The sequence below is a fragment of the Triturus cristatus genome, chromosome 12 (assembly GCF_964204655.1).
Source record: "Triturus cristatus chromosome 12, aTriCri1.1, whole genome shotgun sequence".
Lineage (NCBI taxonomy): Eukaryota > Metazoa > Chordata > Amphibia > Caudata > Salamandridae > Triturus > Triturus cristatus.
Window position 1 is genome coordinate 532182140 of NC_140595.1, and position 288358 is coordinate 532470497.

Sequence of the window (288358 nt, forward strand, 5' to 3'; positions counted from 1 at the left end):
GTTGTTTGTGTTTAGTTTTTGATCACTCAGATTAGACTCATTAATATGGTTCTTACACCCATTTCTGTTATGGTAGGATTGCTTAGAAAAAAAGCAATACTCCCATAACATGCATGATCATTTAATACAATAGCCTTAAGAAAGAGTTTTTGTCACTTAAGCAATATTACCTGGACACTTTATTAGCTTAGTGAGCCATGAAATGCCAAAATGTAAAGACATTAAATTGAGTAAACTTCAATTAACTCACAGGAACACTGCGTAGAATTCTATTATTATGACAAGAACTGAAACCAAGGTAAAGTTAAAGAAAGTCTGGGACTGGTCTGTTATTTCATATCGCACATTAATTTTCAAAACAAGGGCAAATATTAGGCGGGGTATTAGCAAGAAGGTTGCAGGTTGACAAAACTAGCAGAAATAGTTTGGCTTTTTGTGATGGTTTGCCATGGTGTGTGATCTCCAAAAAAGACTTACATTAGAGTTGTTTCAAGTTCTATAAAGACCTTTATGCAGTGTTGTTTTATCTTCTGAATGTCAATGTATTTATTTGAGGTCTTCAATTTACCTACTTTGGAGCTATACAAAATTGATTGGCTGAAAGAGGACGTTACTGTAAAAAAGCGAAGAAAACTGAGAGGGGAAAATGATAAATCACAAGTAGGTAAGTTCCTGAGTTTTGATGTCTTCATCTCTAATTTTTATATTGTTTTTAAGGTTAAAGCTGCCTCTACTTAGTTCACACTATTTAATACCTTCATTAAAATATATTGCTTACAGAATTAGTGAAGAAAGCATTAATCACTATACTTCACTTTCCACAAAAAATGCAATAAGGTGAATATTATCGACCCATATTATTGGTACAAATCGAGGTGAAGCATTTGAATAAGGTTTGCTGTAAATGCCTCATTTGCTGAAATAGTGTTGGTATTGGTAGCTGAAAAGAAGATAATTGAAAACTGTTATTGACGTATGTTTGGCAAAAACAAGAGAGGAACTAACTGCTGTTGGTTCACTTGATTCAGAGGTCTGTGTTAGTTGTACTTAGAATGGGAAACAACCTTAACAACGCAGTCATTACATCACACTACATTTACAAAGCAGTAATTACATCGAAACATCCTTTACAACGCATTTCACTACAACGCAACCATTACATTGCATGTCACTACAACGCATGACACCACAACGTATGTCACTACAACACAGGCATTATATTGCATGTTATTACAACACATACCATTATAACGCATAGTACCCCAACACTATCCAACACTTACCCTACTTTTGCACCCCCTGGAGTTAGAATAGTAATTTTTGCCCCTACACTATCCAACACTTACCCTACTGTTGCACCCCCTGGAGTTAGAACAGTAATGTTTACCCCTACACTATCCAACACTTACCCTACTTTTGCACCCCCTGGAGTTAGAATAGTAATTGTTACCCCTACACTATCCAACACTTACCTTAAATGCAATGTAATGGTATGCGTTGTAATGGTATGCGTTGTAAATGTATAATGCAATGTAATGGAATGCGTTGTAAATGTAGTTTAAAAAAATTAGTTTAGTGGCATGTGATGTAAATGTATGCGTTGTAAAGGATGTTGCGATGTAAAAACTGTGTTGTACAGGCTTGCGTTGTAAATGTATGCTTTGTAACATCATACATTCACTTCGAATATATGCCTGGATTTGGACAATTTTTGAATCATTTAATTAAAATGTATAAAACTTGCACGCGGAGTGAGGATATCATGGTATTGCATTAGAGAGGCGCATGTCGAAATTCTCATTTTGCCAGTGCTTTATGATCTAGCCTCATAACAGTTGGAATGCTATTTTAGACAAAAGGATAATAATACAGAAGTAATGGGAGATAGCATAGAATATAAGAGACTGTTATATGTGAGGTCATAAGCAGTGCATGGTAGGGGTGCAAGTTATAGTTAGCTCAGTAATCTGTAACTGGTAAATTTCATTTTTTTTTCTTTTTTAAATGTTCGCTTTTCTCACATTTCAACACCTAACTATAACATCACTTTAACCTTTGGTTTTGTCAGTGAATTTCTGTCTTCTTTTTTTTAAATGTAAGCTAAGATCTTATTACATTACCTAACAATAACATCACCCTTTACCTTTTATGGTGAATTTCTGGGGCTGTTTGGCCATATTTCCTGGCCAAATATCAGCCAAATATTAGCCGTCATGTAGACAGGCAACAGGAAGGGATAGTTCAGGGTAGAGGAGCCGAGGAACAACCTGGACTCTTAGGAGATTGCACATGAACACAAAGTCTTCCTTCCTTATGAGCAACCGAGCAATTAGAGCAAACATGGACAGGAACAGTAGATATGCTCACACCATGAATGGAATTTAGGAAAGCCAGAGATATTGGAGGAGTGAACAGGAGAATCGTTGGTCTGTCCATCGGGCCATTTGAATCCTATTTCTTCACCTATTTTAGATATTATATTTTGCAGTGTTCCATTATATTGTTCTACTTTGCTCAAAGGCTAAATGAGGTAAGCATAGTGGCAATGTTGTTGAGCATACACTCAACGTCCACAGCCAACCTAAAGCCTCTGGCCAGGCCCTACCACCAACAGCCCTGTAGCCGCTTACCTCATAGTTTTGGTGTTATTCCAAACAGCCATTTTATTCTGTTTTGGAGGACAAAGTTTCCTATGGTTATTAACAAAAATCAACATTTTGGGACAAAGTTCTTTCTTGGCCCTCACTTGGTGAATCAGCACAAAACTTTCCAAGAAGGAGCAGAGGTAGATAAACTTTTTGGGGAACATTTTGTGTAGATTTGTCAAAAGGTGTGTCACATTTACTGACAGGGCTCAACATGTGTGAATTCCAGATGAGATTCAAAGGAACCAGATCAGGGTTAATGGGGTGAAGCGCACAGTGACTTCTTTACCGAGTTGAGTGAGTGTTTGTCTGGAGACCACATATTTTGAGTGATGTATGCTGTCCTCTTCACTTGTTTCTTCTCCAGGCAGGCAGGCTCCAACGCGGGACCCAGGAAACTGCAGTAACCAATCCTGGTGCTGTTTTCATGCAGCATGAATAAAGCAACAAGATTGGAGGAAGCAGCCTCCTTCGGTGCTCCCGAGGTCACTGGAATCCTATGCTGTCTCTAACGTTAGAGAGGTTTAAAATGTGCACGTCTGGCTGGCTGTCTACTAGACCTCAGACACCACCACTTCAGTATACTTTTGCACCTGTGGATTCTCTGCTAGGAAGCAGGACTGCTGTGCTGTTGAAGGACTGCCAATCTACTGGACTGCTGTTATGGGAGAACTGTTGCCATGCTGTGCAGACCTGCCCCCTGCTGACCTCCTTGCCTGGGTGAGAAGGACTGGACTTGCATCACTTGAACCCAGAACCCAGAGTGACTCCAAAGTCTAGTTGGTTGGCCTACTGAGCTGAAGTCTCAGGGACATAACTGGCTTCTGACAATCTTGCATTTGCACCTGGAATCTGCCATCTGTGAGTTTACCCTACCAAGTGGTGCCACTCCAATCCTGGGCCCTTGGAAGTGGGCCTAAGATGCTTATAAGCAGAACCGATGCATCTCCCCTGCTGAGAAGCACTTCCTTGAGCCTAACCGATGCATCTGAGTGGCGCATTCTCGAACAGAACTGAAGCATCGCTGCTGTTGTAAGGATTGGGCCCAGCACAGAAGGTCCACATTGCCCTCACATCTCTTCAGAACCAACGCATTGCCGACGGCTCTGCACATCTCTGACCCAGGTTAAGGCTGACTGCTCTGTGCCAAGCTACCAGGGGTGAGCACAGGTGAATTTGGGGTTTGCTTGTGCTTTACCCGGACTAAGATTGTGGTTGCTGCTTGACCAGGGCCTCACATCCCAATCAACCTACAATTCAATTTCAAACAAAGGTTGTTAACATCAATGCGCAAGTTGCCTTTTTCAAAATGCTGTTTGCAGTGGGTCATAAAGTGTCTCATTACTGTAGGAAATAGGCTTAGAAGTGCTGGTGCTAGGAATGGTGTTAGCACTAACCGCGACTGTCTCTAGGCACCATATTACTGTTATTTGAGGGCCTCATATTTCTGTTGGCGGGGGACTTTTCGACAATTGGCACTTACATTTTTTGATAGCTACAGTGATTTTGGTGCCTTGGCTTCGTTGGTGTAAGCAGCAGGCTTGAAGGTTACCTATATCTTAGATTTATATCAAATGGGGATGTGCTTGAAAGGACCTGGCTCATGGATCGATTCAGACAGTGTCTTGCTGAGGTGGCCAAAGCCGCTAGTTTGAAAAGACTGGAAACTCTTCTGTGGAATGGATATCAATTTTACAGCCAATTAATTTATACACCTCAAAGCTAGGATGTCATAGGTGGGGTAATTCCTGCACTTTTTCAAGACATTGGATGACTGGACGGAGTGAAAGTGTCTGGAACCTTTGTGTATTTTATGTAAGGACGATTTTGTAATTTTTATTTTATTTTAGTGGAACACAAGAAACAAATGCTTCGGGTAAATTAAGTTCAGAATTCAGCCTAGCACTCTGTCGGTATCCAAACCACATTCACAGTATTTACTCAAAAGTGCTTAATTTGAGCTGATGGTTTCCAGTGCACAGCACCTGCACATAATTGCCCACACCAGTGTTTATGACAGTCTGGCACAAGGTGGCGCTGTCTGGCTAATTTAGAGAAGACCACAACAGCTAAAGCTAATTATTTATTCAAAATACATTAAAAATGACTACTGACTGCTGCCAAGCCATTTTTGGGGGGGGAGTTTAAAGAGCTTTATTGAAGCATATAGGAATGTGGTACAACGTTATAACAATAATTATATAAAAAAAGCAACGAAAAGAATATGCATTGTGGAGGAAAGAACAACTTAAGATAACTACCAATGGTAAACAAATAAATCTGAAAATTGAAAGCAATAATGAAAAGTTATGTCTTGAAACAAAGTAGCATTTTATATTTTACAGAAAAAGGGGAGAGCTAGAGAAGAAAAAAGAAAAAGGAAAAACAAGAAAAAGGAAAAAAGAAAAAAGAAGGAAAAAGAAGGAAAAGAGATAAGAAGGAAAATAAAGTAATATCCTTATCTAATGCCATATTTAAGATTAACTCAATACAGTTATCAAATCTTTTGTTTCCCTGGAAGCAGGGTTAAAACCAAACATTGACTTATATGAAGTGCATAAGAAAAAGAAAGAAAGAAATAAGATACTCATGGTGGTTTATAGACAAAGGAATAGTCCTTATTTCGGACTGCAGATGTGGATAAGTAGTTGGTAAGTGGAGACCAAAAAGCTTCCTTTCAGATAAGTTGCTGAGACGTGCTGACAGAAGCTCTATCCAGTCTGTGGTGATGACAAAGAAGGTTCCACCAAGCAGAGAAAAAGACCTTAGTGGCATCTTTCCAATTAGAGGTAATTACCTGAAAGGCAATTGCAATTAAAGAATCCACAAACTTGCCCACCATGCGAGAACCAAACCAGTTAGCAGAGTTACTCCCCAAGAATATGGAGTAAATATCAAAAGGAAATTTAATAGAACAAATAGAGGTGATTGACTCACACACTTTAATCCAAAAACATGAGATGCTAGGACAGAGAAAAAAGGAGTGGATTAATGAGCCAGTGTTATGTTGACATGACCAGAAATTCGGGGATAGGTCTAAACTATATTTGGAGAGAGACAAGGGAGTTAAAAATAGTCTTCGATAAAAAAAATATAGGTTCTGAGTGGTGCTAGCATTACAGGAGGTATGATGCAAACGTGCCAAAATAGAGTTCCATGTATGAATAGAAAGGATATGCTGCAACTCTGATTCCTATAAACATTCAACCTTACTCTTATGACGATTAGTAGAAGAAAAATTGAGATTTTTGTAAATATGAGAGGCCTGGGTTGAGGGGGAGGTGGGTAGAGGTTCTAACGTTGGATCTGAAGAAGAGGGGGAAGATTCAGAGAGGAGCGAGAATTGATTAGTTAAGAGCAACCTCAAAGAGTCATATCTAATTAGTGAGGAAACAGGTAAGTCGAACTTAGATTGAACCTCTCGAGAGGAAAAAAAAGCGAACCATTTATGAAGTGTTTGACCAGGAAGATCCCTTTATCAGCCCATTTTTTCCAAAAAATAGTACGATTAGACAATTTAATAAATTTGTTATGCCACAGAGGTGAGTCTAAGAATATCTACAGAGGAGTATGGGATTTGCGCTTAATTGGATGATAGGTAGAAATAAAGTTAGAAATTGTCGGGTAGTTAAAAGAACGAGGAGAATGAGTAAAATTAGCTAACAAAGAAAAAGGGTAAATCAGAGATTCCTCCAATCTGTGCCAGACCGAAGTGGAAATTCCCTCCGAGGAAGATAAATACGGTAGCACTTGACGAATTTAAAAGGAGGAGTGATATTGTCAGAAATTGGGAAAGAGAACCCCTCTCCAATCTTTAGGAGCAGATAAAAGAGTTAAAGAAATACGGGCTTTGCGACCATTCCAAATAAATTTACTCAGAACCCCATTAAGGGTCTTAAAAAATGTTAATGGAAGTTTCACTGGTAACATAGACAAATAAAAATTAATAACAGGAAGCAGCATCATTTTAATTGCATCCAATCTACCCCACCATGATAAGAAAAAGGGAGACCATCTACCCGTCATGTTCTTTACTTTTAAAAGAACGTCTTCTAAATTAAGCTGAATCGTTTTTGCCATTGAAGAGGAATAATGAATCCCCAAGCAAGTGATACTACTAGTAGTCCACTTGAAATCAGATCCTTCAAACATACTTCTTAAACAGTATTTATTTAGTGGAAGCACTTCAGATTTAGAGAAATTCAATTTGTATCAGGATATAGAGGCATCAGATGAAAGAAGATCCGAGAAGGTGGGTAAAGAGGTAGAGGGATCCGAAATGTATAACAAAATGTCATCCGCATATGCAGTAAATTTGATTTCAATTGTCTTGTGTGTGAAACCTCGGAAGATGGGAGAGTGACGCAAGGAATAGAGAAAGGACTCAAGGGAAAGAATAAAAAGCAAGGGAGAAAGAGGACATCCCTGCCGAGTACCTAGTTGTAAAGAAAAATAAGAAGATTGAGAGCCATTAGCAAATACAGAAGTAGTAGGGGAAGAATATAGCAAATTACTAAGGGACAAAAGAGGAGGGCCAAAACCATGCCACCTAAGGGCGTGCATCATAAAAAGCCAGTGAATGCGATCAAAAGCTTTCTTTGCTTCAAGGGTTATGGCTGCAACAGGAGAGGAGCTCTTAGATGCTAAATGAATAATATTAGAAAAGTTCTAGAATTATCAGCTATAGTCCTCCCATTGACAAACCCAGTCTGCTCAGGACCGATCAGTTCCGGAAGTACCTGATTAATACGAAGGGCTAATATCTTGGCAAATATTTTACAATCTAAATTGATCAATGATATGGGGCGATAATTAGCACATGCGAAAGGATCTTTATCTTTTTTTGGAATTAAACAAATCATAGCCTCAAGAAGAGAGCCACAAGCCTCACTGAGGGAAACAAAAGATTGAAAAAGAGATAAAAGATGAGGCATAGGATAGGAGAAAAAGAAGAATAAAATTCAGCCGTAAGGCCATCCAGGCCAGGGGCCTTTTCCTTGGGTAGCTTAGATAGAGAGGACTTAATCTCAGGAAGAGATATATCGTTATCCAAGATAGAACAATCGGGAAGAGGGGAAGAGCGGGGAGGCAATGAATCAAAAAAGGAGTCCAATACGTCATCAGATGGAGAAGATTCAGGGGTATAAAAAGTCTTATAAAAATCTGTAAAACATCTCAATATCTCCTCATTCTTAAAGTGGTGAACGCCACAGTCATCAGTCATTTTGACAATTCTAGATCTTTGGGACTCAATCTTCAGGTAATTCGCTAACAGTTTACCTGCTCTATTGCGGCCACCGTAGAATTTGGAATTAATTTTTAATAGTGTCCCAGAGGCGTCCTCCGTGTATTTCCTATTAAAGTCTAGTTTTGCTTGAACCAAATTCTTGAGAGTTTCAGCATTGTTGAAGGAAAAATATGAGTGCTCCAGTTTCTTAATGGAGGATAACATAGAGTCAGATTCCTTACGGAATTGTTTCTTTTTACTAGCCACTTATCCAATAATGAAGCCTCTAGCTGTCGCGTTGAAGGCATACCATATGATGTGAAAGGGCATATCTGGACTGGCATTAAGGAGAAAAAATTCTGACGCAAAATCCTTAAAGCGACCGACAAAAGAGGAATCTTTAAGAAGGTAATTGTTAAAGCGCCAGCGACGAGATTTGGAGGGTAGGGAACGAAGATCTAGGTTGATAAGGACAGGGGCGTGATCAGAAATCAAAATGGAGCCAATCTCAGCATGTAGTAGATTGGGAAGAAGATGAGGACTCAAGAAGATATAGTCAATTCGGGATGTAGAATTATGAGTCGGAGAATAAAAAGTGAATTCTGAACTGTCGGGGTTAAGTATTCTCCAAGCGACAACCAGGCCTCTCAAGAGTGTAGTACGAGCAAAGGTCTTTTGCATTTTATTAGGAGTATATCTAGAAGAAGATTTCCTATCTATAAACGATTCCATGACCTGATTGCAGTCGTCCCCCACTATGAGGTTAGAGTCAGAGCATGAGTGAAGAGTATGTGACATGGATTGCCAGAATTGAGAGTCTATACCTGTGGGACCGGAAATGTTAAGAAGAGAAATACGGGATCCGTTAATGAGAGTGTGGAGAAGAAGCCAACGTCCTTCAACATCTCTCTCTTCTTTTTCTACAGTAAGGGAAAGGGACTTATGAAATAGTATAACCACTCCATTTTTCCTGTCCTTAGATGGGGAGCTGTAAACATTACCAACCCACTGTTTTTTAAGGGAGTTAACATCCTTGTCATTAAGGTGTGTTTCCTGTAACAGAACAATTGTACATTGTAATTTGGAAAGATGAGTAAGTACCCGTTGCTTCTTAACAGGGTTACGTAACCCTTTTACATTCCATGAAATAATTCGAATATTATCAGTCATTGAAAGGTGAGGGGGACATCAAACAATACCATGAGCATTACCAAATTGAAAAAGGATAAATAGTCAATATGACAGCAATCAAATTCAACAGGATAGTAGCATTGAAGCAAAAGCTGATAAGGATAAAAAAGGATATGAAAGAAAAAATGAGTAAGAATTACAACAAGCATTTGGCATAGCCAATAGGTCTCGCCTTTGGGACCTTATAAGTGTTTAGCCATGCAACAGTCACATAACTAAATACTTATAAGGTCCCAAAAGCGAGAACTATTGGCTATGCCAATGCTTGTTCCCATTGCATACTTTACTAATGAGATAGCTTTCTGTTTTTTGATTGATCTGTGGCAGTTATTTAATCTTTCTGTACTTTTGGAAACATTTTAATAAAGAATTGTGAAACAAAATTGGACATACATACATACACACACACATACATAAATAAATACGGGAATATACTTATTGTAAAAGACAGGTCAGAGGAGGTCAGGGAGGAGTGGGGATCTCAAACAGATTTAATAAGAGACTGCCTGCACCTGTCGCACAGCGTCGCCAGGACATGCGATTGAAGGGTATGTCACAGGTATCGCGACACTGCTTTTACAACACGCACACGTTGAAATGGGACACCCGCATGGCCCAATAAGTGCTGAAGTGTCCACGTAGTTCACCCTCTACCCCCTTCATGCCCCCCTTGCACCCTGGTGCTTGGATTCGCGTGTACGGGACATCTTCGCAAGGAGCGAAAACAGCCTCAGTGAAGGAGGGGGGCAGTCTAAGTCACCCCCACCTCCACCTCAGTGACTAAAGGACCCGTACAGAACACATCCCCTACAGAGACCTCCCAAGCAGGTGTGGCTGGGCGCCAAGAAGCCCTCTTCCCCGGACCCATTGCAGCACTTGCAGATTTTCAGGCCTAAATTATTGTCTGCAAAATATCTAAGAATGAAGCTTGACTGCAAATGTACGAACCCACACCAAGAAACTGGCCAAAGGAGCGCTTGTCCAACTCAAACTTCTAAAAAAAAAATGCAACCCTTTCAACACCAAACATCCTAAAAGTGCCACACAATCCCGTGTTTTCTAGTGCCTCGACCCTGACCATTAGATTTAACAAGCATTGACAGTGTGCGTCATCGTGATCGCTCTGAAAGCGAAAGTGATCGCGATGACGCACGAGTTTTCAAAGTGCTGCTGAAGGCTAGCGGTTCGCGCATGTACGGTCGCGTGAACGCAAGCACTAGGCCGGCCAGCAGCACTTTGAAAGCTCACATGCAAAATGTCTCTACGAGTCAGCGCATGCTCAGCGAGACCTAAAAAGGGAGAAAAAAATAAGAGATAAAGAAAGTACAAACAGAAAAATAGGCACAGGGCCCAAGGGCAAGGAAAAAAAAGTAAAGAAAAGGAAAAATACAAAGAGAAAAAGGAAAAGAGAGAAAGAATAGACGAGGAAATAAGTGATAAGCAAAGAGAGGCTGACGAGAAGCCGAGGGGCTTCAGTCAACAAGAATGGAATCCAGAGTAGAAAAAGTAGCATTGGGAAGGGGGGAGCCGCAAAAGGGAGACAGCCGGCAAAGCCGGCAAGGACAACCGAGGAACAAACAGGACCAAAAGTTGGAAAAATAGATTTGAAAACAAGGGGCTAATATGTAATGACATAACAGGGGAGACCAACTACCTAATTAACTACATATTTAACATAAAACAATAACCGTGAAACAGGCAAGCGGCAGCAACATGGATATGATATAAAATGTTAACACTTACCAAACATGAGGGTTAACTGTGAACAATAAGGTTGAGATGAAAAGGCAGGGGAGAGGGAAACATCTGGGGAGAGGGTCGGTACAGAAGGAAAGAACATCTGTGGCGAAAGACACAAGAAAACGAAATATGAAATGGCTTCCAAGAAGCAAACAAACCACAATGGTCTAGAAAAAACAGCAATAACAAACCATAACCAACAACCATAAAGAAGACAAAACATTTCAGAACATTAAATTGGAAATGAGGAAACTCAGAAAACATAAGACATGGCAGAGACAATTATTTATTTTAATTTATTTATTTTAAAGGTTTTATATAGCGCTGGCTAGACCCGGAGGTATCAGAGCGCTTTACATGAGTATAAGATCATAGTTGCAGGTTACATCGTTACAAAGGTTACACAGTTATTAGAGCATGGCAACATAGTTACTTGTAAGGTCGAGATAAACAATAAGCACATATACGTAAGGGAAAAAGCAGGCAAGGGGAGAGATTCAGGGGAGGGGGTTAGGAGCAGGGGAAGTAGACAGAGAATGAAGGAGGGAAAGAGGAGGGGAGAGGGGAGAGACACAGCGTGGAAAGAGGGGGGAGGGAGGGCGATGGGGACACAAACCAGTAGATGAGTCAAAGCTGCGTCCATCGTCCAGTAAGCTGTGATCCCAGGGGAAGTGGTATCATTTCCCCATCTCTGTTGCGAGAGGCTCCCTTTACACAGTGGACTCTCTCAGAGGGGTCTCTGAGACTCCAAGGCCTACATACTGGATCCATTCCCCAAAAAGGGGAGAGGGAGTGCTTTGGCAAGGGGGGCCATACCATACCTCCGTTGTGAGTGGCTCCCTTGGCGCTGTGGACTCTCTCAGCGGGTTCGCTGAGACTCCAGAGTATAAATATTGGATCTTTCCCCAACAAGGGGAGAAGGAGTGCTTAGTCAAAGGGCACCAAGGACAGGGGGCTAGGCGGTGTAGCAGGTAAGGGGAGAGATTTGGGGGAGAGGGGATAGGAGCGAGCATCTTACATGAGGAACAGTAATGTTACAATTTTACATCAGTGACAAGTTACATAAGTATTAAGAAAAGCATTTAAAGAACATAGGGGACAAGGTTAATGGAGCAAGGAAGGGTAAGGGGATAGGGTAAAGGGGTAGGAGGAAGAAAGGACGTAGAGATGAGACGAGCAGCGCAGGGCAGGACTGGCACTGCAGGCCACACCCCTTGCCGCGTACCAAGCATCGTGCAGCGGGGGCTAGTTAGGGCGCAAAAGTTCACAAGTGTCAGCAGGAGTTTCCGCATCCCAAGCAGCCGGCCAGACCTGCTAATTATGTGGCCATACAGGAAGCCCCGAGCCGGGAAAGGCGCGAGGGCCCAAGGCGGCCAGCAGCGCGCAGGCATGAGATGAAGCAATCAAGCTCGCGGGCAGGGAAGACAACTAGGAGTTTGTGCAGCACAGGGCAATGTCTACACCACAATTAGTGCTCAGTGCAGTTGGCGATGTTCAGCACATTGGTGGAGGTGTTATACTGCGGGGGCCCAGCATTACTTGTAGGGGCTCACACCTGTAGTCCAGCCAACCGGATCCGGTAGCGGGACTGTAGACTGGGGAAATCAAGGACGGGAGGGCGCGAGGGGCTGAGATGGCCAGCAACGAGCAGGTCCGGTCGCAACGGATAAGCGCACAGGCAGGGGGAGCAGCCAGCATCCCGACACCCCGCCCGAGCAGCAGCCCCCCAGCCTCCTCACCACTTCAATGTTCTGATATCGGGCGTCACAGACCTCCTGGAGTGAGACGTTGCTGGCGATCGCCCGGGCTGCCAGCAGGAACGTACGCGGCGGAATGCGTACACGAATCTCGGCGTGCAGGAGCGGAGCGCATCCAGGCCTCTGCGCACCGTGGCTCCGATGTACAGGCTGCGGTCTCGCGGCTCTCCAGCCGCCATCTTGGCATGGTGACTGGCCGGGACGTCAGGGTTCAGATCTCCTTGTGGTGTGGGAGCCTCTATTTGGGCAGGGTTCAATTGCTGTTTTTAGACCTGATTTTTATTGTATGCAAATGTATCCAACTTTCCAGCATCCACTCCTCTCGGACCTTGGCCAGCCATCCAAGCCTGCATAACAGGTATCCCACCAGATGTATAAGGGGGAGGGCTGTAATCTCTGCTGTCTGCCGTGTTATATGGTGCAACGCGCGGCCTTTTGGGTTTCCTGCCCTCTCACTTCACCGGCAGTACTGGGCAAAGGAGGCTGTGCGACATTATTCGATATGACCCTTACAGGGGTGGCGCCATGAGGCCCTAGATATGTAGGCCCGAGGCCCTTCCTAGTGTGCAATGCCAGTCTATTGCCCCAGAGATGGGTCTGCGCGCATGAGGGTGAGTGGTCACGAGGGACAGTCCTGCAAGGCTATTACGGTTAGCGCATGTGTTCCCTCGGGGCTTCGCCTGGAGTCCTCCCCATACAGCGGCATCTCAGAGCGCCCTTCCTGCACCCTCACTCAGAGCTGTAGTGTGGCCACTGATATTCTCTTTAGTAGGCACGGGGTGGCAGTGTGTGCTTTATATAATTTCTAGATGCCACATTAAGCGCGTTACCAATGACGCCACTGCCGTGACCCGATCCTCTCCTCAGGCAGCCGCACTGGAAGGCGCTCCCCCGCTGGTCAGACCCTGCAGCCGCACCACTACAAACGCCGCCTGGCTCACCCGGTATTGTGTTGTGGCAGTCAGCAGGGCCTGGTTGCCCTGTGGGTCCGCTAAACACGGCAGCCTCCTGTTGCAAGTGCCCTCCGCCTGCAGTGTGTCCTCGTGTTTGGCACCGCCACTCTCTCCGAGATTGTGGCTAGCAGGCACACTCGAGGTCCCGGCTCCCGAGTCCTCTGTAGGTCAAGGTCACCTCACCTATCTGGGCGGGCCCTTGACCTACAGAGTTCAGGAGCGCCGCGATCCACTCCGCCGGTGTTCCGATGGCAGCTCACCTCGTTTGAGCCGTATGCTGGCAGAATTAGTGCTCGGATTTATTTTGAAGGCTCCCTCGATCACGGAGCTCACTTAGGCAGCGGCCATCTTGCTTGGGGAAGCTGCGTCTCTCTTAAGATGCTCAAGACCCTCCAAAGTTCATCTTGTCTCCTTTATGGTGAGAAATGAATTGTCTTAGATCTTCAGGACGATCAAAAGAGTAGGAACTCTCTTTATAAGTGACTTTGAAGAAGCTTTGATGTACTAGGCCATATTGAGCATTCATGGATCGAAGAGCTGGGCGAAGAGAAAGAAATTCCTTGCGACGGGCTGCAGTAGCACGGGCCACATCCTGAGAAAAGAAAATTCTTTGACCAGACCATAGCATCTGCTTTCTTAGCTTAGCCGCTGAAAGGACCATTAATAACTCAGTGTACTCCAAAAATAGAACAATTATTCCTCTGGGGTGATTACCAGACGAGGAAGAAGGTGAGCCACCAGTTTTAGGACCAATAAGATGAGCACGCTGCAAGTTAAGAGTAGTGCCATCCTTTAGACCAACAATTTTGGGGATGTGTATTTTCAAGAAGGCGAGCATGTCAGATCCTTCCTCTCCCTCAGGAATACCATAAATATGAAGGTTGTTGCGTCTATTGCGATTTTCTAAGTCCTCCGTTTGCATCTTGAGGAGAGCAATCTCTTTAGACATAGCAGCAACTTGAGGGATCACATCTTGAGTATCGCTAACCTTATGTTCCACTGTCGACACTCTTAAGTCTAAATTAGACCATTTCTCAACCCATTTCTGAAGAGTAGCATTGGTTTCAATCACAAAAGGTTTTAGCAGCCTTATCTCTTCCATGAGATCTTCCATTGTTATGGGTAGTGGAGCCTTGGTAGGCGAGTTAGGTTCCTTCTTATGACGTTTAGAAGGAGCAGCAGGGTTGGAGTCCTTACGAAAAGAAGCCATGTTTGCTGAAGTAGTTTTCTGTCCAAGTGAAGAGGAGGGGTCCATGTAGGTAAAAATATGGGTAAAGTGAAATATTAAGAGATAGGCAGTGTATATACGTAGGATATGACACCACTTAATAACAAAGAACCAGTGCAATTTCCCTGACCCTGCGACAAAAGGTAACAGCCAGCGCTCCAACCAGTATCTCTAAACTTAGCGAATAATTTGGAGGAGCCTTGAATTCTAATGTAATAACCGTGGGAGAAATTTTAGGTGAACGTAATTCCAGTCAAAACACATGTTTCAGGAGTTCCACAGCGTATATATTCAACTAGTAACTTGCTGCCAGACAATGTTAGAAATATATTCCAAATTTTCCAAGCCAACAAGGAACAGAGCTCCAAAATTGAAGAACAGTGGCGGCATCATAAAAAAACATTAAAAAAAAAAAACACCACATGTGGCACTAGAAAGCCAGTGAAGAAAGATAGCGTGGCACTGAGGTAAAATGGTGAGCGTCACCAGGCTAATGTGAAGGGAGCGCAACGCAAGGGAAAACAAGTAAAAAAACAGGCTGTATGACAGCTTGGCTGAGTCCATCTCAATTCAGTTACCAGGAAGTTAACCAATTTGAAGAGCATATACATTAATTAGATAGCATTGTATAGGCTGCTTCAACAAAAAGGACCAAACAGAGTAGAGGAGAAACAGTCCCATATGGCATTGCAAAGTATAAAAGCGTCTTCTGAGGCTATTGAATTTAAAAGGTGTATCTGCATGGAAGAGTCACACAGTGAATGAAGCCATTGAAGTAACGTTATATCTGGAATTATTTGTAGAAAGAGGGAGACAGTGGTCTGCTCCCAGCCGCCAAAGTGTAATACAGAAACAATTTTCCAGCAAACCAAAGAGCTCCCCTGGCTTAACTGCTGCAACGACTTAGGAGCCGCACTGCGAGCAGTACAGGGAAGCCCGTGAGGAAAAGGGAGCGCCCTGCCGGAGACAAAATGGCAGGCGCCACCCATGAAGCTTGAGGAAAATGCGGCATTGGGAAAACAGGCGGAAAACTAGCGCAAAAGCAGGAAAAAAGAACAGCTACCTGTGCCCCCGCGTCCGCTTGGCAAATGCTTCAGTCCATGCTTCTCCAGGACATGGAAAAACAGCTTTGGTGATGAAAGGGTCCCGCTCGGAACACGGAGCCTCAGTCGGACCCGGCCATCTTGAAGTGGCTCAAGCCACGCCCCCTGCCAAGCCATTCTTATAGCTTTGGGGGCCTGAATTACAGGGGCGGCTCCTCCATTAGGGTGGAGGATCGCCGCTCCACTGCTTTCTCGCAGTCTGAGAAGCAGAAAATAAAATAGTATTTTAAATGCCATTTTATTTTCTACTTCTTTCGCTGCGAGAAAGCAGAAGGCAGGTGTAAGCCTGATTGGAAGCGGGCTGGAGGATATGCCTGGTTGGGGGCGGGCGTGTGGGCAGGTCGGGAGGAGTGGCTTGCACCACTCTGAGTACCCTGACTGTTTGGTCAGCCCTCTGGGGCTGACCAAAGCAGTCATGCACACTCTACATTTTCTCTATGTAGGCTGCATGCGGCCTACATAGAGAAAATGGCCTCCCTACAGGTGCCCGACTGGGCGCTGTCCGGGACTCCGCATGAATTACAACGCTGCCATTGCAGTGTTGTGATTGGTTTACAGGAGGGGAGGGAGCATGCCTTTTCCTGTTCAGGAGCAGGAAAACGTGGGACCCGGCTCAGGAGCAGAGGCGGCGTGCGATCGGTCAGGTAAGTTTTATTAAAATTGTAATTTTACCCCCCCTTGTGGTAACCCCAACGCGACCCCCTCCTCCCCACACCCATGAGAATTGCGAGCCACGACTGCTGAATTAGTCCAAATTGTCACACTTGTAAGAGTGTGATGATTAGTAGTTGTGTTATTACTATCATTAGCAGCGCTGGCAGGGGCGATGTGTGGTGTAAGCTGCCGTGGCCTTCTGACGAGAGCCCTGGTACTTATTTGTTTACAAACAAATCACTGCTAACATGGATATTTAACATATGTCTTTGGGTGTTTGTGGGAAGGGCGGTCGGCAGGGGTGTTGCTTCAGGGGGGTAATTGGGGTATTACACCCCCCCCCCCCCCAATAAATGTATTTTCAGATGAACAGTTGGGTACAAGTGCTTTCAGTCGGGTATGGTGAGATGTCAGTCCATTTTTGCATTCACACAATGACAAAAACACGCACACACTCTCTCTCATTTCTGTTTTGCAAGGCCTTAAAAATGTTTCTTTTACAAAATATTGTGTTTCTCTCATTTAGTACTCCTAATAATCCATATTACCTTACCTTTCCTCTGCCTCTTAAGCCCCTCCCATGCGCTCCCCTAACCCCCAATCTTACTGACCAAGCTACACCCCTGGTGGTGGGTGAGGTAAAAAGGGAGAACCGTCTTCTGTACTTCATCATGGAAGGTGTGTTAGTAGGCAGTACGACGGAACCCCAGCAGGAATGCAAATAACTGATTAATGCTCCCAAAGCCAGTGTAATCGCGTCACTACATCTCAAAACCAGTCCTGAAGATCCAAGCCATCTGAGGCCCATGAATTGCACTTTTCACTTTAGGGTTATTATGTCAAACAAAACAACTTCAAGTTGCCCAATAAAACAGCCCAGAATTCTCCCCTCCCTTAGACCTTTGTGCCTCTACACCGTCTCCGCCCTACCCCAACTGGTTACTGCATCACTGGCAAGGGTAATTCAGGGGGATAAATACTGTTGAATCACTGGTTGGACCCAGGGGGCCCCCTTAGAAACTAAGAATTTCTCATGTTTCCCCAGTCTTTCTTCCAGACATTTCGCCAGGCTGAAATCTGTGGGTGCAGTGTTCCCCCTGGATTTATAATCGTGGTGGGGCCGGTAACAGCAATTACCAGCCTCATGGTGATCAACTGTGCTCAGAAGCACATCCACATAGACCCTGGGCATACCAGTGGCCTAAAAAAAGCCCCCGCAACCCCCAGCGGTGTGGGGCCCCCGAGCTCCATGGACCCCCCTCAGCACAGTGCCCTGGCGCGACAGCTCCTGACTGAGTCCGAAGGGGGGACCTCCATGTAGTTTGCAGGAAGACCCCCTCAAGTTCTGTTACGCTAGTGGGGCATACAGCCTGTTTTTAAGCAAATTCACAGAACACATTGAGAGTCACCTAGGACTTTCCCTACCGGGAAAGTGATGACATTGTGTCCTGCTGCCATCTCTCTCCTGGTCCCCCGAGTACAATATCTGCATGTACACGTTGTGCAGTGCAGACACATATCAGGAGACTGAACGCTCACCTGGCTCAAAGCCAAAATATAATATATTCTGATGAGGGTCAGCCTCTGACAGGGAAATCTAATTTCGGGGAGTGCAAATACTTGCCAATTCTCCATAAGTTAATTACGAGAATGACATCCTTGGACTGTACTGAAAGACATTAATAAACGTCTTTTATGAACACCCACAAGATGGATGATCCCCCACCCACAGCATATTTACACTGTAAGTGGCAGAGGGCAAGGGTCTAGTTGTCATCTAGACAGGAACAGGAAGGGATAGTTCAGGGAAGAGGAGCCGAGGAACAGCCTGGACTCTTCGGAGAGTGCACAAGGACACAAAGTCTCCCGTCCTCACGAGGAGCAATGAGAGCAAACGAGGACGGGAACAGAAGCTATACTGACTCCATGGATGGAATTTAGGCGCACTTCCATCAATACCTATTCAAGATGTCTGCGCTGGAAGGGCTGGTCCCAGAAGCCTCTTGGGTGACACGTCTTAGTGCGGTTCCACATAGGGCTGTCAGGGCTTGCAAGGCTTGCATTTAAAGGTTGACATTTATCGCAATGCAAAGTGTCAATCAGCTGAGTAATTGGTAAATATGAATGTGTGCTCGTATGCCCTCATTAGATTTCATGCAGGGATACCGGGGGTCTGGAATTTTGGATTCGGTCAGCGACCCAACACCAAATTCTGGCAAATTGAAGATTTCTTCAGAGAATGGGGAATAACTGCACAGATCTGGAGACATTGGGTTATTTTCCATGTCATTTCTACAGAAACCTGCACTGTGTAGGTGGGAAACAGGGCATGAGTGGGTTGGGAGGGGATCAGGCAGGCTTGTGTTTGCCCGGGGGCAGTATTATCTGCTCCCACTACGCTGCTGCAGATTTTGGTCTCTGGCAGGACTGTGATGCTAAGGTCAGCCCCTGCCCTGTAACAGTAATCACAGATCTGGTGTCTCCAGTCTGGGATTATCAAGTAAAGAGTTGGCAGGCCCAATTGCTCTGGGTCCACAGAAACGCAGTGGCGGCTCCTCCACTAAGGCGGAGGAATGCCACCCCACTCACTGCTTTGCAGCAGTCAAATAAATGAAACCTTGATGTTATTATCATTTTATTTTCTCGTGTTGCGGCAGCTTTGCGGGACGGGGCGGGGTGGAGCTGCTCTGCTCACAGTGCAGGGGGAGGGGGAGTGGTGGGCACACTAAGTGCACATGACTGTTTGGCTGGCCGTCTCGGGCCGGCCAAACAGTCATGCACACTTTGCATGTTCTCCACCCAGGCTTCATTACAGCCTGGGTGGATAACATGCCCAGGCTCCCATTTCCTGCCTGAGCGATGAACCACAGCGCTCAGACCAATCACAACGCTGCATTGCAGTGTTGTGATTGGCTATGGGGAGCCTGGGTGCTTCCTGCTTCCTGTTCTTGGCCTGAGTCCGACACGGAAGAGAGTTTGAGGAGAGACGCAGTGATAAGGTAAGTGTTTCTCTTTTTTAATCTTTTTTAATACCCCCTTTTCCCCCCACCACCTGCCACTCGTGATCCGTGCCGGCCACCACTGCAGAAAGGTGGCATTGCTGGTGGTGGCATTTGACCCAGAGGTATTGCTCTAGATGAAATTCCACCATTTGTAATGAGGGCCATAAAGTTTATAAATAGGAGTATGTGAAGCACTAATACAGAGGCGTAGCTAGGTGAGGGTGGAGGGGGGTCTGCCCCGGGCGGCACTTTTTGGGGGGGATGGGGAGGTGAGCCATTCTCGTCTTCTGTCAACTACCACCACCCCTGTCACTCAGGAGTGCCTTTAGTTCTGAGTAGCAGCAGTGAAACACAATAACTGCCATACTACCAACTTACAAATGAATGTCACCGTGTGAGGAAGCGGTGGGGTCTTGCAGGAGGCATGGTCTCTTGCTGGGAGCTCCCTAAGATGTACTCTGCCCCTCATGGGGTTTTCACACCTCTTAATGGACATCTGCTGCCTACAGCCACAAAACATGAGCTGGAAAGTAACTTTGTGCAGTGGGTTCTAGCTTGCCTTCACTGCCACACTGTGATTTTGTCTCCTCACCGGGTGACTATATGACAAGCGCTGGGTGGGCCAGTTGGCATTGGGCTCTACAGTTGACAAAGTCAGAGCCAAGGGGCCTTAGCAGCCTAACTGCTCACCTGTTGCAAGCTAGGCTAGGAGGACACTAATAAGATCTCCTGCGCACATTAAAAGTGAAGAAAACACATTCTGAGAGGTGTTGGCAGTGCGAGTATGTGAGTCTGAGAGTGTGCACTGCGCATTATTTCCCTGTTACCGTTTCCCTGCTTCGCCCCTCCCATCCATCGCTTGCAACCTCTTCTTTTTATCGCGTCCTTCTGTCTCTGTCTCTTGCTCTCTTGCTCTCTTCCTGTTCTTCTTTCTTTCTTCCTAGTCATATCTTCCCCCCATTTCCCTCTCCTCTTTCTCCAGCTGTCTTTGATTTTACTTTACAAAAACCTCCCGCAAGTTTTTTCTCTCATCGTCTTACTTTCTCTGCCTGCCCCTTGCGCTTGTGCTCCCCGTACCTTTCCCTCTGTTTCACCTTCCCTCTCTACATCTCCGAGCCTCAAGGAGGAATAAGGCACTAATGCAACAAGGGCAGCGGCACCAGACCCCAGAGGCGCGAAGAACCCGCTGCGCTGCTGTTTGGTGTCTTTCATTATTCAACTGGCAAGAGGAGGAACCCTTTCTCCTTCGTAACATTAGGGTCCATGGGAACCTTCCTACACCACTACAGTCTCTCTCTATCGGGCGCCCCCTTTCTCTCACTCTGTTACCCCCCCCCCCACCTGTGTCTTATCAGGACTTTAGCAATCTTAGCACCAGGATACCAATCTGGTCACAGTGCGCTCCATAAATACACCATACAAGACAATGCAATACTGTTTGTCACCCTCACTATCTGGTTGGCTGTCTGCCCTCTCCCAAACATGTTTTTTCTTTTCTTCCCTCCCTTTGCTCTTTCTTCCTCTATCATATTCTCTCCCCATTCCCCCCTCCTCTCCCCTTTGCCTCACTCTCCCTTTACCTTACATCATTTTCCTTACAAGCCCTTTTTTTCCGACCCTCAGCCTGATTCAAGACCAGGTAGTAGTCCTGGGCTAAAGATCTGAGAAGTGGCAGTAATGCAAGTAAAGTCTCCCAGTGAGGTCCCACCACCCATCCCCACCCTCTCTGAAGATGTAACATATAACTGCACTATGAACAGCCACTGAAACTGACAGCAGAGGAGCTAAAGGGGGTGATTCACCTCTCCATACCGCAAATGGCTGTGGGTCTGTTCTTTCTGGAGTATGTAGCCATGACCCATGAAATGGAGAGAATGCTGCCCCCCAAACTCCGCCCCCAAAATCCCCCCAAACATTTGTCGTAAATATTGTGGCTCAGCACTAGTCCCTCCTCAGGTTTGTTAGCAGACTGAGTGCACGTATGGGGGTCTCAAATCACCAAGAGTTGAGAAAGCAGGGCCCGCTTTAGGGCAGCGACTGGTGTGGCAGCACTGAGCACCGCAAACACAAGGAGATGATGGACGGAGCGCTGAAACTTTCAAACACTCAAACCCAGTCACAGATCTGGGTTGAATCCATCATCGTTCTTCAGCTCACTTTGCCAACTCAGTTCTGACCCAGCTATATGCAAATCAGTCTTGACCCTGTGCCTCATGGGAACAGTCCAGCCTGAACTGCCAAGCCAGGTCTTCCCTGAACCGGAAACAAGTATAGGCACTGACCTGTGGAGGGGGCTCTGACCTCAAGGGGGGTGCTGTGTTTAGTAATAACGTATGATTGGAGAGATTAGGAGCACTTTTACCCGGTGGAAGTGAGAGAATCCAAGGAGGCGGTCTTGGGGTATGGGGTAGCCAAAAAGTATTGTTGCACCGGGCACCACCAGCGCTAAAGCCGGCCCTGTGAGAAAGTGCTGTACATTGAGAAGGAAGAAGGGGGTTCATGTTACACTCATTAGCTAGCAGAGACTTCAATACAGGGTCGCAAGTATGTGGGATCACACCAGAACTTGTATTAATTTGCAAGATAAACTCTGACTGCAATATGCCATCCAGTAACCATTTTTCTATTGTATTCAGGTACATGGATTTTTAGTATTTTGATTAAGAAAATAGAACTAGGAATGCCAAAAGTTGAAGATAAATAGTCACTGGGCATCTCAGTCGTTTTTATGTTCACGTTCTTGCTATATAGTGTCACTCAAAGTGTCACCCTTGAGGTATATAAATGTCACACATATGACCATTGCAAACATAGACTTGTCAAACATGTACATAGGGACACTCTCAATGTCAGTGAGGGGCAGATATTTTGTGTCAGTCTGTAAACTACCAATTAAAAGGGTTGCCTTTTTTTTCTGAGAAAATGACAGCAATGTCTTCTTTAAAGGAGATTCAGCAAGGACACTAAGCTGCTGGCTGCATATAATGTGTCAAATTCTCTGCATTCTTTTTCAACCTGGGAATTCTCCCCTGTTTGATTTAAAGATGGTTTAGGAATAGCATAGACAACTGTAAATCACTTTTGAAGTGATTTGTTCATGTGTGTGCTGTTTTAACTTTATGTCATAAAATAGTAAAATATCAGCCTGTTTTTATGTTCAAATGTGCTTTTCCAGCCTATCCATGCTAGGCTGGTAAAATATGGCAGGGTGGCAGCCTACCCATTAATAGTTAATGATGAATCAGTGTCTCTGAAAGGTAGATAGGGCTGGGTGAGAGTCAATCACGTCAGGGAATACTTAATCATATTCTTGCCTGCCATGTGACTTTGCCTGTTTCAGACTTTGCCCCCTTACAAGGGCAGCAAACTGTTATAAAACCTCCCTATTTTTAAGTGCATTTTCAAGTCATTCTCCTTTATGCCTTTTTCTAAAGCCCTACCATTCTCTGATCACTACTATTGTCTCAAGTGTTTTAACTGCACTGTGCCTTTTTGTAAGTCATTCTTCGAGCGAAACTATAAGTCTCATGTAAAATGGTGCTTAGTTCCTATAAAATTGTTTTCAGCTGTGTTGCTGGCCGTTTGCATTACAATGCACAATTCACTGATGTTCCCCAAACTTCCTTAAGGAGAACATATCTCCCTCCTAACTCTAAATCATCTTGTGTTCATATCAATGTGACTTGCCCACTTAGTTTTAAAAAAGCTCAATTGTATGGCTTCCCTGATACCACAAAAGGTGAAAAATGGATCAGTTTGATGCATGGATTTATGAAAACTGACATAAGGATTGAAGAAGACCAGATTGCTGTGAAAACGAATAGTTTCCCCACAGAGTTTGAATCCCGGCCTCATCGCTAGACTCAGCGTTTGATTCTTGGAAATCCACTTAATCTCCTTGTGCGTAGGTATGTATAAAATGTATTTATGTAATCCCCATTTGATTTAAATCATCATTGTAAGAAGTTGGATTATTAATTGGGGTGGGCAACTGTCCACATCGTGAAAAAATCACAACTCTTGTCAGAGTGAACCCTCAAAGTCACTAAGCTAACCTGATTTTGACCCCCTTGTAGCTATGGCTTAAAGCAGACGGGCTTAACTTAGAGCAAAGTGTAAAGTATGTGTTCAGTACCTAAACAGTAATAAAGGCATAACAGCAACTCTTCATGGAGTCAGGCAGGCGTTGGTCGAAGTCCTGCTGAAGTGCTTGGTTTTGGCAGGAAAAGCTCAGAGAGGAAAAAATGGAAATTCATATCCAGGGAAGTCCTCTCACTGACTAGATACTTTTGACACCATCGCCTACTCGATTGTTCTAGCTTCAGACTTAGTCTCGTTTTCGGGGGTTTGGAATCCTCCAGCAGGGCAAGACAGCAGGCTGTATCTGATGATGGGTTCCATGAGGCAGACACCTTCTCCCTGAGTACCACTGAACTGGATTTATTCCTGTGGAGAAAATCTGGGTCAATCAATCAATCAATCTGGATTTGTATAGTGCTTCTAATCACCCTTGAGGGTATCCAGGCAGCGAGAGTACTGCTGCTGGGGGCTCAGTTGAACATCCAGGTCTTGAGGCCTTTTCTGAATTCCAGCAGAGATGAAAAGGTCTGTAGGTGAAGTTGGAGTTTAATCCAGGACTTTGCAGTGAGGTATGAGAAGGAGCGTCCTCCACTGTTGTTGCGGCGGATGCAGGGGTGTAGGCGAGGCAGAGAAACAGGGCAGCAGGTCTGGAGGGAAGGAGGAAGTTCAGTCTGTGGTTGTTGTATGCTGGTCCCTGGTTGTGGAGGTCTTTGAAGGTGCGGATCATCATCTTGAATTGACATCTCTTCAGAAGGGGAAGCCAGTGGAGTTTCTTGAGGTGGGGTGATGTGGGTCCATTTTGGAAGGTTTAGGATGAGTCTGGCTGCTGTGATCTGAATTGCTTGCAGTCTCTTGAGGAGGTGTGAAGTGAATCATACATAGAATACATTGCCGTATTCCTGTCCGCTGGTGATCCGGGCTTGTGTGACGGTATGTCTGGCGTCGATGAGGAGCCACTTGAAAATCTTGCTGATCATGCGAAGGGTGAGGAGGCAGGCGGATGAGACTGCGTTGATCTGTCTTTTCATGGTAAGCTTACTGTCCAGGACGATGCCAAGATTGTGGGCATGGTCAGTCGGAATGGCTGAGGATCCAAGTTCTGGGGGCCACCAGTCATCGTTCCATGGGGAGGTATTGTTCTCAAAGATCAGCACTTCCATCTTGTCTGTGTTGTGTTGTAGGCAGTGGTCGCCATGCACCTGAGGAAATTGGTCATCATTGCGAAGGGGTCTTCTGATAGCGAGAGACTGAGCTGGGCATTTTCGGTGTAGCATATGATCTTCAGTCGATGCGATTCGACCAATGGAGTCATGTAGATGTTGAACATGATAGAGGTGAGAAATGCCACAGGTGGTGTTCTTGGGTTCCAAGGTGAAGGGCAGAAGGCGGATTCTCTGGGTTCTACCGGTGAGGAAGGAAACAATCCACTTACTGGTGTTTCCTTGGATTCCAATGTTATTAAGGCTTTGGATCAGGGCGTGGTGTGAAACTGTGTCAAACCCTGCTGATAGGTCAAGGAGAATCAGGGCCGCTGTATTTCCTTGGTCAAGGAGGGATCTGATGTTGTCTGTGGCTGCAATTAAGGAGGGTACGGTGTTGTGGGTGGTGCAGAAACCGGATTGGGAAGTGTCCAGAAGATTGCTGTTCTCCAGGTGTTCTGTGAGTTGGCGGTTGATGGCCGTCTCAAGGATTTTGGAGGGAGAGGGGAGTAGAGAGATGGGGTTGTAGTTCTTGAGTTCATTGGGGTCGTCCAATGGTTTCTCGAGGAGGGTTTTTTGACTTCTGCGTGCTTCCATACTTCAGAAAATGTGGCCATGGTGATGGATGCGTTGAAGATGGCAGTGAGCTTGCTGCTGTAGGTGCAGTGGGAGAACAAATACGGTGGCGAAACCCTCTTATTTACAAAAGGCCCACCTAAGGATGGAGAGGGGTATGAATCATCCACAAATCCTTTAATGTAGTACCCTTAGTGAACAAAGTATGCTTCCAGTAGTTTCTATAATATAAGCGCAAAAAACTATTCACCTGTCGTACCTGCACATGTCTAATCACTAATCTGCACATCGTGCCAACACATGTCTAATCTTTGATCCTTATAGCCCCCACATCACCAACGTGTATGTAAAGGATGTATCAAATTCACTGAATGGAATTTAGTGCAAGTAGGCCTCTTAATTATTATCTGTGAACACATGCCATTTATTCATCCACAAAGTGCCGCGTTTAGTGGTATTTACACCCGGTACGTGATAAGCACCAGTATGCATGTTGCTGAAGTCTGAAAGACCCAGATAATTGGGAATCCGAAGCACAGCCTTAAGAGCGTGGACTCATGCTGTGCCTCCCAGGAGCTTTAGTTATTTAAAGAAAACCCTTACTGAGGTGCAGCTCCGAGCTTGCACACGTTACTCCGTCGTAATTGACTCATAAGTAAAAAATCAGGAAGGATTTATAACCTTTGAACAGCCCCGGCATCGAGGTGCACGCAGAGGAATGTGTGATGCTGTCAGGAAAAGCATTCCTGCACTGACAATAATGGTCCCAGGTGATGAGCAGGTGTAGGAGAGTGCCCTTTTTGACATGGTCTCCCCCACTTTTTGCCTGGTATCTGATGCAATTTTGACAGAAGTGCACTGGGTTCCTGCTATCCAGATCCCCAGTGTCAGATCTCTTTCCCTAAAACTGTACAATTGTTCCCCAACTGGCAAGACCTTTAGCACCCCTTTAGGTCCCTAGCAAATGTTACCCATGGTACCTAGGGCATGGGTACTAAAGAGGGTCCCTAAGGGATGCATCATGTATTGTGCCACCCTAAGGGTCCTCTCACCACACTCATGCAAACTGCCATTCAAGACTGAGTGACATGGTGCAGACAAAAGTGAAAACACAATATTGCACGCATCCTTTGTGCCCTGCCTGCAGACACTGCATGTAATATATGTAAGTCACCCCTACAGCAGGCCTTACAGTCCTAAGGCAGGGTGCATTATATAACGTGTGGACATATCTGCATGAGCAGATATGCCCATGTGATGTTGAACTCGATCCTTAGACATTGCAAGTGAACAGGGAAGGCATCTTTAGTATATGTACTGGGCACTGGGCACTTACTAGTCCTCTAGTGTGCTTGTTGACTGGTACAGTCCAGTCTGCCTTCACAGATGTGCATCTGACCCTCTAGGAGGTTAGAGCCCCGCCCTCAGAGGTCAGGAACAATGCCTGCTCAGGCAGGAGGTGATTACAACTACTCCAGCACGATAGCTAGTAAATCAGCATACCACGGCCAGAGGCCTCAAAGGCTCTGCCATCTTTGATATGTGACCGAAGCATCACCCAGACCTGGGAGATGCCACCCCCTTCCCTGAGGCCCATTTGGCACCAGGACAGGCAGTAAATTAGTTATGCGAGGAGGTGTGGAGCACACCCAGGTCAGACACACCCATAAGGTGAGCTGCCTGATGTGCCCTGCTCTAGCAAAATTCCACCAGTTTAGTGATGGCAGAGTTAGGAACACTGGGACAGTTATACCCACTTCCCACAGGAAGTGGTCATATAGGTGGTATAGTGACCCCAAGGGTAAGGAGCCCATTGGCTACTACCCTACACTCCCCTACCGTCCCTACATTGAGTATTTATGTGGCCCCTTGACACCAGATCTATTGGATCACCTGACTAAAGTTGAAGTGGACACTGAAGAGCCGATCAACGGGAGAAATGAAAACTGCTGTGGACGTTTGGCGCCAAACCCTGCCTGCCCGCTCCACACTCAACAAGTGCAAAGACCTGATTTGTCCTGCAGCTGTGAATCCCCCAAAAACCTCGGAGGTTTGCCAGTACTTTGAAAAACAGCCAGCATCTCCCTTGGAGTGGAGGAGCCACTCCTGTGCATCCTGCAGGCACTGACCACAACATCTGGTTATAAGAAGCTGCTGACTACTGGTCCACCGATGTAATAGCCACCCATGAGGAGGTCATAGTACTCAAAGAGGTCAGATCAATCTCCTTGCCAAGTTTAGAGAGACACCAGGACCCCTAAGACCCTTCCTGCACCAGTACCCGGGGTACCAGACCGCTTGACGCGACCAATGCTTGTTTAGAATCCAATCCGTACTCCAACAATCCGAAGACCGACCAGCCAATAAGGGACATCAGCTCTGTAGAGACCAGCATCAAGAGTGGCCCAGTTGTCCTGTTTTGTCCCCCTGTGTAGGTCCAGACTGAGAACCATGATCGCCTACGATGCACAAGGGCCAGTCGACCAAAACCTTCCCAATCCGAGTTTCCCAGCCAGGGTTCACAAACAGTGGTGGTTCCTCCTTGCCCCCAGGGCCCTCATGAACTGAGCCCTCCATTGGGAGCTCCCGGACTTGTCCCCAAGTCCCCCTTTGTAGCCTATTTCTAGGCCCCCCCCCATCTTTGCCAACGGTATATAGAAAGCCAGGCAACCAACCCATCCAGCACTTCTGTACCCAGACACACCAGGGTAGGTAAAACGGAACTGCTGGTGGAACTTGGGACCTTGGGCCTCAAACACCCCACAACCTAAAGAAGACCCTTGAAATCCTATTGCAAACACTTGTATGCAGTGAATGTTCTTCTATCCATAGAAAACCATTACAGCGTAAAAGCGAACTGTTTGCTAACATTGCTAAAAACTGTAAAAGTGATAACTTGATAAGTGCTCACCCAATTACAAATTTCTTGGTTTTGAAATGTATATAAAAAGACATGTTATTTTTCTAAATTGGTGTGATCTTCTTCTTGAGTGTGCGTATCATTTATTGACTCTGTGAATGCAACAAATGCCTAACACTCCCCTCTGATAAGCTTAAGGCTGCCTGACCACACTACCACAAATAGAGCACCTTGGGATTGTTAAAGCAAGCTGCTGTCCACTTATAAGGGATACTTGGACTCTTTACACAGCATACCTCTTTTTGGTATACTATATAAAGAGTCAGCTTCCTGCAGCGGGTACTCATGTTACCCTTTGTGGGGTCCCAAAAGACTGAGGAGGTCTGTGGGTTGGGCTTCTACATTTTTGTAGATGGTGGAGATCTTGACGTGGAAGAAGTCAGCCAGAGAGTCGCAGAGTTCCTGTGTAGGGGTGATGATGTGTGAAGGGAGTGGAAATTGTGTGAAACATGGTGTCACCCTGTTAGTTGGCAGGTCTGAACTGTTGTACATCCAATTTTTTGTTGCCAAAAGTCCTGTCCTGGGACTGCCAGCACAAAGGAAAGTAATGCATGCGGCTCTGTATTTGGGACATGTTCAGAAGACGGTAAATGGTATTCACTGGCCTGGATACAGGGAAACTTTTCTGGCTCCTTCCTTTAAAAAAAATAAACCTTATCAACATATTGGCCCTAATTTAGATGTCAGACGGAGTTGCCTCCGACCGACATCCCTGTGGTTTCGGAACCGACCGACCTTGGAAACAGGCCGCAGCACAAGCTACCAGAGAGACATGGGAGTCACTGTAAATCCCTGCACCCTGTGGCAGGCACCTCATGGTGTCTTCCACACGGTGCAGGTATTTATAGAGGGGCACCATAGGTGCACCCTCGGCCCCCAATGGAGGCCGTGAAAAAAGGAGGGCCTTACTAGGGGGGCCCAAAGTAGCTTTCCGACAGGCTTTCCATGTCAGAATGCTCGACTTGGAAAGCCTGTCGGAAACCGACATCATAATCCCGACGGCGGAAACACCATCTGTAAGTGATCATGTTGCAGTTCCGACAGGCCAACGGGCTCCCTGAGCCCGTCGGAAGCCAGTCGGATTGACCGGCCGGTTTCAAGTCCGACCGCCATCATTGTAATATGGCGGTCGGATTTGAAACCTTGGATGTCGGTCGAAAAGCCTCCGACCACAGGTCGGAGTCTTTCCGACCGACATCCAAATTAGGACCTACGTGAAGATGATCAAAGTTTTTAAAAAAATGTGTCATGTTGCAAAGCATTTGTCTTTGCGACTTTGTACATCCCTATTTATATTTTCTTTAATGAAGGAATGATATCCATGTCAATTTTTCAATGATTTTTTCACAGCAACTTCATATGAAACATTTAAAACCCATTAACTACATTCCCTCAGAATATCTTCCCAGAAGGAGCCAATAATTTCAAGTTCATTGAAATATCTTGGTCAGTGAGATTGTGGGGGTGTAAACTGAGATTTCCTTACAATAATGGTGGCTGTACCTAACTAAAAAAAGAAATACACTACCAACATGGGAAGATGGGGTTTAGGGATACTGGGATGGTAGAAGTGTGTGAGGGGTTCTGAAAAGTAAACAACATTCCTAAGTATTTTTATATCTGTCTGACGTATCAGAGCTTGAGACATTCATAAAGCTGCCACTTAAACTTTGGTCCTGATGTTAAGGCTGACAGAGGGAGGAAGCTGCTTCCACCCACTGGCCAATTACAAGGCTTGAGGCAGTGACAGCACATATCAGATGGCAGTAACCCCACCTCCGCAACCATCAGTGGCCCACCAAAATTACCATCTACTGTTCCTGCCACAGGGCTCAGGTCATTCTCTGGGAATCCCTCCTTGCCTGCTGTGCATCTGCGGTAAGTGAGGGAGAGTCACTGAGAATTCCCTAAGACTGTGAGGGAGTGACAACTCCCATTAACCCTGCACGGCATGATGCCATGGTCCTAAATATTACCTTGCCAAAGGTGTAGAAGTCCCCCGATAAAAGAACAATCTTGGGTATTGCTTTTCTTGATATATTTGCTAGTTTTATATGGCGTGAACTGGACCTAACAATGTGACAGAGTACTTTACATGTGTCAATGATCCAGTGGCAGCTCCTCCGCTAAGGCGGAGGAGTGTTGCCCCTCTGCACAAGAAGGAAAAATAAAATGACAATAACTTATCATTATTGTCTTTTTTTTCCTATTGCGTGTGTGCAGTGTGGGGCGGGCAGGGCTGGCCAGAGGAGGGGAGGAGTGCTGTGCACTCCCTAAGTGCACATGAACTGTTTGGCCGGCCCTCTTGGGCCGACCAAACAGTTCATGCGCACTCTGCATTACACAGCTAGGTCAGGAACATGCAGAGACTCCCTGTTCGAGTCTGAATGCCAATCCACGTCACTCAAACAAATCACAACGCTGCACTGCAGCATTGTGATGAGCTCATTTGAGATTGTCTGCCTGGGAGCTTCCTGCTGCTGTCTGGCCAGGACAGATGAGGATGAAGATGGAGGATGGAGGATGGATGACGGAGGAGAGGCGGCGGCTAGCAGTTAAAGGCAAGTCTGTTTTTGTTTTTTTTAATAACATTCCTCACCCCTCCCCCTGTCCTCCCCTTCACCACCACCACTGTCCGGTAGCAGCCACTACTGGTCACTTGGTTATGGAACAAAAATAAGATAGATGGTTGGCGCTATAACATAGCAGAAAAAACAGTGCCAATGACAAAGTATACGTTCATGAGGAGGAATTGTATGGGGGAGACAGAGATAAAACAATTACACTAGTAGGTTCACATTTGAGTCATTCTGAAGTGAATGGTCTTGAAGGCACACTGTCCAAGGAAGTGCCATGGGAACAGTGGGCACTTTAGTTACTTCTTGCAAGTTTTGTAAGAGAGCAGAGATCTGATTCAAGGTTCTAGTGAGTTTCAGACCTTGTGTGCACTTCCCGAGAATGATTGTATCATAGTTATTTCCTTCTTTTAAGACTGGGGTTTCTTATATGGACAAGATATTTGGGGTCCAGTGTGGGGAGCACTGTAGGCGATTCAGGCTAATTTAAACTGGTTGCTATTATCTCACTTTAGTGTGACCATTAGAGAAGCTTTCTGTCGGGCTTGGGAGGTGTTGTGCAGCAGAGTCCGATGTCAGTACGCCCTGCTAACCTGGAATTTGTTCTACCAGAAGTACCATCTCTAGACCTTTGCAGGATAGCAGTTGTGGCACCCCAGTAGCTATAGCCTGGTCTGCCATTGTCTCTTTTGTCTTGCTCTAAATGCATGCCCAGATCTCCTCCCATCAAGCTTACTCCTGAGTCCTGTCACTCTTTGATCATATTTCCTCATCACAGACGTGAGTCTGCATGTTTAATGAACAGTTGGCTTGAGAGAAACCAGGTCAAATTTTAGGAATACCACAGATAAGGATGTTGCTATAATCCAGCATTAATAGTATAAGTGATTCGGTCACTTATATTAAGTCCTCCTCTGGGATTAGGTGTCGGATACCTTTCAGCAGTCTCATTTGGATTTGTGCTCCCTTAGCTAGCAAATGTATGTTGATTATATGCTGAGGTTTTGGTCCTTCAAGAAGCCACGTCATTTTGCCTGCAATACAATTTTCGGATTGTGGTTTAGTATGGAGAAATTGTTGATCCATTGTTGAGCATGAATTGTACTGTCCGGGGGAAGGTCAGTAGAAACTCTGTTTTGTGGGACTAGGTTTCCTGTGATGATATGACATACATGACTGAATTTTCTTGGGTGTTTGTGCTTGGGATAGGATGTCGCTCTATGCTCGGACTCTTTTACAGAGATGAGTATCATCAACCTTAGGATGGCATGACATTTTTGAGCTATTGAGAACTGAGGCTAATAGTTCCTATACAATTTGAAACATGTTGGTGATAGGATAGATCCTTAGGGTACTTACTCTTTGTCTGAGCTCAGAGGTGTTTTATACGAAGTTAGAGGTTTTCTACTTTTCCCCGTCTTCTAGCTTTCCAGTGAATCATTGTATGATACGCATGCCTGTGAGGTGCCCACTTTTGGTAGAGGGTGCTTGTGCACCCCAGGGAAAGTAATCATTAGGACTGCCATACTGTCTTGAGACTCCTAGGCTCCAGCCCTGAAGTGTTGTCATGCATGTCAGTATGGAAGAATCATCCAGGAGATTCACTAGGGCCTGGGGGTCTCTGCCAAGTGCTGTTTTTTCCAGATGCTCTTGCAATACAGACCGGAGAAAGAGAGCTATTAGCATGGATGAGCTCTTGTCCCCATGCTGATGTCACCCAATTGCTTGACATTTTCTCATCGCCTATGTAATTGGCAATAACAGTGGACAGGTAATAGTATGGTGGGGGCAAGGTTTATGTTTGGGAACAGGTGTATCATCTGCTCAGTTCTAAATTAAATCCTTTGTCCGTTGTAGGTTCCAGTTCCAGTGAACTCGTTCAGGAAGATGAGTGTCTGGAAATGTATGTAGTTTGCAGGTCACAGATTACAATGATGGTAAGATGCTCTGAAGGGTTACTGCACTTGTTGCTTAAGTAATTGTGCCCGACATTGAGTAAACTAAGATGCAAGGAGCAGCACAGGACTATATAGAAAAATGTTTTCTGTCAGCCGGAGCATCTCGCGCTCAAGGTGCTGCACACACAGCAGTATTGTGTGATTGAGACCCGTTGAAACCAGGGTACATTAAAAAAAATCAAACAATGGCAAAGCCAATAGGTTCACGTTGACTGTCAACCTTTTGGTTTTGATAATGCTGGTTTTGTCTTGTCACAGTCTTATAAAACATTATTGTTAGAGGAGCTGTTGGGTCCTAGCCAATATTAAAATAACATTGGCTGAAAGTTAATATATCTTTTCGTTTCAAATGGACACATTCCCATATTGTCTCTAGCTGTGCAGTGAACTACTTTGTTATTGGATGTGTTCCTTGTGAAATAGCAAAATGCTGTCACTCATAGTGAAGTTAGCTAGTGGGTGAAATGGGTTGGACTATTGCCTCATGCTGTACGCTGCAGTGGGCGGAAGGAAAATGTGAATGACACATTAATGAGCCAAAGAATGAAGAGGGCAGGATGAAAGCCCCAATAACTAAGTATATAATCACTATCAGCTTTAATGATTCCTTTTGGTCTCTGCTGCCCTGCTGTTAGTGCATTCGAGCAGGAGGAGGAGGGTTTGGTTTAAGTGAACACATTAAAGATTCACAGGAGCTAGCTTCTGTGTCTCCAGTGAAATCCGACGGAGACGACCCTACTGCAGGCCTGGGGTGATAGGAACGGCCTAAATGAGGCAGGAACAGACTGCAACACGCACACTACAATATAATGTCGGCTAAGGCCACGAGTGCCCTTAAGGCCCTTTATTTATATCCTCAGGCTGCGCCTGGCCCTCGGTTTGCAAAGTGGCAACAAAGTATAGTAGAGACCGGGTGGCTCTTTACATCCCTCCCATCTTTTAGTAAAGAAAAAAAAACATATATACAGCAGTCTATCAGGTGCACATAAAGTGTTTTAGCCTCAGGCACTGGGCAGGATTTTGACGAAGGCAGTACTGCTGACCTCTGGATGCCGCTGCAGCCCCACTCTCGTCTGACTGCCGTTCAAGACCTGGTCAGCCCAGGGTGGCTGATGTTTCATGGCGATCCCCTGACGGTAACTCCAGGATGGTTGTGTCACTCTCGCCTTGCCTCACACACTCAGAGTCGCTGCCTCTTGAAGGGGTGAATGTGAAGGTGCTGTCCGCTTCCCAGTTGACGTTCTCCTTGGGTTCCTGAGCCGGGATCCACGAGGTCCAACCACTTCTTTGAACCAAGAAACATTTCTCACCGCTGTGCGCTGCCCACATCTCACTGTGACCATGGTGCCATCGATCTTGACTACCTCCTACACCGAGGCTCATAGGGGTTTCTGAACTTCCACCATGGGTGTCAATTCTTCATGACGACCCTCGCTCCCACCTGAAGGATAGGTTCTTTTGCTCACTGATATCGACTGGCCTTATCATTCATTATCTGCTTTCTCCTCTGTGTCATTTTGACATCTAGCTCAGGCGCCTGCCATCCTTGGTCAGTCTGGATGCTATCTCAAGGGTGGCTCTTGAACAGTAATGCTGCCGGTGCACAGTTGGTCGTGCTGTGGGGAGTTTGCCGGGAGGCTCTCATGAACCAGTGTACACAGCATTCTGCATCTTCTCTTTGGTCAACCCCTATTCGAAGGGCTCTGTTTGGTGTCAACATAAACCTCTCCACCTCGCCATTGGCTTGGGGCCACTGAGGGCTGAATCTTCAATGACGGAGATCAAGCACCTCCATGCAATCTTGGAACTTTTGCCTTGGAATGGGGGTCCATTGTACGACCTCACCTCTTCGGGCAGCCCCAGGAGTGCGAATATCTTCTCCAGAACTGGCTGGACATGTGAGAATGCCGTGGACTGCACCATCTCCACCAAAGGAAATTTGGAGTAAGAGTTAATCATCACTAGTGTGGTACGCCCATCGGCGAAACTCCCCAAATCTATGCTTATTTTTGACCAGGGTTTTAGGCTGGGTTCCCCTGTCAGCACCAGCGCAGGGAGTGGGTCCCCACTGTTTATCGCTCAAGGATGGCATTGCTGTATCTTCTTGTCCACCATGGCATCCATTCCTGGGAACCAGACTTTGCTTCACAGACAAGCTTTGGTCTTGGCAGTTCCTTGATGCACCATGTGTGCCAAGTCGTTCATCCGTTCCCACAGACTCCTGGGTAAGACAATTTGTTGGCCTTTCAGCAGTAATCCGCCTCGACTCTCACTCAGCCCTTTCCTCACTCGCTATAGTTGTTGTTGAGTGTTACGTTCTTCATGCGTCAGCAATTTGATCCTGTCTAAGAAGTGCTGCCACTGTCACTGGGCCAGCGCCTCCTTGGCTCTTGTTATACTTTCTTCTTCCTTGGACGCTTCGCAGCTCCCTTCCAGCATAATTGCCTTGGGGCACACCCCATCCACAATCATCTGCACAAACTCTTCAGTGCTTTCTTTGTCCACCTCGTCTTTGTCACCTCCATATGTGGCAGGCTGCCTGGACAGATAGTCAGAGGGTTGTTAGCTCCTGGCTGATAGACAACCTGGAAGGCATATGCTTGTAGCTGTACCGCCCACCTCTCGATTCTTGGAGGGGCAAAGCAGGAAGTGCTTGTGGAAAGCAGGATGAGCGGCTTATGGTCCGTCACCACTTTGAATTTGTGGCCACATAGGTAGAGGTGGAAGTGATGACAGGCCCACCTAATTGCTAGGGCTTCTCTCTTGATTTGAGCATACCGTGTCTCGGTGGATGAAAGCTCTACTGGTGTCCACTCTTGCTTTCCATTCTCTTGCAGGAGCGCAACCCTTAGGCCCATGAGCTGGCATCTACCACCAGTTCAGTCCTCTGTCGAGGGTGAAAAGACACCTTAATGGCTTTGTGCAGGAGAGCTCTCTTGATAGATCGGAACGCCTTCTCCACTTCTTGTCTTTAGGTCCATGACACGCTGGTCTTCATGGGATGAACCTCCTGTGGAACGTCGCCATCCCCAGGAAGCTACACACCTCTGTAGGGTTTTGGGGTATGGGAACATCTCGTATTGCCTCGGCCTTCTTTGGACACACCGAGAGTCCTTCCCTGGAGAACACATATCTGAAAAAATCAATTGAGTTCTGGTAAAGGGAGCATTTTCTCTTGTGCAGCATGAGGCCACAATCCGCCAGCCGTAGGAGGGTGACTGCAGTCATGTGCGGAGGTCTTCTAGGCTTTCTGCGTAAATCAGAGTGTCGTCACTTAGATTGATCACACCCATCAGTCCTGAGAGGTCCTCCTTGATCTCATTCGGAAAGACTTCTGCCGTGGAGGAGACCCACGTGCATTGAAAAAGTCATGATGTATCGGCTCTCCGGGGCAAGTTCAAAATGGTGGTATCTGGAATTAAGATGCAATTTGGAAATCCCCTTTGGGCCATTGAGATCCGCCACTATGTAGTCCATCTTTATAGTTATATGCCTCTCTCTGCGGTTGGCTTGGTTGGGCAGCCTCATGTCTGCACACAGGCGTATCGTGCCTGGTTGCTTGGGTTTGAGCGTGATGACAAGGGATGAGACCCATGGTGTGGGGCCACACACCTTCTCAATGACTCCCTGCTTTTCCAGCTCCTGCAGCTCCTACTCGACCACTGGCCTCAGACGGAAAGGTACTTGCCTGTGCCTTAGGGCAGTGGGTTTGATGGAGTCATCGATGTGCAGCAGGACTTGTTGCCCCTTCAACTTGCCCTGGAACAGTTGTGGAAACTCTTCCAACAGCACATCTGTATGGGACTTGTGTATCTGATTTGCAACTCAAGATCTTCTGCAGTGTGGCATCCGAGTATCATGCCTTTCCTGCCCTCTGTTACATGAAACTTTGCTCTGGTGACATGTCGCCACACTGAACATCCAACTGAATTATTCTGCGCAGGGGTAGTGGTCTGGTTCCGCCGTATGTGTAGATCTTTGCCCGGCTGGGTGTTAGCAGAGAATGGGGAATGAACTTCTCAAACTGTTCCGAGTCCATTACATTCACAGACGCACCGTTGTCTGAGGCCCACCACTGGAATGTCTCTCATCCTAACAGTGCACATTGGGGGGGGGTCGTCTCTTATGGCCAGGCCACTCCACAAAAGAATACCCGAAGAGATCATCCTCTTCATCACCCTGTTGAGTGTCTGCTCCCTGGTGGGGAGACACCTCAGTGTCCATGGTGTCTTCTAACATCAGCTGGCGCAGAGCAGCAGTATTTCTTTTGGAGTACTCACTCCCGGGTTGTGGCCTCCCGCCTCTGCACACCTTCACGAAGTGGTTGGCTTTCCTGCACTTCAAGCATAGCTTTCCTTTCACTGGGTATGCTCCTGGGATCTGGTGCTCTAGGCCACAGTTTCCACAGCTTCAGCCCGGTGACCGTGTGCTCCTTTTCGGACACATAGGCCCTGGACGCTTCTGTATCACATTGATATTTTCTTCCTTCACACTGGGCACCTTCACGCTGACTTTGCTGGGGCTGCCTCCATCTTTTCAGCACAACTGTTAGATAGCTTGCGTGAGCGTGCTAGGATCAAAATCTTGTTGTGCGAGATGGCTGGTTGTCTGAGTATTAGTCGCCGAAACATCACCAACTTGCAGCCTTGTATTATCTGCACACGTATCTCCTCATGCTGGTTGATCCCCGTGCGGGCTTATTTTCGGAGTAGGGCATAGAACATGTCGACCGACTCGGCATCCGACTGCTTAGCTTGGCGCAGCTTGAAGTGTTCGTAATCTGGACTGAGCTGTGAGTCGAAGTGCCGGTTTGTAGTCAGCATAATCCCCCGTGTCAGGTAGGGTCTTGAATGGCTTGTACAGTTCATCACTCCAGAAGTGCATCAACAGCGGCCTCTTCGCCATGACATCGGTCTTTCTTGTGGCATGGAAGTAGTGTTGTAGCTGCCCAATCCACGACCTCCACCTAGGGGCCGCTGTGTGGTAGGATGCGACAGTTGGCTAAACAGTGGTAGTGGCGGTACTGAGGCATGAGCATAGGGTGCCAGAAGGAGGCGTGCATGTGGCTGCTACTGTTTGCTCATTTTTGATACTTGGATGCACTGTGGGTAGTTTAGCTATCGTTGTACTGACTATTCTGGCGCTTGTCTGACTGCAGGAAGGAAGCACAAACGGGAGCACTGAGGCAATTCCCAGCTCCTGTGCAAGACCGGCAAAAAAAAGGGTTTGGGGCCTTGTGGTTTTCTTGCTTCCTCAGTGAATTCAGGCCGCCAAGGGTGTATGCCACACAATGCACAGCCTCATGGGCGTCAGTTTGCTCGAAGCCCCAGCCTTCGCACAACAGCTCAACGGCAGTCTCTTCCAGGGATTGCGGGCCGACTTCAGAAGCCTCATGCAGGGTGGGTGGACTCAGAAGCAGGTCTCGCCAGGGAGTGGGAGCATGGGGCCTCGCGTGCCACACTTCAAGGGGGGGTGGGCACCACACAGGAACAATGCCGTGCAGCGAAGCACGTGACCCATGGGAGAGAGTGTTCACCATCTCCTTAGCGGCCGATGTGGGGTGTCAGGAGTCTGCGTCAGCCGCAGCGCACCACGAGCAGAGGGGCACAGGTGAGAACGGCATTGTGGGGCTAGTGGGAGAGTAGTCACCACACCAGCACCACGAGACCCGGCAACTTGTGGGCAGGCTGGTGAGGCAGCCAGCGCCACTGCCCAGTGATCTTGACAACCCGTGGCACTGGACCAGCGGGGTTGGACGCTCACACAGGGTCGTACTGCTCTTTGTCGTCAATGTAGGAATGTAGCCTGGGGTAATAGGCATGGCATAAAATGGGGCCGAAATAGATTGCAACACGCTTTCTGAGGTATAGTGTGGGCTAAGGCCACGAGCGACCTTAAGCCCCTTTATTTATATCCTCGGGCAGGGCCCGGCCCTCGGCTTGCAAAGTGGTATAGTAGAGACCTGGTGGCCCTCTACACCTACCACACTAGGATATCCTGAAGCCGACCACCACCTAGAAACTACATTAGGAGTTTAAACTCCCAAAACACTCTCACTGGAGCTACACCCTGTTCAACTCTTTCCTTCACCCCCCCCCCCCCCCCCCCCCCCTTCGACCACCACCCCATCCCAATCCTCACCACACAGACCTGCTGGCAATAGGAGGATTCATTCCTTTCCTTGTCCCTAAACATATTTATATTTGATGTTTCCCCTTGTTCTACTGCAGCTCCTGTTACCTTGAGTTGTCTAAAAGGACACAGCACGTCGAGGGGGCGGCGGGATTGAAACGCAGGAGCCCTCAGCACAGCACTCTGGCGGCAGGGCTCCTGATTAAGCCCGGAGGGCCCCCCCCCCCCCTCAGGTGCCTTGCAGGGAGGCCCCCTCAAGGTTCGTTACGCCAGTGCTTTGGACTCCAAGCCATTACTGCTTACTCACAGCATCACTTCATAAAACGGTTATTCCCGGAGGTGGGTGAAACACTGACCTTAACGTGACCCCGAATCACGGCAGCTGTGTCTTTGAGTAAACGGAAATGATTTAGATGACATCGAACATAATGCAGAGCTCAATGGAGATTAACTAAACGTAAAACAGTTAACACCTGTGCGCCAACGGAATCACCGCAGAGCTGGAGCGCGGGAGTCTGTGGAAAGCGCCCCCTAGTGTGCTGGACACGCCAATGTTCGAGTCTGGACAAGGGAAAGGCTTCCAAAGTGTTATCAACCGCTGAGAAATTGAATCATTTAAAAAATATGATGCACCGGAGTCAGTTCCTGGATTTGCAATATTCTATGACCCAATTGTTTTAATCATTTTATTATTCCTTTGGCAGTATTCCATGTTAATTTTCAATTTGAATCTGTTAGTGGATCAGCACGATAATATTGTGATATTCTTGTTTGCTTCAATGAAAGTTAATAATGATGGGTAATTAAAATGGTATTTATTCCCAAGGTTTTATTTCTGTGAAGTGCTTTCAAACCCCATTACCGTTTATCTGACAGCATAAATGACGATGCTCCTGGAATTTTTCCCAAAACTGATAGCAGAAATGTACAGAAAATATTTTTTATAAACTTCTTAATGAGTCATAATTATTGGCACAGCTCAGTGATCACATATAAAAGTTACTTGGACTGAGTGTGGGGGACATATATGCTATTTATCATGCAAGCCCTTAGGTTGGTTTATCATAATGACCCACACAGTAGTAATATGAATTGGAAAGCTTTCACTCCTCAGTAAATTAAAGATGATACGTTTCGACTTCGCATAATGGTGTTAAAATGAAGTCTTTAGCAGGCTGTGATCCTTATAACACAAGAAATTAATGTGCCATGAATTCTACTAAATTAACATGCAGGCTCAACATTTAAAACATGGAGAGAGGATGTGGCATAAAGGGCAGAGTTGCCTACTTTGGAACTGGGGAACCAGGTCCGGGTCTCCACGTTGACTCAACATCCTGTGATATAAAAGTTCCCCCCAAAAAAACCATCTTTAGTCCAAGGATTCGGAAGCTGTGTTAAATTTGTGATTGAACTGCATGAATCCACAGAATTTGAAAGGACTTAGCCGCTCTGAAAGCATTGTGTGTCACAACAGGAGTTTGCGTGAATATCCTTGCACTGACTGGACACAAGGGCATTGCTGTACAGAATTGCCACAATGTTCTAGGTCGCTGATCGAGGAGCAGTGCTGCTGGTCAAAGAGATTACTTTGAGCTTGACCTAATAAATGGTTTCCTGTTGCCCCCCCAAAAAAACCTTGGGCATTTCTGTCCAAGCAATTGGGTTGGCCATATTGGCTAAAGTTAAACAAATCAAGCATCCAAAAGCCCAAAATGTATTAGGTTTTCAAATTCAGGCAGAGGACAAAAACATGGTATCCAGTCGACAAGATATGATTTGGCAATCCTAATCTTGGCTACAATTAAAGATGAACAAACAATTTGATTTACTGTAGATGTCTTTTTTGATGATATGACTCTCCATTGCCTGTTTTGTTATCACCAAAAAACAACAAGGGGTGGAACCAGCCGTACTGTGACACTGTTCAACCACCCCATCCTCGATCTCCCATCTAGAACAATGGACAGCCAAGTAACTTCCTCTTTGTCATTCTTCAGTCTCTCACCGTGGAGGTAAAATTAGATTTTTGGCCACCAGAGATGGGCCATGTTTGGTACTTATTGTAAGAGGACTGGGTGTAACACTCTTCTGAGTTTACACAACCGAAATCCTTAGACTACTTTTGGTCTTAGTTGATGGCCTTTAAAAAAATATGTAAGATTTTGTATAGCAGTCAGCAAACACTTTGGATTGCCTTCTTTGCTCATGGAACTATGTGCGTTCCGAATCTATCTCGTGCTGCATTACAGTAAGATAGTAGCCAATTTACAATGTTTTGATAATGAGATGCAAAAGTGTCTGCAGTTCTTAGATCTTTCTCAGTTCTTCCAGCAGATATACACTCTGGGCTCGGCATGTCCTATTTCTTTGGTATTGGGGGGCTCGAGCGCTCTTCTTTTGAAACGCCTGGTCCACATTCTGCAGTTTGCAGGGATGTATGCTTGTTTGGGCAAAAGGCCCCAATTCACCTATATGGTTTCATTCACCTCTTTGGAGGGGAGAAGTGAGATCTCCTCACCTCTGCGGGTGCTTGGGTTCATGCATGGGCTCACAGTGTGCAACACTTAATTGGTCTTGACTTTAGGGGTGGTCGGCTGCTTGTGGAGAGGCACAAGGCCCTCTCTTGATGTCTGCACTCCAATGTACTTGACCTGGGAGATAATGTCCGGGTAGACAGGAATATGAGCCTTGCACGGCTTGCCAGCACTTATGATAATTGTGAGTATCTAAATCTAAACCCCCCTTAATGCACCTTTATCCTCCATACTCAATCCCTGACCTCCTCTGGGCTGTGTGCTCCAAGAGAGGGACTCCTGCTGCACTGGCCATCATGCGGCAGTGGCAACGGATCATGCATCCATTCAACTGACTTATTCTTGCATTCATCTACCTCCACACAACCATAAGAAAACACACACAGCAAACACACTTCAAACACATTCAAGATCAATTCAAAGAACAAAAGTAGAGAAAAGAAAACATGCTGCTGCCTAAAGACGGCAGGAATATGCTTGTAATAACAAAATTAAACATAGCAGCGGGTGTGTGTCTTACAATGGTATTGTACATAGTGTATCATTGTTTTAAAGTTCCAGCGTGGCCTCCACATTTAGAACCAAATTATTGGCCATATCGGAATGGTAAAAAAAGAGACTCTGAGGACCGTACCATCCCATAATGATCGCCTGGTTTAGAGGCATTATGCATGTGGAATGTGATGCACTGCAGATCAAATGAACAGCCAGTAGGCAGTCCATTAGCACAGTTCAGAGAGATTTAGTACACTCTAAAAATGTAAAAATAAAAAAGGAGAAGGAAATAAGTGAACTGGGACCTACAGGGGAGAAAGTGGAAAGCTAAAGTACTAACCCACTAAACCTGGCACGGATACACACCCATTTTCAGGTGGAAGTACACATGTGATAGACAAATGCTGTTGCTCTTAGAGCGATAGCTGAAGTGGGCTAACCCAATCCTGGACAATGGATGTAGGTAAACCAATAGCAGACGAGGGTTGACGCAAAGCATCTCTGTGTATCTGTGTCCCTGAAAAAAATACGGCTTTGAGCTGTAGTCCCTTGGGCATTGCACCAGCTGCACCCTATAGCAGGTAAAATGATACACAAAACAGCCACTAGCATGAGAATATAGGGAAATACTCCCCTAGAAGGAGCCAAAGTCCGCTTGATGTCTATTATAAAGAATTGGTAACAATAGGTCGACAGACTCCTGTACTGCCAAGCCAGTCCTAAAAAGAGAAACAAAATTAAGTATTTTCAGTTTCTGAACAAAAGTGTTTATAAACAAAATCAGCAAAAAAGTACATTATTGCATTTGGACAAGACTCTCATGGGTTCATGGTGGGATTTTGAATGGTACAATACAGGATGGCGTTATATGGCAGTCGGGCCAACGGAGGGACGTAAGCGATGAAAATTGCTTAGGCCAGCATTGTTCGATATAACTGAGGTGCAACAACGAGGTACACTTTGATTACTGAACGTAGCTCCAAGGGCTGCTGAGGGCAAAGTGGACCAGGCAGAGATTCAAAGGAGGTGTTAACTATACTAATAGATCAACGGACTAGGACATTGTGCCATAGGGCATTTCAGCTGCCTGTGATACTAAAGTGGGGATTACTGTTCACATAGAATAAGAAATAAGAAACTGTATCGATAAACTTTGCTGGTCTGTTTCTCTTACCGATGAACCCACTCGGACCATAAGAGCACTTCAAACTTGGAACACGGGGGATTTCCTTTCAAAAACATTTCAAAGTATGGTGTTGTTTGTTACTTAATTTGCATCAGGGCCTTCCTCCTCCCATGACATTTCTCGCTGTGGTTAAGGACGTCTGGAGTGAGCTTGGCCTGTCTCTATCCCAAGGGATTGCATATGGGATCAGGAGCTACACCCTACAGGAAATCTTTGCTGTGGGTGTGGTCTGGGGATAGCCAAGGGTTCCCCTTCTCATCCAGGTAAGCCTCCACACAAATGAAGTGTTTTTAAATGACATCATTTCGAATGTTACATTCAGTTTTAATTAATTATTTTCAGAGCTCAGTTTTTTCTCTTTTTTGATGAGTTCATATCCCCGTGCTTTTTTTCACCGAGTGCATTCAAAACACGAGAAAGCCTCAAGGCGGGCGACTGCTGGCTCTCGGCCTCCACTAACTGGCAAAAGGTGGTGAATGAGGTAATGAATAAAATCTTGCAAAGCATATAAATATGGACCGCATTTTCACGGCTATAAATACGATTCGCCAAAAGGCGAAGTTTGCCGGACTCACATTTTTGTAATGTTTTACAATAAGAAAGCAGTAACAACCAAAATGACAAGAAGTTCAAAAGTTATGATACACCATGACTTCACCACCAGGATCATCACTTACTCCTGTCTCCCACCCATGCATGATCCTATTACACAAAAAACACATCTAATCCAAAGCATCCTCTCGAAATAACTTCATATTTATGCAGTACAAAAACCTACATTCATAAATACTAAAATACACATTAATATAATAATATACATGACTTCAAAGAAGTAAAGAAAAGTTATTCTTGTATCTATATATCTGTAAATTTTCATGGCTTAATGAATGTATGAAGATGCTATTTAGAGAGGATAGCTCTGAATGGATGTATGTCGTTACAACGCACACTTTTACAACGCATGCACTTACAACGCATTTTTTACAACGCACAATCCATTACAACGCATGACATTACAACGCATGACACTACAACGCATTTTTAAAAACTACCTTTACAACGCATTCCATTACAACGCATACTACCATTACAACGCATACCATTACAACGCATAATATTAAATTGCATTTAAGGTAAGTATTAGATAGTATAGGGGTAAAAATTACTTTTCTAACTCCAGGGGGTGCAACAGCAGGGTAAGTGTTGGATAGTATAGGGGTAAAAATTACTATTCTAACTCCAGGGGGTGCACCAGTAGGGAAAGTGTTGGATAGTATAGGGGTTAAAATTACTATTCTAACTCCAGGGGGTGCAACAGTAGGGTAAGTGTTGGATAGTATAGGGGTACAAATTACTATTCTAACTCCAGGGGGTGCAACAGTAGGGTAAGTGTTGGATAGTATAGGGGTAAAAATTACTATTCTAACTCCAGGGGGTGCAACAGTAGGGTAAGTGTTGGATAGTATAGGGGTAAAAATTACTATTCTAACTCCAGGGGGTGCAACAGTAGGGTAAGTGTTGGATAGTATAGGGGTAAAAATTACTATTCTAACTCCAGGGGGTGCAACAGTAGGGCAAGTGTTGGATAGTATTGGGGTAAAAATTACTATTCTAACTCCAGGGGGTGCAACAGTAGGGTAAGTGTTGGATAGTATAGGGGTAAAAATTACTATTCTAACTCCAGGGGGTGCAACAGTAGGGTAAGTGTTGGATAGTATAGGGGTAAAAATTACTATTCTAACTCCAGGGGGTGCAACAGTAGGGAAAGTGTTGGATAGTATAGGGGTAAAAATTACTATTCTAACTCCAGGGGGTGCAACAGTAGGGTAAGTGTTGGATAGCGTAGTGTAATATTATGCGTTGTAATGGTATGCGTTGTAATGGTAGTATGCGTTGTAATGGAATGCGTTGTAAAGGTAGTTTTTAAAAATGCGTTGTAGTGTCATGCGTTGTAATGTCATGCGTTGTAATGGATTGTGCGTTGTAAAAAATGCGTTGTAAGTGTAGTGCGTTGTAAAAGTTGCATTGTAAAGGTTGTTCCCCCTCTGAATAGTTGTATTTTAGCGTAAGATTGTTAGCGGTGGGTGACACGGTTAAATCATATGTCTTGGTGTGAAACAGGATAATTTGGGTATACCATAACATTGATTTTCTTGATGTTTTTTGGCATAGCTGCTGTCAGAGTATTAGTCAACCTTTACTCCCTCCCAGCTTTATTTTTAAGGGAATATCAAAGGTTTTTGTGTTGAGGGTAATGACAAACTTTTCGTTTTTCTTAGAGAATTTCTTTGGTCTTTCTAGAGTAATGTTTTAGTAATGTTTAAGGCTAGCATCGTTGAGAATGTACTGTGTTTCCTATTGTGATGAGGGTGTTGGGTTAGTTATCATCTGACCGTGCCTACCTCTGCAGACAACTGGGTGAGTACCCCGTTTGCAGTTTCGTACACCCGGGTAGCTGTCACTGCTCCCGTGCCTCAAAATGATGTGCATTCTAGTTCATCTACTTTCAGCCACTGTGCCACACCAGAGGCAGCCATGTACTATTCACTATTGATCCTGTTACATTCAGTAGAGTCCAACCTAACCTGCCAAGCCAGACATCCCCCCATGAGGACACAAGCAACCCCAGGTTAGTTTCAGCCTAATTAGGACTCATCAGGGAGGAATAGCTTGAGTTCTCCTGTGCAGCGAGCATTGGGCCACACCTAGGCATACACACCCAGACATGTTGTAAGGCATGGGTGAAGTGGGAAATTGTTCAGGGACCCTACATTCCAAGAGGACCCAAGATGAAGCCTTTGGGGCAGTCAGAGCTCCTGTGCATAAAAAACGGATTCTTTTTTAATTCAATTGGCAAATCTTTCTAAGCGAGACACGCGGAAGCAACCTGACAACACAAAACAAAATTATTGCTAGAATCAAGTTGGCATTCTTCGCCTGTCTACAGTTTTATTATGAATTAATGTACACATTTATGGTTGAAATTACCCTTCCTAAAGAACATTCAATTGAGGTGTTTGAAACAACTAAAAACAGGCCGTATTCTATCAAAGGTAAGTAGTGCATGGTAGTATTTCCATCTTTATTAATAACTTTAAAAAAGGTGTATCTAATCTTTTTGTCTACAACTCAATGTTACATTTTTTGTCAAACTCACAAGGGTGAAAAGCTAGGTCAATCTGCTGAGATTTGGCCACTTGGTTCCTGAGATTTTTTGTACATTGATCTATACATGCTATTGTTTTTTTACAAGTCAAATTCTGTTACAGAAATATACCAAAGGAAATGAACCATTTTTGAGGTACAACTTCATCCCAGTGTACTTGAAGTCCAAACCCATTCATTCAACTGTACCAAATTGAAACCACTGGCAACTGGAAGACAATAATTTTCATCAGAGCATCTATTTTGGAAATGCATCACTCCTAGATTACAGCTCAATTTACACCCTTCTCCAACTATGCCGTACAGACAGAATACCAACAAGAAAGCACTTTGGGTCCTCCTCTAGGGGCAAAAACAGAAAGCACTATTGAAAGGCTACAGTGTAATGCCACACAATATAATGCAGTTTTGAGAGGCTCCAATAAAAACAAGATCAGGTAATGATGTGTGACATTTCAGTAAAGAAAAATATTTCTTGCTGGAGAGAACATTTTTTTTATAAATGACAGATAAAAACCCATTTGTAGTCTTAATTTATCATTTAGGTCAGACCAGAATATTTTTCTTATAAGGTCTGAGTTAAATGGTCTCCGCCCCATTTGATCCCCTGTTGTGGTTACCGAACAGTGGGCGTGCTTAACTTTATTGTACCCTATCAGTAAAATCTGTATCAAGCCACAGATTTTCTATAATTAGGCTTAGTGACTCAGTTGTTGCACCAATATTATGGTAAATTCCTATCCCAAATGCATGTCTGACATTAATTTCCACTTATCTGCACTCCTTGTGGCATTTCAAGATGTATCTATTTTTCTGTGAGTCAGTTTCTAATTAGATTCTCACCTTTGAATCACCCTGCTAGTTCAAGGTAATTACTCTGTTGGCCAGCTAGAAAATCAAAGGTCTACCCAAGCTATAGGGCCATTTGCCAGTAATAAGACCTTCTTCTGGGAGAGTGGGGATAGAATCAGCATGTGGCAATTGCTTTTCCCATTGCAGATTGCCTGGGAAGGCTCAATCCCACAGAAACAAAGAAAAGGTAAACAGTCATCTGGAGCCACTCACATGAGTGTCTGCCCTTTGAAGCTTTGTAAGGAAGGAGCCAGGCAGCTGTGGCAATTAGGGGTGGAGATTAGCAAAGGTCTTTCAACGTACCACTTGATGGTGCCATCTTGAAAATTCCCAAAATGATGTGCAGGAGGTTTGGGACAACCTAGGTCTCGGCAGAGGTGCCTAGCTTCTGGAACTTTTCACCCCCAACTTAAAAACCCCTGCACAAAGGAGAGACGTTTGAGAACAGTCTTGACTGGGGAAAGCGAAATCGGAGGAATGCCCAGCTGGAAGAGATAAGACTCTCGACTCTTACAGAGATGGACTCCTGGGCTTTTGGACTTCAGCTAGCACTCAGAGCCTGGGATTTGTTTCTTTAGGTCTAATAGTGCTGCCTTCCACTCACTCTCTGGGGGACAGTAGTGGGAACGACTTGATAGGGTTACCCTAGAGGGTTCCCCTGGATTTTCTGTGACCTGTCCTGGAGGACTGTGTCCCTCAGAAGTAGAGGCCACTCCCTTTTGCTAACCCACGAGCCCTGATAAAACCAAAAAGGAGTCTGAGCTACCGGGAATGTGCAGTCAGGGAGGACACTCTGCCTTGCAGTCTTGGGTTAATGTTGAGGAAGTGTCCAGGCCCTGGAGAAGTGCCAGGTGCCCAGACAAGAGACGGTCCTGTGTAAGGAGCAAAAGGACAGGCCCTGAGCTCTCTTCATCAGAGAGAGAGCAGCAGAAATCAAGCTCATCAAATGTCAAACAATTTAGAGGCCAGGAGGTCTGAAATAAACACTCTTGGTGATGGGAATATGCCACCAGAAGCAAAACTCACCTTATCCTACAAAAAAGTATTTCAACAGGGACAGAGACACCTCCTTAGTGGTGTTTCTGGTGTTGCATTGGTTCAAGTAACATATTTTTGTGAGAAATTGGGGTATTACTTGAGGAGTGTGAGAACCCACCTCATATAATAATCACAGTCCTTGTGAGGGTGAACCACAAAAGTTGCTAAATAAACGGGTACATAACCCTCTGGTAGCTTGGCGCAAAGCAGTCAGGCTTAACTTTAGAAGCAATGTATGAAATATTTATGCAGTACTAAAACATTAATAAAGTCAAAATGTCGAACAATAAAAATTCCAAAACGAATTTGAGAAATAGATCATAATTTAGTAAACAAAATGACACCAAAATGGTAAGTATGATAAAAATCCAATAAGAGGTACTGGAGACGCCAGCTTAGCCAGAGAAACAAAAGGCGGGGCAGTCTGGGTGTCATGTTCTGTTTTGTGCACTGTGGCAGATCCATTAGAGGTGTAATCAAGGCATGGCAGAGCTCCTTCCCAGGCAACCTGCCAGGAAGACCCCCCACACTCTGCAGCAGTCGACTCTCTGTCTCCAATACACATTTGCCAGTGGGGGAGCCATTAACAGCAATGGGGCAGCTGGCCACTCACAGAAAGGCTGCAGAAACATTTGGCAGGGAAATGACACCTTTCTAAAAATGTAATTTTCAAAATAGTAATTTAGAATCCAACTTTACCATGAAAGAGGATTTTAAATTACATTTAAAATGAGTGGAAGAAGTATTTCTCTAGCTGCTCCCAAACCAAATGTATCACTTATTAATTGTAACAAGGTAAACCAGTATTAGTCTATGGGAGGCTAGCTTTGACACAGTAAACAAAGAATTTGGAGGTTTTTCTCTGTCACGACATGTAAAACATAAAAGATACATGTTCTCCTTTTTAAATGCCATGCACCCAGCTGTTTGAGCATTTAGGGCCTACTGAAGGGGTGAAATACGTATAAAAAAGGAATGTTTAGGCTTAGAAAAAGGTTTGTTTTGGCAGGCCAAAATGGCAGTTTAAAACTGCACGGCAGGCTGTAATAGCAGGTCTGGGACATGTTTTAGGGATGCGGCACAATGAGTGCTGCAGGCTACTGTTTGCATTTAACTTACAGGCCCTGGGTACAGGTAGTACAATCTACTGAGATCTTATAAGTAAATTAAGTGTGCCAATCAGCTATATACCAATTTTACCAGGTGTGGAAGGGAGAGCACAAGCAGTTTACCACTGATTAGTAGGATTAAAGTATGCAGCGTCCTAATGCCAACGAAAGTGGGTTCAGCTACAGAAGGAAAAAATCTGGGGTGACCCTGCAAACAGGACAAATATCCAACAGTAAACACTTGGATGATAACTACATCCCATTAAATTGTGTCTGGCATATGTGGGGGGATTGTAGTTTTAGGATTCAGGGGTCGTTGTGGGTGTGAACTGTCAAGTGGGTGTCACTATTGGTATTTCCAACTGCCACCATGTAAATGTTTGTAAATTAATATATAGTATTGAGTAGTGTGTGTGTAACAAAAGTACTTTTCCTTTTTATACGTAAAGGCACTGATTGGACAATGATTTATTGGATGTTGTTTATTGCGTGTCTGGGTACTATCTCACATCAAACCACCCGAGTAGGCCTTGGACTGCTCTGCCCTACTACCCTGAGAGAATCAAGTGCTACAAAGGGGCAGTCCGTTTACAGTAAAGGGAGATTTCGGATAGATAATCTCTATTATCAATAAATTGTAATTTTCTCTAGTAGGTTCTCTTGTGGACTAGGTGGTGTCTTTGAGGCATAAAGACCATGGCTGTTGATTCATCAAAGTGGCAGGCATGATGGAAGAGACATTACGCACTGTTCAACTCCTTTGAGATTACAGGCTTGTTTCTTCCTTACATCTTCAATAGTTTCCTAGGTGCACATTGGCTAATGGATGGGCAAGAGTGGATCCCTCTCTACTTTTAGGAAATGTTGCTATGACCTAGCAGCCCAGTGGCAGGCGGGCCACTAGGTTAGTTTTTGCTGGTGCAGCCAGTTGAGTGTCTCTCTTTCCAAACCTGGTGCTTCCTCAATCACAAAATGGGAGTCGGGGACTGACAGCATGTGTAGGGGAACAGGATCCCTCTCGGTTTACAGCAGGGCTCCTGCTCCGCCAAACTCCAAATGATGTCCAATATTCCTAGCATGATAGTTTCCGGTACTCTAAGGTACATAGTAAGTGCAACAGGAAGGCTACAAGAAACATAATAAACTGGTTTTCCATGAGAGGGCATCGCATGAATTTCTAAATGTTCTTTTGCAAATGTATTTCCCAGTATGCTGATGCTAACCTTGTTACCACAATTTTTCCAGTTCTGTTTGGCAACTATACATTTTAAACTACTGTTTTGAACTAATGATCAGCGGTGGCTCCTCTGCTAAGGCAGAGGAGCGTCACCCCACTGCATTTTGAGCAGTGGATAAAAGAAAAAGAAAATTATGTTATTATTATTTCATTTTTCCGGCTTATGGGGCGGGGCTTGGCCATGTCACAGGTGTGGTGGGCACTTAAGTGGGCATGACTGCTTGGCCGGCCATCTAGGCCCGGCGAAACAGTCATGCGTACTTCGCATGTTCCCCACCAGGTTGTAATGCACATCCTGGTGAGAAACATGCACAGGCTCCCACTGCCTGTCTGACAACCGAACCACAGCGGTCAGACCAATAACAACACTGCATTGCAACGTTGTGATTGGCTGTAGGATCCTGTTTGTGATTCCTGCTTCAAGCAGGAACAGAAGAGGACGACGCGAGGTAAGGCGGTGGTCCGGGAGCAAGGTAAGTCATTTTTGGAGAAAAAAAATTCGACACCACCCCACCCGTACTACTTGGTGGCAGTCCACCACTGCCAATGATGCGCATAGTGTTGCCAGTTACCAACGTGTAGATGTATAAGTATGCTACATAATATATTGCATTTATATAACGTATCTGGTGATAGTCATCTCACCTGGCAGGTGCACAGTACTACTCTATCCATATGTTTTACCACGTTTACATCACTGGCAGGTCTGCCTGTGACACGCAAATGCATGTTGGGGTGGTGCCTTAGGGCGCCACCTATGGAGTGTACTAAATTACTACAAAAGCCCTGAAAACTTGCGTCTTTTTCTGTTCTGTTCTGAAGCGCTGTATCCCTTTTTTATTTGAAAGGTTTCTGTCTGAAATTCCATCATTCTCTCACATGCAGAGAGTTTGATGAACGTCATCATACTTCTGACACGACCTGGGTAGAACTGGCAAATTTACACCCTGCAATGAATTCCAGGAATTGGGTGAACACTTCCACATCACTTCAGAATTAAAATACTAATGCAGAATTTTGGGTATATTATATCACATTTTAAACTGCAGTCCTACAGAATCAGGAGTAGATACATTTCCACGACCTCCGAAGCTATCCACAAATTCTGTGACCAACATGGACTCTCAATGTCAGATCTGCAGTTGGTGAGTTTGAAACAGCCTAAAAGTGTAGATAAGATTAAATGAACCCTCGTGCAGTGCTCCTAGGTGGATTCTGATGAGCGGCTAAAGTTTATTTTTGCTAATTCTAGCTGGTGTTTGAATTTATTTTGCGGGCCCACATAGTATCCCGTTTGAATGCTATATTTTTTAAAGCGACGAGAGATTAAAGCAGATTTGATTCACTTTATTCTCTTGTGCCAATGACCTTGAAACCCGCAGACCGGTCACGTGGTAATAGTGATTGTACAAAATGCATTGAGGGCTCCACAGCGTAAGACCTGACCTGGTTTAAGAGTATTTATATTCAAATACAAAATGCAATATCGAGAAGCATCTCCTTTGGGAGAATGGATGCAGCGTATGTGAATTCTTTTGTTTCCATAGAAACCAAGCAAAGGACACTCTTCCAAAGCAGAGCAGCAGCCGAGGAGGGGAAACTCATCTCCCTTTGTAAAGATACGACGTTTGTGCACTGTGATGCTGTGGATGTTTCATCTGTTCCTATTTGTCATTGTTTGCTTTTTATGTTGTCTGTGGGCTCATAAGATCCCTTTACCATGAGCAGGCGCCCAGAGGTCCTTTTTCATAAGTTTCAAGGCTCCTTATTCATACATTTTCCAGTTATATGTTAAGAATACATTTTCAGTTGAGTGTTCTGTTGTCAGATCACCTTTTGAGTGCTCTGAGGTCTCACAGACATTAGCCCAAGGTGGAAGTTGCTGCCTGTCACCTGCTTACATTGTAATTCATTCAATGTTTCTCAAGCAAGGTTGTGGAAAATGCTTCCATGGTGGAAACTCTATTGGATAAGTTACAGATGGTTTCTGTTTGGCTCCTGTGGTAGGAAATACGTTATTAGTCTTGTAATGAGATGCAGTAAATTCCAGTCCAATTGATTTGCAGTTGCATCTTCGAACTGGTGGTAAATGGTCTCTATTATTTGTCAGATGGTCTTCTTTAACCAGTAAGGCCCAGCTTGGTTTTTTATGTTGTACATCTCTTGTCCAGTAACCAATATGCTCTATTCGGAATCAGGAGGAACCATTTGAAAGACAACAGCCGCACATGTTGGGCATGCTTCCCCAATTAATAGCCCTCTTGACCCTCCATCAGATAAGCTAGACCATTAAGGCCTTCATTTGGGGTGCATCAAGACCTCGGCTGGCGATTAGGAAACTTATTGCCCATAGATCAGCAAGGAGACTGGGCCCGCTCTCTGTGGAGAATTACTATCTAACCTTACATTTGGCATAAATGGCATACATGCATCCCCGGGTCCAAGATCCCCCCCGTTATGGGTCGCCATTGAACTCAGACTACAGTAGGCCCCATAGGGACAACAGGCTCTCTATCTTCCAGGCCCCGTCATCACCGGTTCCCGCAACCTCACGCTAAAAGTCATGTACGCCACCTGGATACAGCCTGATAAGGCGGGAACACTCCGTTGGAGTAACCAGGCGCTCTATAAGCTGTATAATAATAATAATAATAATAATAACAAGTCACTTGCTGGACCCTGTTCTTTCTAATTTACACTTTGATTGCTCTCAAACTGCCCGTCCGTTGGAGTGGTCTGACCATTTTGCAGTTCATTTTTCCCTGTCCCTTTTTAAGAGCCCAGTTAAGGGTAGCAGTGGAAAGGATGAACTTATTCATCAGTGGGGAAAACTTGATATTGTTGAGTTCAATCAGTACCTCTCCAATACTTGCCCCGATACTAATGCTTCTGTTTCAGAGCTTAACATGGCAGTGTCTCACTGGTTTACTAGTGCTATAACCACTTTACTGCCTCCAACACCTAAACGCTCTAGATTACATCATCCCCCTGCACCTTGGTTCTCGGATGATTTGAAGATCCTAAGAGCTAAATGCAAGGCACTTGAAAGGAAATGGAGGCATTCCTACTCCGCTCCTCGAAAAGCTGTATACAAAGAAGCCCTGAAGGGGTATCATACCCAATGTAAAATAGCCGGGGCTGCTTACACTGTGAGTACAGTGACGCAGGCTCAGAATTGCCCACGCACTCTTTTCTCTGTTGTAAAAAAGCTAACAGGAGCAGACACTGTCCCGACCCCCCCAGCTTTGGAGGAAGATCAATGTAAAGCCATTGCTGAGTTCTTTATTGCCAAGGTTGAGCGCATATATGATTCTATGAGCTCTCCCTCGACAGCAATTGAATTTCATCTGGGGCAATCGGCTGTGCCTGAACTACCTTCCCCTTTGGTGAAGGTCACCAACTGGCAACTGTTTGATGACACCTCCTTCCTCTCTTGCCTGAACAGCGTTAGGTCTGGATCTCCTCGCGACCTAATACCAGTGAAAGTTCTAAAGTTACTGGACCTTGAACCCCGGCGGGACCTCATGAGACTTCTCAATGCTTCTTTGATTGAGTCTCACGTGTTACTAGAATGGAAGCATGCAATGGTTGCCCCTCTCCTAAAGAAGGCAGGTGTGGACACCTCCAACCTGTCCAATTTTAGACCCATATACTTGTTGCCTTTCTTTTCAAAGGTGTTGGAAAGACATGTCAACTCTCAGTTAAATCAACTAGTGGAAAGTTCGGAATTTTTACATCCTTCCCAATCTGGCTTCCGAGCACACTATTCTACTGAGACCGCTCTCCTTGGGGTTACGGAGAGGTTGCGGCACGGTATTGATCGAGGGGAAACATCTGCACTCATCCTCTTGGATTTGAGTGCTGCCTTCGATACCGTGTCCCATTCTATCCTCCTAAACTCTCTCCGGTCCCTGGGAGTAGATGGCCCTGCGCTTGCCTGGATTGCCTCATTTCTGAGTGAGCGCACTTTCCAAGTCTTTTCGGCGAAGGCCGCTTCAGCCATCTGTTCATCGGCGCATGGTGTTCCCCAGGGGTCTATACTTAGCCCTTTGCTATTTAATATCTATGTTAGACCCCTGGCCACCATCGTAGAGGACGCAGGGTTGACAATTTTTCATACGCCGATGACACTCAGATTGTCTTTTCTCTTTCCAGCAGTGAAGGCAACAGTGTATCTGTCTTGAAGAACGGATTATCGCGTGTTGCCGAGTGGATGCAAATGCATCTACTTAATCTGAATGGCGACAAGACTGAGGTCGTCATTTTGGGAAAGAATAAAGAGTTGTGGGGCCCTCAGCACTGGCCAAGTGATATGGGACCCCTTCCACAACCGGTCTCTGTAGTTCGTAACCTTGGCTTTCTCATAGACGATAAGTTATCTATGAGACAGCAAGCTATCAAGGTTGCCTCTATTTGTTTTGCCATCTTAAGATGGCTCCAGAAAATTTTGTGGATGCTCCCTCACTCTACTCAGAGAACCGTTGTACAGGCGTTAGTTATGTCCCGCCTTGACTACGGAAACGTTCTCTATCTTGGTGCCGACACCTTTACCTTGAATAAACTTCAGGTGGTGCAAAACTCGGCGGCACGACTTCTTTGTAAGCTACCACGGAGATCCTCAGCTGCACAGGCCCTTCGCGATTTGCATTGGTTGAGAATCCCAAGCCGCATAAAATTTAAAGCCCTTTGTTACCTTTTTAAGATTAAACAAGGCTCGGCCCCAAAATATCTAAAGAGTCTTGTCCAGACCTACAAACCCAATCGCATTTTGCGATCCTCTGCAAATGGCGATTTTGTTGTCCCAAGATTTAAACTTGTAAAAATCGGTGGTCGGTCTTTTTCCCATTTAGGCCCCAAATTTTGGAACACACTGCCTATTGCCCTTAAATTGGAGGCCAATTTATTCGGTTTCCGAAAAAAACTTACGACTCTGCTTTTTCTATAGCCTTATTTGCTGCTTTAGTTGGTTTTTGACATAGTATTGTGTTCTCTTTTCTTCTTGAGTCTATCCCTGGCGCCGGGAAACCCACTGTGGGTAGCTGTTGCGCATTATAAGTTCTAAGAAAATAAATAAATAAATAAATAACAAGCTCTTTTCGGTAGATGCGCATCTCCATGACAAAGCTGCCCTCTGGAACAATACTGTTATTTGCATGGGGGGCCATGATTGATTGGTGCCCCTGGTGCAGAGCTGGGATTCTGATTCTGCACACCTGATTTCCGGTGGTGAGCTAATGTCCTTCGAGATGCTACAGGACGAATTTGGCTTGTTGCACAATCAACAATGGCGCTATGAACAATTGCGTATTGCCTGCTGAGGAAACTGAGTCCCCAGCCCTAGATCATCCCCTGTTCCCCGGTGCTCTCTTACTTAAACACTTGGGGTCGGTTTAAAGGCGTGATGTCCAGATTCTGCAATCGTCTGATTCGTCACCTCTACTCCATGTCACAATGGGCTAGCCTCAGGGCGAGCTGGCAGGCTCGCCTACAGGTGGAATATGATGAGGAGGAGGGTCAGATTTCTTGGAGGCCCTGGAATGGGAAGTCCAGGAGGCATGGATGAAATTCAGTCTTTTTAAGATTCTTCAGGGTTGGCACTAGACCCCGGCATGGCTTCAGGTTGCAGGGTACTCTCTCTCTCTGCCTGCTGGGGATGTGATCACGCGCCCTGTGATATAGTTCATATCCTATTGGATTGTTCTGTCGTTCACCCCTTTGGACAGCAGTGGAGTCTATGCCTCATGAAACTATGGATTTGCCCTCGCCACGTCCAGACCCCTTAATTCTCCTCCATGACTAATTGGACCTTTCTGAGCTGACCCGCCATGCCCATTGCCTGTTCATTGCTGCCCTTACAGCTGTCAAGATCTGCATTCTGTGACATTGGCATTCTCCACAACTGCCATCACATGGGGAGTGGCTCGCGGAAATGTACAGATATTTTCTTTCTCACATGGTCCTCCATTTTGCAGGAGCCCCCCACCCCCCTTAATTCGCCTTGACTCCTGATTCTACCTCGTCACTGTCAATGCACCCCAACCCCCCACCCAGCATTACTTTACTTGGGCTTCACCTGAATGGCCCATCTCCACGCCCTCTCTTCCCTGCTTTGGAGTTCTGCCTTCCTTCCCTTCTGTTCTTCCAGCCCTTTCTCACTTCTTTTCTTTTCCCCATCTATAGCTTATTTTCTTATGCCTCTACTTCTTTTTCACCCTTTCTTATATTTAGTGTTGTTTGGTATTGGTGCATGTATTGCAAACAGCATCTGTATCTTAATATGGGTTTAAGCTGGACTTGTATGTCACTGTATTTGCTGTTATTTTTGGTACTTTATTTATGCCAATAAAGATCTTAGGCAGACCAAAAGTGATGGCTGAAAATGCTTGAATTATCTGAAGCACAAGTAAGTACTCAATGCCATCCTAGCGCATTTGTGTTACTGTAAATAGGGACCAAGTACATTCAAACTAGCTTTGATCCTGCTCCAGCAGGAGAAGCACAGCCAAGTGATTGGCCAAGACCCCTTTGAACGACATCACATGCAGATTCAGACCAGTCACTGTCTTGCCAGGCCTCCTCTCTGAGGTGCAGCTTCAGCCCTGTGGCACAACCAGTAAGGCCCCATCTGTGCATGCATACACCATTTGGGGTCATTCACATGTAATGAATGGAAATGCTGAGTTAATATGAACTAAAGAAATTACTCCGCGTGCACTCCATGCCTCTGGTTTTCTTGCTTATCTGTGCAATTTAAAAATTGGACTAGCAGTCCATGCTGGACTATTGGAGCAGGACTAAGGCTGATTTGCATAAAGTTGCCTCCTCTCTTTAATGGCACAACGAGCTAAAAAAAAGAGAGTATGGATTCGCCCAGAGTAATTAACAGTGGTTCAGATTAATTCAAACATTTACATCCATGACTTTTTTGCTGCTTAAGTAAGTCACAATGACTGAATTTGCTCAGTCATGGACCCCATGCTTGTGGTGCCAGAGGGACTCAAACTGCATCTCATCCATAAAGCCCAATGTCATATGAGACTTTTTTTCATGTTTGGAAGGGACATGGCCTGAAACTTTGGGATGAACTGTTCCTATTGAAACAGGACCTTCTCTCACTCCTATTGGGTTGGTAACCTTCTGTAAGGATCTACAACCAATATATAAAGTATATTCTAGGTAATGAAAGTGGTTCAGATTAATTCAAGCATTTCTAGCCATTGCTTTTTGCTGTCTCTCAGATCATCCTTCATCAAAATCCTGACATAGGTATTAACTTCTTGCCTCTTTGCTGGGTATTTAGTTTCAGGGCACATATTAACAAGCATCGCCAAAGCCAATTTGTCTTGCCTTTGCCAATGCTTTCCATTTTACCATGCTAAAATAGCCGTCAGACATATTGGAACACTAAATAAAAAATAAAAAAAAGCCAAAATAGCTGCTGGTCCATCAAAACACTTGCTTTGTGCTTGTGGTGCATCCACACTGATGTGAGTGCATGATGGTTATTTTGGAATGGTTTCATTTCAACATGGCCACCTTTTGCTTGCATGCATGCCCATGCATCGCGATGTGTGTGTTGCGGTGCAGGTTCACAACACACACATGTGCCTCTTTCAAACTTGTGTCTTTTAAAAAATATATATATATTATACGATTCCAACATGACAGATGGCAGTCTTAGAATGCAAAAAATAGCAATTAGCTGCTGCTGGACCCTGATAAGAAAAAGAAGAAAAAAGGGGAAAAAATCAGGGAGCGGTGCAGGAATACGCCTGCGAGAATAGGGGCCAAGGGAAGCACTGTGGAGAAATGGACCAGCACAGGGGTGAGTGGAGGGTGGGGTCTAAGCAAGTTGAAAGAGAGCAGGTTGTGGATCTTTACAGTTCAAAACATTTAATAAGACAGACAAGAAGGATTTAATGACAATGTGTGTGAACTGCTACTTGAAGTTGTTCACATATTAGAAATACTGTGGGCTGATGCCAACATTGATGGACAACTTCTGAAGCTAATACTTGAAGCTGGCTGAGCACAGTATCAAAAGGGTGAATGCTGCTGTTCATGAGACCCTTTCTGTATCTGTATGTATGTATATGCGTATGTTTTGTGATGACATGAGCTCTTGCCAAGAAGCTAAAGCGGTCTGTAAGTCAGACCTAAAAAAGCATGCATTCCCCTCTGCGTTGGAGTCGCATAGCTATAGCATGGGGGAAGTGATGGGTTTTAAATACCCTCTCACACATTAAAACGTCACTGAAGGGCAATCTGCATTTTAAACACTGGGCATCTAATTTCTGCGGCCATTGCCATCTGCATTCCAAATACTTGAAGGGCCTTTCTATTGTTGTTCTACCAGTGCCACGTGAGATAAGATTCCTTTGCATTAAGATCCTGAAACTTGGAGCTTAATAATGTCTTGTTACTTACCAGTAATCTTCATTACCCCATTTAGGGTCCTCCCCGTCCCAGTCCTTACTACATGAGGCAGTCCTGCCTCCACCCAGCCAATCCAAAACGCCAGAATTCAAAGTTTACATAAGCCCCTCCCACCTACCGCCATGCCTGTTATCAGCAAGACTCCGACACAAACACAGCGGGAGGGAGGGAGGGAGGGAAGAGGACTGGGACGGGGAGGACCCTAATCGGGGTAATGAAGATTACCGGTAAGTAGCAAGACATTACCCCCTCATGGGTCCTCCCCGTCTCAGTCCTTACTACGTGAGGAACTCACAAGCAGAGAACCAAGAAGAAAAAACGCAGGACACCAGGGATCCATGCAAAAGAACAAAACTTCAACCAATAAATGATCAATGAACAGCAGCGTTCAAGACACCAACAGAAATACTGTCAGCAGAGGCATGCAAAACATCAAGCCGATAACGTTGCACAAATGTGTGATGGGACTGCCAGGTGGCCGCCCTACAAATCTCCTGGATAGTGACCCCCGCCGCCTCAGCACAGGAAGCAGACACAGAACGCATCGAACGACCCTGCACCTGAGACGGAGGAGACAGATCCAAAGACTTATAGGATTGGCAGACCGCCAAACGCACCCACCGACTGATCGTAGAAGTGGAAACCTTCTTCCCCTAAGCCACACCCCCACAGGGTCAAACAGGGCAGGAGAAACTCGAAACTCTAGTGAACGTTGGAGGTAAATCTGGAGAGCCCTGTGAACATCCAAAGAAGAGGGAACCAGGGAATCACCCTCAGCAGGCAAATCAGGAAGAACCACCTCATGCTGCAAATGGAAACATAAAGAAACCTTAGGCAGAAAGGCCGGATCAAGCCGCAAACAACCCGATCCTGCAGGAACTGCAAATATGGAAAAGAAATGAGCAAGGGACCCAACTCACCCAACCGACGAGCGGAAGTGATGGCTAGCACAAAAGCCACCTTAGCTGACAACCATAACAAGTACGCATCCAACAAGGGCTCAAAAGGGAGAAACTGTAGACCCCGCAAAACAGTAGGCAAATCCCAAGAAGGAACGATAATAGGAGAGACCGGCCGACGCAGCCGAGAGCTCCGAAGAAGCCGACCCACCAAAGGGATAATAACCTCCAAGAAGGCCCCAGGACCCCGACAAGCACAAACCGTCACCTACTGAGCAGACAAAGTGGAAGGGGAATGGCCCTTTAAAAAGCCGTCCCTGAGAAAATCCAACACAGAAGCAGGATCCCCCAGTACAGGATCCACCCCATGGGAAGAACACCAAGAGACAAAAGAACCCCAATGACGACCAAAGCACTTAAGGGTCGAAGGCCGACATGACAACTGGATGTCACAAGCCACCACAGAGGAACATCCCAAAGACTCCAATGTCAACCGCTCAAGAGCCAAGCCGTCAGCTGCAAATGACGAAGACAAGGCAGAGACAGGAGTGGAAATTGAAGAGGAGCCGGACTCAAAGGGAGCCGGGCAAACCGACCCTCCGCCATCCGCAACAGGAGAGGAAACCAAAGGCGGCGAGGCCAGAAAGGAGCAATCAACAGGACCGATAGTTTCTCCCTCCGAATCTTCTGCAACACCCTCGGGAGGAGGGGAATAGGAAGGAATGCATACAGAAGGCCCAAAGACCAGGGAATTGACAGAGCATCCACTGCCCAAGCCTGAGGACACGGCACTTTCGAACAAAACCAGGGAAGAAGAGCGTTGTGAGGGGAGGTAAAGATATCGATCCAGGGAGTCCCGAACCGAAGACAAAGGGACTGGAACAGAGGAAGAGAGAGATGGTACAGAATAGAGGATGGAAGATTGTGGCTCAAAGCGTCTGCATGAATATTCAACTGTCCCAGAATGTACACTGCCCTCAAGTACAACAGATGAGATTTTGCCCAAGCACAAATCATAGAGGCCAGCAGGTTCAGAGACGTGTACTTGGGCCCCCCCCCCCGACGGTTCAAGTAACAACAAGCCACCTGATCGTCGGTGCGAACCAACAGATTCGACCCATGGAGATGAACCTGAAAGAACTGCACCACCTCCCAGACGGCAGCCAACTCCCGCCAGTTCAAGGACCGGGCGCTGTCCCACCAAGACCACCGACCCTTGGCTTCCAAGGACCCCAACGTGGCCCCCCAACCCCAAAGACTGACACCTGTCATCAACGAAAGACGAAGAGAAAGACAAAACCGCACACCCTTCTCCAGGTTGGGAATGTAAAGCCACCAGTCCAAGTCCTGAATCAGAGCAGGAGAGAGAGGAACCAGAGTCTCGTAATCTGCCCGGGAGGGGTCCCACCGAGCCAACAGATGAGTCACTAAGGGCTTGAGATGGGGGCGAGCCCAAGGAACCACAGCAGTGGTCGCAGCCATCAACCCCTGAACCTGCAACCAAACATGAGCCAGGGCAGAGGGACGACTCACCAGATCCTGCAACAGAGACTGCAGGGAAAGGATTCGAACAGGAGGAAGAAACACCGCCCCCAGAGAGGTGTCGAACAGACCCCCAATGAACTGAAGTCTCTGAACAGAATCCAGATGGGACTTCGCCAGATTCACCTTGAACCCCAGATCCTGGAACAGGGCCAATGTAGCCTCCACTACCAGAAGAGCCTTAGGAAGGGAGGAAGCAGAGATCAAGCAATCATCAATAGAGGGAAACATGGAGAAATCCTGATGATGCAAAACCCCCACAGCAGGAGCCAATACCTTGGTAAAAGTCCTAAGAGCAGTGGAGAGGCCGAACGGCAGAACCTGAAACGGGAAATGCATCCCCTGTACCACAAACCTCAGAAACCGCTGACTGGCAGGATGGACTGGAACGTGAAAATAGGCGCCTTCCAAGTCCAGAGAGGCCAAAAAATCGCCCTCCTGGATGAGGGGAATGACGGACTGTAAGGTTATCATCCGAAAATGATCCAACCGCACCAATGTGTTCAGGGAATGGAGATTCAGTATCGGGCGGAAGGAACCATCCGGTTTTGGCACCAGAAACAGATGGGAATACAACCCCAGGCCCACATCCTCCACTGGAACCAGCACAACTGCCCCGTTCTGCAATAACATGGTGATGCCGGACATCATGGCAGACCGCCGCACGGGATCTCTTGACAACGGGGTAACCAGAAAACAATCCAGAGGGGGAGGGTCCCAGAAGGGAATCTGGTAACCCTACCTGATGACAGACAATACCCACTGGTTGGAAATCAGAGCTAACCAACGTTCCAGAAACAAACGGAGGCGAGCCCCCACACAGCATAGTCCTTTCTGTCCTGCACCAGAGGCATTCTGCTGCTGCTTCTGAGGCCGGGGCTTATAATGGAACGCGGCCCTCGACCAAGAAAGGGCTGAGAAGACAAAGCCCCCTGAAAATCCTGCTTCAGGAAAAAGGACTTTTTCTTAGGGTCAGGCTGAAAAGGCTTCAACAACTTCTTTTCCTGTGCAGAGCGCTGTACCATCGTATTCAAAGCTTACCTAAACAGACGGGGACCCTCAAAAGGCAGCTTATGGACCAAAGCCTTCTGCGCAGCCTCAAGACGCCAAGGTTTTGTCCAGAGAGACCTCCGACCAGCCACCGCCGCCCCAGCAGCCGATGAGAAGGCCCACAGGGAATCGAAGGTGACATCAGACAGGAATTGCGCCAAGACCTCAATTGGAGCCAACACAGGAGTATGGTCCCCCTGATCCTGAAGACAGTCAAACAGCTTCTCAAAATCCTTCAGCAGGACCTGCGAGGCATAGGCCGCATAAGTGCTGGCACACACCCCAAAGTGAGAAGCGGCGTAAGATCGTTTGAGAGCAGACTCCACCTTTCGCTCCACTGAATCTGTCAGGGAAGCCTCCTCCGAGGACAAAGAGGAAGAGGAGGGAGAAGCCATAGATGACAAAATAGAATTAACCTTTGGAATCACAGGAAACTGGGAGTCAAAGTCTGCCAGGCGATACCGCTTCCCCAGAAAGCGCGGAATACCCTGCTTATCCACCTCAAGCCACTCTTTAGTCAGGATATCCTTCAGGACATCATGGAAGGGAAGGTCATCCACCACAGAGGAACTGTACTGTGCGTAAAACCCCTCATCATCCAGGTATTTAGGGTCAAAATCAAGCACCTCCCGAATATGGACCAGCATATCAGAAAAAACCTTGCCCTGGACGTACTTTCCCTTAGGGGAATTGTCCATGTCCTCCTCGTCATCCTTTGTGCTCTTCGCCGCAGGCTTCAGCAGCGCAGACTGGACAGCAGAATTGATCAATTCCTGTAAGTCAGCTCTAGAAATCTGCAAAACGTCATCCTCCTGCAGATCCAAGACATTATGCTACTTGGAAAAAACCTTAGCAGGCACAGGTGAAGAAGCCCCTTCACTCATGGTGAGCAAACCAGAATAAACCAAACAGGAACTCACCACACAGCAAAGGAAGTGCCCAGCAACCTCCATTAAATACTACCCCCAAACACCAAGTCTCGTAACATGAGACCGGAGAATGACATAAAAAAGGGCAGCCCTGTAGTCTCCACCCACAGCCACAGAATGAAAGAACATAGCCGCGGAGGCCTAATGCTGCACTAAAGCACCAGCGCCGGAATGACCCGGGGCCAGGACACCAGGAGAGCTCCCCGCCCCAGCCCAGCACATGAGCGGGGAGCACCCTGACCCCAGAAGAGGAGCGCGGCTGACCGGAGGACCGGAGGGGCCGCGCCGGGAGAAATTGATATTGCAAACAAATCAGAAGCATTAAAAATGCAAAAGAAACACTGACGGCACCGTCCAGAAGAAAAACCGGAACAGAGACAGGAACCGGGAGCACCAGCGTTCCGACCGCCGTCGGAGCAGAAAAAAAACAGGCATGGCGGTATGTGGGAGGGGCTTATGTAAACTTTGAATTCTGGCATTTTGGATTGGCTGGGTGGAGGCAGGACTGCCTCATGTAGTAAAGACTGGGACAGGGAGGACCCATGAGGGGGTAATGCACATGCAGCCTTGGGTAAATTGGTGCAATAGGAGACGGCCAAACTCAGTTTCTCTTCAGTTGTATCCTCTGCAGATTGCACTTACTTAACCTTTCTTAAATCAGATCTCCAGAATTATATCTCCCTGCTGCCCTCTGCTATGGGGTGCAACTCAGAGCCCTGCATTGTGGACACTGTGGAATACCTCTGTTTGATGGCAGCTCTTTGCATCCCCTTACAAGTGGCAGACGTGGTTGCATGGACAATCTTGTGTACGCATATATGCATAAAGTATTTCTATAGCTCAAACATAGCCAAAAGTCACGGAGCACTCTACATGGTCAAAGGCAGCATTAAAGTTCTGATGTATTGACACCGCGAGTGTAACTGAGCTGCTTCCCTCCCACCGTAATGGATCACTGTTTGTGTGGGAGTATATTGAAGGGCTGCAAATCCCCTTAAATCTGTTATATGCCATAAAGGCTGCCCTTTTACTGATGAACCGTGAACTCCTCTCTCCTGGACCTCAGACCGAGAATGTAATAAGCAAAGCAACACACTTCCCCACCACACCTCTTCGAACCAGACAATGTCTACCCGAGCATCGTCAATTTCAAAATGGGTGGAGAACACAATGAGCAATATATGTAGAGGTTAGAAGGCTTTTGTTCAAGAAAAAATTTATTTGGCTGGGTGTTGTTTGGTTGGAGAGTACTGCACGTTTCAATGCAATCCTAGGATTTGGTAATGGAGCTGGTTGTCTTAAGGCTGATTCACCCAACTTTACTTTAGCATTAGGAAAGTGTGAGAATCGCTTTTTTATTGATCTACAGACCCCACTATGACACTGAGCATCTGGTGCCTACAATCAGTGTACGTCATTGATTTACCTGAAATAAAGCGGGTGCCGGATCAGGAAAGAGAACAACTAATTTCTGATGAGTGGAGGCTCTGCAGCATGTGGATTCTTCTGAAATATCTGAGACATCCGGTCCCGTATTGGTTGAGCACTCTCTGAGTGGACTACAGACCCTTCTCATTTAAGGTTGCCCTTGAGTCAAATGATGGCAGAGATAATGAGATCGTGAGTGGTAGAAACCAGATGTAGTGAGAAGGCACATGTTGGGGATGTCGTTCAGCCTAACTTCTTCTAATGCACCGTTGACCAAAGAAGGGATTGTCTTTAGCCCTACAGAGCCCGCCTCCCTGAGTGAAGGCCCACCAATGAGTGGTTATATCTGGAGGAAATACTTGCTGAGATTAATCAAGCTAAGGCTACTTGCACCAGATACGCTTCAAACGATACTTTGTTACATGGTTTGTTTTTGCAGAAGACCTCCTGTGCGTTGCCCACTTTGGAGCTGAGCCACCCAGGTTCTGCCATCATGTATGCAGATTGTCACTTAGTTTGCCCAGGAGCAGAAGCAGATGCCCGAGCCGTGCCATCTCATCTACAAGGAATACCCCCCTGCATTTTCACCTGTGACATCACAGGAAGTGACAGCATGTGAACTTTGGAACCCTGTGACATTACAAGAAGTTACACTGAATAACCTTTTGACCGAATGCCATCACTAAAAGTGGCAGCACAGGTTGGTTACATCACACAAAGAGGCTGGGAAATGCCCAGCAGATACAAATAACATACTCTGTAAACAAACATGGACTCTTCAGATCCTTTTGAACATACTTCTACGTACATTGTTGGTATGATACAGCACCTTCAGATACAGGGTTAAGACAGTGCAGCATTGTTTAAGAACCTTTTAAATAGTGCAGAACAATGAAAAATGCGCCGGACAGCATATAAGTTACCGAGAATTATGTAAGTGTTATATAATGGGAAGATTGATGAGCACATAAGGCTTGGTACGTTTACTTTGCCTTGTAGACACCAAGTGTATCCTTTAATGAAAGCTCAGTCTTAGGAAGTAGGACAACACTGCCATGTGTACTATATTGTGTTTACAAGTAGGCTGCGGCAATAAGTAGCTACTGAATAGATACTGTTTGCTCCCTTTTTATTTAATGAAAGCTCAGTCTTGGGAAGTAGGTCACAGTGCTATTTAATGCATTTCAAGTTTTCCCAGCAACCCTTGCTCCTTTCCACAACAAGGCATACAGCCTTCCCCAGCTAAGGAGACATTGCATCGTCCCAGTTTTACTATCAGTTCGCTCTATAAATATGTGTGCTTTACTGGTAGTATGCTTATTCCTCATTCAGTGTACCAACAGAATTTGAGAGTTTTAAGAAAAGGTGGGCATCAGATTGACTTGGGAATTGATGGCTTGAAAGTTAAGGGATGTCTAGCAGGTAGACGGGCAGATGTTAGACACATGGGAAAAGATACTGACTGCCCTGCTGATGCTGCATGACTGATGAGGAGGGATTACTGTCAAGTAGCACTTCGATGGCTGGAAATCAAGAGGTTGATGAACATGACTATTATGGTACTACTGCTTGGCTTTCTTCACAAGGAGAAGACATTGAATGGGTAGTACATTCGTGCCTGGCTAGCAGGAAGCAAAGAGGGCACGAGTTAATGTGTCCCCAGATGGAATGTTGAGCCCTGCCATGATTAGCTCTGGTTCTGATGATGATTGGGCTTTTCACTATGAAGAGACTAACTGGAAGGTAAGTGGATGCTTGGCTAGTATGAAAACAACAAGGTGGCTGGCAGTGCAGAACATATAGTTTCCATGGCTGTGAATAAGATACTGGTGTCTGCATAGAATAGTTGTCGTAGCTATGCTTGGCAATCTTGAAGAGAAAAAAAAGGACTCAGTGGACTGCATGTTTTGCTTGACTGGCGGAAATCGAAGGGCGGCACCTCATGCTTGGTAGCATGGTAGCTCTTGTTTGCATGTCCATTGATAGGATTCTGGGTACAGTGAGGAGTGGCAGTGCCTTGGCTGCCTTGACAAAAAGACCTGGATGAGTCGATTAAATCCTCCAACGAGCTTTTTAATACTGTAAATTCCTTTATCTCTCCTTCAATTATTGATCCTGTGGAGGCTTCACAGGAGCTATGCAACAGGCTTTCAGCTTTCTTTTATACTAAGATTTTAGAAATATATGCCCAGCTGGAAGCCTTAAACCCTATTAGAACATTGGAACGTTGGCAGCTCCATTGAAGACAATGGAGCGCTCCGGGCTAATACTGGCTGGTATAAGCCCGGAGCTCCAACATTCCAATGATTGTCTTTGTTCACAGCTCTGGCTGTGAACAAAGACTTCAGGGAGCCGGAGGGGATTTGAATCCCCTCGCGCTCCCTGAAGGGCTTCGTTTTGTTAGAACATTCTGCCCTCTAGTGGCAGAATGTTCTAATAGCCTTATAGCCCTTCGTAGCAGGGCTATACCGCTGTTAATGTCCCGTTGCTGTTGTTAAAGTCCCTCGCCTTCGGCTCGGGCCTTTAACGCTGCAGCGGGCCATTAACAGCCGGTATAGCCCGCTACGGCGGGCTATAAGGCTATAATAAGGATCTAGATGCCCAGTCTGAAATCCATCCTGGGGAAAGCTCCAGCAATAATGCGACCCCCAGTTTTCTCTCCTTTCCGAGTTTGTCACCAGAGATTACAGACCACTTATTAGAAGGAAATAGGTCTGGGTCTCCAATGGACTCTTGCCCCCTGAAAGTCCTAAAAAGTGCAAAAGGTGCCATTCTACCGCATCTTACCACTGTCCTTAACTTAACCATCTCGGAGGGGCAATATCCCCTGGCCTGGAAGGTGGCAGTAGTTAAGCAACTCTTAAAAAAGCCCTCTTTGGACCCGATGGAACTGAAACATTATCATCCCATCTCCCTTCTGCCGGTTCCAGCAAAGATTTTAGAATCTCATTTGAATTCCCATCTGCCTACTTGAGGGACCACCAAATTCTTGATGGTTCTCAACACGGATTCAGAAGCAGTCATAGCACTGAAACTGCGCTTACCGCGGTGTTTGATAACATCCGTACACAGGTGGATGCAGGTCATACCACGTTACTAATCTTACTCGACTGCTAGCACCCAAGTATTTCTCAAGGGTCAATAACAACAAAGTAAAAGAAAAAGTGTTGATCTCTATATATCTTATTGTCGAACTTGGTGTGCTTTTTGGACAAGATTCATGTTTATATCCCCAATTAACTGTTGTTTTTAAATATTCTCATATTTGTTTTTATTATTTGATGTATAGTAATTATGTGGATTTTATGGTAATAGCACTTCATTGTGAGAAAACTATACATTTTAATAAATAATTTTTATATCACTTTTGTTGGTTTCGATTGAATGCTGGTGATGTTGATAGTGTATGCTTAATGGTTGAGAATATTTGTATGCTTTACTAAAGGTGCCCAAAGGGATTTTTGCCTTTGACAGAAGTGTCTTATCTTGGTGTCCTGTCCCTTTGGAGAGTGGGACCCCTCTCTTTTTATTTTAAATTTACATACTTTTGCTATAACTATTAGCTTTTAACAAATTCACAATGACCACTAAAATATGATAAACTGGTGTCACAAGAATATGGGTACACTGGTTATGGAAAACACCCACTAGACCTGTTAATATAGCCCCAAGGGCTAATGCAGGCTTTGTAGAGATCTCAATGTGTGCTGAAATGGACAGGATGGGATACTGGCGGCTACACCCAGACTTACATTTTTCTGAGGTTGATATAACACGTAAGACTGCGTTGGGTAATAATAACAATAATAATAGACATCTGTTATCAATGTCGGGAGACCAGACAAATGGCAGACAACATTATGCAATTACATTAATTAAATGTAGTTATCAGTATAAAGCAAATTGCCTCAGGGTTCTATGCCCATGTATAGGCACACAGACTACTGCTTACGCCGTCATGCTTTTCCTATGTGAAGTGTAATTTTGATCTTCTGTCTGATTTGGTATACATTATTCCAGTTACATTGGAGTGGCAGACTCCTTATAACTATCAATCGTTGAAAAGACAGGGTGATAGAGGGACAGTTCTTTTATCTTCCAATATTTGGGAACTAATAAGAGAAAGATTTAATTTAACCATACAAGTACAGGAGTGTCCTATCCTATCATTAATACCTCAGAGGCAGTTTTTTAAAAATCCAATAAAGATATACGTTCAAGTTGGCCCTATAAACCTCTGACTAGAAAGCTGCTCTCTAATTGGACAAGGCATTTGTTTAAAAAGATGCATTTGTAATGACATTTTCTTTTAAACAAATCCTCCTGTGGTGTATATGTCTACCTTTCCGCCAAAATGAAATGGCCAGGAATTTTAAGGCGGAAATATGAACCTATAAAAAAAAACAATTATTCACAAGTTAAAATACAAAAAGGGGTTTAAGGAGAGTTCTCCCTCGATGGTTTTTTGAGACATGCCATCATTTACAATACTTTACAACACAAATAAAAGTCCTTAAATGTGAATAAGCCCTCAATATGAACTGTATACATTCATGAACACTGAGGAGGGAAAATATACAGTACAGATGTAAGCAGGTGTCTCAAATTAAGGTCTTTAAAATATACATTGTATCCACACAACCCAGCCCCTTGAGTGAGGATTTAGGGCCACCAAGGCAGCTTCAATATCATCTCCTTCCATGCAGGCAAAAATCCCACCAACCCAGAAAACACATGACAGGGCAATCTGACAAACACCATACACAATGGTTCCCTGTGAGCATTTCCACAATAGTGATACTCACATGACACAACAACTATCCAAAAACCAAATCTAACAAATAATCCCAGAGCAGAAAATAAATATTCTCTCCAGGCAGCCCACAACGTTACAAGGCCAGATCAATGGCAGATGTCCACAGTTAGAAATGGGGGCTCTAGAGGTTTGCACCTTGTCCAAGTAGGGACGCACACTCTAGTCAGGGTAAGTGCAGTACACACTAAGTTTACTTGCGCTCACCCTCTGATAGCTTGGTTCATAGCAGTCAGGCTAAACTAAAGAGGCAATGTGTAAAGCATTGTGTGTGCACAGATACACACACACACGCACACACACCCCATAACAGTTTAGATAAATAGCCAATTTGTATCTGAGTAAAACAAGAGCAAAACGACAAAAATGCAACATACACAAGTCAAGATATGAGGTTTTCATTATTAAATGCAGGAATAGCGCTTGGAAAACCATAGGTCCAACTGGGCATAGCTGGTCATGCTTGACCGAGACAAATCCACAAGTTCAGTTCTACCACGATGGAGCGCGGGCCAGCTACAGGAGTTGCACGGACATCATTACTGTACTTTGGATGCGTCAAAAAGCGTCACGGAGTTCAGTGAAGCTGTGCTCGAGACTCACACAGCGGCGGTACTTCAGAGGCGCTGTGGCAAAGTCGTAGTTGTTGCATTGCATACTCAGTGGGCAGGGACCCGACTTCAGTGCAGCCAGCAGCAATGCGGCGATTTCATAGGGATGCTCGCGTTCCGAATTGACGCATGGAGTTGATGCGTCAACCTCTTGGTTGCAGCACCAGAATCACCTTCAAGGGTCCAGGACTGGGTTTGGTACCACTTGGCGGGTCAGAACTCACAGCACTGGAGCACAGCTGCCAGTACCAAGATGCAGGTGAAGTCTTTGATGGCCCTAAGACTTCCAACAGGAGGCAATCTCAAATCAAGCCTTTGGAGAAACTTTAGAAAGCAGGATGCAGACAGCAAAGTCCAGTCCTCTCACTCCCAGGCAAGAAGCAGCAGACAGCAGGCCAACACAGCAAAGCAAGCAGCAAAGTGGTAGTCCTTCCTGGCAGTACGACAGCTCTTCTTTCTGGCAGTCCAGAAATGTTCTGAGTATATGGTATCAAATTTCCAGTACTTATACTCATATTGGCCTTTCATATAGGGGGACTTCAAAGAAAGGTAATTGTAGTGCACAAGACTCAGCCCTTCCTGGCCCTGGCTCCAGACACACTACAGGGGAGTAGGCAGCTCTTTGTGTGGTTTCAGGCACAGCACTATTCAGGTGCGAGTGTCAACTCCTCCCACCACTCTAGCTCAGGATACCCATCAGCATAGTGAAGGGCCATCAGGATAAGCTGTCACATCTCATCTCCCTTAGAACGCAACTGTCTAGACTGAATTCATAAAGCCCAACTGTCATCCAACTCAGACATGTATCCTAGGTACAGGCAGAGGCACCGAATGTTAAAGTAAGAAAATGCCAACTTTCTAAAAGTAGTTACATGGGAAGGGGCCTATCTTAAGCCCCAAACCAGACGCACTGCTGGTTTGCGCCACTTTGGCAATCATTACTCTTATGCTTTCTCCAATGTATTCGTTGTGATCCATCTTCTTTTAAACCATTCAACTAGATATTGTATTTTGCTCCACACGTGGAATCTTTGCAATTTCCCAAATTTCTGGTGTCCAAAATGTGTCCATCCGGACCTCTTTAAGTGAACACGACTGAAGCAATGGTTCGTAAAAAGCAGTGTTTTATTCAGAAACTACCCAATGCATTTCGGGCTTCAAGCGCCCTTCGTCGGGGTGCATCCCACCCCCTTTATTGAAGTTTCACAGATTGCCCGTAGGGGATAGCACCCGCTTGATAAACAGTAAAAAAGTTGAATCTGCAATGTCATCCACATGTTTGGTGAAAGATCTGGTTTTTTAAAGTCGGTGTTGAACTTTTTGACCCCCGACGAAGGGCGCTTGAAGCCCGAAATGCATTGGGTACTTTCTGAATAAAACACTGCTTTTTACGAACCATTGCTTCAGTCGTGTTCACTTAAAGAGGTCCGGATGGACACATTTTGGACACCAGAAATTTGGGAAATTGCAAAGATTCCACGTGTGGAGGAAAATACAATATCTAGTTGAATGGTTTAAAAGAAGATGGATCACAACGAATACATTGGAGAAAGCATAAGAGTAATGATTGCCAAAGTGGCGCAAACCAGCAGTGCGTCTGGTTTGGGGCTTAAGATAGGCCCCTTCCCATGTAACTGCTTTTGACCGGTGTCTTATGGGCTGGCACCTTACCAGTCTGCACGCAACACCAGGAGAACAAGGATAAAATTTGAGAATAAGGAAAGAAATGGAGTGCATCCCACCCCCTTTATTGAACTTTCTAAAAGTGGCATTTTTGGACCTGAAATTTAAATGAACTTCACTGAAAGATGTGTTTTTAAATTGTGAGTCCAGAGACATCAAACTCCAATTTTCTATCAATTCCTAATTGGAGGATACACTTGTACAGTGTTACAAGGAACCGCCAATGCTAACCTATGGGAGAGATAGGCCTTGCTCTAATGAAAAAGGAATTTAGCAGTTTTTCACTACCAGCGCAAATAAAACTCAAAAGCACATGCCCTACTTGCACTTTGCCCATGGGGCTACATAGGGCCTATCTTAGGAGTGTCTCACATGTAATAAAAGGGAAGGTTTGGGCCTGGCTAGTAGGTGAACTTGCCAGATTGACATGGCAGTTAGAAACTGCACATGCAGCCTCTGCAGTGGCACGCTTGAGACATGTCTAAAGGGCTGCTGAAGTGGGTGGCACAATCAGTCCTGCAGGCCCACTAATAGTATTTGATTTACAGGGCCGGGGCACACATAGTGAACTGTACTAGGGACTTTTTAGTAAATCAAATATGCCAATCATGGAGAAACCAAATGCCATTACCTTTTAGACACAGGGCACATGCACTTTTGCACTGGTCAGCCGTGGTAATGTGCCCAGAGTCCTAAAACCAGCAAAAACGAAGTTCAGCACACAGTCAAAAACAGGAGATCAGAAGCAAAAAGACAGTGGAAACCACACCAAAAGATGCCAGGTCTAACATCCACTATGCAATTAACAATGTTACAAGAGTGTAGTGGAGTTAGAAGTGTTTGTGATAGAAGTGTTGCCACAGCCTGAGCATCCCACTACTTAGAGGTTCTAAGTGCTTCTTTACATTTTGTATATTAAAGTTATGATATTATCTTCCCCACTCCAAATATAGTTTGAGAACATTTAGAGGAAACAAGTAAGCGCAAAGGAGAAATGTGAGACAGATCTGGTGAGAAAGGAAGGAGAGTACCATAATGAAGAAAGAAATGAGGAAAACAATAAAATGGAACAAAAGAAATTATAGAGTCACAAGTGGGATACAGTAAAATAGGTCAAGGTAGGGAAGCTAAACAGGAGGCTGTAGGGGGTAGATAAATGTAGGGAAAGGAAGGGAAGAATGCAGAGGGCAAAAAAGGGCCCAGTGCGCACTGCAGTGTGGCCTGCACAAAAGCTTTGGAGAGGACACTGAATTTAGTTGATGTGTGTGGGGTGCGGCCTTGCTCCAGCACGCACCTAGAACCCAGCAATAGCACTGTTCCAAAACGGCATGATCCATCACAGCAGGTGAGCATGAGGCAGCCTTTGCAGGTAACTAGTTTATAGTTGGGCTGGATTACCATGGGTCTGTCTGCGACGCTCCACTCCACTTCTTAGTGGCAACCAGGAGACAACAACCGTTCTATTTAACTGTAAATTGTACCACCATTTAGGTAGCATCCAATTCTATCAAGGAAAGCACATCTTTGGTGCACACACACCATACAATAAGCGGACGTCAGGTGAGTGCACTAGCAGGAAGTGCTTTAAGTGGGATGAAAAAGGTGGGAAAAGGTTCTCTAAAAAAGGAGTGACCGAAGAAGTCAAACTAAGGATCCTTTCCAAGAAGCATGGCCCTTGTAATAAGGGGCACGGCCAATAATATATGTACCACCATCCTTTGTTTCACACTGCGGTTCACATGACTAGTGTTTGTGGGCCTCTCTACGGGTTTTCTGTCATAAAAGACAGTAAACCACCTATACCCAAAACAAGTCAGGCCTATTATGTCAAAGTTCGTTAGCAGTATAAAAAAAATTTGTAACAAAAACGATTGAGTAATTAGACATGTTTCTATTCCAGTGCTTAATTTGAGCCGGTGGTTTCCGGTGCTAGGCACTTAATTGTCAACACCAGCACTTATGACAACTGCCGCATGGTAGCGCTGTTTGCGTAATTTGAACATAAGCAGATCAACAGTAAATTATTATTTAAATATGCTTTTAGAACAACTAATACCTGCTACTAAGCCATTCTCATAGCTCTGGGGGCCTTGAGCAGTCTGAATTGTCAAACTTGTAGCTGTGTGATGGTTAGTAGTTGTGTAGGTACTGTCATTGGTAGCGCTGGCAGTGGGAGGTGCAGACTTTGGTGGTCTCCTGAGAAGGGCCCTGGCACTTATCTTCTTACAAATTAAGCACTGTTCTATTCTGAAAATATGATGCTGTAAATTAAGCATCACTAATGTCTGTGGAAGAGGTAGTGCTCTTCGCAGTGTCTCAGTCCTTCTAGATCTCACCAGTACACCACTTTCCTCTGTCCGACATTTAAGGACTTTTTTCCCCCCATCTTTTTTAAATCATTCATCTGCATATCTAACACCATCTCTTTCCTCGTGAGCACCAACGTTTTACTCCCTCCTTCTCCTTTACTTCTATCTCCTGCACTTCACCATCCCCCATGCACACACGCCACCCACTCACCTGTTGACACGGTTCTCTTTTCCTTTGGTGTTGTCTGTATTTCTACAGCTCTGTGCCCCCTTCACACACTTTCCCACATTTAATTGGCACATATGTGTCCATCTCATTGCAGAGGCACACAGGACTGAATGTGTGTGTAGTCTGAGCATCTTTATAACACACTGACAGGCTCTGTTCGAAACGTGCACTATTCTCAGACCCCACAGCTCGCATTCAGACACATGAAGGTGTAAATTCAAATCATGCTCTGTGTAAAAGCCATATGTTGCATGGAGAAAAACTACGGAAGCATAGCGACTGGTGAAAGTAAATACTTATAGAGAATGCAAGGTAAAATAAATGTGCAAACAGGGACTGCATCTCAGACATTTTGACTCTTAATGGTTTGTGAAGTCACTCGAAAAAAAAAAAATCAGTGATTTTGCCAGTAAAGTTAAAGATATGAAATAGGGCCGAGTAGGGGCACATTTTAAAGTCGCTTCACTTACAGCTCTGTGAGCAGAAACTAGGCACTGTATAAAAGTACCGATGTGTGGACCGATGTGTGGAAACTGCAAGTTGTGGCGCTTTGGAGTAAGTGTGACTACAAGCCCACTTTCCCACAAAGGTCCCGGGTTCAGAGAATTTCTCGTGAACTCTTAAAAAGGATTCCTCTCTATGATTATTGGAGAGTGAGGTATTGGAGATTCTCCACCTTGCATCTGAGGTAAACACCCTAGTAAAGGTGAAGATCATATAGGATAAGGGATCATTACCCTGACGAAGGCCATTGCGACCCAGTTGGGCACGTACACAGGCTGAAACATGTTGGTTTTGCAGTAGGGATATAAGGGCCTTTACCTCCCCTAAGTATCCCATCTCTTAAGTTTTAATCCTATCAAGGGGATACACAAATAGAGGCATATTGTGATTATCCCCTTAGATAGTTTTAACTATATCTGTCTGCACTTTTTTGGTCCCTTCTTGAGGGAATACTTTTTCCTTTGTTTTCACTATTTTTTCTTTTCTTCCCTCACCACTCATCTTCATACTCAAAAAAATTAGCACTCCATCTATTGCGTTGGTCTGCGCCTGGATGTTTGATGCGGCCCTATGATGAAGCATGACACTGCAAAGTGTGTGAGGGCATTATTAAGAAAAGCAATGTCTTTTCTTCTTTCCTCTTACGTCTTTTACTAAGTTGTCTAGCCATCTCGAGGGAGGGTTTCACAATTCTGAAACTAATTTTCCCTCTCCATCCTAGGTGGACACTACTTTGTTGTTTCTAGTCCTTCTCTTCCGAGTGAGTTATCACTGTGTAAAAGGGTGCCATGCAGAGACACTCGTTGCTTACTTTCACACCCAGGCCTCGCACAATCTCTGATTCGGAGAGAGGCAGGCATGCGTGAAGGCGACAGGAGCAGCTGCTGTGTGCATGCTCAAACATTCTTTTTAAAAGCAGAATGCTAACTCGCACTCCAAAATTAAGTAATGCCGCATTTCACAACAACTTAAATAATTGTATATTTTCCTTCCTAACATATGTCTTACTGACTGTAGAACTGGCCTTGACATCAGTGACCTGACCTCGGTGTGAGCTGCTCACACCTTCAGCCCCAATTGTGCACTGTGCAACAATTTTGCAAATGCCATAGCTCCCAATCCTCAAAGTTGTAGGGAGTGTTCTGCTACAGTGAATGCTGATCCAACCTGAACTTACCACTAACAAGCATTGGCAAAGCCAATAACTCTAGGCAATCCAAGAGCTACTGGGGTTGCCAATGGTCAATGTTGGCCATGTGTTATGGAGTGGAGTGGATGCATGAGGTGTGGAATTATGTGGTTTAAAGTGCAATTGTTTGTTGTGGACTGGAGTGGCGTGAAATTGTGTGACATTGAGTGGAGTTATGTGTAGTGGAATTATGTGGCATTGTGTGCAGTGGAATTATGTGGTTATAATTATGTGGTATAGAGTGTTGTGGAATTATGTGGTGTGGGATTTTGTGTCATGGAGTGGAATTATGTGGAGTGGTATTGTGTGTTATGGAGTGGCATGTAGTGAAGTGGAATTATGTGGCAGGGTGTTGAATTATGTGGCAGGATGTGGAATTCTGGTGCGTGGATTGGATGTATGTGGTGTGGAGTGGAATTATGTGTTGTGGAGTGGAATTACATGGTTTAGTGTGGAATTATGTGGTGTGGAATGGAACTGTGTGGAGCTGAATTCTGTGGCGTGCATTTGTGGGCCGTTGAGTGAAATTATATTAGATGGAATTATGTTGCATGGTGTGGCGTGTATTCATATGGAGCCTTGCTATGTGATACGGAGTGTATTTATCTTGGGTGTATTTATGTGGTATGGAGCAGAGTATAATTATGTGGAGTTGAATTATGTGGTATTCAATGGATTATGTGGAGTGGAATTATGTTGCGTGGTGTGGGATTGTGTGGCTGGAATTGTGTGGTGTTGTGTGTAGTTATGTGGCATGGATTGGAGTAGAATTATGTGGCATTGTGCAGAGTTAAATTTTGTGGTGTGTAATTATGTGTTTTGGAGCTGAGTGGATACATGTAGAATGTAATTATGTGGCGCGAAGTGCAATTATGTAGGTTGGAGTGGAATTATGTGTAGTGGAACTATCTGGAGTTGAATTATGTTGCGTGGAGTGCATTTTTGTTGCTTGGACTGAAGTGGAATTATGTGGCATGGAGTGATATATTGTGGAAATATGTTGAATTGATTTTGATTGCAATTATGTGGCATGGAGTGGAATTAAGTGGACTGGAATTGTGTGGACTGGAATTGTGTGGCATGGAATTATGAGATGTTGAAATGTGTTATGTGTAGTGAAATTGTGTGGTGTGGATTTGTGTGCTGTGGAATTGTGTGGCATTTAATTGTGTGGCTCTGGGTTGAATTATGTGGAGTTGAATGCTTGTCGTCTTCACGGATGCAGTCTGTATCAGTTGCCTATATGGTCCAGTGATCTCCGCTGGACTTAGATTGCTGTTGACTTGGAATGCAGGCAGCATCTCTACTGCAGTGCTGAGGGAGCCGCCTTCATGGGAGGTCAGACGATGTTGTTTCTCTCAGGGGTCTAGCAGGGAACTAGCAGGGTGATCTGTCAGGGGACTAGCTGACTGATACTGGGACAAGACTAGATAACGGGGAGAGTGAGCTCTGTGTAGGAAAATGAGGTTTCCAGTGCTGGCGTACAGCATATACAAGAAGGCTGGAAATTAAGGGGGCACAGGGGCAAAGGACTGCAGTAGGCAGAGACAGGCTTTGATTAGGAAACTGAAGTTGTCATGGAAAACACAAGTGCAAATAACAGGATTTAAAGCGGGGAAGCAATAGACAAACTATCATAAGTGATAGTTTGTCTGCTCCTCAGAAATGATCTCTTTGTGAGGAGAAAATATCTTATATGAAAGATAGGAGCAGATTAATGTCACAGAGTTCTGAGAGACACCCAGCAGCTCCTCTGGAGAAGGTGTGCTGACTGGTTCTCTGTGCCAAAGGCACACACCTTGGAATCTAATTGGCACCCTTGGAAGCAATAACAACCAGGATAACAATACCAGACAGAACAACAGGGAACAGAACAAAGAACAACAAAACACAAAATGGGCTCGGGCAAAAGCAGGACTGGAATCAGGAACAGGACTGACATTTTGAGAACAAGGCTAGGCAAGATCTGCACTCAAACAAGGCAAGATATATGCAGTAAAACAGGAACACATAACCCAAGACAAGGTGTCTGCGTATAAGAGGGCAGATCAAGGAGAGTGAACACAGGAGAATATGATCAATGGAGCCTACACTCAAACAAGGCAAGACAGAAATAGGCATACAAACAAAAGCACAGAGCACAAGGCAAGGATTCTGCATATAACAGGGCAGATCAAGAAGAGCTCAGACAGGAGGCTATGATCAACAGCCAACACAGAACAGAGATGCAGAAAAACAAGGGGAGGAAACAGAAACTTCAAATAGCCAAAAACAGGACCATGTGCTCAGGGATTAAGGAAAACAGAACAAAATAACAAGCTTGTAATAACAGCAGCAGGAACACAACAGAGCACAAAGAGACTCAACAGAAGTCAGTTGCAAGCCGCTGCACTCTGAGCTTACAAGCTGGAAATAGCTGTAAGCTCTGCGAGGAGCCCAGATGCAGGGAGAAAGCCAGGTGCAAGGACATAACCAGGTGCAGGGATCCAGGGAATCACCAATGAAGGGAAGGCTGAACCAGGACCCGGGGAAGGGAAGACCAGGGGAACTAGGCGCCACAAGACCGGGAATAGGAAAACCTGTGAAGGAGCCGGGTTCCACGATGTAGATTTACTCTGGAACCCCAGGCCGATGTCTCTTTTTGGCAGCATGGAAGTGTGGAGGGGAGGAAACTCGCTAGCCAATCAATGTATACTGTTCAAATTAACTATGACTCCGAAGAATCACAGACTCCCAATTAAGTTTAGTTAGTTTGTTACAAAGTCAAGAACATTTGGACACGCAAGCACCTCAGAATGAAGGTAGGTGTAGAAATACATTGGAACTAATACAAAGCCAAACCTACGGGTGCACAGAATAACCAATTCCAGAATCAGGATACAGAAAATAATGGCACCAACATCAAGATTCCCCTTCATTGGAGGTTTGTAGGTATAAAGCATTAGTCTGTCCCTACGCTATCACTAACATGACATCCCTACTTAGTATTTCCCAAGGCAAGCTCCATAAAGGTGTCAGCACGTGAAGGCTTCCTAAGAAGTCCACTTACGTTGAATGGGTCAAGTAGCATAAAGCTACAGAGCTCGATCTAAGATGCTCTCTCTCTCAAGGCAAAGCAGAAGACCATGGGCACTATCCCTAACTTCAATACTTGAGCTTGCAGGTAGTATCCCAAGATGCATTGCGACATCACACCATCCAGTCAAGCCACCTCCTTGTAGGTAACTTTCCACGCAGCAACGATGCTCCCAGGACTTGGCTAGATGACCTTGATTCCCAGGCTTACTCAGATGAGAAAGTACAACAGTCTTTTATGATCAGTATCACCGTTCAATGTATCCTCTCCTCCCTAAGCCTAACTCTTAAAACAAAGACATTATACTAGCTAACAAAGATGAATTCTCCACCTGCAATAGAAACGTGAGAAAGAACAAATTCGACATGCACATGAATTACTCTAGTAAATCTAATGTGAGAAACTCCAGGGGAAAAATACAATTCAGGTCTACAGAAATCAGTCAACATAAGAAATGGCACATAGTCTCATGAAAGTACATGTATAAAATTAACATTATTACTGAGGACATCTAAATTAACACGTTACATAAGCACATCAAATTCATGAATACGTTTTAGCGACATGTACGAAGTCTTCACATTCATGTTTTCATCTAACCACGTGTAGTTGCAACGTTAATTTCCTCACGTTCACATTTTAATTTATCCATATCACATCACCCTTCATGTTATTACAGTACACATTCTAATGACCTAATGTTAACACAATAAAGGATTATATGCGGGTGCGAACAAACCATGATTATAATGCACCTCTACAAATGGAAGAGCACATCTGAGCAATAAAACACCTGGAACGGAGTATGGATCGGCGCAAACATAGTGAAGGTTCCAGAATGCAAATATAAAGGTGTCAGATTAACCATAGGATCCAGGAACCAAGCCAATGAATAAGAAACCACAACCAGGACGTGATCTAGGAAGAGTCTGAAGACTGGGAACAACTACAAGGACCATAATGCTTCAGGGCAATGGAACAGAAACCTGGACTAAAAGGTGAAGCAAAACTAAGTATGGTAAATATTGATGTGGCTATTGACCTATACTGATGTAAAGTCAGGTTCGTAAAGGGCCCTTCTGAGTAACATCTAGTGGCAGGATGGCAGACTCTTGTCAGTTTCTATTATCAATCCTCTCACCTCTGAAATTGCCTAAAACGGTGTGAATGCCATCCAGCAGTGTATCTGCATCCCCTGTGAGGGCTCGAGTCTTGAGATGACTTCTGCTTTAGGCGGCTGGATTTATCACTGCTCTGAAGTTTCAACACAGGCTCTGCTAGGGGGAAGGAACATGGTGATTAAAAGTGGCTTGCTCAGTCCTGTCTATTTACTCAGCGAGCCAGAGGTGTTTCTGCAGCTTCTCCCTCCGGCAGCATGTTTCTTTTAAATGTGCATCGGCATGAGGGACAGAAATAAAGTTATTCTATTTCTCCCACTAGACCATGGCAGCTTGTCTGGAGTGATGTCTTTTAAATTACGAGCATCTGCAGGGGCAGCATTAAAACAAGAAACAAAATGGTTCAGCTGGAGAGGTTTTCAGTTTCCTGTCCAGAAACAGAGCGAGGGTGGCTGAGGGGATCAACAATCATGAGCAAGGGTGGCGGGTGAGGAGGGGGATAAAGAAAGACACACATTACAGTACAATCTGTGGAGGGAAAGAAGCAACAGGGATAGGTGGTAGGAGATGGAGCGTTTTAAAAAGAGACGAGTTCTCATGTGGAGTGCTCAAAGACGTATAAACAAGTAGGTCCTAAAACAGGAGCAGTGAATTGACACAAGTGATTGGTCCATGCTCTAGGGGAGGGCCAAACACAAGAAGAGGCATGATGCCATAGACAAACAGGAATGAAAGATGTGGGAGCGACGTTGGACTGGCTGTAGCCCACTGATCGAAGAGACAATGCACGCCCTGTCTAACCAAGACCTAAAAAATTGACATAATAACTTTGTTAATGTCATAGCCCGAACACTTAAATTGTGTTTAATTACAGGGGAATGGAAACTACTAGCCTAATTGTCCAATAAATGGCAATTTGAGCGTGAGTCACTTGGAAAGATGTATCAGGTTTGTAAAACATAAAAAGAGCTTTACTTCATTGGGTATTTCTGACATAAAGTTTCTACATGAATTTAATTGTATATGTTGTTACTGTCCCACGACCTACCTCTAGGGTTGCCACCTTTACAAGAGAAAAATATGGGCCATTTGTTGTTTTAAGAGTCTGCAAATGCCTGGACGTGATACTAAATAGGACTTTAAATAACATTGAATGTATTCATTTGCAACATGCCTTTTCCGCCTATGTTTACTTTGATTATTAGTCATGGATAGTTAATGCAGCTCTAGAACACATATACAAGTGTTTTCTACTTTTGTTTGAAGTATGTAAAGGTGAGGGCTAAAAAATACCGGCTTTTTGTAATTTTGTTTATTTTTGTACCAGGTAGGGCATTAAAATACCAGTGGTACTGGTATAAAACAGGCCAGGTGGCAACCCTATCCACCTGTGTACGCATTAGCATCACAGCCTGGACCTCTGGAGCTGGGTACAGGGATCACTACTGAACACCCATGCCATGTTAAGGTTGTTACAGAGGCTGAGCTGTAGTAGTGGCACTTTAAATCTTAAATACAAGGCGCAGGGCGACCGCTGCAGGCCCAGTGCTTGCTGGTAGCAAAATATAAATTATTCCCCTAGCTGAGTGAAGATTCTTCGACAGCCATCATGCTTGTGTAGGCACATGAGCAGAAGTAAGCATATGCTGCAAGTGCACGCAAAGGTGTCTCCATACTCAGGGGTATATTTACAAGGGAATAGCGCCACCGGAACATCACTTTTAGTGACATTCTGGTGGCGCTATGCCCTTCTCCATATTTGCAAAGCCACTTTCAGTGGGTTAGCACCGCCTTGTAAATATGGCCCCTTTACACACATCACTTTGCGCGAAAGTGATGTGCAATGAATGTTTGCTGCAGGCATTCCACCGCTACACCCATTGCATTTTGACACTGCCTCAGATTTACAACAATGTGTAAATCTGAGGTAGTGCCAAAAACGAATACCATGCAATAGCAAGTGTTAGAATGACACAACAGAAGAAATACTTTTATTTCTCCTCTTTTTTTCTTTTCAATGTGTGCTGCAGAATGCAGAAAGAGCAAAACGCCATTAAGGTGTCCCTTCCTGCACACAAACACTCATTAAATTATGACAATTTGCTACTTTTATGTGTGCTACAGAATTCAGCACACAAAGAGGTAGCAAATTGCCATTATTGATTATTTATGTACTGGAAGGGATACCGTCCTGCACATAAACAATCATACCCTGCAACACAAGCACCCCTGAACTATGGTGCAAGAGTGCCTGCTTTAGCGCTAGGCAGCTAATTTTAGTGCCAGCGCTAGGGAGAACACATTGTGGCAAATACTGTGCTTTTTTTACTGTCGGGGCACCGTGCTGCCAAATTTGGCGCAGCTCTGGGCTCCGACATTTCCTCGTAAACATGCCTCACAGAGTCTGAAGCCATTTCACATTAGTTGATTGATGGCAAAGAATCCATCGTATTAATGAGGCCAATAATCTTACTAGTGCCCCGACAAAAGTCAGTCGGAGAGAGGGGTCTCGAGCAAAGCACTAGGGGTCACATCCAGAATGCCTAGCGGTCAATTGACGTCCATGGCACGAGGGAGTGTGTACATGTATGCGGGTTTACCAAGAAATTACTGGGGCTTAAAACTCACCCATTATTTACCGTTAGTTGGCTTGCGACGCTCATATCCTTGCTTCTTATTCAATGGCTTTCCCTGACCATCTTGGGTGTGACCCTACCCTGGAGAATAGACTATTGACTATCCACTTGATATAAGACTTGTGTCCTTCCACTGCCCACTTTTTAATGAACTACTTTTTTCATTTTTGTTAAGCAGACCAGGAGAGTGCATGTGTTTTCCAGCTGTTTCCCTTGTGTCTTTCTCTCCTCATCTCCATGATCCATGTTGCTCTCTCTCGCTCATGTGCTTCTACTGCACCCCCACACTCTGTGTTGCGCTCTACCTCGTATGCTTCTCCCCTTGCCCTATGTTGTTCTGCTCCTCATGTGCTTCTCCCCACACTTCATCTTGCTCTCTCTCTTGTGTGTGTGATTCTTCCCCCTCTGCCCCACCCTCCTTTACTTGTATTTAAATCACCCAGCCTGGCATCTTCCCATGGCTTCTCCCACCCTTTCTTCCATGTTTAGTTTAACTCTACAGATTCTACTTTTATCTTACCTGTCTGCAATGAACATGAAAGAGCAAGACACCAAGGATTTAAGTAGTCTGAGGGACGTGTGAGAGAGTGATCGTGTATTATATGGAATAAAATAGATTAACTTGCAACTAAGTGATGGAGTACGCTCAACGTAAAGCAATGCGAGGCGAAGCGCTTTGAGGCGGCATGGTCGAGAACGCCGCAGAGCAGTTTCCCAGCAGCTCTGCACCTCTGCACACCAGGAGTACCCTGGCAGAGGCCCAAGGACTGTGGATTGCGGCTCGAGGCAGGACACCAGCAACATACCAGCAGCGAGTTGCTGTGGTGTGGCAGTGAGACCCTATTACCGCCTTGCCTCACCCAACCTTTCTTGCCATGCCTTGCCACAGTGCCTTGACTGACTGCCCAGATGGGGGAGAGAGTGCAACTGGCCGCCCGTTGCCACTTGTAGGAGGTGAGTGCCTCCCAGGCTTTGCTCATGTTGCGCTTTCCTGCCCGTCAGTCCGCCACCTGCCACCTCCTTATCCTTTAGCTGCCGGCTATCTGCTTCTGTGACTTCTGGAGGCTTCCAGTAACCTTCCTGCCCCTGCCCTTGGTCTCTGGCCTCTGGGAAAACTGGGCCAAAATGTTTGGAAAGCAGATGAGGCGAAGGCCTGGGAGGCTGAAGTTCATCGCCGGAGGCTGCGGCGACGGCTGGGACTAGTCTGGTGTGGCCTGTTCTCTCATGCAATCAACCGCCACCTGCCAATAAATACTCTCCCCACGAACTACCATCCCAGCCCAATTTCCTCCATCTATTCACCTCCAACTTTGCTGCAGTGTGCACACAGGGTAACTCCTGGCAATTCATGATATCCCCATGCGATTCCTGGCAATCTAATCAAATCTGACCTCATCAGGGTCCTATGGCAACTCAAGTAGAGTCTGCAACTTGTAGCATACAACCTGCAACCTGCAATTCACCAACCTCAGGAAAAGGGATCCCTCTTGACCAGAATGGCACTAGCCCTCCAGTTTGTTTGGACCAAAGGTTCTTGGATCTGGGACTTTGGACTTTACAAAGTCCAATCATCGTTCTTTCACTGGTAACTGCAACAATATCGCACCAGTAGAACTTAGTTAGCTTGTCTCACATCCCACAACCACTCATCTATTAGAGGGCACGTAAAAAGAGCTCCCTCAAAACCCAAAATTAGGCCTGGCAGAACACGGGGTCCTCTTCCAGCGACACGTGCCAAAAGGAGAGTTGCTCTTGTTAGTGTGGAATGAAAAGATGAGCCTGCTACTATTAGCAAAACCACTAGTAAAATCACTAGTAAAACCACTAGCAAATTGGTGCTCCCAAACCAAGAACTAGGCACAGCTAATCCTAGCATCCCATTATTAAAGCTACCGATTCAACCTGATGCAAGGGGGGCCTCTTCTCTTCAAGGACATCATACACCAAAAAGTATCAACCCAAAATTCACAGTAAATTCTTTTTTCTGAAGGATCAAGCAACTGCAATCTTCACATCTAATGTAAATATCCTAGGGTTACCATCCTCCCTGCAACCAACTATTATCAAACAAATCGCTTCATACGTTCTCTTGCAAAATTTATTAGATGGAATGACCAATTTACATTTGAGTTCAAAGTTTAACTTTTCGATTAAAGAAGGTGCAGAGCACGGAGCTCTTGACATACTTACCAATGTCAATGTCAAAATTATGATGGGTGCAATCACCGTCAACCAAGATCTCACAGAACAGGGAAACACACCCCTGAACCCTGGGAAGCAGGACATACCAAGTAAAATGACTCAACCAGCACTTATTTTCTCGGCGCAAATACACTCAGGTGCTAAAATAACCGAAGACTTACCGGATCAGTGCTTAATTTGTGCCGGTGCTTGCCGGTGCTTAGCACCGGCACTTAATTATCAGGGCCGGGTCTACACACGTTTAGTGCACGTAATTGATTTTATAGTAATTACGTGGCACAGCGTGAGTGCTGCACTGCTGCGCTACCGTAAGTTGCTGTTACTGTTAGTGTTACGTTTGTTATGTACTGCTTCACGACTCAGTCACTCCACACGAGTCACACGTTCAAGTTAGTTCTCACTTACTTTGTTTTTCTAGTATGATCTCATTGATCTGAATCTCTTGAATGCAGCGGCTGTGGCTCAGTGTTGCCGGCCCGGTGGGCGGAACACTGAATTGGGCAGGGCTTTGGTGACGGTCTCTGCGGGGGTTGGGGCTGTGCGCGGCAGCAGGCAGCGTGCGCAGATATTTTTTAGGTTGGAATGCGCGCGCATTCGCTGCTTTTTGCCACCACGCCCCAGCATACCCGCACGGACAGCACCTCACCGACTCATCGTGGACTGGGTTCTTCAACCGGCTGCTCTGGCTAGTGAGAGGCGAGCGCGATCTTGACGACGTTGGTTACCACTACCTAATTACTTACAACAGGCAGCACACCACCAGGTGAGGCACGGCCTGGTGGTAGGACTAATCATGAGTTAAAATAAATAAAGGTGCGCAGCGCAGCCTAAGCAGCACGCACCAGTGTGAGAGCTAGGCAGGCAGGCCAGGGCCTGATCAGTTAATGAATCTGCGCAGCAGCCTGCCTAACAGTAACAGAGTCGAGTGATTATTATCTGCATGCTAGGAGAAAATTATTTTATCAATGCTGTCTGATTGACCAATGACAGATTTTTCAATCAATGTGTCTGACATTTTAGTTAATGTTTTGCTTATTGCTGCAAGAACTGGGTAAGTTGGAGGCACGTGAATATGTACATTATTTGGTGTAGACGCATGGTGTTAGTAAAAGTACTTTCGGTTTTGATGCCAGGGGCTGTGCCTGCGTCTGAAACTGAGTCTAACTCTTCATCTGGACTGGGTCAGTAATCGAATCCAAGTCACAACCATAGCCTTTAATTCTTTGATTAAATCGAGGTTGCATAATAGTTGCCTGTGTCTATGTGGGTGCTTGTGGTGGTAGTGGAGGTTAGGTTGTATTCCAAAACTTCTTCCCTACCGGAAACTGGTTCATTAACTGAAACTGAAACTGAACTGAACTTATTTGAGTTGTTATTAACATGGAATTCTTCAGCTGTGATGTCACTTTTATACTAAGCACTAGAAGACGAAATACGGGGAGGTCTAGGCAAACTTTTCTGCTGGTGAAGAGAAAAGCAGGATATTATTTTTTGTTGCTTCGTCTTAATTTCTTCTGGAGCTGGTTGGCGTATGTGAACAGCCTTCCCATGCCTCCCATTACTCTCATTACTTAAATTGGTATCCATTAAGTCCTGCATCAGGGCCATTTTCGGTGCTCTAGTCTTCAGGCTTTATTATGTGGAGCGCAAGCATCAAAGACCCATGTAAAGGGCTTACTACGAAAATGAAGATATAGTTATTTGAACTTGAAGACCTTGAAAACATGATCCCTGAGATTAAATGATTGCTCCCCTAATGTAAGATAATTTTGTGCACTGGATCCCAAATTGTTATATGATATGCCGGAGTCTGTATAGCATATTTAGCTCAGTCTTATTGTTGAAATCACTATTCTCCAGTGTCTCCTTGTATGGCCCTTTTGTGGACCTCTTTTGTGCTGCTGCTAATGTATAGAATGCTCAATAGCAGCGCGCCCCCACATGAATTACTATGCGTAAGAAGTCTCTACTGGCACAAAATCTTTTTAAAATGGAGGTCATCAGCTCATCAATTCAGGATTTCCAACACAGCACAACTCTTAAACACTTTTACATTTCAAATCTCATTCCCCATGAATTAAGGACAAAGCGTTAACCCTTGAAGTCCGAAAGATGTGCCCATCTAGTCATTCCGGCTGAATTGCATAGTGCAAAACAGTAGAATCATTCTGGGGATGATTCCCAGCTTTCCTGCTAAACCGAATCATGTGATCTTAGGCAAAGAGAGAGACCATTGTCGGCGCTGGGTTCTTGCTGCTTATTTTTGTGCATGGGCTTGCGATAGACGTGGGTGAGATGCTGAAAGTCTGAGGAGCTTGCACGTGAGGCGAAGGCAAAGGATGAGACATATGGAAGCAGGTTCGAATCCATGGGCTCAGCTTTGAATTCTGGCAAATCTGGATGTGCATGGTAAAAAAAAGTGTAACGCAAACTGCGTCTGCCTGTTGTGAAGTGCTCCTTTGTCTGTCCATGTCAGGGTTCGCACCATGTAAACCTGCAAAAAATAAAATGTGGTTCGGCTTTTCCCCCCTGCGCTAATTTTATGTCCCCATAGATTAAGGACAAAGTGTTAACCTTTGATGTCAATGCAAAATACACATCTAATTATAATTCGTGAATTGCAGAGCTTGAAAGTGGAGAATCTGGCTTTCATGCTTGACCAAATGTTGTAATCATAGGCAAATTCTTTACTTCATGGAGCAAAACACCTTTTTGTTCAATTTCACTTTGAGCGCTCCTTCAAAAAACATGAGTTCAGGATGTGCGCTGCACAAACATTTCTCTTGCCTTTGACTTAGCCTTATTAGCCTATGTTGCTCCATCAGTCAATATCTAGGCCACATTATGGGGTACATATCACTGGAGCCAATGGTGGAAGTGGGTGGAGCCAATGGTGGAAGTGGGTGGAGCCAATGGTGGATATGGGTGGAGTCAGAAAAAGTGGGTGTTGGCCTCCTACGTAAACATTTGAGCACCTGCACTTCTTATTTTACGAAGTAAGCACTGTACCGGATTCACCCAATTGTGAGGACAGAGGAGATCTCGCACTCTTAATTAAAGCAACGGAAGCCGTTGAAAGAGAAGTGTTTCAACATTCATCTTCCACCCCTACAAAATCCTCTCTGTCAGCTCCGGCGACTGTAGCTTATAGGGATAGAAGTCTTCAGCATGATAAAAAAGCTGCGACAAACGATAACCTAGCAAACCTCAAGGAACAGACCACACCAATAAGCGCCAGCTACGCCTAATTGAACAATCAAACTAAAGCAAACATTTTGGAGACTGAACCTTCACAAAATTCGTCCTCACTTACTTCATTAGAATGGAAAGCAATGACAGCCACATGTGGTGGGGACCAGCTAGATTTTTCAAACTTTACTCAAACTGAGATCCATGAATTGGTTCATGTTAGTTCTACAGAAAAATAAATAGAATCAGCAGACATTTGGGCAATATTGCGAAGTACACTGCAATCAATAATTGAAGCTCTCAATTTTCAGTCCATGAAAATGGACACCAAGATCAAGTCACTGAACACCATTGCAGTTTTTATCTCTGGGATTGACACAAAGATAGCCAGTCTCAATTGTCTAATGAGTAAAGCAGCTCAAATCTCACAATCAATGGACCTCTGTGCCTGTTCCCCTATTCTGAACTCACTGGAATGACTCCCCCTAGTCCTGGGAGATACTCTTAGCGTCCTCAAGATATCTCAAAGCCATTAAGTCTGGGACACAATTCTACCCCAGAAGCAACACCGACTCTGAAAGTTCCCAAGGGTCTCCCCCAGTCTGTTTCAGCACCACCAGCACAAAAGGCCAAAGAGAGTGCGCCTAGAAGATGTCAAGGCAATATCTACCAGGCATCACCCACAAGTAGTACAGCCTTGAAAATCTTGGATGCCTCAGTTAACCATGTCCCTATAAATGGGGCTACTGTTGGAACTAGCAACAATATGTTCAACGAGATTCAGGAAATGCGAACAGTCCCTGACAAATATCAGAGGGCCCGCTGAGGAAGAATCGGCGTAAAGCACAGAAGCAGAGAGAAAAAACTGACATAAGGAAACGTAGCTACTCCTTTTTAACAATCCAAACAGCAACCCAAATATGTTTTGCAAAGACTAGGTCTGGGTGGAGCTCGCGGAGACGGAGTGACCAGAAAACTCTGCAAGATTTCACGAAGTTCCGTGAGCGGGCGAAGTATTTTTTGTACAACATTATACGTTCTATCAATGATGAGTAGACATCTATTAACCCTTAGCCTGCTCACTTAAGGACCAGACCGTTCTCATATGAACCTCTATTATGCCTTCTCAACCATATATAAAGTCCTAGGTCGCTCTCATCGACAGCTATGAACACCCAGGTTGGGCTCAACGACAGGTAGAAAGCCCCAGGCTGCTCTCACAAACATGCAGCTCTCTTAGACTTATTTGGTTGCGATTGTGCCATTTCCGGGACCCAAGGAGGTGTGAGGAAATAGGACACTTTACCCGAAATAGGACACATTTACAACGCGTTACATTACCCCACATTTTTTACTCCACAAAATCTTTTACAACTCAGGGCTTTACAACGCAATCCATTACAACACATTCCCCACTACAACGCAATTTACTATTCTAACTCCACCGGGACGTTACTTTGAGGAATGCGTTGTGAGGGTTTGGGGTGTAAAGACCTGTGTTGTAAATGATTTTGCAGAGTAAAAAATGCGGGGTGATGGCATGCATTGTAGCGCAAGCGTTGTAAAGGATGTTTACTGGTGGGAGAGAGTCTCCGATCCCGTTCATGGTACAGCTCTTTCACTGGTCCCAATGCCCTTTCGTGAAGCTGCGGTCCCCCTGTCTAGTTTGTTTGACTTCATAGGCTAGTCATAGCTACAGAGCGCTCTCTCTCTCTCTCTCTCTCTCTCTCTCTCTCTCTATCTCTCTATCACTCACCCACACGCACACACATTCCACTTTTATTTATCCAGGTTCTGTTGACTTTCTCATTGAAACTGTTATATTAGTAATAAGGTGTAATATCGCAAATAATTATTACATTGCAGAGCAACGTACGAGCTCGCATTGCGACACCAATATAAGGAAACACAACACTTGCAACAAAAGACATCCAACCCTACGGCAACAGGACGTGCACAACACATTGTTTCCAAACAGCTGGCATAGCTCCTGAAATGAAAGCATTCGATACATCTTACTTAAAAAAAGATTTACAATTTACATTGCAGAAACGATGCCTCCCTAAACATTTGGATTCAGTCTGTTCTTTTAGCTAAATAATTTACATCATAAAATAAATAAAAGCTAATACAGCACTGGTGAATTGTGCGTATTACTCTAGGTTTATATGTGTATCAATTACAAAACTTAACGGGGACATTTCTTGTTTAGAACCATTATTATCATTGTTATTACACGACAACAACTGCAGCAACAACAAATAAAAATAATGGCAATAATATTAATAATAGCATGAATACGTTTATATTTGTAATTCTGCATTACTTCAGAATCTAAGCTCTAGAAATGTTAGCGCAAATCGATTTAATTTTATTTGTTTTCTGACCACGGAAAAATGAAACTCTGAGCTGTCCTTTCCGGGTCCCAGAACCAAGATGTCAGCAGCAGGCGCTAAACACACTAAGCCATCTTTCCGAAACTTTTGTTTGTACAATCAATAGAACTGTCACCAAAATAAACTACTGCGGTTATGTAGGCCCTGCCGGGTCCCCCAGCCTGGAGAGTCGTGTGCTGTGCATGCATGCCAGGAAGCAGGCTTTGCAGTAGTTTGTGCACTACTTTCCCAGAATGACGTAAACACAGAAAGATGTCTCACCACCACCAGTTTCCCTTGACCATCTGAAAAACTGCTCAGCCACCCTCCAAATTTGTCAGCTGATTGAAGCTGGCAAAGGTGATGCAAATTGAAGGGTGGGGTCAGCAGTCGAAGTGGGCGGGATGGGAAGGGCACGACGTGCCCATACTTTTTTAAGGTAAGGAAGACAGTTCCCCTACTTTCTGTGAAAGGATAACCATCCCATAATGGTTAATTCCGAGAGCTGAAATGCTTCAGCTGCAGTGTAAGGCCGGGAGTCTCCTGTGCTGTGAAACTGAGGGAGGGACAAAGAGCTAAACAAGCCTTCTTGGCAGGGTGCCTGCTTGCCTGAAAAATGTAAATATGCACAATGGGTCAATCTGCAAATGTAAAGGGAGCTCCCAAGCCGGTATTGGCTTTGGCGAATGTGATCACTTGACACTTCCTGATGACACAGATTTATTCTTTTTAAGTTGTATTGGAAAGGAGTTACCAGCTGAGCAGTGAAGTGTGTGCTTTTTAAAGGAGCATAACACTGGCTCTGTGCCACAGGTGCTTGTGTTAGCCCCTAACTATCCTCCGGTGCTTCTACCGGGACTCAATACCTTGGCTGTCGGGTTACGGACACAGACCTCTGCAGTGCATTAGCTAAAAGAGGTTTCATAAAGTAAAGTAAGATTTCCCATTGATTAACTTAACTTGCATATATTTTACATTTAAGCTGTGTGTTATTTCATATGTACATACCTGAAGATGAAAGACAGAAAAAAGTTACAGCATATTTTGTTTTGCTAGCCACGCCTTTGAACCCGCCCCCACGCTTACTCGCCCCAGCCCCATTGTGCACAGCATCACAGTTCCCTTACTTTTTTAATGCATTTCGACGGGTGGGTGGGGTTGGCACTGTGCGAGAACCAGCCACAGCCCTCTGCTGCTCTCCAGACCATTGTCACTCATCAGAAAAAAAAATGATACTAATGAAGCAGCGTCACCTTGCAGGTGAGCTACCAGCGTACTGTCCTGATTAGACCAGGGCTAGGCAAATAGCCTTCAAATGGGCTTCAGTCAGGGGAGAAACATGTAACCGGTAAATGAAATGCACACAGAAGTAGTACTTAGTGATGACTGTCATCATGGGCCACCAAAATCTTTCATTGAGCCTGCACAATGAAGAACATCCGTAAGGACGGATGGCAACGCGTTCGGTTGCCATTGAGCAAAAAAGATGGGCATCCTCGACAGTGACATTTCCATACCATGGCAGAACTCGTAATGATAATGCAACCGCCTCGTTACACAACTCTCCCTCGTTAATCTGTAGTGATGGCACTCACTGCAGATAGGGCAAGGATCATTGGGCATGGAGTATGCCCTTAGCATCAACTACTACCACTACAACGTGATGCATAATGGTGAAAGGTTGAAAAACTTGTACTTATGTGAGTGGCTAAAAGCCATGGTATTTTTACAGCTCATAACAGTGTCTGAGAAAAGAGTTCACCCTAATTAGTACCAATTTAACACCCAAATACAAAAATTAGCAACTGGAAGATGACCAGTCAACCTTTGCAAAAGACTTTCCTGTGCTCAGGAACATGAATAGCCATATTTGTTGCACCTTTTGATCTAGAACCAAAGATTCTTTTATTAAAATCTGCATATTATGCGGCAGATGATGGATTATGTGGCATATGCGACAAATCCATCATTATGTGAAAATCGCAGCGGCTGCAGAATTCGCATAATTCCAGTGGGCCTGCCTATATTCACCAAATATTTATAAGTGAATTGACTGCGCTCTATTCTACACAAGACAACCCACTCTGATGGACAAACTCACCCTGCCGGCTGAGTCAAAGTGACCGGAGAGCTGATAGAGGTTGAAGTCGAGATAGGTGTACTGGAAGGCTCATTCTGTCATGGCGCCTCACTGTAATGCACCTGGAGAGGATAAATGAAGAAATAAATCAAGAGAGAAGATAAAAGTACGAGGTGCACATATCGCTGGCATTCTGTTATCTGTCTTGCTCTAGCAAGATGATGGTGACCGTTAAGAGTAATGCTTCAGTCAAACTCATTGTTGTCTCTGACCTCCTGATTTAGACCAACAGGGTATTTCTGTTTGCTTTGGCATCACATTAGGTTTGACAGTGGGAACACACAATGGACTGGCCACTATTTCTCCAGCTAAAAATATACGAAACACACACTACCTAAATGCACCTTATCTTCTCGCGTACCCAAAAGTAAAAAGCTGCCTATCCCTTTTGGTACATCACGTAGAATGGTTTGAAACTTTTTTTCTTTTAAGATCCAGTGAGCACCAGATAAGTAGATAAAGACATTTTGTGGCAAACCGTAGTTCCGTACAATGAAAAGCCATAAGCAAGATAGTCCCATAATATGTTTTCCTTTACTTAAAAAGCCTCGTAAGGTGAGCACACACGCCTTATTTACACGTACAGTTCGCAAATTCTGCCTAAAATCCTTTGACGGTTACTCGTCTTTAGACGAATAGTATGTTTTAATCTGTGATGTTTGTATTTCTGGATCGCAGCGCAGGATAGCCAATCCCATGATTAAACACATAATCTACGGGTTTTGTTTTTGAGTGACTTGTGTAAAGTAATGTACGTTTGGAGCACATGCGATAATTTGGCCAATTCAAGTTTGCTTTGGAACAATTCTAAGAGCTTTTTTCGGTGTGGAGTCCACACTTGGGTTGAGAGAGCCTGTAAACTCTGCCACGCTGCATAGGCGGAGTTTTGCTGAACTCTGTGCTCCAAGCGGAGCGCAGAATGGCAAAACTCCGTGAGCTCCACCTGCAGAGAGGATTTTACTGCCAAGGCCTAGCAAAGACACGCCAGAGAAACAAGCAATACATTCCGACTCTGACTTAGTCAACCACACGGTAACCCAAGTAGCCAACATTGGCAATGTTAAATCACAGGATAGAGCTGATGTCATGGCAATAAACAGAAAATTGGAGAACAAAGATACTAATTGCCACTTGATGTTTTCCTCTTGGGAAACATGGGATGAAATTAGACAGTTGCAGGAAGAGGCAGGTGATGAAGAAAAATAACTTTGGATAAAATCAGGCTGCAAAAAGAGAGCAGAAGATGAAGTATGGGTGTAAACAGATGCAAGACCAGTCATGCTGGATTCTTTACTTTCTCAGATGGCAAGGGTGTACCATGGAATCGCACATGTTGGAAGAGATGCAATGATCAAGCTCTTTAATCAGTCATGGTATAACCCTAAGTTCAGGGTCATTGCAGAGAGTCTATGCCAAAGGTGTGCTAAATGTCAGCAGTAAAATACAGGCAGAAAGACAGTTGTTAGTTGGGGATGAATTGGAAAGGCAGAAGGACCATTTACGAGGCTTCAGCTTGATTTCATTGAGCTTCCCCCATGTAATGGACTAAAATATGTGTTCGTTGTGGTTTGTTTGTTCTCTCGTTGGGTAGAGGCCTATCCAACAAGAAGGAATGACAGTCTTACTGTTGCAAAATTGCTTTTGAGAGAAATTATACCAAGGTTCGAATTTCCAGTCACTTTAGAAACAGATAGGGGATCCCATTTTAACAATGAGATAATTCGAATGATTTGTGCAGCATTGCAAATTGAGCAAAAGCTGCATTGTGCCTATCGACCGGAAGCATCTGGAGTGGTTGAGCAGATTCATGACACCATAAAGTCTAGACTGGGAAAGGTGTGTGCATCCACAACACTGAAATGGCCTGATGCTTTACCCCTGGTATTGATGAGTCTAAGAAGCATTCCTGATAAAAAGGTTGGATTGAGTCCTCATGAAATTCTGATGGGGAGAGCAATGAGACAAGCGAATGTACCAGCAAGCAAACTGGTGAATATTTTTGATGATCTAGTGCTTGATTATTGCAAAGGATTAGCTGATCGGGTGTGTTCTGTGTCTCATCAGGTTGGAGAAATTGCAACCATAATACAGCCGGATCAAGCACATGATTTAAGTCCAGGCGAGTGGGATCTGGTGAAAAAGTGTGTGATGAAGGCATGTTTAAAACAAAGATTGCATGGACCATACCAGATTATATTGGTGACAACAACAGCAGTGAAGTGTGGTGGTTTGCCAAATTGATTCACGCAATTCATACAAGAAGAGTCCCAAGTCCACTTGAAGAAGAAGGTGAGCAGCAACTGGTTATTAAAAGAAAGAAGCCAGAAACTGGAGGTTATGAAGTCAAAGAATCTAGAGTGACAGATTCTGCTGAGCCTGTGGATGATGAACAACCAAGCACAAGTCAAGTAGAGTGGGCACCAGCTACTGGGTCTCGAAAGATTGCTGTTGAGCAAGAAAATCAAGAGCAAGTGCAACAAAGAAAGGAGCTAAATAAAAGAACTTGCGAAGCAGAAAAAGAAGGTGAAGAAGCGGTTCATGTCAAGAAAGCAAGAAAAGGTGATGAATGGCCAAGTGGAGTGAAAAGACTGAAATACACTCTTGAAAAGAGAAAGCCAGATCAAATAAATGAAGTTTCAAGTCAAACGGAACAAGAAGAATCAGAGGAAGAATTAGTGCAAAGAACAAAGAAAATAAGAATTCCGAGCAAGAAATATACAGCTCCAGAATGGACATATGTGATATTGGAAGAAATTAAAAGCACAGATCCAATAAAGAGAGAAGTTGATACTGGTAGTGAGCAAGTTGATGAAAGCAAATTTAAACCGCCTTAAAAAGAACAGTGAAAAAAATTAAGGTGCAACAATTCCAGTCAAAATAACCTGAAAAGTTCCAGAAGACTCATAAAAAAAAAAAAAGAGGTAAAGAAGAAGGAAGCCTTGAAGCATAGGATACACTATTTCAGGTGGGTTTTTGGACAAGTTTTGTCAAAGTCTTTAGTTTTTTAGAGAGTTTTCTAGATGTTTTATATTTTTATAGTATACAAAATGGCAGAAGCTACGGTGACTGGACATCAGAAATCTAATATAAAACGTAGATGTATTAGAGCTTAGTGTCCTACTACTAATGTTGATGTCGTTAATATTAACTGTCATTGTGCCTGTTCTAATGGTGTCTAATAACCAAAATAATACTAATAATGTGATAAGTGAAAGATTGGATTCTGTTACTAAAGAAACTCCTAATACTAATATAGCACAGTTTGATGAAAGTATTTATCATCATGATAAATCAATTAACGATTTCTAGTTAAATGTCTTTACAAAGTCGCTCTATGAATATGTTGACACAATTGATGGAGAGATTGCTACGTGTGCATGCAACTACCTTCATCTGTCTCAGAGGGGGTGACCTACCATCACCTTCCTTTAACTTATGGTGTGTCTTGTAGTGTTTTAACAAGCTTGTTTTATGTGACGGGAAAGTTGCAATATTACTACTCAAACGTGGATTTAGCATTTTCAGAGGTTCCTATTAGAAAAGACATGAATAAGGTGTATAGTAACAGAAATGCAGGCTACATAGGAGCCTTTTTTCATATTACACATACACTGAATACAGTATATGCACATAGACATAATCTTACATGTAGTTTTCAGGCTGAAAAAAAAGAATTCATTAACATGGTAGAGGATAGAAGAAAGAATTTTCAAAGAAAAGCTGCTGAACAGAAGTCACATGTACCACCATGGGCTGTCAAAGAGGGAAATTATAAGAAAGGCGAGACCTATGGCACAATGTCTCTGGATTGGTATCATAAAGGGAAACTTTGCTTACTTAGACTAAAAACTGACTACAATAATTATTTCATTGGCTCTAGTGAGTGTGAACATACCTTTTTAATAACTGGTGGTTGGGGACTAAAAGGAGGAACTGATCCTGTTTTTCCAGGAGTTTATTATGTATGTGGCAAGAATGCCTACTATAGGTTGCCTGCACATTGGTATGGTAGTTGCTATTTTGGTATCATCTTTCCAAAGGTGTATCATCATGTTGATAGAAGCAATAAAATCAATTAAATAAGACATGGACTAATAAGTAATAAGAGAGCAAGTTTTTCAGAAATAATTGGTGATATTTTTGGTGCACTGATACCCTCAGTTGAAGTTGTTTTGAATTCACATAGAATTCGAAAATTGTCCACAGTTGTTGATCGTTTATCAACAGATACTGCTGGTGGGTTCTTGATGATTGATACTGAAATGGTTGCAATTAGATCAATAGTTTTGCAAAATCGACTTCCCCTTGATATTTTATTGGCAAAAGAGGGTGGAGTCTGTGGCATGTTGAAAATTCAACACTGCTGTACTTATATCCCTGATAAAATTAAAGGTCTTGAGGGGTATATTATGAAATTGCATGAAGAAATAACTGGACTGGAGGTTGACGGTGCATGGGAGAGACTTGGTAAGAGTTTTTCCTCTGTAAGTAAATGGTTTTCTAAATTTGGAAGTAGCTTATTAGGGAAAATACTAATACCAATTATATCAATAGCTGTAGTGACACTATCAATAATAATGGCATATAAATGTTGCAAGTGTAGATGTAGAGAGGAGACAGGGTCAGACAACAAACATAGAACTAGAAAAGAAAGAGAAAGAGAGAAGAAATCGAACTAGAAGATATGAAAGGAAATTATTATGAAATGATGAAAGCTTTAGATGAGAGGATGGCAAAATGAGAAAGAAATACAGCTTTTTAGATACAATAAAAAGTGGCAAATAGTATGATGGGTATTTTGTGATGGCTCAAAAATGCCACCAAAGGGGGGAATTGATGGAGCAGGGTTTTGAGAAAATAAAACATGCTCGGATTAAGTCCGCAGTAACATTCACTAATAGGGTGATGTGAAAATAACGTGCAAAAACACGAAAACATGGGGAAATGCTTTTGCGCATGCGTACATTAATGCATGGATTAATGCATGAAAGACTAGGCCGCATTTTGCGTTCTGCTTTTGAAAATAAAATACTAATGCCGCTTTTGCACATTAATGCTCTTGCCAGGAATAAAACGTGGAATAGTTAAATGGTGGGTGGTAAACAGTGAGAAATACATTTCATGAAGCTAATAATGTCTGCGTTTTGTTCATCGTAGTGAAACAAGCATGGGCCTACATCTCTGCATGACAGTTAAGGGTTAATTGAATTGCTACGAATAAATAAGCTGAAAATCGAGTTTCAAGAGAGGAGAGAACGATGAAGGCAAATGCCGATAACCGTCAAGAAGTATTGACTGTCTGCCAAGTAACCAGGATGGCGGCGATATCAGTGGAAATGTACAAACTTCTTCCGCAGAGCCGCAGAGGCAAACAATGAAGGCGTAGAGACTTGCAATATGTTACTTGTTCGAGGAAATGTGTGTTTAAAGAGATGTGGCTAACGTAATGAGAAAAGTGTAAAACAATGAATACTGTGAAAGACATTAACGTGACTGTGGTGATGTGATAGAACACCCCCCAAACTGACCATTGGGAGACTGAGTTTTTGAGAAGCTGCTACAAACGTGGGTTGGGCATGTATGTTTTCAGGGTATAACTGGGGTGCCTGGGGGTGGAACTTGGGAGAAGCTAGAGAGACAGAGATTGTCGCTGCCCGTCGGATTGCTGAGTCCAGATACAGGCCTTCTTAATCCTGCCCTGTCCTGATCTTTGTTCCCTGAATCTCTCTCGGGGGACCCCCGCTATCCCCGTGGCCAGGGGGTGGTATTTTTCTGAATCTCTTGTGTTAGTATAGCTAATGTTCTATATTTTGCATAATCATTTGCAAATGTATTTTGTCTCTGAAACTTTTGTCTCTTCGCCTATCCACTCCTTCAATGCAATTGTTAATTGATATGAGTTTGACACTGTTTGCTTGATTGATGTTCTCTCCCATGATAAATGCTTTGTTTGCTTTGCAAAACTGTACGTGATGAGCATATACCTTTACATTATTTTTGTGATAAATATTGTTAACCTTTCATTGAGTTTGTGATTATTTAGTTTTAGTAATAACCCCTCTCACGAAAACATCCCTGAGCTCCTCCCTCTCAGCGAGGGGGTTGTTACCCGCATCATGACTAGGCTTCATGATGCGAGGAGGATTCCCAATGATGAAGCATGCTGTAGTGACCACTAGGACCCTGCACTTGACCCAGGGGAGGGGACAGAGACCATACACCACTTCCAGTGGGGGAGTGGGGCGGGCAGTTCTGGACATGAGGGCAGAGGGACCAGACGTGCATGTGGGCATGGAGCTACAACAAGAATAAAGAACAACATAACCACCTACCTGTCTCGGTGTGGGTCATTTGGAGAACACGACAACTGGCGACGACGGTGGGATCCAGAGCCACCACCAGAAGCGACACGGAGCGTGCCTCGCTCACGACATCCACACAGAGCCAGGAGCCCACCCTGGTCCGCTGACTGACGAGACGACGCCGGGAGTACGCCCGATCGCAGAAGAAGACGAAACCAGGAGCCTACCCTGGTCCATCGGGCCCCCAAAGGAAGAAGACCCGTAATCAGGAGCCCAACCCGATCGGGAAATAAACAGAGCCAGGAGCCCACCCTGGTCCGTGTGCAGCGTTTACAGCGACAGCAGGAGCCCACCCCGGCCGCATCAAGAAAAGCGAGGTGAGAGAAATAAAGCAAAGGCACCTGATCGTGGAGAAAACCGCCCGCTGAATAACGAGAGCCTGAGCATCCTGCGTTGAGATTTAACTTGAAATCTTGCGAGACCCAGCGGCCATCTTGGAGTCAGGCGGGACAGCCAATGAAGAGCTGTGCAAAGTCTGGCGGCCATTTTTAAGTCAGGCAAAGCAAATCTCGCCCACAGAAATCCTGGTGGCCATCTTAGAGTCAGGCTGGACAGCAAATGAGAGGCTGGAGAGGGCCAGGTGGCCATTTTTAAGTCAGGCATCAACACAAAAACCATAGAAAAAAAGAAAATAAAGAAACAAAGGGACATTACAACAGAAAAAAGGAAATAAGGAACAAAGCACAACAAAAAGAAGGCGGAAAGCTAAAGGAAGGAAGGAAAATGGTCGACAAAAGTGGCAAGACCAGTTCACAGGCAATATTTCGCAGTCCACTACCATTCAGCCTATTGGAACCACAGACAGACATCAGGTGGGAACGCTGGATTCGGCAATTCGAACGCTACATGCGTGCCACAGATATCGCAGAGGCCAAACATGTTGACCTCTTCCTGAACCTCGTAGGAGATGAGGTGGAAGACCTGCTCACAACATTCCCCAGCGACAAAGTAGCGACGTACAAGGGACTGATACAGTGCCTCACAGAGACGTTCGACCCACAAAGACACATTGACTTCGAGAGGTACACATTTAACACCGCGTGTCAATGAGCAGAGGAGTCCCGTGACTATTTCGCAACACGACTGCGGAAACTAGTAACATATTGCGAGTTTGACAAGTTCGACAATGAACAAGCGATACGACTGCGCATCATCGAAGGTTGCCAGTCTGTGGATTCCGCGCACGTATTTTGAAGGAACCAACGATGCTGGAGAAAATACTGACAATGGCCCGAGCAGAAGCAAGAGCAGCGACACACGTCAAACAGATGGAGCAGGGTAAAGATAGAAGGGCAGAACAAGCGAACCGCGTGATGGGAAGCAGCAAAAATAAGGACAACACGCTACTTCCGCCAATGAAAACACAAGAAAGAACGTGTTACTGGTGCGGCCTTGACTTCCCACACGTCGGTGCATGCCCGGCAATGGGCCAGAGATGCAGAAAGTGCAATAGAGATAATCACTTTGTGAGTGCCTGAATGAGTAGACAGTTTCAAAGTGAGCGAGGAAGACCGGCAAGACCCCAAGAAGTAACAACCAGGCATGCTAGGCACATGGAGATGGCAAATCGCAACTCCTCAGATGAATCCGAAGGAACCGTCACGCCGGAAAGGGCAGAACTACTTTATCTGATGTCAAATGCACCCACAGGAGAACGAAGGCCAGAGAACATTAACACGGTGGAGAAGCATCAGGTCAAGAAAACAGCGACTGTGGAGATTGAAGTAGGATGCCACAGCACACGTTTCGTGCTTGATAGTGGGGCCACGTGCAACATCATGTGCACGTCGGAGTATGAGAAGATGAAGATAAGACCGCCACTAACACCATCGACCGTCGATGTTTTCACCTGGGGCTCGAAGAAGCCGGTGGAAAACATGGGAAAGTTTACAGAGACACTGATGTACAAAGGCAGGTCATGCAAAGCAGAGATACACGTGCTACGGGGAGACATCCCAGCACCATGCCTGCTGAGCAATGTCATGGCGCAGGTAATGGGCCTCCTGGCAATGACATACAACATGTCAGAGAAAAGGAACATTCTACAAGAACATCCAGCCATACTACAAGGCCTAGGAAAACTAAAAGGGAAACAAATAACATTGCACATCAACGAGGCAGTCAAACCTGTGGCGCAGCATCACCGATGAGTGCCAATACATCTACAACCTCTGGTCGAAGAGGAAATAGAGTCTGCTGCCACAAGACATCATTGAGCCTGTGGAAGGGCCGACTCCCAGCTACTGCGCCCGCTACATAAAGGACTTCGCCACGGTGAGCACACCACTGCAGGACCTAACAAAGCAGGGTCAGAAGTTTATCTGGTCGCAAGAGTGCAGTTGGGCATTTGAAGACATTAGACAGGCTGTGATGGCTGTAGATCACCTTGCCTATTTTGATCCGTTGCTATGCACCGAGCTGACCGTAGATGCCAGCCCGGTCGTACTAGGGGCAATACTAGCCCAACACCTTCCAGGTAGAGACTCACCAAGAAAAATAGTTGCATACGCAAGCCAAAGTCTGTCGGACGTCGAAAGAGCATACTCCCAAACTGAAAAGGAGAGCTTAGCGGTGGTATGGGTGTGGGAGCACTATCACATGTTCATTTATGGCAAACCATTCACCATCGTAACTGACCATCAGGCCCCGGTGACAATATATGGCAATCCAAATGCAAAGATGCCGCCTCGCATTGAGCCATAGGACAGGCACTCTGTCAAGTACTACTGGACTATAGAAACACCCCCCACAGCTCCATAGGACGATGTCCAGCTGAGTTAGTACTGGGAAGGACAAGCAGAACAAGGCTACCACAGCTAGAGGCGAAGAGGCCACCAGATCACAGCAGCATCGCTGTCAGGGACCAAGAGACAAAGGAAAAGATGAAAGTATACACGGACACCAGGCGACATGCCTCTCCGGTGCACCTCAAGCCAGGGGACCAAGTGGTGGTGCGTCAGCAACAACTGAGAAAGTCTGACAGTCCATTTTCAAAGGACCAGCTAACAATAACAGAGGTCAAGCTGCCAATGATCACGGCAGAATCGGGGCCCTACTGAATAACAAGAAATAGTTCTCACTTCACAGGAGTGAGGACCATCGATGAAGACGGAGAGGACACTGAGGCAGAGAGCATTGGTGCACAGGAGAGGAACAGAGCAATAGACAATGAAGGAAGAGGCACGGACAAGAGTGAAGGACAAGAAGAGGACCCACAGGAGGAAAAAGAAGGGACTTGTTCAAGAAGAGTGAGCAAAAAGACAAAAAGACTGATTGAAGAAATGTAGTGATGGGGACGAATACATGTCTCTCCCTTCTTCCCCTTTTCTCTCTCTCTCTCTCTCTCTCTCTCTCTTTTCTTCTCAACATATACCTAGATCTATATCTCTCTCATCGCATTCTCTTCGTGACAAAGGGGGAGATGTATTGACCTGAGTCAGGGGCACTGGGACCCTGCACTCAACCCAGGGGAGGGGACAGAGACCGGACACCACTTCCGGTCAGGGAGTGGGGCGGGCAGTACTGGACACGAGGGCAGAGGGACCAGACGTGCATGTGGGCACGGAGCTACAACAAGAATAAAGAACAACATAACCGCATACCTGTCTCGGTGTGGGTCATTCGGAGAACAGTACACATGCCACCTTTGGTGGGTGAGGGAAACCGTCCTTTAAAGGGACACCTTCTTCATTGCCAGCCTTTGTCGTTTGCCAGCAAATTCTTTACAGACCCGAGAGTTGTTGTGTTATGTGTTACTGAAATTGGAGGCGTACCTTCGCTGGTGTTTAAATCTCCTATGCCCCTTTTCGTGTGTGCAGAATCATCTGTAAGAGCCAACCAGGTTCTAAGGGTTGCAGAGATATAAAAAAAAAAACTGGGGAATACTGGTGTCACCTGATGAAGAACCAGCATATCCCCACTTTCTAGCAGATCACAAGACAAACCAATCCTCTGTTAGCCCGCATAAACACTCTACGTCGCTCTTGAGGAATGCACTGAGTAAATCATCAACATCCCTCAGCTTTCAAGCCCCTTTGCCAAACCAGGCTAAATCAACCAAAAGGGCAAACTTGAACAGGCTCCACAACTATTGCACAGACTGATCGGGCATCAAAGTTCAGAATCTGTTCATGGAACATCAACTGCTAGTCAGACAAACTAGCCGATAACGAGACTTTGTGTAATTTCTTCTCACAGACATGGGTAGAAAAGGTGCCCACGAAGCCTGGTTACATTAGCTATGCAGTCCTAGCCACAAAAGAAGCTACTTACGGCCGTCAATGCCAGGCCTAGCAATATATATCCAGATCGCTCTACAAGGCAATCCTACCATGAAATCAACAGCATGGAGTGACATGCAAGTTGCTCTAACTACACTGAAGCAATGCCCACATGTGCTTAATCTGGCACTCATGAACATATACATCCCACCAAAAGTGGAACCTCAAACAGCTAGCCATAGAACACCTGATAAAGGAAAGTTCAGATCTTTAAGAAGGTCCAAAGCCGGCGAAATCCTATCCGGAGACTTCAACATGATTTTGATGGGGACATTATGAGATGAAGATCTTCTTAAAGCTCAGAACGCATTTTGGGTGGTCCCAGAGCAAGTTAAAAAAGAATTAGAGTTCCTGAACCTATGAATTGGCTTATGACAACTTAAGCTCCAAACTCTTATATGATCTTGACACCAATAATCACAATAAGTTCTGGAAAACCGTAAATAATCTAAATGATCTGTCTAAAACAAAAGTAACAGCCAACATTCAAGAGGATGGATGGTATGAATACCTCTCTATATGCTTCAAGTACCCCAGGTGTATGTCATTCTTGGACAAGGTCTTAGATCAGCAAGTTACGACCCAACTCGAACCTCAAAATATTATGACCGGAATCCTGTCTTCAAGCCCTCTGAATATCCAGGCAGCAGTGATCGAACGCCAAATCTCAAAAAGCAGACAAGAAGGAACTCGAGGCCCAAACGGCATTCCATCAGCCATCTCCAAGGAAGATGATTCATTCTGGGCAGGACATTTGGAGTCAGTGCACAAGAGCATAATCATCACAAGCACCATCCCCTCCTCATGGAAAGGCTCCACCATCTCTCCGATCTACAAAGGGGGTAACGACTAAGACCCTGCGACTTATCGACTGACAGCACTCCTGCATGTGGAATCTAAATACCTCACCAGCTGTTTTCTCGAGGAGATAGAGTCATGGGCAACATAAAACAGCCTTACTCCATTCAACCAAACATGGTTTGCAAAAGGATTGGGAACAACAACAAACCTGCTGGCCCTATCTCTGTTGTTCGACCAAAACAGGTCAACTAAGCAGCCCCTTTTTCTTTCTTTTATAGATTACAAGGATGATTTTGATTGTGTGGACAGAGGAAAGCTGTGGAGCAAACTAGCCAAATCCATTGCTGCAAGTGTTGATCCTCCTCCATACTGAGATCTGGGCCAGAATCAAATCGGGGTGACGGCTCCTGTTTGTCAAGGATGAGCCCAACTCATCAAGGACTAAGGGAGGGGTACATGTTAGCTCCCACTATCTGTAACCTCTTTTTAGAGGATCGTCCCACCGGCCTAGCCCAGGTGAATTTGCACCATGCCAAATTGGGTAACATTTTGTTGCCATGCCGATAAATGCAGATGACTTGAGGTTGCTAAGCCACACAAAAATCATCCTCCAGAGGCTTCTGAATGCCACACCCTCATATTCCAACATAAATGCAATGGAACTTAACTTGAAGAAGTCCAAACTAATGATCCAGGGGAAACCATCATTGTGCATCAACCAGTGGCACATGGAAAAGGATAAAGAAGAGGTGGTATCAGACGACAAGTATTTGGGCATGCTACTTGACAGGTAAGGCTCCTTCAAACAACCTCTTGAGGTCATGCGTCTAAAATCCAAATCTCTCGCCGTAGCCTGGAAGTGCGTGAAACTGCCATAGCGTCCTCTAAACACTCACCTCTTCCGAAAATAATATAAACTAAACTAGTTCCACCCATGGCCATTGGAAGTGAAGCCCTAAGGGGCAGAGACGCTATCCTCCTGGATAGACTCCTCAAGTTGGCCTTTTCCTTGCCGCCTCATTCGTCCGAAGCCTAGCTTACTTGGAATTTGGCCTTGTAAAGCAATCTATAGCAAGGCACGGAGTCTCCATCAAGCTCTGCTACAAGCTAAAGAAAACTAAATCTGGAACCCTAAATAGTCATCTCTGGAAAGAAATTTGTAGCAGAAATTACTCCCCGGCCAGAGACTATCTCACTGGCTCTCTGGACTAGCAGAGGAATGGGAGACATTTTCCAACTATTCCCTAGTCAAGGCCACTGTAAATAAGAGAGTCAAGAGTCACTTGCTGCTGGTAAACAAGATGGCATTCACACAGAGGCTTGGCTTGGCGTTTAACGGCATCTTATGAAAAGCTAGGCCCTCAACCATTCCCGGGCACAGCCACCAAAGCCCAGGTTAAAACATCACACTTGGGTTGATTTCCATCACTTTTCCATCTACCACCCTGGAAACGAACTAGCAGGAGAGAGATTTGCCGGCTCTGCAGAAAAGCTCCAGAGACCACGATCCATCAAATCTGCATATGTGAAGCAAACATAAAAGACTGAAAAACCATGTTAAAATCAGTATGGAACCAGAGGGTAGCACGCCGCTGTAGGCCAGCAGTCATAGCTCGTTTTAACCCCTTAGACATACAGCTCAATTGCAGCCGGACAAGATACTTGAATAGGCTAGATTATAAAATCAAAAGTCTAACTGAAACCCCTACAGAGACTTATGGTCATTGAACAAGCTTTTACACAGGTATGCAACGACCCTTCCTCCATACGACAACTGCACGCAGCATATGAAATCGGCACGACAGAGCGCAAGCAGTGCTTAATTTGTAAAATATTAAGTGCCAGGGCTCTGACCAGGATGCCTCTGCAGCTTGCACCACCCATCGCCCTTGTCATCGCTGCCAAAACATCTACTAACCATCTCTCTCGCATGTAAATGCGACAGTTCAGATTACTCCAGGTACCCAGAGCTAAAGGAATGGCTGAGGAGTCGGGTATTAGCAATTTTAATGTATATTGTATTCCTAAACAACAGCTGTTCTGCTCATCTCTAAATTAGATGAGCAGCGCCACCATGTGGTAGACTGTTCTATGTATGATGTTGATAATTAGGTGCTGGTGTTTAGCACCGGAAAGCACCAGCTCAAATTAAGCACTGAGAGTACGAAGACTCCCACACGTATAAAACCAGGATGCACTGACACTTTCGCAAAATATAGACTAATATGGCTCTCTGGAAACGGGCCAATTCAGCATATTAGACACTAGCACAACGGAGCACAGAAGCACAATGTTCCCATTTGTACAAAATCCGGATTGCATTGCTACCTTCTTGATAACTGCAAAGCTTCAGCCTGATGACACCTTCTTGAAGTAACCTGGCACACCAGACTTTTTAAACTCATTTTACAAAGCTTTACTCTTTTATCTCAGTTCAGGAAAAAGTATGCTAGGCAAGCAGTGTACAAAACGCCAGTGGCAAACGTGTGGGAGTATATGATCATAATAATCCTGTCTGAACAAATTCTGGACAGTATCGTCTGTTATCAAAAACCAGGATTAGCTTCAGGCAGATGTAGTTTCATTTTTATATGGATAAACTTGGTACTCTATGCCCTTCTAACTGACTCAATTTTGCACACATTGCTTTTGTTTGCAACTGAAACTTTGCACAATGATCTTTTTCCTTTTAAAAAGTTTATTTTATATAGGTTTTATGAATGTACTTTAGTGAAAAAGTTTTAATTAAACCTTATATGAACTTGAAACTTCAATAAAATACCCTCTAACTTACATTTAAAGGATATTGCAAGTCAACACGGAGTTCCATTTAAAAAAACCAAAAAAAAAACCTTTATTGGATTTTAAAATAACGTAAAGGAAAAGGTGCATCCGACTATATAGCACAATGGGAGCACAATATATATGTAAATAGAAACATAGCATGTAGGTCCAGGAGGTTAGTGCAGCGAGAGTCATGTGATTTACAACACGCATTTGTGTATATCTAGGAGAGGTTGTCGAGTGTACACAATAAAAGGGAAAATATACAACCTCGGATTTTGGGAGGTGGGGAGGTGTTGGGGTGTGGTGGGCTATATCAGCAAATCAATCCGAGACAGAGATACAATGGCCTTGTTGGCAAGGCCAGTCGGTGAAGATGGAGAGGTGTAACGTGTTATGAGTGAGCGAAGATGAGGGGGGCCACATCAGGCAGTTGCTGATGAGGTTTAAGGGAGGTAGCCACTACGGAGGGAGATCGTCATATCCAGTGTGGCGCAGAAACTTTGAAAGGAGGGTGGCACAGTGAGGGGAGATGAGTTGCTTGCGGAGACCGCATACCTCCTCGTAGCGGAGGGCATCTTCCTCCGCCGCGCCCCATTTACGGACTGCGCCACCAGGCTGCCAGAGAAGGGGTCACCGAGGAGCACCAATGCAGGGTGAGAGTACATTTGGCAAGGGGGATTGCCAAGGAGATGAAGCAAGTGCACACCTTGTGAGCAGCCGTGGCCTGTGCAGGTAGGAGCGGTGGGGCGGGGAGAGGGGGATTTTGACAGAGGACGACGAGGGAAAATTTACTATTTATTTAATTTTCTCTCCTGGTTATCTGTCGAATCCCCCCAACCCGGCCCACCACTCTTACCTGCACGGGCCGCTCCTGCTTGTGAGATTTGTGCCATCTAAAAATGCCAAGCAACATGCTGTGCAAAAACAACAATTGATGGACAGAATGCAGAACAATGTCATACATTCACCCCAGTACAGAGATCTGGGCCTAAATCCATCGTTTTTTTGCTCACCATGCCTTTCCAGTTTGAACCCAGCCATATGCAAATCAGTCTTGACCCTGTGCCTCATGGGAACAGTCCAGCCCGAACTGCCAAGCCAGGTCCTCCCTGGACTGGAAACAAGCATCCTAGGACCAGTTTCGGGGTTTCACCCCTCTTCAGCCAGGATAGCTTGATTCCAGTGGCATGGAGAGCATGGGACCCACATCTGGGCATACCCTTCCCACTCGGGGTGACAAATGCAAAAACAACAATTGATGGACAGAATGCAGAACAATGTCATACATTCACCCAGTACAGAGATCTGGGCCTAAATCCATCGTTTTTTTGCTCACCATGCCTTTCCAGTTTGAACCCAGCCATATGCAAATCAATCTTGACCCTGTGCCTCATGGGAAGAGTCCAGCCCGAACTGCCAAGCCAGGTCCTCCCTGGACTGGAAACAAGCATCCTAGGACCAGTTTCGGGGTTTCACCCCTCTTCAGCCAGGATAGCTTGATTCCAGTGGCATGGAGAGCACGGGACCCACGTTTGGGCATACCCTTCCCACTCGGGGTGACAAATGCAAAAACAACAATTGATGGACAGAATGGAGAACAATGTCATACATTCACTCCAGTACAGAGATCTGGGCCTAAATCCATCGTTTTTTTGCTCACCATGCCTTTCCAGTTTGAACCCAGCCATATGCAAATCAGTCTTGACCCTGTGCCTCATGGGAACAGTCCAGCCCGAACTGCCAAGCTAGGTCCTCCCTGGACTGGAAACAAGCATCCTAGGACCGGTTTCGGGGTTTCACCCCTCTTCAGCCAGGATAGCTTGATTCCAGTGGCATGGAGAGCACGGGACCCACGTCTGGGCATACCCTTCCCACTCGGGGTGACAAATGCAAAAACAACAATTGATGGACAGAATGCAGAACAATGTCATACATTCACCCCAGTACAGAGATCTGGGCCTAAATCCATCGTTTTTTTGCTCACCATGCCTTTCCAGTTTGAACCCAGCCATATGCAAATCAGTCTTGACCCTGTGCCTCATGGGAACAGTCCAGCCCGAACTGCCAAGCCAGGTCCTCCCTGGACTGGAAACAAGCATCCTAGGACCGGTTTCGGGGTTTCACCCCTCTTCAGCCAGGATAGCTTGATTCCAGTGGCATGGAGAGCACGGGACCCACGTCTGCGCATACCCTTCCCACTCGGGGTGACAAATGCAAAAACAACAATTGATGGACAGAATGCAGAACAATGTCATACATTCACCCCAGTACAGAGATCTGGGCCTAAATCCATCGTGTTTTTGCTCACCATGCCTTTCCAGTTTGAACCCAGCCATATGCAAATCAGTCTTGACCCTGTGCCTCATGGGAACAGTCCAGCCTGAACTGCCAAGCCAGGTCCTCCCTGGACTGGAAACAAGCATCCTAGGACCGGTTTCGGGGTTTCACCCCTCTTCAGCCAGGATAGCTTGATTCCAGTGGCATGGAGAGCACGGGACCCACGTCTGGGCATACTCGGGGTGACAAATGCAAAAACAACAATTAATGGACAGAATGCAGAACAATGTCATACATTCACCCCAGTACAGATGTTCAACACTCCGTCCATCATTTCCTTTGGTTTTTGCTTTGTTCGCCATAAGTTGGCAGGGTATGCTCAGACGTGAGTCCCTTGCTCACTTTGCCACTGGATTCAAGCAAGCCTGGCTGATGACGGCTGAAATGCCAGAAACCGGTCCTAGGAAGCTTGTTTCTGGTCCAGGGAAGACATGGCTCGGCAGTTCGGGCTGGACTGTTCCCATGAGGCACAGGGTCAGATTGATTTGCATATGGCCATGTCTGAACTGGGGTGGCAGAGTGGGCTAAAGAACGGTGATGGATTAAACCCAGATCAGTTGACTGGGGGTGAGTGCTTGCAATGCTCAACACTCCGTCCATCATTTAATTTGGTTTTTGCTTTGTTCGCCATAAGTTGGCAGAGTATGCTCAGACGTGAGTCCCTTGCTCACTTTGCCACTGGATTCAAGCAAGCCTGGCTGAAGACGGCTGAAATGCCGGAAACCGGTCCTAGGAAGCTTGTTTCCGGTCCAGGGAAAACATGGCATGGCAGTTCGGGCTGGACTGTTCCCATGAGGCACAGGGTCAGATTGATTTGCATATGTCTGAACTGGGGTGGCAGAGTGGGCTAAAGAACGGTGATGGATTAAACCCAGATCAGTTGACTGGGGGTGAGTGCTTGCAATGTTCAACACTCTGTCCATCATTTCCTTTGGTTTTTGCTAAGCAACATGCCGTGACCTTGCGTAGTGTGGCATGTACTCTTTCTCAGAAATGCTGCAGAGCTGGGCAGGACCATATCATGTGCTGCAAGACTGCGCCTGGGATCTGATATCATTGGCAATGTGCACCTGTTTGAAGAAAGAAGCGGTTAATTTGGACCGGGGTGAAGTAGAAGGTGTGCAGCTTTGGGATATCTCTTGCGGAAATGCTAGGGCAGTCTCCCACTCCTGACCATGTAGTGCTCGCCCCCCAAACTCCTCCTCCCATTTGTCCCGTAGTGTGTCTAGGGGAGGCTTTATACAGCCAAGCAATAACATCACAGCCAGGGCCCCTCATAAGGACCACTGGCAAAACAGGTGTGTTGTTGGTTCTGATTTCGTAGTATTCCATAAGGTTTGGTATGTGTGAGTGAGGTGCCGATGAAGAAGGAATTGCCCTGGGGTAGATTATAGTCTGCAAATGGCTGGTCAAACACAAGGATCAGACCGTTGAGGAAAAGGTCTCCTGTTGTGAGGACTGAGTGCTCCGTCCACAGGGCTAGGTCACATTGGGTGAAGGTTCCAGGAAATTTAGGAAGTCTGACCAGGGACAATGCAGGAGAGTTTACCGGGGTTGTCGGGGACATGCAATGTTTTCTGATTATGCAAGCCTGAGCACTACCACATGTAGGGGCAGTGAGGGAGGGGCATTGTTTTAGGAAGAAGGAGGTGGTGGATTGCCGGAGAGGGCAGGATACCATCCTCACCACAGGTCTCTCTAACGTACCTTCCAGGCATCCAGCGTGATAACCATTGCAGCTGGACCACCAGAAAATACGCTTCAAATGATGGGGTGCAAAACCCTCCCTGGTCTATCAGGAGCTGCAGTTTGATAAGCGGTAGTTGGTGTCGTCGGATGCCCCAGTTAAGATCTCCCAGCAATGAGTCAAGCTCTCTGAAGAATGAGCGAAGTAGAATTCCAGTAAGGCTAGTGAAGTGGTAGATAGGGCAGTGCAGGATAATCATAATTGCTTGCGAAATTTGGTCGATTGGGGCAAGAGGCAAAGATCGCCTGAAATGCATTTGTGCCTTAATGCCCAACAGTGCCACCCGAAGGTTCCCCTCAAATATGTCCATTGGGGTGTGGTAGAAACAGATCCCTTGGTAGTGAGAAGCTGTTGCCTGCCATAAATATATGGATTGTGGTGCTTGGCTAGGGTGCAGCCGACTTATCCCAGTTTACTCATAGACAGGCAGCTGTAGCAAAGTTGTCTAGTGTATGTTGAAGCAGGGAAGGATCTGAGGTGATGTCCTTCAAATAAATGAGGAGGTCGTCAATGTACAGGGACACTGCATGTGTCTTGTCCTCCATGGATGTTCGTCAACCATTGCACTCGCGCTGCAAGTGTACAGCAAGAGGCTCCATCGCCAAGGCGAAGAGGAGTGGCGAGGGTGGACACTCCTGTCTAGTGCCTCTGCTCACTTGATACAGGAAGGAGATGAGGCACAATAGGCGGACTCAGGAGGTTGGGTTAGTGTAGTGGAGCCGAGTGTGTGTGAGGATTCGGGCCCAATTCCAAACTGGGTCAGGACCTGGAAGATATAGGTCCACACCAGTGCATCAAATGCCTTCTCCAGGTCTAATTTTTGGCATGCCGGTTGTGGGTAGCTCGATCTTGTATATGAAACAACCGACAAATATTCTGGGAGGTGCAGCGTCCTGGAACAAACCCATACTGGTCTATGTGAATCAGATTGGGGAGCACCCGAGCATAGTGATCCGCCAATATTGTGCCCAGTATTTTATAATCGGCCCATAGGATGGCAATGGGTTGATATGGTGATGGTTGGGTCGGGTTTCTACCAGGCTTCAGAATGAAAACTAGGAGTAATTCCCAGGCGAATGAGGGAGTTTGACTACTGTCAGTGCCACCTCATACAAGTCAGTTAATTTGGGTGCAAGGTGCGAAAAGAAAGTACCACAATGTTCCAGTGGTAGGCCATCAAATCCCGGGGTTTTATTGTGGGCTAAGTCCCTGGTTGCCTGTACTACATCTTCTGTGGTTATGTTGGCGTCAAGAGCGAGTTTAGTCGAAGTGGGGCTGCGAAGCAGGGAGATGTCCGCAATAAAAGCACACGAGTAGTCCTCAGATTGGTCGGATGGGGCCTGGTATAATTTAGAGTAAAATGTGTAAAAGAGTTGCTGTGAGAAGCTGGACTGGTATATGATGTCCACTAATGAAAGTGGGCACCCTGCACCAGTCCAGACAACCTTATGGTGATTTAAGAGGTCTCAGACAACCTTAGAAAGCTACCCAAGTGGTAGCTGTGGAGAGCAGCCTTCAGACTTAGGCGCCAATTAGGATGTAGGGCGGATTGCCACCGCCCGCATGGTGGTGGCGATCCACCCTACATTTTCCTCTGCCTGCTACCCATTTCCCCCCGCCTTATTAGTATGGTGGGGGGGAGCCCGGCAGACGGAAAGACCATCCACCGGTTTTCCGCCGGTCGACCAGTCGACCGGGCGGAAAAGGGGCGGCATCCGTATTACAATACATGCGGTGAAATGCCTTTCCATGGTGACGTTGTCGCCATGGAAAGGCATGGGGTAACTGCATGTGTGAAGTGGCGTCGGAAACCGCAGTCGAACCCACTGGAGGGCTTCAGGAAGTACCGCTGCAGGAAGAGGAGAAAATGGCCGTGGCAATCCAAACATAGATTCTTGACAAAGAGTACCTGAAAGTAGAGGGGACAGAGTCTGGGTCACTTGAGAGTGACCAGGAGCGCGCGAGATGAATGCCCACCGAAGTCTGGTACTTCAGGATAGATGTCGATTACCTTGACTCTGCAGCTGTGGGGACGATGCTGAGGATGACCAGGAGGTGGATACAAGCTGTCCCATAAAGGAGGTCGAGTGCTGAGGGGTCGGTGTCCAGCGGAAGCACCAACAAACCTTGTCAAAAGCAACCCATACAGGAAATCAAGAAGTTGCAGGAAGAGGTAACAAGTTACTCATACCATTGCATATTATACAGGGGGCAGTATCACACATACATTAATTGATCACATCTCTGTCTGTATTTCTGCGCATTTCCGCTCCATCATAGGGGATATGCATATGTCTCCACAATACACATTCCATTTGGACCATTTCCTGTCCCATTTTTTGGGGCATCCCCGGGCTATGAAGACGGATGACGATATTTTTCACATCGATATTTATGACTCGATATTTGTGTATGGGGATATTTTGGGTGTCGATAATCTATCAGTGAACCCTGGCAAGTGCACCCGCCAAGCCCTAATACACTCAATCCTGTCTGGGAGGTGGTCACACCTCCTTGTGACAGGTTGCCTATTGTTTTGCGTTCCCCTGCTCGAGCTTGGCTCAGCAGCAGGAGGGCAGAAATGTGTCTCTAGCCGGCAGCAACTATTTTGTGCTGTCCGGGACTAGAAGGCTGGTAAAGGGAATGCTGAGAGCCTAATGGAGGGGTGGAATCATACCTCCCACACCGGTAATGTTGTGGAGGTATGATTCCAACATGTTTGATACCAAACATGATAGGATTAGTTGCAGCAGTTTTCGAGATGGTCATCGTGCGGTCACGCCATGCCCCTCTATGTAGTATATGTCTGCTTCACTGACAACCCGGGAGAATGGACCCAGTAGGCTGCAGGGGTGTCTTGCTCATGCAGGGGCACCCTCTCACTTAGAAGCAAGCACCCTGCCCTCAGGATTGTAAAGTCCTGCTAGAGGGGTGACCTATAGGTTTAAAGTGCAGTGACCATTAGATATAGTAAACCTATATCTTTCGTAAGTGGTGCATGCACCAACGTACACAGGCAGCAATGGCAGGCCTGTAGGTCCTTTTTGAATTGTCTCTCATGGGTGGCACAATACATGCTGCAGTCCATGGGAGACCCCTGGGGTACCCATGCCCTGGGTACATGGGTACCATATACTAGGGACTGACAAGGGTACCCCAGTATCCAATCTGTGGTGTACCTAAGTACATAACACAACAGTTTAAGGACAAAGCAGATAGACTAGGGTCTTGATTAGCAGGATCCCAGTCAGACCTGTCAAAAAAGTGTCACATCAAGCAAATAGTGGGGGTAACCATCAGAAGCAGATCCTACTTTCCTACAGTTGCAATATGTCCTCTTGGGTGTAGATGGACGTGCCCGTGGGTGAGATCAATATGGTTATGGGATGTGGGTTGGTATCTTGTCGCACTAGCCAGGCTAAGAGCAGGACGGTTTGTCCCCTTCCCTACGGACTTTATCTGTGTGAGCTGTGAAGTTAAAGCGGTTGAGGCGCTACTAGAGTTGTATGTATGAGGTCTTCGTGGTGGCAAGCTGCAGGTTCTTTTCACGATCCTGGTCTGTTGTCTTACTCAGCTGCACTAGGAAGTTCTCAACGTCTCTGATTTAGGTCATTAGTACACCCACCACCTGTTGCATGCAGTAACCCCACATTACCACTTTGAATGTTTCCCATTCCACCATCCTCGTTGGGGGCGGTGCCATGGTTCTAAAAAAGTAATGGTGAATATGACGGCTGTGTTTCTTCTGGAAGACTGAGTCTTCAAGGTAGTTATGCTGGAGTCACCAGGTAGGTATCAGTGGCCCAGGGGATGCCCAACAAAGACCTTTATAGTGTGCATCATGATTTGAACGTGGCTTAAGTAATCTGAATGGTGCAAAAGGTTAGTGAGGTCACACATAGAAAGTAATCAAGGGGCACATGAAGCTTGTGGGGCATATAATAAAACGAGTAGACTCCATGAGTGGGGTTGAGTGCCTGCCAAGCGTCCGCCAGAGACCACTGTTGCGCCCAACCACGTAGCAGTGCTGTTTGCACATTCGGGGGAACACGGAAGGGGAGAGTCATAAGCCACCTACCTCGATCCCAGGTGATTGCAATCGGACTTGCCCTCACTTTACAGAAGGACACAGTGTTCCGTGGCAAATCCCAGGGGGAAGGGGGCTGGGATAGAGAGAGCGTGTGGAGTCAAAAAGATGCTGTAGCTCGTCTACTCAACCGCAACACTGCAGCAGGCATTCACACCAATCGGAGAAATGGTACCAATAAACAACCAAATAATAAGGCTTTAGTCTAGTATTAGCTATATCTTTTAAGGTATCACCTCACAAAAGCTTTTTATATCCCAACCAACTTTAAGTTTTGTTGTCAGTTGTTTTTAGATAGTCCATAGAGCTTCAAAACTGTAGTGAGGATGATTCCAGCATCAAACCCCCAAGCTAATTTGGACTGGGTTAGCTTCACTCAAGTACTTCCTGGCAGAGCCCTGCCAACAGAATGTACAAGTTGAACAAAACACTGATTACCTTGTCTGCAAGCACAGTGTTGCAACTGTGTTCAGTGCGTGGCAAAATCAAGTCTGTTAATGTGTCTCTCCTTTTCTTCTTGTATTTCCATCCAAGTGACAGAGTGATGCGGGACGTCCTTTGCTGTGAGGTCGAAGTGGAAGGAACAAGGGAGCTGGCAAGACTGAGTCCTGGAAGCCAGGAAACAGGTAAGTAGCAGGCGAAGACGCTAAGCGAATGGGAGGAGTGTGGACCGTCTTTAAATAAGACTGCGTTACTTAGAACGTCCATAAAAGTCACATCCTAATTGTTTGTAACAATGAACAGGTGCAGATAATTAACTTGATGAGGCTGCCTTCTAGAAGGTGCTTTAGAATGTTCACAAAGTTAGCGTTCTCATTGCTTATAGCAAGGAACAGATGGAGATGATTAATTTGATGAGGCTATCTTCCAGAAGGTATTTTAGAATGTTGACAAAGGTTTTCAAACAAACCGGGGCACACCAGCATTAGCTAGTTATTACCAACATCATGTCATATGGTGAAAAGTCAGGGTACAAGATGTTTGTTCATTCATAAGTGTTGGGAGAAATAATATGAGTCATGCCAGCGTATTGTGATAGTCAATAGAGGTGAGCTGGGGCAGGAATCCTGACAGGACAGATGTGAACTGTTTAGGCGTAGGTCTAAAGCGCAATTATAATCTCCGCAAAGTATCCAGGATGATGCTGTATTATCAGCGAGGATAGAGGAGAAGGCATCCCAGAAGTCCCCCTGACCAGAATTAGGGGCATAAATGCTACCAAGGAGCAGGTAGCAACCGTCGAGGAACCCCTCCAGAAGAACTTAAGTGTCTATGGTGGTGCCTAAGGCCTGGTAAGTAACACCTAGAATAACCTAGATCAGGACACCGCGGGTATCTGCTGTGTATGTAGTTGCATGGAAATGTCCTCGTCAGGATTTACACAGATGTTCAACCTCATCTTGTGTGATATGAGTCTTGTCGAAGGACTATGAGCGCATGCTGCCTCGTGACATAAAAGCATATCACATACCTTTTGCGAGCAGTGTTCATGCCCAGCACATTCAATGTTAAAAGGTGAATCATATCATGTGAAGTTTGCATAATGAGTCAGTAACATAGAGATCGCTGGGAAAAGAGAGGTCTCCGCTCTGTTCATCTGTGTAGTGCCTCTGATAACTTTGCGTATTTGGGGTGAGTGCTGGGTATCCGCCATGTTGTGTGTAGGGTGTAGAAGTGGCACAGGAGGTAAGTTCAGCAGGAACTGGGTAAGTGTAACAGGTGGGGCCTACTGTAACTACAATACACCCAAACAGAATATTCAAGAAAAATTCGGAAGAAGTGGGGATGACAAGCAGTTATGGGGGTGTGGTGCCCAAGATGGGGGAGTCCTGATGAGAAGGGTATGTGGGCCTGTGGGAGGCGCAGCGGCCACCAGTGGGGAAAAGCAGAGAAACAGTGAGAGCACATACTGTTGGAATGCTGTATCCTGGATAGTGTAGTGTAGACATTCATATGGTGCGTCTCAACAGTCATAGCAAGTCATAGCAGTGAACAATTACACAACTGATTCAGATGAGAGTGTCCTAGGTTTGAGATGGGGATTTGGACCGATACGGGGATCTCAGTCAAGAGTCATCAGAGAGGAGCATGTTATTGTCAGTTGTAAAGAGGTGGGTGCCCTTTTCATCATCAGTGGTAATGTTGTTAGGTGCAATGTCCACAGCCGCCTGCAAGGCCTGCCGTCTGTCCACAATGATCTGTTCCAGGTTTGGGTGCGCCGTTGCAGATGAATGCTGGGTACCTCAAGTACAGGATCAATTAAGTTTGTTATGTCTCAATTTGGACAGGGAGGAGGGCCTAGTGTGGTCTGGTTCTGTGGGACAGTATTTTTGTTCTACCTAGTCCCAGGCCTCCTTTGGATCAGTGAAAAAGAAAGTGGTATCATTTGAAATGATCTTGAGGTGGGACGGAAAGAGGAGTGAGTACTAGACCCCTTGCAGGAGTAGTTTGCGTTTGACTCCAAGGAAGGTGTTATCCGGGAAGGGCATGATGACCTTGTCTTACATCATGAGCAGGCCCACTCTGTGAGCCACCCTGAGGATGGCATCCATGTCATTGAAGTGAAGGAGTTTAGCTAACTTGGGCCAGGGGGGATCCAGGGAGAGGGTGGCATGCAGGCACATGGTGTGCTCTCTCCAGAGTGAAAAACGGAATGAGTTCATATGCCAGGTGTAGGATTTGAACCAGGTCTCGAGGTATTTGAATCCCCTCCAGCAGGTCCAGAATGAGCACATTGCTTCTACACGATCTGCCCTCAGTGTCTTCAGCCCTGTCCTGTAGTTGATGGATCTGGTCTTCATTTCATGGATGGTCTGCTGATTGTCCATCACAACAGAGTCTTGAGTGGTCAGTTGTTTCTCTCCATCACTCATCTTGTCGGACAGCATGCGGTGGTTGTCGTTTAGGAAGCTGAGATCAGTGGTCTAAGCTTTGAAGCGCATTTCCATCATGGCCTGTGAGTGTTTTATGGCTGCTAGCACTTGGTCTAGCTTGCTGTTGGGAGGTGCTGGTTGAGAGGGGCTGCCTGGGAGGGTGTCAGGGATGATACTGGGTGAGGGGTCAGATGCCTGAATTTGCTGATGGGAGCCTGCCCATGCGGTGGGGCATCAGGGAGGTTTGCCTCAGGGATATGTTGATGAGTGGGAGCACAAGGTAGCCCCCAAAGTCAGGGGACAGCGTTGATCTGTGGTGATGGAGGCAAGAGAGCTATTCCAGAAAACAGGTCGGGGAGGGGCATGCCGGAGTCGATGGTTAGGAGCAAGAGGCTTTTGAGGGGAATCTTTGGGAGCACTCTCACAGTGAAGCCCGATATGAGCACCGAGGTGCGGGAGTGGGCATCAGCACCAGGAAGGCTGGGGAGAGTCAAATAGGCTGCAAACAGGCTGCGCCGATTGTGACAGGGTTCTGGTGGGTCTGGCACCGTCCCACGCAGGAGGCGAAGACCCCCCCACCGGCACGTCCTGAAAGGGATGCCGATGTGGGGGCAGGAAGATTTCCAGGGATGGGTCAGGCCAGGAAGTAGTGCGTGGGAGGAGTGGGAGCAGTGCGGAGCGGGTGCACGCCATTTGAAGCTGCTGCAACTCACCTGATGGTCTTTAAGCCCCTCCAAGCCCTGCTGGGACACAGCGTTGTGTACCAGTGTCATGGTCCCCAGTGGTGTGGTTGTCGGGATGGTTTCAGCACGTTTCTCCCCCTTAGTCAATCACAGCAGTCACGCCGTGCAAGGGCAGGATATCCACACTCAGTAGCCTCCTAGCCCACAGTCTCTGTCCTGGACCACATGGCCTGGTCACTAATGGAGTCCTGTTGGCACCAGGCCCAGCTGCGCAGTGTGCGGAGTCCGTGACGGTTCTCCAGCAGAGGCAGCTGCCAGGAGCAGGGGGTCTCAGGCTGGTGTGCTTGTCCTCCCAGTGGTTGCCACTGAGTTCCCCAGGCTAGGATGATTGTCGATGTGCGAGCTGGCAGACAGAGCTCTAGCAATTCACGTCCCCATCTTGTCTAGCTTGGCCACGCCCACCTCGTGTTCCGTGATCTTATAAAAGAACTTGGCCTTCGGCCTTGTTGCTCTATACAGCCATGGAACTCCCCGGTGACTTGCAATGTCTTTCTAATGTATGGCAGTGGGCACTTTACCCCATATATAATACATGCGATTCTGCATTCCCTGCAAAATACCAGTGCACCCAGTCGCTGTTTATAAATGAAAGCCATCAGAACTTAACGGTAATAAGTTATTATAGTTGAGTACTGATGTCACAATGCTTTTTGCCAGAGCCAGCAGCTGAGGTGAAAGGCAGGCCAGGTCACGGAGCAGCTGTTTAAAGCAGCGAAAATTCAACATTTCTTTTCTTTCTTCTGCTTTAGTTTTTGAGCTTGCAGTGACTAGTAGAAAGAACATGTTTATGTTTGGCATTCCTTAGAATATTATTTAAAAAGTTAGAATCTTTCTAAATGTTTCTACACATTCCAAACTACTGCAGCTTTTTTATTTTTAAACTGACTTGAATTGAACAGTGTCTAATATCTTTCAACAAATATCTAACAGGACTTGCGATGTGTTTAATTTTGTACTAAAGGTTCTATTTCTATTCTTCCTGATTTCAAACATGCTGCACACAAAGGTTTTAAGTGGTTTGTGGGAATGATGCTGGTGTGGCCATGTATTTTATGGGCTAAAGCACCTACTGCCGTACATGATAAGGATATTGCAAGTCACCCCGGTGATCCATAACCTCATGAAGAAACTCTGCCTTCGGCCTCGTGCTTCTATATGGTTATAGAACTCCTCTGTGACTTGCAATATCCTTATAATGTATGGCAGGAGGTACTTTATCCCTTTTATAATGAAAGCAATTTTTATTGCGGGTTAAATACAGTGCAGTGGTTCAACACGGTTTGTTATAATCAGTAGCGGTCCGTGGAGGGAGTTCGGTGGGGCAGTGAGGCAGGGCGGGGGAGGGGCAGGGTGGGGAAATGTAAACACCGGAATATGGATGAACGGAGGTAAGAACACATTTAAATATATAAAACGAATTCCTTTGCTCGCGCTGTATCGCAAAAGGCGATGCAGCGCGCGCAACGAAATTCCTATTGTTTTATGAGCAGATTCTATTGTAATTGCATTTATATAGCGCTAACAACCCTCGACGAGGCAGTGAAGTGCTTTTTCGTGGAAGGATAGAAGAGGGAAAGGGTTTGCTACCCCTGATGAGGTGTTGAACAGCTTCTCGGCAGGTAACACACCACTCCGGAACCCAAGCAGGATCAGTGGGGAATTAATATAGGGAAATATGAAATTAATTTGTGCGGTGGTCATGTTAGTCTGTTATTTGGATTGAAAAGGAATAGTAAAGGGATAGAAGAGGTAAGGGTCTAGAAAGTTTTTGGGGGGAGTAAATAGCGGTAGAAGGAGGTTGGGGATGAGTAAAGGGGAGGAGGATGTGCTGGAACTGCTCCCACAAATCAATCTCAGGATACCAGCTTAATTTTTAGCCTCCAATCTCAAATGCATTCACATTTACAGAATGTTTTAACATTTTCAATTTTCCTTTTTTATTTATGTATACTTTATTTCTTTATTAATTTCATAATATATTCTAAGCAGTTGCAGTGCCCCTTTAAGAACACTGCCGTAGAACCACACTAAGGAATACTTCTCTGTAAAAACAGGCCTTTGACAGCCTTGCAGGGTGGAGTTCATAGCTTTGCATTTTTATATCTACACCTTAGTAACCTGTCTTATTGTAGGTGACAAACAGAAAGAGAAATAGCAGGCAGTCCATTGGTATAGAAGTATGTTTAAGAATTGAGCACCATCGAATGATGGACTATTTATTGCTTACTTACCTGTTTAGAGAAAAGAAATTGTCATATAAATTAAACACGCTCCAGGTACATGAGTTAAAACTGTAACACAGACTCTTCTGTCATCAAACACATTTAATGCCATCCAGCGTACGGAGGTACACTTACTTTATATGAAATGCTAGGAGACACACCTTCCTGCACATAAACAATCTTTAAAGGCAATTTGCTGTTTCTATGCAGAAAGCAAAATAAGAGGAGCAATTAATAACGTCTCCTCGTATTGCCATCCTCAGACCAGGTTTTACCAGGCCTTAATTTTTGATGCTGCCCCATCCTTGTAAATCTGGGGCAACATCAAAAATCAATGGGTGTTGCTGTGGATGCCCACTGCAACACCCACTGCATGCCCCTTTCACACTAAGTGAAGCATGAAAAGGGGCTTTATTCACAAGAGGGCATTAAACCATGTTAAGTGGCTTAACGCTGCTTTGTGAATAAGGAGAAGGGGGTATCGCCGCCAGAACGTCACTCTGACGTTCTGTTGGTGATATCCCCTTGTAAATATACCCCTAGATGGATCAGGCATCAGGCTATCCGGGTAGCCGACTGCCTGCTCGTCCTTTTCATGCAGCAGGATAGCATGTACCTGGCACAAACACGTATGTGTTAATTACGTTTTAGCACTGTTTTGTCCCTAGCCTGTTAGCATGATCACCGCAAATAGGGCACACTTCACCAAAAACGAGGTCACAGTGCACACGTTGGAACACACGGTACCGAATCATATAGCTACTCCTGACATTATAACATATATGCCTTCCTCCCTCTCTGGAGCAACGTCCCATTTTTGTATGCACAATATCAGGGAAATATATGTTATCACAAACTTTGTGTAATCCAGAGACACTGAGAGCTTTATGATGCTGTGTGGGGAAGGGGCACACACAGTTATTTCTTTAGGTTTAAAGTTCTTTATTGCCTTCAAGAGATGTAATTCTCCACTCTGGGCGCTCCTGTCATATTGCATGATAGATGAAATAACATTCCAGTTTTGGTGCTTACACACTCTCTGAGCCAAACACCTGTATTTCATCTGTAGAGTGATCTGTCAAAGGTACATCTGAGCCAAACACATTTTCATCATCTGTGCCATTTAATACATAGGAGTGGTCAGAATAAAATCTTGTTTTCTGTGCATTTTTTAAAATGTTTTCTGTATTGATTCTTCGCATGCAAGAAATGATCAATTGTGCATCAGGTTATGCATTATGTTCTCACCTGCTGTTTTCAGACATGAAACTGATAATGAAGCTGCCACTAGCATGGCTGTAAACCCTGTGGAGAGGAAGCAAAATGTCAGAGGGCCACAGTTCCATTTCCTCACCAAATTCGTTGTGGAGTTGACACTCTTTTGCCTGGAATGAAATGCATGGGTTTCCTTTGGTTTGATAGGAGTACCAAACATTGAAAATAATTTTCGCTGTCACTGAAATGACAGCCTGACCTTTGACCCCAGTGCATCTAACTAATACATCCCTCTGCTTATTGCCCATCTCTTCTTCAGTTTACAGGTGTCCAGGTGTATCTTGAATAGACTGCGAGAACGCTATACTAGCTGGCCTTCTGGCTCCCACACTCTCGCCATTAAAAGCTGTTTTTGACACTACAGCGCGCCTTGTCATGGGGAGTCACAAGTTTGACCACATCTCTCTAATACTGAAAGAACTTAATTGGCTCCACAAGAAGTAAGAATCAGGTTCAAAATATTTTGTCTAACCTACATAATAATACACCATAGGGTACCCATCTATGAGCTGATCTGACTATCTCAGGAGGTTCACGGCACTCAAGGAGTAAGAGCTCTCTCATTCTGGAAATGCCAAAATTCAAATCCTTCCTTGTGCTGAAACAATCCTTTTTAGGTCTCGCCTGACCCAGCGCATGCGCTTGGTTAGGCGAGACTTTTTGAGAGGGCTCCAAAAAGTGCTACCTGGCCAGCCTAGAGCTACAGTGCATGTGCGCGGGCGCGCTTGATGCGATTACTTTCACTTTCGCGGCCACATGGTCGCTTTGATGTTTGATCGCGATCACTTTTGCAGCCGCAGGGCCGCTTGGCATTGCCAATAGGTCTCGCTTTTGGGACCTTATAAGTATTTAGTTAGGCAACTGTTGCATGGCTAAACACTTATAAGGTCCCAAAGGCGAGACCTATTGGCTATGCCAATGCTTGTTGGTTTCTGTTGCTAGTTCCTGGAACTCTCTACCTCTTCTGCTGAGAACAACATAGAACATTCGGACTTTCAAAAATACTCACCTACTTAGATTCTACGTGAAGGCCCTACAATCTCCAAATACCTCTGGCATGGTTCATCCCTAGTCTATTATAGGATCTGTGCATAATCAATTTGAACCATGAGGTATTCTAAAGGTCATCAATATGTTATTTTTTCTTTTCGCTTCATAACACCTGGAAAAGCAACATATGACATGTTGCACTATTATGCTTATATATGTATCTCTCATTGTTCTCTGTGAAGTGCCTTACTGGCAATTTAGTGGAAAGAGAGCTATATAAAACCATTAAATAAATAATCCAATAGACAAAGTGGTTTGCTTCAACTGACTTGACCTTATGTGCCAAGGTGAATAATAGTTACTTTCCAGAGCTTGTTCAGAACATTTAGAATAACTCTCTTCTGTCTTTCTATCAGTAGATGGACAGAAATGAATTGCAAGCCACTAAGAAGTTTTGTGACCATATAGAGGAACAAGGCAAAATGCTGAGTTCCTTTATGAGGTCATCGAACTCCGAGGTGGCTTGCAATATCTATTTCATATACAACAAAGGCTATTTTATTCCGTATAATACATGGTCCACCATCACCCTTCTCACAAGAAGCTTAAATATTGTTGTCTTGCTCCTGCATATGAAAGCAATATTAAGGTTGCAGACATGAAGAAAAAATGCAGAATCTGTAGTGCAAAATTTAAAACATCAAAATCCAGTAAACAATTTGTTGTAAACAAATAGAATCAGTTTGCTTGTTTAAAGATTTGTAGCATGCAAAAAATAAAATATCGAATTTCTGATTACTGTTCATTTTAGAAAAACAGATCAGAAGAATGATAGCTAGTTCTCATTTTCATTGTTTAAATTGTGGCTGTAATGATGCTTCGTGACCTGCTTTCACCTTGACTACTGGTTTTGACAGTAGGTATTATGATGTAACAACTCGCCTGTAATAAGTTACTGCAGTTGAGCAGCGCCTTCCTTTGCTTATTACAGTTGACTAGAAATGTCCCAACACAATTGTAATAAGGGAATTACCGAGAGGTTTGTATACAGGAATGGCAGGATTCCATGTATTATATACTTTAATATTTCTTCCTTGTCTTTGCCCATTCAAGAATTTCAGAAATATAAAGTTATTCCATTTAGATATGTTTCAACAGTTTTACTTTGTGAGGAATTTAGAAATTCCTTTGCTGTTTTCATGATTTTAAGGTCCTGTACATTTTTCTTCATTTATTTTTATTTTAGAGGGCATTTTTTCCAATGCCTGGGTATTTAATTGTAGTGATTCAGTTTCCCTTATAACCCTCCCAAAACTGTTTTTTTTTTTTTAAATAGTTTTTATTCGTGAATAAACACATAGATTGCAGGCCCCAGAAATCCCAGAGGTACCTGCCGAAGCATTACAAACATAATATCATTGACGTTTTACATTAGTAAAATACTTGAAGAGGCACTTCATATGAAAAACAGACCCCCGACCCACCCCCAACTCCCGGAAAAAACTGTTTTTAATGTTTCAATCAATAAAGTTTATTCGGGGAAATAACACTGTACAACATGTATAAAAATACAAGCAGTTCATTTCATCATCTATGTACAAGCATGAGTAAATACCTAAAGTAAAGACAATATCACAGTTAATATTATAATGAAATGTTTGTATACAATTATAAGATCCAGAGGCTTTATATACACTCCGTACCATAATGCTCTTCCCTGCTTCTGTATTTCTACCACATACACCACGTCGCAAAGTACAACTTAGCCATGCTGCGAGCAATCACTCCACTGGTATCAGATCTAAGTGTTCTTGGCGCTTCTGCATATTGCCCAATCCCTCTCATCCTGCATATCGGATTTATTCATTTTCTGTGGCTGGATTCATATGGTTTATAAAATAACAGTAACTGAGCCACAGATTCCTTCAGCTCCTTGCAGGCGCGGCATTTGTCAGCTGCAGCTCTAGAATCTGATTATTTTGTACAGAAACTATTTATTCGAAGCATGCCACATCTGAATTTTATGCACAACTCTTTAGCAGCTGGTAATGTCATAAAATCAAAAAAGAATCAATATAAAAGAAGATTTAAAATCCTAAAAAGCAACCATAAGCAAACCATGCATTACATTAGCATATTCCCTTTCTAAAACGTACTTCCATTATTGTTCCTTTAATAACTCTTTGGAAATTATTGGGGCGTTCCCCCAGTTAGAGGTCAACTTTAAACGTACATTCTCAAGCCATGCAATTTTATGATACATATATAGGGCGATGCTAACCAATATTGAAGCAGCTCCCCAGTCTCCCAGCTGCCTCCGATTAGCCCTTAGAGCAACTGATTTTACACCCAAATCAATGTAAAGGGCTAGTAATGGGGTACTCTCTGGCAAGGCGACTAGGGCCCTCATACATTTATTTTCTGTTGTTGAGAACTGGTTCAACTCCTTCTGTCCACACAGTTCTGCAACATAAAGAGTCCCCTTAATCCCTGCATATTGTAAACTTGTAGGGCAGAAAGACCTCGAGATGGTAGATATAAAGGCTCCAAGTTTCCAATTACCCCTGATGTCCTCTGTTGTAGCTTTTATGTTTCTGTGGGCTATGCCAGATTTCTCTAATTGAATTTTCAACTCTTTCATTTGAACAGATAGAAGGGATGTATTGGCTAAAGCAACATTTCTCCGTTTTTGATGAGATAAAAAGAACTGCTTAATAGAGGCATGGACACTATTTGTTTTCTGCCCATTCTAGTCATTCACTATACATGGAGGCGATTCCTTATGCAACCGTGTAAATATATAACATTGAAATAGGGTATGTTGTGCATGAGTTACCTGAGCAACGTACAGAGTTAATGGCTTTTCTTAAAGGTTTATGAAGGTAAAGAATCAGTTAAACGACTAACTTTTAACACATAGGTCACTTTATGTTAGACATATAGAATAAATGCCTGAAGAAAAAAACCGATGGTACTGAACTAGAATATCAATTCAATATTATCTTTGAAAGATTGTGTGCTGGAATTTATACTGGTTACTTCCGTTATGCATTCTTAAATAAAAGTGCACCTTTTGTTTTGTTTAGGTTTCATGACATGCTTAATGTAGCTTTACTTCAATTCAGGGCAAAGCTCACCCTTTTAGAAACCAAATGTCTGGATCCTGCTCTGTCGAAAAGTTTGGCTGAAAGTTGACGACAGGTGACCAGTCATTGTGATTTTTGCTGTAATCTGGCCCAGGAAGTTGCACTATTATGCTTATATATCAAATCAAATCTATTATAGGATCTGTGCATAATCAATAATTTGAACCATGAGGCATTCTAAAGGTCATCAATATGTTATTTTTTCTTTTCGCTTCATAACACCTGGAAAAGCAACATATGACATGTTGCACTATTATGCTTATATATGTATCTCTAATTGTTCTCTGTAAAGTGCCCTACTGGCAATTTAGTGGAAAGAGAGCTATATAAAACCATTAAATAAATAATCCAATAGACCAAGTGGTTTGCTTCAACTGACTTGACCTTATGTGCCAAGGTGAATACTCGTTACTTTCCAGAGCTTGTTCAGAAAATTTAGAATAACTCTCTTCTGTCTTTCTATCAGTAGATGGACAGAAAAGAATTGCAAGCCACTAAGAAGTGTTGTGACCATATAGAGGAACAAGGCAAAATGCTGAGTTCCGAGGTCATCGAACTCCGAGGTGGCTTGCAATATCTATTTCATATACAACAAAGGCTCTTTTATTCCGTATAGTACATGGTCCACCATCACCCTTCTCACAAAAAGCTTAAACATTGTTGTCTTGCTCCTGCATATGAAAGCAATATTAAGGTTGCAGACATGAAGAAAAAATGCAGAATCTGGAGTAAACCTGTATTGGTAACCCAGTAATGTGATGAACACACAGTGAAAAAAAATCTTAGGGCATCTTGATTACCCAAATCCATCTCCTTACCCGAACGAAAATGATCGCACTACAATTATTAGACTCTTGTGGGCTAATGATAGAGGTGAAGCTGCCTGCTTCAGGTGAGCCTACAGGAAAGAGCCATTGTGCTTCCTATAAAGCCTGGAGAAGGATTAGTAAATTTAATGACTGATGGATCCTACTAATGACAAGATTAAATGCCTGCCTTCAGACACATATAAATGCGCGACAAGGTTGATCACTTGTTGCAAAATAGGCATACGTTTTGCTGAATTGCACTTATTATGCATAACACAGGCATAACTTACATAGGTATAACTTGCACTTGTGATAGGAGATGGGTTTGAGGAGAAAATATCTTGTTTGAAGAGAAAATGTTTCCTGGCAAGACATGTTTTACTTGAACCAATCTCCTGTCAAATTATGCCAAATTTCGCATTCTGTGAAATGATGAAATATTCCCACAATTCGGGTAATGCTAAATGCAGAAATGTGGTGAGCATGCGCTGTCGTAACAACACATTACACAGGCCTAATCTGCAGTAGACTGTTCATTCTATGGATAAGCGTGAGATGCAAGCAAGCAGATGTACTTGAGTAGGTGCAAATCATGTGCCGGTGCCCTTGCTGGGGAAGAGAACTTCTGCCAAGCAGCCAATTGTGCTGGGTAAATTAGGTGTTGAATATGATGGTGACACAGAACCCATGCAGAATCCTGGACAGCACATTTAATGTTAGCTCATGGAGTCACTGCTCCTGTGGCAGGCTGTCTATTTCTGCCCTACATAAAGAAGTGCTATAGTGCACCTTCAGTGCAATGTAAAGGGACACTTCTGTTCTTCAGGGCTTTCTTTCCTGGTGAAGCTCAGCTGGGACTTCATATTTGCTGTTGTGTCTTTTCATAGTGATTTGTGAACATTTGGATACATTTATTTGAGCTGGTATTAGCACCTTGTCTACCTATGGTGAGCTCAAGGCCTTTCCTGATCCACAGATCCTTCTATCCAGATATTATAGTTTTATGGCAGCTTTCTAGTAATTACAGAATACTTCCTTTCCTGTGGTTGTGTGTTTGTTGTTCAAGATTAAATTGAGTGATTTATTTCTTACAGATAGTGCCCTGGAGATCATCTGGGCCCCAACTCCAGGGCAATTCCTCAGAACCAATTTACTACTCTGGTGGAGGATGCTGCCTTGTTGGTTGGGTGTACCATCAGCATCAGAATTAGCAGAAACATAATACAGGAAGGGCATTGCAACAGACGATCAGATGAGCTTGCTGGGCCTGGCTACCCACACTAAACACACTAAATATGTGGCAAAGGTACTAGAACTAGGATTGACTGTGGCCAAGAAATGAGTAGCCTAGAGATGGATGATTAAACGGTTGCCCTCCCAGAAGCAATGGCTATGAGAATTTGCGAGATGAGTACGGTCTGAATGTGGGGTACGTCACAGGTTGGTCTACAGTGGGGTAGGACAGGGGGACAAAATGGAATGGGACTTAGTAGAAGCCAGATTACAGCAGGACATGGGAGACCCTGAGATGGGTCAGGATCCAGAAACGGCAGATGGTTAGCTTCCAGACATGTTTATGGTGCTAGCCTTATGTGATGCAATACGAGAATACAAGCTACGTTGCTTACACTGACCTACATGTGCTAATGCTGAAATGTACTTGGTGTGACTTGCTTCTCTCTTCTTGTTTGGGTGGTGGGCAGGGGTGGGGGATTTGTAACTGAATTGCACTGTTACTTAACTGTTAAAATCAATAAATTACAGATACAAAAAAAAGAATAGTAAGGGCAGCATCAGATCTCTAGGTTCACATATAGTGAGAAGATTCTAGGTGGAAAAGTATTTTTGATTTCATGTCGATTTAATTAATTTTCAAGAAATGAACAGACTACAAAAGCAAAAAAATGGAACAATCACATGAATGAAAATGATAGGTGCCGGTGAACCATACAGATGCAAAAATGACAAAAATGATGGCAACAAAAAGTGGGAGTCATGAGAAGCACTAAATAAATAAACAGGATGTTCAGGTGCCTAGCCATGGAAAACACAGTGAGTCCATGGTGACGCGTAGGTGGATAAACATGCACAGATTGCCAACGGGAGATCAGAACATGTACAATACAGTTTATAGCAAGTGTGTTAAGCAGGTACATTTACGCAGGCGTGGAGGTAGGAAGTAATACAGTACAGGATTGTCCTTGCAAATATCATTTGCAAAACTCACCATAGTCTGGGGGGCTCAGGTTGAAATTCACGGAGGATCAAACGAGAAGGATGAGGCATCATGGGACTTCCACAATTTTCTGTGCGAATTACGCCAGGGAGAGGAATGAAGCGCAACATTATCTGCTCCTCTGAGGAAAGATAACCATTCCTGCCAGATTTTAAATGAAACTTCTTTGGAGTTGTTCCACTTACAAAGTATAACTTTGCAAGCTAAGGTGAGCATGAGGTCTAGCAGGTATCGGTCATTCACATCTTCGACCCTAGGGTCCAAAGCACCAAGTATAACATAAAATAATTCCCTTGGTGGGGGATATGTTGAAAGTCGTACTTATACATTCATAAACCTTATCCCACTATGTTTCCAATGTAGGGCAATAGAAGAGCATGTGTGCGAGGTTGCCAGTGTGAGATTTGTCCAACATGTCGGATTCTCATTAAGGTTAAGTTTGGAGAACAAATCGGGTGTCCAGTATGTCCTATTTATTAGCATAAGTTTAGTTTGCGACAATATCGGAGAGATCTTATTTGAGAATGAGGTGGTATGTATTTTCTCCTGATCAAATGTGATTTTACTGGAATTGGATTCAGATTCAGATTTCGCTTCGCATTTCAAATGTGATTTGCAAGGCTTAGCAGAAAGAAGCTTATATATTTTAGAGACGGTGTGTCCTGACTTTAGTAGCTGTGATAATCTTGAGACTAATGAAGGTTCAGAGGGTTTAATGGAGTGCATTGAGAGGAGAGATTTTAGCTTTAGAAAATTGTAAAAATCTATCAGTTTTAGCCCGTGGCGAGAGCTGAAGGCCGGAGAAAGGTAGTGGTAGGGTCCCTGTAAAGAGGTTTTTAACTAGATTTATGCCGTTTTCTGACCAATGTTCCCCATGGAGCATCTCACCATCAATCCTCAGGCTCGGGTTGCGCCAAAGGGAGGCCAAATTGGATTTATACATTTTTAGTATGGAGAGGTGTTCCAGCCGTAGTAGAGCTCTCTTAGTGTTGAGCAAGATGTATTTTGAGTGGGGAAGATGGGATATGTCCATGGTGAGGAGAGCAGGTAGAGGCATAGCATTGATGATCGATTTTTCTATGTCTATCCAGACTGGGGTGTAGCCAGGCTGGGGGACTAGTATTGAAACCAATCCAGGGGGTCTCAATATTGGAACAAATGCTAGTATCATAATAGAAGAAACTGGTGAACAAATAAGGGATAGGGGAAACACCTGTGGTCCAGCAAGGATTAACCAGAAATATCTCTCAATTAAACTAAAAGAAACAAGCATTGACAAAGCCAATAGGTCTCGTCCATACAAGAGCTATTGTCTTTGGCAATGTGTTTTAATATGTTGTTCACCAGTGTGGTGGCTGTTCAGCATGGCTAAAAGTTATTGGTATGGAGTGGCCTAGAGTGGAGTTGGGGGAGTACAGTGTCATAGACTGCATTCATTGGGATAGAGTATCATAGTGTTCAGTAGGGGAAGTAGAGTGTTTTAGAGTTGAGTAGAGTAGAGGGGAGTAGAGTTCAGTGGTTCAGTGGCCAAGGGTATCGTAGTGTACAGTGTCATAGAGTGCAATGTTGTAGACTGCAGTGGTATAGAATGGAGTAGCGCAGAGTGGACTGGGGTCGGGTGGAATAAGGTGGAGTCGGTTGGAGTGGATTGAGGTAGTGGGGTGGATTGGATTGGAGAAGATTGGGGTGGATTGGATTGGGGTAGAGTGGGTTGGATTGAGTGGAGTGGGGTGGATTGGACTGGGTGGACTGGATGGGGTGAATCGGAGTAGGGTAAATTGAAATGGGGTGAGGTGGATTGAATGGGGTGTATTGGTTTGGGGTGGATTAGATTAGGGTGGGGTGGATTGGATTGGGGTGGATTGGATTAGAGTAGGGTGGTTCGGAGAGGGTGAATTAGAGTTGAGTGGAGAGAGATGGATTGGAGTTGACTGGATGGGGTGGATTGGATTGTGATGGATTTGTTTGCAATGAGCTGGTTTAGACTGGAGCGGGATGGATTGGATTTGAGTGGGGTGGATTGGGTTTGAGTGGGGTGCATTGGAGTGTGGTGGGCCGGATGAATTGGATTGAGTGGGGTGGACTGAACTGGGATGGGGTGGATTGGATTGGGGTAGAGTGGGATGGATTGGACTGCAGTGGAGTGGGGCGGGTTGGAGTGGGGTGAATCAGATTCCCATGGGGAGGATGGATTGGAGTGGAGAAGATTGGATTGCAGTGGGGTGGATTGGATTGGAGTGATGTGGGTTGGATTAAGTGGGGTGGATGAAATTGGGGTGGATTGGGGTGGGGTGAACTTTATTGGGGTGTGGTGGATTGGATTAAGGTTGATTGGACTGGGATGGAGTGGGGTGGTTTGGAGTAGGGTGGATTAGAATGGAGTGCGGTGAATCAGATTGGCGTGGGGTGGATTGAAGTGGAGGAGATTAGATTGCAATGGGGTTGATTGGACTGGAGTGAGGTAGATTGGACTGAGTGGTTTGGATTAGATTGTGGTGGATCAAACTGAGGTGGATTGAATTGGGGTGAGGCAAACTTGATTGGGGTGGGGTTGGGTGGATTAGATTAAGGTTGATTGGATTGGGATGGGGTGGAGTGGATTGGATTGGAGTGAAGCAGATAGGATTTGACTGGATTGGGGTGGATTGGATTGGGGTGGGGTAGGGGGGATTGGATTGGAATGAGGAGGATTGGATTGTGGTGAGGTGGATTTGATTGGGGTGAGGTGGATTAGATTGGAGTGGGATGGATTGGAGTGGGACAGATTGTTTTGGATTGGATTGGGGCAGATTTTTTGGGATTGGATTGGGGCAGATTGAAGTGAATTGGAGAGGGGCTGATTGGAGTGGTGTAGATTGGAGTGGGGCAGATTGGAGTGGATTGGAGTGGGACTGATTGAAGTGGAGCACATTGCTTTGGATTGGAGTGGGACAGATTGTAGCGGGGCAGATTATTTTGGTGTGGAGTGGGGCAGATGGGAGTAGGGCAGATTGTTTTAGATTGGAGTGGGCAGATTGTTTTGGATTGGAGTGGGGCAGATTGTTTTTAACTAGAGTGATACATGTTATTTTTGATTGAGTGGGGCAGATTAGTTGGATGGGGATGGGTCAGATTGGTGTGTGGCAGATTGGAGCGGGGCTGATTATTTTGGATTGGAGGGGGCGGACTGGATTGGGGTGGAGTTAATTGGGAAGGGGTGGGGTGGATTGGGGTGAGGTGGATTGGTTTGGAGTGGGGTAGTTTGGATTGGACTGGGTTGGGGTGGATTGGATTGGCATGTGGTGGATTGGATAGGAGTGGGGTGGATTGGATTGGAGTGAGGCAAATTGGAGGGGGCAGATTGGAGTAGAGCAGATTGTTTTGGATTGTAATGGAGCAGATTGAAGTGGAGCAGATTGGAGTGGGGCAGATTAAAGTGGGGTAGATTGGAATTGGGCAGATTGTATTAGATTGGAGTTGGGCAGATTGGAGTGGGCAGATTGCTTTAGATATGAGTGGAGCATATTGGAGAGGAATGGATTAGAGAGGTCAGACTGTTTTGGATTGAAGTGGGGCCGACTGTAGTGGGGCAGATGGGAGTGGGGCCTATTGTAGTGGGGCAGATTGTTTTGGATTGGAGTGGGGTAGATTGGAGTAGACTGGATTGGAGTTGAATAGATTGTTTTGGATTGGAATGGGGCAGAATGGAGTGGGGTTGATTAGAGTGGGACAGATTGTTTTGGATTCGAATGGAGCAGATTGTTTCAGATTGGAGCGGCACAGATTGGAGAGGGGCAAACTGTTTTAGGTTTGGAGGGGGGCAGATTGGAATGGACCAGATTGTTTTAGATTAGAGTGAGGCATATTCTTTTGGATTGGAGTGGGGCTGATTGTTTTGGATTGGAGTGGGGCAGATTGTTTTGGATTAGAGTGGGGAAAATTGAAGTGGAGCAGATTGGTGTGGGGAGGGGTGTGTGGATTGGAGTGTGCTGGAATTGAGTGGATTGGATTGTGGTGAGTGGTTTGGACTGGAGTGGGGTGGATTGGATTGAATAGGGCTGATTGCTGTGGGGTGAGGTGGGGTGGATTGACTTGTATTGGAGTGAGGAGGATTGGAGTGGGGTGGATGGTGGTGTACTGCACGATTATGTGTTAAAGCATAATTTCAGAAATTACACATAAAAAGGAAACAATGTTACTTTGCAATAAACTAATTCTCATCTTTTGGGAACAACGCCCACAAGTACAAACAAAAGAAAACATGAGTGCAAAGTGAGAAAAGAAGAATTGGCAAACTAAAAGAAAGTTAACTATAGAAAATAAATCCTTACAATCTTGTTTGTCCTGCTGGGAACAATTTTGCCAGTAGCACACCTTCTGTTTCCCGGGCACTAAAAGTTAAACTGAACAAAATAGATCCTCCATCACGTCAGGAGCAGTGAATGGGCACTGATTAAGTTAAATCAATCAGTGCTTGGTCCCTGCTCCACAGCGAGGAATGGAAATTATGGTAGCTCTGCCTTTACAAACTATGAGGCTGTAAAGAAGAGTTCCGCAAAAGCCAGAATATGGTAAGCAATGGGCGGGCTCCACACCCTTTTTGTTAACAACAGTGTGTCTCAAGCGAGATGCATGCACTAGAGCTCTCATAAACTTGTCAGATTTGAATGCCTGTGTAAACCCTCACATTTTAAAATGGGGGAGATTCACCTTGTCTGGTAAAGAGAATGGTATAGGATGATAAGGCTTCAAGTTTATGTCTCCATCCTAATATCAGGAGACTATCAAAGACAGTCAGGGTCTTATTCACAAACTGCTTTGTTGAGTAAATTTACATTTTGGACCAAGTTTACTACTTCTCAGTATTAGCAGAGTGTACTTTGTAGTACATTACACTTTGTAGTAATTTACACTTTTATAGTAAGTTCAGTGCTGCACATGACCAACCACTGCTACTTCAACACCCTCCTATAAAATCATAATGGAGGTAGGGACTTAAAATAAAACCCAATAAGAAATAATGCTAAATTCAAATAATTAAAATAGTTAAACATATTAAAAAATAATAATATTGAAAATATAAAAATAGTATGTATTTAATATTTAAATATAAATGCATAATACATATGTACTATTTCTATATATATTTTTACATAGTACATATTTATTAATTATTATAACTGAATAACAAAAGTGTACTATTTTGTATATTTTTACTTAGTACATATTTATTATTAAATTATTATAAGTGCTGGTGTCGGAAGACATTTCATGCAGGTCACTGCACTGTGATTTTAAATGTTTCTTAACTTTGAGCTTCATTTATGATGACTGATTAGTGCAAAGTAACCCGCTATGCATTGTACATCTACAGGTATGCAGAACATGAATCAAAACATTGCCAAAGACTGATCATATTTCTAACCTGAGAGCCCCAAAAATCTGACTTTTATTAAAGCTATGGAGGCAAAAAGTTATTTAGTGGTTTTGAATGTATGAATTAAATGCTAGATTTGTAATATTTGAATGTGAATGTTTACGTTCATGCTCAACATCATTTCTTAATGTCAATACTTTCAATTCTGTCGAACATTTTTCTTATTTTCCAGATCATAAGGCTTCAGTAACTTGTGTTATGGTATATTGTTTTGGAAATTAATTTTGATATGTTTCAGTGCCAAACCACCACATATTATCCTACAATCAAAGTCTGCCTGAACTGTTGAAAGAAGGCATCATATCTTTTGAGGAATTTGGGCATGATGTTGTTTCGTCTACGATTGATCTCCAAAGCTTTGGAGAGGTCCCTTGTTTCTTAAGAAGGAAGGTAAGTCGAAGGATCAGAGATGTCTGTGTTTGGCTTGACCATCTAAGACCTGTTTTATTCATGGACGTCAATTACGTGTAGGTAGCGTTAGAACCTGCCTTCCTTAGCTAGCCCTTGGTACTCTTTGCACTGTTCTTGTGATCCTGGTTTAATGGGGTCGTGAAAGCAGTGGGCGGGAGCAGTTTTCCATTTATTGCTTTTACCCTAGTCTCTCATCATCAAAAGTGAGGTGTTGAGGGACAAAGGGTGGGATAAAGGTCATCTCTGGGACATCACTGTGCGTCAAAGTATGTGTAACATCAGTACTGCTGGTCGATGTCCAACAGCATGTGAGCTAATTGTCCATCAGGAGTGCCTATGAGCAGCTGGATATGACCTGGAGTAGGCGACAACACCCTTGTTGATTATTGCTACATTCTAGTGACCCCCGCCCAACATTGTGCACAATCCTCAATCATTTACCATCAAAATTCAAAAACATCTTTTCACTTTCTAAAGTGTTCTCCTGGACAAAGCAAGGCACGCTTTACGCATGCCAACACCTGCAAGCATTATTGCAACATAAAATTGCATCTAAGTCCAGTTATTGATGAGTCCAGAGGGTCTGCTTCCCTTAGTGAATTAGGAATGCGATGCATTCGGGCCTCAGCATACCGTAAGATCCCCTCCACCCCATTCCCTTTTCAGGGTGCAAATGCGTGAAATTCCTTTAAAGATGGGTTTGCCTGTGTCTCCTGATAAACTTAGGTAATGCTAGTGGGTTTGCACGAGTCTTCACTAATAATAACTAGTTTTTTAGGTCGAGCCTTTATAGCGCTTGCGCTGTTAGGTGATCTGTTGTATGTACTTTTTGGGGTCTGACTCTTCCCACGCTTTGGATTGGCTTTTGAGTGTGTCACTTAAAAATGGAAGCCGGCAAACGGCTAATGGTGGGTGCATGTCCTACCTTTTCTAAAAAGTTCACTATCATGGAGTATTGTCACGGGAGTGAGCAGTGGCGCGCACGGTAGCTGCTGCGGCAGGCGCACACTTTGCTCCAACAGCTAACCTCCCGCCCCATTAGTTCCACCACCCCCCAGCCTCTCCCCCACCCATCACTTTCCGTCCTCGTTTTTATTTTGGCAGCGTGGCACGCTTTAAGTATAGCGACCTCGCACCTTCCTTTCTTCATTTGCCAGCGGGCAGCATTTAATTACGTACTTTTTTATTTAACATTTACAATACGGGAGAGACGCAGTCTTATTGATGTTAGCGTGCATGCGCGAAAAGCCCACACGATACCTAGAGCACCCAGTAGTTGCTGACACTAAAATGATTTGTAGTAGAAGGAAGTGGCATGTTAATATGCATGCACGCAATGGGGCACATGTGCACTATTGATGCTGGGCATTAATGGGGAGCTTCAGGTTACGGATCAGCGGCTGAAGGGGGAGAATGGAGGACCCTGCCCCGGAGGCAGCACAGCCAGCACTCATGGTACACCGTGCTCAGCTCAGGCTGGCTCAGAGGTGCTCCCCCAGCACTCAGACTGTGCAGCTCGCACCTGTAGCTTGGCCGGGCCGCCCATGCTGAAGGGGGGCTCATTGCAACGGCCGCCAGGCCACTGTGACTGGAGTAGACACCTTGCAGCGCAGCAGATACCACAGCAGTGGTGGAAAAGCACAGGTGCTCCCTCCTCTCATGACGCCAGTTAAAGGCAGACCCTCACCCTTGCTACATGCCCTTCAGTTAGTGTAAGTGAGAAACTAAGACAGCCTGGGAACATATAGGCATTCCCCACGGCTATAAAGTAGTTGCTTCGATGGCTCCGCTAGTGGGAAAAGCAGCTCGATTTAAGCTATAGAAATGCTTTTGAAGCTGGGCCAAGCAGAGAGTGGCCATATTTTACTCAAAGGCTACTAGCCTGTTTGGCACACAGTACGTACAAGAAGCCTTTTGTTATTTAGTTGTTTTGCAGTTTTTTTTATTTTATATAGCACAAGTTCGACCCGAAAGTATTGGAGCACTTTACATGAGCACCAGTTACGTTACACAAGGATACATTCATTTTTTGGTGGGCACAGGGAGATTAAGCGATTTGCCCAGAATCGCAGGATGTTGAGTCGACGCCGAGACTCGAACCTGGTTCTCCACTTCCAAAGTAGGCCTGGGCTAAATTTCCGTTCCGCTCGCGGAAATTGCGATAATTTGACATTTTCGCATTCCGCGGAGAGCGCGAAAATGTCAAAATTTCCGCATTCTGCAGCTTAGTGATAATTTGTTTCTTGCTCGCGCTGTAAAATAATACATTCTCGCGCGCGATCGCCTTACCTGAATCCCCGCGTTCGCCGACAAGTTTTCCCGATCCGGTCGCGTTCTCCACGAGATGTTGGATTGTTGGTAGCTGTGAGACCGGCCTCGTGGAGTGGGTCCTCCCGACCAGCCAGCTACCCTGCAACCACGCCGAACCTCGATGTTACAGCCTCCCGGCCCCCGTGGGCCAGCCTCCCGAGGGCCGGCCAGATCCCCAACACGCATGCCCGGCTGAGGAAGGGCGAAACCCCCCCAAAACCAGACCGAGAGGTGCCGATCCGGTCACACCTCTGGTCTCTTCCCCGAGGGAGGTTCGATCGACCACCAGGCTCCCGGTGAGCAGGCGCCTCACCCGCTGGGTGTCTGGAGTCCCTCCAGGACCCCCCTGAACAGATCAAAGGACCAGAACCCCAACACACCGCCCCAGGCACCAGACCCCTCTCCACGAGGACTCCGGACTTCAAAGAGGAGGAGGAGTATAAAAAGGGGTGCTGAAGGGATGGGAGGCAGAGAAGACCTGGACTGACGAGAGCCTGCTGACGCTGTCGCGGCTCCTCGAACTCTGAAACATCTGAGCCCTGCTGACGCTGTCGCGGCTCCCCGAATGCTGAACCATCCGAGCCCTGCTAACGCTGTCGCGGCTTCCCGAACCCTGAAACATCTGAGCCCTGCTGACGCTGTCGCGGCTCCCCGAATTCTGATCCATCTGAGCCCTGCTGACGCCGTCGCGGCTCCTCGAACTACGAACCTCCGGTGCCTGCTGAGTGACTCGCGGCCCGCTCCTCCAAGAGAATCGGCAGAGATTGCCGAGAGAAGCAACACCCCCTCAGCTCGAGGATTGAGGGCTGTGCGGCGGGTACTCCGCAGAGACACTGATTCAAAGACTGTCCCGCTACCCCTTACCCCTCATCACAAGACCACTGCCGCTTGTGGCACTAATTCTGCTCCTGCCTTCCGGATCATAAAGATCCCTAATAACCGATGATAAAATCTATTATCCTGCAAAGAATTACTGTGTGGTGTCCCTCTATCTGAAAAGGGTAGTGCAGCGTGTGCGATCCTAGGTACGAGACCCTTCCAGGAAGGGCCTCCCCGCTCTTGCTCGGCCGAACTCGAGGAGAGGTGGGCCTCCGGGTGGTCAGGAACGTATTCCGCAACATCCCGGGGGAACGCTTTCCAACAGTAGCCATTTGCGCTCTCTCGCGACAGTTCGGGCTCGCAGTAATGTCATTGGTCACGCGATCACGTCTTTCTTATCGCGATCATGCACCACGAGAAGAGTGAAAACAAGATGGCCACGCCCGCGAGCAACCGCATGGGTAAGTTGGCGAGCCGCGACCACGCAGAAAATACCGCGAACGGGCGGGAAAAAAACGTCCGCATCTTCGCGATATTTCCGCGTGTTTGCAGAGATTTTTAACATTTTCGCGATAATTTGCGAAAGTCACTTTCGCAAATTCCGCCCACCCCTATTCCAAAGTCAGCAAGGCACCATGTTGGCATGTACCTGTGCCCCTTCTTTGCCCCTCCACAATATCCCTCTAGCATGGTGGTAATTCCCCCAACTCTCCCAGGCCATAGAGTCGGTTTATGAGGAATGGAATACTGCCATGCCTCGTTCAAACATTCCAGCTGTCGGAATATCTAGCGTCCATTACTGTTCCTAAAGTGGTGCCCTGGAACAGGAAAGGTTGACTGCAAAAATGAACTAATTGAGCTAGAAAAGGGGACCGAAGGCCTCAAGAATAGGAAAGCTGTTGAGGAAGACAGATTACAATCCACATTCTATGAGAGGTTTTCTTTGTAATTCAGGACAATGCGATTAAACCTATCAATTATATTTAAGATGCTGATTCAATCCCTCCACCTTTGCCTGAATCAGTCACCTGTCTCCTCTCGCAAAACTATTACGGATGTAACTCATTGCACCGCCTTATGTTATTCATTGAAGTTATTCATCTAGATCAGCAGGACTTTATTGCAGCTAGGCAAATGTATTGCCAACTTCCAAAAATGGCTGGTTGATGATCCTTACAAAAGTAGCAGCTATTGGCCCTTGTCTGGTCACCATCACAATGAATGACTGTTTTTGTAGATGTGGAGAAGTCAGGATGAGGTGTTGTGGAACATCTCAGGGATCTGATTAGTCACTGTTGATCCTTGGAAAACATATTCAATCAACTACTGCCCTTTATCATTTTTGAAAATGCTACATGTGAGTGCGTAAAGCAGTCATGAATAATCTCTCTTTGGAAAAGCCCCCCTTGATTCCTTGGACCACCAGATAGCTGGTTCTCTCTGCTGGCAAAACTCAAGGAGGAGCTAGTGACCTCCAAATTCTTTCAGCACCGGAAGTCCTTATGCTGCGAGGAGATAGACGGTTACCATTCCACCTACCCAAAGTTACGGAGCTTGCAGTCTAAGATATGAGGGAACAGCTGTTGTGGGCGGCTGACCTGGGCTGAGCAGCCCACCTGGTGTTGCTGGGTCTGTTCACCATCTTGACAACATTGATCACAAGATCCTGCTCAATGGGCTGACAAGATTGGCTGGAGGTTTTGACTGTTCTATTGGTTGGTTTAAGATTTCATAATCAACAGCGTAACATAGGTTCGCAGTCCTTGGTAACCTGCCGCGGGCCACAAGGCTTCCCTATTCCTGATTCTGTTTAACATGTATAAGCAATTGTTGCACTAACATTTGAAAGAATTGAGGGAGTGGGAGAGGATTCCAAATGTATGCTGGTAACACCTAGCCGTTTATCTTTTTGACCTTTCTGGGTAGTCCCATGGATCTGATGGATTCAAAGCTGTGCGACAACTGGCTGGCAATGGAGGTGAGTGAAACAGAGCTGATGAGGGAGGCCTAGCAGTATGAGTAGAAACGTAGTCCTTGATTTTATGCAGGTTGATATGTCAGAATATCTTCCGAAAATAGACTGTAGGGCTGAAATATTGTGTTAAAAATATTAATGACAAACATTTGCTCCCTCGGGCGTAAACTTTTAATTATGAACTCTAAGGAGGCAATATTACTAAACAATATTTCAGACAATATTTCTGTCAGCTGATGCTTTCCTTAGGATTTTTTGGTGCCATATGTCAACTAGTTTTATGTGACGAAAGGAGAGTTTCTGATATCCAAGAAAGTTAATACGTTGGTCTTCTTGCTCGATGCTCTGATATATTTATGGGAAACAGGTAAATGCCATTATTAAAAACTATACCACAATTGTCTAGTTGGCAAATTGTGCCCTTCCCTGGGAGAACAAGAACAAGCTGCTGCTTGTCCCATTATTTTATTTGGGAGGTTTTATATAGCGCGAACATGACCCATCACGGTATCCGAGCGCTGTACATGAAAGCAACCAGGAGGTACACAGCAGTATAAAAAGCATTGTAGGACATACAAAACAGTGCAGTAAAACAGGAAGTACAGATTGTTTGGTGATTTCATGACTATTATTGCAAGTAGCTATTCAGAAACAACCCTTTGACTTCTTTTTGACTTCTTTTTTTAATGTAGCGATCGAGGGGTTAGTTCTGATTTCGGGAGGAAGAGAGTTCCATATTCTTGGAGCAAGAACAGAGAAGGAACGGTTGTAAGTTCTCTTTTTGTTGAATTTTTTAGGCTTCAGCAGTAGATTATTCGAATTTCTTATGTCTCGTTTCAAACCAGATAGTTCAAGCTTTTTTGCCAGGTAGACTGGAGTGTTGTAGTCTACCTGGCGCTTTGTGTGTCAGGCAGGCTATCTTAAGATGAATCCTAGCTTCTATTATTGACTCCTATATTGATCATGTGGCTCTGTGTTTTTAAGAGCTTGTCTAAAATTATGGATAAGGCTGCATGGGAACTAGAACCTTACACTCACAATGAATTAAGGCCAGAATCCACTTTTGGTGCCTGGGGTGTATGCATAAGTAACTGCATAGGGTTATTCCAATAAATTGGAAGACTGGTGTCATTGGGCCTGAAGATGTGAATAAGCTACCTCCAGTTTTACGGGAGATTCTCAAGAAACATTTTAAAAGGAATCTCCTCCTAGGAAGCTAGTCTGGAACTGAAGTGATGCAAGTGCTTGGATACATCTGAGATTTAGGGCTGTACAGATTTTACAGACTATAAATTCAGAAGTCTTGCTTGGGCATCAGCAATTGGTCTTTGAATTGGACCCGCTGATGTAAAGGCAGCCATGTTGTATTGGCAGCAATGGCTGTCATTTTGTTTTGTGGCATTTCTACTATCCACATCATTTGGTAAGGCTAGTTGTAACCTTCCCTCTAGCATATCACCTCAGAAATGACACTAAGGGCCTAATTATGAGTTTGGCGGATGGGTCACTCCATCACAAAGGTGACGGATATCCCACCTGCTGTATTACGAGTTCCAATATATCCAATGGAATATAATGGAACTTGTTTTAGGGCGGACGGGAGATCCGTCGTGCTTGTGATGGAGTAACCCATCCACCAATTTTCTATTGGACTTTTCGGGGAAAGGAAGTATCGGAGAGAAGGTGCAGTATTCATTTTTATAATTTTTTTAAACCAGGCCTTAGGAAGTAACTGGGACTTGTTTGCCTAACCATGCACATGGGTGCATGGTTAGTATCCAAAGTGTGGGGCAAAGTGACTTGCTTATCGTTTCCTTTCATTAGGGCATGGCATCGCTCGTTCTCCTACATAGCACCCAAGACATGGAATGACCTCCCTCAACACATCAGATCCTCCTCCTCATTTCTCGAGTCCTGCAAGAGGCTGAATACCTGGCTCCTCCTCTAAGCACCACAGGGACCACAAACCCACACACCTGCCCAAGCGTCTGCATAACCCTTCAGGTGATTAGGGCGCTCAACAAATCAATATAGCATATCATAACATAACATACCATAGCATAACATGACCTAGCATAAAATAACATTACATAGATATCTCACAGTGTGCCTTACACTGACTAAATGCTTCACAATAAAAAAAAAACAGAGACTCTTTTTTTTGGCAACGCCCCACAGACGGAACGGAGGGATCAGAGGGATTGTCACTGAGCACTTTCTCCCATGGTGTTGTTTCCCGAATGCACATCCGAAAATATCATAAATTAGAGGAGTCTGTCATTCTGTCTGTCAAATGATAATTACTGATATTTATGATTCAGGCAGCATACCTTTTTATAGCCTTACTTTCACTCATTTGATTAGGAATTCTAGGACAGTTAAAAGTCTGAGTTTCTGGGAACATCAAAGAAAAAGGTAATGTTTTATATCAAATTTGAGGAAAGCTTTAATCAGTGGATTTTTATCCGTCAAGTTAGAAAAGTGGACACTTCAAAAAAATAATATACATTTAACTTTCTTGGTTACGCTAATTAAAAAGTAGAAGATGTTGCTGCTCCAGAATGTCTCCGTAGTAGTCATGGGCAAACAATCTGTTGAATCGCCCTTTTTTCAGTTCTCTGCACAGGTGCGGTTGGCTATCAAAAAAAACCAACCCGCCTCATCTGGTGAACCTCAGAACTGAGAAAAGGGCAGATATTGGGCATTTCGTGCAGACCGCACAGTTTGGCTGGGTCTCACTGGCAAAATAATCCAGGGAAAAGCAGTGGTGGCTACTATGAAGGCAAACTGGGGAGGGCAGCACGGAGGCAGCGAAGGGGTCAGCATGCGGAGAAAAATAGGAAAAAGAAAATATTTATTAACTGCTGGCCGCTGCTTTGTGGTCTTCTGCTCATCTGCTCCTGTTGACTCCCAGCAGCCAATGCACAGGCTCCAAGACACCTCAAGACTGCTGTTACCAGCATAAGAGCAGCGCCAGGATTGGTCTGAGTGGCCTGGTTTAGCGCTCATACACGGACTGGGAGCCTGTGTCTGTTCTCCGCCCGGCTCTACAATGCAAAACTCGGGTTGGAGAAAGGCTAAGTGTGCATGTCAGTTTGGCCGGGCAGAGACAGCTGGCCAAACCCAGATGTGCATTTAGCGCCCACCATTCCTCCTCCCTGTTGCTGACTCTCTGTCAGGATGGCCCTGCCCCCAAAGACTCAGCTCAGTGACAGCGGAGAAAAATAAAATTATAATAAACTTGTTTTATTATAATTTTTATTTTCCTGTGTGCACTGCTGAAAGAGCGGAGAGGCGATGCTCCTCCGCCTTAAAGGAGGAGCCGCCGCTGGGGAGAAACACATGAACCGCTCACGCTACCTGCGACCCGTGGTCTACCTGCAGTTTGTGGTTCGTCATGAGGTTATGTGCTGCTGTCTGCCTTCTTGATCATCCGTGGTAGGCAGAAGTAAATCATGACAACTCTCAGACGTGCGCTGTGGCCCGCTACTGCTTACCACAGAATTAAAAAAAATTAAGCCAGTCTTGATCCAAAGCACAGCAGCTTAAAAAATCCAGTCCACTGGAGACAACCTCTGCACTGCTTGGAGGCAAGGCAGCAGACATGTCTTTCCATGTTTATTCAGCTTTCCAAGCTCTTAGTAGGAGGGCCGCTTTCAGGTGGCTTGGGACGAGGCCGGACTGACCATTCTACAACTCTGACATTTTCCTGGAAAGCTGTAGGCCCCTGGTCTGCTTTCAGAGTGGGATGGGCTGCCATGACCCAACCATTCCCGCATGTCCCTGCTCTAGTTATGGCCTGCAGTGTAGGGTTGTTTTGAATATTATTTTCAGGGCCTATTTAGCTTTCTAGTCCGGCCTTTACATTTGGTCTTTAGTATATATTAACCTACAGTTAGGCTCTTCATGATTGTGGTCTGGAATATATGAAGCTCAGATTCCAGTGATGTGTTCCTAATTGAATGCTACATTCCACTTTCAAAAAAAAGTTGTTGGTACCTAAATTTGAAACAACATCATGGGGTAGCAGAAATTCCATCTTTACACTGGATAAGTTTAACAGTCTTCCTTTGTATATAAAATCTCAGACCAACCTGACTTATTTCAGGAAATCTGGCTGTTCTCTAACCAATAGTCTCCAGCAGGCTTACGGTTCGTCCATGACCGTTCTTTAGCACCAAGATACCTATGGGTATTAGCACACTTCATAAAAATATCATCCATTCATTCAGTTTGTCGATGAATCCAGATTGTGTACATCATGTGGAGTTTTTTCAAGCTTCCATTACACATTTGTACATTACATCTAACATGTTTACTTTTTTAAAGTTACAGAATTGGCATATGTGCCCGGTTTTGGTGAAGTGCCGAACAGAGCTGGCCATTGGTTCCTATTGTTTGGTAATCCACAGGATTAGCTTTATTAAATTGTGGGTGTGACAAAAAGCAGCACATGTGTTTGTCTGCCCTTCTGCAAGTCCCCCTTGGTCAGTTCAGAGAGGGGTGAATGAAATCTCCATAGCATAATGGCAGTGGCCATTTTGTGGTTATTGAGAGACCATGGCACACATTCTGTCTGCCCAGAGATGGCAACTTTGGGAAGACTCTTGCAAAAACAAGAACTGAACAACACACGGCTTAGGAGCAGTGAGGAACTTTATAGGAGGGTAAAGCCATGTAATAATTGGAAAATTGATAAAATTCCTGAATGTGGTGCTAAGAGAGCTTAAGACACTAATGTGATATTTTCGTTAATTTTAAGCGTTGTTAATGGATGTTTGGGCACCGTTACCAACGTGGTGCTATATTCTGTATATCAGTCCTTCCCCATGTGTTTTGTATGGTTTTATTCATGTATTGATTGATTTTGTTTGATTTTAATTAATCACACAATAAAGTCCATCTTCAGCCATGAAGCCTTAAGAACACATCTCCGCCCCAGGTTCAGTGTGCTGGATGGAGACTGTTCCTCTGTGAGGCGTAGGCGCTACAGGAAAGTGCTCAAAGTCCTGCTAGTTATTTCCTCCTACAATAATGAGGAATGAGGTCAAGGTTTTAACAACTGGATTACTTTCCAGTAATCTTCATTATTCTGATTCAACTTTTTTTTCCCATCACAGTCCTTGTGCTCCACCCTCCTTGGATCATGGTGGGTTTTCATCACAAAGTACTGCTTGGTATTTTGTTCAGAATTAGTGATTGACTTGATTAGCTGTAGTTCTAGCAAAGGGAAGGGAAGAGCATAATATTATATAAAGATAAAGAAGGAACAACAAGGTCTTTAAGGAAGGGCCAAGAGATCAGGAATATTAAAAAGTCACAGGAAGCAAGGGCACAGAGCGATGTGCCATCAGCTCTGCATAGGGGGTTTAGGGCTTTGTTTCAGTTCCAGAGTGGTCTGCATGGAGATTATGGAAGATGGGAACATGGAGGCGGGCACAGTTAGTCATAGTTGGAATACTTACGGGTTAGGAGTGGGACAACCAGTAGAAGCAAAGCAGAGCTAGCATATAAACATCTCACAGGCACATTCCAGTGTCCTGTGCCTGCTATTACGTCTTGGCTACCTGCATCTACCTGTTCCTTGGCATCCACAGTACAGCCTTCCTGTCTGGTTGTAGTTCCTTTGTCATTGCTGCAAATATGCAATTCTTTTCCTTGGTGTCCTGGGGCTCTGTCCAGACTCCTGATAGGACTTAGGCACCTTATGGTCTTCCTGTGATCCGTGAAGGTTTAGTCAAGAGGGCACAGATATATGCGTTTTAACACTTTCAATGCCTTATCAAAGAAACGTGTTCTTAAACCATTGCATGTTTGTTCTTGTTTTGTCAAGGTAACTGAGTGGTTGACTGAAACAGGTGGGCATCTGGGATTGTTGGCTGTATTATTGGGGGCTTCGTAGATCTGACAGTAAGAGATAGGTATATAATTATATATAATTTATTTGATTATGATTGCAATTTGTGACCTGCAGGTGACACAAATTTCGAGTATTTGGTGCTAGGGGCTTCAGATTACACACCAATATCAGCAGAAGGTACATGAGCTCATTGAGCATCTCTCTCTAGAGATCAGCAGAAGACACATGAGCCCATTAAGCATCTATGGATATCATCAGAAGGCACATGAGCCCACTGGGAATCTCTAGATATCAGCAGAAAGTACATAAGCCCGTTGAGCATCTCTAGATATCAATAGCAGGTACATGAGCCCATTGTGCATCTCTGGATCTCAGCAGAAGGCACATGAGCCCATTGAGCATCTCTAGATATCAGCAGAAGGCACAGGAGCCCATTGAGCATCTCTAGATATCAGCAGAAGGCACATGAGCCCCTTGAGCATCTCTAGATATCAGCAGAAGGCACATGAGCCCCTTGAGCATCTCTCGATATCAGCAGAAGGTACCTGAGCCTGTTGAGCATCTCTAGATATCAGCAGAAGGTACATGAGCCCACGGAGCATCTTTAGATATCAGAAGGTGCATGAGCCTCTCGAGATATCAGCAGAAGTTACATGAGCCTGTTGAGCATCTCTAGATATCAGCAGAAGGTACATGAGCCTGTTGAGCATCTCGAGAGATCAGCAGAAGGCACATAAGCCCGTTGATCATCTCTAGATATCAGCAGAAGATACATGAGCCCATTGAGCCCCTTTAATTTTGACTTGAAACAAACAGAGGCCTCAAGCTGGATAAACAGGAGTTTTCCCTGAAACCAGAATCCTGAGTTGTAGGATAATTGTTGCTCCTTTGCTTTTTTCCCATGACACATTTCGCCAGGTAAAATCTACTGAAATGTCACGGTTCAGTGAAAAAGCAACCAGTAAATTTTGTGCTATAAATACTGAATCCTTCTGTCATGCCTCAATTTGAGTTGGGGAACTTGATTTAGAAGATATTTGCTGCACCTGGTAAATACATCACCCCTGGGTATCAGTATTCGCCAGATGCGATAAATACCTCATTCAGTGTACAGAATCAGGGTCAGACGGTCTTTACTGGGTTGTTATTTTCTTTTTTGTTGAATATTTTTTTTGCCTCTTCTTTCCTATTATGCGGGAGCAGCTGGTATGCTGGAGGAGTGGGTTGAGGGGATGTAGGGCTACTAGGGGTCGCGGGAGGGTTGGGGAATAAAAAAATTAAAAACTCTTACCTTCAGCCAGCCGTGTCGCACATCGTGCTCCTCTTCACTTCTCCAGGAAGGCACAGGCTCCCAGAATGCCCTGCGGCCAATCTTGAAGCTGCTCTTGTGCATAAGAGAAGCTTCAAGATTGGCCTGAGTGCCCTAGATTTGCACTCCAGGACAGACTGTGAGTCTGTGCCTGCTCTGTCCATCCCAGCTGCGTTGCTGGGTTGAAGAGAGCTTTCACTGAGCATGATGGTTTGGCCGGCCTGACACGGCTGGCCAAACTATTTGCGCAGTGATGGGAGTGCAGTACCACTCCCCTCACTCTCACTGCCTGTCACTACCAGGCCCTCCCCAATACTCGCAGGAAAGGAAAAATAAAACGAGTTTTGTTGTATTTTCCCATTCCTGCCATTTTTTGGGGGGCGACACGGCTCACCGCCGCTGCTAGTATGCCCTCAAAATTATCTTCACATTCATATACACCTACTATCCTTAAGCCATATACAATCTAACATATTTCTTGAGAACAAGAGATGGGCACGTAGCCTAAATTAAATTACATTTTAGTGAGACTTGATCTCAGGCATGACTACTGCTTAAGGATGTATATGTACACTTTCTTTTTTAGTTCAGTAATGTTTTCTATGTGTTCTCATATTTTATGTTCAGCACTTTTCTGGTTTGGTCTGCACTTACTAAAACTGCAAAATAAAACAACTGCCCTTCTTTTAAAATGATATATATCGTCAGAATCATTTCTAATTGAGGATAAGCATAAGTATAAATGTGAACCAGAATGTAATACTTCAGGAGAGAAAGTAACAAATCAAGGTCCGGCCCTGGTAGGAAGAGCATCAACAAGGCAGTGGTTGGAGTTCCCACCAGGAAGGGAGTTAATCACCCAGCAAGAACTGCTCCCAATGGGGAGAGGAAGTGGTCTGACGGCTAGATTGCCGACTTTTCCCGATTACAAGAAGCCTCGCAGAGCGTGCAGCGCATGCACGCTGCAACGCTAGGCGAGACCTTAAAATGAATGTGTCCTTGTGTAATGTAACTGGTGCTCATGTAAAGCGCTCCAATACCTTCGTGTCGAGTTTGCGCTATATAAATCTGCAAAAATAAAAATAAAATGGGGCCTCACTCATGAAAGTTCTTTTTGAAGAGCGTGTATACATCATATTTTGTTTGTTGTGTTTCTTGTTTAGAAACAACCGAGCAGTGCAAAGGAGCTGGAGGGATGGTAACAGCTGTTTGCTGAAATCGGAATATGTGGCTCTAATCAAGAGCTGCTACTTCTCTCAGTGCACTTCATCATTTCATGATTAAACAATAGGACGGTACATCACGGATGCATGGAGGTACATGACGAGCTGCCCCATTCTAAGGGCTTAATGGCCTGTGCTAAAAATAATGTCTGTTCCTAGAAACCATTCTGCTGAGCGCCGTGCCCGTCTGAACTCTCTACTCCGTAGAAAGAATAGTCGACACAATCCTTTAGAACAAAAATATAGAAACTGAGAATTCCTAAGCACATACACCTCCCAGAGCACATTCAGCCCCTTGCCCAGTTTCCCACTGGGGGTTTTATGGCACAAACTTAAAACACCCGGCTCTGAATTACCCAGGAGACAGGAGATACCGAGCACTTAGTGACACGTGTTTCGCTGATTCTAATGGTCCGCGGGGCCTGTAGCCTTTGGAGAAACTTGAAATCCAGGCTCTCCAGAACAGTCGCTGTTGCTTTGCAGACTAGCAGGATGGGTAAGAGGAGGGAACAGGGAAGGGCATGATTACAGTGGAGTCCACATCTCTTTGTTGTTCGAGATCATGTGTGACAGCTCTTTGTGTGTTCATCCTTTTTGTGTGTGCCTGTCCTGCGCTTTGTGTGTGCCTGGTCTTTGTGTGCGCCTGCTATTTGTGTGTGTCTTCTCTTTGTGTGTGTCTGCTCTTTGTGTGCGCCTGCTCCTTGTGTGTGTCTGCTCTTTGTGTGTGTCTGCTCTTTGTGTGCGCTTGCTCCTTGTGTGTGTCTGCTCTTTGTGTGCGCCTGCTCCTTGTTTGAGTCTGCTCTTTGTGTGTGTCTGCTCTTTGTGTGCGCCTGCTCCTTGTGTGCGTCTGCTCTTTGTGTGTGTCTGCTCTTTGTGTGCACCTGCTCTTTGTGTGCGCCTGCTCTTTGTGTGCGCCTGCACCTTGTGTGTGTCTGCTCTTTGTATGCGTCTGCTCTTTGTGTGCGTCTGCTCTTTGTGTGCGCCTGCTCCTTGCGTGTGTCTGCTCTTTGTGTGTGTCTGCTCTTTGTGTGCGTTTTTTAGTCCTGAAGAAGGTGGAAATATTACCAATAACACCGAAACGCTGCGTCGACTTTTAATCTCTGTTTTTAATTAACTGAATCATTCCCTTATACAAAGGTTATAGAGTGTAACCCATTAGGGGAGGCATAGATATATGATTGTAATGTTTTTTTATGATGTGCAATAAATGACTATGTTTTAAGTAATATGCCTTGTTAAGAGCTTCTCTAAGTGCAAATATAATAGACAGTGTTCTTGTCAGATCCTGATACTGTGGAGAATAACAGTCTTTTTTTGAATACCCTTATGCTATTTTGACAAGTTGTTTAATAGGGACACTTTGTGTATTTTTTCATCACATAAACCCCGTCCTTTTGTGTGGTGCACATTGGGGTAAATCCCCTTCTGTTTTTTGAACATGCTCTTTGTGTGCGCCTGCTCCTTGTGTGTGTCTGCTCTTTGTGTGTGTCTTCTCTTTGTGTGCGCCTGCTCCTTTTGTGTGTCTGCTCTTTCAGTGTGTCTGCTCTTTGTGTGTGCCTGCTCTTTCAGTGTGTCTGCTCTTTGTATGTGCCTGTAGTGCCCATGCTGCGTTTGCTTTCTGGCATGCTGGGCAACCATTGCTTTAACTGCATCATATACAGTTTCCTAGGCTCCTGGCATAATTCAGTCATCCTGACTGCTAGTAGAGTGCCCACATGAACACATGGATGAAGATGCAGGAACTGTGTCCTGCTGTGTGGTTCACACGCACATGCAAGGCGCAGCATGGAAAGAGTAGGGGTAGTGCTATGATTCTATTACTAAACCAAGCGCTAGCTGTCCTTAATCCGAGTCACACCCACTTTTACTGAAGCATTGTATAGACAAAAGTCTGCTGAGATAACTGTAGTATCCTCAGGTCATGTTATTATGTTCCCTTCATTCTGTACCTAGCTGCTCAGCCAGTGTCAGTGTTCTGCGTAGAATGTTAGTGTGGGTGGAATGCTTGGATACTGTGTGGGACTGAGACAGTTGGGAAGATGGGCTGAGCAGCTAGGAGGCTGCTCCTGGTGGGGCTAATGCTGGGGCCTATGTTGGGGCCTATTGTGGAGCCTGATCTGGGGCCTGTTCTGGGTTTACTACTTCTACACCTAAGATCTCAATAAACTTCATCTACTCCTACCTGGCCACGTCTACAGCGTCTACTTGTTCATCCTGCACACGTGGGGCCAGCCCACTACATTTATGGCGACGATCTGGAGCAAATCTCACGCAAAAGGTAGTCTGATGACAACTAAGAAGGAGGAGTGGAGCAAGATTACGTGGAGAAAAGAACCTATGTCAAGTAAAATGAAAAAAAAAAGAAACAAGCATCAAGAAATTTAAAGAAAAGAAAAGAAACCTGTTTAGCGACGCGTTTAAAGGCAAAGAAGCTGTCAAGCACGCATGTCTGCCCCACCAGTGTCCATCACACCGGACAGCCCAGCCCAGGCATGCTGTGTTGTCATCTCAACACCTGGAAACTAGTCATCAAAGCTGAATCTCAGCACAAGGAAATTAAGTCATCAAAGCTGCTTATGTCTTTACCTCTACAAAGGTCTACTAGCCACAATAATAGTCTACGCAGCAACAAGAATTTACAGTCTCTCATGAACAAGGTAACCTATTACTGTCTATGTTGCTGTTTCTAGTGCGAGGAAGTTCTTATGTTGTGAAAGACATGGCATTTAAAGAAGACAATACTTTATTAAAAGTGGGAGCTGAAGTGTGCTTTCTACTCAGTGTGCCTCACTGTCAGGCATTGTCTGCCACTCTCTACAGCTACGCATCACAAGGAAAATGTTTATGGATTTTTAATATGCCGTACACACAGATGTTTTCAAAGACATTGGAAAAGAAGCCTTCAACTTCATTCTGCCAGTTTATTGTCGCAACCAACAGTGCCTCAAGAAGCGAGTAATTTGTGACTTTAAAAAAAAAAACATCAGTCTGCTATTTTTGACTTAAAATTGTCTGGAGATTCTGCCTGCCACTTGGGAGCCGACTGGGTGAGAGAAATTCAGTTTCAATTTAATTCCATACAATGTGGTCTCTCGTGAAACTGAAACGCTGTTGTTTGAAATTTCAACCTGTTCCAAGTTGTCGCGCGGAGCAGAGGGAGAGCCTATTCATGACGTCTTCGTTCCCTGCTGATCAGAGCCCTTCGTGATATCCGACTTGAAAGCTGAATTTGGACGTCTTGAAGCAGGAGCACACCGTGAGCCTCTCGGCATGCGTCTCCTGTGCGTCCCGCCGTCTTGCTGCCAAGATGTATACAACGAAGCTACGTGAGCCATCCAGCACTAGCGTGACTCTACGTGTAATCATCGTGGGACTGTCATGTTAGTTCATTGCCAACCACGTTGTATGCAAGCAGTATATTTTTACAATGACAGTGCCAGCGTAGGGAATTTGAGGAGTATTGCCAACCACGTTTTGTGCGCAAAAATAAAGTTATTTGAAAAAAAAGTCGGTGATGATTGGGCACAGGTGCTGCACTATCTGTGCAGTGAGAGCCTGAGGGGAATTTGCGCATCGGCGTAACTAACAGCAAACGGAGTAAAAAAAAGTAAAAGAACAACTAAATAAGAAGAAGCAGACAAGTGGTATTTTCGTATTTAAAGGTACTGTGTTTTGATGGTAGCAGCGATAAAAGGGTCACCAGTAAGCACTCACCGTTAATTCATGAAGCGACGAAGCGGTGTATTGAAAGTTTCAAAACTGCGTGTGCGACTACATGAATTTGAAGTGCTCAAATTGTTTTTGTTGGAACGCCTGTCGCGGTGACAGGCACACCATTGACTTTTGAATTACGAGTTTGTGGTACATGTTTTAGTGATTTCACGCAAAATGTTTTTTTTTATAAGTGGAAGAATTTAATGCAAAAAAAAGAATGTTTCACAAGAGAGTTAATTTATTGCTAAAATGGTTATTTCTTTCTACAATGTCTTATGATTTGCTGTATGCCAACGTTGTTTTATCGCTATGTACAAGTTATTGTTTGTTGGCATGGGAGTGGGTACTAGTCCCATGTCTCTTATTTACGTATCCCTGTTTAAGGGATAGGGGTGGGTTTTTAGTCCCATGACCCTTATATAAAATGTTTTATCCCTGCTTAGGGATGGGAGTGGGTTTTTAGTCCCATCACCCCACGTTCACAGTAATTTATATAGGAATGGGGTTTAACCCCATTTTTAAAAGGGGGTTTTAGTCCCACCTTTGTTATTTTGAGTTTGGGTATCAGTCCCATTTACTCCGTTATAGGGGGTTAGAGTCCTACCTATTTATAGGGGGTTAGAGTCCCACCTATGTCATTAGTAATGGGTACCAGTCCTATTTACTAAGTTTAAAGGGGGTTTTAGTCCCACCTTTACGTGTATGTTGGGTATCAGTCCTTTCATTTACGTTTTCGCTGTCTTCTGTGTGTGTAGCCATCTTTTGATGCCACACTGTGCTGCGTGTCGGTTTTACATGCTTCACGTGTCAGTGGGTTTCAGTCCCATGTGACGTATTATTTACATTTGGGTGTTAATCCCAAACACGTGGGTTTTAGTCCCATAGTGTCCCTTACATGAGAGGTGGCGTTTTGAGTTGTCGTCACAGTTTTCTCACGTGAGAAGTACTTCCTTGGGTATTGTTCTACCCATAGACATTTATACCCGTAGGATTCTACTCTGGGTATCATATTCATTTGTCGTATGTGAGCTCTTATTTCACTTCTAAAAAATGTCTTTGTTCAGTATTAAGGGAAGGGGATGGTGTTAGTGTGTTGATCTATGCTTGCATCTTTCCTTTTCTTTAGTGTGTCTGTTTTCCCTCTCGTGATGTATTTCTACATGCATTCATGGGTTTATGGACTATTCATATCTTGTGTACATTTCTGTATTTATTTGTTTGCTTATTAGTAGTTTGGGTTTATTTTAGGTTTTATTAATTTTCAGTGTAAAGGAAGAGGATGTGTAGTATCCTCAGGTCATGTTATTATGTTCCCTTCATTCTGTACCTAGCTGCTCAGCCAGTGTCAGTGTTCCGCGTAGAATGTTAGTGTGGGTGGAATGCTTGGATACTGTGTGGGACTGAGACAGTTGGGAAGATGGGCTGAGCAGCTAGGAGGCTGCTCCTGGTGGGGCTAATGCTGGGGCCTATGTTGGGGCCTATTGTGGAGCCTGATCTGGGGCCTGTTCTGGGTTTACTACTTCTACACCTAAGATCTCAATAAACTTCATCTACTCCTACCTGGCCACGTCTACAGCGTCTACTTGTTCATCCTGCACACGTGGGGCCAGCCCACTACAATAACTTCTGGTGAGGAAATACTAAATGAGTATTTCCTCCAGCCCCCACCGTGGCAGAGGTCTGTCCATGAGAGCAAATGTGATGCATCCCCGCCCTGAAGACAAGAGGCAGGGACCACCTCACATGCATGCACACAGCGTAGAAGCCAGAGGAGCCCCGCGGGGTCCTTGTACCGCTGAGGTAGGCCGAAGAAGAATACATGACACCTCCCTTTCATGTCCCCCTAGTTGGTCAAGAGCTGGGAAGAACTCTGTACCCTTAATTTCTCGCCCTCTGGTGGGACGGTTATTAAAGGCAGTGAGACAGATGCCTCCTCCAGAAGGGTTAGTTGCATTTTATGACTGATCTTCAAAACCTGGCCTCACCACTCATTCCAGGACTTTGTGCTGGGCAAAGTACAGAGACATTGGCTTTCCAAAGCTATACTTCCAATTAAGTCATGTCAACTCTGCTTCCGCATTTGAGAGTTTTAGTCACAAATTTCCACCCATATTGCCTCCAGAAAAAGATGCTTCTATCTGCGAGCATTTAAAGTTTGAACTAATAGCAGATTTACCATTATCAATGCCTTGGTCTATGCGCCAGGACGACCCTTAGCCTCATGGTTAGCGCAAATCCAATGGAGACAATATGAGGCGACGGGGAATGTTTTTGAGCATCTTCCCCATGCCACATAACACCACTAAAAAGATGACTTTACAATTACCTCTGTTCAAGGGAATGTTTTTGAGCATCTTCCCCATGCCGCATACCGCCACTAAAATGATGACTTTACAATTACCTCTGTGCAAGGGAATGTTTTTGAGCATCTTCCCCATGCCGCATACCGCCACTAAAAAGATGACTTTACAATTACCTCTGTGCAAGGATGACGGTTCAGAGTGTGCGGGTTGGCCATTAACTTTTCACAACTCAGTTCCACAAGATGCTGATCTTTCAAGTGATCAATAAACCCAAATAACTTTCTAAGGTTTCATTGTCCTTTCTTAATCCACACTAAGTCCTATCCCGTCCTGTAGCATCGATAGAAAAGTAGAATTTTTCAAAATAATTTCCTCTAGTAAACAACATATATCCAACAAGCTATAAGACTAGAGAGGGCTACAGGTGATCCAGCAACTGTACAAGGGGGCAATCAGCTTTAATAACTGCAGTTTATGAGAAGGGCTTTATCTCAGGTCTTCAAGACAGGAGAGGGGTTGTAGTTGAAAACCCTTTAAAACAAGTGAAGCCCACTTGCCATATGCATGATGCTTTACCAAGCTGGTTGCTAATAGAATGGATTCTATCATCTCACAAGTTTCACATGGATCTAAACCACTCCAAAGGCACTGGTGAGATCCCCCATACCTTACAGCGATCAGTACTGCCTCTCTGATCCAAAAATTGTTTCTATACCCAGATAATCTGCAATTTATTTCCCAAACTTGGACTGCACTGATTGTCAACAATCATTGAGAGGGTCGCCGTCGCCCAGCTCCAGGGCTTTCTGGATTGCCAGCACCAGCTGGACTTGAAAAACTCAGGATTAAGGCCTATCATGCCTCAAAGACCTTGCATGTCATTCTACAACCCTGTCGATGAGTGTGGCCTGTCACCTGTTATCCTTCTGGATGTCAGCTGTGCATCAACCAGGTGGACTTTGGCTAATTTCTGTCAAGGCTTTGGTACGCGGCCTCAATTATGTAATGTCCGCCACTGCACGCGCATATCTATTGGCAGTTTGTAAAATCAGCTTAAACATGCAACAATTTACACTCAGTACTGAATTTCAATGTAAATTCACTGTTCTCAAAGCAAAATACCACATTGGGTCTATCCACTAGCGGGGATTACTAGGGAGGCAATGGTCTTGGATGCAAATCTAGTGCATATTTTCATAGACTACAATAAACTTTCAACTTGGTGGATTGACATAACTGAGAGTATCAACTTAAAAGCTTCAATTAATATTCACATGTCCAATCAGTACGCCATTTAATGACGCATGCTCCTGGTGAGAAAGATCTCTAAGAATGTGAACCCTTAGGAGCATATTGTGGCAAAGAGAATAGCATCCGAGGACTGAAAGACCTATTTATTCTTAACAACAGAATCCTGGATTGCAGAAATGCTACAACTAGCTCTCCCTGTACAAATTGATGTCTCGCTTCCACAGGACAAACAAGATGTAGCTTCCAACTTTTGCGTCTGCATGAGAGCAGTCTGCAGCTGGATCTCATCTAATTGTCTCAAATTAAATTCCACCTAAACTGGTGTGCTACTCTTTGGAACCCTTCCATATTTCTGGTCCCATAATTGGTGGCCATCTGAATTAGATTCCCTGCCACTTCCTGTTAAATCAGTAAAAAAGTCAAAGTCAAATTTAACACAGATCTATCTTTTACAACTCAGGCTAACTCTGTCCCATCTGCTGCCTTTTTTACTTTAAAACTAATCAAAAAGCTCTTGCCCTATATTCTTGTTGCGCTACAAATATCTGTGGTGACATCCTTAGTGCTGTCGAAAATCGACTACTGTCACAGTCTTTATTTGAACGCACACAAACGCACACTCAACACACTTCAGACAGTTCAAAATGCTGCAGCTAGGGCTCTCTTTAAACTTGCCAAATACCACTCGGCTTCTTCAGCTATCCAACAGCTTCACTGGCTCCCAGTTAGGGCCAGAATCACTTTTAACGTGATGTGCATTGATTATAAAGCTGTACATGGCCAGGGTCCTGCCTTCCTGAGATTGGCTTTCTCCATCGATCTTCCATCAAGATCTCTACGATCAGCTTCATCCATAGTCTGGTCAGTTTCTCGCTTCAGATGGGTTAAGTAGGGCGGCCGTGGATTTGTACTGAACGCATCCAAGGCCTGGAACTCTCTCCCCCTTTCTATTAAATCTCAACCTAATTTATTAGTCTTCAGGAAGGTTGTCAAAACATGGCTTTTTACTCTACACTAATCTTCAGCCAAAACACCTTGTTGATATTCGGGTGCTTTATAAAATGAAATGACAAATAATATTGTGGCAATTCTCTTCGGTGTGCAGTGATATTTCTTGTGCAATATCTGGGTAAGCTCTGCATTCAATTTGCAGGAGGCCATTTTCTTTCTGGTGTATTTTTGCTCATGTTGTGTAGTTCAATGTGTGTGTTTCACTGCAAACCTTCTAGTCTTGCTTCCCTGCTAACTCTGGAACACAGAATTCTGTTTTTTTACACTCATATTCTCTTCTAGTTTTTTCCTTTGCAAAAATGTCTTCTAATCTAAGGTAATGGTGCCTCGAGGTTTGTGAAGTGACAGGCAGGGAAGACAGTGAATAACAATGTAGTTTTCTCATTTTTCCCTTTTGTTCTACCCACGTTTATATGTAAAGTCGCAATTTTAAAATGCACGAGGTCAAATGATAACATTCTTCCCTGATTACTGTTGCCAATCAAAGGAATGCTGAAGAGAATGATAGACAAGTGTAATGAGTGTCTCTTAATTGCACCTTATGGCCCAGATTTACTATGTTTTCGCATCAGAGTTGCGTCACTATGTGGTGCAGCCCAGTGCCAAATCCTTTTTGGTATTTAGTAAGCTGCACAAAGCCACTTTGCATGGTTTAGTGAATACAAAGTAACGCAAGGCAGCGCATAGCTTTGCCTTGCGTTACTTTGCATTGGGTCGATGTTAGGTGGGTGGAGCACCCATGTATTTTGATGCATACCCAGATTTACAAAGACTTTTAAACCTGGATTTGCGCCCAAATGGTACATTACCCGATAGAGGCATAAAGAGTAGAAATGTCTTTATTTCTCCTCCTTACTTCCCTTTTCCATGCAACACACCTAGAAAGAGAAATATGCCTCTAGGGTTGTTTTTGTGAAGGAAGGTGTTCCTTTCAGCACAGAAACAATACTGCTCATTACACAGGCACTCTTGCACTATGGCACAAGGACGCCTGATTTTGTTATAGGCAGCCAAAGGTGCACCAGGGCAAGGAGAGAACAGGAATATTCCATATCTTTGTAAATATGTGGCATTTCTGCTCTGCTGCGTGAAATAATTGTAAATGTGCTCCTATAAGTTTTGTGATGTTTTATAGTATGAAGTTGTAGACCTATTCCCCAATTGCCCTTTAGATAAAATACAATATTGTCACAAGTCAACATCGAAACCATGGGACACAAGGTCACCTTGTGACACAAGCTTATATTATTAGCAGTGGCGGTCCCCACGGATCTGGGATGGCGGGGCGAGGGTGGTAAGGGGGTGTAAAAAATAAAAATAAACTTACCTCTTCCTGTAATGCAGCTTGGGTGGAGAACATGTTAAGTGCGCATGACTGTTTGGCCGGGCTGAGATGGCCGGCCAAAGCATCATGCGCGCTTCAGTGTGCCCACCACTCCTCACCTGCCCCATGCTGGAGCAACAGGAACAAATAAAATGATAATAACATCAAGTTAATATAATTGTATTTTTCCGTTCTTTCACTGCTGCAAAGCAGTGGGGCGATGCTCCTCCACCTTAGCGGAGGAGCCGCCCCTGAATAGTGACACTATTGCCTCCTCCTGACTGGGAGAGATTGACCGGTGCCCAGCTGGAACCATAAACCAGCATAAAAATACGTTTGCACCACAGGATGAACAGTTAGGTGTGCAGAGGACAAGTGTAAACAGGTCTGTTAAAGAAAACTGACCTAATGACGTCATGGAGGTCGAAAATGAGCAAAAAACACAAGACAAGGCCAGTGCATTCTTGGAAAAACACATGCAGTCCTTTATTTTCTGTCACAAAGCATGTCCCTGACGAGGCGAATACCACCAACATCTACCTTGCCAGAGGCGGATCAGTCCATAAACACACAGGAGAGAAAAACAGAGTAAAAATGCACCATGTGTAGAATTGTGTTGCCTGTAGAAGTAATGTGATTGTGTATAAAACCATGATCACATGTGCAATGAGATTTTAAAAGAGTATGAACCTGAGGTGGGGAAGTGCCTGGTGTCTGACAGCAAAGCCTCAGCGGGGTCTGCTGGCAGATTGTCTGCCACTGCAAAGCCCACATCTTTTCCTGTAAACCATGGCGGTCACGAACCCCAACATTTCAGAAATCTCCCACTGCCCCAGGGACATTTATTCCTTCTGTTTTTTTAATAGAAACATGTCGTTTAAGGGGTTGTGTCTGAAAAACAAAAATAACATTGAGTGGGTTGAAATAACATAGTGCCTCATCACCTATCACATTTTCTCCGAAAGTCCTCCTGCCAGGAAAAGCACTTAAGGCATAAATGGCCACTAGAATGGCAGGGAACGTGTAAGAGTGCAGGCTGGTAGGCAGGCAGTGGCAGAGGCAGGGGGTGCAGTGGATGCAGGCCGCCCCGAGTGTCATCACTGAGGGGGTGACAAAATGGCAAAAATATGTGAAACTATCTTTTAGCGGGGGGGGGGGGGGGTGACAAGAAATTTTCTGCACCTGGCACCACCTGAACCTTTGTACGCCACTGCAGACAGGCTGGCACGCAGGCAGGCAGGCAGAAAGACAGGCACGCAGACAGGCAGGAAGTCAAGCGGGCAGACATGCAGTCGTGGGGCTTCTTTTATACCCTGCGGTTTGGGGCCCCACCACACCGAAATGATCAAGTACACAGCTAGAACTGTGCAGAGGGTCATTATGAAGCAGCCACCAAGCAACACAACTAGCTGGTTATGAAGAATGTAGGGATATTAAGGGTAAAGCTGAAGGGACTGAGGCATTGGAACAGAATCCAAGATAATGGTTTTGTGCCCTCAGACATAGGGACTCATTTCGAGATTGGCTCACGAGATACAATGTTTTAAACATGGTGGATGTCTGGGCATCCCAAACCTATGGTTCGCCTCTATAGGTGGACCTGCGGAGCCACTATGCATCTGACAGTGGAAATCTTTGCCCGACGGCAACCGTCCGATATTGGGCTGATGGTCAAAGTACCTCAGACCATTCGCCTTATTTAGGGAGACGCTCCAGTTCACGCCCACCAAGGAAAGCCAGGCAGTGGCAAGCGGGAACTCAAAGAAATGACCTCAACATATTGAGAGAAAACTCGTGTGTGAGGAACATTTCTTTTTCGATTTACAATAACAAACTGTTGTTTTGTTTTTGAAGAACAAAAAACTTTGCGTATCAGGTGCATTAAACTCGATGGCCACTCAGTGAGGTTCAGTACTTTCAATGGAGCTGTTTGCCAGAAATCCCAAAGTATGTCAGTCAGTCTCCCGCCAGGGCAGCAGGCACTTTCCTCCGCTCCCTGGCGGACCAGCGTACTGGCCACTATACTCTAAATGAGGACCCGGCATAACGAGCTTTATGGTGGTAGCTAGATACTGTTTCAGGGAGTTAGTAACGGTATCAACAAATGTATGTAACAGACAGAACCATCCACTGGCAGACAAAGTATTGACTGTGCCATGGTACCCTGGGTTCTGATTTGTGTGCAGAAGTGGCGTGGGAGTACAGGAAGTTCTACAATCAAGATGGCAGCATAATAGTCGCTTGGGTGGACATTAACTTGCTGTGCATGTCTAGAGACGATGATCAGAACCAGACACTGATACTTGCTGGACAATTCCGGATCTCGAAGTACATATTCCTATGCTATCCTATGGGACCTTGCTGTGTAATGTTTAATCTGTAAAGGATAAAAGGGCTTAGAACCCGTTGCTGTTCTACTTATCTGGCTGAGAGCCTCTTACAGACACTATAAATTAGTCAGGAAGGCTTCTGTGAAATAGTTGGTGTCCAGACACTTCTTGGAGTATTTTCAGCAAGGAAGAGCAGAATTAATTCTAAGCACGGATCATAATTACTTTCTTTAAAGTGAATGCCTGTATTGTTTCAGAAAGTTACCTGGAATCGTTGTCCCAGAAAATGTTTGGATCCAATTGACTTACAGCAAATAGCCAGACAGAGCTTCCTTAAATGTGTGTAATTTAAATGTACCTTACATCTAGCCAAGTTTGTGGGCTTTTCTTCCTCCTTTCAATTGTTTTGATTCTGCAAACTGCCCAGCACAGCAAATCCAGAAAAGAGTGCAATGTCTAGAGGCAAATCATCTTCACTCATTTATCAGGGAACACTTGGTGAATCATTGAAGACTTTTTCTGCTTTTCATCTTCACGGATATTAGCAAAGAAGAAGAGTGACTAAACCCTTAAAAACACCTGATGGCTTAGTAAGCCAAAAGAAGAAAACTGAAACTTTGCAAAATGGATTTTGCATGTTCTAGAGTTTCCCATGCTACCTAATGAGTTTGAAGATTCTTTTGACTGAAGGCTTACCACTCTCAAAGCCTTAAATTGCAATTCTTATTTATTGAACGTCTCCAGCGAGAGATGCCATGCAGCTCATAAAAGAGATTCAGGAGACCCCGTTTTCAAACATTTGGAGGCTGCTAAAGCAAGGTTTGCAAAGTATTCCAGTACCAGGAGGAAAACTGCTCCTGTGCATCAAAGAAGACCTAAAGTATAGGTAATGTCTTAAAGCGTCAATGTCTCGATATGATTGCCTTGGTATTGTGGAGGTGATACCACACCCAGTTTATACCTAGGCAGCTAAATGCAGTGGTCCTATTATCGCTCCATTACAAGTTCCTCAGGCCTTATTGTCTGTCGCTCCAAGCTGCAAAGCTCAGGAGATTGTAATATGCCCAAGTATACATTTTGCTAGAATTTACAAAGCAATATCTATTCAGTGAAAATTAGTCTCCACTTGTAAAACCAAATTGGGATTATTGAGTCACTCGGAACGAGGCTCTCCATGTTTTGTGGATTCTCAAGAAATCTGAGTTTCGATTTAGGGGTCTATTTGCTGTTTAAAAAATAGTTAGGGCCTATAGACTTTGAATTTTGGTAGGATAAACTTTGGTCCCATGGCTCCTTGAAACCGGTCAGATTTGAAAGTTCCTCTTCCATTCTATCCCCATTTCCGGTACTCTAAGACCATAGAACTAAGTTTGTGATTCAGGAGATTCTACATTCAGAGGTTGAAAAGGATGTTTGCTTCGCCTGGTAGATCTGAAGGTGCTGCGTCTTGAAATAAGAGACTTGGGGGAGCCAATGGTAGGAGTCCAAGACCAACTTGTGATTAAACACATGCAGTCACATTTTCTAGACTGACGGATGCATTTCTCAACTTGTGGGGAGGTTTGGTTCATGAAGTGGTCTTAGTCAGGAGGCTGGCAAGAAGAAGGCTATAATATAGAATCACCCCTTGTTTGGGTGTAGGTGTGCTGTTCCTTGCTTATCTCACAACATCTACACAGAGGTTCAAGCGCCTGCAAAAACAACAAGCTTGATAAGGGAAAACATGGAGTATGGAAGTTCACAACTAGCAATGCACACTGCCAGGTACTGCTCGCATTTACAGAATGCTCTTACTGCATGCAGGATTGTAACTCTATTTACCACCCATCTCTCTGCTGCCTCCCTGTGGCCCAGAAAACCTTATATTTCTGCCAGTTAAAAAGAGAATAAGATAAGAGTTTATATCGTAGAGCGCACAGATGTTAATTATTATGCAATCCAATGGCATACGATGCCACACATTTAGTACCTATGCCCACAGTGACAGGCACATGCCCCTTCTTTGGATGTTTGAATTCCACTACAGAGAGCTTCATGCTGCTGAATTACTCCAATACACCACTTGACCAAGAAGCATTTAGCAAATCACTCTCGTGGGAATCTCGTGAGCTAAAAACGTATGCTATTCAGAAATAAAAACAACTCTTTTCTAGAGTGATTTCAGATGTTTTTTGCACTCATTCAAGAAGAAACAGAGGCGACTAGGAACTATGAGCACTTACCTAACAGTGTCATGTGTGTCTGGCCTTATTTCTATGGAACTGTAAAGGAACTTAGCAGTTACTTTATGACCTTCACAAGTTGAATTTATTCTGTGAAAACAGGCAATCAAACTGTGTGGAAAGTAACATACGTTAGGAAAATACAAGACAACCACGTTTGTGAAAAGCATGAACTGCCACAGAACACACAAACATGTGGTAAAACTTAGTGCAATAGTGCGCTCACAACGTGGAAGACTTACAAGGAAAGAGACAACTTCAATTATGGTTTAGGCATATCCCTTTATCTTTATTCACACAGCATCAGTGAGAAAAGAGAAACATAGATAAGCAGTCATTATAGGTATGAGAATACAGGACATAAGATCGGCAAAACAGCTCAAAGATTGTACAAGCAATACAACGACTGTCACCACTTTCCATTACAGCACAACACTCCAGAATGCATAGTGCCAGAAGGCCCCTATGTCTTATCCATCACCCCTGCCCTCAACCAAGAGCATCAGGGGGATTATTGGCAAGCATACCTTTGTGGCAACTTCTCCTCTGTCTCACAGAGGGATGAGCAATACCTGCAGTTCCAGAGCAACACATACACCAGGGCACTGCATAGCCTCTGTCCCTGCTGGGGTACGTGTCACCAGGAAAATCCCCTCAAAATATTCAACTCCTGGCATTCCAGGGTAGGGCAGAAAGATCCAGGACCACCAGCAGGTCAGTCTCCCCTCCTGCCTGCCCAGTACACACACAGATCAACACCTCTCCACAGGGTCAGCTCAGTAAATCAGTCCAAATTTTTAGGTAGCCCCCTTTTTCTGCTGCTAGCAATTTCACCACATGGCGAAGTGGTCACTCGTGATCTCGCCCTTCCCCCTATCACCACTGGAAGGCTTCAGCAATAGCCCCTAAAATTGTGCGAATATCACATGAAGAACTTGAGGCCTTCCCGGATGATGAATGTACCCCATCACTATGGGACAGCCCTCCATCCCCAAGAAGACTGTACGGGTGCTTCAGGTCATATGTCAGGGTATATGGTCTGTGGCTGTTCACATCAGCACCATAAACAGTAGGCCACTCCACAGCCTTTGCGGTGCACAATTGGACCATTTCGAGTGCCATGTATCGATCTGATCTGGCAATGTAAATATTGCAGCAAATCATGGTTCCCTCCCAATTAGGAGGCTAATGTGCCCTTGCTCAACCACCTTCCTCCAAGGATGGATATTCCCTTCTGAGCCCTTTAATCATCCCAATATGTTATCTAGGAATCCTCCCCCCAAGACTGGATCCCATCCCTGGTAGGTTGCTCTGCCTTCTTGAAAGCAGGGCCAATTTTTTGCCTGATGGTATTAATAGCCGAGACCAAATAGAAAAATAGTTTGAAAAATATTCTCTGTATCGCGGTGTTCACCTTTGCACTGTGTGATATTGCAACTTGTGGCATGAACCACTTGGCCATACTGACCCAAATATGATCTCTAACTAAATCCCAGTTACCATTCCAAGGGTTGGCTCGTCACTTTACTGTAGTGCCTCAGCAAATCCCTACTCCCACCTGTCTATAAGGGGACGGTCATATAAAATTGAGCCACATCTGATAATGGCTCCCAGTACTTCACTGGGTGCTGTAATTACTACATAACAGACTGAAGACTTCTTGCTGTCCCTCCTTTTACCTCCATCCACAAGGATCCTTATTAATTCCCCACTGGGGTTGGGTGGGGAGGAGGAATGGCCTTAAAATTGCCCGCTGGTCATACATCCGTAAGTTCATTCAATAGAACTTTTGACCTCGAAGGAAAGCAACGGATCATACTAGGGAAAGTTGATGCTACCTATTATCCCAGAGACACTCTGCTGGGCATAGCCTACCTTCAAGATGTTTCTGCCTATGCGCTCACTTCTCGTTAGCAATTGTGGGCCAGTATGCTTCTGGCTTAATCTTACCTTAATGTCATTAGGTAGAGTTACTGCTCAAAAACAGCCAAACTTTTAAGAGTATCCAAGAGGCGTATTTGTACATTAGTACAAGGTGAGTAGTTTCAAGCCCGAATACCCAATGACACCCTCTGATATCATTTAGCAGCCCCGGCTCCAACCTCTCTAGTTCAGCAAGCACCTACCTCAGCTGAGGTGAGATGGTCTCACCACTAGACCCATTATCCAAACTGAGTGACCTGCCCTGTGTTGCTGGCTACCTCTTGTAAAGTGCTGAACACAAATATTAATGGTGCCTGGAGCCGATGAAACACAGACTCTGACTATGAAGAGTCTCATACATGCAGCATTTACTGCAAATTGGAAAAATCTCACAAATTGACCTGTACTTGACAGAGGCTAGTCATTGTGTGAGAAATGGTGCTTTATCCTTTCATGGTTAAGACTCGAATAGAAGACCCTCGGGCTATGAAATGGCTGACCCTATAATGATAATGCAATGTCCACCATCTGAGATGAAACCGGTAAATTGCACCTTACTATTGGCTACACCAGAACCCACTCTGAAGAGCTGAACCACTTGCCTAACCTAAATCATAGCATGATGCATCTTGTTATCATGTTCAAGACTTGGTGGCTTTGCTTAAGCCTTGCTAAAACATTCATATTTGTCTGATAAGTAAGGTTGTATTTTAATTTGGTCTGCAGACTCTCATTCCATTCCCTAGGTATATTATTTCTCGACAAACCTAAATGCCCATATCCTTACATGGCCTTTTGGCCTCAATAGGGACCAGGACTGTAGAGACATTTCTTACCACCTCTGGTGCTTAATCAGGCTTCTTAAGCAGCACAAAAGAAATCTCGGTCAGCCAAAAATAACCTGATACCTCGATATGTGTCATGCCTTCGGTGATTAGCCCTGAACCTAGCTAACATGCACACTTACAGATAATGTCTGTTGTGGGGTGGCACAGAAAGTTCCCACAGATGGTATTGAAGAATGCCATATATTTAGATGGAACCAACTCGGACTGTAACTGCAATGTTTGGTTGCAAACATTGGGGTGTGGGGTATCCTATACCTTGAGTCCTAATATAAAAAGGCATACTTTATACCACCAGGCCCGTTAGCTAGATGAGCGTTCCAAACTCAGAGCAATAGAACCATCACCGACCTAAACTGACCACATCGACAGCTGGAGATTTTTCTCCATGGCCCACTTGGAACGTTGAACTATGCAAGCGGTGCAGTAAACTCCCTCTTACGCTTGCCTCCTGTTGTATTCCTGGGAGTGTCCAAAAAATGCAGCATTAACTGCATTCTTTGGCTATTAGTCAACACTGCAGCATAATTTGGTCTTCTCCTACCACATAATTTGAATAGTCCTGCTATATGGAAAGAGGACCGAATCAGGCAGAGGCCCTCGACATGTGACTGCCTCTGCCACAGCCCTGCCAACATTGATGGCTGGAGCCATCTGCGAATCTTGCACAGGCTCTGCAGCCTTCACCTCTTTCATAGAGCCGTGAGAACCTCTCCCCATGCCCGGATCTATTCACTCTTCACTACCACCAACAACCGTGGTTGGATGTAATCATGGATGCGTTACTGATACAAGACAAAATGTACCCAAAGCTAAATAATTCATCATAGCTCCCAGATAACTGGGCTTTGAAAAAAGTGTCAAACTGTTTCCAGAAGTAGATTATCGCTCGACTTCCAGGCCCTTTGAGAAAATAATGATGACTCGTTGAGCTATCTCCATCTTCCTGTTGTTAGGAAATTAGACATCGGGAGGATTTGCATAGAATATACTCTAAATAAAAGGCGACCAACAGCTGAAGTGGCGGCAGCATGGCACATGTGGCCACCAGTGCATTCTAGGAAAACACGTACGTCTTGTAAGGACTTCTGTAACATGGTGGACTCTATCGGTCCTTGAGGTACACCTGCGATGGTGTCAAGGGTAGGCCAGAGCCTGAAGTGGCTGAATTCAGGAAATGCTGCACTGCTTGAATTTTTGGAAGACCTTGAAGCACTTGTGGTCTTGCCTTCCCAACTGGATGTCACCTAAAATAATCTGACCTATACCATGCTCTAAACTTGATTCACTAAATTTGTCACCACTGGGAGCTCATATTAGATAACCTACACCCAACAGATGATATCTTCGTAAACAGTATTCAGAACAACCTCTATGCCAGATGATATTCTCCGTATTCTATGTTCTGATACACAACTGTACTTGTTCGTAGTGCCTTTTTATCAATTACTGATTATTTGTACACTATGAAACTCAAGTTTTCAATAAGGTTGTCGGCGTCAGCCACCCATTTCTCTCCACCAACTGCGGTTAGCGGTAGGGCTTCTAAGCACATCCCTGGCCGAGGATTGGGAGTACATCTGGCCCTAAGATTATCCCATCTTTAATGTGGGAAGGAAAGCCTTGAGTTAGGCGGGCAGGGCAGATGACCAGCCGCTTTAAGGGAGATCAGTATCAACTGAATGACTTGCTACCCCCCCCCCCCCTCTTTTTTAGGTCTCGCTTGAGCCAGCGCGCATGTGCTGCTCTGCGAGGCTTTTTGTAAGGACTTCCAACTGGGACCACACGCTCGTGCGTGTGTTTTTTTTTTAGCTCCCACACTATTGGCCTTTACGTGTGTCTTTCTAAGAAAGACAGCACGCAATTGGGCAAAGCGGGTGCATGTCCCACCTTTGCCTGGAATTGTAGCCGCCCACGGCCTACGGCTTGCGGTTACGCGCAGCCTGGCACACAGCACCATCTGTTTCCAATTATCGCACCCGCGTCTCGCACTCGCGTTAATTGTAAACAGATGGCGGTCGGGCTGGCCGGCTGGGGCACAGGCCCCGTGTGCACACTTCTTGTTCACTTTGCGGCAGTGTTTTCCTCTTCCTCCTTTTTCCCGTTTGTGTTTTCACTCTCTCGCACTGGGGAAATATCTGATGAGGAAATCTAAGTGTCGGTGCCCCCCTACCGGTTCAAATTCAGCATTGCCATGAAGTACCACATACAGATAAACATAAAATGCAGCAGGCAGAGCGCCCTTCTTTTGTGATTAACCGGCTCTAAAAGCTGATGCCCCATATGACCAGACCTAATAAAGAGTGCTCGGGCTTGTATGGTGTATTTCTTCTTTTGGGAGCAAAAAAAGAGACACAGAAGCAACAGTAGCAAACAGTTAGTGCATCATGCCACAACACTTGAAAAGTACTTTCTGCGTATACAAGAACTCACAGCACTTTTTATTAGCATTTTTTATTATCATATATCGGCGTTAGCATCGTCAGCACTAAAAGAACTGACCGAAATACAACCTGTGCCAAATTCCAGCAGTGGACGGGAGCCTCGAAGTGAGGAACTACCCCTTCCCTGCATGGCCTCCTGACAGGGGGTGCCCATGATTTGTCGAGCCCGGTCTGCGCTGCCAGGTGCGCAAATCTCTTAATGTGAAAGCGGAGCTGGCATTTGATCACTCTGCTCCCTCGTGCCAGGGCTGGCTCCCTGAATATCAAAGTTCATGGCCGGGTCCCATCACTCGCTGCTCCGGCCTCTGGCAGTGGCAGGTGTGTCCTGCGTGGACACCCTCTCCAAGGACATGCCTCGATGCACGGACTGCGCTGCCCTCGTGTTACTGCCAGGCGCTGTGCGCTGGGACACCCACTCCTGGGACGTACCTCTCCACAGGGCCTACTCTCTCCTGTACTACCGCCAGGCACTATATGCTGGGGCACTCCTGACTGCAGGGCCTACTAAGCCCTGTGCTCTGCCCTGTGCTACCTCCAGGCGCTTTAAGCTGGGCACCCCTGACTACAGGGCCTACTCTGTCCTGTGTTCCTGCCAGGCGCTCAAAGCTGGGCACCCCTGACTGCAGGGCCTACTCTCTGCCTTTCAAAGGCGGTCTGTGCTGAGGCCTCCTCTTGAGATGATGTCTCCCTTCAGGGCCTGATCTGTCATGTGCTTCTTGTCGTGGGTTCCTGCGTAGTATACTACTCACCGAAAAGCGCTTCAATGACTCGTCAGGTTTTGTGAGCGCTATATAAATACACAAATACAACTATGCAACATGTACTGGGGCACCCTTCGCCTGAGGCAGCCTGCCAAGGACACGTGCCACTGCAGGGCCTGCTCTTACCTTTATTACTGCCAGGCGGCCTATACTGGGACACACCTCTAAGGACCCATCTCACTTCGGGCCTGCTGCGCCTCTTGGCACAGCCATGCGGTCTGTGCTGGACACCCCTGGCTTTACGGGCCTGCTCTGTCTTTCATTACTGCCTGGCGTCCTGGGATGCAGCATCTCCCCCAAGGACACACCTCACTGCTGAGCCTGCTCTGCTTCATCCTACAGCCATGCACCCTATGCTGAGGTACCCCTCGGATGCCCACACATGCTCTGTTGAGTGTTATTGGCACACGCTTAAAGCGGGCTCACTCTTCTGAGAGCAGGTATCGCTGCAGGGCCTGCACCCCTCTGATGCCCATGAATGCCCCGCTCTGTGTTACTGGTGCAGCTTAGAGCTGGGACACTCCACCAAGCAGGGCCCACCCCACACCCCCCGTGTGCCCTAGAATGCCCCGTGCGGTGTTACTGGTGCAGGCTTTGAGCTGGGACACTCCTCCAAGTAGGGCCCACCCCACACCCCTTCGTGTGCCCAAGAATGCCCCGTTCTTTGTTACTGGTGCAGGCATTGAGCTGGTACACTCCACCATGTAGGGCTTGCCCCACACCCCCTCGGATGCTCAAGAATGCCCCGTTCTGCGTTATTGGCACGGGCTTTGAGCTGGTACACTCCTCAGTGTAGGGCCCGCCGCGCCCCCTCGGATGCCCAAGAATGCTCTGTTATTGGCACGCGCTCAGAGCCAGGTCGCTCCTCCAAGGACACACCTGCCACTGCCTCTCAGCTGTGCAGGAATACTACACCTCTCACTGTTGAGCACTGCTTGCTTGTGGGGTGCACCACTAGCAGCACGCGTCTCTTATGAGATTCCTCCTGTGTCGCGAGGCGCTGCGAGGTGCCCTGTGCATCCTTCCGCTATCCAGGGTCCCAACTCAATGCACAGCTCTTCTATCTTCCGATACCGCCCTGACCTTCCTTTGTACCGGCACATAGCTCGCTGAACAGCCTGCTCCACAACCTAGCAGTGCCAGGAGCGGAGGGGCACTACATGTCCTGCACAAGGACGCATTTTACTGCACAACCTGTTTGGTGTCTGGCACAGCCTTTGCATTCATCCTATTTTTACCTATGAAAAGACCTATGTCCCTGTAGAGCCCTCTGTGCTGCCTGGCAGTGCCATGAAATGGGGGTCACTACACCGCCTGTGCAAGAGCACGGCATCACCTGTGGTTAGAAGCCCCTGATTGATAGTTCTTGGAGCATTGGGTGCCCAGCGTGGATACAGCCCTTTGTGCGTTGCTATGTCTTCTGTTCTACAGGATTCCCATATGACGTATGATTAACCGGGCTAGATGAGCCCCAAAATTGATGGACGACATTCCTAATTGGGGCTCCCAGGTCATGCATCTCTGCACGAGGAGGCTTCCCTCTCCACTTTGTAACCTCCTATCAGAAGTCTTCTCTTGGACCTGCATCCTTGCTGTGCTTTCCCCCAACATTTTGCCTCCCCATCTCCTGTTTTTGGTGATATAGTTTTTGCTGGCTTTAGGACTCTGTGCACTTTACCTCTTCTAGCCAGTAGGAAAGTGCTTGTGCTCTCTCCTTTAAACATGGTAACCTTGGCTGTCACCCAATTGGCACAGTTAATTTACTTGTATGTCTCGAGTAACGTTGTATTACATGTACCCAGGCCCTGCAAATTAAATGCTACTAGTGGGCCTGCAGCGCTCATTGTGCCACCCACATAAGAAGCCCTTTAAATATGTCTCAGGCCTGCCAGTGCAGCCTGTGTGTGCAGTTTACCCTGACATTTTGACCTGGCTAAAGAAAGGTTTTGCTAGGTCTACACCTTCCTTTTTAATACAAATAAGTCATCCCTAGGGTAGGCTCTAACATCCCAGAGAGCAGGGTGGGACATGTACTTTTAACTTTTACGTGTCCTGGTAGTGAAAAACACTTACATTAGTTTTTCCACTACTGCAAGGCCAACCTCTCCCTTAGGATAATATTGGGTTAACTTATAACATTTAATAAATAATATCTTTCAATAGGCATCATGCAGGAATGTTCAGTTTGGTGTCTAAAAAATTATAATTGAAAGCCCATTTAAAGGTAATGGGCCATCTCTGACTTGATGAGGGGGGGAGCTGTCACCTACCACACATCACAAAGGATCTGCTTGAGCACACTCAAAAAGGGGGCGGAACCTTCCAGAACCATTTCCTACTTCAAAGTGGGCACCAGTTATAAATATTGGACCCTCTGACCCAACTCTTCAGTTCTCTTCTGGACCTACGTAGGACTAAAAAAATTGGTGTGCTTCTCTGCCAGAAGGGCGGCTACTCTATTACCCAGCTGTCTGAGTGAAGGACTGGTCTTGATCCCAAGACCACCAAAGTGACTCCAAGGGCCAGCTGGCTGGCCTCCTGATCAGAAGCCTCAGTGACAGAACAGTCTCCAACCATCTTATACCCAGCACCTGGATTCAGCTTGCTGAGTCTTGTCACCCAAGTGGTGCCACCACAGTCCTCGACCCTTGGAAATGGACCTGAAGATGCTCTGCCAGCCCAACTGTGGTCCTGTGGGCAGAACCGACCCAGCGCAACACATCTCTTTGCAGTTCCACTTTGGAACCGCTGCTGCACGACGCATCCCTAATGCATTACTTCAGATCGCAGCCTACAGTCTCCTCAGGGCAGTCCCTGCATGATGCATCCTTGGTGCAGTCCTGCACATCACAAGCCCCTCGTCAACTGGATCCTCGATGACGACACAGTCCTCCGCATCACAAGCCCCGCAATTTCTTCGGTACAAGCTGCAGCACAACACATCTTCATCGCTGGACTTCGCATCGCAAGCCCACTCTACCTGGAGCCGGGTCAGAGCATCTGCCACTTAATTCTGCTGTCCTGGGCTCAGGGGTGGGAGATTTTGGCATACTTGCCTCTGCCCAGCTGGTGCACCTCTCCGTGGTGCTCGTTACCTCCGGATAGCTATGGAGCCTTGCAGGTCTCCACCTGTTTCGGTCTCCCTTCTGGGTTTTACCACGCCCGACCTTACAGTCCCTGTGTTTTCTTTCCTCTGGCAGCATTTGGTGCCTCTGCCAATTCGGTACGTTTAGCGCAACATGGCTTCATTGCTTAGCGGGCATGCCACAAGTGGGGCCTCTCACTTTCCCCTGCTGTCGCACATCGTTCTTCAGCTTGCAATTTGACGGCCTCATAAAGGGCAGTAAGCGGAATACAAGGTCCACCCTGTACCACAGCCTGTGCACACATGTTCCAAATAACCAATGTCATTGAGACATGTTTATTTTCACCAACATTGCCTAAGCCTACTAAGTTTAGGTACAGCCGGCCACAAAACGCAGGATACATTAGATATCTTTGAAGATATCTCTTCAATCCTGCAAAGTGTATGTTGTTTTTAATATACTAAATTGAGGATGCAACAATGGTACTGCTATAAGCTTGAAAGCAGACTTTTGTTATTTGAGCAGGTTTGCTTTTATTGCCTTGTCTATGTGAGCAGAGTGGAGAATATTGGTGTGCCTGTATAGAAGCACTGTGCTCTGGAATGCACAGTGAATATTTTAATGTGCCCATTGTGAAGGCAATGCTGTTAACGTAGAGTGCATTGGTGATATTTCTTGTGTTAGGCTTTCTGCTCTTTATGGGCATAAAGGAGAGATTTATCAGCAGTTTTCCTTATTTTGCTTTATAAAATGTGTACCGCGGCTCTTACAGCGAAGACATACGTTTACCTATGTAATGCAAAGTAGATTCTCATGCACTTTTGTTAAAAAAGTATTATCCCACATGCTTCATGTAAAGTATAAGATTATGAAGATAAAGGAAATAATAACATTTGTTTAAAAAAAAATGTGTACCGCATCTCTCTCTTCAGGGATGTGGTCTTTTTAGGTCTCGCTGAGCCCAGCGCATGCGCTGGCTTGGAGAGACATTTTGTATTTGGGATTTTTAAAGTGCTGCCTGTGGCCCAAAGCCTGAGTGCACACGAGCGTGCAGGCGCGCAGCCGCCAATCACTGCTGCGCGCGCACCACTCGCGTGCTTGCCACACAGCGCGTCCCGTCCTAGCGGTCGCGATCACTTTTGCTTTGATCGCGATCGCTATTACTTTCGCTTTCACGGCCGCATAACGGCCGCACGGCCAATGCTTGTTTTTAGGTAACATTTAGTCTCCGCATTTCTGACGGTTCAGAATGATCCAGCCTGACGTTGCAATTCTCTCACATGCCGAGGCGCTGGTGCTATTTCAATATGGGCGGCAGAATTGCTGCTGCTAACTTAGAATGGTGGATCGAGCTGACTGTTCGTTGCTGCAGTCACAGCGCATGCCCACAACGCTCCCCGTCAATCTCACATGATCACATGGGCCAACACTGCGAGAGCCGGGCTGCCCCTCTGGTGTTTCCCCGGTAGGCTGCACGTTAGGGTGGGCTTCCAGAGCAGGACGGGCTGCCATGACCTCACCTCTCACGGCCCCCTGCAATTCACGGCCTCCGACAGCAAGAGGCTGGATTTAACTTTGCCAGGGTTGACTTTGGATCCCTGTCCGGCACGGCCGATGGCTAGAAATAAGACCACTAATGACCAGCACAGAAACATTACTTTTATGACAGTACAGTAAGTACTCTTAACCCTTGCTCATCCTTCTCACAACTGGTTCGGAATAGAATATACTGCACTCAAGGCAGAAAACCATTTTAAACAATAAAACAGCAATAGACGCAAACCGTGGCAAAGCCAATATGTCTCGCCTTTTTTTGATATATTGACTCTGCCAATGCAGTGCAGCACGATGTGTGTGCGTGTGGGGGCGAGGAGAAGAAAAGAACAAGCATTTGCAATGCAATAGGTCTCGCGTTACTGAACGTTTTAGCTACTGGCATTGAAAATAATAATGCAACGCCAACAGCTCAAACTTCCAGTAATGAGAGACCTAGTGCACTGCAAATGCTGGTTTGTCTTGGTTGCGGTTTCTGTTCAGCTGCAGTCCTTATATCCTTAATCTCAGCACTTGCAGCAAATGATTTGAAGCAGAAAGGAGCCTTAGGGCGCAATCTCTAAATGAGGTCAGTTGGCAAGAAAATTACCAGATGCAACTATTTTCATGTATTTCGCATTTGATTGTAAACTGATATTATATCCCATATTTGTTTCTTGTTGTGATACACTGTGGCGAAAATGTATTTATGGACAAGAATGTTTTTCCCGATGAAGACCCACAAATCACTCTGATGGCTTAAAACACTACCCTTTCCTAACTCCTAGACTGACGAGAAGCACTAGAAAGGTCTTGTCTTTGAGATATATGAATACAAATCTTGGGATGGCCAGTCTCAGTCCTTGGCTCTCTTCTATTCTGTTATTTGATAAATAATGTATGGGTTAATTCAAATGCTATTCTAATTAGACGTTTCTTTCAGTCCATCAACTCTTGGTTTTTGTGAAAATAGTTTCTGAGGAACCACACCGCTTTATTATCGAATTATAAAAAGAACATTGCATTTCCTTTCATTCGTGAATGGCAGTGATTGTGAGCAAATGGGGAAGGGAAGATATGGCTGGTGATTGAGGCCAGACAGCCGAGTAACAAATTGTCAGTTTCCATTTTCCATGTGTGAGCCAGGTTACACCAGAGTGCATGCACCAAATCAATGGCTGCTTCCTTTGTGCAATTAAAAGATGAACTGCAAAGTGTTAGCAAACGGCTTGTGTCTGAGCCGTGCGTCTACTTCATATGGAAGAAATCTGCACTAGCACAGTTTTGGAAGCAATGCTGCACCTTGTCACTTTCCTTCCCTCTGTTCTTACCTCCCTGCCTTCAGGTGTTATAAAATTCTTTTTGGCTTGCAGACTGTATAAAATGCACTAATGTACCCACTAACTATAACACTTTGTTTTCCTGACTCTATTTATTTATAAATCACATCTTATCGCGAATAACTCATCTAAAAGCTGTCGAGGCCGGTAACACTGTGGTGAGCAAGAGAAGGAAGATAATTGGCAGATATGAAAATAATGCCCTATGGTTGAAAGACACGTTGCCGTGCTTGAAAATGTCTTCGCTCACTTTATTGTATATTTCAGTGACGCGCAAGCTTTAAGCCTCAGGCATATAATGATAGTGAGTGCACTGTTTCAGAATCTGCAACAATTTGAAGATGAAAGGGGGCGGACAGATCAGCAGGGCACAAGATACTCCGGTGGAGCTGTGACTCCATATGCGTGAACTAAAGCAATACAAACAAGCATTGGCATAGCCAATAGGTCTCGCCTTTGGGACCTTATAAGTATTTAGCCGTGCAACAGTTGATGTTGTTGCACCAAGGATATTGCGCTGCATAACTAAATACTTATAAGGTCCCAAAAGCGAGACCTATTGGCTATGCCAATTCTTGTTTAACCTTACTGCTCACATTTTGTAAGGATATAAGGAATGGACATTGAAACAGGTTCCTTTCAGCCCTGTAGTCATATTCTTAACTTTTCAGGCAAAAACACTCAATGATTTCTCAATAATAAGTGTAACAGCATTGATATAACTGTGTTGTTCCTGCTTACATTTCACATGCTTTACATAATCTTCCATTCCCCATGAGCGTTTCCTATTTCCAGGATGTTGTTACTTTTTTTCAGAGTCAGCATATTACTCGTCTCTCCTCCCTCATAAACTATTTCTCATTTTGTGGTTCTCCAGCGCTGTGAGGTCATACAAACGGCAATAGCGCCATGCAAATATCATCACTGCACTGCACACAAAAAAGTAAAGTAAAAAACCATTGTCATTTTCAACACCAAGAGCTCTAGCTTTCACAAATGCGAGACCTGTTGCATTGCAAATGCTTGTTTCTTTTTGAGATGGCTTCTGTTGTGTGCTTCCAAGGATTATGAGTTATAACTAAACAGTACCCCTCTGTGAAGAAGAATGGAATATCCCAGCCATAAGGGCACATAAGGATAAAGTTGTCACTTCCCTCTTTCATCTGAAATGCAATGCGAGACACAATCTGCTCTTAGATATCCGGAGGCTGAGCGAGCTTTCAGGCAACCCCCTCCCCTGAGGCAGGCTCCATTTCTTGTCGGCTTTTTGGGTTCTTGCATTTTGGCAGCTTTTCACGTACCAGATGAATTACAGTAGGCCTTTGGAAATAGCAACATGGTTGCACACTGACCCATCTCTAACTTTGACCTGGCCGGACCCTTTGTGAAAAATGCTGGATGTCTGCGACCTAATTGACAGGCTTTGAGGTTTAGGGAACCTGGAATCAGGGATCATGTCATTGAGACGGTAGAATTTGAACCCTTGTCTTGTTCAAATCCAAAACCACACAGTTATATGATCCAGTTAGAAGTCTCTCGGACCACATATATTCACAATAGCAGAATCCTGATTGGATGCTGCATTGTGTTTTATTCCTGAGCGTCAGATCACTCCAACCAGACTAACTTCCTGCTGCTTCTAGGTTGAGGCTAACATTAGAATACTTACTTGCGACGTAGAAGGGGCACGTCCGAGTCGATAGGCCATCTCCATACCCAGTTTAACCATTACCATCACTGGAGCTCAATGATTATAAAACTAAAAACCTTTAATCCTAGTTCGTTTTACGCATTTAGGTTTTTTGAAGTAAACTAACGAGCGAACTTGTCAGAAGGTCATCTCACCAATGTAATGCTGGCCCGTGGTGGTCTTCTGAAAGCTCTTGTCGTGCCTTGGTCCACTGCCGCCTCTGGCCACACCACTTCCAGATATGTTGATCCATCTTCCTGCAACCGTCCTGCATTCATCTCAGCGAGGTGCACCACCCTGTTATCGCAGATATAGAAGCAAGAGATTAAGAAATAAGAGTTCGGTTCAATTCCCAATTGCAACGTAAACATTCAAGATATTGTTGCCTTATTTTCTGTAGTACTGCAACCATACCCCTCCTTTATAGAGTGCACCCCATTAAAATCAAGACTTATCTAAAACGGGGAGGATACAGAGTAGGCTTGAGGGTGCATATTTCAGGACCATCCGGCTCTCCGTTGCAAGTGGAAAAGTTGCCAAAAATCACACAATTTTCTGGTTTCACTTTGTATCGAACAGCCAGTAAATCTTTTTCTTTGTCCTTATGTAAAAGGCTTATAAAAGATGACCTCCCAGCACCTGGTGGGATTTGAAACCTCACATTAGAGGGGCCTCTGAGACCAAATGTGCAAGACTTAAAATGATTTGCCCAGAAGCTCCTGATCTAGCGAAAGGAGGCCTAGCCTCCAAAAGCACTGTGAGGCCACGAAAGCAGTAGTAAAGCACTAAACAAATGCACAAAACCTAATGAAGGCGATTGAAAGCTAGACAGGGCCCCAGGACTCTTCTTAGCTGCCCTGCCTGCCTGATGAGCCAAACTGCACCTTGGCCAACCCAATCGGTGCGCTCATTTATGTGGGGATTATCCCCCTTACATACCATGGACCACCAGTCCATACTCATGCCTTTTTAGGGGCGGAGCGTAGCATGGCAAAACCCCGGTTGCTCAGGCTTACAACCCCCCGAAGGACTAGCGGGGTGCCAGCATTTTTCAACCAGGGTCCTGCCGTAAAGACTCTTGGAATTTGGCATAAGGCACCCCTATTGTGCTCCTTAAGGGGTACCCCTATGTACCAATCAGCCTCCGGATCACCCTGTAACTCCACCAATGCCCCGGATGTGGCTGCTGTCATATTTGCCCCCCCCCCCCACCATGGCAGGCTCCATAACCTCTTGCAACCGGCGGTTACCAGTCCTTCTAACTGGACAACTCCTTTCTACATCTGACATCTGACATGTGTGTTCCCCGTTAACAAGTTATTGTTTGTGGCCAACACCATACCCTTAGCTCTACCCGCTGACCTCCGCTTACATGGGATTACAGCGCCAGCAAGAAATATTACCCCGCTGGGATTTTAAAACTACTACTCCCTTCATAACCGCCATTCTGCCTGATATACTCCTTATTCGATCATTCGGCTTCCAATTGACCTCCTATGCTGATGACACTCAAATAGTGTTATCCATACAAAAAGGCAAAGAGGCTGAGACTGGTCGGGACTGCTACAATTGTATGCAGTCTATTGCAGGTTAGATGTCAGCAAATTGCCTCAAGCTGAATGCAGGGAAGACTGAGGTGATTATTTTTGGTAATCCCTCAAATCTCTGGTCAACCGACTGGTTGCCAGAATCTTTGAGTTCACCCCCAGCCCCTACTGGTAAGGCAAAAAATTTGGGAGTGATGGTGGGCTCTAGGCTGTCTTTTGCAGACCAGGTTGGCAGAGTGGTATCCTCCTGTTTTCATCTCCTTAGGATTATGAGGAAAATCAAGCGTTTTCTCCTGGAGGATAGCCTTAGGACAGTAATAACTGCGATTATTCTGTCTCGCTTAGATTATTGCAATGCTTTATACCTCAACATCCACAAAAGGCAGCTCAATCGACTGCAAGTAGTGCAAAATGCAGCCGCCAGGGTCCTTTTGGGTATCCCTAGGTTTGTCTCCGTAAAGAAGGGACTCTGGAACCTTCATTGGCTCCCAATGAAACAACGGATAGAATTTAAGGCTCTATGCCTGGTTTTTAAAACCCTTGAGGGGCTTGGTCCTACCTTTATGAGTCAACACTTTCAATGGTACACCCCCCCAGGGCCTTACGTTCAACTAAGGCAAAGCTGATAAAAGTTCCACACGCTAAAACTGCTAGTTGGGGGGGCAGCATTTTTTTCTTTTGCGCCGCAAAGGCTTGGAATGGCCTCCCCCTGCAGCTTAGAGGAGTAGTCGGGCTACTAGAGTTTAGGAGGAGCTTGAAAACTTGGCTCTTTTCTTAACTTTGAACTTCTTTCCTGACCTCGCAGGCAACGTTTCAGCGCCAGGACACCTCACGGTAACAGTGCGCTTTATAAAATCTATTAACATTACATAACATAACATGTGCACTGCGTGCAAATATGTGCATTTACATTTGGGGTTGACTAAGCCCTTGTTTACCCCCCCTACTTGGCTAATCCCCAATTTGGAAGTTAAAACTGATAGCTGTGTGCTGCACCAGCAAGCAAAATATGGGCTCCCCTGGAGAGGGTCATTGGGTGGGAGCAGGGTGGAGCCTTGTGACCAATGGACCCACCCCACCTGAGCATGCACCTTAGGCATGGCCCTCTTCCCACAGGAATCATATGAGATGTATTGAATTTAAGCTGTTTCATGTCCTTTCAGGTGTGCCAGGTGAGCCTCCCCACCTAAACCAAGACCAAGGTAGGTCCCTGAGGGTACTCCTAATATCCTGTCACATTTAAAGTCCTTGTCGCCTGCAAAACCCAACATTCTGACTACGATCTTCTGATGCTGTGTCGCCATGCTGGTGTCCCCACCCTAGTGTATGTAGCCCATAGCCAGCTTTAGCTAAAGATATACCAGAGTGCTGAAAAAGGTGCCACTGCCATTGCTTTTGGATTTGTGAGGGCATTGTGTAAACATATGAGCAAATATACCTGCACCTTCTTAAATATGAATGCAAGATGTATTCTGGTAATTGTCAGCCTATGTGCTCTGAACCCATATTGCTCCACATTATTGGAGTCACAGCGCACTATTTGGAGTGACAAACATACGCACCCCACCAGGATGAATGGTTACCCATACGCTCATGTTTACAGAGTGCACATCTTATAGAAATGGCCAAAAGAAAAACCTATTTAAAACCCAATCTATTTACAGGTTCCTGCCAATGTACCCTTCTGCCTGATATGGGCAAATAAGACGCCTATAGCCTTGCAGATCCCACCGCCCTACCATCTAATGCGATCAGGAAGGAGGGGCCCTGCACCCCCAGTATTCTGCTGCATTTTATGTCCATATTGCATGCAAGCCCCTCACTGTCTGACTGTGATTTAGATGCTGTGTCACCATGCTGATGTCTCCACCCTAGCATAAGTCATCCAATTCCAAACTTCTGCTAATGTATATCAGAGAGCCGACAGCAGGTTGCACAGGAGGAGAACAACATGTACAAGTACCTGCCCTTTCTTGAATAATGGGAATGCCGAATGTTTTTAATGCATTGTAGCCTTTTTGTGCTCTAACCCAGTGTTTCCCCAACAATTGGAACCGCAGCCCACTTGACAGAGCACAACTTCCACAACCCGCCTAGCTGCAATGGCAATAAGGCGGGTAATATGTAGCTTAACTGAAGCAACCTGTAGCATACTCGTTGACGGAGTGCACATACTTTGCTGAATTGACCAGACATTTGCACAGACATTTTTATTGATAAACTATGGCGAGCAAACTAATGGTGTTAAATCTGGCTTCACTGAATGTTTATCTGCTGTGCATCTGCCAGTGAGACCTTGATTTGTTTTGGCTGTGTTAAAATTGTTGCATGCGTCACACTTCAGGATTATACATTTGTGCTAAATCTTTTGCTTTCTTCACTGCTGAGTGAGCCCAGTACTTTCACAGATATTTCTTTTACATTTTCCGTTTTTGCTGCAACATAGAATAAGATTGCAAGCACCAATCCCATACAATTAAAGTTCAGCATATTTTGTTTGGGGACATGACCTTGTCTTCACACTCTGTAGTGTGATCCGGACTGCTATGACAAAGTGTCAATGAGGCCTCAGAAATCACGTTTACCCGATCATCTTGTGATACACCTCTACTGGATAACTAATATGCTCCCTATCTTGGTTCTTTGTAGTAACTCAATGATGACAACAGCAGGGCCTTTACTGGCCTGTAAACATGTTTGCTTAGTCCATTGGAATTGGACCTAGTTCAAAGGTTTATCCCTGGAATGAATTTCCCTCCAACAGAATCAAAGCCCTGCCTGTTTACTGGATTGCCTCCAAGTACCCTTCTGATTGGTGACACGAAACATTCTACTCAGCATGAGCTGACAGTCTTGCATTGCCATTGCCATAACCCAACCTATGCCCTTTGTAATCACGCTCCATCCTCCTGTGCAGTGGTCATTTGGCTAAAAGCCATGGGGACCCTGAAATGCTCTTTAACCCTCCCATGCTCTGCACTAATGGCAAGCACTACTCATTGCTTCCCACATAGAGGCTTCTGTTAGTAGAAAAGTGTGAAAATGTCTTGCTAGAGTGGCCACAACAGAGTATTATACGTTTTTAACAGACCTCACCAAGCTACATGCCTGCCCAGCTTCTGGTGCTTATAAAAGGGTGGCCTTGAGAAATGCATGTCTGTCCAATTCAGTCTGTCCAATAATTCCTTAAAGGCATTTTCCACTTGCAGTTGAATCCTGTGCTGTTCAGCTGACCATCCTCAAAGGCTGTTTAACTGTTAACAATATGAGTGGTGCAGAGACATTATCTCGGAATCTACTGTTGCAGTTTCATGTTCTGGTATAGTCCCCGGTTATGTGGATCCTACCTCTGCCTAATGTGTGTGACCAGGAACATAGTGCAGCTCATTTGGCACACTTGCATTTGACTCAAGACAAACTAGCACCGACTGGATGTGCTGCTGATGGCCGAGTCTTGCCGCAAAGGGTGGTAGAAGCATGTTATTTGTTGGTGCCTGTCCCCACTATTATACATGGCGGCACAACTTCTGATGGGATGGCCTTCAGGAATGGATGACCCCATACCCTGCTTGACTAAATTGTGTGATCCTAGTCAATTGTCTGAATTTTTACTTGCACCTTCCTTTGACATAAGGTTACCTAGAAAATTGTAGAAAACTGTATAAAACTTTCCCTTGTGTTTCAATTATTGAGCTATAATGTTGTTCCTCTATCCTAACAACCCACAGGGTTCCTGCTTGATGCCCTCTGAGAGAGGCCAGTAATCCCCTCACCAGGTGCCTTCTTGGGAACCTAGAAAGAACAGCAAATAGATGACTATTGTGTGCACTACTACGCCTATAAGGACATTAGCGATATGAGTTTGTTGACCCGTATGAGGAAATGACAATATGGATTTCAATATCCTAGTAATAAAATTGGGGTAAATTTAATACCAGTGCTAGGGATGGCCTGGTGGAGTGCTGTAGACCTCCTGCCAAATAATCTACCCATGCTTCATATGGGTTTCCTAAGCACCAGTTTCACACACCTTGTTATACCCCCTTGAATTCAACAGGAATGACACATCAACCGATAGGTTCCACTCCACTTTTCCCATCAAACTCTGCAGTCCTTTTGCCTGTACGTGAAATGGAGTTATTTACTTAGGCGCTCTTTAATATCCATCAACAATAATGTTACTTGAAATTAAAATAAAGGTCTGACACCAGTCCTTCCACATATCCTGATCACTAATCATAACCCAAACTGTGAGAAAAGAATTCAGCCTTTCACGCTTGGCCCACCTGGCCACAGCAATGTTGCTCTGTTATCTACACTAAGGATCAAGTCAGGCCAGCTGTTTTATTAAAGATGTTGCCCTAGGAGAGCGGAACCTCAAAATATGTGAGCTTGCAGCAAACATTTAGAAGACATGCCAACAAACTAACCATCTCCAGAACTAGAGATTCATGCAGCCACTCAATGACCCCATTCCGCAGGGGGCTACATTATTTTGTGTTACTCCACTGGCTATTGGTTCAAAGTACGGTTAGGAACATGTGTATTACCCCTGATGTTAATTTACAGGTGACCTGTTCATAACAACTGGCGAATGAAGCTGATTATCACACTGAAATGTTTCAATCAGTGCACAGTGAATGTTTCCAGTTCGTGGCACTAGTCACTTCCCAGCAAAGGTTAGCACTTCCAGGCAACTTTCATTACTTTTGGGTATTATTTTGCTTGGAAAACTGTGGAATGGAGGGTCTTCTTTACAAATGAGAGAGGAAACTGCTTTCCAGTTGCAATTTATCAGCATCTGACTTGGGAGGGGGACAAAATAATTCAGTTTCTAGATGCGTAGAACTGGTGGGGTGTTTATTAGGTCTCCCCCAGAGACAACTTTTGTAGTCACGACCTCATGTTTTCTACAAAAAAAACAACAATAAAAAGAATGCATCATGTTACATACTCAGCATTTTGTTCCTTTGTGTGGATTGTATTCTTTGCTAACATAGTTACCGATAGGTTTGCATGCCATGTGTGTTGCTGTTGTCCTACTCCCATCTTCCTTGTGAATGCTTCAGTCCTGCTTTACTGCTACTGGCACCACAAGCGCTATCACTTTCACTACTGTCATTACCATTCAGTTATCAGCAACACATCTACTACTAGCAGTAACATTAGCACCACCATTACTCACTACCAATACCACCACCACAATGACCAAAAATCAAAATGGGTTTTACATCTGCTTCTTGTGCCATCAATTAAAAGATGGGTCACCCTTAGGATACCATAGACAGACTCTTTAAAGGGGTCAGCCCTATTTAGCCATTCATTTTCTTGGCGAGGTCAGTTGTATTTCTCTTTTGTTAACAGGGCAGTCCTTAAATAATTTCAGTGTCATATAAGTTGAGCAATGGCATTTAGGCTGTGTGTATGGCAGTAGTTTTTGATTGGCTGGAGATGATGTGTCCTTCTTTGTGGGATGTGGGGCTATTTTTGATCGTAGTTGTGTAAAACCTAAATTTCAAACTTGTAAACACATGTTTTATCTAAGCTGTTGTTCATAGTCGCAGTTTGTTCATTTGTACAAATTATTCTCTTTGGTGTCATAGTTATTGATTAGTTTAAATGCCATCTGTGGTGCTCCTGTTGTACCCCACCTTGCTTGTGAATTGTTGACTGCTAATTTACTGCCCCTGCCCTCACAAGCACCTTTACCACCACCACAATTACCACCACTACCTCCACCACCTATAACACCATTACCATCATAACCAACAATACCACTACCAATATTACCAGACCCACTACCACCACCATTACAAATGCCGCAATTACCATCAGCACCATTACCACCACTATACCATCACTACCATCATTACATCACCAGCATGTCCAATATATTTACCACAACTATCACCAACATCATTGGTACAATCACTATAGTCACCATTACCACCTTTACTAATAACATTGCTGTCAGCATCATTATCAGTGCCATTACCATTCCATTACCAGCACTACTGTCTTACTACCAGCATTATCACCACTAACCTCTCTAACAACAACATAACCACCACTATGATTACCACCACCATTACTAACACAATAAATGTTACAACCAGTACCATTACCACCACCATTGCTGTCACTGGTACTACAACAACTACCACCACCATTATCCCCTTTCCCACTACCATTACCACCAACACCATCATTGCCAACATTACAATTACTAATATCACAATTACTAGCATCACCATTACCACCATCAGAATTATCAGCAGCATCAGCACTATTATCACTATCATTACTGTCACCACTACCATTACTCCCACTATAGATGTTACAATCATCACCACTACTACCATCACCATCCCTATCACAATACCACAATTATCACCATCATGAACACCATATTCTTTTTTAATATCTTTTTATTAACAGTCATCGACATATAAGCGATCATAGCAATAAATCAGTAGCAGAGTATGGCAGTAATCATTCACATTATACACAGTAAGGACAGATCATAGAGAAAGCATGTCATCCAAGGCAATATGCTGAGGGAGAGCACAAATGTCCCCACGGTACGAGTTCCAAGGCATCCATAGTCAGGACCACTTTCTAGGGCAGCCACGAGCAACGTATACTGTCTTTTCCCGGAGCATGCACCAGTCCATGCTGGACTCCCATGCCTCCAGTGTGGGCGGTGCTGCCGCCCCCCATGCCTGGGTGATGTTCCTTTTAGCTAGCATGAACCCCAGAGTGGCCCATTGTGTCTGGTGTGTGTTCAAATCAGTTGGCTCCCATATGTTCAGTAGACATCTACGTGCTTCCGGGCGAATAGGAATTGCAAGTACCGCCCCCATTACTTCATGTATCTCCCTCCAGTAGGACTGAATGTGTGCTCATTCCCAGATGATGTGCATAAAAGTGCCCGTGTGCCCTCAATGCCGACGACAGTCCCCTATTTCTGCTCTCCCCATTTGCACCATTCGAGGCCCGGTCATATATATCCTATGCAGGATTTTAAGTTGCACTAGCCGTAGTCGTGCTTGAATCGCCACCACCCGGGGGGAGGACTCAGCCTCCTGCCATTCCTCATCATCCATTTCAATACCATCCGCCACCTATTTTTGTCAGAACAGGGAAAGAGGGTCTTCCATATTATATATTAGTTTGTTAGAAATCAGTGAAATGGTCTTCTCCGGAAGGTATTGTATTGTACGGAATTCTTGTATAGCGCAGCTGTCACCCAACAGGTATCCTGGCGCTTAAAGACCAAGATGGAATTAGGACAGCGAGAACCGATTGAACTCTTAATCAGGAGACTTACTTCCTATTCCTGGCAAATAGCCAGGTCTTAAGGATCTTCCTGAAGCCCATCAGGGAGTCGGCTTGTCTGATGTCTTGAGGTAACTCGTTACAGAGACATGCTGCTGCTGTACCGAAGGCCCTACCTCCCATCCTGGCCATCTTAACTCTAGCAATAGAAACCAGGCTTTGACTGGTAGATCGAAGAGGTCTTTTGGGCTCATACCAAGAGAATCTCTCTCGCAGGGCTATCGGGCCTATATTATGGAAAGACCTGTATACCATGCATAGAGACTTAAAGCTAATTCTGTCTCTGATGGGTAACCAGTGAAGGTCCCTAAGAGCCAGAGTAGCAGAAGAGCAGCACTGTCTATTAAGAGCCAATTTGGCCACATAGACTGGACTCTTTGCAGCCCCTGCACGATGTATTGAGGGGCACCCAAATACAGGGAGTTGCAGTAGTCCAGTCTGCTCAGGATTATGCTTCTAACCACTAAGGATCTAGCCTCTCTGGGTAGAAGAGGGAGAATTTGCCGAAGGGCTCTCAACAAGACAAAGCATATGCTGATTATTTTATTGGCCTGAGATTGCATCTGAAGGTCCTCATCCACCATAACACCCAGGTTGCGAACCGCATTTGTTGCCACTATAGGATCCTCCTCCGGCCTAAGCCTAAATTCGCCCAATAGGGGTTTGGACCTTCTTGCTGTGGAATGATACAGCAGCTCTGTCTTCCCCCCATTGAACTGTAAGGAGTTAGCCTTCAGCCAATTCGAAACCTGGCCCATACACGACTGGAAGATGTTCATAGGCACCGCGTGCTTTCCTTCCAAGGAGAAAAGCAGTTGAGTGTCATCGGCGTAATTGACCAGGTCGATCCCATAAGATTTTATAATAGGGATCAGAGGGCGTAGATAGACATTAAAGAGGATCGGACTGATTGCCAAACCCTGAGGACTCCATGACAGACCGGAGAACTCGGGGAGGCAAATGGCGCCATGGTTACCACCTGTTGTCTATTTGATAAATAAGATTGCAGCCACTTCAGAGCACAGCCCCTCACCCCCAACCTCTCCAGCCTTGTGATCAGTACTGCGTGATTTACTGTGTCGAAGGCGGCCAACATATCCAGTAACACCAACACAGAGGAGTCACCGTTATCGGCGCACATTTTTTACTTATCCAACACAGTTGTCAATCCATCCAATCTCCTATCCTCCAATGGGGAGGACTCTGGAGGGGAGGAACCCTTTGGAAGGAGTGAATATAGTGCATGGCGAACCTGTGCGTAACAAAAATGCTCAGAGTCTGCCAGCTCGTGTTGGCTTTGAAGAGCTGCAAATGTTTTCATTCCTCCCTTCTCCCACAGGTCTTTAATTCGCGAGATACCAATCATGTCCCACTTGTCAAACCCCTTTGTCGTCCACAAATTGCCCAATTGTGCAGAGTCCCATAGAAGGGTGGCTTGAACACCATATTCACTTCTACGACTATCAATACTATCATCACTAACGCTATTGTCACCATCGCTGTCCTCAATACCACTAGCCCCACTGCCTCTACCACTATCATCGTCACATCACCACCACTTTCATAAACACCACTGTGACCAACATCTCCACCACCATTATCGCTACTACCATCACTTTCACCACTATAAGCAATATCACCACTTTCACCACCGCTACCACTTCTACTATTACCACTGCTAGCATCATCCCCACTACTATTACCGCACTGATACCACCAACATCACTGCTATCACCAATATCAGCACTTCTACCAGCACTACCATTATGTTTTTGTTGGTTTGACAGTGTTGCGTGTAAGAGAGAGGGTCATGCGAATTTTCCACCAGTAACAAAAAATAGGCCAGCCCTATTGGCTATGCCAGTGCTTGTTGTTCAGGGACCTCAATGCATCACAGCCAAACTGAGACCATCTAACTCATTTGAAATATTACAAGGAAGATTCAAACATGCTTCTGCAAAAGCACAAAGGTTTGTAATATAATACCACCATGATTCACAGAAATAAGTGCAATTCTTGACTCACAGAATTTAAAGAAACTAATCATGGGTGGGTCTTCTTTTCATCATTATACGATGTCAAAGATCTGATAATAAATGAGCCGATAAATAAGGTGATAACGGTAGAGGCAGCAGCAACATTATCGGCAGACAACCAGAACATGCCCATTCTTTGTAGGTTGTATCCCAGGTAACGCTGGTTGTTTGGGTATCATGACTCCACCAGCCTTTAGCTGTCGGAAACATTTGATGACATTAATAGGAAGTGCGCAGTGTTACCACATGGTAGCTTCTGAAACTTTGTACTGTAATGGAGCGTAAAAATGTGCAGTAATCCAGTTAACTTACGTCTTTTTTTAAAGACAGCCTAAGTTGTAAATGACTTACTCCTTCCCCTCTCCTCACCCACTCTCCACAATTGGACAGGGCTTCATGTCAGAGCACATTTGTTTATGGAATTTGGTGGCGTGTGAGCCAAGACTCTTAGGGACCCAAATAATAGGGCATCGAGTGAAGGAGCACAGGATTCACAGCACCACACTGAAATCACTCCTACCCTTCAGTGGTTAACATCAAGGTCAAGTCCATTTTTAGGTTGCAGCACAGCTGTGTGGTATGAGAAAGACATCTTGGGGACTTTCGTAAATTGACCTGGGAATGCATTCTGCCCGTTGCTTGCCATTGGCTTTGTGGTTTGTAACTCAGGTTTTCCTGCTTTTTATTAGCTGGCTTAGGAACTCCAGGATCACTTCATCCCTCTCATGCTAAAACCTTACCTTATTTACCAGTTTCCTTCTGAGATCTACCTATCAAACAGGCCTGTAAATCTTGTTCTTATCTCGTCACATTTACTGTGCATTCAAACACTGAGGTCAAATTTCAGGCTGTGGCTTTGAGGGAACCTGGTGTTTAATATGCTTTCGGCCGACTTCAAAGCGAGAGCGTTTACGGGAGGAATGCAGATTGCTCTCCCCATGGAGTAGGGGTGTCACAGTGTCACGGACACTGCATGCACAAGAGCTGCAGGGACGGCTGTGCCAGAGTGCATCTGCTTTGACATTATCCTGTGCCCCAACCAGCGGCGTAACACAGGCCCCCGCATCCCCCGGAGTGCCGGGGGGCCCCCCAAGTTCCAGGGGGGCCTCCTCAGCACTGCACTTCGGCTGGAGAGCTCTGGATAAGAGTCCGGAGGGGGCCCCTCTACGTACCTTGCAGGGGGGCAGCCTCAATTATCGTTACGCCACTGGCCCCAACTATCCCACCTGGACGCATTAGGAACTGTTGTGGTGGTGTGATGGAGTGGTCATAACATGGTGATTTGTTTTTTTTCGTCTTAGGGAATACAACTGCAGTGATTTAGCAGTTGAAAGTCTCTGTCACCTCTGACAGGTTGACACTATTATCTCCTTCCTCTTCATAGTCAAATTCTTTTTTACAGCATAGCTGACATTACCTGCTCTCTGTGGGGTAGAATGAGTGGGTCAGACAGGCGTGTAGTTGGGTCTCCCTCTTGTGGTAAAACGGCGGCAGCATTCTCTTTGCATCCTCTGTTCGTAGAACAGCATTTCCACTGTTTGTGCTGGCTTAGAACGGTATTCCACTCAAATACCACCATGTTGTTGGATCCATTCTGTATATATATTCTCTAGCGTTAGACTGAGCTTACTCACACTGTTATTAGTAACCTTCTGCTGTGAAGGAGGAGACAGTGTTAGTTCCTTATTAAGAGATATTAACTGATATGTACTGACTGAACTGCATCGTAAAACACTTTACAAGAGAGAACATTTTATTTTTTATTAGCTTATTTTAATGCACTTATAAGGTAACCCATTAACTATTTAAAGTGACACTTCTGAGGTACTGAAACAAAAAGAACATGCTGTTAAGCCAGGAGACTCTTTACATCGAGAAAGTACGCTGCCTTTAAGCCAGCCAGGTCCAGGTTGCCCTCACTGCAAAGAAGAACTGTTCTGACATTTGTCAGGCATTTCATTTGTTTCCCTTTCTGTGCACTAGGTACTCAGGAACAGTACGGTCACCACATATTGTTGATTATTTTGAGTTAATTTAGATTTTCGTTTCCGTCCACATCATAAGACATACTTAGCTGTGAGCTTTAATTCTATTTAGTGTGAGCAAACGTCATTTTTCTGGACTTTCCTTCGCAAAAGTTATGTCCTGCCTTCACAGTTTGTGAGGCTGCCTTCAAGTGGCAAGACGAAATGAATGATCGAGCTGCGTCCCTTCCATGTCCATGCTGACCGTCAGACTTTGAAAGAAGGTAAATTAAAATATGTCTCAAAGTCTGTATAGAAAGTTCTCGAATAAATGTGGCTCTACATAAGACCTTAGGGGAGAAACTTCCTCCCCCTTAGTACTTCATAAAATCACGTTTAACCACAGGGCAGATACAAAGAAGTACGAGCCAGAACTTGAATCATGACTTTTCTACCTTTACTGATGGCTGTTGGGTTTGGCTTTAAATACGCCTTGGCCCTCCAACTGTACACTGGCAAAGTCATTTATCAGAGAAATGTTGAAGAATTGGACCCACTTGTTCAGATTAAAACACAACATCCGAGGTTTCCCCATCGAGGGGTGTACCATCAAGCAGATGTATGACTTTGAGACCTTTGTTCAGGATACCATCCAATGTCCTTTTTGGGGCTTAATGGCATTTTCATAGAACCAAATGCACAACTTGCTATGAGTAATGCAGCTGTGTATACACCCCTGTGGAGTGTGTGCTTGGAACGCTGGGATGATAAATGATGAATGTGATCGATGGCAGCTTGATCATCATTAACGTGGTGAACGAACGAATAATTGAGTGATATTCCATAGCAGCAACGTCTCCCATCTCAGCTGTTGTATCAAACAGTGCTGAGCATCTAAGCAGGTCAAATCACCTTAAAATTCCTTAGGCCATCATTAAAAAAATAATCTTTGGTAATCAAAAGGAATAACACAATATTGATGCTCCATCTCAGGAGGCAGGGAGTCCCAAAATTGAGGACCGTCAAAGCAATCCCAAGATGTCTGACACTGGACATTTGCTTGGGGTCGCTCCATTATGTTAAAGTTAAAGTAACGAGGCAGCATTATAAGGAGAGTCTTAAGAGAGCCAGTCATGGATTATCTGCAGCGAGACCATAGTCAAGCATTTACTCAGTGGGCGGAACCTCCAACCTCTTTGTGACCTCTTCGGGACAGCACCATCACGTAACATCTAGGCATCCAGAGACTGGATCAAGGTATTTGTGCTTTGTGAGATGAGCTGATCAACAATATTTATTTATGTTTTTTCCACTCCTACCCTGGATCCAGAATGGCCTATCAAATGGTGGTTGACAGATCTGCTTTGCTCATGGGATCAGTCACACAGGAGAGGGCTATCAGACCCTTTAACTGAGTGCTAGGAAAGTCTTGTGCAGCTGTTAAGTTGGCAAATGAAGGAAAAACCTCTTATCTGACCTGTCTTAGTTTTTGCAGCAATAGTCACTTGTACTTTTCAAATTCTCCAGAATACAATATTATTTCAAAAACAGTTTACTATTTCATCTTTTTATTATTTTCTTTTTTATATAACAAGACATTCATGTGCTTTCTTTTAACGTGTGCTTTATATACAGTTCATACATTTCCACAAAAGAATTTTTCACATTAATTGAATTACACCAATTTATAAAGATAAAAGACAAAACAGTTGAAAGAAACATACAAGAGAAACCCCCCAAAAAACCATCACACTACCATTCTCACCTGTCATTCACTCTTATATACCATCAGTCATTCCACACACAAAAAAGAATTTACTTTTTGTTAAAAACGAGAACCAACTCTGGTGTGAGATCCTGCATGAGTTATAATCCAAGAATTGGTATAGTTCTTAAACAATCCTGGAGTATTGTAGTCAAAACATTGACATAGGTTTCTTCTATGGGTCTCCCAGATGTATGGTTATTGTTCTTGGTCTACGCACGTTTCGGAGACTGTATGCAAATTTCACGTCTCCTTCATCAGGACCAGTACATTTTTAGAAGTATCTTTATCGTCTAAGCGGCGATAAGCAGGGGTTCTCTATATGTTATATGGCGTGGGATGCCCTCTGAATCCTAAGGCACCTTATCCGTGTTTCAACTTGCGTTAAGTACATAATATGAGGCGAGCAATGTTACAAACCATGAGAATGAACATCTAAGCATTGAACATCCTCCAACTGGATTTTTCTATAAAGGAACAAACGAAGTCCATCTCTTTGTGGAACCATTTATTTTAACTACCTAGATGGAATTTAAATAGCGCTCTAGAAAATGTGGCCTTCTTCCTTTTTTCTTTGAAACAATAAGAACATTAGAATACTTAAATGTCCAATAGATCAGGACATATAATTCCGATTATTTGTCAATCCAATAGAGGAGTTAACTCCTAGAAACGTCTATGTACTTAACGCAAACAATCAGAAAACCATACGCATTTCCAGTGGAGGAGGTGTTATATGTGGGGTTGAATAAATCCATTGGTACTATTTAGTGCTAGAAACAAACCCCTGTTACACCATGTGTTTTAAAAGAGCTGTCTAGTATTATCCAGAAAAACAAGCAATGGCATTGCCACTTCATTTGTCTTGCATCTTTAGTCAAGACTAAAGTATTTTGAGAATCCTGCTGCAGTGAAAACACAAAATATTACTTTACATATATAGTACATGTATGTGGTAACAAAATTAGGATGTGATGATTCAGCACACCTTTGAGCTGTAAAACAGTCCCTCGTGCACTGCAATGCAAGCACTCCGGATGGGGCGGATGGATAACACCAAACAGCCAATAGCATTAGGAGCTAGAGAAATATTCCTCTGGGTGGAGCCGAAACCTGCTCCGTCTATTTAAATAAAATTGGTAGCCACAGGTCTTTCAGACAGCCATGCTTGAAAAGGACATTAAATAGTCTGAACAATTGTTTATTGTGTATGGTCCGCTCCATACAGCTTTGGGAACATGCATTCAAGCAGTCAATACCCACTGGGCTAAATCCTCTAAAAATAACTTACTACCGGAATGGCAGTGATAAAATACCTTACTATAAATGTTCCTTTTGCTGAGATTTTCAGAGCAATTAAGTTCACCCGTTTGCCAGACGCACCTCCCTAGAGTACAACTCAGGAACTCATTTCCTAGGGGACCAGGCCTCTCTGTGGAACCTGTTAGCTGCTGTTTGTCTTCTTGCTGTGTGCCTGCTTTACAGCCTTTTTATTCTTGCGTAAGGAGATGGCTGTGAGCTTGTGTTCTCCATGAAGTCACTTGTTTGTAATCCTGCTTCTCCATCATGGTAATCTGCTGTGAATTCTTGAACAACCGTCCTGCCTCCCCAGAAAACCGAATCAGTGGACTTCATTCTGCATTTTCCTGCAGCGTCCTTATTTCAGTGCTTAATTCGTAAAATAAGAAGTGCAGGTGCTCAAATGTTTTCGTAGGAGGCCAACACCCACTTTTCTGGCTCCACCCATATCCACCATTGGCTCCACCCACTTCCACCACTGGCTCCACCCACTTCCACCATTGGCTCCAGTGATATGTACCCCATAATGTGGCCTAGATATTGACTGATGGAGCAACATAGGCTAATAAGGCTAAGTCAAAGGCAAGAGAAATGTTTGTGCAGCGCACATCCTGAACTCATGTTTTTTGAAGGAGCGCTCAAAGTGAAACTGAACAAAAAGGTGTTTTGCTCCATGAAGTAAAGAATTTGCCTATGATTACAACATTTGGTCAAGCATGAAAGCCAGATTCTCCACTTTCAAGCTCTGCAATTCACCAATTATAATTAGATGTGTATTTTGCATTGACATCAAAGGTTAACACTTTGTCCTTAATCTATGGGGACATAAAATTAGCGCAGGGGGGAAAAGCCGAACCACATTTTATTTTTTGCAGGTTTACATGGTGCGAACCCTGACATGGACAGACAAAGGAGCACTTCACAACAGGCAGACGCAGTTTGCGTTACACTTTTTTTACCATGCACATCCAGATTTGCCAGAATTCAAAGCTGAGCCCATGGATTCGAACCTGCTTCCATATGTCTCATCCTTTGCCTTCGCCTCACGTGCAAGCTCCTCAGACTTTCAGCATCTCACCCACGTCTATCGCAAGCCCATGCACAAAAATAAGCAGCAAGAACCCAGCGCCGACAATGGTCTCTCTCTTTGCCTAAGATCACATGATTCGGTTTAGCAGGAAAGCTGGGAATCATCCCCAGAAGGATTCTACTGTTTTGCACTATGCAATTCAGCCGGAATGACTAGATGGGCACATCTTTCGGACTTCAAGGGTTAATGCTTTGTCCTTAATTCATGGGGAAAGAGATTTGAAATGTAAAAGTGTTTAAGAGTTGTGCTGTGTTGGAAATCCTGAATTGATGAGCTGATGACCTCCATTTTAAAAAAAATTTGTGCCAGTAGAGACTTCTTACGCATAGTAATTCATGTGGGGGCGCGCTGCTATTGAGCATTCTATACATTAGCAGCAGCACAAATGAGGTCCACAAAAGGGCCATACAAGGAGACACTGGAGAATAGTGATTTCAACAACAAGACTGAGCTAAATATGCTATACAGACTCCGGCATATCATATAACAATTTGGGATCCAGTGCACAAAATTATCTTACATTAGGGGAGCAATCATTTAATCTCAGGGATCATTTTTTCAAGGTCTTCAAGTTCAAATAACTATATCTTTATTTTCGTAGTAAGCCCTTTACATGGGTCTTTGATGCTTGCGCTCCACATAATAAAGCCTGAAGACTAGAGCACCGAAAATGGCCCTGATGCAGGACTTAATGGATACCAATTTAAGTAATGAGAGTAATGAGAGGCATGGGAAGGCTGTTCACATACGCCCCAACCAGCTCCAGAAGAAATTAAGACGAAGCAACAAAAAATAATATCCTGCTTTTCTCTTCACCAGCAGAAAAGTTTGCCTACACCTCCCCGTATTTCGTCTTCTAGTGCTTAGTATAAAAGTGACATCACAGCTGAAGAATTCCATGTTAATAACAACTCAAATAAGTTCAGTTCAGTTTCAGTTAATGAACCAGTTTCCGGTAGGGAAGAAGTTTTGGAATACAACCTAACCTCCACTACCACCAGAAGCACCCACATAGACACAGGCAACTATTATGCAACCTCGATTTAATCAAAGAATTAAAGGCTATGGTTGTGACTTGGATTCGATTACTGACCCAGTCCAGATAAAGAGTTAGACTCAGTTTCAGACGCAGGCACAGCCCCTGGCATCAAAACCTAAAGTACTTTTACTAACACCATGCGTCTACACTAAATAATGTACATATTCACGTGCCTCCAACTTACCCAGTTCTTGCAGCAATAAGCAAAACATTAACTAAAATGTCAGACACATTGATTGAAAAATCTGTCATTGGTCAATCAGACAGCATTGATAAAATAATTTTCTCCTAGCATGCAGATAATAATCACTCGACTCTGTTACTGTTAGGCAGGCTGCTGCGCAGATTCATTAACTGATCAGGCCCTGGCCTGCCTGCCTAGCTCTCACACTGGTGCGTGCTGCTTAGGCTGCGCACCTTTATTTATTTTAACTCATGATTAGTCCTACCACCAGGCCGTGCCTCACCTGGTGGTGTGCTGCCTGTTGTAAGTAATTAGGTAGTGGTAACCAACGTCGTCAAGATCGCGCTCGCCCCTCACTAGCCAGAGCAGCCGGTTGAAGAACCCAGTCCACGATGAGTCGGTGAGGTGCTGTCCGTGCGGGTATGCTGGGGCGTGGTGGCAAAAAGCAGCGAATGCGCGCGCATTCCAACCTAAAAAATATCTGCGCACGCTGCCTGCTGCCGCGCACAGCCCCAACCCCCGCAGAGACCGTCACCAAAGCCCTGCCCAATTCAGTGTTCCGCCCACCGGGCCGGCAACACTGAGCCACAGCCGCTGCATTCAAGAGATTCAGATCAATGAGATCATACTAGAAAAACAAAGTAAGTGAGAACTAACTTGAACGTGTGACTCGTGTGGAGTGACTGAGTCGTGAAGCAGTACATAACAAACGTAACACTAACAGTAACAGCAACTTACGGTAGCGCAGCAGTGCAGCACTCACGCTGTGCCACGTAATTACTATAAAATCAATTACGTGCACTAAACGTGTGTAGACCCGGCCCTGATAATTAAGTGCCGGTGCTAAGCACCGGCAAGCACCGGCACAAATTAAGCACTGCCTTATTTTAAGCTTCAAAATGATAGTTGCCTGACAATTGTCAAGGTGTGCAGTCAGAAATTCAAATGTCCGCTTACTGGCTGAAAGACAGAGCAGTTTTCTCTCTGTAAAACAGTGCTGCTTGTCTGCCTACTTCATTTCACTTTTTCACTGGAAAAAGCATTAACTCTTCAGCGGCCACTGATCTTAATGTGTCATTTTTAAGGTGCAATTGACTAGCCTTTGAAGATTTGCTTTTTTTTCATAGACTTGTGTTGGAGGTTTTTGTAGTAGACTGTGGTGCATGCGTCGTTCCATGGTCCAAAGCTAAGATCCCAGGTAAGTCACTTTTTCATAGACAGGGTTGTATTTTGCGCTCCTCTCTTCTTGTTGTAGAATGATGCTCTGTGGTCTATACTCTCTGGTCTTGGTACCGTTGCTCGGATGGAGGTGAATGCGCCATAGCTAAATGACTATTGAACAACCCCTACCAGTGAATTCTCTGCTGTGATTTCATTACTCCGTTAATTAAAAAAAAAAGAGTGTTTGAGGGGAGAGGAAGCTATTATTTGGCCCTTTTTGGTAACTCCAATCCTTTGCTCATCAGCACTCGATGCGCTCTGCGCCAACTAGGTCTTCAAAGCTCACATACCTCAGTCTGGAAGCCCACCATAGTTCAATCCATAAACTGCATGTTTCAGCCATGCCACCCTTCAGACCGCTATGAGACTCCAAGTGCTTCTCAACATCGCGAGGTCTATGAATCGCGTAATAAATAATGCAGGGTACAGTAGTATTATCATGGTTTGTGTTTCATGCCCCTCTTGTGGGGAAGTATTATCATGGTTTGTGTTTCATGCCCCTCTTGTGGGGAAGTATTATCATGGTTTGTGTTTCATGCCCCTCTTGTGGGGAAATATTATCATGGTTTGTGTTTCATGCCCCTCTTGTGGGGCAGTATTAACATGGTTGATATTTCATACCCCCACTTCTGACTGCCTCAGCCACAGTGAATTGGCTGCATACACTGGTGTTATGTATTATCTCTTGGTAGATTAATTGTTACCGTTTTAATCTGTGCCCCTCTGGAGATCTTAAATACAGAGAGAGGGGCCCCATAGACCAAAGGGACAGGGCACCAAGTATGAATTAAATGTCAAATATATCATTCCCTTTTAAACCCCTCCTCACATACAAGCACTACTGCCACTCACATACAAATATACATAACCCAAGGGAGCACAACCAATCAGGATGTGGGAACACTTATGTGCAATTTAATAAAAATATAAGGTTTTGATAAAAACATTCGATAAGAATAACCCCATCATAATACACATTAAAAAGTCATAAAACCTACACAATAGATCATATAAGAAAACAAAAAAGACTCTAAGAAGACAATTACATTTGTCATCAGGAAGTTAAATTGAGAGAATACATAGAAACACACAGCAAAGGTACAAGTTCTCTGTCAGGGTGTGGTTCTATATTTGACATTTAAGACGGTACAGTAGAGATAACATAATTTGTGTTTCATGCCCGCTTGTGCTACATTAGGATTAACATGGTTTGTATTTCATGCCCCCACTTCTGACTCCTCCATTCATACTGAATTTTACTTTTTATCTTTTGGTGGATTAATTGTTACTATTTTAGTCTTAGCCCCATTCCTGTGAACAGTATGGTAGCATTAACATAATGTGTATTTCATGCCAGCCGCAGTGAATTGGCCACATACACAGGTATTATCATGTAGTATCTCTCGGTAGATTCATTGTTAGCATTTTAGTCTGTGCCCCTTCTGGTGTTAGAGTAGAGTAGTAATAGCATCATTTGTGTTTCATGCCCCTCTTTTGGTACAGTAGTATTCACATGGTTTGTATTCCATGCCCCTCTTCTGGTACAGTGGTATTCACATGGTTTGTATTTCATGCCTCTCTTGTGGTATGATAGTAATAACATGGTTTGTATTTCATGCCCCTCTTCTGGTACAGTGGTATTAACATGGCTTGTATTTCATGCCTCTCTTGTGGTATGATAGTAATAACATGGTTTGTATTTCATGCCCCTCTTCTGGTACAGTGGTATTAACATGGCTTGTATTTCATGCCTCTCTTGTGGTATGATAGTAATAACATGGTTTGTATTTCATGCCCCTCTTCTGGTACAGTGGTATTAACATGGCTTGTATTTCATGCCTCTCTTGTGGTATGATAGTAATAACATGGTTTGTATTTCATGCCCCTCTTCTGGTACAGTGGTATTAACATGGCTTGTATTTCATGCCTCTCTTGTGGTATGATAGTAATAACATGGTTTGTATTTCATGCCTCTCTTGTGGTATGATAGTAATAACATGGTTTGTATTTCATGCCCCTCTTGTGGTACAGTAGTATTAACATAGTTTGTGTTTCATACCCCTCTTGTGGTACAGTAGTATTAACATCGTTTGTATTTCATGCCCCTCTTGTGATACAGTGTTATTAACATAGTTTGTGTTTCATGCCACTGTAGTATTAACATAGTTTGTGTTTCATGCCCCTCTTGTGGTACAGTAGTATTAACATAGTTTGTGTTTCATACCCCTCTTGTGGTACAGTAGTATTAACATCGTTTGTATTTCATGCTCCTCTTGTGATACAGTGTTATTAACATAGTTTGTGTTTCATGCCCCTGTAGTATTAACATAGTTTGTGTTTCATGCCCCTCTTGTGGTACAGTAGTATTAACATAGTTTGTGTTTCATACCCCTCTTGTGGTATGATAGTAATAACATGGTTTGTATTGCATACCCCTCTTGTGGTATGGTAATAACATGGTTTGTGTTTCATGCCCCTTTTGTGGTATAATAGTAATAACATGGTTTGTATTTCATGCCCCTTTTGTGGTATGATAGTAATAACATGGTTTGTGTTTCACGCCCTTCATGTGGCACAGTACTAACATGATTTGTATTTCATATCCCTGCTTTGCCAGCTGCAGTGAATTGGTCACATACACCAGTATTTTTATTTATTATCTCATGGTAGGTTCATTGGTGCTATTTTAGTCTGTGCCCCAATTTTGTGGAACTGTTACCATGGTTTGCTAATACTCCTAATAGCGTGGTAGTATTATGATTTGTATTTCATTCTCCTCTTGTAGGTGCATGGAGTGGAATGTTTTGAATTCTATGCCTTGTGGTAGAGTAGTAGAGACAGTATCCTTTGCTTTCATCACTCCCTGTTGCTGGTGAATAAAATTAACAGATTATATTTGATGCTCCCTATAGTCGCAGAATGATACTAATTGGTTAAATGTTCATGCCCCCTCTGGTGGTAGAGTAATATCAATGCAATTTATTACCGTGCCCCCAGTTGCTTTGAGCCTTCTGAGTCTATCCTGGCCCATGTGGCTGAGATGCCCTGTTGGGGACGGTAAGCATGTCTCTCGTGCCAAACCATCCTTTTCGCCTAGAGCTGCTCCATACCCAGGCACGGTAGATGTTTGGCTTGCTGGTGACCCAGTGCTTTTAATCTGCTGTTATTTGTTGGTGTTGGGTTATTCCTCAAGGATGGGCCCTCCTTTTACAGAAGTAGCATATTGATCATTGGCTGGTTGTTGGTGGTGACTAGGGCCCTACCTCTTGCCCACTGCAATAGCGAAGGGTTCCATAGAGCAATGTCCTAAATGTAGCCGTTTTTTTATACCAACATAAAGGATATGCCAACCACGGTGGTGGCACAACGAACAGACCAACAACAATGAGTGCTCCATGGAGTGAAAGGCAGCGAGACCCTACAGATGCTCAGAGCTCTGAAGTCCCTGTTACTACATCCTTCATGGAGGCTCTAGCGAGAATGCTGGTATCCTATACACATCCGCCTGGAGCTACCAAACTCAAATGTCAAATTACTGATGCCATAAATTCATTTCTTGTTGACAACAATAAGTGGGGAGGTGAGGGTACAGAACTTGTGGGACACCATGAACGTTTACCTTCGGGGTCGCTTTATTGCTCGGACAGCTAACATAAATAGCAATAGAAGGTTATATAGAGAGGCGATCTGAAGGAGAGAGTTGGGAAGCTCGAGGAAGTACACAAACCATCAGGAGCTAGACGTACCATGTGCCAACTGGAAAAGACTTGAGCACAGTTGAGGTTACTAGATACTGACAGGGCTGAATTTTCTTTGTTGTCGGTGAAACAATCATATTACAGCAGGGGAAGCAAAGAAGGGAAGCTTCTGGACTGTAAATTAAGAGCTAGGATTGAACAAGAACATATTTCCACAATTATGTCCAAGGCAGACAACATGTTCACTGTAGATTCAGACATACGTAAGGAATTTAGTGACTACTATTAAATCCTATATACAGATGAACAAGGGGGAGAGAAGGCTTTGAGGGACTACATTAGAAGGACTACATTAGAGACTCCACATTCACACATATAACCCCGGCTCAGTGATGATCTGGAAAGACCGACTAATGTATCAGAATTCATATCTGCAACAGCTAGGTTGAAACTTGGATATGCCCCACGCTCTGACAGCTTTACAAGCCTCTATTACAAAACCTTTTGTTACACACTAGCCCCTCTTCTTACGCGCCTCCATAATTCTTTCACCACACAACTTCAGCTATTACAGACTCCATGCTTGATGCCTCTATTGCAATTATCCCCAAAGTTGAATACGGACTCAACTCTCTGTTCGTCCATTTAGCCTATACCTTTACTGAATATTGATACTAAAATCTTCTCTGCTATCCTGGCTAACCGTTTAGCCCCATATATGCAGAGACTCATCGCCCCGATCAGGTAGGGTTCATGATCAGGCAGGTTTCATCCCTGGCAGGAACATTGCTGTCAACAATAAATTCACCCTCCATCTTCTATATAAAGTTTATAGATCTCGCGTTTACGAGTTGTTCTTGACTGTCAGCAAAGAAAAAAACCTTCAACAGAGAGCATTGACCATTTCTGTGGAAAAGTCTTAAAGAATATGGGCTTGGGCCCACGTACAGTACATGGATAGCTAGTATTTACGCCAATCTGATGGCAAGAACCATGGTTAATGGGAGGGCCTCTGACATATTTCACATTAGGGGAAGGATGCTCCCTGTCTCCCCTTCTTTTTGCTCTATATATGGAGCCACTTACAAATGCAATCTAAATGATTCACAATATCAAATGGGCATGTATAGGCTGGGAGAAACATAAAGTCTGAGTATATGCAGATGATGTCTTAAAAACACTGATGGGCCTGGACCTGGACCCCTCTCTTCCACCTCTCCTAGAGGAATTATCTAACTTTGGCCAGGAAACAGGATATATAAATAATCTCCAGAAATCCCAAATCCTGAACCTATCTCTCCCTTTGCGAAAGTCAATAAAATATGAACACAATGCCCACTGACCTGGGCTGAGAAATATATCACATACCTCGGAGTTAAGGGTTACTCTCCTTGGAGGAGACAGTCTGTGTAAATACCAGAACTTGTTGAAGCCCCTTCTGACTGAGCTCCACAAATTGTGAAACAGAGGCCTTTGTTGCTCAGCCCCATAGCTGTGGACAAAAAGTTGGCTTTTCCCAGGTATTTGCATTTGCCCAATCCCAACCATTGCAGCCACCAAATGCAGCATTAAAGGACATCCAAAGAACAATCTATAACTTTATATCGAGAGGCAAGAGAGCCAGACTTCCCACACATATAATAATCCATGCTCCAACATCATAGGGGGGCCTGGCTGTTCTAGTTATAGTAGATTATTATCATGCAGCCTAATTCAGATACTTGGTGGGGTGGATGGCCGAGGAAAAAGCCTGGTGTTTGTGGATCAAATAATCACAGGCAATCACTTAAAAACAATCCTGTGGTTGCCAAGCGTTTTCGCTCCTGGGGACTTTACTCCTCCCCTGCCATGTTTGATATGCTGGCCTCCTGGGACACAGTTACAAACAGGAAAGGACTCTTCACATATCCATCCCCTTACTCCAATAGTAGGGATCCCTGATTTCACCCCTGGTATGGATCACAATCAATTTCGGAGGCAGGCGATTTATTAGATCTACAAGGTAGTAAGTCTTTCAAGCAAGTTAAGCAAGACTGTGTTAGTATCCATGAATCTGAGGGGCTGCGCTAATACCAGGTGAGGCACTGGGTGACCCACAAGAGAGTGAAATCCAGGGCTTCCAGATACTTGACCGCTTGAGACAAAAAGATTTTTGTTAAGGCTGATGATTGCCCATTAATCTCTGAATTGTAGACATTCCTTTATTCTTAATCATCTAAGATGAAGACGGCAGGTCAACTTAGGAGGAAGACTGAACTTGGAATGCCGCTTACACATAAAAAATGGATGGGAATCCTAGCAAAATTCCATCTAAGTGCCTCTAGAAGGTCAATGAGAGAAGAACCACAAAAATTGCGACATATTGGTATTATACACCCAGTGGAATTCATAATAGGGCCCCCCACAAAAGTGACCTTTGCTGGATGCTGGAGGAACTGTGGCAATGCTGGATTACTTCTTCATCTACTATGGCACTGCCCCAAACTCCAAAGATACTGGACAGAGGTGATATATGAGATCGATCAAATGTACAGGGTTCGAATAATAAAATTCCATATATTATACTGGAAGTGGCAGATCGATTATCTTATCCCTCAAAGTCCCACAGAGGCTATTTTGAGTTATTGGGACAGAGAGGACACACCTACTCATAGAACTTGGTTACACCAAGAATGGGATATGCTGTGGATGGAAAATATCTCCTTTGGCCTGGCGTGCAGAGCGGAGATGTTCGACTCACTCTGGAAAGGCTTGACACTCTATGGACTGGATTTAAGGAAGTCACATATCCTAAATACCTGCAAGCCTTGTACATTACCTTGGTGCTACAAAAAGGGTATACTTGAGGGGATTGTATTTTGGACAAGTCTTGATCTTACTCCGGGTCTCTACTGTTAGTGCTGCATTTTGTCGTGTTTGCTATGCGGGCTTTCTTCTTAGGGCCCAGTTGTGGCTATTTTTATTACTTTTCTTTTCTCACCCGTTATAACATCAATAAAGGACGAGTCGATCCCTTGCATGTTTCTCTACTGTCTCTAGCATTGCTTATCTCTTTCTGATATTCCCAGGCCTTTGGATGTAGGCCGGTGTTTGTGTATCACAATTCTGAATAAGCAAAGCTAATCCAAAAAATATTTGATGCCGACCTTTAGCAATATGTGTAAATGATGGAGAGGAAGGGGCAGGAAGATAAAGCAGGGTATTCTCTGGGAAGAAGGGAGAGGATCACTCTTTGAACAGAGCACGCTATCAATACCTTCTATCGTTATAATTTTCTTTGTTCCAAAACTTTTACTTGATGTTGCTAGGTTGTGGTTAGTGGTGATTGTACACTGTGTTGCCCAAGACCAGTGAATTGAGGTTTCTTGAAAAATGTTTTTTTGTTTAAAAACACGTTATTGATAATTTTGTAGTTCTTGAATAAAAATAGACAAACAACATGATTTTCAATGGCGTACAGTGCCGGTATCTGCGGTACAGTATAATCAGTATGTCTTTATACACAGGCACTCAGAAGTACATTATATGAGGCGGAAGTTGAATACATTTCAAAGGTGGAACCTCGGAGTTCATGAAAGAATACATGTTTTCAGTATTAGTGTCCCCACATAACCCCCACCAAGGGTCAGAATCAATGCCATCCCACACTGCCATGAAGATTCTTGTAAATTCTGTCGAGACGGCTCTCCCACCACATCATTTATGGTTGGAGGTTCTCTTGTTGTGTTAGGGTTGTTATGTGTCTCTTACCAGACGTCCCAAGCTTTTCTTTGACTCACAGATATGCACTGTGCCTAGGGTTTCCTAGGGTAGATCATACGAACATGCTATACATAGGGGCACAAGAATTCCTCCTAAACAACTTACAAAGAGTCCAAAATTCTTCAGTGGTCAGATTTCTCCTGCATCTTAAACACTGGGATCACAATATACCAGCCCTCCTGACACTTCAATGGCTTCCGGTTTCGCAATGGATCGTCTTGAGGCTTAGTGCTTACATCACCCCACAACCCAGATTCCTCCACAATGCTAGAAAAAGCTTCAGACTGTTTCTAATTTGAAAATGGGCACTTCCTTTAACCCATATTAAAACATTGGAATGTTGAGCGCTCCATTGAATACAATAGAGTGCTCCGGGCTTCTAATTCCCTCTAGGGGCGGAATGTTCTGATAGCCTTAGAGACCTCCGTAGCGGGCTCTATCAGCTATTAAAGGACGGCTCCCTTGTAAAACGCTTAAGCAGCCTTTAATGGCCTGTAGAGCTCGCTATGACAGGCGATAAGGCTATATTAGTATTTCATCACATACCATATCACAAGATACGGGACAGCAACCTTCTATGCATACAACCATCTAGAGTTGAGAGTGGGACAATGCAAACGCAGATCAGTAAAGCGATGGTAGACTGCGCAGTGCTGCTTTTCTGATTGCAGGATAGTTTGATGCATCCAGCCCTATCTCTGGTGCAGAATTGCTCAATGTCAGTATGAACATGTCAGGCGATATTCTACACTGTGCTAGGAACTGCTGGCCAACTGAGGCATAAAAGACGATGGTGATGTTGTTCCGCAAGATCTGCCATCTGGAAAAAGGACAGCTTGGCAATGTAAAATTGGGCATTTCTAGGTTTTCAGCTTGTCCTCATTGCCCAGAAACCTACTCCGCAGCGTATAGTTTGTCAGTTCAGTAAAAAATATGACCCGCAACAAAATAAAAGTTGGGGAGTTGTGACTGACGATGGACCGTGATATTGGGATCCCAGGAGAGTGGACCTCCGAGATTGCTTTGCTTTTTGTTTTTTATGTTTTTAACAGATGACAGTATATATAGTTCTTGGATCACCAGGAGCACTGATGAAATATTCACCTTCAATGGGAGTATCCAAGGAATTGTAAAATAAAAAGAGGCTTGCTTTAATTTCAAAATATGTGTGCAAACTCTAAAAATTTAAAGTGAAAAACGGTGGAACTGGTTAGCAGAAAAGAATCAAAAGTAGTCGAATTCAGTTGCCATTACCCTCCCCCCCTCATTTCCACCTCTGATGCTCCAACTGGCCGAAGCCCCAATGAGAAAGGACAGTCACACCTTTATACCCCTGTTCTGCTTCACCAAACGAAATCTACGCTGTTTAAAGTGCAGAGACTCTGGACAGTAGAAACTGAATGGAAAGCGACATAGTCAATTTCCTGACACGAGGTGGAGTTTGCAGGGAATGGAACTCAAAAAAACACACAATTTTCCTAAAGATGAGTCATTCTTCCAGACATGAGCTGAAGAGACAGGCCTACTGGGGAGAAAATTCTCATTTAGAGTAAGGTTCTGTCTTGGGTACGAGCCAATTCTTAAGTGAAGCATAAAATATCTAATACCTTGTCAATAATGCATCCCATGAACAGGGCGCTTTTACACAAGACTGAGTGTAATCCGACCAGCAGAGAGTTACCGGCTACTGTTTCATCGCCATTAGCACTTTGGTATTTAAGAATCACTCTGTCTGTGCAGGCAGAAGATGCCCGTCGAACCCAGAGCAAGCGGAGCAGAGAAGCCTTAATTGAAAGCCAGGAGGAATTAATAATCAATAGGTAGGAAGGGCGCACTTATTCAATATTAATGCAATAATGATGGCTGTGTTCTAGTCCATGATCCCATTATGGCCAGTGTGAGATTTCAAGGGATGCTGCAGTGTTAGTTTGATGGCGTGGCTGGCTTGATTGTTTTTTTTTTTTCTTCTCTAAATAATTTGATTCTATGATAGTGCTAAATACTACCGTTTAGCTTTTTCTAAGCACTGTTAATGGCATGTGTAACTATAATACCATTTACTGGTACTCATCAGTGGTGCTGAAACAATTTTTAGAGTGGGGTTGCTGGCCAATGATGTCACCTGAAGAAAGGCATAGGGGATATTTGACAGTGTTTCTTTGAAAGTACAAAAAATGCTGCCAGAAGAAACACAATTCAAGACTCCCTTTACTGTGCATTTTCATTGAAACGCTTTCAAGCTTTGCGGGGGTGCTGGTGCGCTTGCTGCACCCCTAGTTCCAGTGCCACTGGTACTCCATTTAACTAGGGTTGGATGAAGGGCTGGTTTGTGTACTGGGATTGTAAACACACACAGATCTTAAAAACACTTGATCTAGAAGACCTAAACACACTGGTCTGATTCACAAAAGCATTCACGAGTATGGGAGATAGCCAGGGGTGGCTCCTCCGCTATGGCGGTGGAGCGTCGCCCCACTGCCCACAGAGGCAAAATAAAAATAAAATTATCTCAGTGCAGATCATTTTATTTTTCGTCCTGTGGCTGTCTTGGGGGCGGGGCCACCTCGATGCAGCAGGGCAAGGAAGAGTGGTGAGGCATGCTGTCAGTGCACATGATGGTTTGGCCGGCCGTTTGAGGCCGACCAAACTGTCATGCGCACTGACATCTCTCCAAGCCAGCTATACTGCTGGGTGGAGAGATCAGCAGGCACAGGGTCCCATGTTCCGATAGAGCGATAAACCAGTTCACTCCGCCCAATCTCTACGCTGCTCTCATGGTGAGAGCAGCATCGGGATTGGCCGCAGGGGAAGCCAGGGGAGCAGAAGACCGGCAGGTAAGTTTTTTTTTAATTATTGCCGCATCGCACTGCCCCTTCTGCGATGCCCCCCTCCCGCACTGCCCTTCCCGCGCAGCCCTTCCCTTGCTGCCCCCGCCTCACCACATTTCCCTTACATTAGCCACTACTGGAGATAGCCCTACAGCAGTACCAACTCACCCACCCTTACATGGCTTTATAACTTGGCCCTGAAACATCCAGCTACATAATATTAACTGAGCGAAGTGGGCACAGTCCTTTCTGTTTGTAATAAGGGAATATGAATATTCTTTTACTGTGCCATTTTATTCTCATTTTAGGCATGGACGTCAATTCACCGAAATGCAAGGGGTAGTGGAAGTGACTTCCATGCCTCTTGACCTTGACCTTCACTTTCACTCACACATACATATGCTTATACATATGCTTATACATACACATGCATTCGCACATACACACACACTCACACATACACACACACTCTGCCTACACATGCACACACATTCACACATGCACACACTCTCTCTTGCATAAAACACTAAAAACTGCAAGCACGCACATAACATAAATACATTTAAAAGTATTCATTTCCTTACCTCAGCTATCAGGGAAAGTCATATTCCAGCTAGTTATACTCCATTTGTTTTTAAAACTAATAGCGAATAAAGTAATCCTATTCACAATTGGTATAATAAACAAGAATTTGCAATGCAATAGGCCTTGCATTAACAAGAGTGTAAGCTTTTGGCAATGCAATAGCTAAAACTCTCACAAATGTGAGACCTATTGCATTGCAAATGTTTGTTTTTGTACTAACGCCCATGCGGTGCTTTCACATTCAAGAAGGCCGCGCCCCTTTCTTTAGACAAGCCCTGTCTAAAGAAAGGGACGTAGCCGACATTAAAGTGAAACCGCGGCATGGGAGCTTTGACAAAAAAAGCATCTGTTTGTCAAGTTGACAAACATGTTTTTTTGTTGGTAAAAGCGCACATGCCGCGCTTTCATTTTAGTGTCGGCAGAGCACCTTTCTTTAGACGCGGTTTGTGTAAAGAAAGGGGCACAGCCTTCATGAATGTGAAAGCGCCACATGGTCGCTAGTAAACAAAATAAATAGATAAATAAAGTAGCGATGCCGCTAAATGCGGACTGCACTGCTCAAATAAAAAAATTAAAAAGTGCAGCCGCGGTAGTTAAAGCGGACTGCCATTAGTAAAAATTGAAATAAAAGTGGGCAGCATGATGCGAGGTAGTGGGTGGAATAGGGTAAGAGCATTAAATAAAATAGTGCATACCCACTTATAAAGCAGACCGTGTAACAAGAGAAGTAAAAGGTCCAGTTGTTATGGAGTTAACAAATGCGGACAAGGTGGTACCAAGGAGGGTCTAACAAGCCTAATAATGAATCGGAAGTCAGTGGCTACGAAGGACAATGACACAAGCCAATTAAAAATATGGGCGGAGAGTGGGCAGGGCTTCAAAGCCATACTCCACCACTGCATGCCTCGCAGCAGCGCATGTGCTGCTCAGGCTCAACCTAAACAAGCATTGGCATAGCCAATAGGTCTCACCTTTGGGACCTTATAAGTATTTAGTTATGCAGCAGAATATCATTGTTACAACAGCATCAACTGTTGCATGGCTAAACACTTATAAGGTCCCAAAGGCGAGACCTATTGGCTAAGCCAATGCTTGTTTTGTTATGGGGCATAAATAACAGGAGGGTGAAAGTCAGTCAGTCAGGGAGTCAATTAGTGAGAGTGAGAGAGTCAGTTAGTCAATTAGTGTGAGTGAGAGAGTCAGTTAGTCAGTGAGAGTGAGAGAGTCAGTCAGTGAGAGTGGTAGTCAGTCAGTGAGAGTGAATGAGAGTGAGAGTGAGTCAGTCAGTGAGAGTGAGAGAGTGAGTCAGTCAGTGAGAGTGTCAGTGAGAGTGAATGAGAGAGAGTGAGTCAGTCAGTGAGAGTGAGAGTCAGTCAGTGAGAGTGAGAGTCAGTCAGTGAGAGTGAGAGAGTCAGTGAGAGTGAGTCAGTCAGTGAGAGTGAGTGAGAGAGTGAGTCAGTCAGTCAGTGAGTGAAAGAGAGAGTCAGTGAGATAGTCAGAGAGTCAGTCAGTGAGAGTCAGTCAGTGAGAGTCAGTCAGTGAGAGTCAGTCAGTGAGAGTGAAAGAGAGTCAGTGAGTGAAAGTGATTCAGTGAGAGTGAAAGAGAGTCTGTGAGTCAGTGAGAGTGAATGAGAGTGAGAGAGGGAGTCAGTTAGTCAGTGAGTGTGCGAGAGAGTCAGTTTGTCAGTGAGTGTGCGAGAGAGTGTCAGTTTGTCTGTGAGTGTGCAAGAGAGTCAGTTTGTCAGTGAGTGTGCAAGAGAGTGTCAGTCAGTGAGTGTACGAGAGAGAGTCAGTTAGTCAGTGAGTGTGCGAGAGAGTCAGTGAGAGTGCGAGAGAGAGTCAGTTAGTCGGTGAGTGTGCGAGAGAGTCAGTCGGTGAGTGTGCAAGAGAGAGTCAGTCAGTGCGTGTGCGAGAGTGAGTCAGTGCGAAAGTGAGTCAGTGCGAGAGTGAGTGAGTCAGTGCAAGAGTGAGAGTGTCAGTGAGAGTGTTGAGTGTCTATGACAGTGTCTGTGAGAGTGAGAGTCTGTGAGAGTGTCAGTGAGAGTGTGATAGTCGAGAGTGAGTCAGCCATTAATACAAGGCATTTGCAGTTAGGGTGAGTACTCTAAAGCTCAACTTTCATTGTGACAATGGTTCGAATATAAAACCTGTACATGTTTGCAGAGCTTAACGATTTGTGGCTATTCCTAATGCTCTGAGGATACTACATTATTATATGCAAATAAATACATGCAGAACAAATAAAAGAAACAACTATAGTGAAGACTTGAATCTGCATGTTCTGAAAACCTGTAATTTCCCATCTTTCAAAAGAGCACAAGCAGCAGCTGTTTTAAAGCACTTGTGCGTGTGCTCGTCATTGCTAATTTATATTAAAGCACTCGTGCGTGTGCTCGTCATTGCTAATTTATATTAATCGATTTCATTTTAAAGTAATTCAATTATGATAGAGAGACAGCACATCGGGTAAGGATTACAACACACCTGAGAAAACATGTTAAACTCTTATCTTATCAAGCCCGGGAGTGGTGCGTGCGTGCGCATGCGCGCAGTCTTCACTTTTTCAAGGACTACACTCGTGCTTGTGGCACGCCGCTGCGTGCTCCCGCAAGGTGGATGCCGCCACAAGCACGAGTACAGTGCTTGAAAAAGTGAAGAACGACGGCTAAAGGCCCTCCTATGCAGCGCATTCGCGCTGCGTAGACGAGACCTAAAAAGCAGGTGCCGAGACGGGTCCCTATCGGGCTCTCCATTTTTGCCCTCACCCTCCGGGTGAGAAAAAAGTCTTAACTCTGCAGCTGGACCACTCATCACTGCCTTTGGGGTAACTTCAAAGCGACTTGTTAAAGTTCTTTCACAGTCTCATTTCAGAACTAAAGGACTGTCATATTATATTCAACAAAGTCATAGTTGTTGCTTATGCAACTAACAACCATTAACAAACCAATAGTTTTGGCTTGCTGTAGGTGTAATGCTATTTGTTGTAGTATTTATATATAGATGTAATGACAGAAGCAGGAAAATACATATAACAGGCAGCACACTATGCTAAGCACAGATTTTTCGCTTAAACATGTTTTAAGTCACGGCCTTAATTACTTTGGCCACGCCCCTTTGAGAGCCCCCAGTTTTTTTATCCCACTTAAAGTCCTGGTTGAAACCCGTTTAGAGTGACCAGAAAGAAGTGTGTGCTTTAATGTAACATAGGAGACGAAAAATTAGATTTTACAGCGTTTCTCGCATGCTGAGCTTACGCTGTCGGGGTGCAAGTTTCAATCTGTGAAAGTTTCGATCTCTGAAATGAAAGGGCGCACTGCAGGCCTACCATTAAGCAAGGTCACGACCGTAGCTTAGTCAGCGAGATTTAGGGGGTGTGAATCACACTTCCCAACTTAACAAGCGGAAAAAACAACTAAGACACAGGAGACCCGATCCTGGGGCCACATACCCATTTACCAAGCCAAGTATGCATTTATTTGAGGGGGTGTCACACTTCAAACACCACACTGAAGCCACGCCCCTGAGCAAGCTCAGACTGTGCGCCAGGGGTGGCATCAGAATTCACTTCTAACTGGTCTCCTGGGGAGATTTCATAAGGGCTAGGGGCGCGGAGTTTCAAATGAAAGGTCAACAAAAAGCTACACTAAAGTGTTAAAAGCGACGACTGACCGCGTCACTTATAATCAGTTTATGTACGTGGCTAGCGAGCTGGATAACAGACAGACAGATGGCGGGGCTCACAGGAAGAGCGCGCTGTAACGTGACCAGAAACCATGCAAGGCAACATTTCACCTAACAGGCAGTCCCTCGATAACCACTTCCTTTTCTCTCTATGCCTACCTACAATACACATATGGGCCAAGGATCGCAGTTTTCACACTGCGTGTGTATCTGGCTACACTAATCAGATCATACCAATGTCTGACAACACTAGTGAGACATCAGTTAGTTTGATCTTTTTCCAACTTGCTGAGATTTGAGAAAATAGTAGAGAGGGAAGTAAAACTATAGAGAGGAAAGGTATTTCCTTACTGTATTGAATAGTAGGATTTTATAAGAGAGAGAGGGGTAAAATAAAATTATTTTGTGCTTTGAAATCTACGCGTCTCCCTGACTAATCTGCGGTTTGGCTTGAACGTGCACCATTCTATATTATATAAGCAAAACGTAGAAACAGTGTAAGGGGGTTCAGCTTGTCATCCCTGCCTTCTGTAAACAGACACAATGCTAGGGGGTAATGTTTTCAGCATGCCTAGCTAGACAAAGCGGCCGCTGGGCCCCGAAAGTGATCAAACATCACGGCCGCGAAAAGTGAAAGTAATCGCGGTAAACATCAAAGCGGCGCGCGCGCCCGGGCACATGCACTGTAGCTCTATGCTGGCCTGGTAGCACTTTTTGGAGCCCTCTCAATAAGTCTCGCCAGACCAGCGCATGCGCTGGGTCAGGCGAGACCTAAAAACAAGCATTTGCAATGCAATAGGTCTCGCAATTATGCAAGTTTGAGCTATTGGCACTGTAAATGACAATGCCTCTTATTTATGTTTTTGTTTGTAAAACATAAATAAAACGCATTGTCAATTACAATGCCAATAGCTCAAACTCCCGTAAATGCGAGACCTATTGCATTGCAAATGCTTGTTTAATTTCCCTCTGTGACAACCCTCTTTTCGTGCCTATTTCCTCCTTAATTTCTGGGGTTGGGCACACACTGAAACACAAGGCAAACATGAGCAGGAAACAAAGAAAGGACACGCACCGACATGGGAGGAGGTGGAAGAGATGAATGCTTTAATAAACTGCTCCAAATCTGAATGTATCCGCACACAGATTTTGAACGGATCTCGGAGACCAGCCAATCCTAAACATTGATACGAATGATTTACGGGGAATCAAAGGCCAATAGGGGTACAGAAAGGCCAAAATAATGCCTGCAGCGATGAGTGCCACAAAGGAGATTCACGATGCCTTTGCGCTGCCACGAGGAAGATCCTCTCCTGGCCCCACCCACATGGTGGCAGTGTTCAGTAAGAAAGACTGTCTTTTTAATCAATTTCACGCTCTTTGGTGTTGATTAGAGCGAGATACTCTTGGGAGAAGGGACCGAAATCAACAGACTGAACACCTAGAGATAAGTGTTTGCTTAATATGGATGTGGCCACAACGCTTCATTCTTTTGATGGAAGTGCTGGCAACAGTAGAGGCCTGATGCGCTCGTAACAAAGGCAGAGCGATAAATGAGAGACACGCTCGTGAGGAGACGCGAAGTCTCTGATAGTAGCACAGTGTAGGCACGAGAAGAATGGCACGGGCAAATGCGCAATAGAAGGTGGCGCGAGTTCTGAGATGAGCTGTGAGGAGTGCGCGGTCTTCGAAGACAATGCAGAGCGTGGCAGACGGCAGGCACAAGCACTCATAAGGCAGTTGGTGGCATACGCGCGAGGCGAGCGTAACCGGCAGCTTGCTTGGACTAATAAAAAAAAATAATAATAATAAAAAAAAAAATGCAAAACAGCAGCAAGGCAAAGTGGAGGTTAAGCAGGGCAGCAGAGAAATGGCAAACGGCAGGCACGAACAGTTGAAAGGCAGTTCAATCAGCGCATGGCAAACGCGTGAGACAAGTGTAATGGGCAGCTTGCTCTAATTAAAACAAGACAAGCCCGGCGGAGCGTGGCGCGCGCGCTTGGCGGGGGCGGGGGAGCGCATTCCAGGTGGGGGAGCGGACCCTTTGAAGTGCGATGCCAAACAAATTGCATGGCGGCACGATGCGCGTGATTGTGCGCGTGCTCGCCATGCAATCCGCTTTTGGGAGCACTTTTAAATCCCCCTTACAATAGTCTCGCTTCGCGATCGCTTACGCGATAGCAAGGCGAGACCTAAAAACAGTACTGGACAGCAAACACTTATGCCTGGGAGTGGGCTGCATGCAGTTGTTTGAAGTGGGCATGCAACCCACTGAGTTATTTTACAAGGATTACTCAAGAATCTTTGCAACAAGCACAATCAGCGACTGAGCTACTATGCTTACAAATAATGCTCCACGGCAGGCACATTAACCCTCTAATTTTTTTTTTTGTGATAGGAACCTATCACCACAGATTATACACACAGATTACTCCAGTAAATGCAGTAACACCTGACCTACGTTACCAGTATCATACCCACAAACCGTCGGAATCTTTCTAGCAGGTTCTCTGACCCTCTAACACATCTAAAAAGTCAATCAATCTGTGATCATTTTAGAAAGCCAGAACAGATACGCCATCACCTTTTGATTTGTAATTTATTTGCAAAAAGAATGTTTGATTTCCACCTGCGCTTCCCTTGGCCCTCATAATGAACCCCTAAGTTGGTGATTTATGACCTGAAGTAAGAATTGCACTGACTTTTTGTGAAAGGAATAGTATTTTTAGAACCAATCCAAATCGCAATCCTACTTGTCTCATCAATATTCAAGAAGTCGTTTGTAAAGGGTGCCTCATTACACCTGGATGCCATAACAGGAATGGTGACCTGCTGGGGTCATCAGACCACAATGTTGTGTCCACATTTTAATAAAGAAAACTTTTTTTTAATGTAGACCATTTTCCTTAAAGGAAATGGGACTACATTTAAAAATAAACATTTAGTATGGGTTTCTTTTAATTCAAAAAGGGAAAGGGGTCCAAAGGGGATCACGGGCAATTCTCAAATAAACTTACAAAAAATAATAAACTTTTCTTTTTAAATTCAGTCATCCATTGACCCTGTTGTTCTTGCTAGGATCGATAAACAGAAGAACATACTAGCGATGGGTGGGTGGGTGGGTGGATGGATAGATGGATGGATGAGCGGACAGACGGGTAGGTGGGTGACTGGATGGATGGACCGGCGGACAGACGAATGGACGGACTGACAAACATGTGGGTAAGTGGATGGATGGATGGATGGATGGACAGACGGATGGATGGACAGACGGATGGACGGACAAGCGTATAGGTAGGTGGGTGGGTGGATGGATGGATGGATTGATGGACGGACAGACAGACGGATGGACAGACGAGCATACGGGTAGGTGGGTGGGTGGATGGATGGATGAATGGAGGGACGGACAGAAGGACGGGCGATTGGGTACATAGATCACCAAATGCAGGTAGGTATATAGGTAAGAGGCAGACAGGCAAATAAACTGCCATGCAGAGAGACAGACAGCAATCCCATCCATGGAGGGGGGACCGAAGAGGGGCCTGCAGGGGACGTGTCTGATCATAGGAACGCACAACTCAACGCTGAGCTGGGTGAGGGGCGCGCATCGCGGAGTGACACGGGAGGGGGCTGAGACCTGTTCTGAACAGACCGCTCCTTTGAAAAGGATGAAAAGACACAGAGCTAATAAAGGGCACACACAGTAATTGAGAGAAATGGGAAAGTGGCGGAGCCCCGGGTCTGGCAGAGATCCCATAATGAGAACCGTATGTCTTCGACCCCCCGCATGTGACCCCGGGGTCCCTGAGGGCCGAGGCTGCGAGCACACCGAGTCCCAGGGATGAAAGAGCCTGTATCCCGGCCTTCCTCCCTGCCCCTGGACAGCTCTGGCGAACGCAAACAGGTGTGGGCTAAACAAATGACAAATGACGAGGCCGAGGCTGGCCTGCAGCACAGAGGCGTTTCTCTCAGCGGCGGCTGGCAGCGGAGGGAGGGGTGCTGCGGGGACCTAGGCACCGCACGGAGAGGTGTCAAAGACGGGTCTCAGTCATACGGTGAATTCAGGCACAGGGAAATGCAATGCTCTGTTAAAGGTTAAGGAGAATGTGGCCTAACAACCAGAGCTGCCGACTTTAGAACTGGGGAACTGGTTTCGAGTCTCGGCGTCCCCTCAACATCCTGTGATTCTCGGCAAATCACTTATCTCCCAGAGCCTACAAACATGAATGTGCCGTTGTGTAATGTAATTGGTGCGCATGCAAAGCGCTCCAACACCTTCAGGTCGAGTTAGCGCTACAAATCTGCAAAAAAAAGATTACACCGTTGTTAGGACCTGGGAATGCTGGTGTGAGAGCAGTCATTTACTGTTCCAGCCAGGAAGGAAGCCATCGGAGGGCTACAGCTGCAGAAAACAGTCCCCGAAACACATCTGTCCACCAGAGCCACGGCGCGAGGGTGGGTTTCACTGGCACGCTTTAGGCAGCAGTGCACCAACTGCGATTTTTAGCCCGGTGCATGCAATAGAAAAGAAAAACTAAAAGTCCTGACATGCCCCTGCGTGGTTAGTGCTGGAGGCTGACAAACTAGGTCTGCTGAGTGACGCGGCCGCGAAAGTGAAAGTGATCGCAATCGCGATTACGATCGCGTGCAACGGAGGGCGCGCGTGCACGTTCACGTGCACTGTAGCTTTAGGCCACGGCAGCACTTTGAAAAAGCCTGTTTACAAAATGTCTCGGCCAGATCAGCGCAAGCGCTGAATCAGACGAGACCTAATGACAAAAAAACAAGGTGAGTGAAGCCCCACCGACATCCATAAGAACAAGCTGCTTCTGTTCCTGCCACTGATTTTGCCACTGCTGACGCTAGCGGTAGCAAAGGCAGTGCCAGGGGTCAAAAGGGGCATGCTACGGGTTGCCGTAGCGACCCCTGTTGCCCCCTTGATGACATCAATGATTTCAGATGTTTTGGATCCAATTAATAAAGGCATAAAGACTGCATAAGAGAGTTCTATGGGAGTACTACTTTACTTACTCTAAAATCCCTTTGTAAATAGCCCCCTTGACGATGAATGGTACTGGTAGAGTTCTGGCACAGGAACCAGTGCTTAATTTGTAAAACAATAAGTGCCAGGGCACTGGCTAGGAGGCCACTGCACTTTGCACCAACCATTGCCACTGCTTGCACTGCCACTGATAGTACCTGCACAACTACTAATCACCCCTTGGTACCAGTGTAACAATTAAGACTGTTCGAGGCCCTCAAAGCTGTAAGACTGGCTTGGGCGGCTGGTATTAGTTGCATTTAATGTATATTGAATTAATAAATAACTGTTGTTCTCCTCATCGTTTAATTACCCAAACAGCGCCACCATGTGGCAGCTATCAAATGTGCCGGTGTTGACAATTAAGTGCCGGTGCCGAGCACCGGAAACCACTGGCACAAATTAAGCACTGGGAACCCTGTGATTTGGGGAGCAAGCCCTGTAAAACGTCTGACAGTAAAAGTAGAACAGTAAAATCATTTATCGCATGAAAAGTAATTTATTTTCAAAATGGGTTAATTCCCACAAATGTACATCTAGAAGGGTAACCTTAGGTACATGTGTTCTAGGTTTACATTTTTGTGGGAATTAACACAATTATGCACGGTTACACCCAGACATCTATTTCTCGATTTCAAGCCATACGCCGTCAGCCTCATATCCCTAACTGTCATAACCCTACCCCTAACGGATTTCAGTATGAGTTTTTAGTGTGTTTTGCACTTTTATGCAACACCCTTGTTTTCTCCACCACGGACAAACCCCTTCTACAAAACCCTTGTTAAATACGTGTGACCCCCTTTCCTCTCTGAAACATATTTGTTGATTACTCCAGCCTTTTGCAGGAGTAGAGTTCTATGTGCTGCCAAGATGGAATGCAACTTGGAAAATCTTTTGTGGATGCCCACCAAAGTGAGACCTTTTGGGTGTTCCCTTAAATATGCATTATTTATTAATTTGATAGTCTTGTGAAAATTGAGTGAAAAAGCATACAATCCGGAAGGAAGAGTACAGAGAGTGCACACAAGTAATTGCAGTGAATAGAAAAAGGAGGAGACGTAGAGAACAATAGAATGGAGATACATGAATGCAATTTTAAGGACATCATTGCAGCATATAAATATATCAGGGGGACTTAACATGAAATTACAGAAGAACATCCGGAAATATTGCTAAACACTAGGAGGCGTGCCATAGTGTTGTGACAAAAGAAGAATGTAGGAAGCTTGAAGTCAGAGAGAGCAGAAAGGAAGGGACCCAAAAAGTGGAAGCAGGAAGGTGCACAGACCGGATGGACAAGGAGGAGGTTGCAAAGCATTCAGTGTTGTTGGACACCAACTGGTCTGAAATGGCATCCTAATTTTGCAATGCAACTGATGTTTCAATCATTTGCATCACAAAACGCAGATTTGCAGGTTCTCACAAAACGTCCTTCCTTCGTTAAATGGCCCTTAGGAACAATGGCTACTTTTATTTAAAAAAAAAAAAAAAAAAAAGTCGGCATGCAGAGAATTCTATCAGGGGCTCTCCCTGATAGAATTCTCTGCATGCCGACTTTTTTTTTTACATTTTTTTAAAACACAGAGATGCCCTAGCCGTAACTCTTCTGCCCCAGAGGCCGCCGGTCACCGTTCACAAGATGGAAGCTATCTCATGGGGGCAGCTTCGACTTTGTATATTGGTTACCGCCTCATGTTGTTTGTCTATAACCTGTCAATGGTTTACAAACCCGTTTGTGGTTGTAAAGCTTTGTTACATGCCATTGCAAGAGGGACGTCCCTTTCGCATGCCCGCTTCTTTGCGATTTGGAACACGTTTCAAAAGAAAATAGGCACTTTGCAAAGCGCTAAGACTTTTCCAGTTTGCCTCCAGTATTTGTGACTTTTGCTTTTGCCATTGCAAATATATATACTTCACAAAGACAACCCTATATGTCCACAGTACAGGGGGTCAGTACATATTATCCAAGCGTTATGTCAAGTGGGGCTCAAATAGAAGAGGAGGCATCGGCTGTACAATCTAATTACCAACATGATTTCATTTCAACTTAATTGCAAAAAAGAATCATTCTCAGAGCACCAGCAACTGCCAAACTTAGGGCCTCAGTTACAAGCCCATTGCCCCACAGCGCCGGTGGGGCAATGGGCCTGCCCATATTTACAAGGCCATGTAAGGTCATCCTGCGTGACTTCATGGCCTTGTAAATATGGGCCCCTTTAAGGCATTACTATGTGTGATAGGGAGGCTCAATGGGTGCCATGGAAAATGACACATTCCCAGCTTTACAAAGTGTGGTAAACCTGGGAATGTGACAGAATCATACGCCTACCAACGGGAGGCGTAGGAGTGGCGCAACGAGGAGAAATACTTTTATTTCTCCACATTCTTTAGGAATATGGCATCAATTATTGTTTTTGTGGAGGACGGTGTCCCTTCCTGCACAAAAACAATCATTACCGCAATGCAGTCACCCTTGCAACATGATGCAAGGATGCCTTCGCTGGCACATGGCAGCCAATTGTGTGACAGCGCAGGGGAAACTACACAGATGCGTAGTATTGCTGTTAATATGATGCATCCCAGTGCTTTCAAAATGACACAGCTCGGCACAGCTAAATGGCTTGCGATGCCGCACTGTGTCATTTTGTAGTAAAGGAGGCCCTTAGTTCTGCCTTCTTGCTGAAGAACCCAGAGGATCCTTCTTACATCGTTCACCTCGGATCCCAAGAAGATCACCTGTGGTGTCCCCCAAGGATCATCCCTCAGCCCCATCCTTTTCAACACCTACATGACCCCCCCCCCGATGATTGCATGGACTGAGCATCATCTCCGATGGCACTCAGCTCATCCGCTTGCTGGCAAAAGACACCTCCACCAGCTGAGCCAACTTCCACAGATTCATGGTGAACATCGCGGATTGGATGAAGGACACTAGTCTCAAGCTCAACTCGGACAAGACGGAAGTCCTTATATTTGGGAACATCACCTCTCCATGGAATGACGCATGGTGGCCTGCTGAACTCTGCCCATCCTCCGTCCGACAGACCACGCCCGCAACTTCAGCATCATCTTGGACAGCCATCTATCTATGAAGAAACAGGTAAACGCAGTCTCATCCACCTGCTTCCACACCGTAAGCATGCTGGGCAAGATCTTCAGGTGGCTCCCAGTCAACACCAGAAGGACGGTCATGCAGGCCCTCATCATCAGCAGGCTAGTCTAAAGGAACACACTCTCTACTTAGGAATCACTGCATGCCTCAAGAAGAGACTACAGACAATATAAAACTCAGCAGCAAGACTCATCCCCGACCTCCCCAGACGGACCCACATCACACTGCACCTCAAGAATCTATGCTGGCTCCAGATCCAGAGGAGATGCCATTTCAAGATGCTAAGCCATACAAAGAAGACCTACACAACAAAGGACCAGCATAAAGCAACAAACGCATGACCTTCCACCAATCAATTAGACACGTATGATCGGCATCCCTCCTCCTCGCAGGCACCCAATGGATCTGCCGAAGTCAGAGCGGAGGATGCTCCTTCTCACACCTGGCAGCCAAAGCTTGGAACAACCGTCTCCTGCCTCTCAGGACTGCCTCTTCACTCTGGGAATTCAGGAAAGGGCTCAAGACCTGGCTGTTCAAAAGAACAGAGCACCACGAAGCAGCTAGCAACTTCAGCAACTCCAGCACCTTGAGACCCTCACGGGTGATTTGCTGCCTTCTACAAATCCTGACTGATTGATACACTGTGTTATCCCTATGCATATTTGACATGTATAACTTTCCTGATAAAGGGAAACGGAGGCATTTGCCAAAGAAATTACATTTTGTGTACATTTCCTAATTTTCTGGCATGCTTGTAAGCCATACACCTCCTCCTACAAATTCCCAATATTGTGGTATACCCACAAGCAGACGGATACCGTAAATGTGTGAATCTATTTTTCTTCCTTGCGAAAATAATTTTATAAGTGAAGGCTTCCTTTCCACAACACTGACTTGGGTGTATTCCAAGCCCTTACTACACTTTCAGTCCCATTTATGTTCCATTTATACATTTAAGAAGTTCATGGGAGTCTGGAAAGGCACTGCAAATGTTTGTGAATACCCCCAAATGTGTGACTGGGGTGACACACAATCTGCATTGCCTGCAACCATGACGTATGCAGCATACAGCAACTATAATCAATTAGAACCCGTGGCACGTTGGCATACCGGGAAAGGAGGGCAATGAATGGTACTGTGTCCGGCGCAGATCCTTCAATGCTCAAACATCAAGAGTCCTGGCAAGGGTGCTACTTGATTATAATCACCAGACGCCGCACCAAGTAACTCAGGGGTCTTTTAAGTGGCTCCCTGATGCGGTTTTCCTCCCCCTGCAGGGCTCATACATTGAATTCATCTACAGGAGTTTCAATTCCCAAGGACAGTGTAACGGCTGCTACACATTCCTGGCTCCTACCAATTGGAGCATTCCCTGCTAGGTCACACGACCACGTGGGACATTTTTAAAGGGCTGATTAATACACCCCATCTCCAGCAACGAGCGCACTTTGCCCTCACTGGCCGGTTGAAACTCTCATCCATTGAGCCCACCAGCATTGATTTTCGCTCAGGGCTAATTGGATGCCCTTGCCTCCCTACTGACTCTCCATAGATTCCTGGATTGATTCCCCTTATCTACATACTAGATATTGGGTGCTCACACATCCCGTCTTGATGATGACCTCATATTGCCAGAGGTCGAAATGTTATTGCCAGTAGACTTATGCAGACTACTATTCCATTGTATAAAATTAACCTAAGGAGTCATATGTCTTTTGTGTTTTATGTGATGCACTTTTTTTCTATTGCTCACTTATCACTGCACGCCTCTTAACTTAAATGTGAGCATTGGATCTGAGCTATATCCCCCAAAAAAGCTTGAGAGTATTGAAAATATGCAAGGAATAAATTAATTACAAGTAAAATGGTGTTAGAGAAGTGAGTCATCCGTACGCTGTATATATAAAACTAAGAGGAGAGAACGTGCCCATTGAGGCATACTGGAGGCCGCTCCCATTGAAAGGTCATGAAAACAAGTCAGGCTAGTGGGTTGTTAAAACAGTGACAAACGTATGATGAGTAGGAGGATCATCGACTCTTCAGATAAAAAGATACGGGAATAATCCTACAGTGTGGAGGGACTTATATAGCCTGGACCCCAACCTGGTACCCTAAAAGATTGTGGTAGAAACACATGATGGGGATTGACTAAAGATCCCATGTGGCATCAATGAAGAAGAGCTTAAGTGAGAGATATATTTGTGGTTTGATAAAGGTGGTCCACATTGGTACGATACCACCGAAACACGTCGATGCCTCTAGCAGACTAAATCTGTAGAACACACCGGCATGTTAGTTGGAAATCCTATACTAATCAGATGCCAGTTGTGATCAAGTATACTGATTAGTCAATAAGCTGAGGACAAAGTGTTCTGTCGGTTGTGTTTTATCTCTCTTCTTTTCTGTGGTTTCCCTCATTGTTTGTATTGTTTTTTTAGACTGTATTTAATATGATATTACAAATGAGATGATGTGTTGATGGTTGGATCAATTTTATTGATTTTTACATCGTGTTTACAGTTTACTGTGCAATAGATGTTATGTGTTATTTTAGATGGATATATTATGTATTTGAATATGAGAGTCAAATCTTTTGCAATATATCTTTTTAATAAATCCTAAATATTTTCTCATTCGTATGTCAGTGCCACTATAGTTGATAAATGAGGTTTGGATGTATACATGAGATGTGATTGAAATTAATAAGTGTATGTTTGACAGAATTGAACTTGATTTTAGACCAAGGAGAATTTGAATTTTTACATAAATTAATTGCAAGACAGCATAGTTTATCTGTCTGTTTCTGCTTGCCTTGGTAAATTGGTAATTGTTATGTCTTTAAATTAATTAACATAAACTGTTTCTCAATTGAGACTAAATGGCTGTGTGAACCATTGTTTGGCTCCAATACTTCAGTGCACTGCAGCACATAGGACTCTTTTCACTATACACATTCCCAATCTAATACCGAAGCATCCATTCATCAACACAAAAGTCCACAAATCTAGTCAGTGGCTCGTGCCATGATACCTCACATCTGTAGTTGTTATAGCTAGATAAATGCCATCAAATCCCAGCATCATGCACAACACAATTCAAAAGATTACCTCAGTGCTCAGTGCAACATACCCCATATGACCAAACAAATAATAAACTTTATCATGCCCAAACACTCCAACTCAGCTACTGATCAGACCCCAAAGACCTGCCATCTAGCTTTAAGCTCCAGGATCATTGCTTACCACTCCTGTCCTGCTGACAGCATTTACACTAGACATTCCCCACTACCAAACGCAGATGACCACACAATCACTCCCTCTCCTCCTAATGCACCGTAACTACCTCAGCTCCAATGCAAAGCTATGCAGTTCACATATTCCATTGCAGCCCAAAAATCCATATTCTTTCATTACGGGTTAGCATAATACACAATAACAGACGTCTCTCTGCAGCTGAGGACAGAACATTATGGGAACCCAATAACCTTTTCACAGATAGTTGACTTGAAGCATGGTTTACACCGACACCCAAAGATCATATGAAATTGCAACCCGAGATAGAAAATTCCATTCACCTTAACTTTCTGCGCCTGCTAATTCCTGGAGAGCACTATTACAGTATCCTAAGAATGGGATCTTCTGGTTTCACGTTACTCCCTGCACATAAGGTGGATCTTTCTCTGGCTTCAGTACAATAGCCAACTGGGCCAAAATCATGTTTGGGGTGATCCTCACAAGTGATTGCAAAGGAAATGAACAGCTTCATTAAGATCTGGGATTACAAAATGGTCTGTAGCTTTGTCTGTTTTCATGAGTTATTCTCTATATTTTCCACCAGTTTCTTGGCCTGATGCAATCCTTGGGATTGTTTAGATGTATTCAACTGTAATTGAGAGAGTTCCAAATACTTTCCAATTGATCTATGCGAGATCCTAAGAAAGCAACGTCCCCTTGCGGCTCATTTAGACAGGCTTCAAAATATTTTGTAATTGTTTCCATCTTTGACATAATTTCACTAAGAATTTGTTTTTTTAAGTTCAAAATAGTACACACTTTTTCAGAGTCACTTTCCTACTTGTTCATAGAAAGATGCGAGGCTGCTCCTGGGATCTAATCTTTTTCTTCCTTGGATGACCAGGCCTTGGGCCTCTCCTTCATCAGCTGATCTCACTATTCTCTGTTACTAGCCTTCCAGACACTGAGAAGAAGTTCATTTGGGTCATGGATAAGTGGGGTGGCATCTACATGTGGCTGTCACTTTCCACAATATCCCACAAGGCCTCACTCACTCATCTCTGGCTAAGAGGCCCAATCCAAGGCAGATGTCCACATCCATGAACCAGAAGTGGTCACCAACCAGTGGTGACTCGTGTAGGGCAGAAGCTTCTTTAGACCTGGGATCCTACCAGGAAGCTCCCTGGCAGGAAGAACTTCAAGTGCAAACAACACAGTATTTCCTGCCTTTTCATCACTACCAGACTGCAATTATTGCCAATTTTGACACACACTTCTCTTCATCAAAGGAAGGTCTTTGTTGTCCCCTCAGAATGCAGCACACATGGGAGGAAAAAATGAGGAGAAATAAAGATATTTCTCCTTGTAATGCCTCCCCAGGGAAGGCATAGCATTTTGACGTATTCCCAGGTGTATCACTCTTGGTAAATCTGGGAATGTGCCAAGGTCCATGGATGGATGCGTGGCAACACCCATGTTCCACCCATGAAACACCTTCTGGGGGCAGAGTAAAGCAAGGCAACAATTTGCGCTGCCATGCGTCACTCCAGATTTACCAAGCCAGGCAGGACCACGCAAGGTGGCCTTGCGTGGCTTGATAAATATCAATCTAGGTTTTGAGTTGCCCGTGCGCTACCTTGTATTACGCAAGGGCAGCCCAAAACTTTGCTAAATATGCCCCATAGTATCAATTCATCTGAACTAATAACTACATTTAATGAACTGAAGATGAATACTTTACTGCATGTAGTATGTGTTGTGTTCAAGCATACCACCAGATGTTGAGTTAGCATAAGGAGAATCTTGCTGTCAATTGCACTAGTTAAAGATAGCTAGCTGATTTACACAGTGTGTAGTTATCTTTGTCGTATTGGATCACCGGGCAATGCAGTGAGGAAATAAAATCCCCTAAAAGGAAAAAGGAGCATGTGAGAGATTGAAAGAAAGAGGCTCATGTAGGAGAAAGTAGCATCTTGGCAATTGGCCGGGATACACTAAGGTAACAAGAAGTTCTCGTGGTATACGCAATACTCCTGACAAACGTCCTGGTGAGGACATTCATTGACATCAAGATGCAGCTTTTCCTGAATCCTCCTCATTTTGCTCAAGGCATGGGTGACTTTTGCTGGGCTTTCGATGTGCCTAGCACTGGTCCGCCAACTCTCTTCAGGCCTCTTTAGTTCTCTTGCATGATTGGTGGCATCCACATTATCTTAAGCATGACTCTCAATAGAATGGGTGCCTTTAGAGCTCTAACTACTGACTTCTTTTATCTACAGTGTAATTAAGTGGGACTCATTCTCTAGACCCCATAGTATAGATTTAACAGGAATGTGGTGCTCATTTAGTCTTCAGTGAAAATGAAAAGAATTAAGGCATGAACATCGGCATGGAAAGAATGATTCATTTTCTAATATTTAAAGCATACTATTTACATACCACTTACATATGTAGACCTTTCGAAGAACTGTTTAAAATGAATAATAAGTTATCTGACCTGGTTCTCATCTCATTGAGTTGAACCTGAGATCTGCAGATCACACAAACACCTCATCACTGTCTATGAAAGCAGAGGGCACTAAATTGGAAGGAATCAAAGACGAGGGTGTGATTTTATACTGCTAAGGCGGATATGGTCCTATTTCTCCTAAGTAAGTATAATTGGAAAGAAAGAAGTGAGGACACCGAAAGTTACACCACTTAACTGAAATAAATCAAAGGGAATGGTATATTTTCTATGACACAGTACAAGATGATTGTTCAGATGGCATACTTTCTTTATTCACATTACTTGCATAGATTCCTAAGGTGGTCAGAGCTAGTATTCAGCTAAAATGTGTTTTACCCCAGAGAGTGTGTCCGCCCAGGGCTTTCTCAGGGCTCACAATTATTATAGTACAATCATGGTTGACAAAAAGAAATTGTATTACTCTTAATTAAGATTTGGGCATTTCAATGAGTGTTTCAGTTCTTTGCAGTGGAGCTGCAAACAGTGAAAAACGGTGAATGCTTTTTCCATTGATTTCATTTCTCTACATAAGGTTTTAATGATAAGTTCTGGGATGAAATAAAATGTATTCTTGAAGAATCTCAGGAATACATGGGAGCGAGAAGTGGAAAATATGATACACCAATGAGAGTGAATATAGGGGGGGTCCAACTAGGAAGAATTTGAGGAGATAGAGGTGACACCTGGGCATTTAAATCCGAGAAGATCTTCACATGTATATGCATTAAAATATATGAATGGTCAACTTCGTCAATGTCCACGTCAAATACCATCACCATAGAACGCAACTGGGCTGGGGGTCCTGGTATATACAACTTGTTTATGTTGTGGTTTAATAATTCACGCTTAATGCAGATTCTTAGATTGAAAAGAAGAATATAATAGGGTAATATTGATATTTGGAAAATACAATAATGGGTGATATGAGACTGCTAAAAATGGCATATGTATGAGAAATGTTGAGTTATGTTTACAAATGTAAAACTAATAAACATATTTGAATAATTTTGTGACATATTGATAATTTTGAAAATATAAGATACTGAGGCTGGTTTAGAGTTTGTTAGACAAGCTAAAACGCTACAGACTACTTTGTCTGCCAAACTTTGGTCTGCCATCCTTATCTAGATTTGAGAGAATCACCCCCTTGACTTTTGATTGAAGTCTACCTCTGGTGGAGACACCTGCTTTGGGAGTTTGTTATTGAAAAACAAAAACAGTTCAAAGTTTGGTGAACAGAAGTCAAAACCAATGGTCGCCAATCAACCACTCTTTTTAGGTCTCGCCTGAGCCGCGCGGCCACTGAGAACATCAAAGCGGCCGCGAAAGTGCACACCATTTGCCAGCCTGCGTGACTCTCTCCGCCTTAGTGCGCACGACGTGCCCTACCCCCCTTCCTTATCCCACTTCCTGCTTGTTTCTTGAGGCCTGTCTCATCTTTGTCAATGTTAGGCCTTTTGCCCTCCCCCTCCTTGTTATCCATTACTCGTAAGTGCTGTCCCTTCTGACTGCAGGCCACCACGAACCTGTTCTCTGCTACAGTCGGAGGTTGCTTTTGATTCAAAACAAATCTCACCATTTCTGCATTCTGCAAACTCGTTATTTGTAGAATATCGCCACTGCGGTGCTGCTGTGCTGTACGCAATCTGGATAACGGCAGGCTGCGGACCTAGTGTAGACTCGAGGTGTCGGGCTGTTCTCAACATACGATAATTGTCATCACACAGTGTATGGCGCTTAATTCAACTCCAGGGATAACTTTTTGATACCTTTGGCATTACATGAATTTATTACTTAAAGAAATCGCACCGTCACCTGTGCCAGGCACGTACCTCACAGATGCCCTCTTATCAGTGAGCTTACTACGCTAGCATTCTCTTTGAAAACACACCACTAGCTTTATCTGAGAGTGACTTTATTTGTGTATACTTCACCGCCTAGTACCTTTGAGGACACTGTGATAGTGGCATCTGTGCATACACTGTACTCACATTATCTTTCAATACTCCGCTCTGGCTGGTATCCTCTTGGGGTACACTGCACTAGCGTTGCTTGTGCATATACCCCACTGGCGTTTTGTAAGTGCACCTGGCATCATCTGTTATACGCTGCATTACCAGCGTCTGTGAGGGCCTGGTATTCACTCCACTGCACAGGCGTCATCCATGGCTGCACTTCATTGTCACTATCTGTGAATGAACTGGCCTAGCGTACAGTGTACACACCATAGTCACGTTATCCCTAACTGCACTGCCTACCACCACCTGGGGCTTCCTTCTTAAAATCGAGATATTTATTTCCTACGTCACGATCCCCACCCCTTCCGGGCACAAATACATTTGATTGACTCGTGCATAGAGCGCGCACTGGATTCCTATTATGTTGTTATAAGGCTCGGCTTTCCTCTGGATTTATAAATTAACTGATTGTGTCTGGATAAACTCTCTATAACAAGCATTGGCATAGCCAATAGGTCTCGCCTTTGGGACCTTATAAGTGTTTAGCCATGCAACAGTTGATGTTGCATCAAGGATATTGGGCAGCATAACTAAACACTTATAAGGTCCCAAAGTCGAGACCTATTGGCTATGCCAAAGCTTGTTGTACTTTGTAGGGAACAGCTGTGACGACGGTTCTCTTCAAGGTACAGAGAAAACCGCTAGGCCGGCAGCATCTCTAAATGTGACTGATTGGATACTGTTGGGGTGGAGGATGAAATGTCCTCTGCCATCCCAATGGACAGCATTTCATTCATCAAAACTGAAAATCAGGAATTTTATCCTTGCCGATTAACATTTAGCCATTTGTACAACTCCTCTTAACTCATGATGGTAATACAATGATATCAATTAATTGAATTGCTTACAATCTCTTCCTCCCCTTATACTGCCATTTTTTCTGTTTAGTTTCTCAGTAAAAATGTTTTTGAATATTGTTCTTTATGTTACCAGATGATATGTATGTAAAATATCAGATATTGTATCGCAATTTTTGACTACCGACAATTTTGTCCAGTGTGTTAGCACTGCTGTCTTCTTAAACATTGTTCATGTCCTAGAAACAAAAAATATTTAAATAACACATTTCACTAAACTATAAGCCACTACTTGATCACATTCTAATATGGCAACAGAGCCACGGTCACCTGACACCAAGTTAAATTGAGGGGTTGCTCCATTATATTTATTTAGCATCATATGTCCCGTTAATGTGCGACGAGAACTACATAATAATATAAATTGGTGTCTCCCATGGACCTTTACCTGAAAAATCCTTCATGATACACCTATGCCATTTCATTTCACTCAGGTGTGTGATACACACCTTCTTCAAGCACTGAGTGTGCTTTCTATGCAAACCCTCCTTGAGTATATAGGCGCTTTGTATGAACGACAATGTTGAGAACTTATCACACTTTATTTTATCTATTTTGCTCTGTTTGCATTGTCCACTGCATAGAACTGAAAGGCATTAATTGAAATGCACTCGTTTCGGAGTCAAAAAAATGAAGTAAATCACTTATTTTATTCAAAAGTCTTTTTATTCAACAAGTTGTCCAATACTGGCACACAGCCAACGCGTTTCGTTCCCAATTCTTTGCCAGTGGGAACTTCATCAGGGCTGTAACATTATAGATAAAAGACGACATAAATAACACATAATATTGAACAAAAGAAACAATCATACTAAAACTGACATACATATATAATATATAAAGATGACCCAACGAAAAGCAAAACCACAATTAAACCAACCAACAAAGCTAGACAGACAAGCTCTAGTGTAAGAATAATCTCATTTTAAGAATAAGATAATATAAACATCTTATGGGACAAAGAATCAGCAACAATATATACATACATAAAAGTAACATTTCAAAAGACGTAAGGGAGCAAAAAATGAAAATACAATGGAAGAACAATTGAGACACAATTAAAAAAACCCATTTATAATAATACATTGAAAAACACATCAAAAAGAAAAAAAAACAATGAAAAAGAAAAGTAGAAGAGAGATAATATATTAGCGCATATCAGTAAACGCATGTATGCAGCAAACCATTAAGGGATAAATACCTGATAATATACTATCTCAAAAAACTAATGAAGTACCAAGCTCCAAAGCTATTTTTAAAAGCCAAAGACTCCTTCTCTAGGGCAATTGTACATATTGATTAAGAATTCAATTGCCCTAGAGAAGGAGTCTTTGGCTTTGTGCCAGTATTGGACAACTTGCTGAATAAAAAGACTTTTGAATGGAATAAGTGATTTACTTCATTTTTTTGACTCCGAAACGAGTGCACCTTCCAATCTTTCTTCTGTTGACCCTGATATAACACCCTTGGACGGCGGGTGTAGGAAGAGTCTGCACCATCATATTAATCACAACTATACATGGACTGGAAGTGCTTGACCTTGGTTTGCCGTTTGCTTCTTTTGGTGTAGTATTAATTGAAATGCACTAATTATTTTTAGGAGTAAAACAATCTCTTTTTGCCAACCACTATTCTGTTGTGAGAATATTTAGCCTTGATCAACTCCTTGAAAATGATACATAGGTTGAAGCAGGTTCGCCACATGCTAATTCTGACCACTATGAGAATGTGATCCAAAGAATTTGAAAAATGGAAATTCAACTTTCTGCATTATGTCCTAGATGATCTGCAATATTCTTTGATTTAATTCGGGTAGGGTCTGTAACTTTAGGTGTCCACACATCTTCCCTTCAAATTGTACAGCCCTCAGTATTGTATGGTTGTCCGACTGTGTTTTACATACGGAAATCTGACCAATAGGAGACACGAAAAAAAAAAGTATTGAGAAGTATTAACATATTCATGCCCAGGCGAACACTGAAAATGCTGTTTAGCTGCACACACAGAAAGTAAAAAAGATATATTTTTCTCCTTTTAAATCAAGTTTCTCTTCAGCCTGTCTGAATCACGATCTTCCCTAAAAAGACCTTTTGAAGATAATGCAGTCACGATTTTAAAACATCAACATCTAGTTTCAAGGTCTGGTGTCAGAACTGGTTGAATATTCATAAACAAAACTGTCACGACTGACACCAATAAATAGCTTCAGGGCTATTCGTTCGTCTTCCGTCCTTGCTGACGTCACTTCCCTGCTGCATTGATTATTATTAAAACCTGTTATTGATAGCTGCAAGATGGACAAACTGACTAGATTATAAAATAGAGATTCCTATTAATTTTAATGCGCCCTATTGGGAAATATTGATATTATTATTAATTAGCTGTGACAGTGTGAAGAAGAGAAAGTAATGCTCTCAACAGTCCCATAGTGTGAGCATGGGATGAACCACACTCTGGCCTTCGGGAGGCTTTTGTCTCAAGGGAGGAAGCAGCCGCAACTGACAGAAAACAGGAACTGATCTATTTATTGCATGACATGTGTACATATAAGATTCTCCTCTGCTGAGTGCAACACTATGGACCCGATTGCGACTTTGGCAGTGCAGCGCCAGGTCCGCCCGGTTGACGCACCGCAAAAGCCATGGTAGAGCCGCCTGCCAGATTAGGAGATTCTTCCTGTCTGGCGGCCCGACTACCCTACTCCTTATGTGGCGGTCGGGAGACCGCCACTGCTGACAGTCTACTCTGGCAGTCCGCCAGACTCGTAATCGGGCACTATGTGTGTTTCACCTGCAAGGGGAAGGGCTGTTAGTCTCTGTCTCCCTATCTGAACTTAACAGGAGAAGGCTAGCTTTCCTTCAGTCTGTGATTCCGCTCTAGAGAAACGTTCTTTGGTGTCCAAGTACTAAGGAAAAAGCTACAGATGGAGACTAAAATCCTGATTTTGAGTGATACTGTAAATCCCTTCATTTCCTGGAGGAAATGCCACACCCGGAAGAGAATTATTGGCAGCATTATCACCACCTTACTATTTCTGTGCTGGAGATAATTCCACTAGGGAATTCTCTGCAGAGTTTAGCATTTCCTCCAGAAATCAATGAATTTTACATTACCATAACATCTACCTGGACTGAACTTGAGCGCATTCGTTCAATATACACTTGTGTAGTTGGAGGCCACAGTGCTTCACACCCTCTAAGCACTCTGCTCTGAAGGTCAAATAACAAAGACCTCAGACACAAATCACTGGAGGGCAAGAAGTTGCATGGGCATGTCAGAGTATATATTTTTTCAGATTAGGATTTAACACCCTTCCCCTTCCACAGAACGGTCAACATAGATTTAGTGGTGCCCTTCACCTGTGGGAGGTGTGGCACTAGTTCTGAGTAGCGGCTGTGCTTTCTCATTTAGGATCCTGCTGTGACCAATACATGAGTGTATTTGGGATGCAGAGAACAGCTCCACGCGGCTGGAGCAGCACCCCACCCTCATAGATTTTTTGTGCAAGGAGCTATAGAAAATATTCAGTGCCATAAAGCACCTTCCAAGAGTCTGAGGCACACCACACTGTCATAAATGTTGCTGGGGGCAACATGGGCATTTCATTATATTGATATATGGATTGATTGAAATTAATTTGTGGATCACAAACAATTGTTAACTGGATTTACACTTTTGAAACCCATGCTTTGGGTACAGCAAGAAAAATCCCTGTTTGGAACTTAAGAAGAAAAGACTTCCAAAAATAAGATTTCCCTATCTCCTGACAGAGACCAGTGGGACAAGCATATCCTGTTCTGCCATTAAGGTCCTCCTCCTGTACTTATCTCTAGAATTGGCAGACTTTCTTTCTTCTCTTTAGAGTAAAGATCTTCTTACTGGAGGAACTTGCTCTCAGGTGCCGGGAGGCTGAGATGATCATGGAGGAATTTGTTTTGAGCAGGTTGACTACTATGTGGCTGAGATTTGCCTGGGATGAGATAAAGCTGCAACTCAAAGAGACTAAAAAGCGTGCTATGTTAATCCTGCGCTCCATCCACAAGTTGTAGTGGAATGTTGTGGCTTATCCAGATAAACTGGAATCTTGTAATCGCTGAGACCTTTTGCATTGAGCTGCCTGTTGAGTCAAGCTGGATCATCCAGCAAGCATGAAGCGACTGCTGCAAGAGGTCTCTGTTCTTAGTCAGACTTCTCACAAACCCACGTAGAGCCCAAGTCTTTGATCCACATGCATACAGTTTTGCACCGATCTCAGCTAACAGCCCCTTGGAGTTTGACTCCATGACAGATGATGCCAGAACTTCAACATCATCAAGTTGCTTCAAGCTGGAAACTATACAACTTCAAGCTGACTTAGTTCTTGATTTCCTGAGAAGTGAATCAACGCCCACAAACCGGTGGCTTAACTCTTTAAACTGGAGCTCCAGTACGTGTAACATGTTGTATTCTAGCAGTCGAGCCAGCTTGCCGAGATTTTTGACACATTGTCTATGGGCGAGACACTGTGATTCGACCAATTGATATGATTCAAATGTTCCCTATGTATCTGTTGTTTTTGAGATATTTTTGGTCCCTTAGATTTTTGATGGTGACTTGGCAGTTTTACCCCGCAACTGTTTGAACATTTTCATCCATGTTATGCTAGTGTGAGATTTACCTTATTTTTTTAAATTATATCTTTCCTTTTTCTTGAACTTGCTTTGCACCTTTACGTTATTTTTTTCTTAATGATATTAATATTTCACTAGCTGTAAGAGATATACAGTACACATGTTTTAGGACGCCTTGCTGTGTTGCAGGGATTCTGCACATACACAGAACTATGCACAGAAAAATGGGACCTCGGTGTATAGGCACTAAGCCTTCCCACCACCTTAGTGCCCACGAACCCAGGACCAACTAGCTATAGTGTCTCACTCCCTCTCCTACTCATAAATGGAGAAACCAATGATTAGACACCCCAGAACACAACACTCCCGGATCTCTCAAGATTTGCGGTAACAAGACACATCTTTTCGCTCACATTCTCGTACTTGTCCACAAACAGATCTGACAGAAACATGAAATTAGCTTAATATATTTATTTTAACTAACGTGCTCTAAAATTAAGTATACAAGCCACCACCAGCAGCAAAATGCACAATATCAATACAGTTAGCATTGCAGCAAGGCCATATATCATGAAGGGAGATATCATTTTATAAAGACAGTGGATAAAGGACTATAAGGCTTAGCCACCCTCCCCTTGGTAAGCAAAAGTATTACTATATAATAGAAGATCTCTGGGCTTTGTCGGCAGACCCCATACCTTAGGACATAGATCGTATTCCTACATCACAGGTGCGTGTTACGCTTCTCCCTGGAAAGGTCCCTCTCCAAGTGTGCCTTCACTAAAAATGCATCCACACAATATAAAAGTACGATCCTTCAGCAAAAACAGCTGCAATAGTATGTTTTGTCTAAGTGCTGGAGACCTGACCAGAACAGAATAACAAGAGTCAGTGTTTATCGACCTTGCTCACTATGTTCAGACTAAACTCCAGGAACAGGCAGAGAACGAGCACTGCAAAGTTCTCATGTGAAAGGCATAAACAGAGTCGTGCAAAATAAAGACATGCAGTGTCGTGCGCAAAAGCAGCATCATGGCTACTGGGCTCATGCTAACTTAAAGATGCCGATAATGTCTCTAGTAACCACGTGACAGCTGAGTGACCCAGATTATTTCTTACAGAGAACAGGTTAGCTTTGTGGGTCTGATTGTTTAGGACTTATAGGACCCCAGTCACAACTCACATGAATGCAGTGGCCTCTGTCCCCAATAACCAAATATTTCAATAACCGAATATGCCAACTTCCTACTGCCCCGAAATACATTAACATGGTCCTCCAGATAAGGAAGGATGTGTGTGGCGACAACCACTTTCAATTTCACTGACATCATCTTTTAATATGATACGTGACCTGTGTGTGAAACCCCCACTCTCTGAATTTATAACAAAGATTTTATGTCAGTATGAAGACGTGTTGAGTTGTGTAAAATCTTGTATCTAAAGAGAATGCAGGTATTGAGTTATCATTAATTTGGATCAAGACCACAAGGTTTATAATACTTGCTCCACCCATTTAATTACACAGTTTAACTTAGGGACATTCTGCTTTAGCATGTTTCCCAGCTTCAATCTCTCCAAACGTGGGGACATTTAAAAACAGCCCACTATTGCACATCAAATAAAAAACTGCACATTCCAAGTTGTTGGGACGTCTCAGCAGAGAGGGCAGGAACTGAATGGCTGCACCGTTAATGTTTACCTTTACAACTCAGTCTTTTACTTATAAACATTACATTTAGTTAGCATTGATATGGTGAAGGAATAGGGGCAGTGTGAGGTTTGAAGATTGTGTAGAAGAAGGAATTGAAAAGAAGAGAAGAAGAACTTTGTTGACTCCCTCAGGAAGAGGAGCACCTTTGTGTGATTTAAGCCTGTGTGGCTAGCATGTATCCCCCTTCTACAAAGTCTGTTATATTGTATTCCCACTTATCACAAAAGCTTCCCAAGTTCAAATACTTGTAAGTGTAGTGTGGTCATTCATTCAAAACCTTTATTCAGATGAAAAAAACCACCCATAAAAGTACAAAACCAGCATCCAAAGTACTAAGCATATGTACAAATATGGTAAAACATCAATGAACTGCAAAAAAACATGATTTTGTAATAATTTAATATACAAATATAGCTACCGAAAAAGAATAATAACCCAGTACATCATAGGGTATCAGTCAAAGTGCATAGTGCTTGGTAAGCGAACAGCTAGCTGCAGGAAAGACCCCACATAGTAACAACAGTCAATTTCAAAGCTAGTCTACTCTGCCATATGTTATGCTTCGTTGGAATTAGAAATTGTCTTGTGTAGTGTATATAAAATTTACAGAAGAAAAGCAAATGCAGCAGTTACTTAGAAAAAATGGCGTCACACCTGCAGGGGCAGGGAGAAACAAATTTAAGATAACCCAGTGGGAAACAAACTGTTCCTGCCCTGAGTCGGACCAATAGGGATCCCTCCCATCGTCCTTGTGTTATAATTAGGTATTGCTCCCAGTCCCAAGATGGCTTCAAATACAGATATGCTAGAACGCCAGCTTTCTCGCATTCCTTGATGATCCTTTGCGAGTGCGCTCATTCAAAAGTAAGCCTTTCAGTGTCTTCTCATCAAAAGGAGAAGACTGTCCTAACTCATAAGGGGTTTCTTAACATAGGCTAACCAGGGGATACTGAGACCCTTGTCGCATGTAAGACAATCTTTAAGGATGAGCTGATTCAGCAACGCCTCCTTGTTCTGCCATATGGAAATCCATAGAAGGGCTAACTTTAGTACAACCCTCTATGTAACGGAGTCCTAATTCCTCATGGCATATATAGTGTGGAGACGTCGAGAGGACGGTCAAAACCCTTCTGCAACAACGGTTTTACTTCAACTGAATAGCAGCATAATTTGCTATACCCCAGATCTCTGCTCCATAAATTGTCAAGGGCACAAATTGGGTTTAATTAATCTGTAATAGTGGGTAATAATGAGCCTCCATCCGGGGGACGGGAAATGTTAAAACGGGTCCCCACCGCTCGGGAGAACTTTAGCTGGTGGGGCATGAGATTAGGTGCCCTAGAACCCAAGCAATCAAATGTGGTCTCCAGTGAAGAGAAGCTATTGGTTCTTTCTAAGCGCTTATTTCGCACTGCAAGAGTGAGGATGCTGAGAGTAAATCTAGGTCAGCCATAAACTGGGAGAAAGAGATGACTAAAAGAAGCAGAACTTTTGGGTGCTGGGCATTAGAACTGCATCATCGATGTAGAGCAGAGTTGTCACAGGGCCTCCACCAACCTTGGGAACATCTGAACAGATGTTACTTAAAAAGGACTTAACTTATTAATATAAAGTATAAATAAAAGGTGTGCCAGAAAGCAGTCCGGCCTAATGTCGTGAGAAATTGTAAATTTGTTGGTAAGTTCTCCATTAACCCTGTATCTGATTCTTGCAATCTTGTGAAGGACTGAAACATGCACAAGGGAGGAGTGTGGCTCAATGGTTATAGCGGCAGACCCTGAAGCAGAGTTCTGGCCAGGGACCAGGGTTCGATTCCCGCCTCGGCGGGGTTTGGGCTCAATTTCCTCAGACCTGTCTATTCTCGCCTCGGTGCCTATTCTAATCACGGGCCCCACGCTGCAACTCTGGGCAATAGCTTGCTTAGCCTCCACACCGGCCCCAACAGCGCTAAGGATGCCTGGCTTCACCCTGGGGGCGCCCAGGAGTGGACACTTCACAGGGAAAGCCAGGAGGGGTTCCACAGCGGTATGAGTATCAGCGCCAGGAAACCGATAGGTGACACCGCAAGGTGGCCGTCTGGTGACAGTGCGCTCTATAAGTACCTTGACATTTACATTTACACATCTAACCCCATGGCCAGAATGATCGTTCAATCCTTAAATTGATTAACACAATCAAAAGCTGTGGACATATCCATGAATGCAATATAATGTAGGTAATGCTTAGCAATAGTTTACTTGCCAATTACTATGTTCAAATTTAGACACTGCTCTGTGGTCCACAAACTTTTCCTGAAACAACATTGACAGCTGTTACGGACGGAAAATTCTGATGCCCAATCACAGATCCTGTTGTAGACAAAGAATTTCAACAGAGGTGTCAATGAGAGAAATTGAGCAGTAACATCTGGTGCTGAACAGTTGACTTTTTGAAAGATTGGAATAATAATCCAACATGACCATAAACAGGGTAGAGGGGAATGACCTAGACTGTTCAAACATTTGTCAGCATAAATGCCAAAAGATAGAAATTACATTTAACCAAGTCTATTGAAACTCTACCTGGAGCAGATGCTTCCCCATTACGGCTTTGCTGAATACCCCTGATAACCTCTCAAAGAAAAATAGACAGATACTTCTGAGATTTATATGAGAAAAAAGGCTTCTGAATAGATATATCAGGGAATTCAGAAGAGTAAATGTGAGAGAAGTGGGCCACTCATACTGCACGAGAAATATGGCAACTGACTGGGGATGAGGAGCAACTTGGGCTTCTGGTGGTGGTTAGAGTAGCCCAAAAGGCCTTCAAATTTGTTGTGAATGCAGCATAGACCACATTTTTCCAGTTGAATGTGTTAATCTCTATCTGCCTATTTTTACCTGCTATTTTATATAGCCTGCGTAAAGTTGCTAATTTTGTAGGATCGCTAGAAATAGTGCTGAGAGCTTTACACAAGGACCTATTGGCTAATGAACAAGCTTTATTAAACCACCTGAATGTAGCACATTGGTTCCTGACAGGTTTTAGGAAAGCATGTTTAATGGTCTAATGCAAACACAAAGGTCTACAAAAGAGCGAACAACTAGTTTTCTCCCTCCCTTGCCCTCTAAGAAGCTTAAGAAAGCCTCTCTGTTTCCCTTAATTATGAATTCTAGAAATTGGGTGGGGTTTTCCAAACTCCAAACGAGCCTGAGCCCATCAGAGGAAGAATGTGGCCTGTGTACCACTACCGCTAAACTCTGTGCCTTGGTTATCGGTAGTAACAGCGCTACTTCTAGGGGGTTATGATCTCCAGGCTTGGATACCAAGATAGCTCAATGGTCTAGAAGATTGACCAGGCCTCTGACAATAAAGATAGAATTCATTACCGAAGCACACCCTCTACCACTGAAAGTTGCTACAGAATTGTAATTGCTTCCCATAAGCTCCATGGTGTTACGCAAATTGTGGGATACCATGTAACCCCCAAAATCAATACCTCTAGGATACACATTGCCCACCGGGGCCAGCAACATCTCTAAGGGCTCCACCATTGCACGGTATCCCAGTCTGACATAAAAATCACCTGCAAGAATCAGGTGTATCTCCTGACCCAGGGAACTGTACTCGCCTTTAATAAAATTCAATGATTGCAAACAGTATAGGGAGCTTAGTATTCCGTAAGCTTGAAAATTCATTATTATAAAAATTAAACAGATGAGCACAGAAACAAAAAAATTCTTATTGATCACTATTCCTGCCAACACCACCACATAGGTGCTAGAAGATGGTGGCAATTCTGCAACTGTCAGATTTGATGAAATCATGTTACGCTGTTTTTCCATTTGTGTAGGGTTCTAACACACCTGTCTCCCTTCTGAGTCACTATTTTCATTTGTAGTGCGATGATTGACTGCTGAGATGACCGGATTGACCAGGGTACCAAGAGGGAAGATTGGGAAAAGATCCTTTTGAGTGACCACAACAGGGGGGTTAGTCAACCGGGAGTTGCCTGGCACGTAAACATGTACTCGGGACAGAGGGAGGTTTGTTCACTATCGTTAGAGCAGCTTGGAGACCCTTCAGTCAAGACTTGATAAGGCCCAGCCAATCCAAGAGGGGCTGTAACTGAGCATGAAGAATAGAAGAGAACTTATTACAGCACTGTTTAATAAGCAAAAGGTCAGAATTTGATGGTCCTCCAACCTTGTATCGGGAAGAGGTGAGACGAAATGCGAAGCAGCGCGTGCAACGAAATTCGTTTTATTTATTTATGTTTATTTACCTATAATCAGCCGTAATCCCTATTTTACTACCCCCCCACCCTGCCCCTCCCCGTCCCCCGCCCCACGTCAGCACCCGGCGGCACTCCCACCAAGAGCCGCAACTGCTGGTTGTTCATGTTAATCCTGCACTCCCTTCCTATAATTTTGGCAGGAACAGCCCCCTCCTCCGATCATCATGACTGTCACTAGGAAAGGGACAAAGAGGTAATCCAATCCACCCACTTTAAGGTGTTATACCACTACATCATGGTCAAAATATCAGCCTGCAGAGACATCACAAACACTACATGTCAAGGTGTGTAGTTGTGCTTCTAAGAATAGGGATTGCGTCGAGGGTGTGGCGTAATGACCAGAGCTGCTGACTTTGGAGCTGGGGATCCAGGTTTGAGTGTTAGCGTCAGCTCAACATACTGTGATTCTGGGCAAATCACTTAATCTTCCCTTTGCCTACAAAAATGAATGTGTCCTTATGAAATCTAACTGGTCCAGGGCTGGACTGGCCGTAGCGGGCACCGGGCGTTTTCCTGGTGGGCCCGAATGGAGGAGGCCTTTTGTGTTACTGGCGGCCGGTTTTGCAGCAGCGCTGAAATATCAGCCCCCTGTAGCAAAAGCAGCAGCAGTGCCTCACACCAGCGAGCCTCCCCTAAAGGGGCCGGTCGGACTTAATTGCCAGGGCTGGTTTGCCTTCTCAGTCTGGCCCTGACCTGATTCTCATGTAATGCGCTCCAATACCTTCGGGTCGAGTTTGAGCTATATAAAACTGCAGCAGCAAAATAATATTAATAGTAAATCTATTCCCAGCTACGGTGGGTATAATGGATGCGATATTTCTGTAGGCTGGTTATTCGACCGCGATATATTGAATTACAGCCGACTTCATGAAGCCATGAAACTGTTGCTGGCAGAGGCAAGCAGAAACAATACATTGCAGAAACGGAGGATAAATGCAAACACATTATGTAAAATTGTGAAATATAGGAGGGGTTGCTTCAGTAGGACTGCTGGTCTCCTCTGTTGCTTACCTTTCCTGAAGGGCCAATAATGACTAGAGGCGCCTTTGAGAGAGGAGAGGAGGCAGCATTATGCACCTGTACCCTCACATTAAGCTTTTAGCAGAAGATACTACCTGCTGAAGCAGCCCCCTCCTGTCAGGTCTGCCGCGTTCATTGTGCCACAGTTAGGCTGACCCAGTGAATCCATCCCGCAGGGACCCGCTGCCGCTATTTTTAGACTCATCGCATGCTGGAGGAGGGAAATCTAGAATTCTTAACACAGATTATAAAAATGTATCCTTCCGCGGCTCAGCTTGGACTCATTTCAGATTCCGTTCATGAAGGTGGAAAGCAGATGCTTGGGGAGAGGATGTAGCCTTACTGCTAGAGCGGGAACCGGTTCGAGTCTCGGCAATGATGCTCAACATCCTGTGATTCTGGGCAAATCACTAAATCTCCCCGTGCCTAACACATATGAATGTGTCCTCATGTAACGAAACTGGTGCTATGTAAAGCGCTCTGATACCTGATATCTTCGGGTCTAGTTTGCGCTATATAAAACTCTTTAAAAAAAAAATGCAACCATACTTAGTGGTGCTGCAACAATTTTCAGAGTGCGGATGCTGCCATCAATGTTACACCCCTTAAGTCATAGGCATTGTGAAAAATACAAGTTTTTCTCAAAGATATAGCAAAAAAGCCATACCCATTCAGAAAGAGAGTGATAAAGGGGTGATGTACACCCAGTGCTGCATTTTGTAGTACATATATATCAAAAGCCTGGTGTTGTAGAACACTTCCATTTAAAGAGAGCACATTTTCCACTGAGATGGCCACAAAATTTGCACACAAATTCAGTTTATTGATAAAAGTATATAGCACACAAACGAAAGCATGTGGAAATTAGGTTTCAGCAAATAACAGTATTTTAAAAATGTATGTTCAATGTTATAGCCTACATCCAATGAGCCGAACTCTAATCTCAGTTGACTGACAGGCCTTGAATTAGGAAGATTGAAAATTAATTTTATTGTGTTGCTCATTAGTTTTTCCATTCCGCTGTACAGTTTGGCTCCAGATGAGATTGCGCCATAGGTTACCGCAGGAATGAATTTGTCCTGAAAGACGCTTAAAACTGAATTAATTGCTACGCTATGTATATTTAACATGAGCTTTTCTATAGTTAAATATTATTGTTTCATTTATATTCACCACCAAATTGTTGCTATTGTTTTAAATATGTTGGCATGGAGAGACCTATTGGAATGGTATCTAAAAAGACTGTCATCAGTCTACTGGAGAACTGACATATGAAGATTAACCAGCTTCGAAGGAAAGTTTCTTGGAGCTCTTAGATGCTTGGACATGTTAGCCGTATGTAAGTTAAATAAGCCGGTCCAAAACGCATCCTTGCTTAAGACTGCGATTTGCTGGAATTTTTTTGCTCACCTCGTGCCATTTCCTAGTTTAATCCTTGGGTGTGCGTCGCAGTGAATTTGAGGTACAATTTTTAGCTAGGTAGGACGAATGCCTCACTAGAAAAGTTTTATCCATAAGAAATCCCTGTCAAATGCAACACTCTAATCTAGGAAGTAGGTGTTGTTTGGCATCCCAATATCTATAGCTTTGTGGGCGAGCATGCTTAGGATGATGACATTGTACACGGTCTCACTAATTGCTTGCTGGACATATGGGAAAAAAGTTAGCCATTCTTCTACTTTATCTTGCAAAATTCTTGCAATTTTTTTTGCCTCTGCGTCCAGTAAAGTGATGGTTCTATAACTGTTCAGAGAAACTCTGTGTCCTTTTTAGGTCTCGCGAGCCAAAGGCTCGAAGAGACATTTTATATGTGGGATTTTCAAAGTGCTAACCAATCTTTTGGCTGGCCTAAACCTTGAGTGCACGAGATCACATGCACGTGCACAGCTGCTCCTCTGCTAATTGCATTCCCCCCTCCCTTCTCACCCAGTCCTTTGATGCTCTGCTCGATTACTTTCACTTTCGCCGCTTTGTCCCCCTCCCTTCTCTCCCCACCTCTTCGCAGAGACGGAGGAGACAGAGCTTGCTCCTCGGATTGCCCTTCCCCCTCCCTTCTCTCCCCACCTCTTTGCAGAGACGGAGGAGACAGATGTATCTCTTCCTCTCCACCCATATCTACCTCTCTTAAACCTGCATTCTCTGCTCACAGTATACCTGTCTCTCTACCCATCGCTCTCTATACTCACACTCTATTCCTCTCTGTACCTCTAGCTCTAAACCTCTCTCTCCAGCTTTCTCTCTATCCCTCTCTTAAACCCTCTTTCTCTGCTCACAGTATACCTGTCTCTCTACCCATCGCTCTCTATACTCACACTCTATTCCTCTCTGTACCTCTAGCTCTAAACCTCTCTCTCCAGCTTTCTCTCTATCCCTCTCTTAAACCCTCTTTCTCTACACCTCTTAACCCTGTCATCGTGCCAGCTGCAGTTCACAGGTCTTAAAGAGCATTTGCATGTTAATGAGGCCTCGCTGTGGTGTCACCCCTTTTACGAGACCCTGCAGCTCCACGCTGCCTATTGCTTAACGTTTCAGCCCCCCCCCCCAAAAATTTATTCTAAGCCCACCCCCCCCGAAATTTGGCTTACGTTGCGCCTCTGCAACAAGACAACACGCTCGTAAAACAACTCTCACGCACCTCAAGGGAGATACTACTGCCACTGTGTACCGGGTGAGCAAACGTAAGGGGGGAGTTTACAAGGCTGCACCGCCGCAGGTCTATCACTTTGCCTCGTAAAAAAAAACACGTCCAGCCGGGGAAAAGGGCTTGCGAATCAGACCCGTAGCACAGCTTTCCCAACTGCATTAGCAAGAAACACTCAAACACTGTCGCTGGTGCACCCTGGCGATGCCTGCAACAGTCTGCGCATGCTAGAGTGACTCCACACAACACCTGGAAGGGTTCAAACATCTCGTCGTTTGTTCGGGTGCGAATTGTCTCCGGAGTTACTTGGGGGCATATTTTCAAGCCAGACTAAAAAATTATCGCCGCTTTCGCGGCCCAAAAAAGCCGCAAAAACGGCGATAAAGGGCTTAATAATACGCTCTATGGAATTCCAATTCAAGTCCATGTTATATGTCCAAAACATTTAGCATGGCCTTTTACTTAAATTACATAGAGCATATTATCACGCCCATCATCGCCGTTTTAGCGGCAGTTTTCCGAGGCTAAAGCGCCCATAATTTACACGCCTGCCTTGTTAATATGCCCCATAGAGCTTTGGTCACATTATAATACCCCTGACTAGCGTGAAATGACTCGCACAAAATCTAAAGCTAAGTGTGCTTCCAGGTTTCCTTCTCTTTGCCAGGTAGCTCAGTCGCTGCATGCAGTAACAAGAAAACATTCATAGTCATGTGGCAAGGGCATTAGTACACGGTGACTACATACTGGCCGCAATCCACGACGGCCCGTACAAAGGGCAGCTTTGGGGGAGATACATTACCAAAAAAAAACACTGTGAGACTGCAGTAAGTTACACACCACATTAAATTCCACAACATGGCGCTATAAAAGGGGACAGGTGTGTACGGGCCGGGGGGCTGGAATAGGAGGCTCCTACAATCGGGCACTCTTTGCTCACCTGCAACAAATTTTGGAAAATCAATTTTGAGGAGGGACACAGCACAAGCAGTTTCCTTTAACGAAGGGTCACAAGGACAGACCTGCAAACCTCCCGATTTAAGCGGGAGACTCCCGATTTCAAGGCTAGTCTCCCCCCTCACGTTTCAAGCATCCACAAACAAGATTCCTCTGAGATTCAGCTGACAGGCCTTGCAATTGTGTAACGTCCGAAATTTTACAGCAAGACTCAGCGTGGAGAGGCAGGGGGCACTAGAAGGGGTGACAAACCAACAAAGCACCATTCCCAAGCAATTGGCCTTTCAAAGACCTGTGAAGTACTCGGTGGCACTGTGTGGGTGCCCGTAAAACTGTTTCAGGCCAGGCTGCCACACATGGGGGGGGGGGGGTTGCACCGCCACCTGTTAATTGGGACACCCTCTCTCTGCCTGGCAGTGCACTCCATGAAGAAACAAACGTGCATTTGGTCCGGCAGCAGCACAACTTTAATAGCCCATACATGACAGTAAGCCGATTCAAGGCAGCATTCTACGGGGGGCAGACACACATTGAAGGGGGGGATGGGATTGGCCATCCCGGTGCAAGGTTCTCCGCTCACGCACCACCCACCCCCCCTCTCAGAAAAACAATAACATTTTACTCCCTCACCAGAAAAAGGTACACTTACCTTAGATTCAAATCACAACACTCGAACCTCTCCTTCGCAACTGCTCACAAACACATGCTCACCGGGAAATACAATACTGCCTCAGCAGTCCGCGTCGTGTTTCAAACGCGAACATTTCAGGGGTGAGTACAAACCACTACTTCTAACATTAAAAAAAAAAAAAAAAGGAGACAAATTCGACAGAGTCCGGTTGCGCACATCCCAAAACAGTCCAGCTGGTGAGTTCTAGGAAACTTGGAGCCGAAACACACTGAGGGCACTGGGGACTACATTGCCACAACACAAGGGGAGGGAAAAAAAAAATACAGAGGTCACGTGTCAGCAACACACACAAAATGATACAAGCGGGGCCTCTGGCTGCAACGTAAAGCACTACCTGCCGTTAACTGACAAAGTGCCGCTCCTCCCCTTGCTCCCCAAACTCAGTCGTTTGCCGGGACAATAACTCAAGGGGTTCAAATGCGAGGTGCACAATGCACCGCGAATAATAAATCCGCTTTCTTTGTGGGAGGCTTTCAGAAAAACACATTTGGGGACAGGCGCCTTCATTACAATATTACAGAAAGTGGGCAGGCAGTTTACAGCGTCTCCCATTAAGCCCCAAAGCTAAAGCACGCACAGGGATGTGGTCTGTCGGATTAAAATGCCGAATTTGGTGCAGGAAAACAGGGATAGAGCCTCGAGGTCGCGTCCACAGCCGGTGATTCTGTGCTAATCACTTCATCTCCCCGTGCATAAATGTTTAATGTAAATACGATGATACGTAAAGCGCACAAAAACCTTCGGGTCGAGTGCGCGCTATATAGAAAGATGCAAAATGAACCCTACCCCAAAAAAAAAAACTGGCGTCACTACAGGTCGGGCAGGATGCATAATGTTTCCAGACTTAAATAGAGCTTTTGGCCCATTTAAATGCCCCGGAGTAGCGTACAATGACTAGCACTACATCTAAAGCAAAGTGTGCATCCAGCTATTCTTCTTTTTGCTAGGGTAGCTTCGTGGCTCCATGCGGTAACAAAACCAATTTAAAAGTTATGTGGCCAGGACTTTAAGTCGGATGAAACAAGCATTTGCAATGCAATAGGTCTCGCATTTGCAAAAGTTTAAGCTATTGGCATTGTTCATGACAATGCCTTTTTTAATCTATTTTATAAAACAAACACATAATGGCATTTATTTATCATTTACAAAGCCAATAGCTAGTGTTGCATTATTATTAGCAATGCCAGCTGCTCACACTTTTATAATGCGAGACCTATTGCATTGCAAATGCTTGTTTACGGATAGGTTGGGGAACAAAACCTCTCCAGGAGTTTGGAATGGATACTTAATCAAGACAGATTGATAACAATGTAGTGATAGGTTGAGACCAATAGTCTGGGATTGCTTGGCAGATGTTGACTGCTATCCCATTCGGCCCAGCGCTACATGGTGGTTGAGCTGATTTGAGGTTATAGATCACAGTGTTTGTCTGTGACTTGAAAGTCTGAACTGCTGTGTTTGGAAGCCTCCCAGTTGCTCATGGAAGCATCGTAGTACAGATCTGCTTTTCACGCGACCCAGACTTCTGCTTGGATTTGATTGCTAAGTGTCCTATCTTTTTAGGTGTGCATCTTATTTATTAGGTTTCAAAATCTCCTGGTATCACATGGCTTGGACCCTTTGATGATATCTTCCCATCATTTTATTCCAAAGTTACATTTGTCCTATCAACATTTGTTCTTGCAGAGTTTTTCAGTTGTGACTTGGTCTTCATCGCATACCACATTATTAGGTGTTTGCTTTTTTGTTTAGCAATTTGATTAACCCCTTCAGTGCCCCGCCCTTTCCCCGCCCTGTGCCGGGCGTTGCATTAGCGGGTGGGGTTCATGACGAGATAGTCTCGTCATGGGCACAGCGTAACCGTGCTCCATGATGAGACTATCTCGTCATGGGCACTGAAGAGGTTAATTATTCTCTTCAAAACTTTCACTAAATAAGAGACACACTGCCTGATTTATATCTAGGCGAAGAGGGAACTCCTTTGCAATGGTGATGGAGTTCCCTCCCTGAAAAAGATTATGGTGCGCCCTCCCAATTTAAGTTTTGGCGGACCATAATTTGGCGACAGCGGAGACTACTCATCAGAGGTTTGACAAAATGTCTGCCTGCCTTATTTAGATGGGCGGATATATTTATTTATTTATTTGCAGGTTTTTATAGCGCTAGAATCGACTCCAGCTGGAGTATCTCTGCGCTTCTGACGGGATAGTCCTTTATCAAGAGTGGAACATGCGGAAGTCACTAGATCGCATTTGTGAACAACAAGGTTTTAAGTTGTTTCCTAAACATCAAGTGTTCGGAGCAGGAACGAATAGCTACAGGGAGACAATTCCACAATTTAGGTCCCAACACTGATAGTGCCTTACTTCCGTGCCTGGCCTTCTTGGCACGCGGCACTAGCAGTAAATGCCCATTGCTGGATCTGAGCATTCTGGATGGAATATATGGAATATATAACCATTTTTCAATGCTCATCACCGCTAGGAAAAACTTGGCAATAAGGGGCACTGAAAAATGATCAATGCCCTTTTCACTATGGGAGGAAGCTGTCGTGGAGAGGGGAGCATTGTTTGTTAATTTTCAAAAAGAAAATCCCGGTTTGGATTTTCTTTTTGAAAATAAAAAAAAATGTAACTTTGATGTACAGCTCTATCATATAAAGTTACAATGCATTGGCAGGATCCACCATGGCTGTGCTTGTTGTCAATGTTTGAAATGTCCACTGGGCCAACAGACATTTAATAATTTGGCAGGTGGCACCTCCATTAGGGCAGTGGAGTAATTTACTCTGTAGCCTTGGCGGAGGACGAGTCATCGGTCAAATTATAAATCATGCTCATAATCTTCTGGGTAAACTGCCCTTTTTGATACCCTTTCCGATACTCATTTTCCAGCACTTATGTTTCAAAAATAGAGAATCCGCAGCACTCGCACCACCTCCAAACATATTCTGACAAGTGTCCTCCTGGGGTTAATTCTCCCCCTGCTCATGATGACACACACGCCAACAACTTAACTTTCAAATCTTCCCTACACTTGTTTTCACTGCATTCTTAAAGAGCTATACAAGTTGTAATAGTTTGGTGAATTTAGATCAAACTGCACACCCAACTGGAGCCTTTATTTACATCTAGTCACCAAAATGTACCATGAAATTCTTTCTTGCTCTTCTCCTACCACATTTCCATGCCCTTTTATCCTACATCTCTCACCTCGTCCACTCATTATCATCAGCCACATACAACTGACCTTTGTATCAACACATCCAACCTAGAATGAGAATGCGTCTGTGTTTCTGCCTTTAAACAGTTCAACGTGTGTCCTTCTCCGAGTCACATGTTATGAGATTATATCATGAGCAAACTATTTTGCAGTTCCTATTACCAATTAATTCTATTGTCTCTCGCCAACTGTAAACCCTCCTTCATAGTTTTGTTGAATCTCTGTACCACTCCTTTTGTTTGATAATGGTATAAAATACACTTTTTATGGCGCATATCATACTTTCATAGAATATCTCAACCTCCTATGAGCAAAATTGGGTTAAATTTTCTGTCAAAATAAAGTTTGGTAAGCTTTGTCTGTGAAATATACACTTCAGACACGTTATCACACAGTTAAAGCTAATATCCACAACAGGGGAGGGGAGTTGGCCTAACGGCTAGGGCGCTCGACCACGGACCTGGGGAACTGGGTTCGAGTCTTGGTAATGACGCTAAACATCCTGTGATTCTGGGCAAATCATTTAATCTCCCTGTGCCTAACAAAAAATTAATGTGTGTCCTCATGTAATGTAACTGGTGCTATGTAAAGCGCTCTGATACCTGATTGGATTCGGGTCAAGATCGCTCTATATAAAAACTCTGCAAAAAAAAAACATGTTACTTCATGCCGGAAACAACCTTTACAACGCATGTCATTACAATGCATGTCACTACAAGGCAGGCATTACATCGTAAATCATTACAATGCATAGTACCCTTACACTTACCCTTCTGTTGCACTCACTGGAGATAGAATAGTAATTTTTACCCCTACACTATCCAATACTTACCCTACTGTTGCACTCACTGGAGTTAGAAAAGTAATTATTACACCTATAACATCCAATACTTACCTTAAATGCAGTGTAATGGTATGCATTGTAATGGTATGCGTTGTAAAGGTATAATGCAATGTAATGGAATGCGTTGTAAAGGTAGTTTCTGGAAATGCGATGTAATGGCATGGGATGTAGAAGAATGCGTTGTAAAGGATGTTGCAATGTAAAAACTGCGTTGTAAAGGCATGCATTGTAAATGTATGCGTTGTAACGTCATACACACCTAGAAATCATGTCAATCATACCAAAAAGATATGGAGTAGCCAGATCACCCCTAAAGGATCCCCCATTATCTAGAAAAGCTCATTCCCTTGGTGTAACAAGTAAAGGCCGACACTGCATAGGTGGAGACCCCACTTTTAATATTTTGTCACTGTTGCAGCATTCTCCATAACCCTAAATGACTCTTTCCACCTCCAAGTCTAACCCAGGACACCAAAAGTCCAATCTTCACCACACTTAGATGCCCTTCAGAGGCAAGCCCAATTGGACTCTCTCTCAGAAATAGGAGGAGGGATTTGTTTTATTCCTCTATATAATAAACCTTTCTTTTTTGCTAACTCCTTTTTTACTGCCCGAAACCTCTTGATGGTCTCAGCTCCCTCACCTTTGGCTCAACTAATAATGTGAACTGGTTTGAGACTTCCATCAGAGTCTTATCCTTTAATGTATCCTCCTTCAATTTCTCTTCAAATAAAGCACCACTCACCACGTAAACATTTTCCTTGAACCATCTTCATAATTTTCTTCATTAACATCAGCCTTGCTTACTTGAGCCAAGATCAGTCTTGACAGACACAGCATTAGTCTTGATACTTATTATCTATTTCTTGACTAGATTACTTTTTTCTCTCACATCGCCTCACTCAGTCCCTTATTTCTTCTGACATTGGCTCCATTTTAATTTCGGATCATGCTCCAGTATCTATTACATTGGATATACTGCAGAAGCCTATCTCCTTTAAAAAATTGCGTTTTAATAACGCTCTCCTCCTTGAGGCACAATTTGTTTCTTCTTTCACATCCTTTTTTCATGAATATTTTTTGCTTAATCATACAGGCGAAGTTCCATTTCCTGTTGTCTGGGATGCTTTCAAAGCATCAGCCAGGGGTTTCATCATCAATTATGTTTCTCGTAAACGGAAGAAAGCCCAACAAGACACTAATGCCATACTTTCCAAAATCAAACATTTAGAGCACTTATATTATACTTCTAAATCAAAAGATTGCTTAAGCGACCTCATTTCTGCCAAACTTCAATTTAATAAAGATTCCACATTCAACGCCTCTAATTTTCTCTTAAAGTCCAGCGCCAAGTTCTATGGTGGACAGAATAAGGCTGGTAAGTTGTTGGCTAATTATTTAAAGGTCAGACATAATAAAGTCAACATCGAATCTGTCTATGGTTGGGATGGCTTGCTGAAACACAAAAGTGAAGACATCTTACAAGAATTCTTACTTTTTTATGAAACTTTGTATTCCTCCGAAGCATCTTCGTCTGAACAGTCCATCTCCCAATTTCTCTCCACCATTTCTTGTCCTTTTGACACTCCTCCGGACCTCTCTTCCTTAGAATCTGATCTTACTCACAGGGATCTCCTTCAGGCTCTCCACACTCTCAAGCATGACAAAGCTCCGGGGGCCTGATGGCTTTACTGCTGAATTCTTTTCCTATTTTTCAAATCTGCTAATCCCCAAATTGCATTTGCTTCTCTCTAACTTTCTTCAAACTGGTTCTGCTTCTTTCTCCTTCTCCGATGCCCTTATTTGTATTATCCCGAAACCGGGTAAAGATCCACAGTATTGTAAAAATTACCGTCCTATTTCTCTTGTAAACATCGACTACAAAAAATTTTCTAAAGCATTGGCATTGCGTTTAGAGTCTTTACTACCCGAGCTCTTAGGGAAAGAACAATCCGGCTTTGTTAAAGGCAGACTGTTATCAGATAACACCAGATTATTTTTTGACATTCTCTCTAAGACTTCACATCACCCTCATTCCCTTGCAGCCATAGCTTTGGATGCGGAAAAAGCTTTTGACCAAGTTGAATGGCCTTATTTGTTTAAAACTCTGAAGTGGTTTGGTTTTGGACCAAAAATTTCTTCCCTGGTTTCCTTTCTTTATTCTTGTCCTAGAGCTGCTATTTTGGCAAATGGAGGCCTATCTTCTTATTTTTCATTAGGAAGAGGGGTAAGACAGGGTTGCCCACTTTCACCCTTCTTGTTTAATCTTGCCTTGGAACCCTTCCTTTTGCGAATCCGTCAAAATGATAGTATACATGGTTTTAATTTTCATGATTCTAACATTAAAATGGCAGCTTATGCTGATGATGTCTTACTATTTGTATCCCACCCAGTCGCCTCCCTTCCAGCATTCTTAGACGAAGTTCATTCTTTTGCTCAGGTATCGGGCTACAAACTAAATAAAGACAAATGTGAAATCTTACCACTCACTAAAGTGACTTTCAAGGATGACTTCTCTGCTTCAGGTTTTACTTGGAGCCCTAACTTTATTAAATATCTGGGTCTTCATTTTCATTCCTCTCTTTCGGGTACGATCACTAAATCTATGGAAGAGTGTATACAAAAATTAACTACTCTTACGAACAAATGGCATCCTCTCTACTTGTCATGGTGGGGACGATTAGACACAATCAAAATGATGCTCTCTCCCATTGTTTTGTTCACAATATCCAACATACCACTTGCTATTCCCTTAAAATATTTTAAGAAGATTAATTCTATTCTCTCTTCCTTTTTGTGGGGGCATAAAAAATCACGTATGTCTGTATCTAAGCTAATGCGCTCTAAGAAGGAGGGTGGGGTGAATTTTCCAAACTTTTCCTTGTATCATAAATCCTTCCTGTTGCATCAAGTTTCTCATTGGATTGAAGACATCTCTTTAACATCTCCTCTCTGGCTGACCTTAGAACAGTCTTTCATTTTTCCCTTTTCTTTCAAAGAATATCTTATGTTCTCTCGTAGACCTCAGTCTATTTCAACTCCCATTCTTAAACATACCTCCAAAATTTTTCCTTTACCTACTTCAACCTTTTTTGACCAACCTATTTGGCAAAATACGTCCATTTTAATCAATAATAAGCCAATTTTTTGGAAATCTTGGAGAACACGTAGTCTCATTTGGGTGAGGCAATTGTTGCACCATGCTCAGATTATTCCTTTTGATTCAGTTGCCACTTCTTTCAATCTTCCTCTCGCTTTTCGAACCAAATATTCATTGTTGACACACGCATTACAGCGTGCCTATGAGGTCCATCTTGCTACGCCTCCCTCATCAATTCCCACGACATCTGTTACGCCCTCACTGAATTCTTTACTCCTTACACATTCTAAAGCTTCAAAGATATATGCTTTCCTTCACATTTTGTCCTATCCCCGCATGAAAACCAGTACAGAGGAACATTGGGAACAAGATTTTGAAACTTCATGGCCTATTGCATTATGGGACAAATTGTGGTTGAAAATTCGTAGATCCTCCAGGGCAGCCAATACTACTCAAACACTATTTTTTATTTATAATTGTTTATTATTTTCACCACTCACTCTCAGCACTCACTTCCCAGAAACCTCTGACAAGTGTTGGTCCTGCTCTTTACCAGGTGCAGATCTTTTCCACATGCTTTTTGATTGTCACCTTGTTCTTAATTTTTGGAAGCAGGTTTGGTCTCAAATTAATAAGATTTTTTCCTCCACTCACCCCTTTTCTCCATCTCATATTTTTTTAGGGAGCCTGTCTCCCATTTAGGAGCATTGCACTTGTAGTGTTAGGATAATTGATTTGCTATTAGCTGTGGCATTTCAACAAATCACCAAAAACTGGAAGGATTTCACCGAATTATCTTATAAGGCTTGGTGGTATGCTGTTTGCTACAATCATAGACTAAACACTACTTTTGTTTTTCCCTTAACCTTAGCTGCTAAACGAAGAGAATTGTGGAGCCCAGTTACAGTATTTTTTGACTTGAGTGCTAGTACTTCTCTGTCTTTAACCCCGATACAGCAAGAAGTTTCTAAACCTCCATGATTTCCTGTTCTTTTTAAACAAGGTATTTCTTTCTCGTTCTTTGTTTTTTTTTTCAACTTTGCTATTGATTATATTATATATTTCATATCCCTTTGTATGGCTTTATTTCATACCAATTGCCAGTTTTTGCTTCTATTTACTCCTAATCTCTGATGTTTCATATTACAGCCTATGTTATTGTCATTACTTAACTTGCTATTTACTTATTTTTGGTTAATTATTTCTTGCTTTATATCTTATTATGTAATATTTGAGCATTTCTTCTTTTAATAAAATTTTCTGAACTATTAAAAAAAAAAAAAAAATATTTATTATCTATTTAAGGGCAAATGGGTGTTCATTTAATTGAACAACCACTATTCTAATTCTTGCAGATATGGCATCTAACCCCATTCCATTTAAAATTTCTCCCAAGAATTATGGTCAAACTACACTGTAAAGTCCACACCCTACATACAAGTTCAGAATGTATTCATAGCCATGTTCACAAAGCCTCCTTTGCGAAAATTGAATAATTTAGTTATGTGTCCCTCACAGACCTAGAAGCAAAACCTATGGTTTTCTTTCCAATCGACATCCATCACCACAACCATTTCCCCTGCAGGCACAAACATCTGTAAATTAAGCGCTTTCTCTAAATCTATTTTTATCAACTCAAGCTCCTCACCCAGCCTGACATCACACTGATATTCATTTTAAGTAACTCCCTGATGGGACTTGTAATACCATGAGCTTTACAACTTTTCATAACTTTCTTGACACATTCATTATGTTCCTTCAATGAGTTTCCATACACCGGAATATCATGTTGAAAATTCTTTACCTGGTGCTCCGCCCAACTCAAAGTTAGGCGGGCACAGGACGATTTTGACAGATAGGGTCCTCAGTTGCAATGCAGTACCCTGTCCGCCAAACTCTAAAGTGGGTCCAGAGTCTCAAATATCACATGAAGCTTTTGCTGGCAATACAATCACAGGAGTGCAAGTGCCATGCCTTCACAGCTGCAAGACAATTAAACCCGGGGACTTTGTTACTATAATTGCAAATATATGTTGAATTGTCCATGCACTTTTCAAAATGTAGGCAAAACTGAACTCAAAATGATCAGATGATCTGAAAAACAAAAGCAACACTCATGTACAAAACCTGAAATCTATTGTGGCTGTCCATTTTCACGACAACAGACACAATATCAGTTTTAGAATTCTTATCCAGATATTTGAGAAACTCAAATCAAATCCTCAGAGGACCTTGCTACAAAAGAATACTTTTGGATATTTGCAAACACTACATACCTTAAAGAAATAAACCCAAAATATCTCTCATCCTACATAAGCTTCAGACTTCTTTTAAATGGGGATATCAGTTGGCAACTCCCCTGGGTGCCTCTATGGAGCTCAGATCTTCCACAAATGACCTCGCTCCTAAAGCCTGGAATGACCTTAACCTGCACATTAAAGCATCCTCCTCAGTTCTTGAATTCCACAAGAAGCTGTAAACCTGGCTCTTCATCTAGCCCGATGCTGGTTCGGCCTATACAATAGTGAGTTGTGTGCTATACAATTACTCATAACTCAACATAGCAAAACAATTACAAGTTGTGACTGACACCAGCCTGTGCACAAGAGGTTTGTGGTGGCAGATCCACTGAGCCTACATATGGTGAGACCAATTTAGGGTCTTTTCTCAGGGGCTCACCAGAAGAGTGACCCTGATGAGCAGCAGTTTGAAATTCGAGTGGTCCTGAGGAATTGGAGCACCCGCAAACGGATGTCACAATCACAAAGACAAGTACAGGGGAACTGTCAGGGACAAAGAAAAACAAACAGCACAGTTGGTACTTCAAAGTGTGCAGGAGATTTTCATCATTTCACTGATGCTTCACAAAATCTTCCACTTGACTCTGCTATGTAGCCTTTACTTCCTGAATTCTATGTTCATTTGACTCGGTTTGGCACTCATTAAAAAAAATCCTTGGCTCAAAATTCTTCTTACTCATGAAAAATACCTCAAGTTATAATTACTGTGAATTTGCACAAGTACCAAAAAAATTCAAAACTGTAAAACTCCTATTTAATTTCAGGATTACTAGTCAGTGTTAAACATTGAAATGTGTTAGTGCACCAATAATGAGAAAGCTTGAATCCACAGTAGAAACTTTGGGAGTTGCTTTGACCCTGGCTTGGGGCCTGCCAGGCTTCCATTTGCCCCTCCTGGTGGAGGATTACTCAACACATTTAGAAATCCCTTACTGCCTGGCTGGATGCACTGCATGCAGAGCTGAATGCTGACCCGAAGTGTATTACAGAAAGTGGCCTGGGGGCACAACGGGCACGTGCACCCACGTTGTGCACCCCATGGGCACTTTGATATTACAGAAGGGATCACAGATGCTTGTGCAAGCCCTTCTGCAATACAGGTAGCACTGGTGCACATGTAGCACCAACTCTAGCTCAAGAACGTCTTCCCTTATTTTCATGAAGGCATGGTTCCTTGCTAATGAGGGAATTTCTTTGTCTCTGCACATGTGCTTCATGTACTGTATTATGGACACTGGGGCAAAGGCAAAAAAGCTGTCAGGAGGTGCACTGAAAGTGTGCAACAAAAAGGAGAGGCACTTTCAATACGCCCCTGATGGCAGCTTTCTGGAGGGGTGTAAAGGGGGCCCCATGGATCTCCGTGACATCCCCCAGCAGGTGGGCGCAGTCACTCACAGCACCCGCCTGCAAGGGGAACTCTCTCTCCTCTTAAAAGTGCAGGCAGGGTGCATCTTGCACTGTGAAAAATGAAGTGGCTTTGTGGCAGCCGCTCCATATTTCACTTGAATGGGCTGCCTCCAGGGCAGCACAGGTTTGTGGCTGCCCTGAGGTCAGCTCATTCACTGTAATATGGCGCACTTTCTCTGTTTGAGCACGGCACACCTATTTGAAGGTGTGCTGTGGTAAAAACAGGGAAAGTGCACCGTATATGTAATACGGCCCCTGGTCGCCATTTTGTTTCAGCAGGCTAGACATTCTTCCTTTTTCTCAAACTCCCAACTGTTTGTGAAAAACAAACACACAAAGACCATGGTATGCAGGAAGTTTTTCACTCGTGTGAGGTGCTCCACGCCAAGAGAAAACTCTCTTCACTTCATTCTGGCAAAACATCACTGAGATATTGACTCACATGGTCAAGATCTGTACAGCAGCATGTGCTTAAATGTCAGTTACTGCTGCAGACTGCTTCCCAGGTGTGTAGAAATGCAGCAGTCGTAAATGACATCCCATCCGATGCTGACTCAGGGGACAGACATCAATCTGAAGAGGTGTCTGGCCGACATCACATGAATGGATCACATAAGGCTTCTTGGAAGAACACATACAGCTAGATTGAAGCGACAGGGTAGACTACTTATGTCAGAGGCACATGCATGTAAAAGGAGCATTGACTGTACGGTGGGCTGGAAGCGGTGGAAAACTGGGCAACTGAAGTTATGGTCAATGACTACACAAAGCCCCTAGCTATACTCACTTCTCAGGTATGCCAGTGGCGGCTGGCAAGTACAAGAATTGGTGAGGCGGGCAACTGAGTGGTGGGTGGGTGTGGGCATGTAGGCAAGGCGAGCGGAAAATAAAAAAAAATAAAGTCACTTACCTTGCTTGCTGCATGCCGGACATCCTCCTCACTCCAGGCCCTGTTTAGTTGGCCCCGCGGGCTCCAGCCTCAAGGCAATTCCCCTAACCAACCCTAGCACTACTCTCAAGCTGGTAACCAGTATGAGAGAAGGGCCAGGATTAGATAGAGCGGCCTGGCTGGACGCTCCTTCAGGCCTTGTAGGCCTATGCTTGGTGTCCAACCAGCTGTCTAAAACAGTTATGTGGAGAGCTTCAAAGTGCGCATGTCACTTTGGCCGGTGCAAGGGATCTGGTCCAACTGACATGCGTACTTTGGAGCATCCAGCCAACCACGCTCCTTCAGTCCTTTATGTTGCCAATCGGCAGCAGAGGAGGCCACGTCCCCATTTCTCCCAGCTGGGGACAGGCTGGCAGCTGTGGCACGCTAAACGTGAAAAATAAACTGGCAACTTTCATTGTTTTTAATGCCTACCCGAAACGGCTAGTTTAACACCGCAATCCATTGCCCTCACCGTTCTTGCGTTTCCCCTTTTCCAGTTCACTCGTGTTAGTATAATAATGCAGGGTTCCTGTTGCTTTTCAAATATGTTCTGTTTATTCCTCCTTCATTGGGAAACACTAACTCTTCTACAGTCCTGGGGTCCCACGCCTGTTTCGTAGCTTGTGTGGGGCTCAATACAGTGCGATTTGCCAAGGCGATAAAAAAGCCCAATACTAAATTGCTGTTACTTTTCTGTACTTACCTGCTAACTGTGTGTTTATCTTTCACACTCAATCCCCCCTTTTCCTCTCATTTTCTCTGACTAATCACCAACAGAAAGGGAGTGGAAGGAAAATAATTTTTGACAACATCACAGCCCTTCACTCAACAATGACACTGAAAGGAGAATGGTTCACTTGGGAGAGCTATTTTGATAAGGGGATAACCCGGCCCAATAATCGCCCTCAAATTACTGATACGACAGGCAAAGGCAACTCTGCCGGGCACAATTACTTGCCTTTACAATTTTTTGGGACACAATATGCATGAATCAGTGTTCCTATAGTAACTCTTGCATGTCTTTGCTTTGCATTTCACCCAGAGACACTTTGCCTACCTTCAAACAGACAGAGGGAGGAGGAATGGCCTGCTTCATGTGAGAGTTCTGACAATAGCCATCAGAGGGAATAAACTAACAATCTGACAAAGAGGGGTGAAGTGGATCAAACGTGCATCACACAACTTCAACCTCACAATGGCAGTGAAAACTTGGTAAAAATGTCTTACACTTGATTGGCACATTACATTTACTTATAAGTCCCTAGAGTATGGAACTTCATGTACCCAAGGCCAGTACACTAAATGGTGCTAGTGGGCCTGCAGCACTCATTATGCCACCCACCAAAGTAGCCTTTTAAAACAAGTCTTAGACCTGCCATTGCATCCTATAGTACAGTGTTAAACTGTCATTTCAACAAGCCAAATAATCCTTTCGCGGGGCATAAACAATGCCTTTTAATACATATAAGTCAAACCTAAGGTAGGACCTAAACAGTCCATAGGGCATGGTACATTCTATTTAAAAAGTAGGGCATGTTTTTATTCATGTTTACAAGTCCTGGTAGTGAAAAACTCCTAAATTTGTTTTTCACTACTGTAAGGCCTAACTCTCCCATAGGATAACATTGGGTTACCTTATTACATTTAATAAAGGATAGCATTTTATTGGGAACAAGTAGAAATGCCATGTTTGAACTCAAAAGTATTATAATTTAAAATCATTTTAATGGTAAAGGGGGATTGAAAGTCACAATTCTGAAAATACCCCTTTTATAAAGTTGGCATTTTCTTGTCCTAACCATTTGTTGCCCTGCTCCCAGTGTCCTGGGACTCATGACCCTGCTGTTAGGCTTTGTGTGGTCCTCACAGACTGGGAGACAAATGGGCTCGGGTGTTTGGGAGGATGGGCCATCCTGACAGGATGGTTGGGGGTGGAACTGTTCCCTGCCCCAATTGCACTTCAATTGGGGCTTCCTCCAGCTCACACAAAGAAACCGAACACTAGTCTTTTGTCACCCTAGACTGCTAAGAGCCTTATCAGGGGAACAAATGAACTTTCCAGAACCAGATGTGGGGGCAGCCTAGACGTTTTTCGGACTTCAAAGACTGGCATCAGGTATAAGCATTGAACCCTCAGAGGAAGTTTTCAGTAAACTCCTGGACATGTGGAGGACTTCAGAAATACTGTCTTGGACCCCCAGTTGACTGCCCTGCTGCTTAAGGCCTGCCTTGCACCTCAGAAGACTGTCAGGCTGCTACCAGAGGACTGCCCTGCTGCTTGAGGCCTTTCTTGCTGCTTGAACCCAGGACTACCAGAGTGACTCCAAGGGCTAGTTGGCTGGCCTCCTGTGTGAGCTACAGAGACATAACAACTCCAGAGACCTTGAACCCTGCACCTGGCCTCTGCTGGAGTGAGTCCTGCCCCCAAAGTGGGGCCCCTTTGAAGTGATGAGACGTTTCTGCTCCTGACTGACTCTAAAAGTTGGGACTTAGAAATGATTTCACCAAAATGTGGCTTGAGAATCGACAGAGGACTGGGACCTACCTGCCATCCGATCCACCTGAGGTGCATCGTCGGAAGGTCTGACTCCACAGTAGCTCCCTCTACAATGTTCTAGGCAACAGCAAGTCCTGTTCTGCAGGACGGCAGCGAAGGTATCTGGCCTCGTGAAGCCCTGTAGTCAGCTACAGCCTACAGCTTCGTCCTGGTGGACATTTTTGACTTCCAAAAAAGTGACAGAGTATGTATAGTAGAAACCTTCACCGCAACTTCGGTAATGTCTCCCCGATGACAACACCTCCTTCTCTGTCACTGCCAGCTATCTTGTCCCCCTGAATTTGACCTTTTCTGGAACTTTTCTTCAAATATTCTCCTAAGTCCGAAGGTAAGTTGAGGCAGGGCCCAATCCACCTTGTGTATCCGACCGCGCTCCATCATGGTTGACTTTAACTTTTAACTTTGTCTGGTCTCGCGTGACCAGATTACCACAATTGGTGCTTTGATCTTTTAGGTGCGATTTTTCACTTAAAACTTCAAAAGTTCATAACTCCAATTCCATTGAGTGGATTTCATTTGTTCTGGTGTCATTGTATTTAATACATTTTACTCTATTTTATCTAAATTGGTGTGTTTTTTTGTATTGTGTCTTCATTTAATTTCTGTTTGTGTGCTGCATAAATAGTTTACACAGTGATTCTAACTTAAGCCTGACCACTTTTGTGCCAAGCTACCAGAGGGTTAAGGGCAAATTACTTTGGTGACTTTTAGGGTTCATCCTAAAAAGGATTGTGGTTGCTGGTTCAGTAGGGTTCCACCCCCTCAATCAATAACCACGTTTCTTACACAAGGGGATTTGCAGTCCTAAACACAGATGCGCAGAAGATGCTGTCAAACCTTTGGGCTACAGAGTAACATCAAGGAACAAGGTACACTGACATGAACAACACACTGAAAAGAGAAAACAAGTGGCACACAATATATTCACACAAGCCTCGCCCACTAAGACCTCTGTGATGATAGCCTACAACTAGAAGACAGCAGTCAGGTGGATGCCTCACATAATGAACAAGAATACACTACCAACCAAAACACATAAAAAAGTAAGGTCCACATTCCAAGTTGGGTAGTATAGGTTACAGTATGTACCACACTCACTACATTCTCTAAACTGAAGGGTGAGGAATTTACTAGGTGCGGTAAATCCTCATGGGGCCGTATTACAGTAAGTGCCCCGTGGGCGCAACGGACGTTTGCGCCAGCTATGTGTGTCCCTGTAGCCCTTTGGCATTACAGAAGGGTGTACAGACGCGTGTGCATCCCCTTCAGTACTACTGATAGCGCTGGCTCACTTAAAGCACCAGCGCTACCTTCAGGGGGCGTTCCCTTATTTGCATAGGGGCGTGCCCTATGCAAAAGAGGGACTTCCCTTGCCTCTGCGCCCACACCATATTACAGATGTGGGCGCAGAGGCAAAGTTGTTCTCATGGGCCGCACTCCCAGTGCACCACCTTCTAGGTGGCATACTGTGAGTGCGCCTCCTGAGAGCATCCCTCTTGAGGGGGTAAAAGGGACCCCCAGGCATCCCCTTGCAGGTGGGTGCAGTAAACGACTGCACCCACCTGCAAGGTGATCTCAAATCCCCTTCAAAAGTGCAGGCAGGTTGCTGCCTGCACTGTGTAAACACGAAGTGTCTGCAAGCAGCCGCTCCGTGTTTTCACATGAATGCGCTGCCCACAGGGCTGCGCGAGTCCACGGCTACCCTGGGGCAGCTCAATCATCGTAATAGGGTGCATTTTCATTGTTTGTGTCCGGTGCACCTTTTAAAAGGTGCGCTCGACACAAACAATGAAAAGGCGTAACATGACCTAGGTTCGTGTTTTCAAAATGAATATGAGCCAAAACATGGAGAATCAGTGTTTAACGCACCAAATGCTGCACGTTTTGCCTGTTTTTCTGGACCTTTTCCCTAATACATTTCTGGAGGTCCGACCTGATGGAATACGTGAGGTGAAAACTGCTTGGGTGTGAAAATTATCACGCAATTCATAATTCTAATCCCTGTGCAAACTCCTGGTTGCACAAGGATCTGAACTAATCCCTGAACTTGTAACGAGGGAATAGGAGGAAGAACTACACAACAGCCTCACTTAGATAAATAAACTCGGGATTGCACAGCACACATACATTGTGCAGTAACACACATGCAAGCATAGTCCATGTTGGGCTAAACCATCACCAAGCTTGAACTTCAATGAACACCATGGAGGCGTTGCAAATGGTGGGTGTTGCACCGTATTGATAATTTGAAGCACGGCAAAAAAGAACATTTGCATGGTTAGGAGGAACAGTGTGTTCTTAACATGTCTTGGGGCTTACTTCAAAGGCTGATGTAGATGAATCCTGCTGAACAATGATCCCATCTTAGCACTCTTAAAGCACGAGACAGTTTTTTTTTATCATACCAAGAGGTGTAGTTATCAGCTGCGGATACTTCACCTGGGCAGGAGAGCGTCGCCCCCCGGCCCCGCTGTGAACCTAGCAGGAAAAATAAAATGGCAATGAAAACATTTCATTGTCATTTTATTTTTCTGACGTGCGCATTCATTGCACCGCAGCATCCAGCCTTCCCCAAGCCCAGTGACATGCAGGGCGTGTCCTCTGCTGCCGATTGGCAGCAGAGTACCGGAGCAGTGGATGCTGGTTGCTTCAAAGTGACATTGCGCAATAAACAGGCCACACTGATGTCTTTAAGCGTAAAAGGCTATTTATTATGATCAGGCTGCACAACATAGACAACAACTAAATAACATTAACCAACAACAACTCCCCAACATCAACTCCACCTCCATACACTCCAGACTCACCTTCCATTCCACTCCGTGACCCACTCCAATCTTCATCCATTTCTTCAGATCTCTTTTAGCATCCTCCCCGGTATCACCTGGCATTACACTCATGCCTCCAGTACCCCCCATCATTCACTCTCCCCCCCCCCCCCCCCGGGATCGGTTGCGCCCGCTAGTAGCTCCCCCACCCCTCCCAAGTACTGCCAACCCCCCAGCCCTTCCTAAACTGGCACGCTCTGCCAACCCTACCCCTGAACCCTAATAACTGTAGGGTGGGTGGGTGGCCTTTGCTAACTTTCCCACCCGACGATGCTAGAATGCAGGAAGAGGAAGTCGCCTTCCTCCCCTGCATTCTTATACCCACCTCCAAACCACACCCCCAGCCTGGCCCTCCCAGCGCGAAAGACCCCAGGGGAAGACTAGTCTGCGACTTTCACTTCCCCCGGGGCCAACCATGCGCACTTTTAAGTGCTCCACCTAGCTGTCTTAGACAACTGGGTGGAGACCAAGCACAGGCCTACAGGGCCTGAAGGAGCGTCCAGCCAGCCGGCCTCATCCAATCCTGGTGCTGCTCTCACAGCATGAGAGCAGCACCAGGATTCGTTAATGGAGTTGGCTGGGCCCATGCTCCAGGAAAGAATAGCGGGACCGGAGTGAGGAGTGCAGCCAGGTGAGTGATTTATTGTTCTTTTCCTCCTGCCCTCCATTTCCATCCCTCCGGCACCCCCTGACCCCATAGCTGGCAGCCACCACTGGTAGTCACTATTGCACACCTCACAGGGTAAATCTGGAGACCATGAAGGTGTGAGAGGAAATAATTCACAATATACCTACACCTCACAGAACAACCAAATTGGGGAGAGGATGTGGCCTAACGGCTAGGGCGGTTGACCTCAAATCTGGAGAACCGGGTTCGAGTCTCGGCAGCAATGCTCAACATCCTGTGATTCTGGTCAAATCACTTAATCTCCCTGTGCCTACCAAAAATGAATGTGTCCTTGTGTAACACAACGTGTGCTCATGTAAAGCGCTCTGATACCTTCGGGTTAAGTTCGCGCCATATAAAACTCTGAGAAAAGAAAAAAAACACTCACTCAGAAAAACACTTTCCATGTCTTCTTCCTGTTTGCTCACTGAAAGGAACAGGGCACGGCAGGAACCCTGCACCACTGACCCTTGTGTACTCACTGTTGCGAGGTAACTGTGGTACGCTTTACGACTGCAAAACACTTCACTATCCCGTTTGTAAATGTTGGATATGTGCAGTTTTTTTTAAATTATATGCACACTCCTATGTAATATATGTACGTGTTATCTTCATGATTATTAATATTATTATTTACACCCAACAGAGGCATCCATATTTAAATACATCTTTTTCTAAATGTTCATTTAAAGACATCCCAAACTCGCTCACGAAGACATCTACAGCGATCGGTTTGAAGGTCACCACTATCGTCCTCTCGAGCAGTTGCACATTTATTTCACTGTCTCTTTTCACCTCCCCTTGGCAGCTTATTATGCAAAGGAGGCTAATGCTGCTTGCGTTTTGCGTGCCTCCAGCTGGCGGGAGATAAGCAATCTGTTTCATCGGTGACGGAGAGGGTCCGTCCTGCGAGGAGCGTCCAATCCTCGTGCGTTATCTGCCGAATTTAGCGGCAAAGAATTTGACCGCAGTCCAGACATTCAATTTCATCAACAAAAAAAGTGGGCCAAGCTGCTGACATATTGGCGCCGCATCTCTCCCAGAGAGCTGGGGTTTGCAGTGTTGCGCTGGATTCGTATTAGAAGGACGGGGAGACAGGCTGGAGATTCTGAGATGTATCTGCCACAAGCGGCAACCCATTTACTGTCCCTCCTCAGTGGTGTCAAAGGTCATCAGTGAAAATAAGATGAGGCGGGGGGCAGCTCCTCGGATATTGGTGCATGTGTCCTTGTGCAATGTAACTGGTGCTCGTGTAAAGCGCTCCAATACCTTCGGGTCGAGTTCGCGCTATATAATACTGCAAAAAAAAAAAAAGCGTCACATGCCTCAGACCACGCTGCGGTTAAATTAAATAGGCTCCTTCTGTACACCTGCCAAGCTCGATTTGGGTGACAGTGGGCGTAACCAAACTTGAGGGGCCCCGCTGCAAAGTGCAAGCAGGAGGCCTCCCGCGCTACGGATCCAGCCCGCAGCTCTCAGACCAGAGTCCTGCCAGTGCCGGAGCCCCTCCCCCCCCCCCCAGCTCGTGGGGCCCCCGCACCCTGGGTCTGGGGGGGAGCTTTTGTTATGCCACAAGGCGCGCAACGCCCATTGGGCTCAAAGGGCTTCAGCCCCTCCCCCTGTGTGTCACTCCGGGCTGAGACAGCTTCCCGGGCACCCACACAGCCGCACCCGAGTTCTTCACAGGCCTTTAAAAGACCATTTACTTGTAAATGAGGCTTTGTTGTTTTTCACCTCTTCTTAGCTTCTTAGAGCCCCTGCATCTCCACTCTGCCTACTGCTGGAAGAATCAGCCCCCCCCACCCCCTGAAATTTGGCTCTAGTTGTGCCTCTGTATGCCACTGTGCTCTTATTGCAAAAACCAGGTAAAACCTTTAGAAAATTTTGTGTAGGGAAAATGCCCGATGCTGAGTTTTTTGCATGTCGCTTGGGAGGAGCAGGTAAGACTGTTGCCCACTTTTTCAACCTACAGAACTCGGAATGCATGATAAAACCACACCGGATAAACACTGAACCCTGTAGTACAGCCAGCCGTGACTGTAAATAGAGGTGGACGAGCCAACAAATTAACAAGTAGAGCAGAGTGAGAGCCCAGCCAAGGGTCTGGCTCGGATCTCTGGGGGGAGGAGTTGTAAGTTGCTTTCATAAGAAGTGGTCATGTGTACCTCCCACAATGGTCTACACGGGATGGATCGAAGCCAGTTTTTCAAGATGACCACTGAAATTTCCATTTTGATTCTTAGTTTAAAAATGTTATCGATCTGGAAAATAGATTTTTTGGTTTGCTAATAACTTTGGTGCCATTTGACGAATGTTCATGAAACTCTATAAAGAAAGTTCTTGCGTCTCAGTTCCTTCTAGGAAAGTTTTGAGGTGATCCATGTAGAGCAGGCCGAGAAAAAAAGGGGTCCTAAAACTTAATTTCCATAGGGATTTTTGAACTGAGCTACCGCCACAATGGCAAACGGAATTACACTGAAGAAGCTAACTATTAAGGATGCAAATTATTTAGAATAACAGCTATATGTGAAATGATTAACAAAAAGATTCAAAAATAAAATGACACGCATTTTATATGTGCAAACTGCATTAGGCAGACAGTTATTCGCATGGGCCGTGGAAATGCTTAAATGCAAGGTTTCTTTAAGCAAGAAATGAACTCAATCTTAATTTATTAACAGTTCGATAACTAAAATCATTACAGTAAAATACAACTATTCACCCACCCTTTCCCCAATTTAAGCGTGCTCATAATTTGGTGTGAATTGTACTTACAGGTATTAAAAAACAACAAAGGAAGATGCCTACTCTTTGTTAACATGAGTTTACACTCTTGTACAATTATTTAAAATTCCAGAACTATTTCCAACCAAATACCTAGATGGACCCTTGCTGTATGCACCTACGTGAGGTATCCTAAACCAATAAAAACTTAAAAATCCGGAATTGTTTAAAACAGGTAATAAAGTGAGCCTTTACGATGCACACCATCTAGACGTGAAAGAGAGATAATATACTATAACATAGTAAGGATAAAGTGCTGAATGCAAATTTAAAATGCTAAAATGCGCTGTGCTAGCCAATCAGCGTCTGGAGTTAATCTATGGAGACTCCGTAAGTGCTAGACTAATAGGATTCATAAACTTCCCCAATCTGGCTCGGTTTCATGCCATATTTTCTCTGAAGCGCAAACCTGAGGTCTCCCTGCAAGTCCTAACTCCCTTTGCCCTGAATATAGGGCGATGCAGGCGACGTCATTTGTCAATCAGTTTGGGGCAGTAGCACAGTAGAAGCAGCCAGGTTCCTTTGCGATACAAGCATAGCCTGCACGAGACAGCGTCCCCTTTGCGTACCCAGGTTGGGTTAAAGTCTGAGATTCGTAAAGCGGACAGTCTCATGTAAAGGATCTTTCTGCGAGCCTGACCCGTCAGGGTATCCTGTGAATAGGGTGACCAACCGTCCGTAAATTTCACGGACAGTCCGTAATTTCGGCCGTCTGTCCGTTGTCCGTGAAGGATTCTTTAACGGACGCCATTTGTCCGTAATTTTAACCAGGCACAGGTCGCACCACCCTAAAACCGGCACAGCTTCCACCCATCTCCCTGCTTGAATCCGATGCTGTTGAGGTCGGGTGTAACAGACTCCGATGCTGTTGAGGTCGGGTGTAACAGACTCCGATGCAGTACCAAAGCTCAGATCCCAGCAGCATTGGAGAGGCACAGCGGGGTGGCAACCCTCACACCTTCAGCCCTTGATGAGCTGTTAAGAGGTGCTTGAAGGTGACTGAGAGGGAGGGGCTGCAGCTTCAGGAGCAGGGGCATCTATTCAGATGCAAACAGCCCTGAATGCATCATGTCTCTGCAATTTAAAGGGGCCTCACACATTCCCTTTCTGCCCAGGGCCCCAAACATCATAGAACCGCCCTGATCACACCGAGGCAGCAGGTGGTTCTCTTCACAGAGCTTAATTACTGTCACTAAATTGTAAGCAAAGGTTCTTCAAACATGCAGTCTATAATGTAATAAAATAAAGAAATGGCACAATCGCACCCACACTGATTAACAAAGTATGGTGGACAATCCGTTAAATCAGTTCTCTTGAAGTATCTCCTTTAAGTATTGTACATCACAGTGGGGGGTGGCAAAACTAACATTTTGGAAAGAGAGCCTGTCTTCTGGTTGTCTTGTCCAGGAGGAGGTGAGGAGCCCTGCCCCACCCTGGAGGGGCCAAGATGATACTTGAATACTGCATACCCACCCGGTGCCCACCCTGGTGGATTCTGTTCCCCCTCTTGTGATGGCTCCTGCCCCGCCCCCCCAGTGATGGCTCCTGTCCCCCCATGTGGTGGCTTCTGTCCCCCCCCACCCCCGCCTGTGATGGCTCCTGTCCCCCTTGTGGTGGATCCTGTCTCCACCCTGGGTGGATTCTGCCCCAGTCCTGGAATGGCTCCAGCAGCGAGGGTGAAGTTCTTGATGGGCCTCTTCTCAAAGAGGCTCAGCTCAAAATTAATATGAAAAGGTGGGCGAGTGAGTAAGTGAAGGGATGGGTGGATGGCTGGATGAATTAGTGAAAGGGTGAATGGATGAATGAAAGATTGAATAGATGGAGAATGAGAGAGGATGGATGGATGGATTGATGAGTGAGTGGAAGAATGGATGAGAGAAAAGGTAAATAGCTGGATGTATGGGTGGAAGGGTAGCTGGATCGGTAAAAGGGTGGATGGACGAGTGAAAAGATGGATGAGTGAAAAGGTGGATGATGAGTGAGTGAGTGGGTGGATGGATGAGTGAAATGATGAATGGATTGATGAATTGATAAGTGCAAGGGTGAATGGATGGACGGATGAGTGAAAGGGTGGATGTAAGGATGGATGAGTGAGTGAAAGGGAGGGTAGATGGACAAAAGGATGAATAGATGAGTGAAGGAGTGAAAGGATAGATGGATGAGAGAAAGGATGGATGAGTGATAGGGTCAACGGATGGATTCATGAGTGGATGAGTAGATGGATGGGTGGATGGATGGAGGAAGGATGGCTAAGTGAAAGGGTCGATGGAGAAAGGGAGGATGGATGGATGACTGAAAGGGTGGATGGGTGGAAGGATGAGTGACTGGGTGGATGGATGGATGAGTAAGTGAAAGGCTGGCTGGATGGGTAAAAGGGTAAATGGCTGGATGGATGAGTGAATGGATGGATGGGTAGAAGAGTGGATGGATGAGTGTACAGATGGATAGGGTGAAAGGGTGGATGCATGATGGATGGATGAGTGAAAGGATGGATGAAGGGATGGATGAGTGAAATGATAGATGGAAGGATACATGATGGATAGGTTTGCAAATGGTTGAATATGTGGGCTTACTTATTTACTATTGCGCGACCTCCTCTGCTGTGTCTGTAAAACTTACCTATTGTCCTGAAGTTTTGTCCTGAATTTTGACCTCTTGTCCTGAATTTGTGTCCTGAATTTTGACCCTTTGTCCTGAATTTTTACACTCACCGTCCTGAATTTGCACCAATGCCAGTTGGTCACCCTACCTGTAAATAAAGTTGTGCTTTCTCCAAGATGTAAGACGCATCCAGTGACGCTATGATGGAGCTGGGGTGCCAGTTTGCAAAGTCTTTTTCAAATGAGATTACTAGTGGGTGATAAAGGAATGTCAAGAGAGTACAGGCTTTCCAAGTTGATCTTAAAGCTGCCAATTGCCTGACCGAGCCCGATTTGCCACGGGGAGCCCTCCTCCTCAAAAATATTCCTCAATTGGAATGTGAGTGAGTATTCTGGGGCTCTCAAGACCCTGAGAAAATATTTTAATAGGTCTCTCTTGCTTGCCAAGTCAGGCCTCCAGAGTCCAAGTGAACTCAACAGTGTTGAAATGTGCACAATGGAATTTAGAGCCCTGACCTTAATGTGACATGCTTAGAAATATTCGTCATAACTGCAAAATGTTCTGGTTTAACAAATGCATTACATTTTGCTAATAAATATCTGATTGTGATAACAAAACTTCCTATTTGCCCCAAATTCCAAATACCGCTTGAATAGAAGTGTTGCAAATTAAAACAAAATCTTGTTCGTGTTAATGAAATGCATTACTAAACAATATTTTTGCAAATTGATGTTTCTCTTCTTTAGCATGGTTCATTGTTTAAGTGACGAAACATTAAAAGGTTAAACTGTGCTTGATGCCTATTGGAACACTACATACGTAAGATATTTGTAATACATTTTGTAAAAAAACTTTGCAAGCTATATGTTATTTCGTGGGAAAGGAAGACCTGCTACACATTTTGCAACATTGCTTTTGCCTTTTTTTATCAGCGCGTGTTCCTAGTTAGGGTCAGAGCCATTATTTAAATCACTTTTCCATACAGATATTTCCAGAGACCTTTCCCTTGTCCCTTTTTGATGGTTGTAGCTACTGCTGCTGCTGCTTTGGCATATTTTTGAAGCTTGATTTTGACAGATTGCTACTGCATCTGTATGCTTTTTCTTGAATTATTGAGACCTGGCTGATTTTCATGAACTACTCTTCAAGGGAAGTTCGACTGCTTTAATTGGATTTTGAGCTTTATGCTCTCTTGATCTCACTCGTATCCTTTGACTCTTCATGAGCTTTACTAACTCTAAATCTGGTCCTGTTCTTTAGAACATGGAACATTTCCTTTACGTAACATGCTTGAAGCACTATTTGATGATTTGTTCTAACCACATTTTTATGAGATTTCTGTAAACTTACTTGAATGTATTGACTAATCTGAATAACAAGAATAAAAGGAATATGACTAAACTGTTATTGAGATATACTCTTTTAAAACTCTCATTATTGACTGAACTTAGAACTGTTATTGTGATTTAACTTATGATGATGAAAAAGCTCCTGGTTCAAAACACGGTGGCAAACATCCGTCATCGTAAGCATGATCGACTCGGAAGCCATCACGGGAAGGGGGTTTAACCCTGAACTTGATGGTAAGAAAAGGTTGAACCACATTATTTTGCCCCAACTCTGTGCTATCAACACCAAATTTGGCAGACAGCTAGATCTTTACTCAGAAAGCTGCTTTCTGTGATTTTGCGTAAATCTGTTCAGTAGTTTTTGAGAAATTAATCTTAAAAATTGATAGCTTTCCGGACAGTTGGATACGCGGGACTCCCACAGGAGTCCTTCAGGCATACAACTTCACGCGCTCACAACCTGTTGGTGATTAATCCGACGGCTGGGAGGACTCCTGTTGTAGCGTTGCCGTGAGGGGAACGGCTGTTCTGTCCGTAATCGCGCCGTGAGGTGAACGGCATTCTCGCACCCTGGGAACTCCAATCCCCAGAAGTCTCGTTGACGCGCACAGCATCCGCATCACGGAGGTGGCGCCTGGAGCCCTCAAAGGCAGCGAGGGCATACAGCAGCGCGGGACGCGCGCGGGCGGAGCCCGGGCGAAGCCCGGGCCAAGGGCGGGCCCGTCTCGCGCCCGTCATCGCCAGGAAGAGGCAGGGCTGGGCCCCCCCTCTTAGCTTTGGTTTTCATCTGCAAAGGTACTGTGACCAACACGGGGCTTGTTATCCCTACGTGCTTTGACTCTGGGGCTGTGATTTGCTTGTGTATAAAACCTGTAGAGGGCGCAAACTTGTTCTCTCTTTTTATGGTTAATTGTTTTTACAGAGTCATATTTCGTGAATCCTGTGGGTTTTACATTTGTATACACGGATGTAACTTTATGCCTATTATTACGGCTACATAATTGTTTTATATTATATTTTCCAGTTTAATCTAGCTTTACTCCACTTTTTCCATCATAGTCTAACATTTTAAAGTAGTTCCTTGATCCGTACTCTAACTACAGATTGGGTAATGGCGGGGAAGGGCAAACGTACGGGGGGGGGGTGGGACCGTAACTGGCACCTTAGACCAGTTTATAACGCGGGCCGTCTCAGTCCTAGAGCATGAAATTGCTATAACTGAGCGGCGGCTTTCAACTGAACCATTAATGACAAGACGTTCATCTATGGGACCTCTAGCGTTAGTTAAATCTCCTATTAGACCCGATGGACCTGTGGTGGATAACTCCTCCCAGCTGGGGGACCTTGAGGAAAGTCCCGTTATGATCCGAAATAGCATAGGGACTTTCGAGGCCTCTGGTGAGGTCGTGCCTGTAGAAGAAAATTCTACAAGACCTGAAGTAATTTATCCCCAGACACGGGCTAGTAAGAAAGCTAAAGGCATGGCTAATCCTAAAAGGAAAAGGACCGGGGATACCCAAGGTGGGAGGCAGCCGAAACTTTCTAAAAAAATTGATATTCCAAATAATGTTTCTCGTACTTCATCTCTGAGGGACTGTGAAACTAATGGGGTGGGCAAGAAGAAATCCCCTGATCAGCTACAATCCGATGGGATGATTAGTCAAATTGAACTGACGGTGCGTTCACTATTACTCCCCCTGATTGAGAGGGTTAAATTGATTAACATAAAAGTTGAACGCCTTGAGCAGACGATGCTTGATAATTTTTGTTCCCTGAAAAATGTCATTAAAGTTGCAACACGAGAGAGAGCCAATTCTAATTCTAACCAAACAGATATGGCAGTACCCACAACAATTACTACATCTATCCCTGTTGTCGACCCTGTTGCAACCATTAGAGACAGACCAGGAACTGACCCTCCTATTGTTCCAGCTAATGCTAGCCACACTAATCCACGGACAGGTCCTACTAGAAGAAAATCTGGGGGTAATGATATCAGGGAGAACCTTAATAGGGCAAATAAGGGTACGAAGGACGGTCCAAGCAGTTCTACTTATACTAATCCTGCGAAATCTCCAAATGCCCATATCTATCTTCCACCAGCTTCTCTTCCTTACGTAGCAGTACTAACTGGCGTCCCGGAATTAAAAGATGGCAAGACTGAATCTTACCTTGAACTTAAAAATAAAGTAACCTTATGGTTAAATAAAAACAGACCCATTCCTGTTGGGTTGAATGGGAAAATCTTGTTTGCCAGAAGGGTCTGCTGGGTCGGAACAAGACCAAAAGATGTTGAGGGTGATTCTATAGTCGTTAACTTCCAAGATAGACGCATAGTGCGTTCTATCTGTGATGACTCACTTTCCGGGGATCAATCGGGGATAGGGGTGCATGACCTGGGTTATTTTTATAACTCGGCCATTTACCAGGCTGATAAATTTACTCATCATTGGGGAGAGTCGAAAATGTTGCCAGAAATCATTATTCCCCATCCCGATTATCACAATCCCAACTGGAATTTAGATTATTTTGATTGACCAGAATCCCAGACCTTAAGGGATGCCACAGCAGTTGGAGCTGTGCCCATGGCCAGAATGGATGAAGTTGATTTCTCCCCCCCCACGTATTTAGAGTATTCCAACCATCAAGATAGAACCTCTAGCACTACCCATCAGATTAACCCATCAGGAGCAGGAGTGGGCTCAATGATTTCATGGAATGTTGCCGGCCTGAAGACAAAAATGGACTCCCCAGAGTGGGTTCAATTCATTGGCAACTTTGATGTCTGCCTCTTTCAGGAGACTTGGTCCTGTGAGCCTCAGCTTCTTCCGGGTTTCTTGAACTTTCATGTCCCCGCATCTAAGGGACCCAAAGGGCGTCCTATGGGCGGTTTAACAACGTGGGTTCGCCAAGAATTATTTTCGGTGGCAAAAGAGATCAATACTGGGTCCCCCGATATCCAATTAGTCAGATTATCCCTGGGTTCAGTGGGTGATGTGGATATCTATAATCTGTATCTGAGAGGGACCAACGGGACAAGGTCCCGGACTTTGGTTACATTGGATTCCCTTATTGCTCAGCACTCATGTGAGAGGGGAGTGCTGGCCGCGGGGTATCTGAATGTAACTTTTGAACCACTTTTTAAATCAGATTCTTGTTGGGGATTTGACCCCGAGGAAGATCAGCTATGGGGCATCCCTGGACTTGACATGGACCCAATCAAACGCTGGTCAGAGGTTGCAGTGCAGGTTAATGCCCTCTGCTATGAAAAAGGCCTGAGGGCATTGAATGGACGAACTTTGGGGGACAAGGAAGGGGCCTACACCTTCGCCAATGGCCGTCATAGGAGTAGAATTGACTACGTCCTTTGTAGTACGAGGTTATGGCAATTCGTAAAAGATATGGTAGTTGAACTTAGACCAGAAAGTGACCATAACCCTCTATGTGTAACGCATCATTTGTGGAAGAATGGTAGCACCAATGCAGTGGAGGTGAATTCCACGCTACCTGAAGTATTCCCCTCTAATGACATGCGTAGGCTTAAGTGGAGCGCGATTAAGACTAATGAAAAGGCAATTGATAGCATTGATAATCTGCTGTCCAAAGTTATACTGGAGATCAAGAGCCGTGGGATCACTGACCCAGGTATCTCGCCAATCACTGATCTCCACGAAACATTCTTTGAGGGATTACGCAGGTTTTTTCTCAAACCAATTAGGAAAGGTAAAAGACCCCCCCCCCAAAGCGTTTACGATGGTATAACAGTGATTGCAAGAAAGCTAGAACTAATCTAGTCTCAGCTCTTTCCAGTGGTAGTACTAATTACGTAAGGGAAGCCCGTCATTTATATAAAAAATGCATAGGCTTGGCTAAAAAGAACTGGGACGAGCTCTATTGGTCTGACCTAAAGGATGCTAGTGATGCTAGGTACACACGACTATTTTGGAATATCATTAAGTGGGGCAGGGGTGGGTTACCTGACAGACCCTTAAACCATGTTTCGCAAGAAGAATGGGTAAACTATTTTAGACCCCAATATGCATGTGACTCTCAGACAATCCCTACATGGGAGAAATCCCTTGTTTTTTTCTCTGATGGTCCTTTCAGTACTAAAGATGCACTAATGGCTTTGGGATCTGTAGCAGCTGGACGAGCTCCAGGACTTGATGGGATTCCAGCTGATCTCTTCCTTCATAACAAAAAGTCCTGGAGTAAATATATCGCCTTATTGGCAAATGCTATTGCTGTAGGTGCCCCAGTTCCTAAATCCTGGGGGGGGGGGGCTGTCATAATCCCCGTGTTTAAGAAGGGTGACAGAACCCTCCTTGGGAATTACAGACCAATCAGCTTGATCGATACAATTCAGAAGATCATAGGGAGGATGATACTGAACCAGCTTTTAGTGTGGGCTGAAGATAATATGATTCTGTCTCCCTTTCAAGCTGGTTTTCGCAAGTCAACCAGCACATTGGACCAGGTTTTCCGTTTCGTGCAACTCCACTGGAAAGTAGTTACTTTGGGGAAAGGCAGTCTCTATGTAGCCTTTGTGGACTTGAGAGCTGCCTTTGACCTTGTGCCTCGCCATCGGTTGTGGGCAGTCCTTGACAAATTAGGGCTCCCCGTACAAATTTTGACCTTGATAAAGAGGCTCCACGGGGCTAATTTTGCTAAAATCCAGTGGGGAGGAGCGGGTGAGGTCACTACAGAGTTCCCGGTTGAACGGGGAGTGCGGCAGGGCTGCACCATGGCTCCTACGTTGTTTTCCCTATACATTAATGGGATAGTCAAATCTATGCTTAGTGTTACCACTGATGCTCCGAAGCTTGCTGGAGTTATTACTCCGATATTAATGTTTGCGGATGATACTGCTGGAGCAGAGTTTTCTTTTAGAAAATTCTGGGGCTTTTGAAGCTCTGGCATGTCTATGCGTTCTATTAATTTATTAATAATTAACAATTAATTATTTGTCTTGTGCAAGTATGTTTTACTAATCAACCCGTTTGTCCTAACACAAGAGAAAGTTACATGAGGGTTAGCTTATTTGTGCTGTTCATGTATCTACAATAACGTGCAAGTTTTCATGTTTAAACGTTGCTGTGTGCTATTTATTTTGAGCACAAAACGCTGTCAGAATTAATGCTTTTTATGTCGCAAAGCTAGATAAATGCTTACACATAAGGGTATTAGTGGGGTTAACACTGTTTAATCATTATGTTGTGGTAACGTTGTTTTTATTTCTTTTAAATTGAGATGGTCTATTGTGGCCTATGGAGGCCTAATCCATGATGGTTGATTTGAGAGCCTGGCCTCGAGTGAATATTTCTGTGATGTGGCAAGAGAGACCCCTGCTGGAAAAAGGTCGAAGACAACTGACCATGGTCCTTCTATGAAATTTTCCATGAGGACGACAGCAGCTTTGGGTGTACTCCAAGAAAAGTGAAAGTGTCCTTGGCTTTCTCAAAGGACAAAGGAGCCTTAGAGGGAAACTCTGAACTGTGGCTCGATGGCCGAGGAGAAATCGGATTAAATGTGTTACATGTTTTATTTCCTTGGTTCCTGTTCCGTAGTTTGTGCCTTGTGACTTTTCCTGAGCGGAGATTTCCAGATGTAGCAAAGTTACATTTCTTCCTTCTCGTTCTGCTCAGAGATACAGTTTATTCAGCCAACTTTATGTGTGTTTCTATTGTATTTTTCACTATAAAGACTGTTAGTTTAGGGAGGGCTCCCCCCACTCTCTTGGCCACCTTCACGCGTTGCTGAGGTTCGATGCTGAGGACTTTGTCCCAAGAGACTTTACCGCGAGACTGGTCCTGACCCGTTCTGACACTTAGTTAGAATAGGTAACTATGAGAAATGATTTATTCTGATTGATTTACTTTGACTAATTTTAGATAAAGCAATATAACTTTTAAACATGGTGTTGAATATTCTTTCTTGTCAATTATTGTGTACATTTTTGATTATTGTTGTATAGATTATAGAGTATGTTTAGGGACAACCACTATAATCAGGTTCTATCGCTTTGATATAGATGCAGGGTGGTTTAGGAGTTTTCTTCCCACAGGTTTATTGCTGGTAGAGTATTTGAGCGTATGTTAGTGAAATGGGCCCTAGCGTATGATGAATGTATGTGCGTGTAACTGTGAGATTACTCTATCTGTGGTAGTGGGCATATTTTTGATACCCTGATCTCTATCAATTTCTCTGGTAGCAGAGGATGGTTATAGATGGTTGTCTTGATCTGATAAGATAAGATTGCTTGTATATTGGCTTATTGATTATTGAGTTATTTTGATGTTATTGATATATGTACTAATATTATATGTTGAAGTCGTCATGTTGAGTTATATGTAGTGCTTCTGGAACTTGGAAGCTGTGGAAGCAGTTCCGTAGTAGAGCAGAGAAGGTGTATATGCTGCTCTCGGGAAAGACGGGATTGTAAGGAATTACGTGTGACAATTGAAGTTGCGCGTTCACATTGTCTGGGTTCGGAATCAGTGACATCGTCGTATGTTACTATTAGATATATTTCTGGTATATAAGGAGTGTGTATGATAGTGAAGGTTATCTGTGAAACTCTGGTCTTAAGTCCCAGGGATCCGTAAGGATTTCCGTTAAAGCTTATTGCGGGAGGAGTAATAGGTATTCTCTGAGCTTGTTTGAGGAACTGGGCAGAGGTAAGCTGCTTAGTTGTTGAGTTATAATTCTGTACAGAGACAGATTGTGCTGTTCTCGAGAAGCAGGATTCTGTGTGCATGTACTATATTTTTCTCGTATGAATGTGCGTGAATGCATATACATTTATTGACTGTAAGACTCTTTGGATAAGTCCTAGAAGAAACAGTTACGCGATGTATGAAAGTTGTTGATTCTTGAGAAATAGACTCTCTTTTACTATTCTGTGGTTAGCGAAGCAGACAATGGAGATGTTTTTATGTTGTAACTAATAGATTTTGTAGAAATTTTGACACACGAAGTCTACTGAGAGTTTTTTGTAAAGGAGGGGTAGACGAGTGACAGAGACAGGAGACAGAGACTGCAGCGACTGTTGACATCAGAAGGTCCGCGCACTGATTGGATAGTGAATCAGAATAGGGTTCGCGCTAGGATTGGTGCGTTAGTGTGGGTCGCGCAGGGATTGGAAGAGCTGTTTAGTGACGTAAACGCTCCAGGATTGGTGCGTTAGTGTGAGTCGCGCTGCTATTGGTTGAGAAACCTCGTATTGTATATTTATAATACGGAGAGAGTAGAGAGTTTTAGTAAGCGCTAAAATGTATTACCAAGAAGAGAAAAAGAAAAAAACGTTCTTTGGAAAAGTTAAAAAGTGGTTTACTAAGGATAAAGAGGTTAAAACGAGAGAGGGCGAGTTGCTACCTCCAGCGAAAACACCTGCATCCTTCATGGTTGCGAAATATGGATTACATACCTGTATATGGTTGCAGAATTGGGTTAGGTATACTAAAGAAGATGGTGTTTTAGCATTTCCAGAACATGGTTCATTTAATTTGGCCGTGTTGAGAAATTTACGGGAAAAGATGGTACATCTGGACCCGAAGCCGAGACCTACGCAGTTCGAGGCTTTAGTGGAATGGGAAGAGGAAGTTCATGACCGAGAAAAGCAAAGATCTGGAGGGTATTACAGGTACATGTTTGGGAGGAGACATGATCGTGAAACACATCATGATCGAATGAAAAGATGGCAAGATGCTAGTATGACAGAGGGATTATATCCAATGAGAACAGTTGAAGCTTCTGCTCCTTCGACAGAAAGGGTTCCTGAGTCAGATATGAGAAGATATGGAGAGTATGAGGATGAGGTCTTAAATGACATGATTTACAAGAGACCACCTCCATATAGACCAGAACCAGATGAGAGTACACCAGTTGTTTCTCCGATAAGAGATACAGTTGAGAAAGAAAAAATGACACCTGAATCAAGAGGTAGTAGTTCTTTCAGGGAGAGAGAGAATCGAGGTAGTGAGGAAAATGCTAGAAAATTAGCAAAAACGACAACAGAACTGACTGAGAAAATTAGGGAGTTAACGAAAAATCTGGAAGCTGTTACAGTGCCTGTAACTATAGGTCCGGTTATGCCCGTGTTTGACAAACAGAAGACAGGTGAAAATGGACTGGTGATTCCATATGTTTGGAATGATTTGACAAATTCAGTTGGTCCTTCAGGAGATTCAGATAAAAGAACAGGGAAAAGTGACCTGAGACAAACCAGACATGACACATGTAGTGAACTATTGGATGCTAGTGAACCTAGTTGTTCAGGGATGCCAATTTTAGAACCGCAGAAAAAAGTGGTTCCAGTGAGAAAAACAGCTGAAATAACAGTTGATGATTTGAATGATTGGATGAAGGTTCTTCAGAAAAAGGATAAGGATTCACAAGTTATTGATGTGGTTAAGTTACGTATAGAATTAGAAGAGCTTGTGACAGGAACAGTTCCAACAGAAATCCTGAAGAGTCATCATGATGGTGAGCTAATGTTCATGTGCAAGAGTATTACCTGGAGAGCAAGAAATACACATGATAGACTAAGAGCAATAGCGAATGAGCAAGGAGTTGACATTGATAGAGTGAAAGCTTTGCAGAAAACGTACAGGATGGATTTCACAGAAAAGGACATAGAAAATTTGAATACTTCTGGTAGAACAGGACAGATTAAGGAAATGGTGGCATTATTGCGAAGATGGGGTGATGTTGAAAAGTGGAAGGATAGGTGGTATAAGAAAAGAGAGGAATCTGAGGATAGAACAACTTATTCAGCATTTCCAGTGAGAGAAAAGGAGAAACCAGTGGAGAATTATCCCATGAGAGAAATACCTGGAGGAGGATATGTACATGTTCCATGGACCAGACAGGATATTTTATCATTTACGAATGATTTCCCTCGATTGAGAGAAAAGCCCGTCGAGTGGTATAGGCAGGTAGACAGGTTTGTGAAGTTGTCAAAAGTGCTGTGGGTTGACCTGAATAGTCTGTTTGATATAATTGTTCCAGCAGACTTGTGGACTGAGTGTAAAATAGTTGTGAGTTGGCCTACTGAGGAATATCCAAGAGATCCAAGAACAGGGGCACCAGATCCAGAAGTGATGAGGAAGTATGATCAGGTGATGGTATACCTGAAGAGTAAAGTTCCTCCAAAAGAGACAGACTGGGTTAAGATAGATCGAACACAACAGGAGGCAAAAGAATCAGTTCATGCTTTTTATGAAAGGCTGATACTGGCTTTTAAACAATTCAGTGGAGATGAACACCTGGGTGACAAGGATTTGAGTCATTTTGTATACCGATTTGTATATGGTCTTAGACCTGAAATTGGTGAGAGAATTCGTGAACACACAGTGGATTGGCAGAGTAAAAAAGTAGATGAGATTCTGAGACATGCAAAATACTTTAGTGATGAAATTGAAGCAAGACAAAGAAAGCTGAAAGAAAAAGCAATGTGGGCACAAGTGAAAGTTGCAGAAAGACAGGAAGCACAGTTGGTGGAACAGGCAAATAATCCAGGAAATAATGCAGGAAATAGACCGAGATTTGCAGGTAAAGGAAAGGGAAGTCTTGAGGAAGCCAAAAAGAAGTTCCCGTGTCACAACTGTGGCCAACTGGGACATTGGAGATCGGAATGTCCTAATCCACCATTAAATGAAGGAAAATCCTTAAATCAACAGGTGCAGAATGATGGGAATAACCAGCAGCAACAACAGCAGAAAGTTGTGAGACAGCAGAGTCAAGAGCCAAAACCGCCCTTACCGCAAAATAGAGGGGTACAAAAGTACAATCAGGACTCGGGATTCTTCAATGATGAGCAGGTAAACAAACCGAGACGTACTAACAAAGTACAGCAGTACTTGTTAAAAAGTGAAGGGAGTGAGTCTGAGAGTGATTATTGACGGTGCCGAGGAGAGGAGGAAGAGTGCATACTTGGTGCAACTCTAGAAATAGACCAGGCAGGACCATTTGTGGATGGAAAAATAAATGAGGAAAGTGTTACTTTTTTGGTAGACACAGGTGCGACAAGATCAACTGTCAGGTCAACAGATGTTAGAAATCTTCCTCTCTCGGATGAAGCAATCCAAGTAGTTGGTGTAGCCAATACACAAATCAGAACACGTCTTACTGAACCAGTAAGAGTACAGATAGGGAAATTTTCAGACATGCACAGATTTATTGTCTGTGACACAAGTCCAGTGAACCTGTTAGGTAGGGACTTATTGTGTAAAATGAACTGCACAATTTTTTGTACACCAGATGGAATAGCTTTTGAGACACCAGATGATGATGTTTTTTACCGAATGACTCTAGAAAATAGAGAAAATGAGTTAATTGGTGCATTTCCAGTGTTCAATCCGGAGGATTTGCCTCAAGTGCTGAGGGACACAGTGAAAAGAGTAGTTTGGGATTTTACAGGAGAGGATGTGGGATTGATGAATAATGTAGATCCAGTGAAAATTGCAGTGAAAGAGGGAATTACATATCCTAACATTCCTCAGTACAAAATGACACCAGAAATAATTGAAGGGATAACTCCTATAATTGAGAAAATGATTCAGCAAGGAGTCCTAAGAGAACTATTGAGTAGTCCGTGTAATTCACCGATAATGGGACTGAAAAAGCCTAATGGCAAGTTCAGGATCGTGCAGGACCTGAGAAAAGTTAATCAAATTGTGGTGGCATGTTGTCCCATTGTGCCAAATCCATCAGTGATTCTGTATCAAATTCCACATGATGCTGAGTGGTATACAGTGATTGATTTGTGTCATGCGTTCTTTTCAATTCCATTGCATCATGACAGCCAGCCGATTTTTGCATTTAGGTTTGGCCAGCGTATCTTAGCATGGTGTCGAATCCCACAGGGGTATACAGAAAGTCCTTCGATATTCAATCAGTTATTGAAGAAATCGTTGGAGAGTTTGATTATGCCCGAAAACTCAGTGCTAGTGCAGTACATTGATGACCTACTGGTGGCATCAAAGACACGTGAAGCTTGTGAAGTGGATACCATAGCTTTACTGAATCATCTGGCAGATGGAGGGTTAAAGGTATCTCCAGCCAAATTGCAATTTTGCAAGAAAGAGGTGCATTATCTTGGACATAATATTGAGAAAGGTCTGAGAAAAGTGACTACTGACAGGATCAGAATAATCAGAGAAATGAAAGCTCCAAAAACCCAGAGAGAAGTGAGAATGTTCCTGGGTATGGTGGGATATTGTCGTCAGTGGATAATTAATTTTTCTCTGATAGCAAAGCCACTGATTAAACTGACGAAAAGTGAAATGACAGATCCGTTAGATCTGGATGCAGAACAATTGGCAGCATTTGAAGAGCTCAAAACTAAAATGTGTGAGGCTCCAGCTTTGGGTATGCCTGACTACGAAAAAGAATTCGAACTGTACTGCAGTGAAAGAAATGGATGTGCACTTTCAGTGTTAATCCAGAAACATGGGCAATTGAGAAGGCCTATTGCATACTTCTCATCGACACTTGACACTGTAGCCGTGGGGTTACCAGGTTGTCTGAAAGCTGTAGCTGCAACATGCAGAAGCCTGGAACAGAGTGAGGGGATCATAATGGGGTATCCTGTAAGGGTATTCGTACCTCACAATGTGGCAATTCTTTTGACAAGAAGCAGAACTCAGCATATGTCACATAGTCGGCTGACTAAATACGAAAAAGTGATTCTGGGAGCATCAAATGTGACTCTTGAGAGATGTGTGAATGTGAATCCAGCGACACTCTTGCCGGATATTGAAAATGTGGGTATAAAGATGGAAGATGATCATGATTGTTTGGATGTGCTTGAGTACTGTACAAAACCGAGACCAGACATAAGGGATATTCCCTTACCTGAGAATGACCATGTGTTGTTTGTGGATGGATCATGCCTGAGAAATGATAATGGTGTGCTATGTGCAGCATATGCAGTGTGCAAAGTTTCAGAGGTCATGGAAGCATCACCATTGAAAGGAGTGAAATCTGCGCAAGTTGCTGAACTAGTGGCATTGACAAAAGCTTGTGAGATTGGGAAAGATTTGAGAACAACTGTGTTGACTGATAGTCAGTATGGATTTGGAGTGGTGCATGATTTTGGTCAACTGTGGCTACAAAGAGGTTTTTTGACATCGGGTGGAACTCCGATAAAGAATGCTGAGTTGATTGGAAAATTGCTTGAGGCGATACAGCTGCCTAAGGAGTTAGCGGTTGTAAAATGTGCCGCACATGGTTCAGGGGACGATTTTATCACTGTTGGTAACAGGTTTGCCAACGATGTGGCGCAGTATTGCGCTAAAACAAACCAATCTATTAACAGGAGTAGGATGGAAGAAATGTCTCTCCTTTCTGTGATGTTTACTAATGTCCTAGAAACGTGGGATGAGGTAAAGCAGTTACAAGATGAGGCAGGAGAGGAAGAGAAACAAGATTGGGTTAAAGCAGGTTGTGCTCCAAGGGAAACAGACCATGTTTGGGTCTACAGAGATGGCAGACCAGTAATGCCAAACTCAATTTTGTCGTCAATGGCAAGGATGTATCATGGCCAGGGACATCTGGGGAGGGACGCGATGGTAAGGTCCTTTAAGCAAACCTGGTACAATGCAAAGTTTAGGACAATTGCGGAGAGCATCTGTCAAAGGTGTTTGATTTGTCAGCAATTTAACACTGGGAAAAAGACAGTGGTGAGTCTAGGGACAATTGGCAGAGAAGGAGGTCCTTTTACAAGAATGCAAATTGATTTCATTGAAATGCCCCAAGTGAACAGACTGAGGTATGTTCTAGTGGTAGTCTGTTTGTTTTCAAGGTGGGTGGAAGCTTACCCGACTAGAAGAAATGATGGATTAACAGTGGCAAAATTACTGTTGAGGGAATTGATTCCTAGATACGGGTTTCCAGTTACAGTTGAGTCTGACAGAGGTAGACACTTTCAAAATGAACTCATTGGTTTGATTTGTGAAGCATTGAAAATACAGCAGAAGTTACATTGTGCATACCGACCAGAGGCTTCTGGTGTGGTTGAGCAGATCAATGGCACAATCAAGAATAGAATTGGAAAGATGTGTTTAGCCACTGGCATGAAATGGCCAGATGTGTTACCTCTTGTCCTGATGACAATGAGATCTACTCCAGATAGAACTACTGGTTTGAGCCCGCATGAAATAATCATGGGACGTGCTATGCGCCATGCATTCGTGCCTGTGAATAAGTTGGTGTCAATAACTGATGACATGATTTTGGATTACTGTAAAGGCCTGGCTGACGCAGTTCATTCTGTGTTTCACCAGATTGGAGAAGAAGCTACCACACTTGAGAAGAAGCAAGCCCATGATCTGAGTCCAGGAGACTGGGTGAGGATTAAGGTGCACAGAAGAAGAAATTGCTTGATTCCAAGGTGGGGAAGGCCAAGACAAGTCATTCTGACTACAACGACTGCAGTAAAGTGTGCTGGAGTGAAGCACTGGGTACATGCAAGTCATACTCTGAGAGTTCCAAGCCCGAGAGAGGGAACTGGTGAAGAGTATTATGAAGAGTCAGATTCCAGTGATGGTGAAGATCCTGAAGATACGGAATCAGTAAGAAAAGAAGCAGAGAGAGCTTCAAGAGATTCACTGCGAGTATCAGAGGGAAAATCAAATTCTGTTACAGAGCCTGAAGTTTCAAGTAGCAGTGGGAGTAAAAGAAAAGAAAAGAGAAATCACACAGAGATTACTCCTGAATCAGAAGAGGAGGAGATTGAAGAACCACTTGAGATTATTCTTGGAGAAACAGGGTCAGAAGAAGATAGAGAGGGACAGATTGCGGAAGACCCCCGAGGAGGTGTAGGGAACATTGATGAGGAGCTAGGTGAAGGGACAAGTAGACAGCAAGAAGATTGTGTGTCGGAGACCCGAGGAGGGACAGAAGTAGGGAAGTCTCAAACAGTGGTGAAAAAATCTGTGGAGAAAAGAAAAGCTACTGGGAAACGGAAACAAGAGGCGCTTGAAACAGATGATGAAGATGAACAAACAGAAGGTCGAGTTCTGAGAAAGAGAACTTCGATTGGAGAGAAGAGTGTTAAAGAATTGAGGCCGAAAAAGGTTGTGAAAGGAGATCGTTGGCCTAACAACCGAGTGAAAAGGGTGAGATACAGAGTAATAAGAGCAAATTCATCAAAGGCTGAACAAGTGAATGAAGTATCAAGCCAAACTTCGAGAGCTGAAGAAAAAGAATCAAAGAAATCAAAAGAACCAGTAGAAATAAGAAGAGTTAAAAGACCCAACCAAAAGTACAGATCACCGGAATGGTCTTATGTGACACGGTCTGAAGAAGGAAAAGAAGAAACAGTGACTCGAGATAATCCGGAAGTGGTCTTGAGAAAAGTGGTTGAAGAAGATACTGGTGAAATTCTGAAAGTACTCTTGACTGACATTGGAGAAGAGTCGAGTACTGAGGATTCCGACGTTGGAGATCTGATACAGTTTGATGTTGAAGAAATTGAAGTGAAGAATGACAAGTATCCAAACTGAGTGAAAGAAAGATTCACTTAGATCAAGTGAACAAGAAGATCATTTGGATAAACTGAAAGCTGAAGAATTGTTGAAGAATTGAAGAAGTTCAAACAGTAGTGGAGTAGTAGAGGCTAAACTAAAATGGCTAACATAGAGGATAATAGGAGTAGATGTGCCTTCTTTAAGAGGTGGTGCAAAATGTGCTGCTGTTGTACTGGATTATTAATGCTTCTATGGGGTGTTTTAGTTTTATTAGTTACTTTTAGAGTAGAGTTTGGAATGAATATAGAAAATGTGACAAATGTAGAGAAGAATTTGCAAGAAGTAGTCCCAATTAAAAGTAGTAGTTACATACACAAAGATAGGTCAATTAATAATTTTTCTAGTAATGTTTTTTCTAAACTGTTATATGAATATGTGAAGACAATGAAAGTGAGGGATTGCTATGTCTGCATGCAATTACCTGCATCCGTCTCGGAAGGTGTTACTTATCACCATTTGCCAGCTACATATGGTATTTCTTGTAGTATTTTAAGTAGTGTTTTTTATTTGTTAGGGAAAATAGATTATACGATGTCTAACAGAGATAGTATTTTTGGGCACTTGCCAATGAACAAAGAGCTGAATCCAGCTAAAGAAGCTAACACTTTTGGAGAAATTTTTATTGAAGAAAAAGGACTAACATTAGATTACATTTTTAAGAATAATTTAACTTGCAATTTGAAAGGAGAGGAGAAAGCTTTCCTGGATATGGTTGAGGAAAGGAGAATGAACATGCATGAGAAAGGGGGAAAATATGAAGTGAGTGAGACAATTTGGGACATTGAAATGGGAAAAGAGTTGAAAAATGGGGCTAGTCCAACTTTGGCTCTAGATGCACCGCAGAAGGGTAAACTATGCATTACCAGAAGGAAATCCCAATATGATACATATTTTGTGGGAACTAGTGAGTGCCATGATACATACTTCATTGCGACAGGTTGGGGTTTCAGAGGTGGAGAAGATACGATTTTTCCAGGAGTATACTATGTTTGTGGGAACAAGGCTTATTACAAGTTGCCTGACCATTGGTATGGCACATGTTATGTGGGCCTGGTTTTTCCTAAGATTTTTCATACAGATAAAATAAGAGATGTAGAAGACATTAATCTATTAACACGTTTTAAGAGAGAAACTTGGTCTGAAATTGTGGGTGATATTTTTGGGGTTTTGATTCCAGCAGTGGGAATTTCTTTAAATGCTTATGGAATTCGGAAACTGTCCACAGTGGTTGATCGCTTATCGACAAATACCGCAGGAGGGTTTCTTTTGGTGAATACGGAATTAAGTGCCGTACGTGCTATGTCAATGCAAAATCGACTTGCCCTTGATATTCTTTTGGCTAAGGAGGGTGGAGTTTGTGGAATTTTGAAAGTTCAACATTGTTGCACTTACATTCCTGACGAAAGTAAAGACCTGAAGGTCTATATTAAAAATATTACTGATTTGCATGAAGAATTAGTACCACTTGAAACTGGGAGTTTATGGACTAAAATAGCTAATAAGATGATAGCTGTTAAGGATTTTATGGCAAAAATAGGTAGTACTATAATAGGTAGAATATTGTTTCCTTTGTCTTGTATAATTGTTGCTTTACTGATACTAAGATTGGTGTGTGTGTGTTGTAAAAACAGGAGAGGGAAAGAGAAATTGAGAAATGAAAAGAAAAACAAGAATTCGAAACTTTCGAAAAGAGAACCAGAAGAGATTGAACTAGAAGAATTGAGGGAGAGTGTTTATTTAGAAACAAAGAGAGATGATGAAAGAGTGACTGGTGTTTAATGTTGTCTAAAGGGAAGAGACATTTCTGATTTCCTAGAATGGGACTAAATTTTCACTAATTTTTTTCTGATTTCCTAGAATGGGACTAAATTTTCACTAATTTTTTTTTTGGGTTTATTTGGTGATAAAATCACCAAAGGGGGGATTGCTGGAGCAGAGTTTTCTTTTAGAAAATTCTGGGGCTTTTGAAGCTCTGGCATGTCTATGCGTTCTATTAATTTATTAATAATTAACAATTAATTATTTGTCTTGTGCAAGTATGTTTTACTAATCAACCCGTTTGTCCTAACACAAGAGAAAGTTACATGAGGGTTAGCTTATTTGTGCTGTTCATGTATCTACAATAACGTGCAAGTTTTCATGTTTAAACGTTGCTGTGGGCTATTTATTTTGAGCACAAAACGCTGTCAGAATTAATGCTTTTTATGTCGCAAAGCTAGATAAATGCTTACACATAAGGGTATTAGTGGGGTTAACACTGTTTAATCATTATGTTGTGGTAACGTTGTTTTTATTTCTTTTAAATTGAGATGGTCTATTGTGGCCTATGGAGGCCTAATCCATGATGGTTGATTTGAGAGCCTGGCCTCGAGTGAATATTTCTGTGATGTGGCAAGAGAGACCCCTGCTGGAAAAAGGTCGAAGACAACTGACCATGGTCCTTCTATGAAATTTTCCATGAGGACGACAGCAGCTTTGGGTGTACTCCAAGAAAAGTGAAAGTGTCCTTGGCTTTCTCAAAGGACAAAGGAGCCTTAGAGGGAAACTCTGAACTGTGGCTCGATGGCCGAGGAGAAATCGGATTAAATGTGTTACATGTTTTATTTCCTTGGTTCCTGTTCCGTAGTTTGTGCCTTGTGACTTTTCCTGAGCGGAGATTTCCAGATGTAGCAAAGTTACATTTCTTCCTTCTCGTTCTGCTCAGAGATACAGTTTATTCAGCCAACTTTATGTGTGTTTCTATTGTATTTTTCACTATAAAGACTGTTAGTTTAGGGAGGGCTCCCCCCACTCTCTTGGCCACCTTCACGCGTTGCTGAGGTTCGATGCTGAGGACTTTGTCCCAAGAGACTTTACCGCGAGACTGGTCCTGACCCGTTCTGACACTTAGTTAGAATAGGTAACTGTGAGAAATGATTTATTCTGATTGATTTACTTTGACTAATTTTAGATAAAGCAATATAACTTTTAAACATGGTGTTGAATATTCTTTCTTGTCAATTATTGTGTACATTTTTGATTATTGTTGTATAGATTATAGAGTATGTTTAGGGACAACCACTATAATCAGGTTCTATCGCTTTGATATAGATGCAGGGTGGTTTAGGAGTTTTCTTCCCACAGGTTTATTGCTGGTAGAGTATTTGAGCGTATGTTAGTGAAATGGGCCCTAGCGTATGATGAATGTATGTGCGTGTAACTGTGAGATTACTCTATCTGTGGTAGTGGGCATATTTTTGATACCCTGATCTCTATCAATACGTTAATCGTATCAAAAACCCCAAGTGGCTTACAAAGAGCTCTATTAGTCTTTGAGGATTTTTGCCTTGGTCATGGTTTGGAGGTAAACGTGGCCAAGACGAAACTCATGGCTTTTAATCCGCGCTCAAGCTTTGGAGGGAGAAAGTTCTTCTTGGATGGGCAACCAATTGAAATGGTCTCCAACTTTGTTTATTTGGGCATACACATAACAACTAGTAACAAATGGGACAAGCATATAGAGGTAGCCGCCCTGAAGCTTAGGCAAATCTCGGGAACACTAATTAGAGAGCACAAAACATCTTTTACTAGGCCCATAAAACCTGTGCTCCAAGTCTACGAGGCAAAGGCCTTAGGTTCAGTTTTATACAGGGCAGAACTATGGGGGTTCAACCGGCTGGTTTCTTTAACCCTAGCCGAAAATTCATTCCTCCGTAGTATAACAGGACTCCCCCAGAGCTCCCCTATGGTTCCTGTAAGGTATGAGCTTGGTAGGAAGGCCATCGTGGACATTGCCAGACTTCGTCCGGTTTTATACTGGCGAAGGCTATGGACTACTCCCAAGCTCTCCTTGTATGCCAAAGGGCTTATGGATGTCATAGATCTAGACGTTTTCCACAAGATTGACTGGCTGAGGCAGCTACGCCAGACCTTGACAGTTTTGGGCATGGCGGGGTTATGGAGCGACCCTGCAACTGCACAGTTTCCCTCTAAGAAAATTATAAAAGCTATTTATTGGGAACGAGTTGACCACCAGGTATGGAGCGGAGCAAACCCCAACGGGATGGCTGGTCGCTACCTAGAGGTGAAGACCATGCCCGTCCTTGAGTTATATTGGGACCTGATTACGAAACCCAGAGACAGGAAGCTCTACTTCCAGCTGAGAGCAGGCTCCCTACCACTCAAATCTCTTACAGGCAGGTGGTCTAGTCCTCGAGAGGAAATCTGCCCTGCTTGTGGGCTACAGACAGAATCTATTGCCCATTTCCTGTTTGTTTGCCCAGTACTAGTCACTCCCAGACGAGTGTGGCTGACACCTTTGTGTAGAAACTTGGGCACAAGGAGCAGTGCTGTTGCTTTAAGAATTTTATGCACTAGCACTTCGCCAACTATCTCTATACCTATAGCCAAATTTTTGGGTTGGGCATGGACCCTAAGGGCGCAAGCCTGTGGTAAACACCAGAAACATCCCCTCCATCCAGCCCAAATTGTTGCAACACAGTCTGAAATTACGCCTACTGATTCTTCATAATTCTGTAGTTGATGGGGGTTTATTAATCATGTATTAGTAACTTTGTTGTTATATTGACTTGTTTAATGCTTTTTAAAAAAAAAACATTTTTTTAACGTATTTATTGATGGTTTCTAAAGTTTTAATGGATTTTATATGTCATGTCTGGATTTATGTTTGTGTCTTTTATGATTTATTTTTTAAATCGAATAAAGACTAATGATGATGATGACAACTTCAAATAATAGAATGATCTGATTGACCGATGGGGCTTTTATTCCTTTTAACTGCCTCACTCTCACAGTAGTGACAGGCTTCCACGAGTTCCGCTGGAGCTCGTGTTCTGATTGGCCGGCCCAAGATGAAGAGAAATGTTGCCCCTGCCATTGCAGAATGAAAATTAAAATAAAAAGGGCATAAAGGGCAGGATATTGGCACCTTGACCTTTGAATCTTTTGGACGGTCCCTGTAATGTATGTGCTTTTCACTAAAAGGACACACCCAAACCCTGCACTCCCACCTGGGAGGCAAATTTACCCATGCACCTTTAAATGATACACTTTGAGCAGCACTTCCTAAAGACGAGGAAAGGACACAGCACCCCCTGTAGGCAAGGCAGGAAAACTAATTCTGATGCATTTAAAATAACTCACACAAGTTTATTAATGAAAATGGTAGGCCAAATATATCAGTAGATGCAGATTCCCAAATGCCAATTAACTACAATAAACAATTAGAATAAAATGCAGTATATATACAAATAGCAAAGAGTAGAAAATATATACAAAATGGTTAGGAACACCTCACTGACTGAATTTGCATCATCCTTGCCAACTCAAGCAGGGGAAGCCCTTCAACAGCCCAGGAAGGATTTTCAATCAGGACTCAAGTTCCGTCACCTCCACAGCAATGCGTCTATTCTGTGGTGAACTTCCACCTGCCCCCCGAAGGCTCCCAGCTTTAATACCATTACTCAACGTGAGGCGAAGGTTCTAGAAAACCTTGCCCCCTTCTCATGAGAAAGAACCGAGCTGGCTATACCAGTCTGCGTCAAGGCCAAGACGGAGGCTGGCCAAACTCCCGTGTTTTGACTTTGAGGTAGAGTTGGACATTCTACAGATAATCTAATTCACTCTGGTCAGTGAGGAGCGAAAAACAAGTGAAGAGCAGAAACCTGCCCTCCCCACTTTGCAGCTAAGTGTGAACAGCAAGGCAAAGCCAGAAAGCAAGATGACATGAGGCCATGTCAAAGCCAATAGTAAGAGCTCATAATTCTTACCGATATACAACACAATGCACATGTGTGCATCACTGCCCACAAC

At 44.4% G+C, this 288358-nt stretch overlaps 1 long non-coding RNA gene across 1 annotated transcript; it reads right to left on the reverse strand.

The window, feature by feature from the left end:
- Positions 1–41988: 41988 nt before the first annotated feature.
- On the reverse strand, positions 41989–195565 carry LOC146776206 (uncharacterized). The gene is made up of 4 exons (XR_014972179.1): positions 195259–195565; positions 176869–177010; positions 92880–92980; positions 41989–42692 (listed from the first exon to the last, which is right to left on the reverse strand). It is a non-coding gene; the product is annotated as an uncharacterized LOC146776206 (long non-coding RNA).
- Positions 195566–288358: the final 92793 nt, after the last annotated feature.